At 40.8% G+C, this 204378-nt stretch overlaps 9 protein-coding genes across 27 annotated transcripts; 5 read left to right on the top strand and 4 right to left on the bottom strand.

Annotated features, from left to right (window-relative positions):
* Positions 1-8516: 8516 nt before the first annotated feature.
* ccdc9 (coiled-coil domain containing 9) lies at positions 8517-34915 on the bottom strand. Of its 4 annotated transcripts, none has more exons than XM_067507106.1 (16): positions 34680-34915; positions 32884-32936; positions 32639-32743; positions 31885-32034; positions 28777-29136; positions 28339-28422; positions 27943-28107; positions 27663-27844; positions 26768-26832; positions 25580-25624; positions 20513-20633; positions 19809-19941; positions 18217-18736; positions 17381-17602; positions 16254-16406; positions 8517-12274 (listed from the first exon to the last, which is right to left on the bottom strand). In XM_067507106.1, the coding sequence occupies exons 2-16, from the start codon at positions 32884-32886 to the stop codon at positions 12270-12272; spliced, it is 2313 nt and encodes a 770-aa protein (XP_067363207.1). In that variant the 5' UTR covers positions 32887-32936; positions 34680-34915; the 3' UTR covers positions 8517-12269. The 4 variants fall into 4 exon arrangements, with proteins under 4 accessions (XP_067363207.1, XP_067363206.1, XP_067363204.1 ...); XM_067507105.1 differs by lacking the exon at positions 34680-34915 and adding an exon at positions 34321-34620 and having other exon boundaries at positions 17381-17449; XM_067507103.1 differs by lacking the exon at positions 34680-34915 and adding an exon at positions 34321-34599.
* An 11567-nt stretch (positions 34916-46482) lies between these two features.
* Positions 46483-56232, top strand: bbc3 (BCL2 binding component 3). 4 transcript variants are annotated; one of them, XM_067507550.1, is made up of 4 exons: positions 46483-46787; positions 48017-48404; positions 51258-51485; positions 53334-56232. In XM_067507550.1, the coding sequence occupies exons 2-4, from the start codon at positions 48029-48031 to the stop codon at positions 53684-53686; spliced, it is 957 nt and encodes a 318-aa protein (XP_067363651.1). In that variant the 5' UTR covers positions 46483-46787; positions 48017-48028; the 3' UTR covers positions 53687-56232. The 4 variants fall into 4 exon arrangements, with proteins under 4 accessions (XP_067363651.1, XP_067363652.1, XP_067363650.1 ...); XM_067507551.1 differs by having other exon boundaries at positions 46490-46648; XM_067507549.1 differs by lacking the exon at positions 46483-46787 and adding an exon at positions 46810-47688.
* A 3986-nt stretch (positions 56233-60218) lies between these two features.
* Positions 60219-75886, bottom strand: sae1 (SUMO1 activating enzyme subunit 1). Its single transcript, XM_067508501.1, has 9 exons — positions 75667-75886; positions 74634-74745; positions 73630-73803; positions 70272-70417; positions 68714-68813; positions 68172-68277; positions 64190-64334; positions 63024-63093; positions 60219-60530 (listed from the first exon to the last, which is right to left on the bottom strand). The coding sequence occupies exons 1-9, from the start codon at positions 75765-75767 to the stop codon at positions 60438-60440; spliced, it is 1047 nt and encodes a 348-aa protein (XP_067364602.1). The 5' UTR covers positions 75768-75886; the 3' UTR covers positions 60219-60437.
* Positions 75887-77397: 1511 nt separating this feature from the next.
* zc3h4 (zinc finger CCCH-type containing 4) lies at positions 77398-90574 on the top strand. Of its 4 annotated transcripts, none has more exons than XM_067507400.1 (15): positions 77398-77698; positions 81457-81763; positions 81858-81965; positions 82071-82272; positions 82369-82389; positions 82603-82763; positions 83151-83247; positions 83412-83548; positions 83655-83768; positions 84411-84522; positions 84703-84812; positions 84897-85360; positions 86651-86970; positions 87062-87310; positions 87953-90574. In XM_067507400.1, the coding sequence occupies exons 1-15, from the start codon at positions 77622-77624 to the stop codon at positions 89635-89637; spliced, it is 4164 nt and encodes a 1387-aa protein (XP_067363501.1). In that variant the 5' UTR covers positions 77398-77621; the 3' UTR covers positions 89638-90574. The 4 variants fall into 4 exon arrangements, with proteins under 4 accessions (XP_067363501.1, XP_067363500.1, XP_067363502.1 ...); XM_067507399.1 differs by having other exon boundaries at positions 86648-86970; XM_067507402.1 differs by lacking the exon at positions 77398-77698 and adding an exon at positions 77714-77836 and having other exon boundaries at positions 86648-86970.
* Positions 90575-102813: 12239 nt separating this feature from the next.
* zgc:154093 (uncharacterized protein LOC777623 homolog) lies at positions 102814-113816 on the top strand. 2 transcript variants are annotated; one of them, XM_067506819.1, is made up of 2 exons: positions 102814-102986; positions 108671-113816. In XM_067506819.1, the coding sequence occupies exon 2, from the start codon at positions 109168-109170 to the stop codon at positions 110095-110097; it is 930 nt and encodes a 309-aa protein (XP_067362920.1). In that variant the 5' UTR covers positions 102814-102986; positions 108671-109167; the 3' UTR covers positions 110098-113816. The 2 variants fall into 2 exon arrangements, with proteins under 2 accessions (XP_067362920.1, XP_067362919.1); XM_067506818.1 differs by lacking the exon at positions 102814-102986 and adding an exon at positions 103677-103792.
* A 420-nt stretch (positions 113817-114236) lies between these two features.
* Positions 114237-125745, top strand: ercc2 (excision repair cross-complementation group 2). Its single transcript, XM_067506814.1, has 23 exons — positions 114237-114394; positions 115349-115448; positions 116379-116456; positions 116563-116625; positions 116784-116897; positions 117650-117766; positions 118834-118950; positions 119174-119297; positions 119450-119546; positions 119802-119935; positions 120031-120199; positions 120445-120563; positions 120705-120774; positions 120944-121013; positions 121204-121305; positions 121852-121915; positions 122091-122212; positions 122290-122382; positions 122606-122678; positions 122814-122884; positions 123560-123703; positions 123809-123952; positions 124563-125745. Exons 1-23 carry the CDS (start codon positions 114390-114392, stop codon positions 124653-124655), a joined length of 2283 nt encoding a protein of 760 aa, XP_067362915.1. The 5' UTR covers positions 114237-114389; the 3' UTR covers positions 124656-125745.
* A 130-nt stretch (positions 125746-125875) lies between these two features.
* Positions 125876-138236, bottom strand: klc3 (kinesin light chain 3). Of its 4 annotated transcripts, none has more exons than XM_067506816.1 (14): positions 138187-138236; positions 135694-135925; positions 135302-135367; positions 134803-134967; positions 133819-133894; positions 132891-133036; positions 132664-132746; positions 132165-132252; positions 131248-131349; positions 130494-130667; positions 130304-130403; positions 128999-129179; positions 128657-128723; positions 125876-128405 (listed from the first exon to the last, which is right to left on the bottom strand). In XM_067506816.1, exons 2-14 carry the CDS (start codon positions 135901-135903, stop codon positions 128322-128324), a joined length of 1542 nt encoding a protein of 513 aa, XP_067362917.1. In that variant the 5' UTR covers positions 135904-135925; positions 138187-138236; the 3' UTR covers positions 125876-128321. The 4 variants fall into 4 exon arrangements, 3 of the variants coding, with proteins under 3 accessions (XP_067362917.1, XP_067362916.1, XP_067362918.1); XM_067506815.1 differs by having other exon boundaries at positions 138002-138190; XM_067506817.1 differs by lacking the exon at positions 138187-138236 and adding an exon at positions 137663-137686.
* Positions 138237-146825: 8589 nt separating this feature from the next.
* Positions 146826-153031, top strand: ckmb (creatine kinase, muscle b). Its single transcript, XM_067507028.1, has 9 exons — positions 146826-146933; positions 148342-148460; positions 148689-148785; positions 149556-149710; positions 150427-150559; positions 150651-150822; positions 151064-151187; positions 151282-151471; positions 152460-153031. The coding sequence occupies exons 2-9, from the start codon at positions 148362-148364 to the stop codon at positions 152636-152638; spliced, it is 1149 nt and encodes a 382-aa protein (XP_067363129.1). The 5' UTR covers positions 146826-146933; positions 148342-148361; the 3' UTR covers positions 152639-153031.
* Positions 152693-202968, bottom strand: mark4b (MAP/microtubule affinity-regulating kinase 4b). 6 transcript variants are annotated; one of them, XM_067507017.1, is made up of 18 exons: positions 201865-202968; positions 182801-182998; positions 181658-181711; positions 173346-173394; positions 173190-173255; positions 172002-172072; positions 171474-171530; positions 170976-171212; positions 170552-170671; positions 170353-170452; positions 170036-170145; positions 169648-169837; positions 169324-169544; positions 168610-168713; positions 163864-164142; positions 162668-162750; positions 158589-158625; positions 152693-156688 (listed from the first exon to the last, which is right to left on the bottom strand). In XM_067507017.1, exons 1-18 carry the CDS (start codon positions 201910-201912, stop codon positions 156355-156357), a joined length of 2358 nt encoding a protein of 785 aa, XP_067363118.1. In that variant the 5' UTR covers positions 201913-202968; the 3' UTR covers positions 152693-156354. The 6 variants fall into 6 exon arrangements, with proteins under 6 accessions (XP_067363118.1, XP_067363119.1, XP_067363120.1 ...); XM_067507019.1 differs by having other exon boundaries at positions 156482-156688; positions 158589-158633; positions 201865-202967; XM_067507020.1 differs by having other exon boundaries at positions 156482-156688; positions 162672-162750; positions 201865-202967.
* Positions 202969-204378: the final 1410 nt, after the last annotated feature.

Raw genomic sequence — 204378 nt, 5'->3', positions numbered from 1 at the left:
CTAATAAAGAAAATGTCTGCACTTGTCCACACGCTCATTTGCTTTGTTGAGCTGCTTTTGCATTTGATCTTCAAAGGCCGCACTGGTATCTTCAGACCTCTGCACGTTCTCATCGGTGTCTAAATGCAGATTTTAAAGAGCAGCGAGTCTATTTGCAGATTCTGAAAGCTCACCCAGCACAGACATGCAGCCTTGTTGATCTTCTTTAACATATACTAGATCTGACACTAGTTCTCTGAACTCTGTCTTCAGATGGATGGTGACAATCTCACTGGTCCTCAGTTGACTTCTGAGATGAATGTTGGTTTCACTTGGATCATCAAACTTGGTCTGTCTCTGTTATTTTTTTGCTTTAGTTGCTTGTTTAAATCCGTCAGTTCACCTACATTCAGAGTCGTTTTACCATGTGCCTCCTTTTCTCTGCACAATTTAATGTGCATGTCTTTTTTTCGATCGTACTGCGCGACTTATTTCCCAGTTCTCCTTTTAATCTTCCTTCCTTTGTTCTGCCATCACTTTTTTCACCTGTGACACTGTTTCAGTCTCACGTGACGAACTCAGCAGTTCTTTGATTTTCTTGGCCTGTCCTCTTTCAACCATTTGCAGGTCCTGCACATTTATCCCCAGTAACCCTTTAACACAGCTCGAGTCCTCTTTGTAATAATCCTCTGTTTGGAGAATTTGTCCTCGATTATTTTGCTTAATAAGGTCTTTGTTTTTTGTAGGAATGTATTTTTCTTTCCTTTCCTTATTCAGCTTCTTGGTGGCTTCCAAATCTTCGGGAAATGATCTTAGTTTTTGGCCTTTAAGTACAGATGAATGTAAATATGTTAAAAATGCCTGTAACTTTGTAAATGAGTGAATTGAACTGTGTAAGTCAGTGTGACTATAAGTCAAGATGGTGGGGGCGACTTCACAGTGGTGCTTGGTGATGTGAACATTCTAGTCTTCGATTCCAAAGTCAAACCAGTGCAGAATATAAACATGGTGCTGGATTTTGTTTTATGGTGTTTTTTTTTTACATATAAACAAGTAGTACTTTGTAGATATGTCATCATTTTAGGCAGATAATAATAGAATATGGTCATATTAGAAAATTGGCAGGTTAATTGGTGTGAATATGAGTGTGAATGGTTGTCTTTGTGGTGTGTCTCTCTGTGTTGGCCCTTAAATAGACTGGAGACCTGTACGGGGTGTGTGCATGTGTGTTTCCTGGCTTCACTTCATTTAATCCTGTAGTGGAAGCAAATTTCCCAAATCTCCTGTATCAGCGACTTTTTCTTGTGGATCTACAAATTCAGATGGATGTACTCTGACCGTGCTGACACTGCTGATTCTTTTTTTGCCTTCTCCACCTTTATTTATAGAGGGAGATATTTTACTGAGCATGCTCGCTTTTCCATCTCTCCTTCCCTGTCGTGTTTTCTTCGCAGCATCTAATGTTCCCTGTGTATATATTCATGTTGATGCTATTCTACATTGTGAATCATGTTCCTGCTTCTTGAATTTGTTTGGATAACTGTCATGTCAAAGGTCAAAGGTGCAGCAGTCATTTACAACCAGAGGCTGGATTTGGAAACTGTTTCATAGATGTCTTTTTGTAGAAAACAGGTTACAGACTCGACTTTGGATACAAACTGGTCAAACACGAAACTCTGACCTCACGTTCCAGATTTTATCATCACCTGAAGGACAGAGATATAATCCCCAGACAATCACGTATTCACCACTGATATTTGCACTGTATTTTCAGCAGAATGAAATTTATCTACAGCTACATAACTACGGGGAGAGAGGGGGAGATTTCCTACAGTTAGAAAAAAAGAGTGAATGTGCACTTTCATGATTGACTGCAAGAAATAAATGTGTGTCACGCCTGCTGCAGTGCTGCCCGAGGTTGTAAAAGTACACAAAGTCAATACTCAAGTAAAACAGCAACACTTGCTTCAAAAAGTACTTCATTGGAACCATTTCATATTCTTTAATCAAGTTGAAGTAAATCCATGTTTTAAATGTACTTAAATGTACCATGTACTTCGTTTTAAATGTACCATGTACTTCATGTGTTACATTAAACAAAGTATTACAATTCTTGTCCCACGTAAATAGAGTTTCTGCGGGAATTTACAATGTTCAGGTCTTTTAAGATCAGTTCACGATTTGATTCATGTAGCAATGTCGGGTGGCTGTGATTTAGGAGATGAGAGCGGGTTTTCACCAATTGTGGGGTCGGCGGTACGATCCCCAGTTCCTCCTGTCCACATGCTGAAGAGGGTCAGGCCATCACCCTGCAGGGCAGCTTTAGTTACAGATGACTTAGAAAGATGGAGACTATTTACTATTTGAGTGAATCTGAAAACTAACAAGTAACAGCCTGTTTAAATGTGGACAGATGTGGTGGAGTTAAAAAGGAAATACTCCAGTAAAGTACATCTGAAAGTACTAAATAGAGTTGAGTAAACGTATCACTTTCACTGTACTTGCCACCACTGCACCTTTGTTTATCATCAGTGTGGGACTTTTTATGAATTACCTTGTAAAATCCCTAGAAAGTATTACCAACGAAGAAGAAAACTGGCTCAGACAACTACTCCACAAAGTGATGTAATGTAAAAAGTACTAAAGCACAAATGTCAACTTTAAGACGAACCAAGAAAAATGTAATTACACAGGAAATGAGCTACATTTGTCACGTTATGCTTGTAATCTGGTCTCAAACACACACACTTATAGATGCTGTAAGATGATTTCTGATTTGGTTGAGATTATATGTAGCAGCAGTGGTGAAAAGTAACTAAGTACATTTACTTAGGTACTGCACACTTAAGTACAATTTTGATTTATTTCTGCTTTATTTAATTTCTCGTGTTTACAATCGGATTAATAAAACAAGAAAGAGTTTAATGATAAAACCAAAGTATTCTTAATGTGGAATAGTAACAGTACCCAGCAGTACGTAGTTTGTAGTAATTCGCTTCAAAATATATGATCATCTAAACAGCAAATACGGTCATTAAAATCAGTTGCGTATAGTTCTGTCCTTTCAACAGTTGATTTTATATTTAGTCCTGACTTTACATCATTAAATTTATACATACATATGAATTATCAAAATCATGTTCATTAATCTGAAATTAGGCTTTATACATAAAGTACCGTTAGTATTTATCTCATGAAAGTATTTCTACACTAGAGTGTACTAGATACTTCTAAGTACCTCTTCCACCCCTGCGCAGCACTGATGTTTTATTTATCAAATTTCTCTTTAACATTTTGTTTTGCAAATATCTTGAAGGACACAGCTCCAATTCTCACTAACAGTGGATTTAAATGCTAATAAATGAACGGAAAGTGTGTTGGACTTGCAGAGACAGAGAGCGGGAAACGGAGAAACCGACCCGGGTCGTCGGGGTCTGTTGGTGCTGTGGACCGAGAGCTCTGCCGAGTCATTGGAGGCTCGTCTTCAGGTCGCAGCTGCTGCAGACTGTGAGGAAGAGCGACTGCTGACATCTACAGCTGCTAATTTAATTATTGATCCACACACACACACACACACACACACGCAGAGCTGGGGGCTCTGACATTACAAATAATACATAAACTCCCTGAGGCTCTGAGGGGGTTTATGTGATGAAAGGTGAAGAACACAGAAAAATGATGACAGTGGCCTGACACACAAACACGTCTTCATTTTCCTCGGCCTCATGTTTCTCTTCTCTATGTAATTTTAGGGGATTGAGATGGATTCTCATCATTATCACCACATGTATCATCAAATACAAACTGACATCTGTTTGTGAGTCACATCCACATTAGATCAGCTGATCTTCATTCAAAACACTGCACAAACAAAGCAACTTTGATGTTTTATCAATAATCAAAACACCTGTCAACCAATTTGGAAATCATCTCCATCAACCCTGTGTTTGAACTTGTGGTGTTTGGATTTTTGTTATTTTGTTTTTTTATATCATTTTTAGTCACATCTTTACTTCGGTGTTAATGCTCAGTACGAGAAAATTGCAGCAGACATTAAGTGTGACTTTGTTGTCCACAGTCGTCTGGAGAGGGTCTGTGGCTTTGTTTAAAGCAAATAAACGTGTGTGTGAAGTTTGTTCTCTACTGAAGCAAATCACAAGTTCTTCAACATTAACCAAGTGCTGCCAGCGTCTAAATCCAGTTGTGACCGTTTATTAGCATTATTCCCCCCGGGAACATTTTACTGATCTATACAGTAGACGTGTCGTCAACATATCTGGTTTTATTTGCGTTCCCGAAAAAGGAACCGACAGTGGTGTAGAAATATGATTTTTAGGAGACAAGAAGTTGATGCCAAACTTTCCACCATCATAATTTTCACAACTTGTAACCTAGAACTGTGTGATGTTTGTGAACAACAGTGGAGTTTCTGGATTCAATACGGTGAGAAAATGAAGCTTTTTTTTTTTTTTGCTGGTTTTAGTTTGTTTTTGGGATATTCTTAAAATAACATTAATACATAAATAAAATAACCATCACGGTTCCCAGAGCACTGTCATTAGAAAAGAAAGGCGAGTGAGGCCAAGCTGAAGATGGTGATACGTTCCCTGGTGTATTGTGAGGGTCTAAAAGAACAGAAAGTGTCACCGAGGTTTGTTTTGGATGTTTCAGCTTGGCCTTCGTGGGAGATTCTGTTATCTCTGAATGACAACACGTGACCGGCACCAACGTCTGCTGACAAAATGACACCACCCACATTGGAATAAATGCATAGTTTATCATATCATTACAATAAATCGTCAAGGCTACATTGTAAATAAAACAGTCTAGAAGATTCAGGGACCGTAGCCTAAATTATGAACAGGAAGTGAGGCGAAGAAACAGTGTCATCGAGAAGAGGTACGAATGTGAGGTTGCACTGAATATGAAGCTCACTCTGTGAGGCTATGCAAGACAAAAAGTTGCTCTAAAAAGGTCAAATTGCTGCAACTACAGTGTAGACATTGCCCTGCATTTCACACAGCTACGAGCTACCGCAGATCACAACTTAGGCTACTTCAGCTACAGTACAGTATCACTTTAGGTTCCTCTAGTTACCTGAATAAAAACAGCATCCTGCTGTGGAAAGAATAACAGAAGAGTCAACCAGGAGTTAGTGCAGGGCAGGGGGTGTCAGAGCAATGTCCTTCCAAGTTCTAGAGGGGACGTGAGGGGTTCTGCACAGCCGGCTCCACTGATCTTTGACAGTTTTTCTACCAACTTGTTGAGTTTTTGAAGGGTTGCTGTAATTTCTACTGTACTAGAGACCTTCGCCGGGGTGTTGTCCTGGGGTCTTGGGTCGAGAGGGTTCTGAGGGTCTGAGTGATGCTCAACGAGGAGTTCAAAAGGTCCAGGGATGAAGTATTCTCGACGGGAGACGTGAAGGTTGACTGCGTTTTCAACAATCCCCGTACAGAAAGCAAGAACGAGCTGCCTCCTCTCAGGTCTGCAGCCTGCATCAGCTTGTTGGTCTGCGTCAATTTATTTAGAAAAAAAAAATTGGTCTGGTGTCAATTTCCAGAACAGTGGATTCAAAGGTTGTGGAGTAAGAAGACACATTGCTCCACTGGGTGCCAGGTTTCCTTAATCCTAAACACTTTGAGATAAATACTTTAAAAAAATATTCTCCCAAAAACTCTGAATGCTTATGAGTCCACCCAGTTCATACAACTGTTCAACGTTAAGGCCGTTGGGATTCGCATTTGGAGCCACATTTGTTAAAACTGTCTCACATCTTGGAATGAAGCTGACATGTCTTAGTCGTGCATATGATGAAGCTAATCCAAGCTGCAGACTGACTGACACTAAATGTGCATGGAGGCAATTCTTTGTTGGTTCTCGTGTCTGCGTTGAGACTGAAAAGCTGGACTTGTTAGGATTCCAGAAGTCACTGAGCACAGTAAATTAAAGTGAAATCTCTGTAGAGCATCTCAGTTTAAAACATGGATGGATTACAGGACAAGAGCACTGGGCAGAGAGGTGCTCGTAGCTGTAAAATCTTTTTTTTTTTTTTTTTTTGGTTCCAGATCCTGATCAAAGCATTTTAAATACTGAGTATTACTCAAACAAATCCCATTAGGTGTTAGTTCATGTTGCTTTCATTTAGAATTAATTATGGGATGAAATGTTCCTAGAGCCCAATGTGATGTAGCGCCTCGGTCAGACCAAAACCATTTGAATTTAGGAGTCAAACAGAGCAGAGAAAAACACATGAGATGGAAGGATTCGATTTTCTCCTCCCTGAGGCCACAGTGACTGGAGGAGCAGGCAGCTCGGCTTTAGGTTTAGGTCCGTTGGCATCCTGCAGGACAGGCAGCACGTCTCTGCCTGAACTCGGAACTCAAGTTGTGTTTTTCCAAGAGTTCTGGTTCACCTGCGTGTAATCTGTGCATGAATTAAAACGGGACATTCAGGGGAAACACACAGGGCGAAGCATCACATTAAAGCAGCAACTAAAACACGTAAAAACGCTCCTCTGTGTGCGAGACTTCTTGCTCTTATTGGACCAGGGTGTGAGTCTGTGAGCAGAAAATGTTCCCTCCGGACTGGACGTTTGGGTGAAGCTGGCAGAAACAATCATCCCCTCCCCACCTGCGTTCTGCATGCGGAACATGGATGTATCCCGGCAACACTTGCCCCCCCCCCTCCCCCTGTCCTCCCCGGCTTCTCAGCCAGCATCCCGAACTCTGGCTGCAGTCATTTCTCTCTGCGCGCTGTCCTCCTGTCCCTCCCGTCAGGTGTGTGCACTCACCTACATCATGTGTGCAGATGAGTGCGCGCTCTGTAGTCATCCCAAGCTCGGCGCGCACACGGTGCGGTTCGGCCCCCCGGTGCTGGTGCTGTTGGACGACGGGTCCGGCGTCCAGAAAAACACGTAGTAAATCACCAGGATGAACGCGGCCACGGACACGCAGAAGAAATATGCGATCGCCATCGCCACTTTCACCCAGATCTTAGTTGACATGTTGGCGTGTTTGGCCCGCAGCTCTCCGGGGTAGCTCGGCCTGCGCTTCATGTCCCCGTTCAGCTTCTCGGCGGTCGAGGTGACCTGCCTGCCCGCCGCTTTCATCTCGGTATTAGCGCCAAAACCTTTGCCAGCGATTTTTCTACTGCGGAGTCTTGTGTATTCATTTGAGTCCGGACAGCAGAGCCAGCTGCCCTCCCCTCTTCCCTCCGGTCCCGTTCAGAGAACGCAGTCTAAAACGCCTCCTTTGGTGCCGTGTCTGCGGGACGAAGGAGCTCCCTGACCCTCTCTGAGCCCTCAGTGCACACCGGGCAAACTGAACTCAAGGTTTTCTATGGCATCGTCCGGATGGGACCGCTGTCAAGCTGCCCAGGGTTAAAGAATCTGCTTCCGGTCAGAGAAAATAAAACAACCGACAGCTGTAGGAGAGAGAGCCAAGAGTTTGCCATGTTCGTCTTAACTCGTTACGGAAATACAGGATCATCAATTATGTAGTCTCACATCTAACAAAGGCTTCATAACATTTCATAAGTGGTGCAAAATTAGAATTATAATAATAAAATAACTGCAAATCACAGATCAATACCTCAAAAAGATGTGAGTGACAGTGATTTGTCCAGGACTTTCATATTGCTGAGAGTTTACACACCAACACCCAGTGGAACACAGTTGTTGGCTGATTTTGAATAATGTTAAACACTTTTAGAGCTTTATTTTAATTTCAAGCCAGTAACAGCTCAGCATTTGTGTCCGTTTGTTTAACTTTGGCAATAATGTTCTTTAAAATTCCAGTGTCTGTTCCACACTACCTTCAGCCATGTGGTGGAGCCTGGTATTAAGAAAGCACACAAAAACAGTCCTGTTGGGCCAGAATTTAGCAATGACGTTGGGCAAACGATCCTCTCTTATTGTGAAGGAAGTGTCGCCACGCTTCCGGCGCCTTACCGTGTGTCTCTGCGCGTCTTGACGCATCTCTGGACGAGGTGGAGCTCAAAGCACGCAACACCCAACGATTGGGTCATAGTTTGAGCGGAACGTCCCGCAGCACAAGATGGAGAGATGGCTCCGATTCTGTCCTGCACCCGTTTCTGCACAAGTCCCGCACCGCAGCGCGTCAACGGAGCCCAGAAAGAAGCCGTTCAAAGCATAAAGCAACCTGCCCCTTTCTGGATGAATCACAAGCTGCTGCCATAAATTACAGGCTGCAGAACAACTGTGGGCCACTCTGGCTCCTGTCCTGCAGCAGCTAATGTCACAGTTTGATTTAAATGAAACTCCACAGCATCTCCCCGTGTATTCAGAGTAGATGGGACAGTGGTTTATGCTGCAGCACAGAAACATAAATCACTGCGTCACAGGGTCATCAGCACACATGCTTTAGTGGATGGAACCATCTGCAGTTTGACAAAATATTACCAGCACCACATATTTCAGATGCAACATTGATGCACTGCAGCTCTAAAAAAGCCTCCACTTGTCTCTGAATATTATTTGTCTCACAGCAGCAGAACAAAAAAAACACACTCATCTGACGTAAGAGAAGAAACATTTATTGGCTAAATAAGAAAAATCTACAGGGGATTTAAGCAACAGCGTGTTTGACATTTCACATGGATGCATGATTTGGAAAGCTGCACAAACATCTTTGTCGCTCTGACGTGTGAGCTGATGGGGACAGATTCATTTCATCAAGGGCTCAGACAACTTAATAATAATTAAAAAAAAAAAAAAAAAAGCTCCAATTTGGGATTCATGCTAGTCCTGATAAATTTACAGCTTCACATCACTCCAAAAAGTGCAAAACCTTGTTGGTTCTTGAAGCGCATTCATGTATCAAACAGGAAGACGTAGAAATTGATGTACAATGAAATATCTACCACTGCTCATCGACCTTCAAACAAACAAAAGTCAAAAACAAGATATTTTTCCATAGAGCACTGGCTACATTGTGCACAAACACCCAACGTGTGGAATGTTCACTTCCATTTAAATTCTGTACATATTGCAGTTCCTTTCACACCACGTGCAACACTTTCACTCGTCTGATACACAACAAAAAAACATTAAAGCATCTCATTTAACCCTGTGTCTTCAAAACACCCCAGGTGAGCCGCCGCACAAACGAGCAACGGGATTCAAAGAGTGAGCCGTCTGCAGGAAACAAAAACCCAAACACACACTAAAGTCCTGTGTCTGCTGAGGTATAGGTGGAGGTTTCATTCCAAAATAAAATATTAACACAACAGCAGCACACATTCATGCCTGTTCAAACTCCTGTCTCTCTCTAATATTTATGTGGGTTGTCCATTTTATAAAGGGTCTATGTGAAAAGCAGCGTGAAGGGCAGAGGGGAAGTTATCAGACACATCTGACAGATTTCTCTGTAGAAATGGCCTCCGATGATTCACCGTCAGAATCACAAAGTGACAGCACAGCCTGCGTCAGTGAAAATATAAAATGGCCTCCGGTTACGACAAGAATTACATCATTAAAACTGCAGCAAAAAGATCAGCTGCTCTAAGTGCATAAGTGGTGTTTGAAGAGATCATAGATGAGGAGGAGGTGTGGCACACGAGTGCCCTGTTAAAGTCGCCCTAAAGCAAGACAACTGGTCGCAAACACACACGCGCACACACACACACACACACAGCAGCTGAATCGCGTGTAAAATTGAACACGTTAAAGCTTCATTAACTACCTGCACTGAAGCTCATGTAAACTCAGGCTCAAGGATTCTTATTGGAGGATGTTTGGTAAAAATCCTCTCTCGTTTTTTTGAGAAAGCGTCAGTAAAGAAATATTTCCAGTAATCGAGTAATTAATACACCACACAATAAAAGCAAACAACAGAGCAGGCCAGAGGGGTGAGGTCCCCCATTCTTACAAAGACTAAAGAAGAGATTATAGACAAGGGACAAGATGGCCGCCACGATCACTGACAACTCAGGCTTTAAAGTTGCAAGAAGAAATTTAGAGTGAATGCAACAACTGTTGTGTTTGAGTCCAGTTGTGCAAATTATGTCATCATATACATATTTAAGAGTCATCATTTACATTCATTCTCCGCTGTTGCTCATACTAAGTCCTGTCCGTCTCTCACTGATTTAACACCTCTAAGTCGGTGAATGGATCTGGGGGTGTCAGGAGGGATGCCTCTTGAGTCAGTGTAGATCTGAGTCTAAAGAAGTTAAATAAAAAGCTTTTAAAAAAATCTTAGGGTGTAAAGTCGGGTCCTGAACATGCTACCTGCTGCATTTGTGGGCTCACTGTCTGCAACAATCAGTGTGTACATACTAGGGCTGAATCATCCAACTTTAAGAACAACATCGTGATTAAAGCTAGTGTGCAACTTGAGCTAATGTGAGACTCTGAATCAGTCCTCACTCTTCTGACATAGCTCGGCTTTGCTTTTTACATTCAGCTAAGTTTTCCACAGCTTTTCAGATAGTTGTGCTCATCAGAACGTTCTAAAACTTCCTAATCAAGCAGAAATCATTGCTCTTCTCTGAGGCTCTGATTGTCATGAGAGGATACCACTGCACCTCCCTCCATTAAGATAAGTGAACACTGCAACATTCATTTTCTTGTATTACTCACTAAAACCTCTGCATGCTCTACCCAGACCTGGTATTGCAACATGATTAAAAGTGTGAGGGCTGCTGACCTGCTTGGTCAGTAACTGGCCTCGGCCACTGTGTTGAGGGGAATTGTGTCTTTCCCGTCACCTGAGTAACTCCTTGGTAGCATTGTGACTCATGTTAGGTGATGCCTGCTGGCTGCTAAGTGGCCTAGCTGACCCACTGGAGGCTGGGACTTAAAACAAGTAAACAAATTGCTCCCGTAGAGCTGAACAACACTGTAGTTGGTGCTGTGGACCAGCGGTCAGCAGTAGCATATGGCTGCTGGAGAAGAAGAGAGCAGGCGAAGCGGTAATGGCTCCAGCTTTTGAATGACAAATTTAGAAGCACACGTACTGGGATCTACTTGCTTTTACGTTCTATTTGTGTTTGCAAAGGTGTTTCATCTTAATATGAATGTGGTTTACAAAGAGGTGGAAAAAAACATGGCTGGGCTGAGGTTCCCTGCCTGCATAGAGCCAATCACGAACATAAAGCCACACGAGATCTACCTGTTTGCAAGCTATAATATTTTTTATTTTAAGAGGCTTGTGGGCAAATGTCTCAGTTTAGAAAGACGAGGGTTAATATCCTTTGTAGCCTCTACCAGCAGAACAAAACCACATCTCCAACTGAACTGTCAGCAGTTAAGTTGAACTATGGCTCATGTGGGAGCCAGAGGGGAAAAAATAAATTTAAAAAAAGATCTTGTTTCTGCTTCATTGACTGCCATCATTGAAAAGTGTCCACTGTGAGCACAAAGTGTTCAGTGTCAAATTGTTGGAGAACTCTGGACAAACATCTTGATGCAGCTGAAAATACAGGTGTCCAGCAAGTAAGGTTCCAGTAATGTTGTGACGTGGGTTTACATCAGGACAGAGGTTGCCTAAAATCAAAAATCCAAAACAGTGAGCTGAAAGCCTTCTGATCTGGGATCAGTTGGGACTTTGTGTTGGGCTTGTTTTCTACCAACAGATTGTTGTGAAGCCCCCCCCACCCCCACTTCACTCACAGTGGACTGACTAAGCTCAGCAGGCATCTGCTTAGTTTAGGCCCATCAATGACTGGCAGGAAACTGGATCGTCCTATAAACAGGTTATGGTTGACACCTAAAACACTCTTCATAGCTCACAGATCGATTAGCAGGTAGCTCAATGAAGCTAAAATCTCAGAGGAGAAACTCAGCTTGCTGCTGACTTCTGCGAGGCTCTGAGGACTAGTGAAATGGTTTTACCTCAGCACGAGTCTTAAATTGCCTTCTGTGCTAACATTCCTACGTAAGTGATCTCAGTGTAGAAAACCCACAGACCCCACAGTGAAAACAAATTATTATGAAGCTTGTCAGCATAGAAAACCAGTGCCTGAGAGACATTTTACTCTTGGTATCTTAACACAACAGAACGAGACAAAACATGGCGAGTGAGCAAAGAGGTGATCAGACCCACTGGTCTTAAAGAATAAAAAAAGTTCAGGAAAAAAAAAAAAAAAAAAAAGAGACCTGTGCAGCGATACAGACAGACCCTCCTTGAAGAGATTTGTGTTTTTGCTTTTTTTTTAAAACTTAAATGTGTGATGATCACTCCAATGATGAGTAGTGTGATGTCATCCATTTCTGCTTCTTTTCATTGTCCCATTTTCCTCAGAAGTCAGTCTGTTTGTTCCCAGCAGCTTCAGCCTGTTGATACAAACACAAGGAGGAAGTGTAGTGCAGGAGTCTCACACACACACACACACACACACACACACACACCAGGGGTGTGTTGCATCATTTGGTTCAGAGCTTTTATACATCACAGTACCATAAGTGTGCACATTTTTAGAGCTAACATCACTGGGGGAAAATGCTTTCTGTGACTCCGGCGGCATCACTGTCATCACTCTGGGGCTGAAGAGCAATCACATACAAACTAACTAATAATCAATAATGAATCATGCAGCTGCAGAAACTGTTCATGTACAAAATGTGAAACAACACATCCTGATCCTTAGGTCACAAAGCAGCATTTTATATTTTCAGTGCAACATGTCAAATTACTGCACCTGATGAGATGAAGTAAAATTTGTAAACATGAATTCATAGATATGGGCAGGTGAAAATTTACTAAATCTAGATGGACAGTAACTCAAAGAAACTGATACAATTAGAAAATGTGTTAAAAATATCAAAATGTGCAGAGTTTGTCATTTTCTTTAGTGTAAACATCCACAGCACAACCTTTAATCATTTTAACTCCTAATCATCCCACAACTGAAAATGCAGCAGATGTCAATTCATACTTTCAGCATCAGAGTGTTGGTTGTGGTATCTGGGGAGTAAATGTCACTATTCCCCATGTCCCTTTGTTGTGGAGATGACCACACACACACACAATCTCCAAAAAATATGTGTCTGCATGGGCTGCATGAAGTTTCAGAGCACAGACTGTAGAGCAGTGGCTTGTTTTCATGCATTGAAGCGATGTAACATTTCATTGCTACTGTTGTTATGAAAAGGTTACACAACTTTTCTTAATATAGAGGAGGAGAATTGATCGACTACTCATGTCCGTTTAGCACAATGACTGGAAATTGACTGGGAATAATAAGAAGGCAACAACATCTACCGTTACAAATAAAGCATAAAATAACATCATATCTTTTGTACTAGAGACTTCAAGGTAACAATTCCCATGTTTTCTTCATTTGTGGAGCACTGACTTAAAGAACTTTGGAAGAGTTTATTGAAATTTAATAGGGCCGTTTGCTGGTACTCGAGTGATTCAAATCATTCCTCTCCTTCCACAGTCAGATTCTCCACTGTGGAGCCTCAGAAACATCACAAGATTTAATTCAATCAGGCTTCAAACGGCCGCTGCTCTATCTGCCCGATCATCTGTCCAGCAGGCTGCAGCTCATTTCCTCTGAAAAGCCTTTTTAAATCCTAATTGTGCCACTAATTTCCCTGGTTTCCTGATCTCCACCCTGACACGAACACACACACAGGCCACATGAGCTCATCTGACTTCTGCTGTTTATCACAAATGAGTCATCAGGACAAGTGTAAATGTGATCGGCGAAGAACAAGCGAAGACAACAGCGATGTTTCCTCACAGCTGAAATGGTTGTGTCTGTATGAAGCTTTCAAAGAGTTTTATTATTTATGTAATTGTATTTAAATATTTTGTTAAATCAGTAACTCAGTCAAATTAACGTGCAGAGAAATTACTTTCTTACTGGTGTACAAAATTTTAGAGCAGGTACTTTTTACTACAACCAACGATAAGGAATCAAAATTATTCTTCTACATGTAATGTTGTTTTAAAATTTACTCGAGTATTGAGTTTATACTTCTACTATCTCTCGTCTGTTTGCACCCCTTTTTTTTCCTTCCCCACTCGTAAACGAAGAGCTGTTTAAAAGGGGTTATTCAAATTTTCAATTGTAACATTTAAGACAACATGGAGGCTGACTAAGGCTTCTTAAAAGACAAAGTCAAATAAATCATCTTAAAAGTAAACCGGTCCTCTTTTGTACTCTGAATTCTGGGACTAAACTACTATGTGAATCTAAGACACACAAGCAATTCTAAAATCTCAACAATTTGTTTGTCAAAAACGTACCCATTAGCCGAAGTGATCAAACCACGAGCTAAGTGTTTTAAAGTCAGCAACTTCCTCTAGTTTGTGGTTTGTTCACTTAGCTAAATAACACAGATTCAACGCAGGCTGAGTGACTTCTATTCCCAGTGGTGGTTCCCATGCTGAAAATGTGCACACTACTGATTCATGGTACTATGAGGCACTCTGGGTCCGAGTGTTCACCAAGTGGCAATATCATGTGGTTTTATTATATGGAAGCACTTGTTTCTGGATGAATTTACTACATTAAAAGCATTACGTATTTCAACAGGGGAGATAAGAACATACAAGGAAAACAACAGAAACAAACACACTAAGAGGCCATTAACATGAGGCGTGAAGCTGTGCACAGAAACCACTTAAAAGGGCAACTTCACAGATTCCCATCCTGCATCCTATTGCTCGAGGCTAGGAAGTGCATGCACTATATCAAAGGTACTAGACTTGACATCATCTGGAAGTTTTTCAGCAGTTATATTTTAACACCATTCATTTACATGTACCTAGAACCACAGGATGCGTGTGAAAATTGGTGAAATCCCCGATTGTAGAGCTGACTGGGCCATCAGATAGCGAGCAGGAAGCAAACAAGAGCTGCATTCATGGCAAACAGACACAGCCACATCATAACCATTATGCTAAATTCTAATCATTCTGTTGTCTAGTTTTACTAATAAACTTAAGCAAAATCTGTAAATAAGGCATCATTTAATGAGCTCTGTGTCATTTAATGTTTTAAACACATCTCTAACAGAAGCTGGAAGTCTCTCACTGCATTTACGTGCACTTAAGTAACCAGGTTACTCACAGGAAGCAGCTTTCTCTGGGAATCGAGGCTTTTACATGCACTTAAGAAACCTGCGGCAAACAAGTAAACTGATTTCTCCTCAACCTCTCACTTATTTTGGAAGAGATTTTGACTGTATAGTGACAGAAACTGCTGCTTTCTGAATTTGTGTCACTGCAGAGTGACAGCTGCAGGGGGAGAAAGTAAAAAAAGAAGGCAGACAGACATAGCAGATAACACACGGTGCAAACTGAACAGTAGAAAGTGACTTATTTTGACTTCTAAGAGCTACTTTGTATTGTGTTGTGAGAAATCTAAGTAGGGACATCAGATTTCTCTAACCCCTACCTCGATTTCAGAAACCAGCTTTTTTAGTTTACATTGCAGTTAAGAAATAAAGCAAACTGTAACCTGGTAAATGCACTGTATCGTCTGAACACCATCTCCCACTAATACCTACACTAACCAGTTAGGACACCTTCTAAGCTCTACTATACTTTGGTTGAGATCGTAGTGATTTCCTGCATTGAGATGGTTGATAATTTATCAATCCTCAGAGTCATAAAAAAAAAGACATGTTTATCTCCTGGGATTTTATTTGTTTTAGAAAACTGCAGCAATTAGTATATTTAAGTTTTGAAGTTTCCGAGATGCCATGAATGAATCTCGTGTCAGAAGCAACAATCTCATCACTCGATTAACAAACTTGCAATCAGTAACACCAGGAAAACTGAAACAGAAATAGTGGTAAAGTAGGCTACAGGCCATGCAACTCTGGATCTTCATCACGGGCACAAAAAGAAAAACATAACATGGAGGATGGAAACAGGAGGAGGAGAAGCCACACTGGGAGTAAACGCAACAAAGGGCATTAGGAGGTGGAGTTAGTGCATTAAGTCCATGGCAGGAGGAACAGGAAGACAGCGAGGAGGAGTTTCAAACAATAAGTCCTGATTGGTTGGGGGAGGCAGTGACGACATAACAGGCTGGTGTCAGAGCCACAAAGCAAGCAAAATGCCCTGGTGATGTGTGAGTGTATAAATATATCTCAGTGCTCATCATGCTGTCAAGAAGCTTCCAGTATTATTTGTTTATATGTTGAAGGACCAAAAAAACCAAAGCTGACAGAGCGACACAGACAACCATTTTGGAAAACTGAAATACAGAGTGAAGCGTGAGATGCTGTTAAAGGCGGGCAGGGGGTTTCTTACAGTAAGCCACTGTCTCAAAGTCACTGATAAGGACCGCACCTGAAGACGCCTGTTCTGAGGGCTCCTCCGTTTCTGCTGTTGGAGCAGTTTCAGTCTCAGCAGGCGCCATGTCGCCATCTTCCCTTTCTGCTGCGGCAGAGGAGCTCTGGTCCGGCTCTGGGATGGTGGGAGAGGGAGGGGTGTCCAGTTTATCTGATGTCAGAGAGAAAAAGAATCAGCTGCTTAAAATGTCTTACAATTTAAATACACCCAAAAGGGGAAAAAAAAATAACTGTTTATGTTCACAAGAAATTCTAGGTGAACACATTGTGTTTAAATTGTAGCCACACTGTGGCTCTAGGAATGGAAATGTTGGTCTGTTACTGTACTTCTTTGGTCTGGAATATCTAAACAACTCCTGAAAGGACGACAAACAAGAAGAGAGGCTTATGGGTACGGTGTCACACTTCTAGTAAATCCTGGAGCAAAGCCTGGAGGACAGCTGATCATGATGAAGATAACATTTTTAGAGTGTGTTATAAGTCATTGTTTAGACATTATATTGGAGCAGCTCTAACCACAGTGAACCTTCCTCAGGCCAGAAACACTAAAAGTCTGAAAATGCTTGCAATGGAGGGTAGCGTGCAGGTCGTCTTGTGGGTTAGTGGGCGGCACGTGCCATCTGAAAAAATGAATTTGTTAAAACTCATGTGAGCCCCACTCTCATTCACGATGTTGCTCTCTGACCCTATCGTTGGCACTGTGAACAGGTCTACAGTAGCACATGAGAGACTGCTGTAGAAGAATAGAACAATGTATGGCACCTTGATGACCTTAAGCTGTCATGTTCGCATCTTCCCCAGGAAAGTACCGCACATCTACCCAGCCATCCACACGATAAGAGAAAACCTGATGCATCACACCAGGCCACTTTTGTCCACTGATCTGTGGACCAGGTCTAACTCTCACATCTGCATTGACACAGGTCAGCATGGGCACCTTGACTGGCCTACAGCCCTTCATGCAACAAACTGCAAGATGTGTACTGAAATACACGGGCCAGCCTTTGCTCACCACGTGCATCGGTTCATATTGTTTTGCAACCTTCCGTCCATACAATCTGTACACTGCCTCTTAACATTTACCTTAGAGAACCACAGCCATGAGTTTGTTGAGGTTTGAATTACCTTGTGGTTTTGATGATGCAGGTGTATCCTGGTCCACTGTGACAGGAGCCTCACAGACCTCAGAGGGGACTGGGACAGAAAATGCAGAGGGTTCAGGGTCAGAAACCTCAGAAGGGCTATGGTGGGACAGCAGTACAGCAGGAGGGTCTGAGGGGACGGACTGTGGTTCTGACGATGTCAGAGTTTGCTGAGCATTATCCTCTATGGGAAGAGAGGAATCATCTATGAAAGACAGAAAGAGAGGAAAGGACCAGAAAGGGAGGGGGGGGGCGGTTAGAGATAGAGGAGTGAAGTTCAGATGGAGGGAGTGTTGGAAGGAAAAGAAAAAATAGACAAGGGATCAGGTAAGACACAAAAGAAGTCAGTGAGAGAAAACACAAGATAAGACGAGGAGAGAGAGCAGAGGACAAACTTCATTTAAATGAATTGAGTTGAATTGAAACAGAATATCCCTTCTCCCACCAAATGTTTACCTAGAGGCTCATACAAATTCAGGAGAGGCACCAGAGGACACGTAATTGAGGAGACAGAAGATCAGCAAAAACAGAGTGATCTGCATCTCTTCTCCAAAATCACTATAGTTATTTCTAGATTGTGATTTTGCAGACAGTTTACTCTGATGCTGTGGACTGTCAGGGCAGTGAAGTTACAGACATGGAATTCAGTTTCGGACGAAGCCATCTTTACATGTCTTTTCAACCAATAGACATTAAAATGTATTGATTATGTAACCTCAAACACATGAGGCCTATCCCTAGTTTACACCTCTCATTGTTTGGACTGTTGGCATGAAAAAAAAACCCCAAAAAAACAGCAACTGCAGACTATGTTTCTACCTGTATGCTCTTCTTTTTGAGGCTCAGCAGGTTCACTAGAGTTGGCAGCTGAGTTCTCCATTTCCTTTTCCTTTTCCTGCTGCTCCTGCTTTTGAGGGGGGCTGGCTTCAATGCTGGGGGGCTTCAGCGGGCTCTCGCCTCCCATGCTGCTCCGGGGCGACTGCATCTCCATCGCCTCACCCCAATCTGACACAGGCTGGTGACCGTCAAATGGGGAGAAGGGGCTGAGGGGTTTGACTCTCTCTGCTGAATCCTGAGCTGATGCTGGGGGGGGAATGTGGACCTTCGGTCTGGGAGCCCGCTGCTCTTTGGGGCTTCCTGCTGATGTTTGTCGAGAACGTGCTTTGGGAGATGTAGGCGAGCTGTCTTTGCCCTTGGCTGGTTTCTCTTTCTCAGGGTCTTTCTTCTCATTGACCCTGGAGTCATGTTCGGAGTCACTCCCTTCCTCCACATCTTCTCCATCACTGGCATCCTCCCATTCATCATCATCATCTTCTCCTTCTCTGCTCTTCTCCTCCACCTGAGAAATGAAAGCAGGACTGAATACTAGGAGAGTAACTGTAACAGTGTTTGATCTTCTTACTGAGAAAAACAAAAACAGATGTTTGGCCACCAAAGGGGCAGCAGAAACAAGGCATTAGCAAACTGATTGCTGAGGGAAATATCAATCTCTGTAGTGGTTAAATGCTCCACTACGCTCACCAGGTACTCAGTACCTTTAATGTTGTTTGTGAATGCAAGTGATTCTTAAAGCTTTTTCTCAGAGGGGTAAAACTAAACCTAAACAAAATGTAAAAAACTAAATTTTAAAAAACTAAATAATGCATGGAAAAACAGCATGGTGTCTACATACACTTATGTAACCTGATTACAATTGGCTTTCTCCAGCAGCCGATTTCTTAAATTTCGTGTAAATGAGGAACCTGGGGCCTGGTGGCCCAGTGGTAGAGCATGCAGAACGGTCGCAGGTTCGAAGTTCGCATTGTAAATGAGGAACCTGGTCCGTTTCCTCCTCATATTGTCCAACACTAGCAAACTAATACAAAGGAGCCGGTAGAAAGGGAAATAGGTCAGTGTGCACGGTACTTGTTAAATTCAGACAATTCAAGTCAGGAAGTAGTATGTTTTTCACAACACAGTTAAAATCTGAGAGTCATGCTTCCAAAATAAGTCAGATGTAGAGAGAATTGAGTACTTTGTAGTACACACAGGTTACCAATAACCAGGTCATTACAGTACATAAAACATTGAACTTATGACTTACCATGGGAACAAGTGCCATCTTAAAAGCAGTTTTGAATTTGTCTCTTACTTGCTTTTTGTTTGTTGGCAACTTCCTCTGTTTCTCTGATTAAGTTATGGGTGTCCTGGATATACACCTATAATTTACTTTTTACAGCAATTGGCTGCCAAACTAATTGTTTTATATATTAATGATTATATATTTACATACACTTTCATTTTATTCTTTTACTTTTATTTCTCAGTTTCAGTTATAAAGTAATAAATATTAAAATGCATATCCAGCTTAAGGTCCTGCCAGCACCTCCTATGCAGTAGTAGTGGGCTGCTCATTTTAATAGCTCCTCTACCTTCTGTGCTGTAGGTGGTTTGGGTTTTTCCTCCTCCTTCTCCTTCTCCTTCTTGATGGTCTTTTCCTCTTTCTTCGTCTTGTCCTCCTTCTCCTCCTCTTCTTTTTCTCCTTCCCAGCGGTTGTCATGCATACTGTCAGAGGGATCCAGATATGCGAGAGGTTGGTTACACATCAAGCACAAATACTACACCAGTGTGGTAAAATACAAAATATAGAATAAATAATACAATACTGAGAGCATGTTCCATAACAGCAACAAAGTTAACTGTTACATCTGTAACAGATAAAAACATTCAAATGCAAAACAAGTCACGCACACACAACTGGTTTGCTTGCCAGTGCTTAGAATAGACTGAGCAATGAGCCACACTCACATTAACAAGGTAATAAATGGAAACTGCCATTAGGTGATTTATTACACCCTGTTCAACAGTACAATGACACCGAATGCATAATTAAGAATGGCACACGCCAAGTTATTGCGTCAAACATTTCCTGGTCCACATTTCTTCTCTTTAAAGATGTGTAGCTTTGTTAAGTTTTATAACCTTAGCCTCTTCGTGAGCCATCAGTTACTTTCTGACATTTTATAGACAAGCAAAGAATTATTTTAAAAAATGCTACTGTGTCTGTATAAGATCTTACAAAAAAAAGCTGATGAATGTGAACTGAGAATTTTTGGATGAGTGATGTTAGATTTACCTGTAGCTCTGTTTCTGTCCTCTGCCCTTTCCTTTTATCCGGTCCCCGCGGGGCCCCTGGCCCCTGCTCTGGGACAGGATTTCACCAAATGTTGTAGCTTTAGGGGGCCGCTTACTGTCATCTAGAAGAGATGTTGATTAGGAGTGAAAATTAAGTTGTTTAGTAAGATGTAACCTGAAGACGTATTGAGTTACGGAGGAAAGGGGAAAAAAAAGCAGAAATAGGTGATGGATGTGTGTTTGTCAATGTCACAGCTGCAGCAAGGTCTTTCACCATGCAGTAAGTGATGCACAGACCGTTATAAAAAGGCATGAGTCACTCGTTGTGATTCAGATGGAATATACAGTTTGCTAGTATGAAAAAATAAGATCAACAGATTTTAAAACTTTACCCAGAGCCAATAGCTTTTCTTTTGATCCACAATATGCCCTAAACTACAAATACAACAAAGCGTTTCTCCTTTTCAGGGAATAACGATCAATATTAAAACTGAAATGAATGTCTTCTTGATCCTGTCCTGTATTCTGTATTGTAGGACAGAATTCTTTGAATAATCTGCTGCTATATTTGAGCCCTTGTGGAACAGAGTCAAAACACAGTACATGTGACAGTGCAGCAAACAGCTGCAGAGTCCAGTTGAACTCTGGGACAAGGTCAAATGTCTCTTTGCTGGTGCCTGATGACTGTGAGTGGGAGGGAACAAGAGAAGATCACCCCATTTATATGAGTGAGGGTAGTCTAAATAACAGAAACGCGTTTCTGTATAATGAAATAGAGCTCAATAAAAGCACAAACAACAGCCTCCAAAAATAATGAATGAGCCAACACCTCTCTTCAAAAAACTGCTGTATTAGCTTTTAGATTGTAAAATAATGTGTAATTGTCGATATTTATTTTGTTGCAGTCTGCAAAAGACATGAATAAAAAATAAGAGATGAATAACAAGAAAGATGAGGAGAAAAAAAAATGCTAGTATGGATGTGACAGACAGTGACGGGGGCGTATAGAAGTATAAAGAAATCGAGGTGTACAGAAATGGGAAACAAGAAAAGATGTAAATGGAAAGAAGGACGGAAAGAAGAGACACTTGGAGACTGACTGTTCCAATAGGGGAGGGGGTTCAGAGACGGAGGAAGGATATGAGCTCAAAGACGGAGAGAAAAGGGGAGGGTGTGATAAAAAAAAAAAAAAAAGGTCATAAAGACAACGCTACAAAAGAAATGAAGGGATCAGTGAGGAGAAAGGAAAAATATTAAAGGATAAAGATAAAAGATTGAGCAGAGCAACCTGGGGCTGTGAAGAGGACACTTAAGTCATTTCAGAAATTATAAATGTTAAGGAAAGATAGACACACACACACGCAGGCTTTAACACGAGTCAGGTCAAACCTTATAACCTGTTATATACAGAGAAAAGGAAGAAACCAGGAAGGAACATGCAGGCTTCTGTCTGAACCTTCTCACAGCACAGCAAAACCTGGAACGTCTCAAAGCGCGCGTCATGTGACTTTCCACACATCACCCATGAGCTACTCAGAGAAGGAAACAACTTTGTACAATTGCTGTTCATCATCCTGAGGGACTGTAGGTGTGTGTGCAGTCAGAAGCAGTGCTGCCAGGCTTGAGGAAAGATTAGCAAATCCTCACAGACGTTCACCCAACTCCAAAGCAAAAGCCTGTGGTTGAGGTTAAATCTCTATTTATAGAATCTGTATGCCCCAGTACTCGCCGACTCATTCTAGTGATACAGTGAAAATGTACATGAAGTTTGAGTGCATGCACCACATTTGGGATATTTGCACATTTCACAAGTTGCATTAAAGACTTTGTAAAAGCTTATAAAGATCATTATTTAACCTTATTAAAAAACCGAAAATGGGAATAATGAAATATGTTGCATATGAAAAGTAACGTGCTCTCCACGACTACGATTGACCAGTAACTGGAACTTGCAGATACAGGTTTTATAAACGTATTCAACCCATCTAGAAGGAGTTACAAGCTTTCTGCAACTAATATGTGAGATAGTACATAAAACAACTGCTGCATTCTTCAGTCCTAGCATCTGGTGTGATGGCAAAAAAAAAAGCTCTGCTTTGGTCTCAGACCTTAAAAGCTTTTCTTCACTTGACTTCAGAATCTCCCAAAGTGCCCCATCGCAGATTCAAGCTGAGAGTTAATTTGACCTTGTTTGTCCTTGTCACTCTCCCATAAAACTTTGATGAGAGGAAGCCAGACAAGAGTTGCAGCCACTGAAGCTTGTAACTCCTTCAGAGGAGATGTATGGTGTCTTGGTGGTCTCCAATACTCCCACACTCCTCCTTGCACAGGCATTTTTTGTAGGCTGGCCTGCAGATTTATTCGTGTGCCATTTTCCTTACATTTCCTAACAATGGATCTGTCACTTCAAAAATCTTTCCTTTTGAAATAAAATATAGCCTTTACTTAGTAGCAATAAAAGATATATGTAAACTAAACATTTGAAAAGAGACAAAATGTTTCATGTGACCTAATTTTACGTTTTTCACCGAATAAAACTTTGCAGTAAGTAACAAAAATGAAATGAATAAATAAATAATTGGTGATATGTACTGAGAGGTGGTAAATGCACAAAAATACTTCATGTATTATAATTAGTGGGAGAGCTGTAAGCACAGCTCTCACACTATTGAGATCCTTTTCTTTATTATTATTATTATTATTATTATTATTATTATTATTATTATTATTATAGCCCGTTTTTCGGTCGCTATCTAGTCCTAGACGGTTTGTCGTAGAAACTTCGTTCCACTTCCTAAACGTAGGTCCCTTTTAGGACAGGGGTGGTATTACTTTTCTCATTAATAACTTTTATACTTTTTATTATATTTCACTTTTTATGAACTTTTTTTCCCATAGAAAATGAATGGAAGGCACTTAAAATTTCCCTTCAACTTGCCACTTTTCATCTGCCTCTTGTGTCGTCATACTTTGGAGTAGAAACTTCATTTAAAGTTTATACGGGTCTAGTCCCTTTCAACTTTTTCTGGGTGGATCAGCTTCTTTCTATCTTTTATACTTTTTGAATAATCGCAGTTTTAGTTTTAGGCAACTTTTGGAGCTTTTTCAACTTTTCCATTAGTGTGTATTGCGGAATGTTGGAGCAGCTAGAGTGGGTGACATCACACGCACTCTAACTTTTCAGCTTCCACTTTTAGCAACTTTTTTCCTTCTTTTCCTTCTTTCCTTCAGTCAACTTTAATCTTACATAAACAAACTATACATCAGAATGTAGGTATTTTTGTCTTCTTTCAGTAAATGTAACTCTCATAGTGACAGGACTGACGGTTCTTTCTCCAAGTGTCCAGAAGCAGAGAGAGTGCCGTCAAAACTCCCATTGGAGCCCATTATAACAGAGGTTCTTAAATTCTAATCAAATCACAAACGGGGGGCTGTTTTAAAATCGCCACCACGCCTTCATTTTATGGAGTATCTTCAAATAAAGTACATCAGTGTGTTCATTGAAGCCTTTTGTCACTCACAGTTTTTGAATTGTTTCGATAGGACTAATACTTTTTCATATTTTGAGCATTTTGCGAGGCATAGTCTCAGCACTTTTCCAGCCTGCCTTTGCATTTGGCTCACATGACTCAGCAGGCAGGCAGCGGGCAGCAGTCATTGTCATGGTAACGGACACAGCTGCATGACGTCATGTAATCAGCCTCAGAGCTGTGTCCACACACTTTACCTGAGTTTTTCTCCCTCAACATACACAGTGGAGACACACACAGACACACACCCTCACAGACAGGAAATACCCTTTCAAAATAAAAGCCTTTCATAATATGTTATCCACTTTTTAGCATTTAAATGCTAAAATGACTTTGTGGTGAAGTTTCCCTACACACACACCCTCACAGATAGGAAACACACTTTCAAAATAAAAGCCTTTCATAATATTTTATCCACTTTTTAGCATTTAAATGCTAAAATGACTTTGTGGTGAAGTTTCCCTACACACACACCCACAGACAGGAAACACACTTTCAAAATAAAAGCCTTTTATCATTCTTATTTTAATTATTTAGCATTTAAATGCTAAAATGAGTTTGTTTTGAAGTCTCCCTACAGTGGACACACAAACTACCACGCAGACACAGACAGGAAACACACTTTCAAATTAAAAGCTCTTTTCAACTTTTTTTTTTTTCAACAGTTTTTCAGCATTAAAATGGTTCCTTCATTTCTAATTAGTTACTTCTAGCTTTTTTCTTTACACTTTAATAGCAACTTTTTTACTTTGCTTCTTTTTTTTGTTTCTTTTAACTTTGGGAATATTTACCTTTTCCTTTGTTTCTTACTACTTCTTTCCACTTTTGTTAATCAAGTTGTTGCTTTTTCACTTCTTCCTTTACACTTTTAATAGCAACTTTTTTACTTTGCTTCTTTCTTTGTTTCTTTTAACTTTGGGAATATTTACCTTTTCCTTTGTTTCTTACTACTTCTTTCCACTTTTGTTAATCAAGTTGTTGCTTTTTCACTTCTTACTTTTTTCTTTACACTTTCAATAGCAACTTTTTACTTTGCTTCTTTTTCTGCTTCTTTACACTTTAAATATCAACTTTTTACTTATTTACTTCCTCCATTGTTACTTTCTACTTTTTTCTTTTCTTAATTCAACTTTTCCTGGGATTTTGGATTTTTTCCTTTTCTTGTCATCTTCTTCTTTCTCTTTTTGTTTGTATTTATCTCTCTTCAGCGTTTGCGGCTTTGAACGTACAAACGCCTCTGCTCTCAGCCGCTTCTGAGCGGTCGGCCTCTACCGGGCGACTTCACAGCTCTCCCACGTAATTTCCTTGGAAATTGCCTTTTCTAGTTATCTTTGCAAAGTAAATGAACAAATGTAGCAGAGTAAATATAATGCGTAGATCCTGGCAAAAAGTCAAAAGTACAGTAAAATAACCACCAGGGCTGCTTTGTCAGGGGGGTGAGTCTGTGAGTGAGGGGTTACTGTGTGCAGGTGCTGTGCTCAGACAGATACACAGAACAAAACGCACAACGTAATCTTAGTCCCATGCTGTGGTCTAACCTGAGGCCCTGACCCGAGGCTCTGTACGAGGGTTACGCCCCCGGGCTGCAGAGAGGACACACACAAAAACATTGCAGTATATCAATCATACGCACCCAGACGCACTGTCCACCAGAATAAGCAAAGACGTCATAACAACGTCAACATCATTCATCTTACTTCTAAACTTAACACTGGAGAGATGAAAGAGGTTTTGTGGGGTAAAAGCAACAATAAATATGCGTTGCTCAAACAGTTATATTAATTTGTTTATCCCTCGTCTGACATTTGTACGTCTACAACCCCACAGTAGTGACTGAATGAAATTAGCGACATACATGAGCACAATCATAGAGCTCTTCAGAGGCCGACTTGTGTTTAGCTGAGTGTGGCTTTCAGAGTTAAACCTTTACCCAGAAGGAATGGATCCTTACAGATACAGTATTTTCTGTTTTTATAATGAATATGCACTAACCATACAGTATCTCTGTCACCAACACACTGTGAATGGCTGCCTGTCCCTGGCCTTCACAGAGACTCAACTTTTCAAATAAGGTGTAAGCAGACAAGCATGGAGGATTCTGTACTTACTAGTCAATACAGACTGTTCCCGCAAGTGGAACAATGATGCAAATGCAAAATAATGTAAGTAAGTACAGTAATTATTTGTACTTTATTAAATTCCAACTTATGTTAAATATGCTCCAAAACTTATCTTAATGTGAAGAGGTGCTGCTGAAGCCTCCATTGTCAGGCATGCAGAACCTCACTGGCAGCAGTGCAGGGTCACCATTTTAACTAATCAGAGAATTTTAATCATTTCTGAGCAATTACTAAGTTTTGGAGCTTCTTATTTATAGCAATTTGGTGATGACAAATACCTGGAGGTTTGGAGTGCTGATAGAACTGATCGTTGTGACCATGGCTTCAGAGGTTGATTTGGACTCCAGGGAAATACAACAAGCTTTTATATAACAAGCTTAATCAGCTCTCATTTACATAATACCCTTAATTAGCAGGAAGAGTAGAACTGTGTTCCGTGTTTACAACGTGCTGGAATGAGAGATGAATCAGACAAGCAGAGAAAAGAGGTGGATCGACAGTCTGCTTTTCTCCTAGACCTGCCAGATGTTGTGTAACCACAGCAACAGCACGGTTGTGGTGTATGTACGTGAGTGTGTGTGTGTGTGTGTGTGTGTGTGGACTTGCCTCTCCTGCTGCCCCCCTGTTCAGATGTGATGCCCTCTGCAGCCACACATGGGTCCTCCTTGAACCTGTGAACAAAGCCGCAGGGTTAGACACAAACTCAGACGCTCGCGCAAGTGTGTCCTTCTCGTCACGGCCCCCTGAGCACCTGTCAGTTGAAATAAAGATGACGACAAACAATTTCTCTCGCCCTCACCTCCTCCCTGTCCCTGTCTGTGTTTGACAAGGATGGGGATGGCACTGGAGGCTTGCTTTCCTACACGTAGTTCGCTCAGGGTTAGTGCTGAGTTCACTGACTTTATTCCCGCTGTGTCCATTTTAAATCTCCACAAAACTTGAGATAAGAACTGACACACTGCAAGGACATAATGGAAAACAAGAGATATAGCAGGTTTAACTACTAGCTAAAATTAGCTTCTAAAGTATTTTTACAAACCACACCTGTAGAATTATACTGTACACAGTATCCCAGATTCTAAGTGTACAGTCTGCCATATAGGCAACGTTCGATTATACAAGCAATGAATAGGAATTTGAAAGTTGATGTCTGCCCTTGCTTCAGAAACACCCTCCTAGCACACCTTTCTGGGGAGTAACTTTTAAAAACCAACAGTCACACATTCACAACATCTTCATGTTGTGATTGGCCAAGGTTCAGACATCTTATTCTTTTGTTTTTTTTTCACTTACACAAACATGTCATGTCTTGTCTTGATTAAACTCCAGATCTCTATTTCAAATATGCGATGATGATCATTTCGATATGATGAATGAAATCTAATGTAGTGCTTAAAAGAGGGGAGCAAGTGTGAAAGGTCTTAAACTACTCTATTTTGGATTGTAATATATTAAAGCTTCAGAAGAAATATACTGTTGTCTTTGCCCTCCCAGTTCTCACATGTTCTCTGTCTTCTGTGCGTCCCACTCTCGTCTCCATTGGCCTGTGGCGTTACGGTGGCGTGCTAGTCTCTCCTCGTCAATCTGCTCACGCTCCTTCTTCCAGCGCAGGTACTCTGCTCTCTCCCGGCCTGTCATGGACATAGTCATGTCCACAGAGCTTTTTGGACCAGGCCTTCGACTCTACAGAGAAAGATGGAGAAGCGTGTCACAAATCTGTGACATTTGTTTATTCAAAAGAGTTATCCAAAGAATATAAAACGTAGAGCGGCATTACTCACAGTCCACTCTTTCTCCAGTTCAGCTCCTGTCTTCACATTGTCGAAGTCCAGCCCTCCCCAGTTCCTTACATGTCTCCTGCTGCCCTCCTTACGGTCTGTGTCTGGCACCGGGCCTGAACGTCTCGGGTCGTCGAGGAAGTTACGGATCGGCCTGTCTCCATCCGGCTGAGAAGAGTTGAAAAAAATATTAAATGCTCTGTCACATCTGATCAGTTTCTTCTATGCTTACTTGCACAGATAGTTATGATTACAGTGTTTAAGCCTGAAGCCAAGTTAGTCCCTCATCTTAACATAATTCACAGAGAATGTAATCAGAGACCAAAATATATCTGATGAATGTCATCTGAAAAGCTTAAAACTCTACAGAATAAATCTTTTTAGAACTGTCACTCTCACCCGCTGTCCTCTCTCATACTCCGCTATTCTCTCCATTTCTTCATTCATCTTCTCAATGTTCTGTCGCCTCTTCTCCTCCCACTCCTGTCCACAGCACAACATCATTAGTTAGAGCATTAATTATTTTTTTAAATGCAAAACACTGGCATTCAGGACTGTGTTAAAACAAGGAAGAAGAAGAAAATTGAAATTTTTAATAACTCTGTGTTCATGTTTACACTGGATTTAAGGTGACTGCAACTATTTGCATGAAGTTGTATAAAGTTGCATGACGTGTGATCCGAGGCTTCGCTTTCCTTGCAGGCTAATTTTGGTCTGTATGCTTAATACTGACCCGTCTTTCCAGTAACAACAGACAAATACAAGAAGTATTACTAAACTTTATATGCCAGGCAATAACAGTGCAGGATCTTACTGGAACAGATCAGCTTGACTCACCTTGGATTTCCTGTCCATGGCTCCTGGTGTCCCCCCTACTCCACCTTCCCCTCCTCTTCCTCTCCTTCCTCCTCTGCGTCCCTGTCCTCCTGAGTCCCCAGGCTCTCCATCTCTAGGGGTCCTTGGTTCCCATTCTCTCCTCTCTTGGCGTCCACCTCCTCTGTGACCTCCCCGACTTACTCGCCCTGACCCAGTCCTCCTGGATGGGCTGTGGCTGTCACTCTGCCCCCTGTGGCCATCATTGTGGCCGTCGCTCTGCCCCCTGTGGCCGTCGCTCTGCCCCCTGTGGCCGTCGCTCTCCTCGGAAGTCTTGCGGCCACGAGGTGTTCCGTGTTTCCAGTCATTCACAATTCTTTTCTCCTGCAGAAAAAATACACAATTGCTAGTAGTGTAAGTATGACAAACATTTTTTAAATCATATTTCTATTAGTAACCTTAAAATATTTATACACAATATAATATAAATATCATAATATATATTACAATATAATATAAATGAGGAGTCTCGATATCACACTCAGAGGTCAAATAAAAAGATTTGTTTGTGTGTAAGAATGATTAAGAATAACAAAGCTGACCAGAAGAATAAAATGATTTTTGGCCAATGATACCAAGAATAAACCAAAACAAATTTATATTGACTTGATTATTTTAAAACTACTAGATTGTTATTCACTGATTTTTCCTAAAGATAGAGAAGAAATCACAGCATCTATCCCACTGAGGTTTTGTGAACATGCAGGACTAGCCTACCATTTATTTCCTCCTAGAAATTCGATTTAGATGTGTGAGCTCTGAAAAGCTAATAGGAGGGGAAATTGTTTCCTGTCCTGATTTTAACCTCTGTATTTTTAAGTTAAACTATGTTAACCTGAGGTAACTGCAACACAATAAACTCAGATAGAAGAAGAGTCAGTAAAAAGAGGTCGGGAGGTTATGAAAGTCTTTACCAGACTAATGATTCAAAGACACATAATTAGGGGTCTATTCAGAAAGCAATACATGGGAAGCAAACGTTATCTTCCTGCCCTCATCTGTCTAACATCTGCACGTCAACATTCGTGATAATTTTAAGGCCGTCTTAAGCTAAGCGGAGGTGACTCCACATACTTCCACTGACCTGCAGCCTGCAGGAACCAATTTGAGACATGCAATGAATTTGAATAGCTACTGTGATCATTTAACAGTAATCTCCAGCTGTAATTAAAATATCAACACATGAAATGACACTGTTATAACAATGGGAATGATCGGCTGGCTGTGATGGGATCACACATTAGCAGGGTTGGCAGTTCAATTGCCATCTCGTGTTGCTCCTGCTGTCTGAGTTCCTCACTTTTTGGATGTAATCACTTGGTAAATGTACTGCATGACACTGTATGTTGTTTATACTTTACATGACTTTACATTTACCGCAGCTATATCTCAGTGTGTAAACAATTGTGTTTATACATCAAGGTAGTAAAACTACTTTACTATTTTCCACTGCACACACTCACACATTAATTGTACCCACTGTAAAACGTATGGCTTATATTTCACAGTACCCATTTGCTTGTCTCTGTACATGTGCTCTGCACAGTGAGAGTTTCATCTCATCAATTTATCGGAATCTGATGTTTTAGTATGTTTTAAAACATCATAGAGAGTTGTAGGTTACCGTTTAGGTACTGATAGTTCTGAGCTAAAACATCCACTGTCCACAACTGGTGTAGACTAAACGAGAAGCCACTAAAAAAAAACCTGGGACTTAAATTTATTAGGTGAGCGAATATGAAGGCTAATGTTGCTCAACATCTGCTGGACAACAACACTGTGCGTATATAACAGATCCAACTAGTGTGTGTAATAAGCACAGCTTTCTAAAGAATAAACTACATCACATTAGAAGGTGATGATGTCAACGCTGTGTTCACAACAGCTATTAGGACTAAGCTGCTTTTATTGCTACAGGTTATTCTTGTTGAACAAAATTATTTCCAAAACATAATCACAATTATATTGCTTCGTGATTATTTATCATCAATAATGATTATTAATTACATAGACAGGCATACAGCAGCTTTTTCTTTTTTGGGTTTTTAACTGATATAATTTGTTTGAAGGTGCAAAGTTACCATTACAGCACTGCATGTGCACTCTGTTTATAGTTATATGGATGAGATTTGAGATGTATGAACTGTTTGTTCAGCGGTACCTTGAATACACTTGCATACCACATAGTTTACATGATAATGAAACCTGAACACGTTGGAAGAGGTGGATAAGCAGCTTACAGAGCTGGTTTTCCAGGTTGTGGGTATTTTAATATTTTGACTGTTCACTCAGCCCCAAAATACACTATTGCAACATTGTGTTGATGCAACTGTTCTGCTCCGTTTTTTGGGACGACGCCATAAAAGTTTGCCTGCTCGAATCTTTGCACAGCACAAACAGAGCTGCATGGAACACAGAAACCCTCACAATAAAGAAAAACAAATCAACTCATCTATTCAAACTGTATGGTATATTTAAACATTTTTAGCCTATTTATTTTTTCACAGTCTATATTTTCTTTATACCATATAGAATTGTTGATCGTGTTTTTACAGCAATATCACTTGTGTTATTATGCAACAAGTAATATGTAAAATTATACTCAACATCAGTGCACACACACACACAATACAGTCACTGACCATGCACCACTGAAGCATTAGAAGTTTAATGACTAAATAAAATCAAATAAAAAAACATCACCATGGTTGAAAAGAGATAAGTGAATCTCCCAGATTTCAGAACTTAATTGTAGAGCTGACCGTGCTTTATTTTTACATTCTGAGTTTATCTAGCTGGTTTTAAACGATGTATTTTTTTTTATCTGAACATAGATTCTACCCATGATTGGTAGAATGGCAGGCGTGTGGTGAGTAAAACTCTTTATAGTAATGAGAATCTGTCAGAACATATAAGCCGCATCCTCTGTCTGCAGGAACGTCATAAAGCAGATAAACTAGTTATCTTTCCTACAGTGAAGGCAACATTGAATGATGGAAAAACATATCACAGCAACTGTAGTGAGAGAAAAGGGTTCTATGTTTTAAAAAAAGAATCATAATCAAGCCATACCCCTGTCGGTTTGGACAGGTCCACTGTGACGGTGAAGTTTTCCTTCTCCGTCTTTCTTCTATCCAGCTCCGGCTCGTGTGGACGGGGTTTTCGAGGTGTTGTCACAGCAATGCCTTCCTGCTCCGCTTTCTTTTTGTCTTCCTCTATTTCCTGTTCATAGAGTGACAGAATGAGTGAGAATAAATTAAAGCTGTGTCCCTAAAACCAAACTCAAAAACTAATTCTACACTCAGTCCTAAACGGATTTCAGCATTTGTATGGGCACTTGATTACTGGCTCAAAAACAAACAAAACAAAGCTTCACGATCTTTGGAAAAAACTGACATTGCAATAATTTTTGTCACCAGATGACTTTAAAGAAATAATAATTCTGGAATGATGCGACTGATAGAAATGATCTGCATGTTTCTCTTGCAATCTGTCCTTCTTCCTTCATTCAAATATAAAAAGCAATTTACAATTTCAATTAAACCTTCTCGTGGTCTAACACCATTTATTCTCAGTATTTGTTTTGAGGTGATTGAAATAAATTAATGTTTAAATTTTTATTCATACATTTTCAGATTTAAGGAAGGTTGATGAGCTGCACAATTCAATCTGGTTCCTATTACGTTGAATGACACATGGTCCTCAAAGAAGGAGGCTTGTAGACTGGAGGTCAATGATGGAAGTTACGCGTTTGTCCCAGACTTGTTACGTTGATACAAACATACATTTTGTGTGTGTTTGTGTATAAACCTGAACACTCCCGTACCTGGTAACGCTTGACAAGAGCTTCATTCTTTTTCCTCAGAGCTTCGATGCGTTTGTCCAGCTCTGCATCTTTCTCCTCCTTGGTCTTGAGATCCACCACTGAAGACTGGCAGAGGGAAGGAAAAGGAGAATAGCAATGACATTTGTCCTACTGACACAAACAACCACAGATCCCAAGAATCTCCGTGCTGACATCTAATCAAACTTTACCCAAGTTAGCATTGTTGACTCTTTTGAGTCACTCACCATAGCTCCCTCAGACTTCTCTTCATATACAAGTGGCTGACTGCCTGTTCCTCCTGTAATGAAGAAGAAAGGATAAAAATTATGTTTGAGTGCAAACCAGTACAGTATGAGTCAATTATTTACTTTAGAGACAATCTGACTTCCTCTGATAGCTTGTTGTGTCTGACCATCAGCAAAAATCCAAAAATATTGAGTCTATTGTCACATATGACAAAGATAAAAGAGTTGATGATTTATTTGTGGTTAATCTGTTAACTTCTTAATCACAGAAGCACCAGTACAAAATGCAGTTTTTATGAACGCAAAAATCTGAAACTTCCAAACATAAAACACACTACATTTTCAAACTTAAAGATGCGGAGTTTGAGGATGAAAGGAGGACTTCATGTAGAGCTTTAAGATATGGAAAACTAACTGAACTGTGTTTGTTTAGAGCAATATCTTAAATTGTGAATTAATGCAATTTTTGTGAATTAAGTTCTTCAGTATTCTTTAAGAGTCCTTCCTACCTTTAATAAGGTTCTCCTGAACACAGCAGACTTTGACAATAAGCTTCAAAGTTTTCTTATTGATAAGATTTTTAGCTTAAAATAAAAAAAGAGGTTTTAACAACAGTTTAAATTGGAGCCTTTGGTATTTGAAAATTGTGTTCTGTTTAAATGTTATATAGAATAGAAAACCCAATGCTAAGAATTATTAATGAAATAGTGATGATTGTTCTCCGACTCCTTACGCTGTAAATCGCTTGCATTTGTTTAGTAGTTTAGCAGAGGTGAAACCGTTTAATACTAATTAAAATTCTCAGGTTCCACTTTCTCAAATGTGTTGATTTCTTTGCTTATACAAGTGAAATTTCAAGATCTAACCTAGTTTCTTTTAAGACTGCCACAAATGGTTCCTAGTCATAATTATTAATATCTTTGAGAACACGCAGCAATAAAACTAAATGACAAACGGATGACTGATCAATAATCAAAGTAACCTGCAGGCTGAGTCTCTCTAAGGTTTATTGATGATCTTTGTCACATCATAGGGAAACACTTCCGGTACAAACAAGAGGTATAAAGAGGTCACTTAACATATGATCAAAAGACTAAGAAATCATTTAAGTATCTTTTAGTGCTAGTTGTAGTTATTAGTTTGAGTAAATAACACGTCACACCTGTAGGAAATTTGCATAAGTTCGGACATTTTACGCAACTGTTTGAATATAATAATCTATAAATGAACCATTACTTTGGACAGAGCGCACCTTCAGTGCAGCTTTTTGTATAAAAGGGTCCAATGTGTGACCCCACTTTATTGTGTACCGTACACTAATCAAGGCTGTACTAAAACACAAGAGAGGGAGCAGCCAGGTGTGTGTGTGTGTGTGTGTGTGTGTGTGTGTGTGTGTGTGTGTGTGTGTGTGTGTGTGTGTGTGTGTGTGTAACCAACGGAATAAATCCTTCACGTGTCCCCGAAGCTCCAGTAAGCGTATTAGAGCTGTACGCATGATGCCAACATGAATCGCTGATCCACAGCAGCAGCGCATTACACGCAACAAACCAAACAGACCAAAGTCCGTCCAGAACATTCCGCACACTGAATCCTCACTGACATATTTAAAATGGTCCGTTTGTTTAGCTCTTGCTGCGGGGGGCAGTAATATAACCACACGGAGCCATGTCTGCCCTGATACAAAGCGCCGAACACCCCCAGGGTGGAAACACGGCCCAGTAAAGACGCGGAAAACAAGCAACCAAACAGCGGAGCAAACGCTCGCCCGTATTAAAGTCCCACTTGGTTTACAGTACCTTTAACAGTGGAAGGTTTAACGAGTGTGGAGAGCTACGTTTGGACTCCGCTCATTCCTACATCTCACAGCGTCCTCATTATTCTACTTCCTGTTAGCAATGGCTAACTTCCTGCCAAATAAAGACCCCTCTCGGTGGGTTTAAACACACAGTTCGTTCTTCAGCCAGTTCCGTTCCCAGCTGCTTTTTGTTTAACCGGCGACTAACTAAATCTAAAAATGGGTGTATATTTGCTATTTGAAAGAAATGGTGAACAACGACGCGGAAAAATGAACCCAACGAATGTTATTTAGTTGAACAGAAAATGTAGTTCCCCAATCTGACGACTAGAGGACGCCAGCGTCTAACACGGGAAAAAAAATTCTTATTCTTATTGCTTAATATTCTGCCACCCACATGCAGTACATACATTGCACATAAAATTAGCATTTTACACGCAAGTGCTATAAGTAGAGTAAATACCTAAGTAGTAAATATGAAACTTTGTTAAGTGAAAGTAACAGGTGTATTTATCAAAAATGAATGAAGCGTCCTTCCATTGTTTTTGACACCGGCTCATTGTTACACACTCATGAGTAACCGGGAGTTTTTCCTTCCTTTGACAAATAAACATCTTTGTTAAAAAGGGCCATGGGTGTAAACGTTCCAATTTGCCTTAGTTCACCACATTTAGCTTTCATTAAATTTTCATGGAGACTTTTATTGCAAAATATACAGTCAGTAGTTAGCTTCAAGCAAAACTTTCTCTTTGAGACTGTAGAGGCAATCTTACTCGAATCTGATGGTCCGGCAAGTACTTCACTCCGGAGATCGTTGTATGACGAACATTGAACAATTATTGCATTTGCATACCCTGGGTCAGCAACAGTGACCTTTGCTCAGATGTGCCATTGAATTGCCAAAATAAAGTTTAAAAAGAGCCCAGTTCATACACATATATAGAAGATCTTTGTTGTTTTTCTACTGGTACTGTCTGTAATATTGAGCATGATTAAGTATTGGATAATGACACAATCCTAAAGTGCAGGGCTTCACTTTAACAATATACACTGTAACTTCTCCAAATCTGTGGACAGGGGTCTTAACTGGATTATAAACTGCAAGGCAACAGGATCAACCACATTTTAAGACAAAGCAGGTTACATCGACCTCTCTCACCTTTCAGCAGGATGACACACCTGTTCTGAATAGTTGAGTGTAGTTACTCTGGATAGAAAAACACACAGGTGATGTGAGGCTGATTGTCTTGTTCAGTAGCAACAGACACAACTGAGACAGACCATCATGATTAGCAGGTCTTAATCATGCTCTGGGGATTTTTTTAGCTGGTATAAATAATTTTTGTGAAGTGGATTTAATGGAAGTGGTAATATGTTCATGAAAACTGCAGAAACAGAGTGAAATGCACTACATTTAGTTCAAGCTCTACCGCTTTAAAGTAACACCTCTTTTAGACTTTCACTCTCTCTGTCTTTTATACACACTGTAACAAGCACACTAACTCTCACACATGCTCTCACTCTGTTTCCCACACAAACACACAAACACACAAACACACACATACACACTCACAATGATGACAGACTATCGTGTGGCCCAGTTTCAGTGGACACAGTCAAAACAAACAGCCATGCTGTTGTTAGGCAGAACACTGAGTAATGACCACACAGTATTTGTTAATCACCTGATAAGATCGTGCAACCAGAGCTGAGTGTCTATTCCATCAGATGACCAGCAGAAAGGACCTGCTGCCAAGGTAAAGGTGGAGGGACACAACAGAGAGCAGCATCATTTACACTGATAAGACTCATCTCATGTCACCCAGAGAATCGGGGTTACCGATCACAACAATTCAGCACAACCTAAATGAATCTGAACACATATGAAGACCTGGGAAATTCACAAAGCCAAAGAGGGGTTCAAAGTCATTTTGCTCAAGTGCAGTAATGAAGTACAATGTTGAGATACTTGTACTTTACTGTAGTATTTGCAAGTCTACTACAGTCATTTATACGTTTAGTTACTTGATACTTCTTGCAGATGTTAATATTACTTTAAAATCGAATTAACCAATAAATTATCATGTGTTATTATGAATGAAGCCTCTGTCGGTAAATAAATTGTTAAAATCTGCTCCGTGCTGCTGTTTTTGCTGTCTCGAATTTTTTATTTGGTACTAGAAATTTTCTCTCAAGAAATTTGAATCAGACATAAAATTTTGTACTGGTAAAGGTACTGCACATGTGTTCATTGTGGAGTAATTGCGCTTTGGTGCTTTAAGTACATTTTACAAGCACCTAATACTTTTACCTGAGTAAAGGATTTTACTAGAAGTTGTACTTCTACTTGTAGTGGAGTACTTTTCGTCAAGCACATTTACTTGAGTATTGAGTTTGTGTCCTTCACATCTGTTGATGTGATGACATCACATGCTGTGACCTGACCTAAGATATGAAGTTTCTTCATAGAAGCATCTCAAAACACCACGGTAAGAAACCGTGGATGTAAAAAATAAAATTAACGATGGCTGAATCCTGTGTATTTGCTGTCACTCTGTCAAATCCCTGTGTACACTGTACAGCAGTTCTGTCAGCAGTTCTGATTCTGATGTAGTTTCGGGTTCTTGGGATTGTGTATTGTGGCTCAATGTCTTACCGAGACACTTGAACACAACAGCGCAACACAAGCAGGTCACGTAGTTGCACAGAAGCAGGAAATGACTGATGATGATTCTGCAGCACAGAGACGCCTTCCTCAGAGTTGGGAATGAAGTCTGTGCCGTAGAACTGTAAAGTTAGTTTTTCACAGGTGAGCTGACAATCCAGCTTCCTGGAAAACCCCTGAGCTCTGAAAAACAATAAAGAAATCCTACCTTTGATGCCCAAAGATGGCAAATAAAAGAACAAGCTCCCGAAAGGTGACCAGTAAACCAACTAGCAGTGCAGTTTAACTACTACTTAATTACACATAGGTCACTTATCCCCAACACATGATGAGCTGTGATTTCATAAGAGACTTGAAGTCTGACCTGAAGTTGACCTAGATCCAGCAGCATTATTTGTGTAAAGTGGGGAGTCACATGACACTGACATTCGTGGTCATACAATTAAAAGTCATGTGGAGTCACATAATTATTATATAACATACAGTAACATGATGTGTAATGACACGGTAACAGGACACTCCAGCACCTTATATAACACAAACCGTGGTGCAAACTCAAAGACATCATGTGAGAGCATAACGTCTCAAATCAAGCTGTTTAAGACTAAAGTTCCTACATGTTGTTGGACTGCTGATTTATTCATTGTGATTTATTATGTCACCCTGTGATGGGGACCAGCAGCCACCCATGTTCTCTGGATTAACTGTGGTTTAATTATCCCGCAGCTCAACATGCTGGGTTGAAATGGCAGGCCAGTGCAGAGCTGATGGATCCCCTTTCAGTCGAGGCCTGGATGCTGAGGGGGCCTGAGCGATGAGCTCATTGTTGTGAGAGCCAAACATCAGGCTCCCAGGGGGATAACACGAGAACCCTTGAGGCTCTAAACACGGAGAGAGGAAAGTGACGTTGGTTTCTCTTGTTGATACGAACAACCAGCACTCGGGGGTTTATGCAACTCTGTTCATTTCACAGCTGAAGTATGAACTTTTTTGGAGGGAAGCCAGTAAAGGGAATCAGGGAAATTGGGGAAACACGTCACGTCAGACTCTGCCCTCCTTTAAAAACTGTCTCTGTTCTGCTTTTGCTTCTCTATCAAGCAGTTTTATATCATAGGAACACAAATCAAATGTATCTACTTTCAATCTGCAAGAGTTTTAAAGATGATTTGGGACTTTAATGAACCGGGCGCAGGCTGAGGGCCCCAGTGGGAAAACAAAAATGATGAAAAATACATGAAAATTTGCCAAAAAAAACAGGGAGACAGAAAATGACCAAAGAAAACACACACATTCAGTTTAACACTGAAGTCTTAAAAAAACGAGATTATGTTCAAACATGTTTTAGAGATGTTGAGATCATTTTACATTTAAGGGATTAGAGGCTCAAACACAGACCTATGACATTTAGAGATTATTATGTAACAGGTGAAAAGAAAAAACAAAAGGAAGTGTCTCCGGTGTTGCCATCAGAAAAGCTTCTGTGCACTTCGGCATTAACACTATTGGGCTTTTAATGTGGCGTTTTGATGGTGGTGGTGGTGGAGACACTGTCTAACACGTTGGTCCAAAATCTCCCATATTGATCAGATTGAGATCTGGTGACTGCGATGGCCGTAGCATATGACGCACATCACATTATAGCACTCACCAAACCATTCTGAGATCGTGATCATCCTGGAAGAGACTGCTGCTGTCTCGATAGTAAAATGTAAAGGTGATTTATCCGATCTTGTCTCTAATAGGAAAAAGTGAGCTGCTCAGCAAATTTCATACCTGCCTTGTCACTCCTCTGTATTTATAAATCTCATAACATACTTTAGTTTTTAAGAGTCAGAAACTTGTTTTGGTGGACAGGATGAGCACGGTGACCCGCCTGCATCTACACAGTCCCATACACAAAGCTGGTGTGTACCGTGTATTCTGACACCTGAAGATCCATTTCCGCCACATTAAAACCACCAGATGATGTTAATGTTGTGGACAACCCGTGTTTGTCTTTGCAATCACCTTCAAATGTAGCTGTGTTGCATTAATATTACTTTAACAGAAACCATAGCAGTAAATAATGGAGATATTGAGAACATTTGTGAATATATTTCCATTCATATCACCAAAACTGTGTCGTCCTGTTCTCGCCTTGTGTTGCAGGAGAAATGAATCCATGTGTGAAGAGACGTGATGTGCTGAAGATGCACATTCCCTCACATTGTGTTTTCTTGACTTATCATAACAGGGATTTAGTGGGCTGTCAGAGACTGAGCAGAGCATCACACACACACACACACACACACACACACACACACACACACACACACACACACACCAGGTCCATCTGTGCCACTCTGTTTGAGGTGAAAATGATGAGGTAATGTTCCTCCTCTTCTCTCCCTCTTCAATAACTTGTCCATCAGATTTCTCTGTTTTCTTCCTCTGTAAACAACAAAGAGTCTTGTTTCTTCATTTATATCAATCTCTGTCTTTATTTCTCTATAATTAATAAGGCATTTGCCAACATAAACACAAAATATATAAGCGGGACAAAGCATGAGACAAAGATTCAATTATGCTTGACTGTACACACTTTTGTTGTTTTTTATAGGCCAAAATATCACTAGACTGAAGGGCCTGAGCACTGGCCCAGGGGCCTTACAGGTAAAGGGTCCTCTGGGCAAAGTGAGTGTTTACCCAAAAGAGAAACAGAAGGAACAAAAAGTATACTCCAAATAACTGCAAAATGACAAAACAGCCCAAAATTTACACAGAATCTCCATAGAGACAAGACGATTATCACTAATAGGCACAATATGGCCACAGAGTGTCGAAAAAACAACACGAACAAAAACAGACACAAGCAAATCACCACAAAGAGCAAAAATGGCCGATGACACAAATGATAAATAACTAAAATAAGCAAAATTAGAGACAGAAAATCACACAAAAAGGCCTTAGGTGTTGGTCTGTCACTGTACGAGTTATCAGAGAAAAGTTATAGCTTGGGATGGAAATACTAAAAGATGTCGTTCCATTTTATCTGTAGTTGCCCATAAATCATCCCATCTGCAAACAGCTGCATTACAGCGTACGAGTGATAAGGTAACAGTCCACTCAGACAGTAAACAGGTGGCTTGTGTTCGGGCTTTTCTGCAGCACGTCACCCTCCACTGTGTCTCCACCCCCTCCGGTGCCTCTTTAGCAGACAATTATCACAACAGCAGTGGGAGCTAATTTGTCAAATGCAAGTGAGAAAGGACAGGGAGTGGGGCTGACGATAAACAAATGAAGCAAATCAAATCAAGATTAACAGTAGGTTTGAATAGAATCAAACAAGATTATAAATGTGTGGAGATCTAGAGGTTGAGTATTATATGTCCAGTGTGCACTGGGCAGCATGGATAGCAGCAATGTAGCAGTAAATACAAGGTCAGCTGTTAATAGGTGTGATGGCCTGAGGAAAGAAGCGATTCTGGGGTCTGGTGGTTCTGGCAGACGCAGCTCTGTAGCTCCTGCCAGAGGAGAGAAGCTGGAAGAGGTCGTGTACAGTGTGAGAGACATTGGTGCTTCTTCCCCTTTTTCCTGGCTCTCGATATGTACAGGTCCTGGAGAAGGGTACAGGACAGTTCTCACTGTCTGCTGCGGTCTGTTCTGCAGTTCCTGATTCCCTGGGTCTGTTCTGCAAATTGTGGTTGGTTGAAATTCCTTCGTGGTAAGAAGTTCATCCTCTACTGAAACTTTCTGAGGATGGATGTTGTTGTCCCACCTCAAGTCTGGTAAGACGGTGGAGCTCAAGAATTTGACGGTTTGCGCAGTTGACACAGGGCTGGTGGATATGCAGGATGTAAATTTTCCCATCTTTACCTGCTGTGACCTGTTGGTTAGGATGCTGGTGATCTGCTGACAGATGGAGGGAGCTCAGAGAATGTGTTGAGCACCAAGCTAAAAGAACACTTAAAACACTTGTAATTGACAGAGGAGAAACTGATTTGGCGTCCGGTGAGTTTGGGGGAGATGAAGGGAGGAGGCTGTGGAGCTTTGGTGTTGTGGAGGTGATGTCATTGTTGCACACACTGGGTCAGCTTTCAACAGTGGGGACACATGCTGCAGCCTTCTGCTTTGGTTGTGACAGGACACACACACACACACACACACACACACACATTGGGAATTCCACTGACCAGTCAGAGGGCTTCTCCTTCCTTTGATGCTCTCGTCTTGTCTTCCTCCTGCTTCCAGATTCACGATGCCAAGACTTAAGATAAAACTAACAAACGCACATTTCTTTAGTTTTTTACTGTTTGTTTAAGAACATATTGAGTTTGTCTTCAAACCACAGGGGTGATAACAAAACCCATCCTTCCATTATCTGTAACCACTCATCCTGAGTAGGGCCGTAGGGGGCTGGAGTCTGTCCCAGCTGTCATTGGGTGAGAGGCGGGGTCCACCCTGGACAGTTTGTGTCAGGGTCAAAACAGAGAGACATACACAGGGGAGGGAACGTTCTTCAAAATAGACCTGGTCCCAACTGTTGAGACACAGGTCATTTGCCTGAGCCACTGTTACTCACTGGTTTGCAAACTAGTGCTTTGCCTAAAAAGCCTTTATATTTCATCTTTTTATTTCCAATGTTACCACAAGTTATGAAGATGTTGTACTGCAGTTGATTTAAAGGTAGTGAGGTTCAGATTAGACTCAGTGTGAGAGAAAAGAGTTACCTGGTTCTACTGCAGGAGTGAGACACAAGGCGGCAGATTTCATTTGCATGCTTATCACTACTGCAAAGGTATAGATTACTCTGTGTGCGTGTGTGTGTGTGTGTGAGAGAGAGAGAGAGAGAGAGAGAGAGAGAGAGAGAGAGAGAGAGAACAGGGTCAGGGAGCTGTGTGTTCACCCTATCTGGTGCCGTCATGTCGTCTCTCCGTTGCATGGCTGCACTCATGTTACACACACACACACACGCACACACACAAACACATTGCAGAACAGAAAACAATGTTGATGATACAGCATGGAACTAAACACCTGGCAGGTGACTTCATCACAGGTGGCATCAGTCATGAATTGGCATCAGCAGGTGTTTGTATGTGTGTGTGTGTCTGACCCTTTAGCCTGCACTTGTTCTAAAGTTGCAAAGACACTAAAAGCAGGTTATGAATCACAACATTTAAACAAAAGGTATTTTAAGGATAGAATGACATTTTTTTCTCATCCATCAATGGAGATTAAAAGATAGCTATCTTATGTAAATTCCCTGCAGGGCAACTTTCTGTCCAGAAATACACTGTAATATGTATTTAAAGTTAATACGACGCTTTGGTAATCTGATTTCGATAAATCAAGAGAATATTTGCCAAACTTTTTGCCAGCTTGCCACAAATAGTAACAGAGGGAATTTCACACTGAAAAGATGCACGTTTGGATACTCGACAGCTGAAGTCTCTTTGTTTAATCACAGAATGAGGACGGTAGATGTTTTCATAAAGGAGCTTCTTTGTTCTACGTTGATTACAGTAAACGTTTGGTTCCTGACACCAGTGCATATTTGGTCATTTGCAGATGGAGCAGCATATTAATAATCAATTAAAATAACACTAAAATGTAGCTATGCACGGATCCAAACTACAGGCTGCTAACAGTCGTAACAGTTGTACTAAAAACGAATTGTTAGACTACTTAAAAAGAAAACAGCTTCAAGCAGGAAAGGGCCCCTATCAGGATTTTTCACAGCAACATTCTCCACTCATACACATTTATTATTATCTGTACAATCTAACTGTTGACCATTTGTCATTCAAAGTATGTTGGTCTGTCGGCTGCAAAGCTGGCAGAAGATATTCGCCCGGGCATGTACCTGGGAGGAGAGGAGGGGATGTGCACCAATCTGCTGCTGGAGGAGGCTGATGGGGTTGGGGTTGGGGTCGGGGGGGATGGGGCTGACATTTCCAGGTGATTAAACAGCCTCCGACCCTGCAGCTTGGCTGAGACGCCCCTGTCTAATGCACCCCCAGCTGAGGGGTGTGTGCAGAAGACAATGATGATAGGGTCAGGGGTTCCCATGGTGTGGGTTTCTAGGGTCATTTGTGATGCTAATACATGCAGGGTTTTCACATTATGGGGTGTAAGCGTTGCAACAATTAGGCTGCTGTGACTTGTAACTTTACTGCTGGTTTGTCTCATAAAATTCTCTAGAGTATGAATCGAAACAACAAGCTGAGAATGATCCAAACTAGAACTTTGCATGTATTCATCAAACAGGGAAATGTGTTAGCAAAACCTGCCATATTATAATTACCAGTGTTTGGGTTTAGGATTACATTTTAAAGACAATCTATTCTAGACCACTGCTTAGAAAATACCACCATGTTCATTTTCAACCTCATCCATAATATTCACAAACTGTGGCGCCACAACATCTGTGCAGCTGCAACAAAATCACTGAATGTGGATTAAAATTCTGTTTATTAAAATACTTTTTGTCAGGGCATTTGTCGCTCCCTGTTTTGGAACCTGCTAGTTTGAACCAAATAAAAGAAAGAATTCTTCTTGGTTTTGGTGTGAAATCCTTCTAGCTTTTTTCAACTTTGGATGTTGACTTTTGGTTAAAAACACCGCAGATACATGTTCTTTTGGTTTTGTATGACTTGTATAGTCTTTACATACATTGCCCTGTAGTCTGTGTGTGAGTACTTACTGACCTCTTTTTAAATTATGCAAATATAAGAATACGATTGCACAAAACGCAACTTTCAGGATCCCCATTTTAGCTGCAGTGCATTCAAGATGCAGACCATGTGGACGGCACAGTAGTCAAGTAAATACAGAGTCACTGTTGGCACAAAACAGCTGTAGTTAGACTGCTAATCCTAACCCTTTACACACTGGAAAGTGCAGGTGTCAGTCAGCAAAAAATAACATTTCCACTGGACAGAAACTGTAAACAAGGAAGCATTTTACTACTTATTTAAAATGCTTCTCTGGTGGACTATTGGGGAATCCCAGGCATTTTAAACCTTTGTAAATCTGTCTAGATCATGGTGTCACATGAGAGTTACAGATACTGTATGTTTGACCTGTGGAAGATTTGACAGCTTTTTTAATTGCTAACATGCACTTGTTCAAACTAAAGTCCTAGTCAAAACTGTCAATGGTGCAAAAATCTGTAAATCCCTGCGATTTAACAATTTAGTTAGAAATTGGGGAGGGTTGCGTCAGGAAGGGCATCCGTCTTAAAAACTGTGCCAAATCAACATGCGGACAAGGATCCGCCGTGGCGACACTGAACTCACGGGATAAGCCAAAAGGACAAAAATAAATAAATAAATTATATATATAATAAATATATGGAAAGATGTCAAAGCAAATTGATACATTCCTAATGCATTCTTGTTTAATGTGCAATCAATCAAGTCATTCTTATCTATAATAAAATACAGATTTATGTGAAACGTCAGACTTCAAAGATAAAAGTTCATCATTTATGTACCGCTCCCTGTTGTCAGAGTTTTTTGAATTACTGTATGTTTTCTGACAGAGAACTTGTGCCAGTGTTTGGGTCACACGATCTTACTTACTGCCATGTATAAAGTGTTTATGTAGTTTGAGAGAGATTTGGAGGTGTGATTAACTGCTTGGCCAAAATGCATGTTTGTTATGCAGAATGCTTGAAGAGCTTTGAGATAGTGGCTTTACTATTGGGGACTGGTGCTTGTTAGCAATTGAAAACCAGTTATGTCCTTTTAGGCTTGTTTGTCTGGATGTTGTTGTGGCTCCCTAGATGAGAAAGATTAACCTTAAGACAGCAGAAAGTTGTTGCAGTGCGAAAGCTGATAATGTGTGAACTTTTATTGATCCTCTTCACCCAAAGCTGAACCCATGCTGACTCATTCAGGCTAACAAAAAAAAACTTGGTGTGGAGGAGAGGTTTTGTTTTGTGTTGAATTGCATGCAAACTAAATCACAACTGTCCGAAGTGATTATAGGTATTAATAGTGTCGACACTCTCTCTGCATTTGCAATGAATGTGCTACAAACAGTGTTACTTTCTAAAGGCTGACTCAGTTGCACATGGAAGTGCATTGTCTTATCTTACAGCTGCTGCAGATGTGTTACACTGAGAAGGAAATTAGGGGAAAGCCAGTTGGGGGAGGGGGGTATGTAGGTGGGGGATGTATTGTTTGTCACATGCAGAGGAAATGTGTTGTGTCCTGAGATGAGAGACGAGATGGAGACAAAGGTAAATACAGGATACGAGGGACTGCAACTGTTCAGTGTTCACTTTTTTGGAACTAAATATGATGACACTAAAGTTTGCTGTAGTCAGCTTATAAACAGAGACAGACACAACTATAAGGGACTTTTAAAAAGTTTTACAAATTCTCCTAAATTAAAAGATTTTATAGAAAAGAGAGAAATAAGGAAAACCAAAACAAAAATAGACAGTAAGACAGGGAAATAGAGCGGCATCCTAATGGGGAGCATGTCAGCACTTGTTGTGGAGGAGGCGAAAACAGGAAGTCACTGAAAACATAACAGTGTGTCCGTAACCCTTCAAAATAAAAACATATTCACTAGCTTGGAAAAAAAACTTTACTGAAGAGTCTAGAAAAAAGGAAGCAGAATATAACTGATGGGGCGTAATAGCGCTAATGTGTAGTTTTAAATAGGCTATTTCCAGTCTATAATGTGTACGTTTTTGCTTTGTTTTGACAATGTAAACTTGCAAACCTATAACATGGATGCACTTCAAATGTATTTTGGAAAATGCCAATATTTCACACCGAGGCACTTTTTGGGTTTTGGACAGATTTCTTTTTAAATAAGCATCCCCTATAATTTTGCTCATCTTTGTGGTAAAACTGAGCGTTTTGTCGATGCTTTTCCTCTTGTCGTGATTCTTTTGCATCTACTTGTGTTCATTTTGTGCGTTTTAGCTGAAGTCACTTTTTAACAAGAAATAATAACGGTAAATAACTTATTCCAATTGAACCATATTTTCGGCAACAATTGAGGGTTTGTGCCCTTTAAACCTGTTACACACTGTCACTTTGACGACGAATATGTAGGCGTTTTTTTAAGTACACGCCCACCGGTTGAAAAAAAAACAAAACAGCGTCAGTAGGCGTTACGTCGTCGCGCTTTGCTTTATAAAAAGCTCAAACGGTGAGCGGTGAGGGAGATAAGCTGCTCTGCTGTTCGGTACATTCAGCACGTTGTATTCACGCAGATATGTTTGTGTTAATTCGGTAATCTGTGATAGAACAAAAAGTTATTAGTACATTAGACAATCCTGACATGGAAAGACCAAATTTATCGTAAGTGGCGCTTCTCGTGACTCTTCGCTGCTCACATTAGCTGCTTGTTTTTGCCACTTTTTACTGTGTCTGATGTCCAGCTGTTACCGTCGGTTTCTGACCTTCAGGCAACTTCACCACGGATCGTCCGGTTGACCAAGTAGGTGCTTTTTCTGTAGATACACTGGGATTTGTATTGGTGCTGAAGTCGGTGGCGAATCTGACAAGCGCAAAGTTGCATCATCTGCCCAGCTGTTAGGAAAAAAAGCTGCGCTTCAACTTTGGTTCGGTAGCTAGCTTACATTACCATCATTAATTAACCTTAATGCTAACTCTACAATTGTATCTATAGGTTCGGAAAGTGCGGATTTATGCTTATTCTTTATTGGCCAGTGGGTGTGTTTTTTTAACGTCGCTGTGACAGGTCCGGACATGTCAGATACACAAATCCCAAACAGACGTGTCCGTATAATGTTATTATTGCCACATCCTAACAGGACTGGAGCTAAATCCGACGCACACCAGAGGGGCAGAACAAGTGTGGGTCCTGGAACCGGAGGACTGGCAAAGACACGGCGTGGCCGCCGTAAAGATAAATGTGTGGATTACCGTTAACGGTGTGAGGCTGCTCTGGCCTAAAATGAGAAATGCTCCCACATTTTAAGTCCATAATCGTTTTGGATTTGTTTTCGGAGCCATTCGAACGTGTTGACCCATCGGAGTAACGGCCGACCGTGCCCCCCGAAAATTAAGCGTTTGTGCTCGATTCCCACTCGATCTTTTCATTCACACGCTCACACCTGCGCTCAGTGAATGATTCGATGCCGCTGTTTTCCCTCGTGCCGTCTGAACTGCGACACAGTGCCTCGCCTCCGAGTGCGCACAGCCCGCTCCCACTCTGTGCCCGTGTGCGCGAGGTGGCGGCACGGTTGTGTTTACAAACACGAGTCTCGTGCTCCGCACACGCACCCAGAGCTGCCCCCCATCGTCTGAGAGCAGAATTAAAGCGGAGGCGTCAAACTGGCGAAGAGCAGAGCGAGGAGAAAAAAGCGGCGCTGAAAGTAAATCTGAGCAGTCATGTCTCACCCCGACAAAATATGTTTTTTTTAATTATATTCAACCATGTTTACATGTTTTGTAGCGTTTAATACTTAGATTTAGGGCTGCAACTAATTAAAGATATAGCTGAATATTCTGCCCATTAGTGTGATTTACGGAGTAGTAATGTTGGTTATATCGGAAGAATGTTAATAAACTGAGAAATGAGGCCAAGTTAACTCAAAGAGATTTAGTTTAGCGTAAAATCAGCAATCTAACTTTGAAAAATTGTTATTTGTTGTTGTTATTATTGTTATTTTACGCTCATTTGGAATTCACGTGTCGCGTTAGGTTACCACTGAGATGGCCCGTGCAGAGACCATCGAGAGTGTAAGAGAAACTGGAGTTGGAGGAAACGGTCCCGCTCCATCGCCACAACTCCTGCCGCATCCTCACGCACACCTGGCCCAGTCTCCTCCGCACTACTGCCATCACCACTGGCTCTGGGACTGGTACCGGTCCGGAACTGGCAATCGTCACCACCTGCAACCATTGCAGGCCCTTTATCTGTCGTACCCGCTGCCTTACCCCCACCCAGAGGGCCAGGATGAGCCCCAGACTCACCAGCAGTTACCCGCGTCATTGCAGTCACCTCCTCCTCCTTTGCCACTTGGCAACCGAAGAGAAGTGAGAGGCAGCGGGCCAACAGCACCTAGTGCCTTGCCAGGAGAGCAATCCGGTAAGATGGTGGTATAATAAAACAAAAGAGCACTGTCTGAGTTTATACATATTTATGGCCCATAGTGCAATGTTCACTGCTCAGAAATTGCACATGTAGTTGGCTGCACGTGTAGTGAAAATGTGAAGAATGTCCTATAGGTTCTGTGTATAACACACACACACAGACATACATACATACATATATATATATATAACCTTCAGTGTTTCCGTGACAATAGACTGTTTGGGCGTTGTTGGTGAGGGACAGTGAGGACAGTACTTTCAGATGAGGGGGTGAGGTGTTATCTTCTGTTGCAGAATATAAGCAGCAGGTCATGAAGCTACTCAGGACTCAGACAGTAAAACCGCTCAAACCGGTTTTATTTACCAGACCATGTGCAGCGGCTGCTTGTCTTTAGTTAATGAAGTGTTAGGAGGGCAGGTTACAGGCCGTGGCACTGATGGGCACTGGTGTGGAACTTTCTAAATCTTCCCCGTTTTCTGTTTTACTCAAATGAGGGATTGATATAGAAGAAAGCTGACCTTTGCCCTTTTATTTTCTGTATGTTGTTAAAGAAAAGTATTGAAGTATTCGACTCAACAGAAATAAATAATCAACATTTGAGTTGTTGGTGTATTTATTTTTTGCAGCAGTTTGCAGCAGTTTTACAGCAAAGACAGGCTTACATTTGGCGCCGGGGCCACTGCGTTGTGACAGTTTTAAAGCATTGTAAACAATAGAGCTGTAGCTCAGTTGGTAAGACTGCAGGGTCAGTGGTTCGATCCCCAGTCCCTGCTATAAGTCAAAGTATCTCTGGGCAAGCCACTAAACCTCATCCCAAAGCCGAAAACTACTCTTCCTCCTGCTCCGCTCTCAGCCGTAGGTCAGCTGTGAATCTTGGGCATGTTCAGACTTGTCCTCTGCACCGGCTGCAAAAAAGAAACAGTCTGCAGCATTTCCTCCTGCTCTGAGTTGCTCAGCTAGACAGCACAAAGTCAGTCAGTCACTTGTCTAGCAGTACATAATGCTATTCATCCAGGCTGCACATTTCTCAGGGAGCTCAAACCCAATTTATCGAGTCAGGTGGTGAGTTAAGAAATCAGGCTGTCAGGTTTCAGGCTTATCAGTCATTAGGTTAATGAGGGAGCCAGTTATATAATCATTTTGTAAGCTTCTCAACAAGTACAAGGTAAACTATTAGTCTCCCATTCCAGTGCATTAACTAATAACCCGGCAGAAAGCAGTAGGACTAGTTGCTTTGTTATCATTTTTTTTATCAGCCTCTGGATAAGTCATTGCAGATAATCACTGTGAACTTATTGTGTTTGTGAACTTAAGTTGTGTGATTGTCACTTGCTAAGTTAAGTGGGTGTAATATCAGTTTGTAACACATTGTTGGTTATTTGTTTGAATAACCATTCAGTTATTGAGGCAGTTTGTAAGTTATGTTGATAAACCACATTAGTTTATTTGGGTTGGTGTGTTTTTATTTTTAAGCAACCCCTCCCACTTACTCGACACCAAATCACTCTTCTGTCTTTCTTGGCTCCGGTCTGGTCTGGGGTCTTTCTCTGTCACCCGGTCAGTGTGTCAGCCTATCACACTGGCAGGTTCTTCCCCTTTTCTCCCGTCCAGCCAATCACAGCTCAACCCCCTGCACTGTCAGCCAATCAAAAACAGACGTCTCAAGTTAGTTACCTTGGCAACAAGCCAGGGTCTCCCCATTTGTTTTCAGTTGCTCTCTCCATTCCCTTAGTCTCTCTGTCTCTTGTCTAGTCACCTGCATCTTTTAAGGATCAGTTGTAATCCCCCTAGTTAAGCAGATGCTGTGGCTGCCAAGGGTGACGTTTCTGTGGTAACTAGAGTTGTGGTTGCCACCAGCACTCGGCTCGCTGTCGGAAACGGGGTCACTTCAGACAAAAAAGAGTTTTCAGGGAGTTAAACACATTTTAATTAAATGCATATAAATGACATTTGGAAAGTACATTTTAATTTGTTCTGTGTATCATGTAGAAACAAGGATCAAATGTGGAAAAAAGAAAAGAGGATGTTTCAGTTTTGTTTTTGGTTTTTTGGTGACAGCTAAGTTCAGAAAGTACAGATATCTGTTTTTTTTTTTAAGTTCTGTAAATATACCATACACACACACTCACACACTCCTCCATGCCAGACTTATTAAGCAGCTTAAGAGATTACTGTCCTAAGTTCCATGAAGAGGTAAATAAGTCACGATCAGCCCATTATCCTCCTTAAGAAATATGTTTGACTTAGACCTGAGAACTAAACAACCCCACTGGAGTAAACATAGCTGGTATAATACGTATATCATAAATGTAGACCTCAAAGTGGTACAGTGACTCATAATTAACATATATCACAGACAGAATTGTAGACATGTACACACACATTCACTCTTTGTCTTATCTGTCCTGTTATGGTGTCAATAAAGTCATGTCCTTCACTTTAAGCAAACAAAAACATGCATGTACACACATAATAAGAGAAAAGATTTAAACTTCTGTGTTTATCCTCATTACTCTGACTTCCCCAAAGTCACATCTTGTTGAATGTGATGATCAGAGAAGTGTGTGTGGGATGTGTGCTGCTGTGTATGCTCACTGAACCAGTCTGTTGTTTGTCAGGCAGCTCTGTGTAGCCTGTGCATGTTGGTACTCTGCATGCACACGTCCTCATGACTTGAATTGTCTACATTAAGTAAGGAAGCTTTTAATGTACACTGCTTGTTGATAATCAGATCTTCTGTGTGCTCAATAAAACTTGTGATACATGAACAGGACAGACACACATGAATATCTTAGTTTTCGTTTTTTTTTTTTTTTTTCTGAATAAATTTTTTCTTTTCTCCTGCAGAATTGGAGAGAGGGGAGCACCAGGAGGCCTCTAGATGGCAGGGACCTCTGCCTGACCTGCTGCACCAGATTGAGCACCCATCCGGGCCTTCTCCTCACCACAGAGCCCCCAGGAGAGAGGGATTGCAAGAGCTGGAGGTGAGGAGACTGGGCAGCCAGCTGAGGGCCATTGGAGACGAATTCAACGCCACAGTCCTCCGCAGAGCGGTAAGCGGGGGGATCGTGCTTGGTTTGTTTACTATTAGCTTTAAGTTCTAGGGGAGAAGAGAGATGTGTATGATTACCACCAATTACTATCTATTACTAATACTAATATGTAGATAAGGTGATGAGAACAGTTAGACTGACCTGAGATAGAGAGCACTTTAACAAAATATTTTATTATTTACTATATTTTGTATGAAGCTACATTTGCAAAATGAGATCAAAACAATTTGCAACTTGGATGTTGAGAGTCACACAGTAAGCTGGTAAAAATGAAAAAATGCCAAAGAGACTGATATTATTAATGAAATAGTCCGAAATTAAAAAGCAGATGTGTGTAGAGGTTTCTGAGTCCTCGAACACAACACGGTCACATTGATTCTTCTGCTTTCTAACACACACAGCTATCTGTCAAGAGTGTTTGCGCATGGATAAGCATGTGAGTTTGCAAGCATACGTAATTACACGTGAGGCAGTAGGGAGGACAGATCAATATTTGCATGCTCGTGTGAGAGTGAATTGATGTAATCTGTTTGTGGTGAGTTCATCCATTGCTCTTTTGTCTTTCTTTTTCTTTTTGTCTTATTTTATAGTTTTCACAAATGACATGCGCCTTAAAAGCATAATCTTTCCAAACATTGTAAATTGTAAAAATATCCATCTTTATTTCTTGCATCCCCCGTTAGATTTTTCTCCCATTTCTGTTTTCCTTTTTTCCCTGCTCTTGCTGCACTGTCCTTATCATAAATTGTATAGAATCAACAAGTATTACTACCGTTTTGCTCAAATTCAAATATTTATAAAACAAATATTTTTCATCTTTGAGCATTACTAACAAAACTCCAGGATACTGCTGTCTATCTGTTTCTCCTCATTATTTTCTTCTTCCTCCCTCTGTGGTGTGGATCGCGTGAGGAATTGGAAGAAACTCCCCCACCCTTCCACCTCTCTCATCCCGCCTTTCGCACACAAACAAAGATGACGTCACCACCCTCGGCTCTCACTCAGACGTACTTCATTAGGTTGTAACAGCCCCTTTGCAGACATGAGTAGCAGGTTTCTGCTCTCAGTGGACTTTCTCCCTTGCCCTCTCTGGATGTTGTGGCTGCGTGTGCGCAAAAGACAGATACTTCATTCTCAAGGGGGAAGTGCGTGTGTGTGTGTTGTTTACAACCCGACTGGGCCAAAAGCACATTTAGACTGACACTTTGAAAGAGCAGTCTGAAACAAAGGCAGTGAGGGAAGGTAGGAAGCCGATTGTGAAAGGAGATGGAGAACGAGGGGGGGGTTAACCACAGGCATGTGAGGTTCCAGTGGTTCATAGAAGCATCCTCAGCACAGACACACACTTGTTTGAGCTGTTCTGTGTATTCCCCATTATTCCAGCCCATGCAGACATCTAGTGTCTTTCTTTTCTCAACATCCGTATCCTGTTTTCTCCACTCCCCAAAAATGACATCATAACAACTCTTTTGAAACTGTACATTTTATTTCTTTAATTATGTTGTTATTATTATTTAGCTTTAAATTGACTTTGTTAAACATTTGATATTTTCGAAAATCTGAAATCCCTGAAGCTTTATAATAACAGTCACATGAGCCCAGCTGGTTCCAACATCTCTCTCTAGATATCCCGTCCACTTCTTTCTTGGCTGCTGCTACGTCAACAAGGATAATGCAGTAAAGCATTGACTTGCATGAAGTTGCAATTATATTAAGTCTGTGGTGTTGCATGAGCTGTTTCTAGGTCATTTGGTCAATAAATGCGCATTTGTTAGCATATTAGCTCATCTAAAAAGGTCAAAAATGGAATAATCAAACGTGTGTGTGTGTTGTATTTTCACGAACATTACTGTGTTTCCATCTCCTGCAGCATGCTGCGCCACAGCAGCAGGACTGGAGAGACGCCTGCCGAGGACTCTTCAACTTCATCACCCAGACTCTCAGCACTCTCTACAGGCTCACATAGGTCGCTGGCTCACCTGCAACCACATGCATGGCGACGTTTTAGGACTTGGCCATATGCTGTCGGACTGTGGCTGTGGAACAGAGTCACTTAGACCGGTTGCTACACAGGGCCGAGATGTCCTGAACTCGGACATTCGACATTTGCTTGAACAAAGAATTTGGAAGGATGAGATGAGCAGCTGGAGGTATTGGGGACACCTGTGGGCTGGATCACCGCGCAACCTGTGTAAACTGGATTTTGCCTGCCTGCCTGCCTGACACACCAGTCCATCCCTCCGTCAGTCTGCTGGTACAGACTGTAGCTGATGGACTGATGGTCACTTTCCTACCTGTATGTTTTGTAAAATCTATTTGCTTTCGCTGTGTTGTCAATGTCTTGGGGGTCAGCTCTTTTCATAGAAGCTGTGACTCAAGTGTGTGTGTGTGAGTCAGTGTGTGTGTGAATCAGTGTGTGTGTGTGTGAGTCAGTGTGTATGTGTGCATGCACGACAGACTGGGTCAAAGTCTATACAGACCGATCATTGCAACAAGTTTTACTTTTCTTTTGTTATCCATTTTCGGTAATTACAGATTTTTCAAAGTTGGGTTTTTAAAACCATAGATGAGTCTGTTTGAAGCTTTGTGTTCTTCAGCAGCTTTTTTTTTTTTTAGCTTCTCAAATACCCAGACTTGTTATCTCGGTCCAAACAAACTATTCCAATTATTCAGTTTTATTATATTAAGTCCTCTGTAACCCCGGCTTTCTCAGCTGGCTAATTATAGCGAAGATGATTTGACCCTAGTCTGATGTGTGCATATTTCTCTTGTGTCTTTATTTTTGTATTCTGTTCCCCCATTCTTATAAACTGTGAAACTGGACCCTGTGGTTGCATTGCAAGTAGAAGTCGGGTGTTATACCACTGTGGAGCAGGGCACACACATAGGGACAGAGGTTCACTCTCCCCTAATGTAAAACCGCTTCATTTACATTAGATGTGCCTTTTCTGCTCAGCACACTGTTGAGGCCTAATCTCCAACACCAGGACAATCATCCACAAAAACACGGTCAAAAAGCACACACTCTCTAAGTGCTTTGTTTTGCAAGTGTCATTACATTCAGAAGTAGTAGTTCACCCTAGTTTAAGGTCCTTTTAGGACAGAAGCAGCTTAAACTCAGCCAAACACAAAAACACATGCAGCAACTTCCAGTCTACAGGCCACCAGGACCTCACTCTCTGGTGTTGACAGTGTTTATAGTTACTTGATGGTTTGTAGATAGTAATTTCGAAGATGACTCTTAACTAATCTAACAAATTTTGTACTTTATGAAGCAGAGTGCAGAGTTCACTCTGTTTGCCAGGAGATCTTTTAGTTAATTTTAAGTGGCTGTTGGCGACAGTAGAGCAAATTTGAATTTAAATCCAGTGGATTTGAGACGGTATTGTGGGAGGTAAAGAAAAATGTACGATTTGGATTTTTCACTTGTTAAAAAATATTTGATGTTTGTAAAGTGACCCCTTTGGTTCATGCTTTGCTGAAAGTTTGGGTGAAAATGAGGATAATTTATTTTGGAAAGTAGCCAATCTGTAGCTTGTTCTTTGCTTCCTTGAAAGTTAAAAATTTTAATATATTATTTATTTTTCTTTTCTTACATTCTTGTTCATAACACTTGAGTTGTAACTGTTAAAAACAGAAAGAAGGGAGCTGTTGGTACACACACACACACACACACACGGTCAATACATGACAATGAAAAACAGTAAACATTTGGTTAAAAATGTTAGAAATAGGTCCATATACAGTATATGGTTTGAAAAAAGTCTGACAGTTAATATAATACTATGTTTCAAAGCTTTTTATTAATATTTCAGCAGTAAGGACTGAATCAAGTGCCCCTTTTTGGCTTTGTCTCTGGCCATAACATGGGAAAGAGGATGCAACTAAGTTGAAAGTGATTTTTTTTTATTTACTTTTATTTGCCTTTAATGTGTATATCATATGTGAGGGAAATGTAACAATATTCAAAGAAAAAAATCAGGCCTCACAGACTGTTAGCAATACTATACCAACTGAACAGCAAAGAACATTTTCTGAAAATGAAGCTGTAATGTAAATTTGATGAAAAAACTGGACAGCGGTAGTGCTACTGGTTCTACATGCGAAGATATATGTACTGTAACGCAATTCAAGTGCCCACTCAATGGCGTATTTTTACCAGTCACTATTAAATTGCCTCAAAAATACGGAATTGATTGGCTTCAGCAAATGTGAATCAGGTTTGATTTTGCCATATGGATTATGAGTCTCACTGAGCCTTACCTGCTTTGTTTTGTATGTATTTTTTTAAGCATAGGCCCTTGTGTTTGATTTTTTTTTATTTTTTTTTTTGAGAAACCCTGGATGTATAAAGTCCTAATGATACCACAGCCTGTAGATGTTCAGCTAACATGTGGCTAAGCAGAAATACCGAGGACAAACTACGCTAGCAATGCTCGTGTATTGATGTTTGTAGATCGGGTGGAAAGCGGTGCTTTCAGCTGTGTTTGTGCTCATCACATGCAGGTGTAATGTTGACAGGTGTAAAGACTGAAGTGTAAGTAGTGAAACGGCGGAACCTTGGCACGCTAGGCACTTCAGTCACTCTTGGTTGTTTTTCCTTGTGACCGTGCACTCCCTGGTTCAGGACTCCCTTTTACCAACAATACTCAGTGTCAGTCACATGCAGTGTGTATTTACTGTTTTTCAACTGTTTTCTATTGTTGACAAATGAATTTTGTACTTTTTCTTTTTTTTTTTTTTAATACAATAAAGTTAAGGAAAACTAAGTTCAATGGTTTGGTTTCATGTTGTCAAAGCGAACAGAGAAATGGACGTTGCTGGCCCGGGCCAACAGAGAAAAATAAAGAAGCAGAAAATGGAGTTAGCCAAACGCCCAAATTGGAGTGAGGAAAACTAAGATTGACCACAGCAGAAGGAACAGAAATGTACATTCGCTGTGTCTCAGGCATCTGCGGAAGGGGAAAGAGGAAATTACTTTTTGGGCGCTTATGCACTGTGAATTGGAGCAAATGTCATCTATGTCCCTGTTGGTGTACGTGAAGAAACGGAACAGATAGCAGAGAGAACACCGTGTCTGTTCCTACAGCTGAACGGCTAGGGAGTAAAAGTCAAGGTTAATACAGGAGTTTGGTTCTTACACAGCTTTAAAAAACAGGCGTTTACTTCAAGTTCTCTGGGAATGGGAAAGGGTGAGGACATAAATACTCAATGACTCATTACACAGAGAGAGTGTTCAGCTGCCTGTGGACCCCACATTAGTTTCGATCAAGACACTTCGAGCACCGGGAGAAGAATGGAGGACTCAGTCAGCACCGCCAGGGTCTAAACACCAAATATATGAATTAGTTACTAGTCCCAACATTCAGGATGTGTCTATTTAGGTATATTTCTGCTCCACCCTTTACAGAGCATGTATTAGATCTTAGTGTGAGTGAAACTATGAAAAAAACAGATGTACCATGGTCATCAAACAGATGATAAATGATTTTAATACAGTAATCCAACATATAGACTACTTACCGGCTCCAGGAGAAGGAGAAGCTCGGACAAAGAACAATCACTGGCAAAAAAGGTCATTTTGTTCAAGGAAAGTCTTAACCAGACAACACATGTAACTGCTGTTATTTCACTAAGACCTCAGTGTAAAATACATTTCTGTGCTAGAAACACATCTACAGTAAATGTAATCCTAAAAATTAAAATTAGGGCCACCCAAAACTTTGACCCTGAAAATTAAACTCCAAATCTATTTTGGCCATGTTTGTGTTGTAAAACTGGAATAAAAGCAATCTGACGAGAATTGCTGTGTAAATAATGGCTGAATGTTGAAGTGTAAGAAATGTATTGTAATGTATTTTTTTTATTTTCACAAACCGTACTGTTTTAATCGTGTGTTACTTATATTATTATGTTATTTGCATAAAAAACATTTGGACCAGAAAAGAATAAAAAAATTAACTAATTAATTAACAAATTGGGTGGAGAAACTCAGAAGTCCGGGAATGCCCTAAATGTGTCTTGGACTTAACAGTTACCAAAAACACACATTACACATACAACAATAACGTCATCATCAAATCCTTGGTTAATAAAAGCCTCTTTAAGAGCGTTACAACGTGCACATGTGTGAGCATTTGGATGGACACTGAAAACCACAGAAGATAATTGCTTGATTTTTACCCTAGGGGTGAACTTTGGCTTGAGGACACGGCTGATATTGGTAAAATACTAACTTACGGACCCGTTTTTCCTGGTTAGATTGCTGAACGGGCCGACTCGGCACAGGCCAGCGTCTATGGAGTTACTAATCATGCTTCAAAATGACCACAAATACGACGCACAAACACATCCAAGGTGGTAAGAGGCTCAAAATAATGAACAACCTCAATCTATCCTAAAGAGGCATAAAATGACCAGAAACATCCAGAAATAGACTTGAAATGACTGATGAATGTCCAAATGCATAAAACAAAAAGCTGAGCTAAAATGACCAACAAAAGCAAAGCTTCCAAAAACGACAGTAAAATTACCAAAATTAATCTTAAAATGACCAGAAAGACATGGAAAGCAAGAGTGAGGGACCATTCAGGGGTCCAGCTTCTGAAAATCCATTCCTTTTGCCATGTAGCATTTTCTGCCACCATTTTCGGGTTACAGCATATGCTTACAATTGTTAAGTCTGTCTAAAAGGGGGGGGCAATGGCCTGAGCGTACGTGACGAAGGACGTCACTGGGGATTTCATCACATCTGGAGCACCACAGATTAACAGATAAGAGGTCAAGACCCACACAGATGCAGAACAAGTGTTTACTCAGGCTATGTGTGTTTTGATGCTTTTATCTTGAATAAACAGCCACTTTTAGTCAATGCAATGTATTTTTTTGATTTGTATTCACTTCTAGAGCTGAACTGTTTCATTATTCATGCAAAAATACCAAATATCCATAGTTTCCAACTCAAAAGTGAGGAGTTACCACTTTAATTTGAGTATATGTGATAGTTTATTGAATATAAAACACACACATAAATCAAACATTATTATATTTTTATTATACTACTTTCAAACACTTTCCAGACAAAAGATTAAATAAACAATGAACATAATAAGCAGGCTAAGCAATTTTGAGACCAACTCATAGTTGCAGTACAACCCCCCCCCACCCCCCCCACTTGGCTGCATCAAGCAAAATTGCACCGCATATTGAGCCCATCATTTCGCCCCCGGAGCAAAATCTGGGATCTGATTGGCTGCAACGAAAGGCACTTGGTGTTTGCTGCTGAGATGAGGCTGAAACAGAGAGAGTGACCACACAGCAGGGCGCTTTTAAATTCGGAGTGTGTGTGTGTGTGTCTGTGTGTGGGAGAAGGAGAAAGGATTGAAAAACGAAGGAACAAGGATGGAGAGAAAGTGGAGGAACAAATGTGTGAGGTGGATGATAAGAGCTTAGGTTTAATCAAAGGGGGACAATGAGCTTAAAGAAGCGTCCGTAATTAATCTGCTTTCCAAATCCCAGAAAAAGAGCAGCGGCTCCCTGTGCTGCCTAATCATTGTGGTGGGTTTGCTTCTCTGTGGTCCTCAATCAACTGCTTCACATGGAGTAGTATTAGTATTATTTTCCAGCCGGCCTTCCCCCCCCCCCCCCCCCCCTTATTTTATTCTCTCTCTTCTCATTCAGGAAATGGGCTGAACTTATGATAAACACAGTGTGTGAATACAAAAAAAAATCTGTCAGGGACTTCCGCAGCTGCGGTCGAGAGCATCACGGATTCGTGAAACTAACCTATTGGACTTTTGTGTATGTTCGCCAGTCGGGCCATATTTCATCAGTTTCCCTCCTGCTTAAGACAGTGACATTAAAGAGCCCAGTGTGGAAAATGAAAACCAGATGCAACAAGTTGCTGTTTAACTTCCAGTGAAATACCCGGTTCTAAGGTCCAGTACAGTAGAAAGGTCACTTCAAACATTGACTTAAGTAAAAGGATTTCACCATAAAAATCATCCTGATGGAGAAAAGCTGTGGTCTCTGCAGGACATTGTGAGGACAGACTCCAACACTAGGAATCGGCAGACTCCTTTCAGTTACGGGTTCAGTTACGGGTTTAGTCACAAATAATAAACGACCTGTGTAGGAACAAGAAAACTATGCGGACAAATGGCTGTTCAGCTGGTCCATGGCCAGGTGTGTGTGATCCCGTCATAAGTTCTATGTCCAAAAGTATACAGACCTGATGGTAAATGTCCTCATGTGAATCTGAACAATATGCAACAAAATACGATGCTTATGATTTGTGCCCCCCCCAATCCCCCACACGCCCTCCACCCCCGGCCCCCCACGCCACACCCCTGCAAATCTGGTTAAAACAGGCTCCCAGCAGCTGACACACGGTCACGTCACAGCTCTACAATTCTTAGCCTTTGCTGACGCAGCCTCGTTTAGGAGGATGTGATAAGTCCTTAGTTTGATGAGTCACAGAACACTACAAAGCGGTTATTACCAAATATAGTAAGGTATGACGTTCATAACAGCTTCTTACTTGAACAGGATCAACTTATTTAGTCAGTTGAATCACTGGTCTTCAAGGTTTCATTTTCAGAAAAAGTCCAACCAACTCAACTCCCAGACTTAAAATATGTCGCAGCAGTGCATGAATGCTGAACTAGGACCGGACATTGAGATGTTAGCAGTCGACAAACAGGCCTAAAAGAACATGGATGTTATGTTTAATAAAGCTAAAGACTTGAGGCAGATCTGTTTTACTAAACAATATTTTATTGACAAATGTAAAAAATAAAAAAATATCACTGTGTATGTGAGAAAGTGTGGGGTAACGTGGATCAAATGACATAAAATTTAAACAACCTGTGAATTGTTTGACTGGTGAAGCACGTACCAATATAAATAACCTGACAGAACAAAGACATAAATTGCCTGGGCTTGTGTTGGTGTCCTGGGGACGGCTGGGACAGGTTCAGTTCGCTCCAAAGTAGTCGACCACGCCGTTGCCTTTACGGCCGTCGAAGAAGAAGAAGTTGCGGTGAGGAGCGTCTCTTTGGGAGAGAGCCTGGAAGGAAACACAGCCCTCAGTGTTTGGTCGGGGTTTTTACAGAGCGTGAAATGCAATAATACAAAGTTTGGTTTTTGTTTGGGTGTTCTGACTTTTTTCAATGCAACATCATCACTCTACTCCAAACCATTTCGACAGGTTAAACTGTAGCGAAGTAAAGGTTCTAGTATATGAATCTGTATGACCCAGAAAAAGCACTTTTAAAGCCAATTTTGTGTTTTAATAAAGTCGGCACACACACACACACACGAGTTCATAAGGTGAGTTCAGCGTTTTGGTGAAATCAGTCAGGCACCAGGCGAGACATCAGTCGGCCAGTTGCAGTGAGTTTCATCATCACCATCCTCACAGAAACAGCAGGCCGGCCTTGTGCCAATAAAATGCGTCCGATTCAGAACCGCCAGTCTCCTCCCTTCCACTAACCTAACCTGACCTCCTGTTTACCTCAGCCTGAGGTCACTGTGCACCCAGCACAGAGGGGGGAAAAAAAAAAAAGGGTTTCAAACGTTTGACTTTGTGTTTTAATTACACGGTGTTCATCAGTGACATGAAGGTTAGTCTGTGAAACCCATCAGAGGAAGCTACATAGCAAAATATCATTTAAATCAGACAACCATCTATTGTGGTACGACTGTGGTGGGTCTCGTTAGCAACAACGATGAGACAAAGTACAGGAGCGAGGCGAGACGCCTGGCCGGGTAATGCAGTGACAACAATCTCTCTCTGAATGTGGAGAAGACGAAGGAGATTGTTGTTGACTTCAGGAGAGCACACACTCAGCATGCTCCTCTAACCATCAACGGTGTGACAGTGGAGAGGGTGAGCAGCACCAAGCAGCGTCTATATCACAGCAGCGTCTCTACTTCCTCCGCAAAATGAGAAGAGCCAGAGCTCCGCCCCCCATCACGTACACCTTCTACAGAGGCACCAGCATCGAGAGCATTCTGACGAGCTGTATCACTGTGTGGAATGGGGCCTGCAACGCCTCTTACTGGAAGATCATTGATGTCTCTCTCCCCTCCCTCTAGGACATCTATGAAACCCGTCTCACCTGCAAAGCCCTCTGCAGGTCACACAGCGGAGTCTACAGGCCAGGACCAGCAGACTGAAGGACAGCTTCATTCATAGGCTGTCAGGAAGCTGAACTTGCTCCCAAACTTGCCCCCCCCCCTTCCCTCTTCTGCCTCAGGCACAGAACCATAATCCCAACTACCTCATCTGTCAATATAAATAAAAGAACTGCTCTTGAGCCGTCTGTCACTTTGCCACTTTAACCAGACTGAATAAGCTTTTTATTGCACTAAATCTGTTACCTGCACTGATGTACACTTCACTGGTTTGCACTCCATCTGCCATGTGCCTTGAGCTGCTTATCTACTTTATTTTACTTTTTTATTTTTATTAGTATTACTCTTCAATGCCCTTATTGTATAGTTGTACTTTATATTTATATTTGTTCTAGATCTTAGGCTCCACTGTTAGTATTATCTGTAAGCACCATGGATCCGAGAGAAGCACAATTTCAGTTGCCTGTATGTTTGTACTGTACATGTGGAAAAACTCGACTGGACTTGTGTTATAACATGAAATAAATAAAAGCATCCTGTGCTTTTCAAGGTATTATAAATTCACTAATGTATGATCAAATCACATACAAACAAAAAAATAATATCTAGTGTGTGTGTGTGTGTGTGTGTGCCTGAGAGCATCTGTCAGGAAGAATAGGATAAACTCCAAAGTAATGAATTAGGGGCCGGAATGGGTCTGAAGGGGTCTAAAAATGTTCTCACTCTGTTATTATGGGTAATTGTGTGAACACTGATGGGGTGTAAATACTTAAAGCAACTGGATATTGCTCTTTTCTAATAATTCAATTTTAAAAAGTTCACGAGGTCAAATTTTCATTTTAAATTTTAATTTTAAACTAATAAAACTTTATTGCTCATGTCATGTCTTTGTCACAACTGTGTGAAAACATGTTTATCTATGATTTAAAGTTAATTTCCCCCCTTTTACTTCAAAATAATATTTTAAAAAATCTAAGGTTTAAACCACATACAGTTGGAAGAGACAGTGTGTTTACTGTTCAGTCATATGTTTTCTATTGGACTTCCTACTAATGCCCCCATTATGCTCTTTTATGTTGCAGTATCAATGGGCTTGTTATGTTGTTCAGCCCGAGGACAGTATAAATCATTTCTCCTATTGAGTGTCACACTGAGCTGTGCTGTGGTCACTTCTGAGCTGTGCTGAATCGGTCCAGTTTTTCTGGATGGGACCCAGAAACCCAGCTGAGTGGCCACCTGTCAGCTGACTGACTTGCTCACACACAAACACGCACGATTTATTACAGTAGAGTGAATATCTCAAGATGCATCGTGGTGGATACCATTAACCTGCTGCTTCCAGGAACCAATACATCCCTGTATAACTGCTCACTGTGCATATGTAGGGTTTACAGATAATGCCTCCTATTATTTTTTAGGTTACCTTGACAATTTCCTGTCCCAGAACTCCTCCCACCACAGCGCAGACTGGAGACATCTCAGAGAAGCAGTAGCTGAGGACAAAATGGAAACATGCAATAACTGTGACGAAGCACAAAAAGTAACGTTAAGGAAGTTTCACACTGACAAGAGTTACTGCCTCCAGCTCCACTGATGAAACAAATATGCGGGTTGGCTGGTCAGGTCATGTATGTGTTGCGTTCTGAGTGACGTCACTAAATACAGTGGAAGCACAGTTGACATTTGCCCCCCCTTCCACAGATAATGGGAGTTTGTGTTTATGTAGACAATTTTCCTTCTGAAAAAAGGAAAAACAAATTCATATGTTATCTGAACACCACACCGTGGATGTGAAAGTGGGTTAAATAAACCCTCATCTGTGTTACTCATCTTAGGATTCTTACGAACAAATGTGTGCAACATGGGTATAACTGAACTGCGCTAAGATAAAATCTTAAACATCTTGCACTACAAGCAGGATGGTAAATTGTCCAAGTGTAAATAAAAAATAAGCATATGTTGACATGCAACAAATAAGAGCTGGCAGCCGAATCCCTGTCAACTTTACTAAAGCAGAAAGACGTGTGTTACTAGCTGCTAGTCTCAGCTCAGGAGCAGATCATTTGTTTTGAACTATTTAAGCCAACGCTTTGTTAGTAGGACAAAAGGCTTTTTGGTGCATCACGTTCTAGAGAAAAGTCTTAGAGAGGAGCATGGGATGTTTTATATAACAGTCCTGGTAACTTTCCTTTCATATTAGATCAAATCTTTATAGCAACATTTTGTGAGAGTGATGCAAAAGTAAAAGGTCAACACTTTAGACTGTATTTTAATACTTTTAAAAAACACTAACATGCATCACTGTAATATTTGTAGTGAGTATTGACCCCAACTTGTGTAGGATTGTATGTACAATCTTATTAAGGAACTTCATGTTTTGTAATGTGAAGGGTCAAAGGGTAAAGAGGCTTCTAACAGGACAAGTTTGTGCTATGGGTGTTTTTTTCAGATGCTGCTGTTAACATGGAGCTCCAGCACCTCACACTTCAGCACCAACCTGCACAGGAGCCTCCACTTCCTGTTCGAGCTCAGTGTCTCTTACTTTTATATTTGTGAGAATTAAGAGAGTATGGTGAATATGCTTCGTACCTGATGAAATCATCATTCAGCCGGTCACTGCCCACTGCCAAGGCCTCAAGGACGTCATCGCGGATCTGTCTCAGGAGCTCGCTGTCTTCCCCAAAGGACTGTGGGTCGGGGTCACGGCCCTTGTCTGTACGAAACTTCAACAGAACTGTGGAGACGGAGGGAAGGTAGATTAGAAGAAAGAAGGAGAAACAAACAGAAGATGTGACAGTTGAGAGGCCGGAAACAAGTTTAAATCATTTTTCTAAAGCAATATTTTCCATATAATCTATTGCATTATTGCCATTTATAAATTTCATCATGCTTTCAAGTCACTTCCACTCTGAATTATCATCTTATGGAAAGACAACATCTCATCTTCACTGCTGCTCCTCTTGAACAAAGATAAGATCTGCAATGTGGTTGCACCATGAACCATTTTATCCGATTTGGCCTACGTTACCCCACATCAAATTAAGAACACGCACGCACACACGCACGCACACAAGTTTCAGCAAGGAAATATTAGGGCAGAAGAAAACTCCCTACTGCATCTAAGAGAGCTGACTGAATGAGACATAAGAGAAAAAAAAAAATCAAAAGTGTGCACTTTAGTTGATCATGAGCAAAATATCAGAGTGTAACTGACTTCTCCTGCTGCACACATCAATCACTTCACCCCCGTGTTTCCTGTTCGTCCATTAACTTAAACCACATGAGGAAGTCAGGTACTCCCACGGCCATTTCCACCAGCGTACACACACACTCACACACACACAGGCAATGATCTAGCTTCACACCTCAGCTCTGCCCTTTACTTTGTTAGTAGAAAGTTAAAGACTGGCACAAATGGCATCAAGCAGGAAATCAAACAGAATTTCATAACAGAATATAATGATGTGTTCATGAATGGAACAATGATAGTCATCTCTAAGCCTACGCAGATTAGGCTTGAGGGGAAATATTTTCTAGATATCCCTTCATGTCAAAAGGTGTCCATGAAGGTCAAACACAATTTCCACAGTTCAAACACTGTCACATTCTTTTGGCAGACCTGGAAGGAGAATGTGTCTTTATTCTGTTTCTGCTTTGTTTAAATATTTCTGTACAGTAGTCATTTTTCTCCTACTGGTCATTTTGTCTTATCGGGCCATCTATATATTTAAGAACAATTTAGATCAGAGATAATAATAATAATAATAATAATAGTAACAATGATGATAATAACACTCAGACAAACACCCCACCCGCGGTTCAGATCAGCCGACTGTTTCTAGTGAGACAGGAAGCAGTTGTAACAGAGGAAGAGCCACTTCCTCATCTGTCGCCCAAAACAACAACCACCAGCTCCAATTATAGACACAGCAAAATGAATAATAACACAGCCTCTTATCTCACTTTTGCTGAATAAAAAAAACAACTAGTTTCCACTCAAAAGGCTACAGTGGTTCGGTTGAGTTTCAGAGTGGAGAGTTAAAAGGATCCAATTACATTTTTCCAGGTGTCCACACGAGCCCTGAAACAGCCCATACAGGCCTTTAGGAAATTCCTCAAAGATTTGCTTCCAAACTAAGTGATGGGGCCAAAATCTACAGGTCCCTGCATTTTGAATGTATTCTGAATACTTCAACTTCTTGAGCAATCACATACATTGGTACATATCCTAGTAAAGCTTCAGCTTTTAAAACCTAAACTCCCTGTTTTTGTTCCTTTCCTTCCACTGCAATTCAACAGGGGAGCACCAAGAAGGAATTTCACACTAAAAGCATCAAATTTGGACCATATTCACTTAATTTGATAGATTCTGTTTCCTGCAGCCTCGTATTAGCTCATGATGTGAAACTGATTTGTATTGTTTGCGCACAACAGTGACACTGGATTTGGTTCGCATCCTGTCTAGAACGAAATCAATCAGTCAAGATGTTTACAATGAAAAACAAATGACTAATTCGCTTATTTTGAAAGAAAAGCAAAACCTCATTTAATGCTGCATATCATGGGACATGCAGGGACAGTATTAAGTGATTTTAAGTAATTATTCCTCATACTAAGGGAAAAGTTAAATAATATTATTATAATTTTAAGCAGTATTTGCCACTTTCTAAGCACTTTGTTAGTAAGACAAAAGGCATTTTTGGTGCATCACGTTCAAGAGAAAAGTCGCAGAGAAGAGCGTGTGATGTTTTATATTATATAAAACATCACACGCTATATATATATATTTATAACAGTTCAGGAAACTTGGGCTTAAAATCAAACCCTGTAGGGACATTTTGAGAGAGTGATGCAAAAGTAACTTAGAAAGTAAAAAGACAACACCAATAAGCAGTAATATGTATCACTGTAATATTTGTGATGAGTAATGACCGTGTACCAGTACAATCATATTAAGGAACTTCAGATTTTGTAATGTATTATGTCCACATGAGTTATCAACGGGTAAAGAGGCTTCCAACAGGACGAGTTTGTGTTAGGGCTGCATTTTTGGATGCCCCAGCATCTCACACTTCAGCACCAACAACACTGTTTGTCATGTTCTAAGCTTAAATTATGCTTCAAAGATTGGGTAGGGTTAGAAAAAGGTGAAAAATGTCAGTTGTTGTGCGATTCTGTGTGAATTACCGGGTTTTTGTCAATCTAATAATCTAATAATTAATAATTAATATAAATGAGTGCCTAATGCTGCTTAAGTGCATGTTCATTTCTTCAAAGACACCTTTTTAAACAGGATTTCTACTTGACTCTTACATGATCTTTTTAGCAGTTAACAATAACAATTTCTCCAAAGAAACCCTCATTAGTGAGGAATATCCTAATTTGTATATGATTGTAGAACTGCATTGTTTTGTTTCATACTTGTGAGCGTCTCTCCCGAAGCTGCTTCATTTCCACTATTTACTGTATTTAATCATGGAAATGTTTCATAATTTACAAGTGTGCACCCAGTAACAAATTTTCTAGTCATTTCCTGTGCTTATATGCTTGTTGTCTTGTGGCGTAGGTGTCTGGGGTGTTCTCTGCTCTACATTCAGTGCACATGACTGGTCATGGACAACCTGTGATGGAAACTAATGTGTAGTATTTGGGGATGGTGCAGGGCCAGGTGACAAGAGGGACAATAACAACTGTACAGAGAAGGTCATCAGATGCTGTAAATAACCTGAAAAACAGGAAGGTACACCTTACTTTAATGTAAAGGGTCACAACGTTCCTTTGTTGAATGGTTCCAAACATTCAATAGATCATATCTAATTATTCATGTGTAACTCAGTGTAAAAATTCTGTGTTTTTTTTTTTTTAAAACAACAAAGCCGAATGAATTTGACATTTTTTCATCTGAGCTGTTTCTGTTGTTGTTGATCGTCCTATTTTTAAAGACCTGTCTGAGGGTGACTTTTAACATTTACGAGACATTATTAGCACGAGGTGCAACGATGGCTCGTTGGCTAAATTGGAAACAGCCATTTTGCATATTTGTGGTACGCGTTTCAGTCTCGCTGCAGGGTTCCTACACATTTTCAGTTTCCAATTTCTATACCTTTTTTTAAACTTTCAGGATTCCTTGTTGTATTTATTCTATTCTCTGTGTGCAAATGTTGTTTGTGTCGTGCTTCCTACACAAAACTGTCAGAAGACCTCTTGTCTGCTTCACATTTCACAGAAATTTGGGGCATTCCTGATTTTTTAAATTGTACTTGGGCTTTTCTCTTAGGTACAAATGAAATTACAAAGTGGTGCAGAACTGCAGCACAAGTGCTGAAAGACCGACTTTATTTTCTCTATGTACCTCTAAATCTCTGCTTTTTGTTTAAAAAAAATAAAAAAATAAAAAAGTCCTCCAGATGATGATATCTGAAGGACATTTTAGTTTAGATGCCATATCCAGAGGTCATTATCTGAAATAAATCTCCAGATTAAATTTTTTTAAACTTCCAAATATTCATAAAACACCAAATATTTAAACTGACAGTGACATAAATCACAGAATAAATAGGCTGTTAAATACCATGAAGCAGAAAGTAGTCCACTGGCGTTCGCTTCAGACCGGCTTTGGCCTTCTCACTTGTCCAGTCGACCTCCAGAGCCTCCTTCAGGGTGCAAAAACTGACCGTCTGTTTGGAGATTATTATATTTATTATTTTATGCTTTGCTCAATTATAAGAGAAATATAAATCAAAGTCTGGACATATTTCAATTAAGAAATGCTGTTTATGTCAGTTTATTTAGATTTGTGAGAATTCCAAAGAAAAGCAGGCAGGCTGATAAAATAGGTATTGTTCCTAAGAACAACACAAAAGCATTACAGAGGAACAGTTTGTTCAATTCTGTTTTTTTTTCCTCTTCTGTTTGACATGTTTTCCCGCTTCTTGTGTTTTTTTTAAGTTGAGCAACCACAGCCTCTGAAGAAAAAATTTTATTCACCACCCACACACAGTAATCAGCCAAACAATCATTTTTTCCACTCCATCGCTCACAGACATAAATTATATCCATCTATTTCCCACCAGGTCTTACGTAAACATCTGGTTTGGACATACATCCACCAACCTTTTTCACCATAGTGGTCTCATTGGGGTCTACTCTGGGCTTCTTCGCCTCTGGACCATCGTTGGAATCTCCAGTGGGCTTTACTACTTTAGGTTTCTCCCTAAAACGCAGCACAGAGAAATTTAAAGTAAAAGTTTTATGTATGTGCAGTCTGTTCACTTCATCCTTCAACCACCCATTTCATTCATATTTGCTGCAGTGTGCACATGTGGTAATGAGTTGTAATGAAAATCAACCCAGGTCTGCTTCTCATATTCCATGAAACAGTGAAATACTGACATTTATCTTGAACGTTTCAACATTTAGTCTTTACTTATCTGGCGGAGTTTAAAGGGTGTGTGGAACTTAATTGCTATATATTATATATTTCTATTTCAAATTACAGTCTGGTGTAAAAGTTTGCATCACCTTATTTTAAAATGTCAAAGAGTAAAACCTGTTTTTCATCAACATAACATTAATTGCAAAATGAGTTGGTAAAAATTCGGCAGAAATTGATGAAAGTTTTTTTTTTTGATTTATCATAGAGAATGCAAACTTTTGCACAGATATAATTTAAATTTTTTTCATAAACAATTTTTCAAACACAGCTTGGCCATTTTTTTATGGTGAAAGAACATTTATGCTATTTGAATGTGCATTATCATGGAGGTTTAGGGTTGAGTTTGAATCCCCTCTACATTCAGTTTTAATGTAAGAGTAATGTTGATTTAAAAACAAAAAACTTGTTTTTTTTGGCATTTTAAATTCAGGAGATGCAAACTTTACAGAATAGGGGGATGCAGACCTTACAGAGTTGGCATTATTTTTAGTAATGTTATGCAAATGTGGATGAAAATCTTTGTACTCTTCCATGACAAAAGGAAACCCATACTTTTCTCTAAAATAACTTCAAACTAACAAAAGAAAAAGAGAAACATTTTTTAAAAACAAAAACAGACCATGCTTTTGACTCAAGAATATAATATGTAATACAAAAATTACAAATATTCCCATCATATTAGTTAGAAATTATCCTAAATTACTGGAGTCTAGTGGCATTTCAAACTAAATGTTTCCTGTAATTAGAATAAAACATACACATCATTCTCATGCTTGGTTTGGCCTTTGTTGTGTTATCTATAATATTCTGTTCAATCAAAAAGCAAAGTCAGTTTTAAGGTTATTTCAGAAGAAACTGTAGGTCTTTTCTGTTTCACTGAGTTGTAGCAGCAAATTCATCCATGTATGTAAATTTTTAGCATGAATGCACTGCATAGAATGGAAGGAAATCATTATCATATGATATGGTAATTATCAGACATGGTACTTTTTGGGAACAACTTGTTACACTATGATCATTTACTGTATCCTAAATTAATCTTCCCTAGACATAATCACAGTATGTGACAATGTACTGAACTTATTTGATTGTTACAAACGGCATTAACATGCTATGTTAAGTAAGTAAAATAAACTTTTAAATAAGTTGTGCCGTTACTGTGCTGTTGAGCAAGGCCCAAAATGTCACAGCGGCTCCCAAATGTAAAAACACACGTAGTTTGCCAACCACACTCACTCGACGTAGTGGTGCTCCTGTCCAAGGTTGCTGAACATGTAACCGTAGTAACCGTAGACGTCACCACAGAAGACCTTGATGTTGTGCTGAGAACAGAGCTGGTCAACCCGCACCATCAGGTCTCTGGAGCAGCCTGTCAGACAAACCTGAGGGAGGAAAATATATAACAGCATAAAGTAAAACAGCATAAAAGCATTAAAGGTTTGCAGAAGTTTTTTTTTTTACCTCTACTTACTCCGCTAAAAGCCGAGTTGGCCAATGACAAGACAAAAACAATCATATTTTACTAACACAAAATAAAAGCACGTGAAGGCTTAAAGAAACCGAGAAAAAAAAATTTGCAAAATACTTAATTTTAAAGCCACATATGTACCTTAAACTTCCTGGAATGTGCCCACTCAGCCCCCCCTATCTGGATCCTCTCTGCTGTCCTGCACTACACTGTCCCCCCCCTCAGGTACTAGTCATTATGAAAACACCAATGAGTCAGGGTCACAGGAGGCTTCAGCAGCACCGCTATACACTAAGAGCGCTCGTGGAGCATATTTCTGGTAACATAAAAAAGTAGCATACTATAGATTTAAGAAAGCTAAAATGTGTTTAAAGATGAGACAAGCCATAAAGTTTACAATGGCCTTACAGCAGTGGTGAGCAGCGCCACGTCAGCTGCCAAACTAACCCAGACACACGTAGTGCTGGAGGAACCACACAAGGCTTAAGTCAACAAAGAGCCTCAGTGAATCATAGTAAAACCAGGGTGGGCTGATGTCTTTCTGTAAACAACTGACCGGTGGGTTGGGTCCACCTTATCCTGCGGACCCAGTCCAGCACACCCCAAACACCCTCAGCACCCTGATAAGACTCAAACTGCATCGTTGGCATCACTGAGTTTTCACAGTCCCAAACAACAGCAGGCAGACATGAGGAGCACGAGGTCACCGTCTGAAACACACGTACAGGCCGAAACTACTTCTTTCACACAAGTGAATAAAGTCCTCATTTGATCTTTCAGACAGGGTGCACCAACACAAAAGATCCACTGCTGTCTTTAACTTGATAAGCCATTAACTTCCAGCTTTTTACTTTTTAGAAGCAACTCTGAAGAGAATGGAACCAGGAAATGTGGAATCTCCTTTTTTAAAATACAGTTACATCAAAAGCAAAGAAAATGTACTTTGAGATTACATGAAGGTTAAAATCATCAGCAATAATACAATCACCATTTGTAGTGACTGTTCAGAAAAATCCCAAAATACCGGTATAAGTACATGACAGTTTAAAATTATAGCCGGATGTTCAAAGGAACTGAAGTCTGGAGAAGAAATACTTGAACCGGGTAGAGAAAATGGCTGCACCTGCCCGACATCTGGAAGTAATCAATGAAAGTGCTGTAGTAACCGCTTGTGTTTTAACTTTAATGTGTAGTTAATAAACAACTGAAATTTTATGACAGATTGAATGTGTGTCTAACACATGCTGGTGGTGATCAAAGTGGGAATAGCTGATATCTTTACGTGTGTGTGTGTGTGTGTGTGTGTGTGTGTGTAGAGAGACAGTAAATATGTGTTTAAAATCTGTGAGAAGAAATAGAGATGAAAAGGCTAATGGTTGTGTCAGGGTTGTAAAGTAGTTCAGTGAATTAAACTGCAGATGCCACGGAGAAAATTTCCGTGGTCTGTGACATTCTTTGAATTTTTCTCTTCCTACCCGCAAATCATCAACTGAATAAGAAATAAAAATAAAGTTGAACTGTGTGTAATCAGACAGAAAGCAAGTGCCCAGATGGACAGTGTTTGTTTTTCTATCATATCCATCCCACAGTAATGAGGCCTCTCATTTGAAAACTGTGACCACACTCCAAACGCTCCGCTTTAATCACCCTCCATCTTCCTGCTGAGCCTCACACAGATACACTTGTGGAAGCAGATAAAAGCGATGAGTGGTGTAGAGCAGAAAGATAGACAGACACACAGAGAGAGAGAGATCCCCTTCTGTTTTTCAGTTTTATTTTAAATCAAGCTTTTGAAATCTTCCTGCCTTCTCCACTCTAAACTCCTTTAGGCTCCCTCCCTTTGTCCTACTAACATCCATCTTATCCTGGCCTCACTTCTCCTCACCCTCGCCCGTCCCGACCCTCACTTAGGACCCCCGGAGGGAGGAAGACTGCCGACAATTGACACACAACAGGAGGAAGAAAGAAAAACCGATGATGAGACGCATTGTTGCCTTCAGCAGTGACAAAACTGAGCTGTGCCTGTGGAAATGAGAGCACCGTATTCATTTCCTGTTGAATCTAAATTCATCTGCTGGATTTGAATAAAAACACAATAACAATGTTTGTTAAATTAAATATTTTGGGTGTGAAATAAATGTAAAATTTTTCCGATTATATTCTGCATGGAATCAACACGGTCGCCATGGAATCACACATTATCAGAAATACTTTTGCCAACACAATCAGAATAGAACACAATCTGGCAACCGAAGTCTCAATTATAATGTAGTTTACCTTCAACATGGTGAAGTTATGCTCCAGTACACAGACAGTGAATTATATGACACAAAGTTTAAATTAAACATGGATTTTTGAAAATGCTCAAATAAATCATAATTATTTATTCAATTCAAAACATTTTAAGCTGCTTCTAATGGTTGTTTCATATTTGTCTTGTATGGTTGACTTTTCAGCACAGAATATCAAAATTACAAAGCTTTAACAGCCAACCGAAAAGATGTACATACTGATTATTTATATCAACAAGTAAAAGTACAATTAGCACCATCCTCCACTCACTGACCACGGCTGTAAACCACACAACCCTATAAGGCAAACACTGGCCCTAACAACTGTGCTTATTATGTGATTAATGGGCTCATTATGACACTAAAAAAAAAAAAAAAAACTATTGAAAAACAAATGTACCCACTACTTCTGAATAAAGGCATCTCACTACTGATCTCACTACTTCCCGGACCACAGTTTCAGTCAGGCGGGCTTGATAGCTTTTCTTTTACAATATAAGCTGCAAACGACATCTAGTGGTCACACTGAGTGATACAAGTCTGGGCGCTCACATTATTGTGTAATACCCAAGAAGAAACTATGCTGCTGTACAAACAGATTATCATACTATAATCTAGTTATCCACAAGAACAACACATGAACTAAAAACAAAATGAGCACAGGAAAGTGCTGATTTTTTGATGTTCAATTTCAAGAAAATACAGATTTCATTTTTTAAGTCATCTTTCAGGTTAACACCCAGATGTTGATTTAATTGGTGGCATGTTGCTTTATTTAAAACACAGCTGCCTCACAACAGCCGGTTAAAAGTTGCACTGCCTTGGTTGAACTCACCGCATCAAATTGCAGAAAAAAGTCATCAGGTTTGTCTTCAATTCTGTCTGGGTCAGCATGAACCTCCACCATTGGGTTGAGGTTCTGTGCGCGCTCAAGAGAGGCCTGGGCCCGATTTTGACCTTGAGCTGTCACTGGAATCAGGAACTGAGCTCGACATGACTCCTCTGACACCTGGTGTACAAAGAAAAGGAGAAACACATACCAGAACAAAAACTGCTTTATAAGTGAAGAATTTCCCTAAAAGGCTGGAGAAGTTTTGCAATTCTGAGGATATCATCTAGTTGCTCATACAATCGAGGTTTCAGTCTAAGTTGACCTAATGATTCAGATGACATTACGTGGAGTTGTGATTAGAGATATTTTAATATGCAGAACAAAGAGGGAAGTTTAATACTACTCATTAGCATGACCTCTCTAAACTAAAAAATAATAATACCTGTCTCAATGAGATTTTCCTAAATGTAATTTAAATTGTGTATCTAACATTGATCTACATTGGAAAAAGTGAGTTTCCTTTTTCTTTCTTTCTTTCTTTCTTTCTTTTTTTTTTTTTTAAATATTAGTTTTCCAAAAATGTATCTGATATTTTTCAACGCAGGGCCACGGAAGGCCAATATGCACATTTTGCCTTTCTGTTAGCCTTTGACATTTGTCAGATGGACAGTCGGTTGACACAGTCAGATGTATGCTTTTACGGCAATATTACATCAATATCATTTGTAAAAAAAAAAATGCCTGTTTTTGTGGGAAAAATTTATTATTACTTTTAAACACATATAATCAGTATTACTTGCCTTGTACCTCACTTGTAAGTCACTTTAGATAAAAACGTCTACTAAATGACAGCACTGTAGACAATGAGGCCATCACGCAAGTTCATAAACGACTGCATGCATTATTTGTGATAGCTTAGATTTCTCGATTTTAAAATAAAGACCATATCCTGATGAGGACAAGAAAAGGGGGACCATAATGTGTGTGTACTATATAGGCATGTGTACCTGTTCGTGATCCAGCAAAGTGAGTCCTTTCACTCCAGCCAGGATTAAGTTCTTGGCAACTTCAGCCCCCAGACCACCTAAACTTACCAGAAGCACACGGGACGCTCGCAGCCTGTAAAAAAAAAAAAAAAAAAAAAAAAAAAAAAAAAAGGCCACTATTGCGACTGTACATCATTCTGGTGAAATTCAGCTTGAGTGACACATACTGAAATATGATTTGCCTTTATTTTAACTAAGTTTTATAAAGAATATACATATTCAGACAGGAATTCAGCATCTACCCTACAAGTAGAATAAAACTTCTAATAAAAGAAAGCGTTTAGGAGGATTTGTGATTTTCTGGTGCTTTTCTTCTTCTTTTCCTTTCGGCTGTTCCCTTTCAGGTGTCGCCACAGTGAATCATGTGCCTCCATCTAACCCTGTCCTCTGCATCCTCTTCTCTCACACCAACTAACTTCATGTCCTCTCTCACTACATCCATAAATCTCCTCTTTGGTCTTCCTCTAGACCTCCTGCCTGGCAGCTCCAACCTCAGCATCCTTCTACCGATATTTTCACAGTTTCTCCTCTGAACATGTCCAAACCATCTCAATCTCGCCTCTCTGACTTTATCTCCGGAACATTAACATGAGCTGTCCCTCTGATGTACTCATTCCTGAATTTTCTGGAGCTTTTCAGACACTGTTATTTTCAATTTAAAGTCTCCAGTGACCATTCAATTTATAGTGTTAAATGTGTGAGCTGTAATATAACTGAAGAGCAAACTACTATATTGTTCTTGTTTTTTTAACTTATGCCCCACAAATATACAAATATAATCAAAGACCCTGACCTGTAACGGCGTTACAAGTATGGCTACTCCTAAATTATACTCGCCACTATGTCTACCTTAACAACTAGATCAAATACACAGACACAAAAAAAAAAATCAATGTTCATTTAAACACTTTGGTCAAACCCGGTGCAGCCAAGACGCGACAAGTGAAACCTTCCGCTACAACGATTAGCCGGGTCGCTAACAAAGCTAAATCACCTCTTCTGTGCATCCAGTCCCCACAGCCGGATCTGCCGGTCGTATTGTGCTGCTTCCTCCTCGCTGATGACCGGGTCCTCCTTCTCAATCATATCTATCATTTTTCGCTCACTCTATAAGCTGAAATTTCTTTATAAAAAAGTCTTTTGTGTAGCTAGAATTGTAGGTCTTTCAAATCCGCGACACTCCCGCTAAATGGGCGCTGAATGATGACGTCGTCCGAACAAAACAATAGATTTGTTTTCATCTATTTGCTATTATATATTTGCCATTGGATTATGAAACTTTGTTGGTGAATTAAAAATGTATAAAGTAAAGTTTTTTTCTTCAAATGCCACATTTAGATAATCGTTTGTGGTTATGTTAGTCTTAGAAGTTTATAGTTGTTTGTAATGCTTATAGTCCTAAAATAGCAACGTATTCACGAAATTAGTCACTGTTTCTAATTGCGAATTTAAAATGTCAGAATAAACAACAATATAAAATTTGAATCCCATAAGTTTTCCTGTAATTTGCTTCACCTCTACGAGGCTTTGGGACGTGGGTATATTTTTCCCTGGGTGTAGGCTTCTCGCAGTATTTACAAACGCAACGATTTCTTAAGTTTCCCAACTTGTAATGTGTAGTGAGACGGTTCAATCTCCCCATGACCACTAAATTAGCAGCCAAGGAATGCGGGGAAGACTGAAAAAATATAGAAAAGAAATTCTGAGGGGTTTCAAACTATTCTGCACATGTTAAGACTCATCCTCCAATAAACTTGTGTATATTTTTTGTGGCAACAACTAAACGTACATACACTTTTTCCCCTGTGTTATTGGAACTATTTAACCTTTCCTCTAAAGTTTTAATTCTCTGTCAGACAACAAATTAAATTTGTTTATTGAATTCCCCACAGAAAGGTCTTGTACACATTACAACTTACTTCTAAAATGTAGTGTGGTGCCGAAGGTCCATTGTGTGTTTATAAATGTTTGGTAATAGAGTATGAAACTAATAATAATCTACTTGGTTAGACAAATCATTCAGATGATTGTTTTTGTCATTGATTTTTAAGTATAAAAATAATAAACTGTATAAAAGATATTTAGCAACATTGTCCTTTAAAAGGTGAACATTTTGAAGTTTGTACGCTGTTTCTAGCTGAAAGTATGCCACAGTAGTTAGGCGCCAATAAAGGCACGAAGACGGAAGTCATAATAATAATAATAATAATAATAATAATAATAATAATAAAGATTAGGATATCATTATGCAAATGTGGTATTCATTCCTAATACTAAAAGCATGAAATCAAACCTTGGAAGATGTTTAATTTTTTCATCAAACTTTGTCTATGCATATGAATTTTCCAAATCCTTTTAAATTTTTTCAATCACTATACTATTGCATACAGAGGGCCACATTCTAAATAACATATGATTCTGACTAAAATCAATATCACTGCAATTGAAACATTATATTATATAACATTGCATAATCGAATAAATTATAATATTGTTTAATTAATCGCACATTTAATACTCCCATGTTGTGCACACTGTACGCACATATAATTCCAGATGCATTCTCTAACAGCCGCGTTTGAACCTGCAAGTCAAACTCGGGGCATTAATTTACTCTCTACTTTTTTCATTCGGTGATTTCCGTAAAAGCGTATGCGAACGATATTCGTGATTATGTCATCCTCGCAGAATCCCGCCCCCATTTTCCTTGGAGAAGACGGTCGGCCATTTTAGGTTTATCAGTCGTCATTTCACATCGCTACAGTAGGACGGAGAACGTCAGGACTCACTTTCATCAAATTTCTCTTACAACTGTTGTGGAGAATTGCCTACTATGAACTGAAACTCTTCCTAAAATCAAAAACAAGTAGATCCTAGTGAAGTGACGCATAAGCCAGTAGACTCCAGTTTCGAGTTGTAATTTTTTGCACCTCAATGTAGCTAGAGGAAATGGCTGTGGAAAGCATGACTGTCCATCCAAACTCCCCAACCAACCACGAACACAACAGTCTCCTGACTGACGAAAGGTCGAGTAATTCTACAATCATATTTAAATGAAATTATTTATTTGTCCTGTGCTTTTACACAAAAAGCCCAGGGGTTTTTTTTTGGTTTTTTTCTGTCAGAGGGATTAAACTCGCCTTTTCTGGAAAACGATTACAGAGGTAAAGAACGCCATGTTGACAGGACTACGCCAACTGGGAGGCCAAATAGCACCTGGAATAATGTTATTCCCTGAAATTTATTTATGTTTTCACAATCAGCGAGCAGTCGTCTCGGGCCAGTTCGTCTGAGAGGAAAATAAGACGCGATCGAAACAGCTGACGATACTTGAGCGCCATACGTTAACGTTACTCACCACTTCAACATTTACAAATCATCGGACAATTACCTGTCTTTTGTTAAGAGTCGTTGACAAACTAATTATCGTTAATTAAACTAGTCGTGTGTGTGCTGATTATGACTGTAAATGTCGCAGGTGCGAAACATCCAAGCGATTGTTTTTTTGATAGTCGTGGGCCTCTTCGGGCTAACTTAGCAGAATTAGCTTGTTAGCTAACGTTATCGACGAATGCAGCAGCCAAGAGAGAGGGGCACTAATTTATGGCTAAGTTTATCTTAGTAGTTATTTTTATATTTGAATATATCGCTAACTGGCGATGTCAAATCACTTCCCATGCGTTTAGATTTTAAATTGTTTTTCACTCCGTTAAAATCTACTCGACAGTAGGCGTCAACGTATTGCAAATGCTGTCGCTTAGCAATTAGCCAACAAACGTTAGCACTGCGCATTAAAAAAAAAACGAGTCGTTCTATTCCAATAACCCTTGTTAGAAAAACTTGTTATTGCCCACGAATACCCTGACATGATGTGGGCTATTCCCTTCTTATGTTAAATGTTATATATATAGATATAGATATATATATATATATTGTCAGAAAGATATTTGCAAGGTGTTGACTAATGGGCTTTAGAGCCTGTTTGCTGGCATTTGGAATGCATTTGTGCTGATTGATCTTGGATTTTTGCCTAACATATCCCTTTTCTTCACAGTCGTGCCCATACTGAGTCGTCCCAAACCCCCACAAAAGTCCCCCAAAGTGTGCAACACGTCTGCAAAGCATCCCAGCAGTGTTTTAAAGTCAAACACAAAACTTCCCTGTTTCCCAGTTGGTCCCACTAAAGTCCCACAAACCCCAGTACTGCCCCTAAAATGTTAGCGCTAGAGGAGAGGAGAGGAGAGGGGAGGGAGGGGGGGAGACCTTTTCAATGGTTTTGAGTGCAAAATGTGACCAAAATGTGAAGAAACCCCGTCACAGTAAGTATTCCCCATTTTAATCATGGCCCTGTGTTTTATAGAAGGAATTAGGTTATGGACTCGTCCTCTGAGCTAAAGATGTACCATATTGCATGGTAAATCCTTTGATTCACTCAACCTTAGACAAGAATATTCTTCTCACGTGTGCTTACTAGTAAGTTGTGTGTACAGTCATTTTACAGTTTGGTACAGTGTTGCTAGAAATAGAAACTTGTTGGCCATAGTTAAGATGGATGACAACAACTGCACAGACGTGCACTTTACAGCACATTTGTGTAGGCTTTATTAATAACTCATAAAAAAAGTTTCTCCTCTTGCCAGGTCTTTTTTGATCCTTTGTTTGTGCTGGTATATTCTAACTAGATCAACTTGAATGTTACCACTGGCCTGCCGTTTCCTGGCTGTACATAGAGAAATAAGGATGGAGTTTGTGTTTATCTGGCACTTTCCTGGCAGCAGGTGATGTTTGTATAGTATCTCAACAAGCCAGAGAAGCCATCGGCTTCTGCCTGTGGTGAATCCTGGTCACTCCCTAGTAACAACGACCTGCTTTCATAATGTTATGAGCGAGAGCCCTGCGCTGTGTCAGAAGAGTTTTTTTCCTTGTGATGACCTTCTGTGAGGTACAGGAGAGACTTGGCTGTGGAGTTTGTGCTGCTCTGGATTAGATGGCGATGGCTGGTGCAGAGCAAAGAATCAGTTAAAATTTAGCTAAGTGTTGGAAGTTGACCAAACAGTTGTAGTGTTTAAAAAAAAAAAAAAACCCAAATTCACTGGAGTTGTTGGCATCTCACACGGAGGGTTTGTATTGATCCAGTATAGGCCAAAAACTTTACATAATTTTAAAATATATTTGCAGGGCTACTTTGCAGAAGTATTTGATAAACCATTGCTAAGTTTTGGACTGTAGTCTGCTTTATGCTGGGTTGTGGTACTAGATTATGCTTTGAAAAACGTAAAAATACAAAGTCATGTTTTGTTTTTTATTTGTGTTAATGTTTCTGAACCCTTACTCGCTGCCATGCTCTGCAGATGAACATTGTGACTGGCAGATTAAGCATAGATTATGAGAGGAATATTGTGGTCTCTTCAGAGGAAGTTCAGATTCTGAGGATGTGGTGCAGTTCACAAGTAGAGTGCAGCAGACATTTTGTTTTAAAGCAGGTCAAATACTCTAACCATCTGCTCCATCTCAGTTCACTGTGTACAGATTTCACACTCTAGGACAAAGCCTGTTTTTTAAGTTGTCAGATAACACAAGCTCCAATGTAATCACATTGCACCAGTGAATAAAGTGAACACTGTTCACATCAACCTGGCTTCAGGCCTCACTCCCAACCCTTTTGCAGACTGTACCCGTCAGCCTACTTTAGGTGTGGGCCTTTGAAAGGGAGAGCCAGGACCTGGTTATTTTAATAGAGACTTATATAAATAGCCTCTTCTTTGTAAATTAATTTGACTGTTGTTCTAGCCAGTGCCCTAAGTCATAAAACATCCTTGTCAGTAAATATGTCAGATAGAGGGGTCACCTAACTATAGCAGGAATTTGTATGCCCAGTAGGGAGATGAAGAAAATACATTATATATATATTAAACCAAAAACTAAAACTTTACTAGCTAGGCAATCAGAGCATTTGGAAGTTGGCATAGTAGAGCTATATTTCTCTTCTAAAATGAATATTTTTTATTTGTGTCAGGCTCTTTAAAACCTTTTCTCCTTTTCACGTCTCTTGACTGTATGCCTGCTTTCTCCCCAGTCTTTCAGCTTCCACTTTGCACTAGGAGGAGGCCTGCATGTGAACCATGTAAATTAGGATCATGTGAGGCCCTTGCAGTTGCTCAAAGTGACAGCACATCAGTAATTCCTTTTCTGTCCCTCAGATGTCCTGGTAGAATAGGGATCCTCTGAGGCTTAGCCATTTCGGAGGTTTGACCTTGTTTGTGTGGGCGTGTGTTTGCACTTGAAAACACAACTAGCAGTGCTTTTGCCAGATGAAATGTGTTTCTGCCCCATTTCAAATTGATCCAAGAATTGTACATTATGCTGTCCTCGTGGATCAGTGGTAGAGCATTAGGTTGGGATGCAGACAGCCGCGGGTTGGAATCCCACCCCACCAGGTGTGGCCCCACACACCCACCAAGGGCCACCCTAGTGCTGGTCCCAAGCCCAAATAAAATGTGAGGGTTGCAGCAGGAAGGGCATCCGGCGTCAAAACTCATGCGAAATCAATGTGCGAAACACTTTCTGCTGTGGAGGTCCCTGAGGGGACAAGCCAAAATCCGTTGATTTTGCTGTTTCAGACATAGTGTGATGGCCTATTCAGCTATTTAAATAAATCTATTTTTGATAGGTGTTATACTGTTTTGTGCTGAGGTGTCGAAGCTGTCCCTATCTCACGGTTGTGAATCTCTGTGTAAGCCACAGATGTGTAACCTCCATTTCTGTGCACTTTTTCCATATACAGGCCAGAGGACGGAGAGCTGGAGGAAGGTGAGCTGGAAGATGATGGAGGAGAAATAGGGGAGGAGGACATGGGTGGAGCAGTGTCTGCAGCAGCAGGAGGTGGTGAAGATGGAGGTGAAGACACAGGTGGAAAAGGTGAAACAGGAGGGGAAGGGGCTGTGGAGAGGCCTCGCCGAAGCAAGGAGCACCATGCCAGCAGCGGCTCAGAAGATGAAAGATCCCATCGTCGCAAAAGGAAGAGAAAGAAAGAAAGAGAGAGAGAAAGGGAGAAGCGGAGGGCCAAGAAGAAACGCAAATCCAAACATAAGGTAAGACTGAAAAAGACCCATCCACTTATCTGCATTTTTATCTAAAAAGAATGAACCCTTTGTCATTTTCTTTGTAAATATTCATCTTTTGCAGCGTCATGCATCATCTGATGATGACCACTCAGACTTCAGTGATGAGTCTGACTACAGTCCCAGTGAGAAGTGGAAATATAGGGAGTACAGTCCCCAGTACCCCCCATCTGTAAGTCTTATAAACGCATTTATGTTCAAATCTGTTATAGTATTTCTAGTATGTCGATATTCAACAATTATTCTTATGCATCTCCTGCTGTACGTTTTATTCTAGTCTCATGGAGGCTACGGTAACGCCAAGAAGGGCTACATGAAAATGGATAAGCAGAGCTATGGAGGCTACGACAACTATGAGGAGGATAATTATGAGGGAGAGGAAGAAGAGGATGTTGGGGAAGAAGACTACGACGACTTCACTAAGGAACTCAATCAGTACCGCAAGGCCAAGGAGGGAGGAGGCAGCCGTGGAGGGCGAGGTGGGTCCATGGTAGCTTGGTTAAATGTGTAGAGGTTGATATTCAGACAAATTCTACAGTAACAGTGTTTAATTTTCTCAAAACTTTCACTAACAGATCTCCCTGGCCTTCGGAAAAGTAAATATGCTTTTCAAATATTGTTCCACAGACAAAAGCCTAGTTGCATTCCTCCCCATGTGCTTGCTGTCTTACTTGTGACACCGTTAAATTCAGACAATGGAGCTTATTTGCCAGAGGATTCTTATCAATTCAAATTCCAAAGATAAGTTACTGACAGTCTCTGTAGCTTCCTCTTGTTTTTATTCTGTCTTTGCCTCTGTGTTCCTTCAGGGGGCAAAGGTCGAATGAAGAGCCTCAGAGGTCGTGGGGGAATGAGGGGAGGAAGGAGAGGAAGAGGAGGAGGCAGAGGAAGAGGAGGGAGAGGAGGAGGAGGAGGAGGAGGAAAGATGGGAGGAGACGACGATGGAGACGGCTATGGGGATGATATAGAGGTGGGTTTTAGATCTCAGAATGAAGACCATTGTGTGTTTCCTTTGGTTCTCTTTTATTTGCATACGTGTTTAAACATATTTCACTTGGAAGGAATCCAGTCAACAAATACCAGCCCTCGCTCTTCAGCACTGACAAGTCAAACTCGTTGGTGGCTTCAATATCAGAGTTATTATTTTTTTTATTAATACTCAAAATCTACAGATAGTTTTGGGTGTTACTCAGTGTAGTTGCTGTCATTTAACAGCAAACAATTTTCTTTAAAGAATGTAAATTCAGCCTTGCTTAAACGCTATTTGGATTCAGGAAACAAACTGCAGGTCATTAGTTGTAAACCGAAAATGAAGTGAGTTACATACAAGTGACACATGTTAAATCTGTCCTTACAGTATGGAGATGATGACTATGAAAACATGGGAGATGACGACTACGACGACTACTCAAAAGAACTGAATCAGTACAAAAAATGTAAAGACAGAGGTAGAGGTGAGTTTGTACTTCAGGTAGTTGTCCAATTGTCTGTATGCATGTATTTTCTTCTTATTCAGAGGATAAATTGTGGACAGCTCTGACTGGGTCTTGCTTTCTCACCCATGTCTGAAAGCATTGCTCAAAATTCTTCTCACTCTGTCTAAATTTTTGTGCACCAGGAGGTAAAGGACCCCGCGGAAGAGGCCGCGGGAAAGGAGGGCGGGGTATGATCAGAGGAGGAAAGGGTAGAAACAGAGGTCGAGGAAGAGGCGACATGGGGAATGATGATGACAACAATGGAGACATGGACAACGGGGTATGACTTTTTATGTAGTTGTTAACAGATGAGCTAAAAAAACACTAAAACATAATCTAAGTAGATCAATTAAATTGTTTTTGATGGTTTGTTTGTGTGTGATTAGGACGGAGTTGGATGTGATGGACCAGGAGTAGGGAGGCGGAATCACAACGAAAAGCACCAAGATAAGAAAGGAAAGGCCATCTGCAAGTACTACATTGAGGGGAGATGCACTTGGGTAAGATGTTTGTCGCATCAAAATGTTCAAAATCTCACACCACGGATCAGTTAAATGCTAGTATGACGCTGTGTTCTGTAAAATAAATTTCAATCCAATAAAAAAAGACAGTTATCAAATAAATGTAAGGGAAAAGTAAAAGTATGAATTACCTGAAAATTTAAATATTTGAGAATAGCTGTATTGGCTATGTGACACTACTGTACATTAGGATCCAAAATTCCCTGGTCAAATGCAATTGTGGAACCTGTTATGTGCAGCGATTATGTTTGATACAGACTATAATTAACGTTACCTAACACTGAACTTACAATTGTAATATTAGTCTTACTCTTTAGCTATATAACTAGCATCAACTGGACTTACCTCAATGACATTGCAGTTATGCAAATCTAATAAATGATATATCCATTTATACCTTTATAACAAAGCTTTACTTGGCACAAAGTCAACGCCAACGCAAGCCCCAGCCCGTGAAAAAAAGCAGTTGTTGGTTCTGGACCATCAAAGAGTTAGTTTGCTGTTAAAAATGCAAAGAACTGGTTCTAAATTCCAAAACAACCCTGGAAATGCCTTAGTGGAAAAGGGGTATAAAAGTCGTCGGAGCACACAGGTTTGATCGTGCCCTTTTTTAACCACCAGGGGGACCACTGCAACTTCAGCCACGATATTGAGCTGCCCAAGAAGAAGGAGCTGTGCAAGTTCTACATCACTGGGTTCTGTGCCCGGGCCGACCACTGTCCTTATATGCATGATATCCTTTACTGTTAACTATGCTGTGAGAATTCTGGGTTCATCATTAAAATGATCTTTTCTCCGAAAAGTATTTTTCTTTTAATAATTTAAACTATAAAGTTGTTTTTAGTAGTTGGAAGTTACATAATTTAAATATGATTGTCTTTTTGAAAGTATTTTTGCTTGACTCTCATTCTACGTGAATTCCCCTGTAAGCTGTTCCACACCACTGGTAACTGTGTTAATGGAGATGAGTGTATGTTCTCCCATGAAACGCTCAATGACGACACTCAAGAGCTGCTCAACAAGGTAGTAGACTCACAAGCATTTTCAAATAAATATCCTTGAATCATGTCAGATACACGCATCAATGTCTTTTGTCTTGTGTTGTAGATGTTGGCTGAGGATGCGGAGGCTGGAGCTGAAGATGAGAAGGAGGTGGAGGAGCTAAAGAAGCAGGGAATAAACCCTCTCCCCAAACCTCCTCCTGGAGTAGGCCTCCTCCCTACCCCTCCTCGACCTGTTCCTGTAGACACAAACACAGGGGCAGCAGATTTTGGTGGGCCTGCAGGAGGTGATTTTGGAGCTCCTCCTGGACCCAACCAGGGGCCCATAACTATGAAAGGTCACCCAGGACCAGGGCCTGTTCCTGGGCCCAATCCCTGTCCATGTCCGCCTATCCATGGCCCTGACGGAAGTCCCTTTCAAAGCGGGCCCCCGAATCCCGCCTGCCCTCCTCCACACATGGGCCCCCCACCTCCTGGTGGTGGGAGCGGAGGCGCAGGAAAGAAGATACCCTCATTGTTTGAGATTAAAGTTCAGCCGACAGGGCAGCTGGCTCAGAAACTGGCTGTCAGGTAAGAGATCAGCCAACAATTATTAAGAATAAAAGAAAATCTTTTTACTTTTAATACACAATCCCATTTTGAGTGAAGTATTGCTTTAAGTGTAATTTACAACTACGTAAAAATAAAATCCAACCCTGTCTCTGAAGAAATGATAGTACAGTAACATTTTTGTAAGGAAGATAAGCATTGTTTGAAGATGCTCTGATGCAGTGAATTTTCAAATAGAAGAAGTTTCATGTAATAAAATCTCACTGGGTAGAGCAGCAGGATGGGATGGAGAGGTCTGCGGGGGATTTTGGATAGGCTGTCTCGCTCAGCACGAGCTCCCCAGGTGCCTCCCTGTGGCTGCCCACTGCTCCCCCCCAGACTCTACCACAACACCACAGACTGTAGTTTGACTCCAGACCCCTGACAGTGGTTAGTTGTAGGCAAAAGAAGCACTTTGGTCAAAGGTCAAGGAAAATTATAGTTTTGCTTAAATGCAGAAAGACATGTTGTTTGGGTTGCTCTCAGGTTTTTCTGTTATTATGAACCATGATCTTTCCCTTACATTAACCATGTGGTGTAAGAGTCTGCAGTCAGACAAATTGGACGCTGTTATGCAAGATTAGATATTTTGGTGGAGAAGAAAAACATTGTCTGGTAACATTTTGATATGTTTGCTATCTGCCCGTGTGTTCCATTATGCTAATAGAAAACCAAATCCATACGTGCAGTTGCAAATTTCGAATATGAAACTAATAAAAATAAGTCATTTTTAGGAGATGTCAGTGTTGCTAATTTAAACTACTAAAATGAAGTGGCAGAAAAAGTAAAATACATGTTGTTATCATAATATTTAATGTGCATTCAGCTAGTACAGTTGATATCTCTAATTTATCATAACTAATATTCATTATTTTACTATATCTTCTTTTTGATATACTCTTCACCATTTTTGTTAATTCTGAAAGAATATTTGTACTAGCTGAGTGTACATTAGGTTTAGGATTCATTTTTCATCCCCTTATATGCTATTAGAATGTAGGAGGATCCCAATTTGTGTCTAAACCTTACATCATGATAATTTACATTTGCCTGTACTAATGTTTTGTATGATATATAATTTGTTATTACAACTACATAGATATAGTTTAGGCCAAAGATGGTCAGTTGGTTTGACAGATAAACCACCTGTAGACGCAGTCAGACCTGGTCATTGTTTTAACGCTAAACATTATCTCTGACTCGCTCTGCAAACAGGCCTTTGGAGATCCACTCTGTGTATCCTAACTTCTTCTCTCCTCCTCCCACCAGAAGCCAGGCTCCCAGCAGCAACCAGGCCCAGACTGCAGCACCTGGACCCCAAGGGGCTCCTGGTGCTCCCCCTACCCGCTTCCCAGCCCCTCCAGGCATGATGTCCCCTGAAATGCAGAACATGGGCCCCAACCTGACGATGAACCAGGGCCCCCCCAACATGGGCCCTGGTGGACCACCCATGATGGGTGGGTTTGTGTCTTGTGATGGCCCTCCACATGGAGGTACTATGCCTCCAGGTCCTCCTCAGGGTGGAGGAAATTTCTTCAATGACTACTTTAATCAGCAGGAGGGTATGAAGATGGACGGGGTGGTAGAAGAAGGTGAGAGTGAATTTCACCAATCAAGCTGAATAATTCAAACCTAATGATTTAAAACTTTCTACTGATGAGTACATGCCCTGTTCTCTCTTAGGTGACAACTATCAGACTTTTTCTGGAATGGACGAGAGAGGAGGAGCTGGGAAATTTGGTAATCAGTCTGGTGGTCAAGAAGGTTCTGGTAATGGAGCATCAGCCAATCCGGGAGGGATTTCTGTGCCAGACTTTCTACCTCCAGCACAACGTGTCCTGTTCATGAGGATCCAACAGAAGCAGCAAGAGGAAGAGGAACGAGCACGCAGGATGGCCGAGGGAGGGGCAGAGAAGAGTAGAGACACTGAAGGTAGAGTTAAAGCATTTAGTGCTCTGTGTTTAGAAGAGTAGCGGTGATTTCTTCGTAACACTGGGCTGTAGTTCCCTTTTCAAAGCTGATTGATAGCAGAAAATGATCCAACTTTCCTTTGTATTATTCACTGCAAACAAGCTACAAATGATGGTTTTGAAGACAAACCCAATCTTAGATCTTGTTGCTGCCAAGGCTATTTTTAATAGACCAGCTGCACCAAAGAGAAACTTTTTGGATTGATCTCACTCTTCCTCTGCAGATTCCACGTGAAGGCTGCAGGTTGTTAAAAATCTGTTGTTATTTTTTAACTGCGGCTTAAAACACAGATTTGAGCTTTAAAAATAGTTTTGTAAAATTGTATTGCTCTAATATGATTAGTTCTACCTTGTTTGCATACGTTTTTGTCATTCACAGTAAAATGTTTTCCTCTTATAGGAACTACTAATATTCCTCTTACAAGTCAGCTCCATGTGGCAGTGGTAACATCAAAAGTTTCACAATGTCCATTGACTGCTTCCCAACAGTCACCTCAGATATCACGGCTTTATAGTTTCCTGCAGGAATAATGCAACTTGTCAGTTGTTTTTATTTTTTTCCTAAACTGAACTCCACAGTTAACCCACGTCTGTCTGTTTCCAGGTGACTCAGGGAACTGGTATTCCAGTGAGGATGAAGATGGTGGTGGTAGTGTGACCTCTATCTTGAAGACACTCCGTCAGCAGACCCAAGCTCCTCAAAAAGCTGAAGGCCCCCCAAGTGACCCTCGTCTCCAGAAAGCCTCTCCTGTCATCCCTTTGGCTCGTCCAGCAGACCCCCGCTTGATTCGGGACCCACGTCTGGCACGTTCCGCAGAGTCGTCCCAAATGTCCGACTCCACCCACTCCGTCACTTCATCTTCCTCTGGACCACCTGCAGACCCCAGGTTAGCCCGGCTAGCTGCTGCTACCTCAGCAGGATCCACCTCCCATTCACCCCCTGCCCCTAAACCAGAACCCCCTCTCGTCTACAAGCCCCCACCACTTACAACCCCGGCTGCAGATGAGGAGGAGACAGAGCGTGTTCTACGGGACAAACCAGTCCCCATTCCTCTGGACCCACTCATGGGGATGGCTCTGAGAGACCCTCGCTCCCAGCTGCAGCAGTTCAGCCACATTAAGAAGGCTATAGTTCTTCACATGCCAGCCTTCTCCAAAACTATCACCTGGTCGCCTGAAGATCTACTCCCACTCCCCATCCCCAAACAGGATCTCCTTCCACTCCCACCGGGCATCCCTCCCGTGTCCTCCCTAGACTCACGTATGTCCCGTGCCCAGCAGCAGCTCCACACGCCGATCCCTCACTCCCAGCCTTCTCCTGCACAGCCTCCTCCCACTGTGGACCCCCCTGCTCCCACTTCCTCCACCTCCTCCCTCCCAGACTTTGAGCTTTTGTCTCGTATCTTAAAGACTGTCAACTCCAGTCCGTCCCAAACCCACTCCCCCCCTCTCTTACCTGCCCCTGCTCCCCCTCTGTCGCTGATGGCTTCACCTCCCTCTGTGCCCGCTGCACCTGTAGAAAAGCCCATTGACCCCCGTGTGGCTCGGAAAGCCCCCACCGACCCCCGCCTCCAGCCACAGAAGTCTGCACTGAAGCAGCCATCAGATTCAGCACCTCCTCCTGTCCCTTCTACAGCTCCAGCTACATCCAGCTCTCCTCCCCCAACCATTGCCCCTTACGACCCAAGGCTGCTCTCCTCGGGTGGGGCAGGGCGTGGTGTGGGGACTGGGGCACCAGGGGGAGCCAGTGTGCTGAGCAGCATCAGTCTGTATGACCCTCGGACTAACAAGCCTGGCAGCCCTGGAACCAGCAGTGGTTCTAACAATTCCCCCATTTCAGCCAGCACAGAGTCCAAACCCAGCGATCCTACGACAGGTAAGCCCAAGTCCAAGGAGCCCCTTTTTGTTCGAAAGTCTGCGCTGGACCAACCAGAGCCGGAAAAAAGCAGTGAACAAGGAACAGATCGATACAACAGCTACAATAGGCCCCGGCCCAAACCTGCACCTTCACCTAACTCCATATCCCAGGGTGGACCTGCTGTTGCTGGTGCGGCCACTGCTGTAAGCCAGAGTGCTGCTGCAGACCAGGGGCCTGCCGGCATCCACAACCTGCCAGTGTCCTCTCTGTTTGGTGTGGTTAAACAGGCAGCCAAGCCTGGTGGGACAAGTAGCCCCTTTGGTGGAAACAGCCCTGCGCAACCTGACCAGGCAACGACTGAGCAGGACAATGCCTCACTGAAGGAAGTTTTCAAAGGCTTTGACCCCACGGCCTCTCCTTTCTGCCAGTGAAGACCCTCCTCTCAGTGACACTGGAACCCTAACATGTGGTCAGGCTGGTTTTAACATTTAGGTTACTGACAAGATCAGTGAAGCAGAGAGAGAGGAGCTCAGTGGGGCCTGTAAGAGTGGTTAAAGGAAACCTTTGTGAACACACACACACACACACACACACACACACACACACACACACACACACACACACACAGAGCTTACCAGTGTTGTCGATTCAGATTCTATAAAAGACTCTTGGGTTATGGGAAGGGTTTAAAATTAAATCTCTATTTTAAACAAGCTTATTGATGTATAAATAAATGTATTCAGCATCTCAATGCCTAATGACAACAGTTATTCAGTCAGCAGCAAAAACACATTTATACGCAATGAACGTTTTAGTTTCATCATCTTTAATTTCAGCTCCTCTGCTCGGTTTTTGATGAGCTCATCGGTATCTTTGGGCAGTTCAGATTTGGCAGTGTTCATGGCAGCAGATGACACAAAATATTGCTCATTTGTGGTGTTTTTGTGGTTCGGTGAAGCAACGTCTTCTGCACCGTTGCCCATTAGAAAAACCCTTTATTCTCTTTATAAGCTGTTCATTTTTGTAAAACAAAAGGCTACATTTTGTCACAAAAACTCACCACAACACATTTTCTGCAGATAACCTGAATAAATCTGCTTGATTTGTTTTTAGTATTTATTTTTTTACTTTGTGCACTGTCAGTTTGTTTCCTCTGAAGGTTGTTAAGATTGTTTTAATGTCTGTAGCTCCTCCACATTTTCATATACTGTTTCATTTCAGATGTAGTACTCTTATCCAGAACAAGTGCTGTATCTTTGCTGTTACTGGTGTTGCTTTCTAACCACTACACCACTGATGTTTTTGTTTTTTGTTTTGCAAGTTTTTTGTTTTTTCTAGCAGAAAAACATTGAAATTGAAGAACATGTAGTTCATAAAGAGATTTTATTGACACAACAAGCACTACTTCCCTCCGTGCAGTAGAGTGACAGGGACAATAAACATTTGAGTTTGCTTTTTCTCTGCTGAAAATGTGATGTTACCCAAACCTGTAATTATAAAACTTTGGTCATTTAACACTTATAACATTTTGATTTACTGATTCGGAATACATTATCTAGATTTTAGCATCTACTTACTTTGTTTTATTGACTGAAGAATTCCGGAGAGTGGTTAATGGAATGGAGACATTTTCAGCCGTACAGCATCAATTTAAAAGCTTTTGGCGGCTGCGGTTGGTGACAATCATAAATGAAACCTGGACCTAAAATCAAACAAATGCAGAATCTGGCATTGATCCGTGCAGGTGCTGTTCCATCAGCCTGAGCTCAGCATAAACCTGTGTGAATGCAGACGGAGTGTGTTTTTCTCTCTCAAGCGTAGAATAGAAGTGAACACAACGTTGAGTTGGATTCACCAGATTCTACTTTTATACCACACAGAGCAGCGAGTGCAGCAGATGTACCTGTTCTGTCTGCCAAGCCAGTGACTTAATTGTCAGATTGGTTCCAAAACCTTCAAATGTGGATTCACTTGCAGAAGTTTTCAGCTTCCAAAATGTGAAGATTGTAACAGTAGTCAGGATCACCGTCGACAGTCTTGTGTATAAATGATCATTTTAATTTATTTTTTATACTTGAGCAAATATACTGTTTCACTTGTCGTTATTGAGCTGAATCATTTTATATGTGATTACTCCTCACCTCGGTGTGATGTAGGCAGCCTGTAACAGTGTGAAGACAGGAGAAAGGAATATTTTTTTATTTGTTTTGTGTATAAAGACTCAAACTAATGACAGATTTGCTATCGGCTGACTCTGAACAGGCCTTGAACAGGCCTGTTAGGAGACTGTCAGCTGTAGCCAGTGTAAAAGTTATTGTTAAATTGTTCTTTTATTTTCTACTTTTGTGTTTTGTTTTTTTTTTGTTGTTTTTTTCTTGCTCTACAAATTCCACCAGTATCACGTCTTTGGAGGAGTGGAGTTTTCTAAGTGTACATTGTAGGTGAGGATATCAAAGTATTTAAATAAAGTTGATATGTGATCAACCAGTTAAAACCTTGTAATCTGTGGATTTATCTGAGTTTGAATCTGCCATGATTTGGAAGCTTGTTCTTTAAAAGAAGAAACCTAAGCTATCTTCTGGCATCGTCCTGAGGAGCTGTCAAGATCTAGGAAAAATGAAATTCTCTCAATTTCTTTCCTTATAAAGAGAGGACAAGTGCAGCTTCACCCTGACCATAAACTTGTTAGTTTTACAGATGTAGGCACTGCCTTGTGGGTCATCACGACACACTACAAAACTTTATTTGGATTTGTTTCTCAACTATTTAAAATATGCTTTTTAAATTGAGTGTGGTCATTTTGTATAGACCCCACAGAGCCATTTACTTTAAGCTACTTAAAGAACCAGACGGGTGGAGTTTAGTGAATCAGACATGTACAGATGGGAGTGTTGAGGATGTGGTCTTTTAATTAAACCTTTTATCCTGGGTGTATTTACCTGTTCTTTCATTTCTGTTGTTCTCTCAGTCTGCTTCTCTGGTAAATATTACATTAATTAAATATGCCCTCTAACCTAGAATTTGACTAAAAAAAGATAATATCACTTTGTTCTTCACCTGCAGGCAGGCTCACTGCTGTCAGCTTCTCTGACATTGTTCCTCTCTATCTTTAGGGTTCCAGTCTTTGAAGCTGTGTAGCTGTTGGCTCAGTCTGTGTGTGTTTGGATCAGCACCCTCTGCAGCCCACAGCCTATTTCCTGGTTAGCTACGATCCTCCCGTGAGTCACTTCCTGCTCCCCTCCCATCCTGCAACACTGGCTCCAGGAAGACAAATTATTCAACCTCAAAGGTTTGCTCACACCCAAATGGGCACCAAGCTACCAATGTATTGAGTACACCTGTCAGAAATAGATTACATGGGAAATGCTATGTCTGAACCGAATAGTCAGAGGTGCCTCATGGTGTTTAAACTTGGAGACCGTGCAGATGAATGATGCCCTGTTGTCCACACAACATTAAAACCACAGGAGAAGTGAATAAGCTTATTTCATTGTAATGGCACATCTCAAATGATCGGATGTCAGTTGATGTGTTGGGAGAAGCAAATATGGGCAAACATAGGGACCTGAGCTACTTTGACAGCAACAAACAATTTATTGACCTTCTTGGATATTTGGTAACCTTGCTTCTTAATTTAGATTGGACCTTGTAACATCTTTCAGGGACTACAGATGAAATGGATCTGATTGGCTGTTCCATAATGTGCACTTTCCCTGTCAAATCTAGCAATACATTAAACTCGGAGCATGTTCAAAGCAGCAGATCTTGTGGTGTGTTTCCCGTTTGTGCGCTGTGAAGCTGCAGATCGATTGGAGCGCCCGTGGTGACCAGCGTCTTGATGGCAGGGGCCTCTTTTAGCAGTATAATGTTCCTTGCCAACGTGCAAATAAGACGTTCAGAAGTTGTTTGATGTTACCTCAGCCTCCAAATTAACCACAGTCATGACAGGATGAGGGTGAGGACAACAGCAGTATCAGACACAGCATCAATTACTCATCCTGGTCTTATTCATCAAACAGCAGGAACGAGGTGCACATTATAATGGGTTTAAAGTAGAATTACTTGAATTTGTTGAATCAACTGGAAATGTACTGTAACCTGCATGTCCAAACAGCTCCAATGACACAAGCTGAGCAAGGCTGGGTGATACTAACACCCACCGTTACATGAATCATCCTCTTTCTCACACACTGAAGAGTTAAAATAAAGTTTAGTATGTCTGTCTGTAACTTTGGGATGAATGATTGTCTCATTTGGAACTTTTTGAGACCACATAGTCTGTTAAAGTACTTCTGTGTACTGTGATGTCATAGACATGATACTGAGCCTAAGTTTCTGTTCACCTGCAGTTGAAACGCTGACTAGTTGTGTGTTCGTCATGTGGTTTGTCAGTAATCTGCTTAGCTCCGTATTCAGAGAAGCTACCTGTGGGAAGTGTATATTTAGCAGATCTGATCTTCTTACGGGAGGACTTTGGCTGGGATTTGGAGACTCACTGCCTGTCAGCTGCAGCGTTGTTTCTGCACTTGTGGGGGTGTCGATGTTGATGCCGTACTGACTCTTCAGTTTCTAGTCTTTGTCTTTGTCTGTGTATCTCATCCTATTGGGAGTCACAGACAGCCCTGTCTCTGAGTTCAGAGGAGGAGACAGAGGTTGTGGAAATAATGGAGATTTATTCCACCCAGATGGCGGGGGATTAAAATAAAGCCCTTTTTTGATCAACATCTATTAACAGCTTTTAACAACAGCTCAGCGTTTTACATCATCTTTGTCAGATAGAAATTAGCACTGAGTAATAAGTTGTTTTCCTGTGGGTTTTTCTCTGCCCGGCGCCCACGCTCTCCAGCCTGGGAGTCTGTCTGTCTCTGAGAGCTGCTTGTTGTAGGAAGCTCCAGATAAGAGCGAGTGCTAAAGGCCAAAAATGTACAACTGTAAATTCCTGCCTCTGGTTTCCCCTCAGTTTGCCATATTATGTCGGGGGACAGGAGCTAAAAAGCTGTGAATTCATGCTGTGAATTCGGAGTCTAGCCTGTGGCAAAAGCCACTAAAGCCCATCTCATGTGTCTTTTCTGCTGTGCAGTGTTTGTCTCAGCTCTTTCATCTCCTCTATCTTCCACTGGTAGTAACTGTGTGTGCTAGAGGAACAGCTCAGAAGATAAAACGCCACCACCATGGTAAGACTGCAGTTTTATCAGTGGGAAGTGTACATTGCCGGGACTGACCCCAAATGTCAGCTCTAGTGCTGTGTTAACTAACCTGGTGCAGTGTCTGTACACTTCACCAAGCAGACAACATGATTATATTCAGGTCCACGTTTTTGCCTGCCTAGTTGGTGAAACGGAGCTAAGCAATTAGAGTTTTAAATATCCCAAAGTACTGAAAATCATTTCCTGTGTGGACATTGTCTACCTGATCAACACGTGTAAACATTTTTGTTTTAAGTTCAGCTTTTTTACTCTGAAACTGTTCGACCTTTACTGCTACAAACCACATATCTGCTGCTTGGAACTTAGAAAAGCATTAATGTAAGATAATTTTGTGCCTATATTATAATGGAGAGCCTCTTGTATCAACAGAGGATCCAAAGATTCCTTTGGAGACTCGGCAGTGTTCACTGTGGCCTTCAGTTGTAGCATTTCTGATGAATAGATCCACAATGTGAGGTTGACATGAACAAACCGACGTCACTGTGTTGGTATGTATCTGGTTCAAATGTGACAAGAGCCTTTGTCACAACCAGCTTTGTGTGTTTGCACATACACTAACTGTATGACTGTGTGTGTTCCTATAGGTCTGTGCTGCTGCTGTGACTTCACGTGTGTGTGGATGTCAGATCCGTCGTTACCATCCAAACCAGCGTTTATGTTCAGATCTAACCTGTGTGATGTCATGATGATGGGGCTCCTAAATGGGAGTAATATGTACTGAGGAGCTGGGTCGCTGCGTTTTTAGTCTTTTGTAGTTCTCCAAATAAATGATTAACTGCAGGCAACACTTCAGAGCTGGTACAATGCCTTTCTAAAAAAGCCCCTGTGGTTCAAAGTGTAAAACATTAATCAAGACAGAGACTCTCTTTTCTTTGGAACCAGTCAAAGCATTTTTCTGTCCAAACCAGAACTGGACCAGAGAGTTTGTTGGCCGAACCCATTCTGAGGCAGAACAAGAACCTTGTCGTTTGTGTTCGAAGCCGACCCAATCTGGACGCCAATGACTTTGTAGGAAAGATAAGATAATATCTTTATTGTCAATGTCCCAATTACAACAAAAAGTGCCACATGGTCAGTGCATCATTCTACATTCATCTTTGCACAATCGCTTATTGCACTGGCGATTGATTGTTGCAGAAGCATGAATATGAGTATTGCACATTAATCTGAATATTTCACATCAAATTAGGTTTGGCTGAATTGAGTGTTCTTATTGCGTCTGGTCAGGTGAATCGAATCTGTTTGTCCTTGTCTTTTCTGTACCGTTTACCTGATGGCAACAGCTCAATCGGATGTTCTTCCTGAGCACCCTCAAAAAGTTCAGTCTCTGCTGTCCAGTCCAGGTCAGGTCCTCCTCAATATGGTCTTCCAGGTAGTACAAGTCCACACCCCTTCCGCACAGTCCCTGTTGATGATCAGTGGTGATTATCCATTGTCTTCTTCCTATAGCCTATTATGAGCTCCTTCGTCTTGGTGGTGTTACGGAGCAAGAGCACCACTACCGTGGTGTCGTCTGCAAACTTGATGATGCTGTTGCAGAAGTGGGTGGGGGTGCAGTCGTTGGTGTATAGGGTCTAGAGCAGGGGACTCAGTCAAGGGAGGTGTTTTTTCTAGTACAAGTACTTAACAAGAAGCAACATGTCTACTGTGGGCTCTTCACATTTTAAATCAAGATTAAAGAATAAATATTGATTCATATAGTATGTTCATTGTTAAAAGATTTAGAGCTACACCCATTTCCCAGAGCTACACCTATTTCCCAATTCGAACGCTTGGGCTCGGTTCAGGTATCCAGCCTTTGGCCCTAATAGCAAGCACTTCTGTTTTACCTTTATCTGAAAGGGGGGCTGAAAAAGAGGTGCCTCTCCGTAAAGTGTTAGTTACACTTTTAAAGCACCCTGATCACTATTAATGTGCCTTTTTATCCATGATCTTACAGCCAAAAGTGAAGCTGGACATTGGACAGTTATGCAACGCGAAATGTCCTGTTGATGCATTAGCATCTAGTAACAGAGGCCTGTTATCTGGCTGATTGTGGACACGGCCTCACTTGCTGAAACAAACGCTGTCAGTTATGTTCCTTTGTAAAGCGTCAAGGCCACATGGGAACTGCAGACTTGACAATCCCAGACTGTGAGCGTGATACAGTGGATGGATAAACACTGTTTTTCCTCCACAGAACAGAAATCACACACCCTGCTTCCTGTTGCTGCTAAAAGAATTCCAACCATCACTGCTATCTTCCTGAGAAGACTCCTCCTTTCTTTTCCTTTCTTTAAATGTATTTCCCTTCCTTTTCCCTCTCTGATTTTGCAGTTTACTGCCATTCAGGTCCACGTGTTTCGCCCGTGGTCTGAGGGTCACTGTCCTCGCTTCGCACAAAACAAATTCTTTCCATATGTCCTGTTTTCCTCTTCGTGCTCCATATTGGTCGGAGCGGGACGAGCCCATTTCTCCTCCTTGATGGAACGTGTTGTAACTAAACAATGCTGGGCTTTCCTGTCAAAAGCAAAGGGAACACTGTATTTTCAGTCAGGGCCCAGAAACGGCGCTCTGACTTTCTGCAATCGTCCACCTTGGTGTGCTGTGAAACCTGCTAAACATGTGAATAACAATGTGCATTTTTCTCCATTGCTGCTGCAGCTGTTGCAAACCTTCTATGGATTAAAGATAATGAACATTACATAACTTGTTTTTATTCTGATGTTTTTCATTAGTTGCATGAGGCCTGTTTATAAACCATCTGACGTGTGTAATTTGAGAGGCTTTATTAGATTATAAAGCTGGTGTTCATGCTCTTTCTTTACACTGAGGCAGCGGACAGAGCGTGCTCAGAGGAGAGAGCCGTGATAACTGAAGCCTTCATCATTTTGGACAATAGACCCGGCAAAGTTTCTTTTGTTTTTATTTAGTAAACATCTGATTTTTCTAATCTGAATTTGAAAGCTCCAAACTCGAGGCAGCGATTACAAGCAATGTCCACACAACACACTTGTGTTGGCGTGTGTGTCCGTCAGGCCCCATTCAGGCCTCCGTTCCCACAGACTCCAACGTTAACGTCTTAACTTCCTGTTGTGCACTGAACCAATCCACAGGCCAAATATAAAACTGACCATAGCTGGCATGTTCCCAAAGCCATGCTTACTCAAACAGAAACACACATACACAGTCTTCAGTAGAGTTGAGTAAACACTGGCAGCAGAATTGGGACTTGCCTTATTTGAGTGTTGCTTAATAGCAGAGACAAACACTTTCTCACACACACACACACACACACACACACACTTAAGTCTGCACATAAACATCCACTCCTTATGTCTGATGTTTCACCCTGATAAACCTTGCTGAGAGTTTTACATGTGCCGTTTGCCAAGTTTCCCACTAGTGCTTCAAGTCTTTAGCAAATACACACAGAAACTCCTTCTCACATAAATGCACCTTCAGCCAACTGGGAGCTTTCCATTATCAGCCAGGCAGGAGCTGGATGTTTGTTGGTCTTACTGTTCAGCCATTAAAGTTCATTTCAGACTCTCGTAAACACCAGGAGCCATATCCTACACTCCCTATAGCCCCTATTAAGATCACACTGCCTAACATTCCCACTAACAGCAGTTATTAAAGGACAAGCTCAACATTTTGGAGAATGCATTTGTCCGAGCAGAGGGGCGTCCATGTGGCCGGTTTTCCTTCCTTCCGTTTTTCTCTTGCCGTTGTCTATTTCTGTGTCATTGTTCCAGGCGGGCTCGGGCTCCTGACCCTCCGGACGATCCCTGAGCCTTGACAGAGAGGAGAGAGAGGGGTGGGGGCGATTGTGGGAATGAAAGTAGGCTAAAGGGAGGGAATGAGGAAGGGGAAAAGACGGAAGGGTTTAAACATGTCGATGTTCATCTCCGGCTGTGAGTGAGAGATGTAGTGTGTGCAGACCTATTAATTCATGGACTTACACAAGTGATACTGTGTGTGTGCATGTGAGGCGTTTACATTTACTGTGGGCTGTGTTACTTTGCCCTCGCTCCTCTTACATCATTCATTGTTTTGCTTTCCACCACTCACTCACTCTCAACCAGACACTGTGGGAAGAGCTGCACAGTGTTTGTAGGCCAGCAACTTTCCTCTGAGCGTCGAAACTCAAAGCTGTAAAAGCTGCTCAGATGCTCAGATGATTTCTGGTCTACAGCACAGGTGACCAAGCTAATCCAGGTTGCAGCCTGACACTGAAGCTGAGCAGAGGATTCATTGTTGGTGTTTGTTTGTGTATGGGGAATAGTTAATCATGTGATTGTGTAGCTCCATGGTTCCCTCTCTGTTCCTCCAGCCGATCACCCCCCTCCGAGACTCTGCAGTTTACTTCGGTCCCATCAGACTAAATGGAAACACATGGAGGCTCCTTCACTCACAGATTCCCAGAATTCCTGAGGTCACTCTGCGTCTCAGCTGCATGTCGCACTTTCACTGCTCAGAATGGAAATAGCATGCTAGTCTCATCAGGAGCTGCTGTGGGCTGGATGTGAGCGGGTCAGGACTGTTATTAGTGTGACCATGAGTCAGATTTATCTAAACTGTGATTTTTGTCTGTTCTTCAACGTGACAATGGGGAACAGTGGCTCAGTTGTAGAGCATTGGGTTGGGATGCAGAAGGCTGCGGGTTCGAATCCCACTCCCAATCCCGGACAAAAATGAAAGGGTTGTGGCGGGAAGGGCATCCAGCTCATGCCAAATCGACGTGCAGAACATATTCTGCTGTGGCAACCCCTGAAGGGACAAGCTGAGAGCCACTGATCTTTTCTAATGTACCCTCATTTTTCAACAATTTCTCAATTCATATTGTTGAGAAATGTTAAAAATCTTTAATCACCTCAGTCCTGCTGTGGTCAGCAGGTCTGAGGTGATTAAAATTGTAGAAATTTTTATAGTAGGTAAATGAGTATATAAGTAAATACCACAATGTTTCTATACTGAATCTATTTCAAGTAAAAGTCAAAATCTTAAGTAAAAGTACAGTATTAGTTCGTAAAGTACAAGTTCCATTTCCAGAAAAAGGTGGGACCTTGTGTAACAAAGAGAAAACAAACATTCACAAATCATTCAACACCTTTGTCTTATTCTAAATTTAAAAAATTGTATTTTTAAATTGAATATATGAAGATTTTTAATTGGCACCAGGTAAGTATCAAGACTGAGTATCAAAAGAGCCTTCGAGAGTAGCTGAGTCTTTCCCCACTAAAGACCCCTCTTTGAAAAATTGTGTGTTCAATGCCTTGAAAACAACATTTCGTAATGTAAAACTGCAAAGAAATTGGCAATTTTCTCATCTGTAGTTCATAACATAATTAAACATTCAGAGAATCCAGAGAAGCCTGTGTACACAAGGGACATGGGACTGAAACCAGTACAGAATGGTCCCGATCATCAGGGCCTAGGGCAGCATTGAAATAAAAACAGACACGACTCTGAAAACCACCGTTAGTGAACACAGTCTGTCTCTGCAATGCAAAGAGGACCATTTATAATGTCCACAAAATCTGTCTACCTCACCGAGCAAATTTAAAATGGACTGAGGGGAAGTGGAAACTGTGCTGTGGTCCGATTGCTTTTCAAAAAACGATCAACGGTTCAGTGTCAACATTCTATATCTTATCTTTTTGCTATTTATAATCTAAACGAGGGCTCAAATGATTTCCTTTTGTCCTTTTGGCTTATCCTGTGAGTTCACAGTCACCACAGCAGATCATTAGTCCGCATGTTGATTTGGCACAGTTTTAATGCCGGATTCCCTTCCTGACGCAACCCTGCACGATTTCTACTGGGCTTGACACTGTCGCTAGGCCTGGGGACGGGGATGGGCTGTTGGGGTCTTGTTGTGTATTGTCCAGAGACACTTCAACATGTGGTCGGGAAGAGCGGGACGTGAACCTCTGAGTGTATAGTCAGTAAGTGGCCACTCTAACACCTGAGCCCCTAAAACCCATGTTAGGGGGTCATTCAACAGTGTGACTTTTGCCTTTTCTTGACTCTTCTTTTGTTGTGAAATCTGTGAGACTGTATGTCCCACGGGGACAGACGGACTCCACCTGGTGGGGTGAGTTTGTTGCATAATAACAACTCTGGCTTCTCCTTCTAGTTCATGTTGTGTTTATATTTCTCTCATTTGTTCTCCTCCACTTTCTTTTTTATTTTTTTTTAGTTCTTACGCAACCTCACTTTGGAGACCTCACATGCAACTCTGCCAGAGGAGACACACAAACACAAATCCTTCACCCCCCACTTTGTCTCTCAGAGCTGGAGAAACTCCAGTCTCACTGGGGGTCTTAGCATGGGGCCACACCCGGGGGGCTGGAGCCTTAACGTGGGGCCTGGTGAAGAGAGAGAAACGGATATGATTCTGTCCTCATGTGGATCCATCCCATGCTTGTGTGTGCGTGTGCGTGCATGTCAGTCCCTACAGTGACATAACCACATCTTTCAGAGACTCTGTGTAATTCTGTGCTTATCTAGTTTACACAATGCAGTCAGCTGCCAAAGCTGAGGGAGTCACAGATAAAGAGTGTGTGTTCTCTCCGTGTTTGTCTCGTTTCACGAGACTTTTATGTTGTGCATGGGCCTGGTGGCTCAGATATTGGGATGCAGAAGGCCGCAGGTCCGAATCCCACCCCAGACACCAAGGGCCACTAGCCCGGACAAAAATGAGAGCGTTGCGGCAGGAAGGGCATCCAGTGTAAAAACTCATGCAATATCAACTGGTGGAACACGAGAGTGAGTGTTTTTGAAGGTTAAAGCTCAAAGACCAACACACACCACAGGGTGAACACACCGGTGCAACAGTGGAGCACTGGTGCTTGAAGGTGAAATCGCAGTTGGTGCACGATGGCGTTTCAGCAGAAAACACGCCCGTCTGTCTTTGGAGACGAGCACAGAGGGAGCGAGTTTAATTTGCTTTGCAGGCATCCCACAGGAGCTGTAAACAAGATGCGTCTGCAGTCTGAGCTACACGGAGAGCAAACGTCTGCATTCTCCACTTGTTAAACCCTCATTACCTCGCTGCAATTATGCTCAGTGCCAGGCCTGCTGGGGCCACCAGAATGGGTCCTCCTGGGCTCCAGCAGCTCTCGACTGTGGCAAGTAAAAATGTGAAGGCCCGTTTAAACATTTAATTGTTCCTGATAACACAGAGAGACCTAATAACTGCAGGGAAAAGGAGCTGAACATCTGACCCAGATACTGATGCTTCGGCTGAAGACAGACGTGATGTTGATGTCTCATGTTCCAAAAGTAAACTGCACTGCAGTCAAATAACAGCACGGTTTTATCTGAGCAGATTCATTAAAATTTCATTGTGAGGCTCTGCTGCAGACCCAGTGTCAGACTGGCAGCCAAATGGTTCTGAACAATAAACAAATTCCAATTCTCCGGTTTCTTTTTAATGCTGCCTGCTCTGGTTTCACTGTTGGGCTGAAAGCAGCAGGTCTGTGGTTTCAGCCTGATGCTAATTACATTAAATACTGTCCATCACGGCAAGAGGTCAATGGTAAGGCCGCTCTCTACCTGCCTACAGGAAGTGACTGATCAGGTTCGCTAGCAGCAGGTGGACACAGAAGGAGCAGCACTGAGAGTAATGCAGCTCCACCTGTGGAATGAAAACCATATTAAATGACATAAATAAGATTTGAACTCCAACAGAAAGAGTCACCGACCTCCTGCTGTGAGAACCTGCAGGACTCATTTCAGATGAAAGGTGCCTTGGCAACATCCTGACACTATTTCTTTATGGCTCATTCAAACATCCCTTCAGTGGGAGACAGCCCTGTTCCTGGGGTTTGCTGTGTCAAACCACACTGGGTTAGCGGAAATGTCACCGGATGACATGAATGTTTTCTTCCAAAATAAAACTCTTACACACCTTGAAGGCATTTCACCAAATAAATAAGCTGTTTTCCTTTAAATGTCTATGAACCTTCCTTTTATTGTGTATTTTCAAATTGGTTACATGTGTAGTTGTCGGCTACTTGTACAATCCTATGCTCCACAAGGGGAGTGGAGAAAAAAGTCTGCATCCAAAAATGGGAACGTGTGCAACTGACTATTCCCATTTCTTGTTTGAAAGACTTCAGTAAAAAGGCACAAAATGACCTCAATTATAGGAAACTGTTAAAATGGAGCCAAAACTGGCACAACAACCACAAAAAAAGATGCAGGATAGCCCAAAAATACGCAAAACGTCCATAAATGAGACATCATAATCTGTCCACGTGTCCCGGGTATTAACTTGTGTCGTTAAACTGGTTTCTCTAACTTTCTCTAAAGTCTCCTTATTCGAGAATCCTGTTCCACAGGTTGCGATGGGGAAACGTTACGTGAAGATCTTAAGTTGAAATTCTTCACCGGGCGCACGTTGCGCTCATTCCAGCTGATTTGACGCCTCGTGGGCAAGAAGTCGAGCCCCCTTTTCACCCGTTTGTCAGTCCAGAGCGCTCCAGAGCGCAGAAACCACCCTCCAGTTCTGAACCCGAGCTCAGTGCAGCTGGACTGGAGATCTTCAACACACGAACAAAACGGAGCGACGCTACTTTCTGTGGGTGAGTATCACCGAGAAAATCCGTCTTTTTCCAGGATCCTTTTCGTGCTTCTCTCACAGGCATCAGATGTGGTCAGTTGTCGGTGTCGGTGGCCGCGTCTTACCTGTTGAATACACTGATTGTTTCCTATCATATCAACAACCAAAAGAAAAAAGGGGCTTTTGTAAGAACTGAAAACGTTTCGGCTCCATCACAAATTCTATTTTTATGTGTGGACATGTTTCAATCGGAAGCTTATTCACGCATATTACTCAGAGTTGTGGCCCTGATGAACAATATTTTCATGGGTACGCGCGTTTAAGTTAACACAGCAGCAGTTTATAGTGTAGAATCAGGTTTATTGGATTCATTCATCACCCATCAGCCTCAAACCACACAGTTTATGTTATACTGTGAAACTTACCCATGTGGGCTAATCATTCATACAATTTCAACAGTCTAATCCATCTTCCTTAATAGATGGATAAATAAATCTTTCTTTGAATAAATAATTCCCAGAAAAAGCGAACGAAAAGAAACGCACCACCCGACCGTCACAACAAAACCACCTTCACACATATGATGTCATTTCTAAGCAGCTTAAGTGTTACAGCAGTGGGATGTGATCCTCTGCGAAATTTCCCAAAAAGGGGAGGGCAAATCAGTGATGAGGGGAGATTACACAATATTAAAACGTATTTACTGACTCAGGCTGGAAGTTCACGCCACCCGAACCGCTCCAGAAGTCAACGGCTCTGAGCTGCCACAGGCAGGAGGTCGCAACACTGAAAAAAGGGAACCGGCGTCCTGCTGCTTTCTGACACATTGTGAGTGATTTACTGATTTGACTGTATTTCAGATCCACGACGCGAAGCAGTAACAGATGAGTTTGGTTAAATCTTAAGGAGCCTTTGAAAATTAACAGCTTGGAAATTAGCTTTGCTGGATGTGTGGCTGTCTGCAGATTAGACTTGAGACAAAATAGATTTGTTCTACTGGTACCAATCGGTTCTCAGGAGGCCAGAGTGAGGTGGTTACGTAACAGACCCGGAGAGAAGGAGTCGGGTCTTATCGTTAATCTTTGCGCTTCAGAGGTGGTTACAGAGAGGCGTCCTTCTGACATTCTGGAAGCTGAGGAGAAATGAGGGGGAGAGAGCTGCTTTCCAAAATCCGCTTTCAATTGAATGTAGAAAACGATTTATCAACACCCTGTAAGAGATGACTAACTTTCGGCTCACTCCGTGACGTCACATTACCTCACCCCGACTTTATGTGACTCAGTCAGTCAACACCAACGGTCAGATCAATACACGAGAGAAGAAGTCAGCTTTAATTTTATGCTTAGAAACAAGCAGAAAAACTGAATGGTTTTTTTGTCGCCTGCTGTGCGCAATTACGCGCCACAGGGAGCATGACCACGATAAAAGGAGCGATGTCGCCGCGCGCTCAGCGGTGTGTGCCTGTGTGTCAGTCTGTAGACGATGACAGAGATCGCGTGTGGCTCGCTGGGTCTCGGTCCAGGTTTAGTGGGGACGGGCTGCAATGGAGCCTGAGAGCAGAAACAGATGTCAGATCTGGCTTATTGCATCATCAGCAGTGTCCCAAATCCCAGCTTCCAGGCAAAGGTGATGCATGGAGGGAAGAAAGAGCAACCATTTCCTCCCCTATGGCTGGCAGCAGGTCAGCTTTGATCGCCCTAGGACTGATACAGGGCTCTGGAATTTGTGGAAAGCGAGAACATTTGACTTACTTGGTTTATTAATGTTAAAATCAGTTACTTTTATGTTCATTTCAAATGCTAGTCTGCAGGGATAATGATATAGTGTGTGTGTGAGAGAAAGAGAGAGAGAGAGTGAGAGAGATGAGAATCTTAATGGCTGGACAAACATACAACTCATGCTTCACTGACTTTGCAAAGCTTCCAGTGCAGATAAAGTGTGTGTGTGTTCTGTAGCCTATTTTGCAGTAAATTTTTGAGTACAAGTACTTAAGTTTGAGCATCAATGCCTTTGATCCTGAATGTATTACTTCACCTTTACTAAAGACACAATTTAATTAATTTGACCTTAATTAACTTTGAAATGCAAAATGCGAAGCCTTAGCGATTTCATTAGATGACTAAAGTTTTGGATTGTGTAATTCCCTACAATCTTTGTGAACTAGCTCATAAAACCGAACCATTTCTCAGTCCCAGTCCAGAACACAAGTGTTCGCAAGACTCTTAACGTGTTAAAAAAAGGACATTTTAATTATCATCACTGAGCCCGAAACTCAGGCAAAGTGTCCTGCTCCTGTTCAGGTGAAGTTCTTTATGTTCAGAAAGTGTAAAATGTTTGCCATGTGGGTTCCCAAGTGTTCACTTCACCTTCTTTAAATCTGGATTTAAAACCAGCTGTGTTTAGTTCTGAAACTAGAGGTCACTGCACAGGTTTAGCTGAAGTTCTGCTCTGGTCGGGTTTACAGGCTGCCATAAGTTCACGCGTCAAATTAGTGCAAACAGGAAACGTGATTGGCAGTCAAATCTTTAGAAGAGGAGTGTGCAAAACAAATGAATAAACGATTGGAAGGAATGTTTTTGTTTTTGTTGCAGTCAAATATCAATCTCCAAATTGATCTTCAATCCTTTTTATGGGATTTGTTGATACTAATAATGTAAAACTCACTTTCCACATCTCCCAACTCACACAGTCTGTTTTCTCTCTTTAATAGAAAACTGAGATGTAACTTATGATTCAAAAGTTTTTTAGTTTTAATAAGAGTGATGGAGGGACGTGTGTGGATGTTCCAGCAGACAGTAAGGCTTCAATAGTCATAGATTTATGACAAATCTTTCTGTATTTGGATGAACCATTCCTTTAAAGGACACGTCCAACCTTTCTTCAGAATCTGAAACAATCATTCTTCAGAGTAGCATGAAGTCAAACTTTGACAGACTGTCTCCACTCTGTGTTCAGCCAGTTCAAGCCGGTTCTCATCCACAGTGATATTATATTAATGTGTAATTGCTTTGTTGCGGTCATACTGCTTTTTACCAGCACAGTCCTCCCTTCATTACACACTGGGGTTTGTTCTTTGTGTTAAATTGAGGGCTGACAAGTTAATGTCTCAGTTTTAATGCCTCTCAGTGGCTTAAAGTAGCCTGACCTATTAAACGTCTCAGATGGAGAGAACTGTTTGTGGTAAATGGGTGTCTTTGGACCATTTCACTTTTCTGTCCATTCTCAGCCTTAGCGACCGGCTCCACCTGCCTGGTCGTATCTTCAAGCGTCCCCTGAGGACGGTTGGTCATCCATTCGTGCTTCAGGCAAATTAACAGAACTGAAGCATGCGAACTGATCAGTTTTGATTAAAATTTACAAGTCAGTGCCTATTAGGTCTTTACTTTGGTGCAGGTTTGTTGTTTTCTTAAAACAGAATCTTTTTTTTTTTTGTTTTGCCCGCTCAGTTTGTCTAAAAGCATAAACAAATACCTGAAATGTAAATGTGAAGCTCATCGGTGTCTATATTTAATCTGTTATAAACATTACAAACCCCAATAATGACACAGTGACTGCTGTCAGTCCAGTCCTGAGCTGATTGGCATCTTTTAGTTATGCAAAGCTATTGTTTTTGTCTAAGGTCAGACTGAAACACAGACATTCTGTGTCTAAAACTGGTTTTGCAACATGACAAGTTGTAAAGAAATGGGGAGGGCTGATAAAACGGTGTTAATGTCACCATGGGGACAACATGTGAATTTCTCTCAAAATCCAAATGCTGCGAACATGGCAAAACAGTAATAGTTTGTTTCTGAAGACCTCCCTGTGAAAAATACTGCAAAGTCTATCAACTTCACCTGATAAGGTTTTGTCCCTGGAGCAAAGCGATTTGAGAACGAGATGGAGGGAGCTGTGATAAAACTCATTTTTCACCTAAATAAGAGAGGAAGGAGGTTTATTGAGTGAATTTACATGGACTTAAGTAACCAGGTTAAAGTCATGCTTCTCGGGAAAGCTGATTTCTTAATTGTCATGGAAATGAGAAAGCTGGTTTTGGGGTAGAGGATTATGAATGAAGGTAGAGATCATTAACAGGCTGATGTCGGCTCATTTTTAAAACAAAGTCAGGAAGGTTAAAATCAGTGCACCCGGCTTCCGATATACAGTAAGTCAGAGGTGGAGGGGAAATCAGGCTACTCTGCTGCAGCATTTAGGCACGAATGTCCAGTGTCCCGCTTACTTAAATGTATGTAAACACAGTCACTGATCTCAGACTTTAAAATTAGGCACAGGTTTATCTGTGAAACCCGACCACGTGCAGTAACCTGAGTGGGAGCTGTGTGAACATGCACTGGCCCCGTTCACATGAGAGGGAGAACTCGTTTCATCGATGTCACTGTAGAAAAAGGTGAAATAAGAGCTGGGAGCTCCCTTAAAGTCAGCCACAGAAACAGAGCGTTTTGGAAATGTAGACAAAAAGCAGACTGACGTTGTAAATGTTTTACAGTCTTACTGCTTCAGTCTCACTGAAGACGAAACAAATCCAGGATAAGCAAACCTGGGTCACTGAGAACCTGCACATCATCACACAGCTGTTTTCTGTTTTTTATTGGTGCTGAAAAGACTCCAAATATATGCAGTTTCATCCAATCTGCATATGATCAAGTGAGCGTAATTTGTTTAGAACCAACTAGAGTAACACAATGAACAAGAATAAATTATGTCTGTTTATGTTAAATGGTTTATTCTTCATTGTAAGACTATAACAAGTTAAGCAAATTATGTTTATTTGATTTGATCAGATGCAGAATGGATGAAAAAGCATATTTTTGAGTGCAGACACACTGCTCTTCACGTATTAGTCATTATCAAAATTGCAATAAATGAGAAGCTGCAAAACTTACTAATGAAGCACAAATCGTTGGCACCTCCAACGTTTTAGAACACACACTAAAAAAAGTTGCATACTGTATCTTTAATTCAGAAGATCTGAAAATAGAATCTAAACTATACTATAAAGTCTTATGGTCAAACCTTCCATCAGGAACTTTATACTTAATTTGTGAGGTGTATTCTTTCATATTTTAGAACGTAAATGCAACACAGGCTTCTCCTCTTTAGAAAAAACAAGTGGCTGCACTCTCTAAAACCATCCAAAGTCAGATTTTCCTCATTCCTCATCTCTATGTCCAAACACACATTGCGTTCTTAAAATCCCATTTAGTGACAAACCTCTGAAGCCGGAACATAAAACGGTCTTTATTTAGGACGATGACGGGATCACAGGGTCACGAGCCCTTAGGCCAAACCTGCATTTCACGCCATAATTCACAGTGTTTTTCTCTGGACAGAGGTTTTTTCCTTAATAACAGGCCGTCACACATGACTAGGACGCAGACTCGTAAGGTCAGCAGCGTCCCAAACCAACAATTGGGATGCAGTTGTTTCCACTAACTAAACTCGGGGGTCTTTGGAACCAGTTTTCTGGGCAGCTCACATGCGTGTCCACACAGTTTAGGACAGGCAGAGTCCTTTCAGCAAACAGTTGAGATTCCTCGAGTGTTTTCCATCATCTGTCCTCAGGCTCTCTGACATGTTGTAAATCTCCACCCGCCTTCATTCCTCTCTCCCCCAGCACCCGCCTCCTCCCTTCCCCTTCACCACATCCATCTCCTCTTGCTTTTCATCTCTCTCTGACAACTTTTTTCTCTCTTGTTTCCCATCAAGATCTCAGACACTTTAAGGTCACATTCCTGAATTGAAGGACAGCAGAGAGCGAGTCCACTGCACCACACTTCGTGTCCCCTCATCCCCATCGTCTGTGGAGGGACAAAGACGAGAGATTGTGTATTCTGAAGAGGAAAGGAGCCACTGTTTGCTTGGATATGGTTTCTCAGTTTGTGAGCAGAGGGAAGAGGGAGCTGATCTGAGGTCAAGGCCTTCCTCCACTCCCCTCAAGTCACATGTCAGTGTGAGGCTCAGCCCCACAGGGTTGCTATCGCTACACTGACCGACCTAAATACTTGTAGACTCAGTTGGAAAAGCAAAACAGACTGGGTTGCTCAGTTGGGAGAGGAAAGAGCTTCGTGAGCTGGTGACCCTTCTGGTTTTAACTGAGGAAGTGAAGACACCCCCACTGAGTGGAGCCTCAGCCTTTCTCTCAGGTAAAGACGAGTTTTCACTGGAGCCACTGAAATACCTCACATCGACTTTTCAGAAGCAAAATGCCTGCAAAGACGCCCATGTATTTGAAAACTACAACTCCTAAGAAGGGGAAGAAGCTGAAGCTTCGGGACGTCCTCTCTAGTGATATGATCAGCCCCCCACTGGGTGACGTACGTCACAGTGCCCATGTGGGCCCTGAAGGCGAGGGGGACATGTTTGGAGACGTGGGTTTCCTCCAGGGCAAGATGGACATGCTACCAACCCTGAGTCGAACTCAGAACGGTCACGCTCGCTCGCACAGCGTGGAGAGACACCTCGACGACGGCTTCACCACACAGCAAGACTCGCACAACTTCACCTATGACGGCTACCACTATCATCACACCTCCGGCCTGCTGAAAACCACCATCTCCATGCCGGTGTTCGTTCCCAACGAGCAGGCTCCACCCAAACCGCCACGCCTCCACCTGGATGACCCCTCTCTCCCGCCTCAGCATAACCAGTTCCACCACCATCAGCCGTCAACAGAGCCCGGCCAAATACAGGCCAATGGCTTCAGCCACACACCGAGCCACAGCCGGCAGCACCCGACCTTGTCTCTCTGTGAGAACGGTGTGGTAGGACGTTTGGCATCAGAGCCCTGCCGTGACGTCTCCCTGTCCCCCGCCATCCGCAAGCTCGTCCCCTCTTCTGGCTCTTTCTCGGAGGCTTCCTCTGAGGACTCCATGTCAGAAACCGGCGGGGCCCTGGATGTTCGTCGGGGCCTCAGCCTCGACTCTGATGCCGGTCTGAGCAATGAGGATTTGAGGAGTGAACGCAGCGAGTCTCCCTGTGCGGCTTTCCATCCGAACAGCCTTACAGTCTCATCCGGTGTGTCACGATCAGACTCTATGGCAGGGTTAGACCTGGATCTGGGCCCATCCATCTTGGAGGATGTCCTGAGTATTATGGATCGCTACAAGACAGAAGACGACCGTTGCGAATTGTGAACAAAGCAGAAAATAAAGTGATTTGCAAATGTTTTGTACAATATTTGCTTTATCCATAAAACTCTGAGTCTACAGGGTGGACAAAAGTCTGTTCCTGTAGGACTAAGAGGAGCGTGTAAACAAGGCAACGGGCTGGTTCTGAGTAGCCTTTAACAAAGCTGAACCTCACACTCAAAGCGCCTAAACTTTATGACAAAGAGCAGGCAGCTTGGCTATACGTTCCCTTTCTCTCTGGACACACCATCAGCCTCTGTCCACACCTTAATTTCTCTTCACCTGCTGCTTGTTGATGGTTAACCAATTACCAACAGAGTCAGAAATAAATGCCTGGACTGACCTGGGAAAACCACCAACTGCGAAGGACTTTCAAGAGCAGCTGCAGTCACTTATTCACAGTGGTAACTGCAGCCACTAATAATTAATTTCTTACACCTTAGGGCACTGGTTCCTAACCTGGCGGTCCCGACCTCTACAGAGGAGGGTCACAGCTTTACAGGCCTTCTTGATTTTCAGGCATGTAAGAAAGATTTTTGAAAACAGCTACAGGAGATTATTATTTTTAAAGGTGATACTATTATTCCAGATCAAATGTCAGAAAGTAATCTCCCAGGATACGGGTGTAGTAAGGACCTGAAGACAAGCTACATTCACAAAGCCTTCACTTTTTACTAAACAGCCTCATTGTGTGTTTGAAAGGTACGCAGCAGCAAAGATCTAGATGAGCAATGGCCAAGCATCAGAACAGAGAAAACACTGTAAAGAAGTGTAAATATTAAAAAGTAACACATAACACAGACACAAAATTACATGGAAAGTTCCGCCAATCTCTGATGCAGTGGTCATAATGTAGGCAACACTCTCAGAATTCATCCAAATCCCTCCTTGGACTTATTGAATGCATTATGTGGGTTAGTTGTGCAGTTTATCAGTTATTCTCTGGATCAGAGGTAGAGTATTGGGTTGGGATGCAGAAAGCCCTGGGTTTGAATCCCACCACGACAGGTGTGGCCCCGTCCAGCGTCCAAGGGGCTACCTGGGTGCAGGTCCTGAATAAAAAATGGGAGGGTTGCGGCAGGAAGGGCATCCGGCGTAAAAGCTTGTACCAAATCAACGTGCGGAACACACTCTGCTGTCGATTGATATTGTCAGTTATTCTGTGCTGTTAATGTCATACACTGAATATAATATAAAATGTCCAATAAACATATCTCTTAGTCAGGTGTTGTCATTTTACTCATTGATAGAAAAGGGGTTCCTTAAGGAAAAAGTTTGGGAACCATGGCCTTCTGGTCAGTATAAATAAAACTACACAGTCACACTAAGCTGAGGTGCAAACATAAACAGATTTGTGCAATTCCCTTGTCAGTTTCATACAAAGAATAATAAGAAGAGGATGAATATCACTTTTACTGTATTGCTTTGGTGCCAGATGAAACGTGAAGAACTATTATATTTTACTGTCCTTGTATAACAGATGATGTCAACGTGCCCTCTAGTGTTACGTTTGAGAGCAGCAGCCCTAACGTTTCAGTGGGAGATCTTTGTTTTGGTCACAGGGAAATTAAAGAAGCTTGTTGTTGTTTTTTTGTCCTTTTAACTTATCCCGTGAGTTCAGGGTCGCCACAGCAGATCATTTGTCCGCATGTTGATTCGGCACAGTTTCTACGCCGGATGCCCTTCCTGATGCAACCCTCCCCAATTTTAGTACAGTAAATGCTTCAAGTGTCAGAAAACTGCTGCTTTGTAGACAGTATGAGATGTTTAGGAAACACTCCTCTTCCAGGTTTTGTCAGCCTCACCAAGATTCACTCTCTGCATTATCACAGTAGCCTATTATCCAAATGTCATTTATCATGTATATACAATGTGAATGTATAAATAAAATGCTCATATATATAAATGCTCATATATATAAATGCTCATATATATAGAACTATTTCACACACACATTTGAAACCACGGTAAAACCACTGTTTCTGATCAGAGACAGATTTTAGGTCCCAGGGGCCAAAAAGAGCCCCCACAAATACAGTGCATGTTTTATTTAATACTATCCCACGGAAACATGTCACAGGAAAACTGTAGCTGATTCTGTTTCTTATGTTAGACATTATATTCATACATAGACCAATTAAAAAGGTGCCTGAATGAACTTTCTTAAACTGAATAGCTCAAAGTCAAAATCAGAGAGAATGTTAATGAGGTTTGGAGAATTAAAGGGCAACTTCACCAATTTCCAACTTGCTTTCTGTGGGTTTAGTTTAGGGTAGAAATGTGTAAGAGTCATGTGTGAAGTATTGCAGAGTGCTCTACTGGAAAGATTGTAACAATTTATATATTTTTTTATCAGTACCATGTTTTAACCCCTTTTAGAGGATTGTCATGAATTTGCCACAGTTTGCTTCTGGGCAGAATGAATCCAATGTGGTGAATGTATGTGTGCACGTGACGTTTCTGGAGATGAAAGCAGCAGTGAGAAGCAAATTCAGGGAGTAATTAAATTAAAACATGGTACTGATATGTGTTTTTTAGATACATACAAAAGGGAAAACTGCAGTTTTTATATGATTTATTGATCCTTTTAAAACCTTTGCACAAATTTTGAAAATGTATTTATTGAATTGTGTCAAAAAGGAAAGGGGTTCCTAGATTTATCTTTGGGCATGTAATAAATTCTCCTTTTATGCCAATAAACTTCCCAATGCTTCCCTATATTAAAATATCTCTCTACTTTTAGCTGAAAAATACCTCCAGATGACATCACCTGGAGGAACCTTCAGTTCAGATCATGTTATCTTTCTGCTCACACTATGGAGTTTGATATCATGGTCAACCTGCTTTTCCAGAGCTCCCCTAGATGACATCATCTGAACTCCTAATGATGTAGAGGTGGGGTACACCCTGGACCACAGAGAAAAACACACAGAGAGACGTTCAACCTCTTATTCACACCTACCAGTAATTTTAGATTCACCAATTAACCCTACATGGATGAGTGTGGGAGGAAAGAGTATCTGGAGGAAACCCACGCAAGCACAGGGAGGCCTTGGCTGGCCATGCCATGAACTTGAAACCTTCTAGCTATGAGGCGGCAGTGCTAACTGTCTAACCGAGGAAGGTAGTTGTCCATGGACCACAGGGTCAGTGGTTCTGGGTCAGGATCCCTGGTCCCGGCTAAAGTGTCCTTGGACAACACACTGAACCCTGAGTTGCTCCCAGTGGGTCAGGTGAGCACAATGCATGGCAGCCACTGCCATCGGTGAGTGAATGGGTGAATAAGAGGCAACAATGTAAAGAGCTTGGATAAAAGTGCTATATATAGGTGGCCATTTGCCGTGAAAAAAGGATAAATAAAAAAATGCAATTTATAGATTTATTAGATGACTTTCATGACACTTGTGTGTCCCAACAATCAAATCTTCATATTTAGAGGAAAACTTTCTTTAAACCTTCTGATTGCATTTGCTTTTTTCAGAATTTAAATGGTTTCATTATGATTTAATTGTTTTTTTGTCTAGTGTAACATAATGTGTGATGGCTGTGCACTAATCCTCCAGTGTCTATCTTCACCTGACAGAAGTCAGCTTGGTCACATTAGTACACACCTGACATTTATATACATGTGGTCATGTATGTAATCCCTTTTAAATGTATAACTGTGTGTGGTCTGTGTACTATTTTTGTATTTAATAATAAAAGAAAATAGCTGTTTCTCTAAAGCTCACTATATTACATTTGTTCCAATATTTTTCATGTAGCAGACAGCTGCTTATAAACACATACCTGTGCAACAACGTAATTCTGCTACATTTACGGATTTATTTCATACCCACTTACCTGTAAACTTGTTTCAGATCGTCTTGTCCCACAATCAGAAACATACAATGAAATACAGTAATTAACATAATTTCCTATTAAAAAGATTTGTAACAGCCAATTATTTGATAAAAACACCGTTGTTTTACTCATTACCGGTTCAAAACAAGGGGGTACTTACTTTTGCGCATGACTGTACATCCCTCGACATATTTCCTTCGAGCGGATTTGGCCCAATGCTGATTGAGAGAACTGACTTACATATTTAAACCTGTGGGTGGCGGTAATAGGCGCGGGTGCGTTTAACGTGCCAAATAACAACAGAAGAAGAAAAGAAAAAAAATTAAGGAAAAGAAGAAGAAGCAGCAGCAGCTTCCCTTAGGGCACTGTTACAGTTTCGAGTTTTTAAATGAATATTTAGTTTTATCAGAGGTAACTGTTTGAGAAGTGGAGTGTCCGCTACACTTTCTACAAAAATGAAGTGAGTGTTTATTTTAGGACCTGCGTAAAAAACGGCTATCTTAGCGGGTAACGCGTTGTCAGTGCTAGCTCGTCTGCATTAAGTTAGCTGATATACCGTTACCATATACCATCATTCAGCTAGGTGAAGATAAGATTTAATTACTGCAGACATTAAAAGCAAGAATTTATTCAGCTTATTTTTTAAATGTCAGTCTGTGTGCACGTTTAAATAGATATAAATGACATAACCAGCGTCCAAATTAGCTTAGCTTCGTAGCTGTGTAGTAGTTGATGTAACGTTAGCTGAAGATACGGAGTAGCGTTACTTGCAGTCTCCTTAAAACATTGCTTTCAGTCTCATATGTATTAAACTACATTTATGTACTACATCATGTAAACTACAATTTTTTAGTAAAAAGTAATTCTGCATTTGAAATGTCTTGGTGCACAGAAAACTAACTGGAAAATCTTCAGTAACGTTAATATTGTTCTAACCCTGTGTTGTATGTGTTAGTTTATTTAAGTTCCCTTTATTCCATTCAGCAGGTTTCTACTGTTGTCGGTTTGTTGTTTGCTTTTTTCATTCATAGTGACCCTGAGTCATGATTCAACCGTAAATATATTTTAATTAATGGGTTTATTCATCCACACATTTGCCCATCCATTTTAAAATAATTGTTATATTGTTAGGAATTAATAATCTATAGCCATAAAATTGGGACATAAATATGATGTACACTGTAATAATTTTAAGTAATAGTCACACAAAAATTAGAGGTTTATCAAAAACAAAAAAACTTAACACCAAAGTCTGTGGCTCCCTTATTAATTAGCTATTTATACTTCTGCTTGGTGAGACAGATATTACACTGAATTCTATGTGCTTTTAAAATGTTAAATACATTCTGATATATTGAGGCAGACGATCATCCTTCTATGAATTTGCAACATGTCACACATTGTTTTATTCCAGGCTCAACATTGAGGGTCTGTTGGTGTATTTTCCTTATGACTACATCTACCCTGAGCAGTACTCCTACATGCTGGAGCTGAAGAGGACACTGGATGCCAAAGTGGGTGCTGTTAATGTTCTTCAGTTTATTCTACAGGTTGCAGAAATGATAAAACAAGATACCTCCCCAAAATGTTTGAATGCACATGTCCAACTGTTCAATGTTTCAGTACTTATTGCACAACACGCCGTTCTCTGACAAGCCGATAAACCGCAAACGTCAAAACGTGATTTGTCATGTATAATCCATGAATGTACCACTAACTGTTCTGGTTCAGTGACAATTTGTATTTAAATAGTCCTCTTCATTACGCAGTCACATTTTGACAATTGACAAGTTATTGAGACACTGACATTTTTTTCTCGTGGTATACCCACCACCAGCTTTTGTTTCAATAAGGTGTTTGAGATGAAGAAATTAGTAATGCATGCTTCCACCTAAATGCCCTACTTCATAATATAATATCACTGTAGCATGAACTTTTTACATTTTTTATAACTTTCACATGAAAGTCCAATAACCCTAACTTTTTGTGAGTTCTGTTCACAAGTAGCATCATGTGAATAGCAGATGTAGGTGGTTGTAGCTCAGTTGGTGGAGCAGAAGTCCACAAGGTCTGTGGTTTGATTCCCTAATCTCCTGGCAACGTGTCAAAGTTTCTCTGGGCAAGACACTGAGTGCCACAGTTGTCCACATATGTCTGCTACTTGTTTTCAAACACAAATGCATGCAACACAAACACTTACTGTAAAATCATCTCTAAACCTTTTTTTTGACTTGTAAACTAATGAAAATGAAGCCAGGTCTACAAATATGTTTAAAGTCCTAAAGTAGTTTGTTCATAAATCAAATTTCTATGTCATTCCTACACAGTTCATCCAGTGTTTTCAGTAGTAATCAGATTTTGTTTTCTGCTACATCACCTGTGAACCTCTTTTGATAGTGGTAACTTTGTGTGTTTTCTTGCTGCCCCCTTCTGGTTATGTTCAGGGACATGGAGTCCTTGAGATGCCATCCGGAACAGGGAAGACCATCTCTCTGCTGTCTCTCATTGTTGCCTACCAAAGGGTGAGTTTAGGAACTATTTTTCTCTTTCAGATTGAACTTTCATCAGCCAATGCCACACTAGGACTCTGTTCGATTCCTCCTCTCACTCTCTTTCTCTCTCTCTCAGGCCTTTCCTTTGGATGTGACCAAGTTAATATACTGCTCCAGAACAGTTCCTGAGATCGAGAAGGTAAATCACTCAAATGAAACGATGTTGCAGAAGTCTAGTTTATCCTGCCTAACTTTCCACTGCTGCTCAATAATTTTAGTTGTACTTTAAAAGCACACAGCACCAAATAGGGAGATACTTTGATGCATTTAAACTTCTACAAATTTTTGTCTGATCAGGTTGTGGAGGAGCTGAGGAAGCTGATGGAGTTTTATTCAAAAGAAACTGGAGAGAACAACAACTTCCTGGCTTTGGCCCTTTCGTCTAGAAAAAACCTCTGCATCCACCCAGAGGTACAAACACCTGCTATTACATCTAGACCTCACAAAGAAACAAGGGCAAAACATGACCACACTAACACTCATAGCCCTTGTGGCCTTTATGTATTAGGCTAAACCTAAAGACTTTTTATGGAGAATATGGAGGCCGGGAACTGCTGTGCTTTACAAAATGAGAATCATGGCCAGGTATTAAGCCATTTGGCCTTGGCTGTTGTTTAAGATGCTCAAAGCCACAAGTTCTCCAGCCCCTCATAAAGAATTGACGTCTCCCCGATAGTACAGTAGATACAGTAGTAGCTAGAAGGTGAAGTTTATTTTTTATTTATTGTTGTACTAATGGCTGCATTTCTCTGACAATTCTTGGCCAATATACAGTGCATGTTTCTAACTTATGTTTACCAGCCAAACTCCAAGGGCAAAGCTGAAAGCCAGCAGAGAGAAAGAGGAGGAGAGACATGATGTAATTTCTTAGTTCTTCAGCCGTGCTCCAGTAACATACATACATAACGTGTGTTGGTACATAAGGGTGTATCTTTTGATATCTTAGCCTAAAAGGCTTTTTAAAATATAATTGTACACTTGAGTGCTTGGAGTTAGTTATCTTGCCTGGAGGCAATTTTTTTCTTGTGTAAATTGCATCGAAATACATGTTTAATACTGATGGAGACAGCATCTGTAGGCACCGAGCTGAGCTTCTCGGTGCCTACAGGTTTAAATAAATTCTTGTTGACTTTGGCTAATGAGGATCCTCTGCTTGTCTCCAGGTGAGCTCTCTGCGCTTCGGTAAGGAGGTTGATGGGAAGTGCCACAGTCTGACAGCATCATACATACGTGCGCAACGCCACAGCGACCCCAACCAACCAGTGTGTCGCTTCTACGAGGTGAGAAGTGACATGAATTCAGCAGAGTTGGTTGAGGAAAACTTTTTTAACAAAACAAAACACATCCTCTCCTGTTTTGGTGAGTTCTGTCACTATAAATATGAATTATGACTTGCAAACTGTTGATATAATCAGCTTTAAAGTAATTTTGGTAAAAATAATGAGATTTGTGCAGTAGTGTCCCAGGGCAGAGCCACAGTATTTTATCATGGCTATGTAAAATGAAAATGTACACATGTCACATTTGATTCACATTCCTCAGTTACAAATACTCAATGTGTACTGTATTAAATTTATTTTGGGACATAGGTTCATGTATCCTAAAAACTATTGTGAAGTTATGATGTATTAAGTCAATAATGCAGCAGAATATTATGAGTTTCACAAAGGTTCTATCGATTTAGGGCTATTTATATTATTGGCTAAGGGTTATTAATTAGGGTTATTAATAATGGTTATTAATTAAGGGTTATTGAGTTATTAATCCATTATTGGCTAATCTTCTATGCTGGCCCATTATACAAAAAGGTAAACAACCACATTGTCCTAAACCTTTCAGCTGTTCAGTTTTGGCTTCACAAGTCCTGTAATTGTTTTACGCACACTGATAAACATGCACTTCATCAGTCAGATCCACTGCGCAATAACGTTACACACACAAACTGAAAACTTTGAGCGGATTGAGTGTGAGAAAAGCTAGAGCCCCAAGAGGACAGTTGCAGTAACTCAAACAAAAGATGGATATTAGATATTCCTCCTGGACCAACTCATCAACAAAGAAACCAAAAAAAAATCTATGACGTAGATTAGAGAAATGGGAATGAATTAGGATTCATTGTTTTATCTTCATTTTGTCTGTAGTGTGTCATATACCTAGATTAGACATAATCCCAAACACAGATATTTGTAATATGACGATAAATCAAAGAGAAGCAGAAATATTTTACTTTTTAGAAGCCACCATCAAATGTTTGGCTTTTTCCTAAAAGGGACCAAACCTGAAAGATTTTTATTAAAATAGGTGATTTTCTGTTTAACCTGAGCTCAGTATTGGTTTGTTTGTGCAGGAGTTTGATGCCGTTGGCCGACAGGTGCCTCTTCCTGCTGGCATCTACAACCTCGATGATCTGAAGGACTTTGGCAGGAGAAAAGGCTGGTGTCCTTACTATCTGGCCCGCTACTCAGTACGTTGTACTACAGACTTAAGTATGCAACCAGGTGTGAACAAGTAATATGGGAAAATCAAAACTGGATGGATTTACAGTTGGGGAGTTGAAGAAATGCACTTTTTGAGGACAAAATATTAGAATTAATACTTTGTTTTATTACAGTAGAAGGCGGAAAAACATCATGAAAGGTGGTTTTCATTTTCTCATTTATTAAATTGATTAATTTCTGTTTCCTCAGATCCTGCATGCCAACATCGTGGTGTACAGCTACCACTACCTGCTGGACCCTAAGATAGCTGACCTGGTGTCCAAAGAGCTGGCCAAGAAATCTGTAGTGGTGTTTGATGAGGCTCATAATATAGGTGGGGAACTGACCTGAGTGCAGTGTTAAATACATGTATTATCAGTGTAGCACATTGATAAATATAACTGTTTGGATTTGGTCTTAGTCAGAAAAGTGTCGTTATTCTTTCCATTTCATCTCTGCTACCACTGTTTCTGTTTCTCATTTCAGACAACGTTTGTATCGACTCCATGAGCGTGAACATCACCAGAAGAACGCTGGACCGCTGCCAGAACAATGTGGACACACTTCAGAACACCATACACAAGTAAGAGAATTTTAATGTGTCTGCAACGTACGGCCCATCACAGCAGTGATGTTATGGATTCATCATACGACGTGTGGACACGACGGCGATGTGTTTACATGCAGGCTGGTCTACTTTTACCATTTTAGCCACTACATCACGGGGGACAGTATATAATCCACGAAATGCAGATACCGTGTCAGGCCTGCACAAGGTCTTCAGGTCCTTCATGTTGCACACCAGCTTCTCTCTGTTATTCCTGCTTGCCTCTGATAGGATAAAGGAGACGGACTCCGCAAAGCTGAAGGAGGAGTACAGGAGATTGGTGGAGGGGCTGAAGGAAGCCAACGTTGCCAGGGAAACGGACGTCTACCTCGCAAATCCAGTGTTGCCCGATGAAATTCTTCAAGGTACAGACATCTGCTTCAACAATAAAGTGATGTGTTTGGTTTTTCCCTTTCTCAGCGTGATAGTTCAGACTAAAGCTGCTCCGTCTTTTTCTCAGAGGCCGTTCCTGGTACTATTCGCACAGCCGAGCACTTTGTTGGCTTCTTGAGACGTTTCCTGGAGTATCTGAAGTCCCGTCTGAGGGTCCAACATGTCGTGCAGGAGAGCGCCCCGCAGTTCCTCAAAGACATCTTTGACAAAGTCTGCATCGACCGCAAGCCTCTAAGGTCAGTAACGTCCTCAGCAGCACACGGAAAAATCCTCTCTGCTTGAAATCAGAGGTGGCCTGAAGTGACCGTGTGCTCAGTTTCCTATTCCTCTGTAGTTATTTATTGTTTTCTTTCTCATTCTTATGCTTCTTTGTTTTGTTTTTTTTGCAGCTTCCAGTTCATTGTCTCACTTGACATGCTTTTTTTTTTTTTTTTTTTTACCTAATCACTTAATCATTTATCCATCCGCTCTCTGTTGCCAGGTTTTGTGCAGAGCGGTTGCAGTCATTACTACGAACACTGGAGATTGCAGACATTGCTGACTTCTCAGCTGTTACACTTATCTCAAACTTTGCTACCCTGGTCAGCACCTACAGCCAAGGTCCTAAAACACAAACTGCACCCTGACGCTGACACCATTAAAATATTTTAATGTGACAGACATATATTTAAGTAGGATGTGTGGTGGAAAACAGATTTAGATTTTTCTTCCATCGAATAACAGTCTCCCTCTCTGTATTAGGTTTTACCATAATCATTGAACCCTTTGAAGACAGAACCCCAACCATCGCCAACCCTGTGCTGCACTTCAGGTGGGTTCAGGTGGTTTCTAGCTACTTAACTTCTTAACTATTCACTGTTTCACTGGGAGCAGAGGACCAGTGCTGCAAGATTGATTAAATATGTTAATGTCAGAGATGACACAAATAAATATGGGACTGTTCTGATTATCTGTCTTTGTTCCTTTCATTCCTCTTCCAGTTGCATGGACCCGTCTATAGCTATCAAACCTGTTTTTCAAAGATTTCAGTCGGTCATCATCACTTCAGGGGTAAGTTAAACACATCTCTGCTCATTTTGAACCTGTTATATTGACACGGGGTAAATTCATGCAAAGGTAGAAGGTTAACACATGCAAATCAACAAGATTTTCCCTTTTTATTTAGTTACGTTGTTCTACAATGACACATTACTCCTTGATGTCTTTTTACCTCACTTTTCATTCCGTTTGTTGTCCTCAGACTCTGTCTCCACTGGAAATCTATCCCAGAATCCTCGACTTTCGCCCTGTTACTATGGCATCCTTTACCATGACGCTGGCACGGACCTGCCTCTGTCCTCTAGTGTGTAACTACACCAACATACACAAACTCAGGAGTCAAGTAAAAGTGCAAATACCTGCTTAAACCGTACTGCTACAGAAGTGGAAGTACCACCCCAAATTTAAGTACTTAGTATTTTAAGTGCAAGAACTTTTTTTTGGTCCTTTTGTCTTATCCTGTGAGTTCAGGGTCGCTTCAGCGGATCATTGTCCCCAATTTCTACCGGTGCACAGCCGGGGGTGGGAATGGGCCGGGGTCCCTAAATCATAATAATTATATCTCATGGCATTGATCTGAATTATTTTGTATGTGCCACATAAATAAAACTTCTGCATAAATCTGAAATGTTTTGTATTGACATCTGCTTTAAACATAGACAACATTTATTTTGTACTAAACATCTGGAAAGTAACGTAAGCTCTTAAGTAAATCTAGTGGCAAATGAAATCCATCATTTCCCTGCAGTGGAATAAAAGTAACGTGAAATACTTGATTCACACCTTAAATCATACAGTTGATTTGTTGGAACTGGTCTGAGTGTTTCTCCTTCTGTTTTGTCTCTCATAGATCGTTGGAAGAGGAAATGATCAGGTGGCCCTGAGCTCAAAGTTTGAGACGAGAGAAGACTTTGGTGGGTTGAAATGTCTCGCGCATTATTTATCAGACCATCATGACCCAAAGGCAAACCAGATGGAACCATCAAAGAAAAATATTAGTTGAAAATAGCTTTGACATAAACACACAGATTTTCCTTAAAAGCTGTTATTCTTTGTTAAAATACAATATTATGACCTTTTGTTTTCCAGCTGTGATCCGTAACTATGGCAACCTACTTCTGGAGATGTCTGCCGTTGTTCCTGATGGTATTGTGGCTTTTTTCACCAGCTATATCTACATGGAGAACATAGTGGCGTCTTGGTATGAACAGGTGAGCATCTGAACAAAGTTGTATTCTTTATTTCTGTTCTTGTAAGTCTGCTAATGTTTCTTCGTGTTTGTTTGCAGGGTATTTTGGAGAACATCCAGAGAAACAAGCTGATCTTCATTGAGACCCAAGATGCTGCAGAGACAAGCATGGCTCTGGAGAAATACCAGGAGGTCAGAGACAGATTATCCTACCTTCTACTCATTAATCAAGTCATAAATAACTGTACTTGAATAAAATCAATGACGGGTGTCGGTGCCAAACCAAATCATGCTGACGTATACTGGTGATTGTTCTATTTAGCTTTAGCAGTAATACAAGCAGATTTATTGTAGTATTTTATTTTCCTGGTGTTCTGTTAGTCCCATATTGTTTGAAACTTCTGTCTCTGCTCAGGCATGTGACAACGGCAGGGGAGCCATCCTCCTCTCTGTGGCCAGAGGGAAAGTGTCCGAAGGGATTGATTTCGGTAAATAATCAAAATGCTGCATTTTAATAGGATGGAGGGGGAAATATGGAGGCAGTACAAAGTTACAAAAGGAATGAAACCTGTGAATTTAAATGTGGTTTTATAAAAACCTAAATATCTGGTGTTTTTTTTCAGTGCACCACTTTGGCCGGGCAGTCATCATGTTTGGAGTCCCTTATGTTTACACACAGAGCCGCATCCTCAAGGTGAGAACTATCAGGGCAAGAAAAAGTATGTGAACCCTTCAGAATACATTGTGTTAAATGTGAGCTGATTCATGTAGGTTGTAGAGCCACTGTGCTTAAATTAATAATGCTGGAGTTCATGCTGAACGGTCTGCACTTGCTGTATATTGCACTCATACCAAAAAAAAGGACAATTTAGGACAATTCTTCCAGACAGAACTTCTTCATCTCAGACGTACTCTAAAGACAGCTGCTGTAAATGTGTCTCAGATGTCGTTGCAGTTTATTTGGCCTTAGGTCTGGGTTCTGTCCTAGAGGATTTTCTTTGTGTGAAGTGGTTCTGTAGCAGATTTACTTCGATGCTTGATGCATCCACTCTGACGTGATCCTGTCAGATACCTTGATTAACTGGGTGCATTAACCTTCCCCTCCACAGCAGCAAACTACAGACAGCAAAGTGCTGCCCAATCATGAACATTACAGTAAATCTACTGAATACCATTCCAAAAAGCTGCCTTGACCTGAATCCATTTGAGTTACTGTGAAAACCAGATGTTTTAGCAATATGTCAATTGCTTGTGTTTTCATTTTTATCTTACTCTGATCTTTAAAATGAGAAACAGTCTTTGAGTTGTGTGTTTCAGAATAAATCCTTTGTTTAATACAGAATCACTGTTTTATACTCATCTCTTCCAGGCTCGGCTGGAGTACCTGCGGGATCAGTTCCAGATCAGAGAGAACGACTTCCTAACGTTTGATGCCATGCGTCATGCGGCTCAGTGTGTGGGCCGAGCCATCAGAGGCAAGACAGACTACGGGCTCATGATTTTTGCCGATAAGGTGTGTGATGTCTCTACCCTGCGTTCGTCCGCTTCTCCTTCGTTGTCCATGTCCATGGTTTATGAATCAGACAGTGGTGAAAGTAACTCCCTCTCCTGTCCACAGCGTTATGCTCGAGCAGACAAACGTGGGAAGCTTCCTCGCTGGATTCAGGAGCACATAAACGACGGCAGTCTGAATCTCACGGTTGATGAGGCCGTTCAGCTCTCCAAGCATTTTCTGCGGCAGATGGCTCAGCCGTTCCGACAGGTACGACTCACACCAGCATCAAGCCTGTGCTTTTCCCGGTGTTTTCATGAAAAAGGCTAGTTACTGGGAAACTAACTAGTGACCTTAAAATGTGTCCCCTTTCTTTCCAGAAGGAAAAAAGCTGTTTGTAAATTACCTGTGCAGGCATTGGAACTATTTAGAATTTGCTTACGTAATGGTTTAAATATGGCAGAAACTGATTAGCCAATTCTGACTGAATTCTGAATTCTATATTTCCAAATCAAATATAGACTGAAAAAGACTTGATTTACACGCATCATACAGTGTTAGTTGCTGTATGTGTGCACTGAGCAGGGATTGAAGAGCTTCAGAACTTGCATAAGAAAAAAAAGGTAATTCTGTAAAGCTACTGTTCAAAGAAGTAAACGGGGGCTAAAACACGAGAGCAACACAGCAGCTCACATCCTTTTCCTGTAAAAGCTGATCTGTGCAGCTTCCACCTACCTCCCACTGCAGAAATAAGTTACCCTGACTAACATATTTACCTGCAGTTATTAACTGTAGACCCTTTGCAGTGTTACCAGGCACCTTTCTTTCATCTGACCCAAATCATTATCTTTGATAACGGCCCCCCTCTGTCTGGGTCTAGGAGGACCAGTTGGGTCTGTCTCTGTTGACACTCGAGCAGCTGGAGTCGGAGGAGATGCTGCAGAAAATCACCCAGATCGCTCATCAGACCTGAAGGTGACGTACACAGTGCAATGTCTTCACCATGGCAACCATCATCACCATAACTTTGTTACTGTGCCATCATCAGAACGGAGTCAAAGCAAACACAAAATAGATTTAATTTGAAACTGATGTTGGCTAAACTAAAGGACTGCTCGTACCGCAGCACGTCTCAGGTCCACTGATCCGGATTACATAAAGTTTATAAGGAGCCAGAGTCATTGCATCACATCTGAGCTGGTCTCCATCAAGTGCGACTCAGTGGTTTCTGTCTCTCGTTGAGCATTTTTTTTATTGGTCTGTTAAATCTTTTTCCTCCAAATTCATTTCTGTATTCTAAGTTAGAGCAACTCTCTGTTTAACAATAAATTCTAAACAGACACTAAACCAACAAAGCTTATTTGTCAGTCGTAGCACTTCACAGCTGTCCGAAAACTATCAAAAGCACAGTTAAATAACGAAGGCTGCTCTGACCTTAAGGTTTTTTTTTCGGGGATCACTGTGATCACGATGTGTGTTTAATGGTTTTTGGACAACAGTGAGTTTTATGCAACAGAACAATAAGCAGTCAGGTTCTGGATTCACATATGTTACAGTTCATTGTTGGTTTTAGTATCCAAAGACTATCAGTAGCCCCAACTTTTACCAAGTGTGGAGAGATCTGTAGTGTCTGAGACCTTCAACAGTGTCGTCATCGGTCATTACAGAGATTCATGTTTTTAAATGACACAAACCTAAAGTGCACTTATGTAAATTCATAAGACACACAGCTTAATGTTGAGGTCATGTTAACAATCTCACTAGAAGTGTGATTGAGGTTCTTTCTGTCACTCAGTTTATGCAAAGTAATGCTTCAAAAATCATCCATATCATGTTTGGGAATAGTTGAAAATGAACAGTATTACTTTTAGTACCAAAAAACTGTTGTTTCAAGTAAGACGAGCAGTCGTTGACAGCAGCACTGGCAAATGTTTTTCCATCTGTGGGTGGAACATTTAGCGTCTGTCATACAGACATCACTACTGCAGCTGTACATACTTGTGTTTTATACTGAATATTTGTTTCTACCAGGAATTTGGAATATAAATGTATTTAACAGCTGACTTGTCTTCTGTTTTTCTTGAGAAAAAGTAGTGATTTTGCTAAAACATTCTGGGGGGAAAAATACAGCAAATATCTGAAAACACTGCTGTCAAACCCTAAAAGACACAACAGAATTATACAATACAGCAATGTTATTGTCATAATGCAATTTATTTAAGCTCAGTTCTCAAATATAAAACATTCATATTTGAACAGCATCAGAGAAAATATAGTCCAGTTTCTACTTTTTTCTCTGCATTTTGAATGTAACATTTGTTTACTGTTACCACAGTAACTAACAGTGCGATTTCAGCCCTTACAGCAAATGTACCATAATAATGTAAAGATAGGACATAGTGTATTTTAATGAGCAGAAGAAAAAATAAGTTTGACCTACAAGGAGTTGTCTGAAATAAAAACCAAATCCACCATGGATAAATATTTTCTCATACATTTGTGTCACATTATTTAACTTTCCAGAGGTCCCATCTACACAGGACCTGTTTGTAGGAATGTAAAATTTAAAAATAAACGTAAAAAAAACATTAGCTATTTCCTTCTGTAATAAATCTACATCATATTAAAAGCTAAAGATGTGAAATTATAAGACAATGTGGATTTACTTAAAGCAGCCCAGAATTTCAACCTCTAGCTCTACAGCCCCCTCAGCTTTATGGAAATTTATTGTGAGTTTTTGATTATTCTTTCTTTAAATTTGCCAACCGCAACTTTTCCCCTTTTATTTGGGTCAATCTCCGAATGCTGTTTTCAGAGGGGAAAAAGTTACTGTACACTACCTGTCAAAGTCCAGATGATGAACATTGTTAATCATTTAGCAGCTAAAGAAGATATTTCCCTCGGGAGTTGGTGGACACTAAAAACAGAGCTAAATACTGGACATGGTTCTGAAAAAGTATTGTTATCCTGTGTATCACATTAGAGTCAAATTTCTATCCAGTATTTATTTTCCTTTGTCTGGTTTGTGTCTTAGGAACTAATTTGGTAACCAGCTCTGCTTTTAGCTCTCGTCAGTGTTTTGTACTAACAGGTATGTAAACTCTGCACATTGCCGTATCTGTGGGGTACGTACACACGGTCTGCCACAGTTTGATGATACACTTAATGTCCTGCCAGGGCTGTGTGACTTTTATCAACTCGGACTATTCCGAACCCGTTTTAATGATGTGCGAGTTGAAATTAGCCAGCAAGTAATTCATTCAGCAAAAAAACAAAAACATGGCTGCACATTCAGTTTGTCCTGGAGGCTCCACACAGCAAGCTAAGCTTCAATAGCTTTTTAAAAATCCCCGACCGAAGCCGAATAAGAGTGAAAAAACCAGGAGACAAAATACAGACGCCACCAGCCGCACAATCTACATCTTTAGATTTAACGTGTTTCTCACGTACGTGGACCTGATTCTATGACCATCTATCTGAACATCTATGACCTAAACACCACATGAAATGTGTAGAATACGAAAAGTTTTGGGATCCACAACAGACCTGAACCACGTAAACTTCAGTGGAATCATTCTGCAAAGTGCCTTAAAGCAAGATTCGTTTTTCCTTTCAAGTAACTTAAATAGTTGTTTCCATTAGTATCAACAGTAAGCAACAATTAAAACCCTACTAACAAGAGCTAGTACTGAATTAGAGTAATGGAATACAGCAAACTACTTCTCAACAAAATCCCTGAAAGAATCTTTGTTGACAACATCACACACACCAATAATTCTGCATAAATACAAGACCAGTTAAGTTATTGAATCAACATTGACTCGGGCCCAAAACTGTTCATTATCATCTTGACAAAACTTTCTGAAAAGAACAGCTAAAATATCAATAGACAACAGATATGCACTTAGTGAATTCTTGTTTTCTGAATATGGATTTGTACATTTTAAGTGCGGTAATAAAGTCAAAGATGTTCATTCATTGCTTTAACTTTAAGTTGAAAAAGCATCGGCCCTTGTTTTCACAATATTGAAGAAGGAACTGGACTGTAGTGCAAAACAGCAGAAGTAAACACATTTGTGTTTTTATGATTCTCATCATCTGCATCTATGAAACTATAAACTGGATAACATGGACATTTAAATAACATGTTTTTTGATCTTTGTGCAAACAGCTTTACATCCCTGTGCTTCTCAAAAGAAAAAAACATTTCTTTTAAAGGAGTCTGTTAAAACATTAATAACTTTCCAATGTGCCTAAAAGGAAACACTAGTTATGTAAACCTGAAAAATATTTTCTCAGTGGATGCTGGTGTTACTTTAAAAAGGTCTAAAAGCATTTGTGTTAAAATGTTATCGGGAAGAAATGACATTATATTTCAGGTGAATAGGAAGGAAAGGCTGTAGTGTTGATCTGTTTCTAATCACCTCATTAGAATTCAAACTGTGCTTAAGGCCCTTAAAAAAAAAAAAAATCCTATATGTGTTTCTTGTTTTAAAAAAATGACGGATTATTTACATATTTTGAAGTAACATTTTGTCACCAGTTGTGACAAGTACCTTAGTTTTTCTTGAGCTTGAATAAAGTGGGTAATCCACTTGTTGAGATGCAGGGTGTGTGTGTGTGTGTGTGCGCGCACGCATTAGCTGGTCCCACCGACTGAACCTCGTCTCGTCAGGCTCTGTGTGCTGGAGCTCAGGCCTCTGACATCTGTCAGACGGCTCATCTGAGGGGGCAAAGAAAATGTGTTAACGTTTGTTTAAACCGAAACAACTAAAGTCAAACCTTTCAGGTTTTCTAAACACACGCTGCCGCGTACTAAAGAAGTGAGGGTCAGTCAGGGTTGTTCTGTCTCATCTCATCCACAAAAAAACAAATGCAGCTGACTAAATGTGCCAGTGACACGTTAACATCAAACAAATAACAAGTGGAAGTGACTGTGTGTAAATGCACTGGTATCACCAGCAGTCGACTCACCTGAGCTCCGTCCTGATTCTCTCTGGCTCCGATATTTAACACATTCAGAGAGTTTGCTCTCTTCATCCTGCAAACAGGACACGACACCATAAAGTGGTTTGATAAACACAGATCGTTCTCTCACGGCGATACAATAATAAACTGCAGCGACTACTTTGTTTAAAAGTTTAATCTCTAATCCGATATTTCCAGGTCATTTTCATTTGTTGTGAAATTTTAAATGTTCTGTTGAATCCAAAGCCACAAACAAAGTCAGATTTCTTTTTCCTTAAACTTTACTTGTGTCAGTTTGACAAAGCTTTCATGAAGAGACGTGGCGAGTCCGTCACGCCAGAATATTACCCAGCATTCCTCTGCGTGGTTTCCACTGTATCCACTCCTCTCAGCTTACGGACCAGTTTCTCACTGCTTCGGCGTATCGACTCTCTGAGTTTGGTGAAGGAGCCGCTGCGCTTCAAGGTAACAAGTCCGTCTGGCCTGGAGCTGCTGTCCTCAGACTCGGACCAGGTGGGACGATGTTCGCCTGGAGGAGACGATGAAAAACGGATGTTTTTTATTCTCTTTCTCCTTTGTATGGTAAAACTAATGTTTATGATTCTGATGAAGCCTGCATGTTTATTAGATGGTGGAATACACATAATAAACCAAAACTGAAAAATCCTCCTCTTTGCCTTTCGACCGTCCCCTGAAAGGGAACAGCTAACCATGTCCTCTGCATCCTCTTCTCTCACACCAACTAACTTCATGTCCTCCCTCACTACATCCATAAATGTCCTCTTTGGTCTTCCTCTAGACCTCCTGACTGGCAGCTCCAACGTCAGCATCCTTCTACCGATATATTCACAGTCTCTGCTCTGAACATGTCCAAACCAGTGCCACTGTCTCTAAGCTGAACAACATCTCTGGTCTCACCACCGTCTTGAACATCTTTCCTTTCACTCATTCTCTTTTATCACACAACACACCTGACACTTTTCTCCACCTGTTCCAACCTGCCTGCACTCACCTCTTCACCTCTTTTCCACACTCTCCATTGCTCTGAACCATTGACCCTAAGTACTTAAAGTCCTGCACCTTCTTCACCTCTGCTCCCTGTAACCTCACTGTTCCACCTGGGTCCCTCTCATTGACACACATGTATTCTGTCTTACTGCGGCTAAGCTTCATTCCTCTGTTTTCCAGAGCAAACCTCCACCTCTCTAGATTTTCCTCCACCTGCTCCCTGCTCTCAGTACAGATCACAGTGTCATCTGCAAACATCGAAGTCCATGGAGATTCCATACCTCCACAGGCTTGTCATCAGGACCAACTGCCTTTCCGCTCTTCATCCTCTTCAACGTCCTCCTCACTTCACTCTTACTAATCTTTGCTACTTCCTGCTCCACAGCAGTCACCTCATATCTTCTTCATTTTCCTCATTCATCAACTCTTCAAAGTTCTCCTTCCATCCTCCCATCACAGTCCTGGCACCCGTCAATACATTTCCATCCTTATCTTTAATCACACTAACCTGCTGCACATCCTTCTCATCTCTGTCTCTCTGTCTCACCGACCTGTACAAATCCACCTCTCCCTCCTTATGTGTCCAACTTGGCAAACAAGTCCTCGAATGAAATCCACAACAGCATAAAAAGAGGCAGTTTGTACCTTCCACTGATCCAAACTCCTTTTCGTGTGCTCTGGTCAGGATTTCTTTGTAAAGAGCTTCAGCTTGTCTGTATTTTCCCTGCTTAAGATAACATGACGCCTGAGGAGGCAAAGTGAAGTTACACTTAGGTCATTGATCGTTTATGATGAAAACATGAAGACTGAGACACAAATTTCCCTCCCGTCTCACCAGGTTGTTCTTGGTTTTGGCCACGTTGGCATCGTCTGGACCCAGTTTGCTTTGGTAGATGTGCAGAGCACGTTCGTAGTACTGCTCCACCTCCTGGTACTTGCCCTGGTTCTGACACAGCAGAGCCAGGTTGTTCAGCTGCTTGGCCACATCTGGGTGGTCCATACCCAGAACCTGAGGGGGCATTCAGACACACACAACATGAGGAGGGCGGACATTACACTTCCACACCTGTAACAATTAAAGTATGTATGTAGCTCAGTTGGTAAGGCAGTGATCATAAAGAGTGATCCTCGCTCCCAGTGTCGAAATGTACCTGGGCAAGACTCTGAACCCCAAGTTGCTCCTGGTGGGTCAGGTGAGCACCTTGCACGGCAGCCAGTTTATCAAGAAAGAAAATGTCTCTCTCAACTGTTCAAGTCTTAAGCTTTGCATGTGTTCTGTCAAACTCCAATATGCCATGTTATAACCGCCAATCTAACACACACACACACCACCCTCATAACGTGAAAACTGATAGCGCTACGGAGGTGGATCAGGGCCAAACCCCCAGGAGAAGCAACAATAATCCAGATACACCTGAATGAGTTTGAGACATGATGTGAGAAACTAGAACAAGTAGCATGAATAACAAGGCTCTTCTATTGGGGACCATGGTGAAATTTAGGAATCACTTATGTTGTATCAAAAACAAACTAAGGGCCCTCATTACTGCAGTAGTACACATAGGACACATCTTTGTGTGTGTTCTCACCTTCTCTCTGATGTCCAGAGCTCTTTTACACAGCGGCTCTGCTTCCTTGTATTTGCCTCTTTTCCCATAAAGGACGGCCAGGTTGTTGAGTGTTGCTGCCACCTACACACACACAGCAGATTTTTTTGGTTTTTGTTTTGTTGCAAATTTAATAAAAAGCAAAACTTAAAATCTGTGTTTTATGAAGACTTCTGCTCCTGAAGGAGCAGATACGTCACTGTTTCAGGTCCCGGTCTCTGGTCGTGGGGGTTACTCATCTCCTTTCCCTCAGAACCAGTTGCAGAGCTGGTTCAGACCCAGTGACTATTTTAGAACCAGTTCATTGAGTTTCAACAGCAAAAGAACTGGGTGTGGGCCAAGAAAACTGGTTCTAGAGTACTGCAAACTCTTTGCTGCTCCAAAACCAAGAACCACTTTTGTCGGTGGCAACAAGAGTAAACACAGCTGCACTGTAAAAGGTAAAAACTGATGAAATTGATGCTCAGTTGACACTAGTTAAAGGTTAATAAAGGCTTATGTTACTACAATAAGTTCAGTGTTTGTCGGTGATATTTCACACGGTTTGTATCAAACATAACTGCAGAACAAAGCGATCATGATACAAATGTGTTTGACCAGCGGTGTCAGGTAATCAGGCTGCATAGATCACAAGATGGCGACTCTTTTCCTAGCAATTAACAGGATGTGACTAACTTCACATCCGCTTTACACAAACAGGTGTCATTTCCAGCCAGTTCACTTTGCCTCTGCCATTCAAGCTCTCAAGCTTCATTATTCATCATTGAGTAGATGGATGAGTTTTTTATTCGTTTTAAAATTAACTCCACACCAAACTGTAACTATAGTCCAGATTAGATTCATTATGTGTCTGACATCATCTACATGTGGATTAATGAAAAAAAAAAAAAACAACTTACAGCTGGATGGTCCATTCCAAGAGTTTTCTCCCTGATCGCCAAGGCGTCGTTTAGCAGGTTGGCTGCTTCTTTGTATTTGTTCTGGTCTCTGCAGAAAGAAAACAGACAAACTTTTTATAATAAGTCATATAGTTATAAATAATAAAGCTTCTCCGAGTACGAAAAACACTGTAGCTTGGTTAGTTTTACAACTACTGGTTTTCTTATAGCTACGAAGTTTTACTGGTTTTCATTTGTTCCTCATATTGTTTTAGAAGGAAGTGTACAGTCACACTGTTTGATACATAAATACAGAGATTTACACCGATTAGCAAAAGTTTTAGTAAACATGGCTGCAACTGTTAATTTCCAAACATTGTTTTGTGTTTGTCTTTCACAAACAGGGAAGTGGAAGTGTGGGTTCACATTCTAATGATTAGACTGTGTGAATTTACAGTGAGTAGAGAATAATACACATTTTTTAAGTATAATCCTTTGTTGCTGTGGTAACTGGTCTCACCTGTAAACCAGCGCCAGTATGTTCAACATGGTGGCTACATCTGGGTGAGTGTGGCCTGAGGACTTCTCCAGGTCTTCCAAAGCCTTTTGAGAAATTTCCATCAGGAGACACAGACATGTTCACATTTATTTCTAATAATTTTCCTCTGAGATTTCCGCAGCATTTTGGGCAATGTTTGGTTAAACAACTCGTCTTGTTTAAGGAGCTGGAGGTGGATCCCATCTCACCTGTTTGCAGAGCGGCACAGCGACCTCGTATCGTCCCTGGGAAGCGTACTGGATGACCAGGTTGTGGAGCGTTCGGAGGCGAGCGGGAATCTCGTAGCCGCCCTGCTGGGCTGCGGCCGCTGCGCTGCTGTGGCGAGGCTGCGACACTGAGCAACACAAAGGACATTGTTCAGGGCACAAGCAGAAGAAATGACTGATGAGCAGGACCTTCTGAAGCCTCTTCACAGATGGATTAAAATGAGATTAGACCAAGATTCTGACCAAAATGAATTCAATTAATTATCGAGTAGCACTTCACCTGATATAATAATCGATATAATCAAGGATTTAAACAAATACACCGTCTAAAGCTTTGTTAGGATTTATTTCATCGCTCTTTTTACATTATTGATTTTCCCTCATCTCCTTTAATCTCCCTGCTTGTGAGGCTTAAAATGTGACCAAAGACTTTTAAATGTGTCAAGAGGTTAAGAGGTAACAACAAGTCTAAAGTTTTCTGTGGAGGAAGTTTTTTCCGCTGCTAATTTAAATTAAAGGAAGAGGAGAGAAAGGAAAAAAAAAACAGGAGACACAGGCAACTGATCCACAACAGTCTGAATTATAAAAGTCAGTGGGGGAAAGTGGCTTATTTAGACATCTATGAAGGATTAGGGGTTTGTGTAGGAAAAGAACTAGGATGACATCGCCAGTTCACCCGTTAACAATCTCTGCTTTCATTCATTCACTCAGCTGTGCGTTTCTATCTGCAGCAGTTGGATAAAGCCCATTAGAAACCTGGTTACACGTGTACATGGCAGAGGAATCGGCGTCCCGGGGGAAACCAGCTTTTCCGTTTACGCGATACTTAGGAAATCAGCTTTCCAGAGACCGACGGCTATAACCTGGTTACTCAGGTCCATGATTGTAACACAACCCAGTGCAGTCTTACTCTGTGTCTGCTCTTCCTCTTCAGCAGGGAATAGGTCGTCCAGAGACTCTTTGTTGGAAGACGTGTCTTTGTCATCCTGACGACATAAACAAACAGGAAATGCAGATGAATGATGTCATCATGTAGGCATAGTGTTTCTATTCTGATTAAAAAGAGAAGCATGTTGTTGTAATGCTCAGAGTGACACAACCCACAGAACTCAGATTTACTGGGCGTTTAATCTTCCTTCATGTCGCTTTTGCAACACATTTAATGTCTGATTAATTTCAAGCATTTACTGAATCAACCCGTTTCCAGGTGCAGCGTGTACCATCTGTGCAGCACTAAACTCTGTGTGAGGAAGACGTCACTGGAGCCACAGACACAGAAAACATTGCATTCAAATGTTGTCAGTTGGCCAGAAACACACATTACATTTCTCTGTGTTTTTTGGAATGTGTCCTACCAATCTGCCCCATTTTGCTCTTTTCTTTTCTCTCTCCACTTTCCACTCAAGGCAGATGGCTGCTCACCCTGAGCCTGGTTCTGCTGGAGGTTTCTTCCGTTAATGGGAGTTTTTCCTCTCCACTGGTACTTAGTGCTTGTTGAAGGGGGAATTGAAATTGTTGGTTTCTCTCTATAAATCTTTATAGTCTTGACTTTATTCTGTAAAGTGCCTTGAGATGACTTTGTTGTGAATTGGCACTATATGAATAAAGTTGAATTGAATTAAAAAACTCACAGGTTTAGAAAGGTCTACACCAATCTTTCCTAGTTTTACTCGGCTCATGTTTCAGGAGGTTTTCCCTCGTTACAGACACAGAATAGGCCGGTGACCAACTCCTGTAGAAAACTATGCTGCTTGAATAAAGAGCAGACTCTTAGACTCTTAGTGCTGCCAGCGTTGGATCATTGTTATGTGACCGCTGCCTGGCGAAGGAGCCTAATGCCTTTCCTGAACATGCACAGACATATCTGTGCCATGTTGGTGCCATGTGGTCTCACCAGCTGCAGCTCGTCCTGGTCATATTTGCGTATGGAGGACATGAACTGCAGGTGTCTGTTCTGCTCCTCCAGGGTGACCACCTCCTGCTCGCGGTCCTGCAGCCGCTGCTGAGCCCCGGCCAGCTCGTCCCTCAACCACTGGTTCTCCTGACAGAGGCGACGCACCTGAGGAGGAAACAGAGCAGGAAGGGGAAAAAATGTGATGAGGAGAAAAGAATGAAGGAGAGAGTTCTTTGAGAATAGTTCTCTTCAGGGCTGTAGAAATTCATAATGTGATAACTGTATGCACATAATGTAACAAGTGAAGCAATAATGTAATAACTCATTACATTAAACAATTAATATCTTATGTGTTCAGCATTTCATTTACATTATGCACAACTTGTTACACTACCCACTTTTACGACTTCATACTGCAATGGCCAAAAAAATGACAAGAGAAGCAAAAGTTTATTTCATCTCTCCCCAGAGGAAACATAATAAAGACCTGCTGCCTCACCTGAGCTCGCAGCTTCTGTTTCTCTGCCTCCAATGAACCGAGATGAGCCGACAACGCCATCATCACCTGAAGGAAGGAAGGTAGTTGTTTTGCAACACTGGTCTCTCATTGAGAACAATTTCTGTCTCTTTCTAGATGTTTTGTGTCTCTTTGTGGTTGTTTAGCATATTTTTGCCTTTAAGAGGATATGAACAAGACAGGTTTTAAATGAGGTGAAGAAGTACTGCATTATAAGAAAAATTGGTTTCTGGAATTGTGAAAGGTCAGAAACTATTTAAGTAGAGCCCAAGAATAAACATATAAACCAGAAAATAATAATCATTTGGTCTCTTTAGAGATAAAAAAACAAAGCTTTTAGTCAATACAAAAGCAGAAATTGATTTTATTTGTACCTGTGCCTCGCTCAGCCCCAGCTCTATCCTCTCCAGCGTTTGGCGGATGATGCCGCTCTTCTCCTGCTCCACGCTGCCGCTCTCAGCTGCCGGCCGGCTCTCCACTGCCTCCTGCAGGCTTTCCAGCAGGCTGTGGTTCTCTCCTCTCAGAGCCTCCAGCCCCGCGATCACCTGCTGCGTGTTGCACAGAATCTCCTCTGCCGACAACATGACTCCAACTCTGAGCTTCCTCCTGTCACAACAAAGTGGTATAAGCAGCAAAATAAGTCGTGACATAACTGGAGGGTGTTGTACTTGTACCATCTTGTACTACAGTAAAATGGTAGGCGCTGCTCATCTTTCAGTTCATCTTTCAACAGGACAACAACCCTAAGCACACAGCCAAGATAACAAAGGAGTGGCTACAGGACAACTCTGTGAATGTCCTTAAGTGGCCCAGCCAGAGCCCAGACTTGAACCCGACTGAACATCTGTGGAGAAATCTGAACATAGCTGTGCATCGACGCTCCCCATCCAAGCTGAAAGCAGAACGGGAGAAACTGCCCCACAAATAGGTGTGACGAGCTTGTAGCGTCATATTCCAAAAGGCCTGATGCTGTAATTGGTCCTAAAGGTTCTTCAACAAAGTATTTAGCAAAAGCGATGAATACTAATGTGATATTTGTCCGTTTTTTTATTTATTTTCAAATTCTTTAAAGGCGTAGTGATCTTAGTGTATGTAAACTTCTGACTCTGAAGAAAGTAAGAAAACAATCAATAAAAGATTTTTTCTAATTATTCTGGCATTAAACAAACAGAAATATTTTGATAATTCTAACTGACCTAAAACAGGAAAAGTTTACTCTGATTTACTGTCAGACAGTGAAAAAAACAAAAAAGTTGAGTTTTTTTATAGTGTATTTGAAACATCTGATTTTGACTGTAGATAACAGATGTACAGTACTAATTAGTCCTTTTTTGATATAATAAATGAACAGAAGAGCTGTGATTTCTTCTTAATGTCAATGATCAAGTGTATTTCTGGAGCTGATAAATAAGAAGATGGATTTGATGGTTTTGGTTCAAACACTGACATTTAGCAGCACGAGGGGAGTTTCTATTATTAACAACGAACAGCAGACAAAAGTGTGTTTTCAGTTTCCTCTTTTCTGGTCTGAACTGGGAAGAGTCAGAGCAGAAGTGGCAAATGGAACTAAATGCAAAGGCTACAACAGACAAAGTAATGATCATTATCCAATCAGCAACAACAGGTCTTCAGCTGTGTCCACTTTAGTTTGTTCTGCAAGTTGAAGACAGTCAAAACTGTCAAAACACTGGCTAAATCTTAGGATGCAGTTGAACAATGATTCGTTCCCTCCGGACTCTGTATATAACTGTGATTAAACTTATAGTAACAATATTCAATATGTTTGTTCAGTATTGATGTAGGGCATCACACAATATAGTTCATTAAAGAACTGATTAAAAACCTAATTATTAATATTTTAAATCTTGGACATACATGGAAAAGGGCACAGACGTAAGCTGGAATAAAATATGTATTAACATTGTTTTTCTTATGTTGCGGCAGATTTAAACATAAATGAACAAGTCAGGATTGTAGTTGGTTACGACTATTATAGTTTGTACTATTGTACACTATAAGTGATTGGGACATTTTTATCAAATTGTTTATGCTGCTGACAAAATCTAAACTGAAAAAAAATTATAATTCGATGCATGGATGACGAGTTTATGTGGAAAATAAACGAGGACACCTTACATCCATTTGGGGGTGGGTAGGGAAATATCCCCCCAGTTACCTGATGTTTTATTATTTTGACAGATCGTTTTAAGCATCTTTGTTGTTTCGTGTCCTTGACGCTTTATACTAAAATAAAACTCACAACGCACGTGCCGCGTGCACAGCTGACAGTAATTAGAGCGCAAAACAAGCGATCAACCCGCAGAATGATCGGCGTTAAATTACCTGGATTACAGGCTCATCGCGGTGTCTGTGCGGCGCAACAGGCCTCGTCGTCCGTTTCCAAACGTTTATTAAATCATGTGTTTATGTGCAAAACTTAAAAAAAAAAAGAAAAAAAGAGAGACACGAACTCAGCTGGTTAAACGACGACTGCGTCACATTACGAGACACTTTATCATTTATTTGAATAAAATCCATTTAGTCCGGGGTCAACTTGCACCGGCCGCTGATTTACGACACATTTTGGCAGAATTTCATATTTCCGCACATGAGCAGGATGAAAACACAAACGCGCAGGGAAACTTCACGTCAGACCCACAACAGCAGTTATTTCTAGCCTACCTGCTAAGTCCACACTCCGCCGGCGCGCATTTGTCTGTTTCTCCACTCAGCTACTTTTGCTCTTTTTACTCAGAAGGCGGAACTTTACATTTGAAGCGGAACATTTGAGCTCTCGGCATGTTTTAGGTTGTTTAGCGTTGAACAGGTGGGACGCTGAGAACCACTAGAAGCTGTAAATCATTCACCTGTCGCCTCCTCGGATCCCAGCTCGTCCTGACAGCGCAGATCCACCGGCTTCCGGTTCAAACCTTCAAAGTAAATGTCCCATCAATGCACATGAGACTGTCGCTGCATTTTAGTGTTTACTTTAATTTCACTAACTTTGTGTTTGGGTGGTGAGAAACACTGGAGTGAATGTAGGAGTGTTACAGAAACATAATTATTTTCAAAGGGAAACAGGGAATTCAAGGAACAGTGAAATTAATCCGACTTGATCTCGGACTCTGGGATGGATTTAGAATCCTGATCGGAAATAAACATGGCTGCTTAAAGAGGAGCCGTCCTGGATATGAATCGAGTGGAAATATTATTTGCATGCAAAATATAAATTTAAGTGATCGCTTATGTGGAATGTACTGTTGAAATGGTTATAGGTTGTGCTTCCTGCTTATATGTTTTTAGTTTAAGTTAATATTGTGTTTATAATAGGCAAATATATTTCTGTATCCTGGACAATACCTTCGCTTTTTGGAGGCTAAATTTAGTTTAACAAAAACTCCAAAGGTTTGTCAGACTTAACATTGCTTCAACGCAATTTATTTCCTATACAAATCTGGATGGATATTTGTGTTTATTAGCAACACGTTATTATTTCAGATACAGTTTTACCGAATAACAGAAAACAAAGAAAGGAAATCAAAACTTCTGTTCCAAAATAATGTTTTAAAATCTTTCACCAAAACTGCCAATCGTCTTTTATTTCTTGAAATTTTTTAAACTAAATGAGCAACTGTGTATATCCTCAGGAAACAAATTGTTAAATTGCTCATAAAACACATCCTGTCAGAAAATAACACATATAATTCATTCTACTGTGTGTTTAACTTAGTAACAACCCCATAAATCAGCTAGTTTTCAAAGGATGACTCGGTGAGGACTGCAGCATTATGATTCTGACAAGATAAACATGAAACACACAAATACACTAATGACATCACCAACACTTTACCTTTAGTTAAAAAGATATTAAAGTATTGTGCAGCAAACTGAGATACCTGGTATGACTGAGATAATTAGACAAACTATTTTTTTTCTTTGTCCTGTATCTATATTTTAAAAAGTATATCAAAACCCATTGCTTTTACTCTGAAAGCAACTTGTCATTACTTCCTGTATCTGTCCAGTTACGTCCTCTTGAGTGGATGGAGCAGAGCAGATTACCTGATCACATATTTCCCAGCATACACTGCAGCACCGGGGGGGGGGTCGGTTGGTGTCCCGGACAAAGCCACCTATCAGCCGGAGCGATGAACTGCCTGCAGGAGGATAGAACGGACACACAATGTGCTTCACCCCGTGCAGATGAAAGCATTTTACCAAAGCCACTAAAGCGTTTAACATGAAAATAAATGAGTGTTCATCCAATGATCATAATTTAAAATGCAAACCGTTTTACTTTCATGTTTTGTTTTGCAGTGTATTAAATTCCATTTAGATAAATAAAATGTACTGTAAATAATTTGAACAAATATTTCTACAGTAAATAAACCTTAAACAGGTGAAAAGAGAAAAAACACTTTAGTATTCCTACTTATTACTAACAAACAGGTGTGGTCTGTTTTAGCTCCTGTTTGTTTTTGCCGTGTTGATTCCATCATGTCACAGATTAACATGATTCAGACGGATTACCTGTGGGGTGTGTGTGTTTTGCAATGAGCTTTCAGGAAACAGTTATCTTGAGTAAGATCTAGGTTTGACCCCCACCTGTCGTTCCAAACACATGTCCGACGACCCTGTAAAATTGCATTTTTTCATCTCAGACACGCAGCCAAACTCCCCCCCTGCCTCTCCCTCTGCGACGCAGAAAGGCTGGTCCACGCCTTTGTCTGCTCCAGGCTGGACTACTGCAATGCACGTCTCACTGGGATCTCTGGCAGAGGCCTTCACAAGCTCCAATACATTCAAATCATCAGTGCTGCCAGGATCCTTATGAGGGTGCGGAAACATGAGCACATCGCTTCCGTTTAGAAAATCATTACTTTTTCTTTTATTATGCTGTTATTTTATGTTTTTTTATGTTTTATTCTTGCTTTTATTCCGTCTGTGTAGCACTTTGAGATTTGTCAACAAACGTAAAAGGCTTTATAAATAAAATGAATTATCATCATCATCATTATTGAAGAACACAAAGTAGCAGATTGTGTATGGAAAGAATGTTAGCACTGCAAGTAAATTTCTAAAAAGTTACTCTTACTACAAGTAGAAAAATACATAAAGGTTTTCCTTAAACTGCAGTACTTGGTGCACGCTCTAAAATGAACTGACAGAATCATTGTACTGGGTTGGATATTTACTAATGCATCCGGAGGCTCACTAACCTGAGCCTGTAGGACTGTTTATTGTAGATGGCCCCCTTTTCTGTATTTATCCATTCATGTTCCAGCCATGCTGCTCATGCAAATGACCACAAAGCTGAACTAAAACTAGTCATCTAGCACAACATATTCAGGCAGTTTGCAGGATGCACTTCAGAAAAAGTCTAGTCTACTTTAAAATAAAGTCAAACTTCAAGAAGACGAACAAACGGGGACCATGGTGTGTAAGTGTGTGTTCTACTACACGTGCCTCCTCTGTGTGACAGTTATATGAGCGGACTGACGGGTCAGCTCAGCTGTCAGCTCGGCAGCAGCTGACTGTGGTAGGGGTGCAGGCAGGGCCCAACCATATAAGGTCACTGCTCCCCAGGGGGGAAACTGCTCCAGGCCTCTGTGCTCCCTACACAAGGCTCGTCACATACTGAGAGTCATGGGTTCGGGGCTGGGACTGGGGTCAGGAGGTCAACTAGTCATCCTCCAAATCAGAGCAGCTCCAGAGTGATGCCGGCTCTACAGTGAAAGGCCAGATGCTTTGACACTTCTTCGCCTCAGCAACATGCAACAAACTAAGCAGCGAGTTGTTACTGCTTCCTAATGTTGTACAGCTGAAGAAGATACAGTAGAACAGCAAGCAGATTTTTCTATGTTACATATCATTTTTTTTTTTGGTCCATCTTTTCTTGTTTGCTGTTTACATTTTTATACCCAATAAATTGTCATGTGTAATCTGGTGTTCATGCGCTGTTTAGCTTTTTGTGTGTTATGTGCCGTTTAATATTTGTCGCTGTCTGTAAAGTTGGTCAGAAGTGTTCTACTATATACAGAAATTCAACTGACTAATTGACTATTAACATACAGTTGGCGATCAGGCAACAAACATGTCATATTTTCCTCTTATAACACCGTAACAGCAATACAGTTTTCCTTTTTTGAGTTGTTTCAACCTCCAATTAAATTCTAGGTCAATATCAAATGCTAGAGATTATGCATGTACGTTTTTAATGCCTAATAAATCTACAAACAGATGCTTATGTCTACAGTGGTTTGCTGGGCTGAGGATTCAGCACTAAAATGAGCAAATATATGATATGAAGCAAAATTTAAATTAGAACTGAGTTTCGACTTTGGACAGTACTGAGTCTCAACAAGTTGCTGTTAAAGGGTTAAACAACAAGTTGTCAGTCTCACAGGAGACAAGTGCTGCAGCGGCTGAGATAGATGTGTACATTTAATGACAGGCACATTAAGTTATTAGTTTTCGATAGTGATGAAGACAATTCAAAGTTTAAACAGTCACTTACAGTTGTCATAACCTCCTGTAAGGCTGCTGGCGGCACCGGGACTAATGATCAGTCCTAATTACATCCAGCTGAGGCAGCGCAGTGTAGCAGCGAGGGAAGGGAGACGGGGGAGGGGGACTTTTTAGGTGAGTAACTCCCTTCCCTTTAAATACTGAATATGTGGCCTACTACTGTGTTTATGTGAGATTAGTCAGTGAAAGGAACCACTTAGCGTTTAATTGCTGACTTTACTGGCTCCAGATGTCCATTGTCTTGTGTTGACTGATCTCCAACCTCCTGAATGAAAAGTTACGCCTCATTAAATTAGTTCAGCCTTCTAAATATCTTACAGAAAACTATGAATGACTTCTTAATGTTTTTATTCTTTGCACAGGTTTTTAATGTTGAAGGTCACATAGCTTTGCTATTTCCGGCCATATGCATATTGATGCCATGCAGTTTATAGAGGGAAACAAAATGTTGACCCCAGTGTCAGATACAGTGAGAAAGTAAAAACCATTGGTTATTGCGATTAATCCGAATTTTGCTTGTAAAGTTGCTATAAAGACTGTTTCACTCATATTCCAGTGGATGATTCACACACAGTTTTTCCTGTAGCATGTCGACCAAATATTTTTTGGTCACTACATGCATCAGCCTCATGAGAAAGACGACTATAATGACGCAAGACATTGCATCTCTCTGAGGACACGTAACGCTGCCCATCATTACAATCAGTGCTCAGTGCTAAAAATAACAACATCATGACAGTGCATGTCTAATAATGTGTCTACACTCCGCTCTCGTTTCTGATTCACCCACAATGAAACACAATATATCGGATTCTGGCACTAAATAACAGAAACTATATTTCTTGCACTTTTCAGTGGGTATGTAAATGAGATCAGTGAAATCCTAACACAGCTGAAGATGCCCAACAGATGGCCGACGGCAGTGTGGGATCACAGCGGAGGCTGAAGTGTGTGAACGAGTGTGTACATAGATATGAATACACAGAAAAAAGATCCGGCATAGGGTAAAACATGAACGCATGGATATTTGTATGTAGACACAGATGAAAACACACACTGAGAACTCAGCCGAGTTAAATGTTGCAGCTGTCTCAGGCAACAACCCACCGATGCTAAATTCGAAGATTAATAAGAACAATGACAGACACCAATAATTTGCACAAGTAGAGATGGAGCTGATGGAATAGCAACATATTATCCCATGTACAACAGGCCTGCTCTCCGCACCTACTGATTCATGAATTAATACATTAATTCAGCAAGGTTTTTATTATTCTGTCATCTTCTCTGTCTTGCTGCTGATCTGTAAAAGACATTTGAATGTAGGGAGTCTGACAAGTGGATGAACATTTGGAGGGACGGAGGGAGGGGCAGACAGACAGACAGCTGATTCGATGCAATTTAATCGGGAGAACTGGAACTGGAGATCGGAGGACCCGGTGAAGTGGCACTAAAGATAGAAATGCACAGTTCATCTCAGCCCCCCCCCCACATAAGTTACTCAGGTAGCTCATGGTTCATTAGACGCTCACCACCACACACAAAAAAAAACTAAACAACACAAAACAGAAATTCAAAGCTTTGCAGCAGTAAAACATACTTGTTGCCTTAATGTTTGCTGCTCAGTGCAGATAAACCACAAATAGTGTGGTTCCCTCCAGTATTTCAACAGCAATACACACAACCATTGAGAACTATGAGAACACACACTCTTGAGATCTGCTCACTCTTTTATAATGCTGTTGATTTTTGTAATGTCCTCCGCTTCTTATCAATTTTGTCATAATAATCACCTTCATTGCCACAATCATTGTCAGAGTTCCTACAAAGGGATATTCTTACAGTTACAATAGACTGAGAGAGAGTCAAACTTCTGCACAATGACGAAAAAACGATCAACAATCCGTCCATTATGTTTCCATTTATCCTGCTCCTACTATACGGTTCCAGCTGTACAAATACTTAGTAACTATATTGGACCATGATTTAACAAGATTGTTGCACTCGAGAAAGCTCAGAGTTCTTCTCAGAGTTCTTCTCAGAGTTCCTCTCCATCTTCTGTTCCTGTGTGACTGCTGGTGGTTTGGACTGTTATTCCCTGCAGCTTCTGCCATCGTTCGCTCACCCGCTCATCCTGCTGCTACCCATGGACTCAGGCAAATGCTCTCAACACTACAACTCATATTTCTGAAGAGGTCTGATAAATTCACAGTTTTCTAACTCCATGCTCACAGCCACCTGACATAACCTTACGGAATTTATCAGGTGTCATGCTGCTCCCTGTTTTCTCACACATGCAGTAGTGATCCCTGACTATGATGTGTAAAATCAGTGGAGCTCTACTTTCTGGGCACAGTCCATTTACTGTAGATCAGCATTTTCCTTAATGATCAATTGTTTTAATGACCTAGATCAAAACCTCACATCAAGGTTAAGCACTTTTCACTGTGTAACACTCCTAACATGCATGTAGGTCAACAGAGTTGTCTTACAAATGAGTCTATTTGCGGGTTCCCCAAAGTGCAAACATGATTTTTTTCCCTGCTCTGGCTCAGGACACGAATGTCTCAAACAGTTAGTCCAAGTCAAATCTAAGGAATCCAAACAAGGCATACATGTCCCCTGGATCCTGGCTGCTGCTTGTGAGGACTCTTTCTTGACAGAAATGCTTTCCTTGGAGTTTACGAACTCAACTTCCTGTATCTACACAAGAGTGAAGAGGTCATTTTTTTGTCAGCTTAAGAATTAAAAACTATATCTGAAAGTCAAAGTCACAATAAAAAGAGACAGAACAAAGCAAGACTTTGAACTTCTTGACAAATGATGCCATAATTATGTCGACAGAAACGTCACAAATCTGCATAAGAGGAACATGACCATGACTGCCAGCTAGTTCCTGGCACCACGCATGTGTGAACGTGTAAAGGCAACCTCAACTGCTCCCTAAGGCCTTTGCTGTGAATAATCTGGTATCAGACTGCGTGCCAGCTCAAGTGAGGTTTATAAGCATATATCCCAAGCCTTACGTTGTGTTTTCTAGGAATCTGGATGCACGAATGATACAAACCAGCACCACAACACAAACAAACAAATTGGAGAACGTGATGCTGAAATCACAAATGACTGTGATTGGGCAGGGGGAGCTACACACAAGTGGCAATATTTCTTATTGTATTTCTTGTATTCACGTCCACCCCTGGGAAAAATGAATGGTTTGAATGCTTTACACATGTGAATAGTCCTTCTCACTGTATAACGTTGACCTCTGAATCCTTTGGAAATGGGCTGATGTGCAGCAATAGTTGCTTCTCTGAGACCATTGCTCCTTCTGTCCCTCTTGTCATCGTGTTAACACACAACAAAGTGCTTCAGAACAGCAAACTGCCAAAATGTATTTATAGACGTCTGCAGACCTGTTAATGACGGGGATGCTAACATTTGCACATATATCTGGCTACAGTATACTGTATGTATGCATGCATTCATAGCTCTGTACCCACACACACTGCACCAACTCTACAATGACATGTGTCTCTGTAACAAAGCTCAAGCTGTGCAAACCTTTTCATCTGTTGCATCACACACCATCAGGACCACCTCACGTGCTTCCTAACGACAGACATCTGAAACCAACACTAAGTGATGTATTGCACTGCATATTATTTCATGTGTGTTTAGTTGTCTCAGTTTTTTGGTACTTTCACTTATGAGAATAAGCATAAATGATTCACATAGTGTCCCAGCTGGTTACACAACTGTCCTTGGTGCCAGTTCTCGCAGGGCAGCTGCAAGGACCTGGAGTTGTTTGGCTCAGAGGTAGGGGAGTTGTATGAATGTGTGTGTGTGTGTGTGCATGGAGGGAGGGCTGGGGGATAAAGTGACAGTCTAAATTGGGCAACTGGATCTGTTCCACAGTGGCATAAGAGCAGAACTAACTGGTTTCAATGAGCGGAATACACCTTTAGGTTTTTTTGACCAGGATTTGTGGCACAGGACGCAGTGCAGGTGTAACATGGTACATTATAATGTGTAAAACAGAGTTAAGAGTAAGTAACAGAGTTGTGTGTTTTGCTTCACAGGGACCATTAACTGGATTCTCTAGGTTTCTTGATTAGTACAACTTTTATACTTTACAGCAATTCTTCCACTACAGCCCCAACTCTCTCTAGTTGATCTGGTAACAGAAGGTGTGCGTGAGCGTTCGTGCGTGAGCGTTCATGCGTGAGCGTTCGTGTGTGAGCGCTCGTGTGTGAGCGCTCGTGTGCTCACAGCGGGAAAGCAACCTGCAGCAACATGAAGAAAGACGAATTTGTAAAATCATGTGTGTGAATGTTCAGGCCAAAGCCGTGAAACCGGAGCCTGTGAGGACACCTGTCCTCTGCAAATGTACAAAAGCACGCTGAAAATACCCCATCCTGGCCACTGTACATACGTATGTACATACAACCTCCTATCCAATATATATTTTCAGGGTTTGCTAATTAAAATCTGATGGCAGGCAGAGCTCCAGTTACTCTGCTTCACCTCTGCTGTTGGGGCAGTTATGAAACGGTACATATGCTTGTCCATACAATCTTTAGGTGTCAAAGCCATCAGACCACTGCTGCTGAGACCCGACCAAGTGAAAGAAAGTGAAAAAAAAACCAACATAAAGGTGCATATCTGTTTGGCTTGTTCATTTTTATCTCTTTAAGGCTGAACTCTGATCTCACCACAGTTAGTTACGAATGTCCATAGCTGGGATATATATGTATGTGGATGAGTTTGTTGTGGAAAAGGACAGAGACCTATCATGCGGCTACAAGCAGGCAGAAGTTGAAAGGTTGGACAGAGCGGCTGCAGCTGTTGCCTTGTCTCTCATCTTGACTGTTGTGTGATGTTCGCTCTTGCCTTTTAGAAACTCACCCTGCACAGAAAACCCTCTGCAACCAATCAAACAAGGGGACCCCCAAGACCAGTCGGCCAATAGGGAAAGACGTCCGGGTATAAATACTTAAGTCCATCTCCTGGCAGAGTTGGGCAACCCCTATATTTGGTGGACAGGATCTGATCCCAGGATCTGTTACTTTTCTTTTCTCCTAATCAGGTAAAAAAAAAGCAAAACAATGATTTTATTGAACTTTTTTTGATAAATCCAAGGGAAACTTCCTGAAATCAACACTGCAAAAAGAGGGCGAGGCAATTTAAACTAAATCTTTCTGACATATTTCTCCATTGGTGAACTCTGGAGCCATGACAAAAAAATTTTTTCTTCCTGCATTGTCGTCCTGGATTCTTCCATGTTTGGCACATTTTTTTCTTCATATGGAAATTACTAAAATCTACTTCTCTAACTTGCCGGTGCAAATTGAACCTGAATCTTTGTTTGTCCTTGAAAGACTCGACACTCGTGGTTTCTCGGATGTGGGTAGCACTAGTCTGCAGACAGATGGAGAAAATTACAGCCGTGCAGATTCAGAGACAGTTGCGACCATCTATCAGTTATTGCTGACACCAGCGAGAGAAAAAAAAAAAATTAAAAAATGTGTCTTTGAGTATTATAGGTGTGTAGTAACTTGCGGAGCCACATTTGAGGCGTTCATTCGTTGACCTTTCAGCATTGTGGGGGTCAATCTATGCAACTGACAATACAACTGACGCCTCGAAGTTTGACGTCAGACGGAAAGAGAGAGAGAGCTCATCTTACAAACAGATGCAGAATGATGGCTCGCAGTTGTAAATCTTTTCCTGACCCCACATGTACATTCTGGCTAATTCTGCAACTGTAGCTCTGGTGACCTACGCTTTGCACGTAGACATTTTAGACTAAGTCATTTGTGTTTAAATACTAGTTCATAAAACATACTCATTGAGAATATGCAGCAAGAAATGAGCATGAAAATGCATTAACAAAACTATGTCTCAAGATAAAAATAAACAAGCCAGAATTTAAGTAGCTTAACAGTTTTGTTTGTCATCTAAAGTTCTTTCTTCACTGCCTTTTGTATTGCATGGTAGCTCAGCCAAGGCAACCTGGAGCTTGATGGAGCACGAGAGGGGAGGGGTGCAGGGCAAGAGGAGAAATAGCCATAGTATTAATAACCTTTGCTGAAGGGGGACAGGTGGTGAGAGGGTCTTAGTGGAAGGAAATCTGAGAATCACGTCAGTAGCACAGCTGACAGAGAGGAAGACAAGGGGAGAGAAGAAAAGTTGCAGACTTGGAAAATACGTGGTGTGTTTTCTCTTCACCAGAAGATTAATAGATATCCATATAAAAAATATGGTATTTATTTGGTCACTAAGTTTTTTTTCAGGTTCCTTTGTTACATCACTAAGACAACTGGTTTTCTAACACTTCAAAAATACATCTTGATCTGCCAAAACATTTAAAATCGCTTTTTGTCAGAGCTATCACAGTAAGGATACATATATTGCAGTGTCCTGCATAAAATGGCTACCGTGTCTCTGCAGCAGTTGGAAAAAAAAAACACTTCCTTTCACCTTTGTGTTGTTAGGCAGAGTAAGAATCCCAGCCATGGCAAGCTATAAGAACTGCCACAATGACTACAAAATGAAGTTCTCCGTGGATGACGAGTTCCCCGACTTGTCCCAGCACAACAACCACATGTCCAAGGTACAGATCCTACTCGGAGACTGTCTACTCGGCATTAACGCAAAGGCATAGGCACCACTAATGTATTATTAATGACACTACTATTTTAACATGTTGCTTTTGAATAGAATCGAAACTAAAATTGTTAAAACCCTTCGCTGTCATGCAGCACAACAAAGGAGCAAAAGACAGAGAAAATCATATGCACATACAATCACTGACCTACACTGTGTGTCTGCTGCTATACAGGCACTGACCAAGGAGATCTATGGCAAGCTGAGGAGCAAATCCACCCCCAGTGGCTTCACCTTGGATGACGTCACCCAGACTGGTGTTGACAACCCTGGTGAGAAAGAGTGTGTCATTAGCATAGAGTTTAACAGTCTTTAACACATAATAGCAAAGGGTTTGATAATACATACATAACATAAGTAAAAGCAGGTAGTCAAATATAAGTTATTACTTACTATAAGACATTATGCTAGGATTATGGACTGCCACCAAACCCAACTACGCTAACATCAAATTGTACCAGGCAAGAAAAAAAAAAGACTTGCAGAAAAGTCTTGTTTTTTTTCTTGCCGGTCCGGTAAAATGCAGAAATATTGCACATCTAAGCTGACAAAAGAATGACACATACCTCAAATCAATTTGACTTACAAACAGTAAAAATTGTGCAAAACCTCAACATTAGCGGCTAAAATCCAGGCTATTATGAAAAATTTTAAGACGTGTCTTCGAACCCTATAGATTAGAACAGATTGGACTTTTTAGCCACGTCACTGTCCTCCAGATGCCTTCACAGTGCCGTCTTCATTTAGTTTTGCAGAGAGAAGCCCTCCTCTGATGGAATGATTGATTGGCAAGTTTAACACAAGCAATTTTATGCAGTGCTGCACAGTAGCGTACTAGACATTTTGACAGGCACGTTTCAAATTAATCGTTTTAAAAGAAAAGCAGTTTTTTAGGCTAAAACCATTAACGTTGTTTTTCCAAGTTAACTGTTATGTCACATAGTAGTCCAGGGACAATCAATACATGGAACATTTGACAAAAACGCTTCAAAGCTGAACTTGCTAGCAATGTATCAAACCTTTTCATCCATGCTCTTGCAAGGTCACCCCTTCATCATGACCGTGGGCTGCGTTGCTGGCGATGAGGAGTCCTATGAAGTCTTTAAGGACCTGCTGGACATTGTCATCTCTGACCGTCACGGTGGATACAAGCCTACTGACAAGCACAAGACTGACCTGAACTACGAGAACCTGAAGGTGAGAAGACAGACGTCGTGACGATATTCATAAAGATCAGCAAAACTTAAAAAGGAAAAACATTGGTCCACTGGCAAGTGTTCAACAAAATATTACCATTGTTTTTATTTATTTTTTAATAAATTACTCAAATTGCCAAGTTAAGCTTATCCTTCAAATAATTTATAAAACAGGCTACAACACATCTGTAAGTAATCAACTTAAATTAACCATGCGCGTACATACACATTTAAAAAGTAGTAAAAAAATATGAAATAAAAACAAAACAGCTAAACAGTTCTAGTTTGAACCTACCTGCTGTGTGGAGTTTGCATCTTCTTCCTGTGCTTGCAGGTGATAATCCTCTGCAGACTCCCTTTCCTCCCACATTCCAAAGATAAATGGTCTGTGTATATAGTGCTTTTATGCAAAGCATTCACCTATCTCACACACACACACACACACACACCGATGGCGGTGGCTGCCATACAAGGTGCTCACGTGACACACCGGAAGAAACTCGAGGTTCAGTGTCTTCCTCAAGGACACTTCGACATATAGCCAGGACGGACCACAAGTGGCACTGACAGACAGATTGGTCCACTGATCCCGACTACTGCTTTACCAAACACGCTAACACCCACAGACATGTGAGGCACGTTAAGTTAATTGGTGACTTTAAATTGCCTGTAGTGGTGATGGTTGTCTGTCTGTCTGTGTATGTATTCTTCTCTCAGGGTGGTGATGACCTGGACCCCAACTATGTGCTGTCCAGCCGCGTTCGTACCGGCCGCAGCATCAAGGGATTCACCCTGCCCCCCCACAACAGCCGTGGAGAGCGCAGAGCCATTGAAAAGTTGTCCATTGAGGGTGAATGTCAAACTAATAATCAATTTGCGAGTCTGTCTGTGTGAAACACTTATTTATAGACTGTCCTCTACATTCCTTTTGTTCTTTTTAGCCCTCGCCAGCCTGGAAGGTGAGTTCAAGGGAAAGTATTACCCCCTGGTCGGCATGACTGATGCTGAGCAGGAGCAGCTGATCGCTGATCACTTCCTGTTTGACAAGCCCGTGTCCCCCCTGCTGACCTGTGCCGGTATGGCCCGTGACTGGCCAGACGCCAGAGGTATCTGGTGAGTGACACAGACAGACAGACTGGCAAAAAAATGGAAGTGGGTTGACATCCCGTAAATCCACTTCTACCGTATCAGCTCAGTGGGTCAGAACATTCACACTAGCAAGTATAAAAGAAATGTATACACAGAGGTTCAGTGAGGCATATTTCCACTAAACTTATATTTAATAAACTGTTGCAGTATAAATTGAGTGAAAATTAGAATTGGAAGTGCAGCTGAGCTGGTGTTTTCCCTTCAGGCACAACGACAACAAGACCTTCCTCGTCTGGGTGAACGAGGAGGATCACCTGCGCGTCATCTCCATGCAGAAGGGAGGCAACATGAAGGAGGTCTTCAGACGCTTCTGCGTTGGCCTGCAGAAGGTAACACACAGAGACCCCTGCCCACAGTTGTGCAGACACATGCTGTAGTTATATTGTGACCATCACACATCGTTTATTTCACTTTCCTGGTCAGATTGAAGAGATCTTCAAGAAGCACAACCACGGGTTCATGTGGAATGAACATCTTGGTTACATTCTGACCTGTCCCTCCAACCTGGGAACTGGCCTGCGTGGTGGCGTGCACGTCAAGCTGCCCAAGCTCAGCACACAACCCAAGTTCGAGGAGATTCTGAGCAGGCTGCGCCTGCAGAAGCGTGGCACAGGTACCGAAAGCAGAGCAATCACACGAATCAGGCTGCAAAGCTCGTCACAGATAGTAACAGTGTTTTTAAAGTGGCCCCCGTTACAGAGGTAACCATCGCTTCCTCTAAAGGCTAAATCACTGGTGATGCTTGAAATTGTTACTTACTTTTTTGCCTACAGCCTCTTTAAACCATCTGTATAATACTGCCTGCTGCACACACACAAAGATTTTCGTAGATTTGTAGATGTTTCCTATCAAGCTAGTGGTCGACCACTATTTTTATCCTCTTCAAGGATTCTAGAAATACAAAGGAAAGTGTATGTTATGCTATAATGCATGATGCGCACAAAAGGGGCCTTTTAGACTCTAGAATTAAGGTATTACGAAACTTTACTAATTTTTAGTTACACCGAAAGCACAAAAAACAGAAAAGCAGGTTATCTATCTCCCAGATAGCCAGCTAGTATCCTAAAATGGCTGCCACATAGTTTAGCATTAGCTAGAGCTAACAGCTTTCTGAACTGTAGGATTTGTGCAGAATAAATATAATTACTATTTTCTTTAGTGGCATTACTTTCTGCTTCAATTACACTTATATATTTTTGAATTAACCACAAAACAGAGGAAAATTAAGTGAATAGTACCTCATTCTGTTTCGCTCCAAAAGAAAACTGGTTAACTTTTACCAAAAATGGCACAGCGACTTCCTCTTGAGACAGCGTTTCTATGTCCTACAAAAAGTATTTGCAGTAGAAAAAGAGTCTTAATTATCATTAGCTAAAACTGCTGTATTTCCTGAGCAGTTAAATTAAGTTTAACAAACGTCAGTAGTATATTTCTTCAAATTCAAATAACCAATCGGAAGTACATATTCCGCTTGTATGACACGCAGTATTATCGGATATCAAATGTATAGTAGTACATTTTACAGAGGAGGGAGATCACAGTTCAGCCGCTTCTTCCTTCTGCTCCTCCTGACTTCTTCTCGTCCTTCTGCTCCTCACCAGGTGGTGTGGACACAGCCTCTGTGGGTGGTGTGTTCGACATCTCCAACGCTGACCGTCTGGGCTCCTCCGAGGTGGAGCAGGTCCAGCTGGTGGTTGATGGTGTCAAGCTGATGATTGAGATGGAGAAGAAGCTCGAGAAGGGAGAGTCCATCGATGGCATGATCCCCGCCCAGAAGTAAAGAGGACAGACAACCAATGACTGAATGACTGTCTGCGTTTGTTTTTTTATACAGATATTATAAAAAATGAACAGGTAGCCTGGTTGTAAAGTTATCTTACTGGTTTTGGCCAAGTGGCTACTTTCTACCTACTTCTTTCTGCTAAAACGACTCCACCTTTATCTCCGCTTCTCTCCTTTCTTACTTCTGTTACTCTTTTTTTCCCCCCCATTTCCTTCTTTCTAAAATCCTGCCACTTCCATCATTTCTTCCCCCATCTTCTCTGTAACATCCTGGGATCAATCTATGCATAGTCTGGTCATGGCTATGTATCTGCAAAGACAGAAAAATCAAGATCTGTTTTGATTGTAAAATATATCTGGACAATTAAACTATGCCCCATTAACACTCAAACCTACCTCATGTTTTCTTCAGAAGAAGCACATTCATCTGAGCAGACAAACACACCCAGTGCATTTTAAAATGATCAAACACAAAACAATGAGGTGAGATATTTGACACCGAAAGACATTCAATCTACACAATATATTGCAGGGAGAAGAAGAAATAGTTGAAAGTCTTTATTTATGTGTCACACATTATTTCCTAGGAGACATGCAGGATTGCAGGTCTATAATTTCATCCCATAAGTTAGGTTTTGTTGATAAGAGCAACAGCTTCAAACACACTATACATCAGAACTGTAGCCTTAAAGCATGGCCCTAAATGTGTTTTGAGAACAGCTTCAGAGAGTGAGGCCCAGTTTGTGCACACGCACACACACACAAAGCAAAAACTAGCCCTAAAATCACAGCTTCACATTTTTTTTTTTTTAGAGATAGTGGTGTACACCTGCTGCTGCTGAAATCTCCCATAAAACAGAAACACATAGACCTCATAGCCGGGGTCCGGGGCTGCAACATCTAACCTTCTCCGTATCAGACTTTTGTTAGATGCTGCACCAGCTCCCGAAGTTCAAGTTCTAACTGCTTGTAGAGTTACAGTATGCTGTGGGTACAACAACGTTTAGATTTTGAAGTCGTCAGTCGATGCAGCAACATATGATCAATTTGTATTTTGTTGGAGATTTGTTCTGCGATGAGCAGCAGTACAACAAAAACCCAATAACGTAAATTTATGAAACTGTCATTGAAGGTCACATTTTCCTCTTAAGCCGCTGCCTCATCACTGCACATGGAAATTACATTTTGGCTTGGGTCTGATTCGTTAACAGTCATACATTTTTTCATCCATGCTGTAGCCCGAACAAAGTTTACATTTTTCCCTCAGTTGTTAAAACACAAAACATTGGATGAAAGAAAATGGTTAAATCTGACAAAACAGAACAAACGTTGGTACTTTCTAACATATAACAATGTAATTTGTACCTCAGATTACACAAACATTTTTGTGGCATCAGTAATTTCAAATGGTACCTCTAGCTGAAAACCTGAAGTCATCGCTCCAGCTGGTCTCACTGTGGAAAGTAAATGATGCCGAGAAGCCATTATAGGTATATTTGAGTAAAGGAAAGAGGCATTTTTCACTTCAGCTGACTTTAAATGTGTGAGACAATGCAATTTTAACAATTTAACAAAAGGAAAATACAGATTATTAAAAACTCTGCCAGCACAGTACAAGGTGATCCTGGCAAAAAAAGTGCTCAACAATCTTTAAAAAATATCAGCAATATCAAAAAAATAATAATTCAAACAAGGAGCCCTATTAAGTCTTAACCAATGCTTTTATGTAAGTCTTGGCTTTGTGGCTGTATTGCACTACATCTGAAGAAAGTGATGGCATCTTGACAGGTGATACAGTATCGTTTTTCCAAAGTGCTACCAGAATAACTCTTCCATCTACTCTGGGTAACTCCCACCCAGTTGGTCTAAACCAGTACGAGCTACAGGAATCCTGTGTGGGGAAAATGTCTTTGGAAGAAGTTAGAGAAATACGCTGCCTTTTCTGAGCTGTAACTGTTTGACAATGGACCAAAGTCACCAACAAGTAAATGCTTTTTAGCAACAGGTTCGGAACTATGTCATCATTAGCTTCACTGGCAAAGCATTGAAGATGTGTTATTTTTGTACAGTGTTTCCTCTGCACCACATCAGAGAATAGTTGAACAATGCAGGTTTTCTAGTTTAAATAATTAAAAAATTAAAGGATAGCGTAGGTTCAACTTTTTTCAAGTGTGTCTTAAAACATCGGTGAGGCCCCCGTATAAACTAAACCAAGTGTTTAATTCCTTCTGTCCAAACTAACCGGGAAAAGATCCTTTCTTGAAGGCTCTTACAACGCAAGTGAGGACGGCCATGAACAAAAACTATTATGATGCGTATTTAAAGCTAATATGTTTCAGCAGACCAAATTAATCAAATCAAGTCAGTATCTTCCAAAGTTAAATTCTTTTTAGCATAAATTTCCTTCTCTGTTTACTATTGAATTAAAGAAAAATAATTGGATATTTATTCCTGAAATGAGTGCAACTTTCAAAGACATCCACTTATAATGAAGGCTACAGTCTTATATTGCCTTCAAACATGATGACACACTTTGCACAGAGAATTTCTAGTATCGGAGGAAGGAGTATGACTAATACGAACTGTTTTAGTGTTCATATGGGCACCTGAGTGTTTTCAGACAGACTTTAAAAACTGTGAACTGAGTGGAGGCTGCGTGGCCCTTTTTTGCCTGGACACACTCAACTCCAAGTTCCAAATTCTACTAAGAATTACGTGGCCCGCAGACGCATCTTTTTGTAAAATAAGTCAAATTATGATTCCAGTTGTAGATCCAGATTTTCAGTTGCTGGGAATACATATTTGTAAAGAATTTGTACTTAATAAAGTAAAGGACAGAGCATCAGGTGACGTAAAGGGGCAGAATGTAACAAATGGTGACACAATATCAGCCCTGTATTAATAGGCAGCTTTGCTTGTTGGTCTGCTCATCTGCCAGCGGTCAACACTAAGTCCGTATGGACAGCAGGCAGACAAATCAACATTTTACATGAAATGATGCAACTGGACATGAAAAACCCCAAGTGAGCTGTGAAATGGGTGTCATCAGTGGGTGGGCAGGCAGGCTGTAATGCTTCATTCAGTCTGTCATGAGTCTTTGCATTTCTGCACGTCTCCCTCTAGAAGCCCGAGGTCAGACTGCACCCTCATCGCTAAAATAGTGTGATGCCTGCTTCTGAGGATGACTTCTGCCCTTTTTAAAGCATTAAAGAAAGAAAAATAAACTTACTACACAAAAAATTAACAATTTCTTTAAATAGCAGCTCTTTAAAAAGTAATAAAGACAAATATACAATAGGAATTGCAATGTCAAACATGACATGAATAATCAGTCTCCATCATTTTCAGCAACACCATCATAATTCAAATGTGAAAATAACAAACAAGAACAAAGGTGTTTGACTCCATGGGCTCATATAATATGGAGGTGGTGGCATGTTGTAAGCTGGGGTGGTTGGTCACTGACAGCTCCAAGGTCTAGGGTCATCATAAGTCTACCGATGGAGGTCTCTGTGTCTGTGAATCCATTTGTTAGGCTGCGACTGGTGGCATCAGAGAGAGGCTCTTTGGTGGAGGCGAGGCATCGCTAGCCACATCACAAGAGGGGGAGCACATGGAGGTAGATGAGGAGGTGGTGGGGCCTCCTCCTCCTCATCCCTGCTCAAATGTCGACATGTCCCGTCTGTCCTCAATCTGCCCCGCCTCCTGTTGCCCTCAGAGCTCCAGCTCTTTGGACACTTTGGTGGCGATGTCTCTAAAGGCTAACGGTGCCCCCCACAGGCGCTTGAATCTCACACCACTGTTCTGGCTCAGCCCCCCAGGCAGCTGGCAGACCTCAGCCTCAAAGGCCACCCGGGCGCCAGCTGCTCCGTGGGTGCAGGAGAGGAGGAAAGGCCCGGCCAAGTGGACCTGGCAGCCGCAGCCCTGTGCTGCCTCACGCAGTGCAAGCACCACCTCAGCCGGGTCACGGGGGCTCCGCACCCTCACATCCCAGCCGCATCGGGGGGTCCGGGGCTCGGCCGCTTTCTGATGCCCAGATAGATGGCGACTAAAAGTAGAAAAAGGAAAAGTGTGGAGGAGGAAATGTATAAAGATTCACAATGAAAAGGACAGAGAGGCGTCAGTGAATGATGAATGGGAGAAAAAAAAGGCAGGAGGAAATAGGAAAGGACGGAAGATGATAAATAAATGTAACAGCATGGGATACACAAAGTTAGGGATGGAGAAGGTAGTGTGTGTGTGTGTGTGTGTGTGTGTGTGTGTGTGTGTGTGTGTGTGTGTGATCATGGTAGGCAGGTGAATGATTGTATGGTTGTACAAAGGACATGTGTATGAATGGACAGGGGAAGAGCAGAAGAAGAAACAAAGTTAATATGGTACATTACTGAATTTGTCATATTTCGCTGCCCAATACACAGATGAGTAAATTTGTGTTCTCTACTCTAACTACATGTCATATTACACAGAGGGTGTACAACACAAAGAAGTATGCAAATCAAAGCCACCTCAAATAAACTTTGTGCAATTTGTTTTGTTCTATTAACAAAGATTTATCGGTTTTTACAGATAAAATAATAAAATACTGATTTGTGTTTTAATAGATCATTTTTGTTACAATTTGCTTTGTCTTCACATAGCACCAATTGCAGTGCAGTTGGGTACAAAAGTTTGAATCCCCTTACTTTGACATGGCCAAAAATGTAAATCCATGGATTTTTTCCATCAATGCACAATGAGCTAGTACAAATGTACCTTCCTCAGAAATGAAAGTTAAGTCTAATATTTATTATGAATGCACTTTATTATAAATACAGCATGAAATATTGCAAACCTTTCATAACAAATAATAATAATTATCAGAAGTAACAAAAGTAGTTATGGACGGCATTAAAAAAAGTTTTAGAAAAATAATGAAAATTACATGTGCATCCCACTGATAAATTAATAAAAACATCAACTTTAATTTCTGAAATAGGAACATTTGTACTCGCTCTATGTGCATTATAGGTTTGTATGTTAATATTGTTTGACTTGTTTTGCCATTTCAAAATAAGGTGATAATAACTGCAACACCAAAGGTCAACCCACTGTTGTGGTTCAAGTTAAAATATATGCTATACTGGCTAACACAAGGAGTCATGCTCAACATCTACAGCCACACCACAGTTTCTTTAGCTAAAGTTGGTCTGGTGCAGCTGCTTTACCTGCTGTTCTTAACCTGAGACTGGGCTGGAGCAGCTGAGGCTGAGAGGAAGTACACAACAGCTTTAGAAACACAGTGAGATACGGAGACTGATAACCCTGGAATAACAGTTCTGCCCCAGTTCTGTAATTGAAAGTTTTAATGGTCTCACAAGACTCGAAAATATCTTTATTGATCTTCATACATTTTTGAATTTAACCCACATATGAAACCAATAATGACTGACAGTGTGCATCTTTGCAAATCACCAAGTGTTGTTGCTTTAACCCAATCGTATATTGAGTGATATTAAACGTAGACGCTTGGCTTTCATTTCATTGTGTATGATTTGGTCTTCAACAGCCATGTTTCCCTGTGCACCAAAACAATAGCAGTCTCAGATCAAGACCACAAAATGGGACAAGAATAACTTTCTTTCAATTATTCCTTCTTATCTGCAGCCTTTGGGTATTCAGTTATGGATAGTACAAGGTAGGTGGAAAGGAGACGACCATTTTATTCCAATTAGAAGCGCTTTAGGCAAGTAAGCACATTTTTGCTGTATTAATGAGAAGTTATGAAATATGTAAGGATAACAACATATCTAAAATACCTCAAACCTACTCTGGCATATCTACAATTTTGCTACATTGCTATATATGCCTGATTGACCCTCCTGAGTTAAGCTCTACTTGTGATGAGGCTGAACGATGGCTTGTATGTTTATCCCAGTGTTGCTAATGTTCAGAACAAATCAAATTCTTACCTTGTGACCGGAGATCTGCTGATTCTCTCAGGTTCGTCTGTGACCCTCAAGAAGAAGAAACACATGTCTCTTAGTACTCATTCAGCTCAATACATTCATACCAACTCTTCTCCTACCACTTCCTGTTTTAAAGCACCAGTCAGCAGCAGGGCTATGTTGACCAATCACAACACAAAACATGACAATTTATCATTTCACAGATGGATGACCACCAACCTACACTCACTACACTGGAACACTGGATGGATACGAAACAGCAAAATGTCAAAGTAAACAACCAAACAAAATAAAGAGGCGGAACAAATGTGGAGGAAGTGAATCAAGGTCTTAACAAATGGCCAATACAGTGCGTGTTACATTGGTGGCCAGACATGACTCACACAGATTCAAATCAGATGCAGGTAAAAGCACAAATGAATGAGTTATAAGCAAACACCAGACTTAATTTAAACAGAAATAAGTCACATAAACTTTAGTTTGTTTACTGCTGTATACAAAACACCTTCATGCACCACAGACACAGAAGAGTTTGGCAACATCCCTCCCTATAGCTGCATTATTAGCTAGATGTAATTTATTTTTGATATTTACATTAAGTGTCAAGAATCTCATGTTCTAGTTATTTTGTGTGTTTTTTAAAACGTCACATGTGTAGATAATATATAAGCTCGCTGATGCTACACTGCACTTTTGATTAAGGTCATAACCACCAGGGTGTGCTATTGCTGGTTTCTCTATAATGAGAATTTGTTTGATACAAACCTGGCAACCTGATCCCTATTCCAGGAACTGGGGGTGGCCTGAAGGAGCTAGCAGTGTGACTCCATTGATAGAACGAAACAGGCTCTAATCTGAACCAGGCTCTGCCTCAGAAGGTGTTACAGCACATTAACTTCAATCTCATTTAAATACATGTGGAGACACAGCTTATAGGCTGCATCATCTCACTTAAAGTACAGCTAGAGCCCTGCTAATCCACACAGATAATCACTGGGATACGCCCCAGCATTTATGAATGAATGCTATCCAAATAATTATCCAGAAAATATCTGGAGGGGTTTTAGTGCTGAAATAAGAACATTAAGTCTTATTCCTGCAACTTTATCAAGGACGCCGAGGGTTTTTATTTTAGGAAAACAAGTGTCATCACATCCTTAGTTAAAAAAGTGGGAAAAATTCAATGGAAGTCTTTGACGTGACAGACTGGACAGACTCCCGTGCTCTGATCCAGTAATGTGTATTTACTGTACAGTATGTGCGCCAGATTGTGTAATCTGTAGGCCGACCGCTGAGAGGGATATGCTGAGCTGATAGTGAGAGAATGAGAGGGAAGAGCAGAAAGTGACGGAGGGAGAAGAAAAGAGAGAGAGAGAAAGAGCTAGCATGAGTATAACAGAACAATCTACCTAAAGAAGAGCTGTGTAAGATCCCTGTTTAAGAGAAGGCTAGTACTTAGTTACATAACTAATCCCGATTTAAAACGGTCAGGATGACAGGTGCTGGCTGAGATGCTTCTTTCAAGCATGTGCTTTTGCAGATGCCTCAAACATATGCTGAGTTTCATGGCTGCAATGATTCACAGTGAATGTTGTTGAATGAAATTATTCATTACAACTTTAACTGTGGCCAATCTTTAAGGTCAGTGTTGTTTACAGTGTAAACACTAGGGTTTTTTTTGTACTGCTATTGTCACTGTTATAAATATTACCATCTACCACATCTCTATTCTTTGCATACTACATTAGCAGCTGCTGATTGTAACTGTGATGATGTTTGCTTAAACACACAGAGAGATCCCCTCTCTTTTGTCATCCTTTTCTTACTCTTTACCTCGGTCTTATATGAAAAGACCATTAAAGCACCGTCCTACTTTCCTGTCTCTCTTGGATCCCCTGCTTCCCGAGATCTCACAGTTAGCAGTCTGGGCAAACATCTGGTGTTGATTACATGACTCAGACTATGGCAATAACTTAACATGTGCCAGAGTTCATGCAAATATACGCACATCTTCATAAGATTGCTTGGGGGAAAAAACAAGTGTGAGTGTATGACTTCTACCTATATCAGCTGACAGACAACAATTACATCTAATGCTTATATGCACAAGACTACTGTCAGAAATATGGGCAAACATGAAAACACTAAAGCTAAAACTTTAATTATTGCTTGTTCCAGAAAAACAATACAAGTTTGTGTTTTGTTGAATGCAAGTGATGGTGCTGTGCCCCTTACAGCCCCTAGTAGGTGCTACAACATTAAGCCCAGCCAGCAGAGACAAAAGCAACCCAGACAGACAAGACATTCAAGCAGACAGCAGCTGATCAGAGTTTTAGTCACACAAACTTACGTTTTACAAATAACTATTCTCTATAGGAAGAAAACCTACATAGATACAATTTTACAAACTCAGGTTTACTGAATGAATTTTGATTTAAAGATTTCCAAGTCTCAGCACTAGTGTCTTATATGGCTGTCTTAACACTGGCAGACTCTACAGGGAAGCTTCTAAGTCTGGATTTTATAACCCTAACCCTTCTTTGTCATTTACCTGAGACAGAAAAACTTTTTTTCAACTATCTGTCACTACTTTAACAAAAAAGTTATTTTATCTATAAATGCTTTAATACATCGGTCTTGTAGAAAATCCTGTCTTCATGGGGTTATAATTAGGGCTGTGGCATTTTTTATTGCTATATTTTAGTTTTCAGTGATTCTTCCAAGTGGAAAACAAAATCATGTGTTTGCTCATGTGCAAACACATGATTTTTATTGCATTAACATTGACATCTCTCATGATCCAACAGGTTCACACCTTGAATGACTTCAGTCTTTAAAAAAAAAAAAAGGGCTTTACTGTTGTTTGGAAATGGTTCAACAACACAGATGTGAATCATCTGTGAACCGGAAAAAGGTGGAAACACATCCAATTTGTTCCACCACCATAGTTCAGAAGATTTTGTCACCAAGTAAAAAAAGAATAAAAAATGTATTTGAAATTGTTGTTCAGTACAAAAAATGTACTGTTGATGATTTGATCCCTTCTCCTATCCATATGCCGAAGTGTCAGAGTTGCTCCCAGTGGTCAGGCGAGCACCTTGCATGCATCTGAGCCCTCATCATTGTGTGTGTGTGTGTGTGTGTCTGTGTGTGAATGGGTGAATGAAAATCATCTGTAAAGTGTGTTGGGTACCGATAAGAAATGTGGTACTGTATAAGTGCAAACCATTAATGGCTTATAGCCCCTGAAACAATCTCTCTAAAACAAAAACGGGTTTTGTGCCTCTGGAAACCAGTTAAATTGGAGTTCACATGAATGGCTGTCCAGACTCAATATCCTAATCAATTTATCCACAAGCACAAGTGGACATTTGTGCCAGATGTAACAAAATTCCATCCAGGTGTTAGTGAGAGCTTGTACTGAGACGAATGAGGTCACATTGATTTTTGACCATTAAAATAAAATCACTTCATCCTTAAGCCCAAGTTGATGCTTGTGCCAGATGTAATGAAATTCCCTCCAGGCCTTTCTGAGATATTGCATTGACAAGAATAGGACAGAAGGATAGACGACCCAAACTGTCTCCAGCCACAGCTGTAGTAGGGGCATAAAACCTGAACATAATCATCTTTATGAAGAAAGGATTTATTGCAGGACTGTTAAATTAGACGCTAATAGTTTCATATGGATATATGCCTAATAAACTACCACCTGAGTGTGTGTCCGTATAACTCTCTCTAAACTTTAGTCTCTTCTTGATGAGACAGAAATTTAAATAGTAAGAACTTTCTTATGAAGCACGTGTTATGCTGCAAACTATTAATTTTATATTCACTACAGCAATAGAAGTTTTCCAACTTGCAGTTGTCTCAGTAAAGGTGCAGCTTTCCTGGAGCCAGAAGCTCTTAAGTTCAATTAAACTCAATCACTGATATAACATGTCTGTATAACTAAACTCCAACCTGCAACAGACAGCATATGAGGGGTAGAGGAGATGGCAGGGCACTGGCAGGCAGACAGACAGACAGACATACAGACAGACAGAAGCGGCAGCCAGAAAACATGGGTAAGGAAAACTTACTAACTGTTTTTGTCCCCTGTGGGAGGGTGCAGCCCGACATGGACTTGTTTGAGCTCTGACGTTTAGTAGGGTCAAGAGTGACCCTAGGAGCAGAGAGGAAGAAGAGAAGGAGATGAGAAAGGATGAGAGGAATGAAAAAAGGAAGATAACAGTAGATTTAGAGAGACATTGAATGAGAGAAAAGGCGTGTATATAGGTGTTTGTGTGTTTTGGGGGGGGGGGATGACAGACAGAAGCACAAGTAAAAGAGGCAGAGAGGTATGAATTAAACTGTGCATACTTTACAGGAAAACAGATTGGCAAGGAAAAGCAAACATTGTTAAAGATTCAAACAAACAGATAAAGCAACAATAAGCAGCTGAGAAAAACTGACTGAGAAAGACACACAGTACGTCCAACTGACCAGCAAACCTGGGTCTTTACCATGCATTTTGGTGTTCCACTTACCGGCTTCAGGGAAAAACAAGTTGGAAGGGCAGTTTTAGGTAACAGGAACTGAACTTAACATACGGTCCATCTTTAAAAATACTAATGTTTTGGGCTCCTTGACTACACTGAACTTTCTGCAATGTCAGAAATTACATCCCTAAATTCATGACCCCCAGATTAATTGGTTTTAACCCATTTGCCCAAATTCTATCTATTTCTGAGACCTATATTCATGTTTCATTATTTATTTATTGGCAATTGCTACCTGTTTTATCATATTAACTGGATGGGACAGACAGATGTGTTGCAGGTAGAAATCCTACAGCTGCTGGGCAGTGTGGAAGTGGAAAAACAAGATCTTTAATAAACAGGAGGAATAATGTCTAAACACTATTAGACCCAGGTCTGATAATTCAAAGCTTTGTTATTAGAGAAAAAAGGCTTGTAGGTTAGTATGGTGTTAAGGAAGAGCCAGTGAGAGGCAGCGATGTTAGCTGAATGATTTAGAGCAAAAGAGCTACACTGTCAAATTATTTGGTTAATTGGTGAGACAAATTACACAAACACATACGTCCCTAAAACTTGCAAACGTTTGAATTGGCAATTTATAATAAGTTTTTCTTGATTTCTGATAGCTGTTAGCCATTCTCTTCCTAATTCACAAACTTTAGTCTAAATGAAATGAAAACAAAATCCCTTAATGCTAAACCATTAACTAAAGCCATTGAAATAGCTTCTATTCTTATTCTCCCAGCTTCTCCCCTTACCTGCGAGTCAACTTAGAGGTGAGTTTGCTTAACAGGTTGGTTGTGGCCCGAGTCCGGGCATGGGGCAGTGGGCTGGCATCATGAGACGGTGTGGGAGATGCTGGGGGAGCATGTGAGGGAGGCCGACGGTCCCTAATTTGCCCACCATGGAAAGTGCTCCTCACCGTGGACCCCCTTGACAGGCGGGAAGAGGGTGTGGAGGACAAAGAGGAAGTCCCAGAGGCTCCAGCAATGCTGTGGGTCGAGGGGGAGGCAGGGGGAAGGCGGTGGGACAAAGTACTGGAGGGAAGATAACGAGGAGAGGAAAACCAAACATGACTAGTTGCAATCAAAATCATTTCAGTCATAAAGTAAACAGTGTGGAAATCACATATAATGCACATTACAGTACCTGCTATTTTCCAAAGCATCCCACAGCTATTTCTATAATAGAGTATGTCTTTACAAACATCTAGGCAGCGGTTGCTTCAGTTTAAAAAACTAAAATCATGCAAGAGGGTTAATTTACGTTAACAATAACTCAATACACTATGATGCAATGTCTGAATTCCTGCAATTTCAGCTTAGGGTTAACACACATGTGGAGACTATTCACAGCACCAGAACAGTAAAAACATTGACTAAAAATAAACTGCAGTGGCCGTGTTCATCATAAACAAGGAAAATGTCACGGTGTAAGGGTATGACTCGACGTGCTTTTAATAGATTTTGGGTAACAATGGAGGTCTTCCTGCACAGACACATAACAAGAAGAATTCACTGGGAAGAATTGTTGTTTGGTCTTTTTATTGGATTTGCTGATTTAATACAGTAATATACTATACAACAGAGTATAGTATACTTTGTATATCATATACTTACCAGCCATGTGATTAGGAATATTTAAGATGCATGAAATTGAAGGAGACTTTAAAGTAGACTCAATGTAGTTTAATATATAACTTCTTAAACTGAAGGATTTTAACTTGTTCATCTTGTTTCCACTTTTAAAATGCAAATTGGGTTATTGGATCGAAACTCTGCTCTTATTACAACTACCACCATTATGGATTATGATCCACTCACTCAAACCACTGTAGTGTCTGAGGTGTAAACGCTAATCCGTCCTGATGTGTCCCTGCCAAGGACATTGAGGGAAAGTACGTCATCAATGCAGGACTTAGTGGCTGTTGTATTTGAAGCATTTTTCCAAGCCCATGCAATTAAAATCTGACGTAATAAATGTTCACATGGCCTTTAGACCTTCAGACCTTTAGACCAGAAGTGTGGCAGACGCAACTAAATCTGTGGTCTGCTGGACCCCTTGGAGATAAATGTATATAGAGAGGTGTGAAAGGTGATGTGTCTTGGCCGTCCACTGGAACACATTTTTAAAGCAAGTGTAAACAGGGTCTTTCAGACTTTTCATACTGTTGTTTTCCCACAGGAAGCAAATGTGACAAAGAGTAACTCTTCACACTTTGACCACAGGTTATTCTCTAGTGTACTCTACTGAAAACTGTTGCTCTCTTATCACTTAGCGCTTCTCCTCTATGTACATGCCCTCCGACATCACACACACACACACACACACACACACACACACACACACACACACACCTCCACCCCTGACTATGTGGCTGGCTGGTGGCCTGAGGCTGCTTTTCATAACGCTCTAGATAACAGACACACAGGGTTCAATTGGGGAAGAACCACTAGATGGGTTAAGTTGAAATGCAGAGCTGCAGTGTAAAATTGCCTAACGTCAATATGAACTAGCTGCCTCCTGCAGCTCTCTGCAAGGGGGCAGATTGAAATGGGAGAGAGAGGAGAAGATAAGAGGTGAGATAAGAGGCTGAATTAGTGCAAATTAAAAGCACTAAACATGTGAGTGAAACTACTGATGTGCACCTTTTTTTTTCCACACAGAACTACTCCGCTTGTGGTATCACATTTTATTTATAGTGTTTGTTTTTCTTCTGACTATAGAAATTGCTTAGCCTTATCGGACAATCTGCAACAATATGTAGTTCAACTGTATGTGCAAACATGAATACATTATGTATGTACAGTATATTCATTATAGACTAGTGTGGGTGTGGATAATTAAAGGACCTGCATGTTTTATTATACCTAAATGAAATGTGATAAATTACAGTCACACACATGCTGCTGTGTACATAGTTAGTGTTCCACACAACTATGATTTGTATTTCTATTAACTAAATGTGCTTCTGTGCGTTTGTCGCACCAACCACTCTATCACGGCATCCCATTGACAAATCCTCTGATGCAGGAAGAGTGTTAAAATGGCTCAATGCCAGTCCACACATTGTGCTGCTGCTCTTTCCTGCTGACCTCCCATTTTCTTTTTCCCCATCCCATCCTGCAATTTTTCTTCAGTCCCTATATTCAGCGGCAGCATGCAGTGGAGCACTAGCGTGGGATATAGCCTCAGAGTAATGCCTGAATGGAACAGTATTTGGTATGTCTCTGCTCAACGGAGAGTCCAGTCAAAACAAAGTTAAAAACCATTGAGCCAGCGCCTCATCCTGAACAGTTTAATGCTGGTTGGTAAGAGTTTTTTTCACCAGGATTATTGATCAGCCTTATTCCACCTACAGAACATTGCCAAAATTAGGAGCATCCCGTCTCAAAGTGATGCCGAAAAGCCAGTCCATGCACTTAGACTACTGTAATTCCCTCCTTTCCTCCTCTTGACCCTCTCTCCTCTCATGTCCCCCCACATTCGTCACCACTGTATGACATTAACTTTGTGTGTTTTTCTCCCGTAGTTGTCTGTCTCCTTCTCTGTCCCCCTCTCTCTGTCCCTTTCTGCAGGTGTCCCCGGCTTTGGAGCTGTGTGTTTTCTAGTGTGAAGCTACTGGTCCTACCAACCTGCCCCATGTTTTGGTGCTTTTTGTTACTTTTCTCTCCCTTTTCTTTTCTCTCTCCGATTTCCACTCACTCCAACCAGTCAAGGCAGATGGCCTCCCACCCTGAGCCTGGTTCTGCTGGAGGTTTCTTCCTTTAAAGGGAGTTTTTCCTCTCCACTGTTGCCTAGGACTTGCACGAGGGGGGATTGTTGGGTTCTCTCTATACATCTTTATAATCTCGACTTTATTCTGTAAAAGTGCCTTGAGATGACATAGCTGTGAATTGGCGCTTTATAAATAAAGTTGATTTGAAATGAATTCCACTTTTCTGTTATCTTCTAAAGCATTGCAGTTCATAAATGTCAGTTGTTGCAGGTTATGTCACTGTACAGAATTATTTTCATAAGAACATTGTGTAGATAAAATAATTAGTACATTACATCCAGCTATTTGGGATTTCAATGCAGTCTCAGGAATCTGAACCCAGCTTTGGAAACATACCACTAAGGTAACCAGGACAACTTTCTATTACTGTAGTTGAAAAACATAGCTAACGTTAGAGGATGCATATGTCAGGCTGATTCAGAAAAACTTGTCCATGTTTTTATTATTACTAGACCAGATTTCTGTAATCCTCTTTTTGCTGGACTACCAAAAGGCATTTCAAGGCAGCAAATCATTCAGAATACAGCAGCCAGATGCAGATATGAACATATTATTCCATTTCTTTAGTCTCTTCATTGGCCCACAGTACAATAGAGGATTAACTGTTTCCTAGAAATGTATCATATTGCCCTGAGTTCTCATTGCTCTCATTTCCCAGACTAAAACCAACACTGAATTTTCTCCATTTATGTTTATTTAATTGTTAGCCAGCAGTCTGATTAGCTTGTTTGTCTGTGCAATAAAAATAGGTGTTTGACACAGAAAAACAAGCTAATACACTCTGCTAACCAAACACGAATAGAGAAGATTCAATGTTAGTTTTAGCATCGCTATGATGAATGAGGTAAATACAATTAATTTAGAAAAAGACCCAAGTTATCCTTTACCTAGCATTAACCTGCGAGTCCAGCAAGTCACCTTAGGTCACCCAGCAGTCATCTCCTAACTGTACCCACAATAAATTCCAGGTCTTCAGAGGGAGATTTTAGCCAATGCAGTCTTATTCTCAGTAATCAATTACCAGACAGCCTGAGATGCCCAATACTGTTCCTAGATTTTAAAAGACATTCCACCGAATAAACACATTATATGTGTGTACCGGCTAACCCTTTGGTAGGGATGTGGGTATGTGCTATATGGTTTTAGCTTTGTTTATTTTTGGGAGGCAACTTGAATTCCCAGACTCTATGAAACCTAACTTGACTAAATACAAAAACTGTGAATGATTGTGCATTCAGTGACACTGACAGGAAGAAAAGTATGTGTCACAATAACAGTTAAGTTAAAGTGACACAATTGTCTGAGACAAATACTCTGAGCTAACCAATGTAACTAGACATTTTAAAACCACCGTTATGAGAAGCTTTCACATTATGTTTAAACTCAAACATATATAAAGTCAAAAATGGCGGTAATCAAAATACAATTTGCACAGTGCTGTGTAAACTGAGGTAAAGATGTCTTCACCTGAGTTAAAATGTTTTCATTTGAAAGTTAATCTGCTGGCCTGGAAAATTAACGATCCTCTCACTGACTGTGAAAACCTACTGCTCCTAAAAATTTCGACACAACACTTATTAAATTATTCAAACGAGGTCAAATTTCCAAACCTTGAAAGAGGTCACTGACTGAAGCAACCTTAAGAGTAGATTTTGCCATCATTACATACTGTAAAACATTAAGAGACATGGACAAAGTGGTATACAGACAACAAAGCTCCTCTCACCTGTTGTCCTTGCCATTTTGCAGCAGTGAATGTCTGTCGGCGCTGGCTCGGTCTGTACACACGTATGTGTTCCTCCGAGTCATGGCACTAGCAGGGACGTTATTCTGGAAAAAAAAACAGAATTCGCTGATAAAATGATGATGTTGTGATTACCTGGAAACGGTCTGTTCTATCTTAATGTGGTTGGATAAGGAGGATGAGTGCACAATAACGAGAGCTGAAAATGTATAGATAAGATATTTGTCACGCCTTCCAATGCATTATACAAACCATTTGGTACCATTTGAAAACAAAGACTTCACAGTCCTCTGTTTAACCTAAGATGGACATGAGCTCTGCTGTATCACTTGTGCAGCACCTTAGAAGAGATAATCTCTGGTTAATCTGATTGCTCTTCCGACTTTTAACATTGCTTTACTTCTCTTTCTAATGCTAATCTTACTGGAGAAAAACAACCTCTGTATTTCCCCTGTCTTTCTTATTCATACAAAACTATGTAGGTGTTTTAATATTTAACTCCTCTCTAGTCTAAAGAGGGTGACAATGAATGTTTGCACCCTCTGACAGTGCTAGTAGCCTCAGTGTGCTGTAATCTCAGGAAATGGGATAAGGACAGCTGCCATCTGTACCTGTTCTACTGATGAGAAATTAAATGTGACAGATTGGTTACACTGGGTGATTCATGACACACACAAAATATCATTTTGGCCTTACTGCCGTTGAGGTAACTTCCTTGCGCCGGTCAGGTATCTCAGCCTTATTTGGGTTGTGAGCAGAGCTAACCATGGGACTAGAGGGAGTTGGAATGCTACGGGAGCCAACAGTAGTGGTGCTGGGCTTGCGGATTGACATTCGCTCCTCCTTGATCCCCGCTCCTTCGGCTACACCACTGGGACTCCGCTTTGGATGCGTCAACACTGGAACTGCTGGACCACCTGAAAGATGAAAAGGAGTTTTCAGAATTACTCCAACAAACTAACTGATTCCAAAATAAAATAAACCCGCCTATGCTTTGCAGATCTCTTTATTTGGCCTTACAGAAGTCGGAGTGTCGTCTCTGTCTGTGGTATGTTGAGGCACTGCGCTGTGCTTTATGGCCGGAGGAGGAAGAAGGTGCTCCAGAGGAGGAAGAGGAAGTCGAGTGTTTGCTAGTTCCATTGGTGATGGTCCCAGCCCGGACTCTAGCAAGACTTAGACTGCTGCCTGACCGAGACTCACTGCCCTCCAACTGAGACACAAACACATGCAGATGAAAAGATTCTAAATTATGTAAATGGGGAAAGGCCTTTGTTGAATCTGATTTAATCATATTAACTCTTAATTTAATGTGGGCTCATCTAATAATATGTACAAAAGCTATGAGCATGAGCACACAATGAATTTATTTCACTGTTTTTGACAAGATGAAAAAAACTGATACACTCACCTCATTCTTGCGCCCCAGCAGCAAGTATGTGGCAGTGACTTCATTGTATTTCTGACTAGCTAGAGATTCTCTGATTTCTTCTCTTGCAAAGCCCATCCCAACCATCACTTCTGGAATGAGAAAAATTAAACCAGGCCATTAATTCCAAAGTGAAAAATTAGGCACTGAGACACACACATGTTGACGGCCTGTGTAATCAGGAAAATCTTAACGTAATTACAAAACTTAGTCTGAATCTCCCCTTAAAGACAGGATAAAGAGTTCAGTCCTTGGGTGCAACCACCCAACCAATCGATGAAGTTGTGTGCATTTCTCACCAATGCGGTTGGTATCACCAAAGTCCTCTTCAGGTTCTTTGTGGGGTCTCAGCTCATCACCATCATACCCAACGTTAATCCACTTATCTTTCATTATTTGCTGGTGTAGAGAAAAATTAAACAGAAACAAGGATCGGTTTAACATTGCACAGTTCGATATTTAGACACCTGTATGGTCATTTTGAGGTTTTCGCCTCACCTCTAGCGAGCAGCGTTTAGCAGGGTTGAGGACCAGAAAGCGACGCAGGATTCCCTCACAGTCTGTAGACATGTAGAAGGGCACACGGTATTTCCCCCTCAAAACACGCTCCCTCAGCTCCTGCACACAAGACATGTTCATACACCATGAGTTTCAACTGTGATGACAATAAAGGGAAATAAGATTATAGCAAGGGATTTGCTTGGAACACACAATTCTGTAATTACAAAACTGGTAAAATGTGGTATAAAAACAACCGCAAAAACTTATTTCGAAATTTCAATTCTTAACAGTTCAATAACTTCATAACTTTGTTTATCTTGCACCTACATTCACCGTACTGTACATCACTTTGTTCGCAGGAGCTGTCAGTCATCTCAAATAACATTCATGAGCACACCAACACTGCTTCAATGTGACCCACCTTTAAGTTCTGTCCATCAAAGGGCAAGGAGCCGCTGACCAGTGTGTACAAAATGACGCCCAGACTCCAGATATCCACCTCGGGACCATCATACTTCTTCCCCTGAAAGAGCTCTGGGGCAGCATAGGGCGGGGAGCCGCAGAACGTGTCCAGTTTACTGCCTGCAGTGAACTCATTACTGAATCCAAAGTCAGCGATTTTGATGTTGGAGTCTGCATCTAGTAGCAAGTTCTCTGCCTGCAGCAGACCATGGACACACAAAAATACAGGAAAAAGAAAAGCTATTATCTTGTAGTTCTGCTGAATATCTGAGAGTTGAAAAAGGTAATTTCCATTTGAATAAAAATGGCTGTTTGAACATGTAATATGAAGAGTTACAGCTGTAAAGTTAATTTAATAAAATAAATATTCTGGTACAGATATTAACTGTCACAGATCTTTGGTAATCTAAAGACAGTATATTTTCTTTCAATATTTCATAAAGCAATGTGTGATCACCTTCAAATCTCTATGAACAATGTTCTTCCCATGACAGTAGTGCACTGCTGAGACAATCTGAGGAAGGAGAAAAACAAAGACATCAAAAAAAACAAAAAAAAGGATAACTACACTAGATATTTGTTTGTACTCTGTTCACACACTCTCCCTGACCAATGATACAAATTACAAACAAAATGCAGATGACTAATAATCTTATTGTTAAATAATCCAATGTTTTTTTTTATTTGGACTAAAAAGAGTAAAAAAATGTTATGACAATTATCCATTGATTCAATTCAGGTTCAAAGGACCAAATTACCCAACTAGACCATGAACAATGAACTTTTTTTGCACTGCTGTTTTGTAACCACATGTTACAGAACATAACCTCTTTGAGTGTGTGAAATGTTTGTTCTCAGCCTTATTGTGACTGCAGTCACGCAAATTTGACTTCAATTACACTCATAGTTAAGCTACCAGTAGGAGGCTCAGTGCCAAGGTAAGAGAACAGAAGGACTGACAGGTGACATGTTAGGGTTCTCTGACCTGTCTGAACTTGGCTCTAGCCTCTTTTTCCTTCATTCTGCCATGAGCCACGAGGTAGTCGAAAACTTCACCTGGAAAAAGAGAAGAGTATAAAAATGTTTTAGTAAATTTAAGTTTTTTTTTAATAGTTATACGCTCCATTCACCTTTCAATTATACATGACCCGAAACTGTCACTAACACATCTTTACACAACATTTCCTGTTTTGCCTTTACAAGCTACTTTAACACAGTCCAGCTCTACACCAACACATGTAGCCTAGTTATAGTAGTATGCAAATATTTAGGGCAATTTAGATGCTTGGACGCCTAAATGCTTTCGTGTTTTCACTGTAGCAAAATTCTAAAGAATTTCCTTTCTAGATATCTTCTGCCTGTCGCTGTAGGCAAATTTAGGTTTCGTTTGTAAAAGCATCAAGCTTGTACAAATTTGTTGCAGAACAATACAGGAGCACAACAATGCTCCTTAATAAATTTTTTAGCAATGCTGTATGTTACTGAAACCTGACACAAGTGTCCTGGTCCAGTTCTTTAAATGCGTAGAGTGTGTGTTTTTTGTCTAAACATACAGTGTGAATTGTGGGACCTTATATACACAGGTGTATATTTCTAATTAACGCATGCGTCCTCTGCTGGACTCCAGTCAAGCTGTACACACATGTCCAGCATAGTTACAGTGAATATGATAATCTGACACAGCATTTGTGACACAGCAAATGACCTCAAATGTTTTGATGAGAAAATTCACTTTTTGATTAACATCTACATATTTATTGTCTTAAACACTTAAGTACCATCCCAGAAACAAAGAAGTTTTAAATGTTGGGTAATAGTCTCCATATACACAGTATTATGGAGGTGTGTGTACAAAACGCTCAAGCAATAAAACTAGCTGAAGTTAAACAGAGCAGCATGTCAGCTGGTGAGCTAACCTCCATATTAGGTATTAAAAGTAAGAGATCACACAACAAACAGAGAGATCAGAGAAGAGATGCCAAGGGATCATGAGGAGATATATAAAAATATAGAAACGACAGAAATAAAACATTGTATGGGAAATGCTGTAGCCAAATAATTTAATAATAAAAAGGATGACAGTAAAATAATTTATATTAAGCCAAATGGATTGAACGCTATAGTTTATTCCCTAAAATTCAGTCTCTTTGGCAGGGTGTTGGAATTCACTCACCTCCACTGGCATATTCCATCACCAGGTAAAGAGTCTTCTCTGTCTCAATCACCTCAAACAACAGCACTGTAACACGCAGAGTAAAATATGTTAGCTCGAGCTCACCAACTCCCCACACAAACCCACACAAAATAGAATTCTCTGAAGGTAACTCACCTATATTGGGATGGTTGAGCGTTTTCATGATGCGTACCTCTCGATACAGCTGAGAAACAACAAGAGAATGACTCATCACAGTGCATTATTCTTGTACCCTTAACCAGAACCCGTATAGAAGGCTTCACACATGTAATATACATTTGCATTTAAAAAGTCATGAATCTGCATCACTTGGTCACACAGCAGGCAGCTGAGGAAACCGATTACAAGAAAAGCAGCATATTACTCTTAAAGGCGTGTTGATTTATGAGACGTTTGAAAAGGAAGATATCGGCAAAAGGGAAAAGTGACAGCAGAATTACCTTTACATAAATACTGCATATCCTAAATCAAAGCTAAACTTAAACCAAAAGACCAAACTCTTTTCAAAACTACTGTGTAAATATAAAGTATTTCACGAGTAAATATAAATTCATCTATGAAAATTGTGATTAATACAGTATATATGGAGACAGCAAATGACAATTAAATGTCATGAATGGATGTGAATTAAATAGAAGCTATTTCCTTTATACTAACTATATTCCTCGTTCATTTATCAAATTTCAAAATCTTCGCTTAATTCACACAGCTCACATCTGGTATATACTCATACACCCCATCTCTTTATGCAATCACACACACATTCTCCCTTAAACTCATTTTCCCAACCACCTCCAGACCTTGGGCCACCCAAGGGAGTGTCTCGTTGGTGCAAGGCTGACGCTGGAGCCTCCTCCCTAGAGAGTGTTCTCCATCTGCCCCCTCCTTGCTCATCCATTACTGAGCTCCAGACTGCTGCCTCATGCTGCTACACTGAAGCCTTCACCCTCCCTCTCCATCTAATTAATGTAATGTATTCGTCTATGAACTCCATTTTAGAAGATTACAAAGGGAACGCGTCACGGCTAAATGCATCACAGTAGAGCGGAGGTTTCGGGATGTTCAAAATCGGACAAGTCAAGTCAGTTTGCTCAAGAGCCTTGACTAAACTAAAAGGTATAAATACAAATCAATGCATCCGTCCATTTTTTTGCTTTGGTTATTAGTGACAAATTGAGACAGTCTGTGACCATAAAGAAGAAATGTGACTGTGAGAAATGTGCCTGATAAAAAAAACGTGTGCGTTACGGTGAAGTGTGTGAGCAGGAACAGAAATTTTAAAAATGAATATGAATTAATGCCCCAGAAGCATTGAGGCAGGAAAAGACTAAGAAAGCATTAATCAGAGAGGCAAAACAAACAGAGGGGAAATGATGCTCAGCAAAAGTGAAACTGATGTATATCGGTTTGGTTTGGTTTTAGCAGCATTGGAGCAGTTTAACACACTGCAATTTGCCTTGTTACGAAAACGTTAAAAGTATAAACTCTAATATAAATTCCAATACAAGTCTCATCAATTATGTTCTCGCGGATCCATTTCTGCACTTTTACACTGCAGTGGGATCTCTGCGTTTGTCTGCAGGGAAACATAGTTGTTAAGTGTGTGCTACTTCCAGACTGTCAGACTAGAAATCGGTGTTAGTTGGCGGAAACAGTCTTTATGTGTGAAATGCCCGGTCTTTGTCAGTCCTTAGCCATGTCCCCAGCTTAGGAAGCATTACATTATTAGCCATGATTTCATTTTGTAGTTTTAGTTTCAATTTTATCACACTCATCAAAATTTGACTTCCATTTGAGCCACGTGGAAGGAACTGGATTCTCTGCATCGATGACATAACTTTACAGTCCCCGAAGGCTATGTGTCTATCCCAAGTTTTCATTATAGGCAGATTCCTGGTATGCAAGTGATCCACGGGAAAGAGACAAGTTTTAGTTTGCCCACACCACTGACTTGGTCACGGTGTTTTTGTTTGGCACAGGTTTTGTGCCAAGATCCAAAACTCACTACTTCAAAAACAGTCTTTAATAATTGAAAAGAAACATGGTTTCAGCTTCTCCGCTTTATGTTTCTTCAGTATATTAGTCTCTCAGCTTTTACACTTTATGACACCACAGCTTCCTTCTTTAAACAGACACATACACAGGTCCACTGGGAATGTGTGTAATTGAATTAAGTGCATTGTGCATCAGCTGTTCATCTGAGCTTTAAGAAGCATTATCGGCTAAGCCCATCTTCCCTCTCTCTGCCTTCTATAGTCATTCATCTATTTCTGTCCCTAATTTTCACCCCTTTCTTTTCAGTCAACTTTGTGGAATATCTGAGAAATCCAAACTTTGGCTATTGCTCACTGAGGTGTAACATATTAAGAGCTATGAATAACTACTGGGAATTACTTAACCAAACAGAGCGTGTCCAAAAGAGACATTCAAGAACCAGAAACCTCAGCAGCTGGCCAGAAAATTGCTGAGTCACCGGTATTGATCAAGAGTCTAATCAGTCCTTAGTTCATGCTGCAGTAATGCTCTTCTCATGGTTTGTTGTTGCAATTTTAGAAGAATTTTGAAGAAAATAAACAATGGATTGCTCTGTGAAAACAAGATGCAAGATTACTGCATGCATGATCTGTACACTGATCTAACCAAATAACTCCACACATATCGTCCTCCTTGTTCACCTTCTGTTAAATCCCTTCCTGTTTCTCTCCCATGGCAATGGCCCTTTGTCACACATGCCATGGCAACCCAGGCATTAATCCTTGGCCCTGGATCACCTGCTCCCCGGGGTTGTGTGTAGTCACTGGATGTCAAGTACATGAAGGGACCTGCACACAGAGTCATGTATGGTCCTAACATCACAACTAAAAGGATAGTTGGGTTGGCCAAAATGGGAAATCTACCCCTTAAGCAGCAATAATAAACTTCCAAGCTGTGTCTCTTAATGGTTTTGCCAAGAATAATTAATCAAGTGCTAACTGAGGTTTCTCACTGCTTCACGTACCAACAGCAACTTCAAGACAGACATTATTTTAACATATAACATATATTTAACATATTTAAATAGCCATGCCCTTAACAGACCCCACAGTAAAACTGTCTAACTCACTACAGTGCTTTAGACAATAGAAAACACACCTGAGATGAGATCCAAGGACTAGAGAAAAACAGAAAAGAGTGAAAGACAAAGATCGAAAGAATGAGAAAGACAAATGAACACACAGGCTGTTCTCTCTACTCTCAGGTCAGAATACATTTTGTGAATAACCCTCTGTACTGTATATATGTGTTTGTGTGTGATTGTGTGTGTGACAGTGTGTGTTTGACTGTGTGTGTGTGTGTGTGTGTGTGTGTGTGTGTGTGACTGTGTGTTTAACTCTGCATGAGACAATTCTGCTCTTAGACGATTACTCCTGCAATGCAGGTGACACATTTTAAAGTACTTTAGCTGGTGAATGGCAACTTTTCACTGCAAAACTGCATTTCTGTCTCACTGTAGATTTCTAGGTACTTACTCTGCTCCTCTTCAACAACAATTACTGGCATGCAACAGCTCAATCAAACCCAATTCAGCGGGACAAAACACCAAGGAAAAATCATAATGTGTTACAATAATGTAAGCTAATAAGTGTGTGTGTTTTGTAGGATTACGAAGGTATTGCTAGCCTGGAAGTCTATTTGCATGAGCTAAAGCTTAATTCAAGTTTCAAAAACATCAAGCTAGTCAATTTGCCTTTCAGGTTAAATGTGACCTAGGTGACTAAGAATCTCTGCAAACATCAGACACACAGAACGGGCTTAGGATTTTTGTCAAACATCTCTAAAATCCTGGCTTCCTAATGTAGTTCTGTAACAACTTAAGTTCCTAGACTTGATGATGAGAGTGGTAGTTGGAAACTATGTGAAAATATCTGAAAAATTATCTTGGGTTTTAGTACATTGTGTTAAAAAAAAAAACTGTATGATATAGGGCTAACAGACATTCCAGTGGTCAGTACACGTCACAAGAAAAAAAAAATATTAATACAGATATAGGAGGAGGGAACTGAACATTAATGAAGGATAGCTGGTTTCAAATTGGGCCTCATTTCCTTGTATAATGACCCAGATCATAGGAAGCCTGACTCAGCTGGGTTAAAAAAAGCAGTTTTATAGTTTTATAGCTGTTGGTTAAGCAAAAAAAAAAAAAAAAAGGGTGACTAAAGGGCCAAGTTAAGTTATCATACTTGTCCTCTTCTGGTGCTTTTCTGTTTCTCTGAAGATGAGCTATTGGGAAAACCTTTCGTCTACCCTCTTGTTCCTTTGTTTTCTAAATATTCTCTTTACACACTGGCACAATAAAAACTATGCACGCTGCAGCAATAATGTGATTATGCACAGACACCCACACGGGGACAATATGCTGCAATGCCAATGCAGATGAGAGCATTACACATGCACACAAAAGCAGATCAGAGACTGTAAGTTTATCTGCTTGTTATCATACACACAAGTCTGCTCAGACACACACTGTCTGCTACCTTTGGTTCTGTTCTATAGCTTTTCTTTCTCAGGGCCCCTTATCATGCCTCCACCCTACCCCGACTAAGCTGTCCCTTTTGTTTGCCTGTTTGGAACTCAGCTCCTGGCTGAGGGGGCCTGAGTGAGGGGACCAAAAAAAAACAAAAAAAAACCCCCACACCATGGCATTAGATGTTGGCCCAAACACTGTTGTGCATACATACACACATTACACTTTTGTGCACATACAAAACATTGGCTAGATGCCTACAAAAATGTCCACTTTTACCACTAACACCAGTCTTTTGATGGGGCCCTGCATAATCTGGCAGATTATCCAACAACACACATCGCAGGGGAAGAGCGCACACACAAAACACCCGCTCCTTTTGGCCTTACTGCTCTCAAGAAACTCAGAGCTCAGTCCCTGAGTTTATGAAATACCTTTAGGAGGTATACTGTAGCGCTACAAATGGCAGAGTACAGCTGTGATTACAGTAAAGCTACTTCTGAAACACACCGCCTGGTAGAAAGGAGCGAAAAGGTGAACACAGTGCAACAGTAACAATAACAATTTGATGGAAGAGGAAAGGATGACAAGAAAGAGAAATCAGGCACAAAGCTACAGTACAGAGATTAAACTGACAGACTAAGGTGTAGCAGAGTTTGAAGAGAGAGGTGGCTAAAGAAAGCAGGAAGCAAAATCGTAAATCCAAATTGTAAATGCTACATCTTTTGAATATTAATGTTGCAAACATTGTTGTAAAAAAATAAAATATTATGCGCATTTCTATTAGCAAGCAGATAAATTATTCTTGGATGAAAGACGAAGAGCTAATTAATGTTGGACTATTAAGCTTGCCCTCATGCATTCATCCAGAGACAAACACAGGAAGCATCAGCCACCGTAGTGGTCGTAAAGCTAAAATGGAGCAGGAAGACAGAAGGTCTAAAGGACCTAAACCAGTAGTTTAAAGTTGCTCATGGACTAACCCTTGTATGTTTTTTTTTTAAGACTCAGATGGTGACAGACATGAAAGAGAAATGAGGCACAAGGATTGTAGTAGCACTGAAACCATTTGTCAATGTGCTTATTTAATTCACAAGCATTCGTGTTGGCATCACTCAAACGCACTGAACGTTTATTGTTGGAGCTAGAAAATGTTCTGCTGCAACAAAAAAATGTTTTGGGGTTTTTGATTGTTGGTCAGACGATTACTACTTGCTGAACTACATCACTATGAAATTAAAAAACATTTTCAGCCCTATTTAGAGATGATAATAAAAGAGAAGGCAATGAGAATATGTGACAGACAAAGAGAGACATTATCACCTGACAACATGCGTAGTTCTGTACACTAACTACAATATTGCTGACTGGACAGAATAGGGCTGACAGGTTGCGCTTTGCAGCACAAGACCACTATCACGTTGCCGAAATCATAAACACACACATACACAGCTCTGTATCAGCTTTGTTAAACCGAAGTAACTTAACTTAAACATTTGAATGGTGCAATTAAGGAGATGCTTTACTGTTTAAACATAAGGAAAATGATGCTCTAAGGAAACAAGTGGTGAATTTGTCTGGAGCACCATGACTAGAAAAAAGGATTAGAACTAAAACAAATTGGATTTTAACAGCAGAGTATGAAAAATTACACTTTTGACAAATTTTGCAATAGACTGTATATAAAGATATTTCTATACATGTTTGTCTGTTTTCAGCAGCCTGACCGACCTGCTGTCCTGGCTGGTATATAGGCCAGGTAGACCAACTATCACACAGGGCTAGACACCATCAATAACATAACTCTTTGTGATCAATACCATATCCAGCCTGCACTGGTTAGCTAACTGAGTGGTCATCAATAATGTGTCTGGTTGCATGTGAGCACTTCTGTTCCAATGAAGGTGCTAATAAAAAGCTCACAGTAAAACGAGGCCAAAGTTTGGTCAGGAGAACTGGTAAACAAAGAAAGACCTGTATGAGTGGTTAGAACTGTTTGTGCTGCTGTGCTCTTGTCAGTCTACACGAGGTTAAAGCAATTTCTGATTAACCAAGAGCAGGGGTGAAAAAATGTGCGAAAAACACACAACACATGCATACACTACGGTATATGATTTGGAAATCCTGTTTTTGAAATCATTAAACAAACAAACAACAACTTTAAAATATACTGTCAAATATACAGTGTACAGTAAACTGACTAATATATTTACCAACATTTATGAGGTCACGTGTGGACTCAAATCTGAGGTCTGCATTACAGCATAAAAGAAAATTCACTATGCGGTCACGTGGTTTTTTTCACATGACCAAAAAAGAAGAATTATTGGACCTAGTGAAGCATTTATTACACACAGGAGACTATTTCAATACTACTTCAGTAAATATATTTTCAGTGGTAAAGATTGCACAAAAACAAAACCCGATGAGAAAATGCTGCAACTTTCACTGCTTGGAAACAGTCAGCAGACCCAGGGCTATGTTTTGTGCTCAATTTCCTTTCATTAGTTTGCTCTCAATTAACGCGGGCATCACACCGACACACACGCAAGCACAGATAGCTGTGGTTTGCCAAGTACAGACAGGAGCGAGCTTAATCTCATTAGGGCCACACATGGAATGCATAGGGTTAATAAATTGCCCCACTGTCGGTGCTACTAGGCAAAGCATACAGTGACGCACAACACACCAAGCTCTTAACCTAGTTACCACCAGCCCACTGAGTAAACAAATGACAGCTATATAATACTGACACAAACCCAGATCTCAGTGCTCCCCGAGCTTCTTGGACTATACAAAGCATAAACCTACACCACCTAGATCTACACCAATCACTCACAATAATAATACCACCTGGTAGTTTTAATATAAAAATATGTTTTTATTTTATGAACTAATAAATGCTGATATACAATTATAGATTAACTGCCTGTCAGCACAAGTAGTTCAATTCAGCTCCTCCTTTACCAACAGTGATTTTATTTGACTTAATTTTTATTTATTCCTTTACGTTTTGCCATAATTATCATTGTTAAAAATATATGTTTTTTTAGGCATACTTTTACTTTTGTACATTATGTATATGTAAATACTATGCTTTGTACTTTTATTTGACTAAAATATTGGAAGTTGTACCCATGGAGACTCTATTTAAGCCAATACTTGCACCCTTTACTTGAGTAATGATTTTGTGTACTTCTATCACCTCTGTACACAGTGTATCACATTTTGCTGTGTAGCTGCGGTTGTCTTGCTGACCCTTGTCCTCCATAACATTATTAAGACCTCCAGTGTTAATGTTGTTGCTGATAGGTGTAAATCCTTCCTCTAAATGAAGAGACAAGCCATTTATGAGAAAATGCAGTTTTACTGCACCCATCCCGAAGAACCAACCCTTCCAGGAACTTATTCTGAAAATGTTAAGCTTTTAACCTGCAGCCAGTAGCAGCTTCCACAACTCTATTTCAAGTAACATCCCAGGGCACAAAGTTCACATGATTAGCGCACCAAAACGAGGTAACTAGAAAAAGCATGTTCAAAAAGTAAATGCAGTGCTTCAGCTTATCTTCAAAGCCAGTGAGCCTTAATAACTTCAAAAGGTAAAAACGTCAAAGCCAATTATGGGACGTCATCGATGATGTCATCATTTAAAAAGGACTTCAGCGTTCACGGTAGATAATACTAAAGATTACCATACCATTGAGTGGTTTGGTAGATCAAGTGAGGGTATGGTAAGGAGATCAAGTCATAAGTTGTATACTGATGTACTGTTTATGCTGAAAACCCTTCAGTCTGGATGTCACCACAATGAATGATTTAAAAAAAAATAAAAAATAAAAAAATAATATTATTTCATGGTACTGTCATGACCACATACTGTACACTCTAAGTCTTTAATGCCCTACAGTCACACGTTAACACCTAAAATGCAATCAAGACTCACCTTCTGCAGGCTTGTTGGATTGAGCTGTGTTTTATCAATGATCTTTATTGCAACCTGTAGGGAAACAACACAAAACCAATTAAATAAATAAATCTAAAAATTTAATTATAGCAACTCCACACTACAAAAAAAAAAATGCTTTGTTACAAAAAAACACTTCCTGACACAATCTGAATTAAATTGAAAATGAAGTTGGGGAATATTAAACTGATGTGCCTTTACCAGTATAAAGGTTTCATTTTTTCTGCAACTATTTTTTAACATCAATTATTATGATTATTTACTCTATTGATGGTCAATAAAATACAAAATGCCATGGTTATGTCCTCAAACAGGACATTCACTGATGCCTCGAATATCTAAAATATCCATTTTGCCAATTTTTGTTAAATTCTCTAAACTGTTGCTGATCAAAATTTTAACCAATTAACTGACTAATCTTCTTATCACTAATGTCTACATTATAAACTAATTAATTTCCAAATAGCATAATGCGGTTTTAGGTTTTAATGCTTTCGTGCTCTGGTGTTAAGTTTAATATCTGTACTATATGAACCTGGCATTAAAATAACACACACTGTAGCTTTAAGATTAGCATAATCCATTAATCAGAAGAAATACTTTCAACTTTAAAATATACAGTGTTCTATCTAAGCACCTAATGAAAGCAGAAGCTATAATCCACTCAAGAAATCAAGACTTTATGAAAGGCTTAACAACATGTGGTTACCTGGTCAAAGACCATATTAAACTACCACCGTATCACTGTTCTCAAATGACCAAGCCCAGCAGGTTACACATTAAGTTTGTTCTGAGCCTGATGTGTTTTATCAACTCTGCTAATGTAGGTCAGGGATTCATGAGAAGAAGGGCTGCATTGTATTGGAAGGCAGAAGAGTTAAGGGCTAAACTGTTGAGTGAGAGAAAGCTGTAAAAGCAAACAGAAGCTGCTGTGAATTTGTAGGAACAACCCTTTTAAGCATAATCTGTGGGCTGGGACACATAATTCTGTTGTGAGTCAGCTTCAACGAATAATTGTTTTTTAACCCTCAGCCTCACCAATCCCAACATGACTCTACTGACATTTTCCAGCAGTGCAGTTACGAACAGTTTTTTTGCAGTACAGCGTTACTTTAAACTCACCTCTCTGCCAGTCAATATGTGCCTTGCCAGTTTAACCTTGGCAAAGTTGCCTTTGCCGATTGTTTTTAGCAGCCGGTAGTTTCCTATGTGCGGCTGCTCATCTGAACACAAGGCAATGGAATTCCGACATCGGGCACCAAGCGAGCGGCTCGACCAGCCAGTACCCTTCTCCGAGCGGCTGGCGGACAGTGACGTATGCTGAGGAGAAAGAGACCCTGTCAGTGTATTATAAAGTTTCGTTAATCTCATACTTTTCTGTAACATAGTGAAGAAAGATCATGTTAGTATAGATGCATTAGGTGCTAATAAATCAATAAGACAATTACTCAACTATGTTGATCATCTGATTTATCTTTTTTAAAAGATCTGACATTATACAATACATCTTGTGGCCCAATGAGATCTTTTTGGCCAATTGCAGCCTGGTACCAGAAAATGAAAGGTGGAAAACATGAATCTCATCTGACCCAACATAGTGTTACTTTCTGAAATGTGTGGCTGCTGTAGCTCTAGGTGATATAACAAGCTCTGGATTCAAACTAATGCAACCTGGAACGGAGCAAGAGCACTTTTTTGTAAAATCACTCTTTCATCACATCTCAGAGAGGCAACCGGGAGGCCAAAAGAGCAGTGAAATACTAGAAAAGGCATTTCGAAGAAGAATGCTTTGGCCGTGAAAAGGACTTTACAAGCAAAACTGAAAAAAGCTGAATCGTTTTGCTGAAATAGCTGAATTGAAACAAAATATCACTTCCTGGAAAGGCAAACTTCAAAGCCAGACTGAAGAAGGTGCCTTGATAAGTACCGAAACGTTTATAACCAAGATGAAAGAAGTCCAGTTGACATGATTCAATCTTCTGAATTAAGCCAGTTAGCCTTAAAAACATCAAAGGCAAAGACATCAATGCCAATTATTCGAAGTCATCGATTGAGTCATCAAAGCCATATTTTTACTATAAATGTATGCAAATCTTAAAAAACATAAAAGATATTAAAAAGCTGTATACACGCTGTATGCAAGAGCTGAATGTTTTGAAGTTGGAACGGTGTTTCTAGCTAAAAGTATGCCAAAGTTTCTAGGCGCCAAATGACGTTTGGGAGACGGGGTTCAGAATAATAGTTTTAACTAGAAGAAAAAATGCACTGTGAATGCTTCGTCACTGAAAGGATTTTCCAAGCAAAGCTGAAAAAAAGGTGAACAGTTTTTTGCTGAAAGAGCTGAAATTTTTGCCTTTTACACCAAAACGTACCTCAAACTAAAACTGCGCTTGTTCAAAAACTGTAAAAGATATTAAACACCAGATTACAAGGCTGACAGCTGAAAGTCTTGTAATTTGGGAAAAGTTTGAAAGGTCTCTCTAGGCTGAAGTATGCTCGACTAGTTGAAGATGGAAAGGGGACAACGTATCATGAGGACGACGTATCCACCTTCCTCCTCGCTAACCATCCGGACCACCTGCTCTCTGGATCCGATCCCTTCCACTCTCCTTCAAGCAGTTGCACTCCCACTAATGCCAGCTATTACACGAATCACCAACACATCTCTCACAACAGGCACTTTTCCGACCTCATTCAAGCAGGACCAGGTTACCCCACTGCTTAAAAAGCCTCGACACCTTCCTTGTGGACAATTACAGATCCATATGACTCTCTTCTTCCATGGAACGTCTTCAATCAACTCTCAACTTTCTTTCCAAGAACAACCTCCTTGATGTCATCCAGTACAGCTCTGGCCTGGCTTTGGTGTTACCTTTTGGGACGACCGTTCAAGGTATCCTGGCAGGGGCATGTTTCTAACTCGGAGGTTCTCTACTGCTGTGCTGCAGGGTTCAGTTCTTGGTCTTCTTCTATACTACATCCTGGGGTTCTATTATCTGCTCACATGGCCTTTTCTATCACTGCTATGCTGATGACATACTCTTCCTGTCCTTTCTGCCGGCTCCACAAAGCTGAACTGTCTTTGCTAAAATAGCTAAAAGTTTTGCTTTCGCAAAAGTTTGCCTTAAAAACGTAAAGAGCAAAAACTTTGAAGGCAATTATGTGACGTCATCGATCGATGATGTCATAAATGATGTCACCAAACCAATAATCTTTTGAAGTATAAAAATATTAAACGTATAAAAGATATTTAAAAAGCCGTATACAAGCAATAATGTCCTTTATAAGCTGAAGATTTTAAATTTAAACGGTGTTTCTAGCCAAAGTAGTTAGGCACCAAAAATATACAGAAGATGGAAGTCAAAATAATAATAATAATAATAATAAAGATTAGAATAGCATTACTGTGAATGCTGCATTTACAGTAGATTAGCAAGTCAGTCAGCATTCACATGGGTTTACCCAGCATCATTTCAGTCCTATTGATTTAATTATATTATTGAAGATCAAATTAAAACTAATTATATATGAAAAAGAAATATATAAACGATGCATGCAAATTAATACATTAAGGGATTTCAAATTATGAAATGATAAAGGTGGCTCTGAGAGAGACTGGAGACCTGTCCATGGTCACCAGTCTCTTGCAGGGTTGACCCTGATTTAGGCTTCAGCTCCATATCTACACTTAGGTTCTCAGACACTCAGTGTATCTTTTTATCCATAGTGAGAAAGACTCGATGAACATCGAAATGCGATGTTTGCCAACTTCCACCCACTTTCACAGGCTAAAACAAACAAATGACCGTGCAGATTTGAAGTGAATAAGGGCTTGTGTAGTATCGAGACTCACAACTAGTTAATCTCTACAATGAAAACTGCTACATTATTTTGAGGCCATAATTTAGTGGAGAGAGACTGAGACTTTACATACTTGCGGTAAATCAGAGAGACATCACCTGACATCCTAAAACAGGACACAAACTGAACAAACTGGAACCACAAAAGAAATGACATTGAGCATTTGACTGCAGCTCAGGAGCTTTGTAGTCTCTTCCTGCTTCAGCTTAGAAAATAAGTATGTAAACACGGGGATGGGGCAATAGCTCTTTGCACACAATGTTAGACCATGTAGACAGAAGACAAAGATATGAGTAAGAAGCCATAAGTAAGAAGATATTATGTAAGTAAAGAGATGTGGAGCAGGAGAAACTGCATTACTGCAAAACAATGAAAATATGAAAGAAACTCACAAGCACTCAGCACAATGACTTTCTATAAATACACACACACACACACACACACACACACACACACACACACACACCAGAAGTCTGAGAAAACCACATTACTCTGAAATGCTCCCAGTGTGGTAAATACAGTGGTGAGATCAAAAGATCAAATTATTTTTCAGCATACACACACAGATGTGAAAGAAAAACTGCAGTACATCCTTTATTTTATCCTCCACCTGCTCCTGTATATTCACATCTCTCTTATCCATTCATTCCTTCACCAAGAGCGCGTGTACTTGACTGTCTGCACCTTCGAAGCCTTGGCTCCTTTCCCAGCATCCTTTAGGAATCAAACAGGCTGAATCACTCCTCCTTTCCTTTATACGTCCCTTCAGATTTTCTCTTCCTCAGTCCTTCATTCATATTTCTCCTTCTCTTGCCAAAATTCAATTTATTCTCGTATTCATGTCTAATATAAAACCAAGCAGGGCTTTAGTGGTTTCCTTTCTACCCAAGTGGGGAGTATCTACGCATTAAAAGGTGCCTAAAATATTGGCCTGTGAATCAAACAGCTGCGTTACAATGCAGCCAGCATCATCTGAATGAATCAACTCGCCAAAACAACCATAAATTAATTCAGATTCCAGGATTTTGTCATCTATATACAATCAAGTTGCAACTTGGTAATTTTTGGTAAAAGAAGAAATTAATTGTAAAAAAAAGTGTAATCATCATGTTATGTGGTAACTGCCCTCTCTTTTTTCTCTTCATTTTCAGCAACCTCACATCAACTGAGCTTCATGTTGCCATCTAACACCCCCTTCCCCTTATCATCTCCCCTCCCCCCACCTCCGCTTCCAGTCCAAAGGAGCGCAGTCCATCAATTTACCCGCTCCTTGTGATTACCATGCAGTTTCATTCAACACAAGGCCACATGAGTGTGTGTTTGTGTGTGTGCGTGTGTGTGTGTGTGTGTGTGTGTGTGTGTGTGTGTAATTGAATGAGCTGTGATGGGGTCTGGGGCAGGCAGAGGTATTTGTGTTCCATTCACCAGCCCTAAGCCTATATGTATTAAGTGTGGCGTGTGTGTGTGTGTGTGTGTGTGTGTTATTTGCACATTCAGCAAACAAGCTACACCTTGCCCTTGGAAAATGAAAGAAATTTAATTTTCTGTGACCATGCCCTCCATCTTACAACGGTGCTCTGCGGTATTAAACTCTTTGTTCTGGGTCTGCGCCTGGAGAAGCTTTCAGGGCAAATAGTAGGGTCATGGGTGTAACTGAGACTCAACTCAAATTACAGCTGTTCTCAATACTAGTGAGCATTTAAACTACTTTACAATACTCCTGTCTTTACTTATAATTCATGAAAGCCAAGTGTGAGTTTGGGTGCAAGGACAACATGACAATGGTGAAAATGAACGTCATCCCATTTCATAAATATTGTATAGCTGACTGGAGTTAGAAGTTAAAAAACCCATTAACAACATAAACTTAATTTTGACTAAATGAATCTGCATCAACCCATTATGTAATACTGTGACTAATTCGACGAAGTAAACTAGTTTACAGGCTTTAAATTCCTGTGTGTCTGACAGTATTGGCTTGACGTCATTTAACTAATACGTTGAACATGTGAATGTGACTGTCAGCTGGGCTCTGACGTGAAACAAAACAATCACCCTGTCAGCGACCGCAGGAATTTCATCATTACATCACATCTTTAATCATGATGAAAGAGATTAAAATGTCTCTGCGCAAGTACATAAGACATTTCTTGTACATTTGAAGCTTTTCAGAAGCAACTAACTTGTCATTAACAAGCACCGTGATTGTCAGCCTCTTGTGTATCGTGTTACAGGGAGGAAAACCTCTACACAATATCCCAAAGGCAGAATTACTTTTCAAAAGAGTTCAAATGTGAAATGCAGTCATTTAACCATTTTCCCCTACGGGCTCTGCAGTGTTGTGGTTCCATCTCAGTGATAGTGCTTAATCTAAGTGAAATCAGTCGAGGGGCAGCACATCACGAGCCAACGCTACAAATCACGAGAAATCATTGTCCATTTTTACATCTGCCTTAGAATAAAAGAGTAAGTGTTGGCTAAAGTATGCGGTGGCATTGAGAAGGCAAGCATGTGTGCATGTCTAGCGTACCATCATCTACTCTACAGTACGGCAGTTATCTTCCATCTGTGCTGGTATGTGTGGGTGTACAGCAGGGAAAAAATGCATATGAATGGAAACACACAATCTTGCGATAGTTCTTCTATGAATATGGCCTTAATTTGACTGAACACGACTACACTCATCTTTCTGTAAAACAAATGATTTCATAAACAAACATTTACAGTATGAAAACTATCCCTGTCATCTTTACTCGTTTTTGTTTCTTCACATGCCGCTTCTCTGCTTTACATGAGCATTTTCGAGCCAAGTGAACATTTATCATGTTGCTTGTAGTCATTATGTGAGTTGTTTAGTGTTACTAAGTTATGACCCAAATGTGGTTGTTGTTCTGTTATTGTGGTTTTAAATGAGGCTGGGGGAGTAAAGACAGCTGCGACATTAGGATGTGCAGCTTTAAAAACACAAACATCATTCCAAACAATGGACCACACCCGGAGAGTGGCCTGCTGCTGCAGCCTGTATGTACTGTGGGTCAGAGTATTTGTGTGTCGTAGGAAGGTATTGAGCAAAGACAGGATGTATGACGTTGGTCTCCAGCAGAGCGATGGCGTAACCTTGAGCTATCGTCAAACTCTGCTCTCTCTGTCTCACACTCACACACAGTGCCAGTCCAGTTTCCTCTTCCTCTGTAGCTGCTATGGCTCTCAGCACTGGCCTCAAAACTGGTGGCAGGTCCTATGGTTTTTAAATGAAAACACATACTGTACGTACGCAACCAATTCTTTCTATTCATCTCTGCTGAAACGAAACTCAATGACTCAGCGTCGCAGTAGTAAGTCCTCGTCACATCTCACTCATCAGGAGTGTGTGTGAAGACAAGCAGGAAGTTGCATGAACTTAACCTGCGTCACCTCCTGTCCTGCACGCCGAGATGTCTCAGCGATGACAGCGGATCTGTCACATGCTGCACTTCAACTATCAGAAAGTGTTTCCTGGAAGGCCCCACAAGGAAGAGGGAAGTGCCAGAAAAACATGTCAGTAACTATGACAGACAGGCTGTGTGGTATTTTGGAGCTAACACTTGACCAGCTGCTCAAGACTTGCTTTTCTTTTAAACATCACAAGGTTGGGATTTTTCACAAAGCATTGATTCTGGAAGTTTTAAAGCTAGAAACTGCGAATATTAATTGCTATTTAATACATAAAGCAACTCAATGTGATTAAAGAAATTCAAGTAAAATATCTTCCAGGTTGGTTGCATATCTTCTAAGATATATAAGAATACTAAGCCTTAAAATGCATCTGCAAGTGATTAAAATTCAGCTTGTTTGTTATCTATAAGTCAACATCAAACAAAAATTCTGAGGCTCTCTCAGTGAGTCTGTCTCCGCTTTCACGTCCGAAACCACAGAGTAAAAGCATGTCATAAACTAATACAAATAATAATCATACACTAAAGCCCACCAGCAGTAAAACCACCATCTTATCATCTCATCTTAGCAACACATTCTTCTGTACTAGAAAACCGATGCAGTTGAGTGGCAGAAAATGTGGGAGAGAAGATCATGAATAAATGTAGGTCAAGTTGGATCGACGTAGCTGCGAGTTTTCGAATAATTAACAGGGAAAAGCTGCTAATAGAATTGGATTTTATTTGAAGGAAGGTGCAAATGACAGCGTACTCCAAGAGCCAACAACACAAGAATCAACTGGCAAACGCTTCCATCTACCCCTGTTAAACAATTTAAAATAAGCAATAATCACATTGGTTTCACAAACATTTTTCAGCTTTTGTCAGCTGCATTCAAATTCCTACTAATACCCAATAGCCAGACTATGAGTCAGACCAGTTTGTGGCTCCTCTTGCTGACAAGTACTGTACATTTCCCCATGGCTGGTTAAACTGTTCTGTTCTCACTTGAAGCTCAATCTTAGACTTCTGTTCTATGCGCCAAATAAAGTGAGCAACTCTAAATTTCAGGAATTTCCCTTAGTTTCATTAGAGTTCCTCATTACACTTGTGCAGTTGGCATTAATAGCAGATTTGTACCATGGGTTTGGGTTTTTTCAGCCTTCAGGTCAGAACATTGCTCTATAAAACAAATCTTCAATTCATGTAAATCTGTGATGATTATATATGAATACGCTGGCTGCCTTGCAATATTTTTGTTTCTGCAATATACAAATAAATACGTTTTTACTAAATTTGAACAGGCTTGAATAGGTTAATTTAGAAAAAAAACTGACTGTTCTATTTTAATTGGGGAGAGGTTTGCATTTGAAAGACAAATGACCTACGCTCTGCACAGTCTTTGAATGCCTCACTACAGAAGTAGGAGGTGGGAGAGCTGGTGGTTAACAGGAAAGTGTAGGGGCGCACACACCGAGTAAATATAAGTCAAGAATTTACTCATTTGATATTACACTACGGCTGTTAACAACACTCACGTTCACTTTCTTTAGCTGCAAATAGATACAGTCAATTGACCGTTTGCTGAAAAAATATGCACATTTAACAAACAGTGCTTTTGTAGCAGCTCCATGCACAACACTGGCTATGCAACTGATTGCAGCACATAAGTGAGTGAGTGCTTTGACTGCTCTTTGATTCTGAAGAACTTTAATAATTAAATCGAAAGTACTCGACAAGGTAATGGTTTTTGTCCTTTTTTAACAGAACAATTACCTGTAGCCTCATTAGTTATTACACATCCTCTGATGCGAATATCACAAAGACAATTTTCAAACAATATATTGTGTACTTCGCCTCTCATCCAATGATAACAGAGAAGCTCCAGCTACCTGCAACCCTGAATAGGATAAGCAGTTACAGATAATGGATAGATGGATATAAAGATTTATAGAGACATCCCCACAACAAGACAATAGAAAAATAAATGTATGAAAACCACTATTTTTGCGCCATGATGCTCTCTTTAATGCTAAAGTGAATTTAGGGTGGTGGGAAAAAAAATCGCTAACTACTTAACTTGCTTGCAGTAACACATTATTGATTACACTGAATTAGTTGAACTAGTAACAGAAGCCAGAGGGTAGAACCAAAAGGTGGCCTCCCTTTTCCAGCCCGACAATATCTGGCTGCAGTTTGAAAAATATAGATTCCTCAGTCTGGACAGTGCAGGACTGCAGACACACGCACACACAGATTTATTGCTTTATGTTTGCTACTGGAAATCTGCCACATTACTCAGCATATCATTCGCTACAAGACTGCGATCAACAGACCAGGCTGAGTAAGGGTCAGATTTATTCTGGTTGGATCAACAGCAGAGGATTAAAGAGCCGAGTCACCGCTTGGCCAGACCTGACTCTCTCTTTCTGTCTCAATGCAGACTGTTTCTTCTCTATGTAACAATCTGTTAAAACACAGCTTGCTCTGAGATGCAGTTTTAAAGGTCTCCACAAACATAAATCAAGGCATGATCTCGGTTGGAAATACACTTATATCCCCATGCAGGAACATTTCCCAAAAATGTGACACTGCTTTTTGGACATAGGCCCGTTTTACATCAGCTCCAGACAATGTCAGAAGAAATGAGCCTCGGACATTGTCCAGACTTGCGTTTCGCACATGTAAAGCACAGGAGATTGTCCGAGTGAAAACCTTCCTCAAGGGAGAACCTCCCCATCACTGTGCACAGGAAACACGCAAACGTGTGGCAGTGGGAAACAGTGTTGTGTTTACAGCACATCAGAGCTGTGCATCTAATTAAAAAAAGATTTGAACGATTGACTTCAACACCAGTCGACTGACAAAAACCATCATCAAAACTCGCATTCGCTTGCTTTAAATTCTCCCGACAATTCGAGACAGAGCAGCGCGCTGCACACACAAGCTCACGCACGGAATCCGGACATTGTACTAAGGGCTCACAGGATAGAGTCCGGAGAACATCGGGAGCGTCTCACTCGGATATTTGCGTTTTCACATGCACCCCCTTTGAACAAAGTCGGGAGAATGTCAGAATTCCAGTGCATTTGTGAAAGGGGTTATATTGAAAGAGTTTCCAGAACTACAGATAAAGTAGTTTGGAACTATCATTATGCATAACTTTGTAACGTGGTCATTGGTCGAGACTAGCAGCCGCTGATACCTGCCACTGGGGCTGATTTTCATGGTTTTATCACTTCTATTTTTGTCTCAGCTGTTGCTAGGTTTGCTTCCTGAATTATCCTCTGGATTCCTGCATCTCTGATGCATTTATGCTTGCACACAACAATCAATACGACCATAAATTCAAAGTCCTATGCGTTCAGTAATTTTACTGCCTAATATATGTTCAGCACCTTTCCTCTTTCTCGCAGCTCACTGTTACGCCGCTTCAATCTGATCTAAAATAACAAGGTCTACGAAGCCTCATAATTACTTCTTTTTAATGCCCAAAGCTATTTGTCTGAAAAGTTAAACCACAGGGAATATGGATAGTTTTTGTTTTGTAAAACCAGAGGCATGGCCTACTTAGTAATGTCTACTAGATGAAAATGAATCATTTGTTTGGCTTTACAAATGGTGCAGATCCCATGTCTAACTGGCTAAAACATGGATTTCAATGTTTGATATTTTTAGTTTGAAACTAGTGTTGGACAATGTCTTTATTTGTTTAGTAATTTAGAATAATAATGCTAAAGGTTCCTTTAACATTGTTAAGGTCTTGCTGATATGTCTGCAACAGGAAATTAGTTGACCTCAGAGTGTCAACACTGTAAGACTTCTCTGCCACTACCCATGAAATAAAGCAGAACTCTCCAAAAGATCTTTTCAACCCTAAAAAAGCTAAAAGCAGAAATGCTGGTATTGCAAATGACTGTGCTCCTGTCTGCAGCAGCTAATGGACAGAAACAGTTACAGCTTTTTCTTATGCAACATTTCCTCTGGTAAACAGGTGCATTGCCACACACATATACAAAGATATATAAAGAAAGAGAGAGAGGTCACATGTCTTTATCACACTTAGAGTAAACATGCAGTAGAAGTTGGCCACAAAAGAACCCGGCTTTAAGGAAGTCCCCGTGAAAAAGTACTGATCAAATGCACGTACATACCATATGGCTTTGTCACTGTTAGTTCAGCATTGCAATGCAAACAAATGCAAGGCACAGCACAAAAAAAAGGATTTGTGGTAATGCAGACGCATGGAGCCTAAAGGTTAAAAACTTCGATAGGTTTAGAATTGTCATTCTCACTCTTAAAACTGCTCATTTGAACATTAAAACCAGTTTTGCACTCCATGACATGGTACTGCTGAGAAGCAATCACTTGGCAGAATTGTATTAAAGAGTTATTAAAGGCAACACAACCAAGACTTCAACCTTTCAAATGTTTCACTTTAAGTGGATCTCATTAAGTTGCAGAATTACTAGAAAATTCTGTCTTTTTTGTCATTCCACTGCAACTCAAGAGGGAAACACAAAGAAAATATCCGCTTGATTTGAGTGCTCGACTGCTCAGGCTTCATGTTGGCTTCAGAGGCACATCTACTGTAAATACACTGCGCAGAAAAAGGTCTGAGAATTATCCCCACCACCACATATATCCATCTATCCAACTATACATCCATCCAGGTTGGAGTAAACCCTGGACAGGGACAGGTCGTCAGCCTATCTCTGGGCCAACACAAAGAGACAAACGTACTGTAGACAGACAACCATTCCCCCCATAGTCTGACAGCACTTGAAAAACTGGGAACCTAAGTACCGAAACTGCAAAACTGAAGATTAAGTAATGCAACAAGGAAGACAACATTACGCCTTACACATGCATACACACATTGGAGCTGCAAAGCTGACACTCAATACAAATGCAAACTCCCTTAACAGGAAGCAGAGAGTGTGTCTGCAGGGGTTAAACTGAAGCTCAGCCCCAAGAAAAGTCAGTGAGGACAGTAAGATGACACCTGAGAGCCCAACAGCAGAGGGCCCCCATTACACAATGAATACAACAGACACACTATGTGCTCTGACTGTGAGGATCTGAGTCTTTTTGATCTTCTGCCAGTTGGTTTTTTGTGAGGGTGTGTGTCTGTGCAATAATATGTTTATCTGCAGGGGTCTGTGTGTGTGTGTTTGGCGGTTAACAGAGGCTCTGTGTTCAGTGTCATTCACAGCACGGCATGATCGCCAGAAAGTGCCACCTGTTCAGCGCCAGTTGCTGACTAACCGCTTCACTAGAATTACACAATTAGCGGTCGTGATAACAAATTATTTTGACAAAAAGACAGTCACGTGTTGATTATATGGATTACATGCCAATGAAATTTAAAGATGGTGAAACATGGCAATATTAAGAAATGGAAAGCGCGTAAAAACTCAAAACTGCTATAAGGACATATTTTGTAAGTTCAGAGGGCAGGAAGTAAAAGTAAATTGAAATAGTTCTTAATTCACAGATTTGTTAAACCATCAATGTATGACTTAAACAAAGATAAATTTATCAGTTATTATATTGGTAAAAAGTTAGCATTCTTATCACACTTGATGTATTTGGTGTTTTTTTTTTGTGCTTTCGGCTTATCCTGTAAGTTCACGGTCGCCACAGCTGATCATTAGTCCGCACGTTGAATTGGCAAAGTCAATTCAAACGCAGATTGCCCTTCCTGACGTTACCCTCCCCAAATTCTAGTGGGCTTGAGACCGGCACTGCACAGCTAGGGATGGAGGGTTGGGGGTTCAGTGCCCTGGGACACTGTGAAATGTAGTCGGTAAGAGCAGGGAGCGAACCTGGTCAGTGGGCATCACTCTACCAACTGATGTGTTTTTGATCGTTTAAAAAAAGTTCATTTTAAAGAGCGTCTGCTAAATGTCTGCTCTCACTCATTTCTAACACACATTTTCTTACACACAATGCTCCAAACTAAATGTCTAATGAACAGAAAGTGATGTCTGCTTCACATTCATTCCGTCACGGCTGAATCTGCTCCCCATGGGTAAATGTTACTAGTGCTACTGGGAGATCAGTAGCTTGCTCAGAGGCACCTGGGTAGTGGCCATTAAGGCTAAACAGACAGTACTTCTCTAGGGGTTTGAGCCAGACATTTCCCTGTAAATGGCCCACTTCTTTGACCTTTCGGCTACTCGTGCACCCGTAACTTAAAACACGTTTCAGTTGGGTTAAGTTGGCAAAGTGCACAGAACACACATCATTGTGACCAATAGAATGTTCTTCCAATAGTAAATGGTTCAGCTGGCCGCAGCAGACCAGATGATTTAAACCCTAGAGCCACTTACAATTACCATTTACTGTATCTGGTGTGTTTCTATGTGAAGCGAATGCCGTCGGGGGCATCAGAAGTAGTTGCCAGCTTTTTGGTAACAAGTCAGGACAGCGAGCTCATGAATCTTTCGCTTGTCCGAGGAACACAAAAGCTTCTGCTCTGCCCTACGGTGGCACACAGAAAGACTTATTGGCCTTTTTGTAAAAACACAAAGCTGTACATGTGCGCACAAGCACTCACCCACACCTACTATGAGACTTCCATTTCTCTCTCTCTCACTCATAGATAAAACATGATTAGCCCCAAGCAAACTAGTGTCCATTCCCACAGTACAGCTCAAAGAAAAAGAAAAAAAGAAAGAAAGCACAAAGACAAATTCATTCCTGTTTACGATTTAAGCACTTAAAATCATAAACCTAAGTGCTAATGATATGCTGCTTAAAATAAGTGACAAAATGCCCTCACTCAAAAGACTTTCCTCTTTCTTTCAACGCTGATAAAACACCGGATGCTCTGAAAATGGGATTCAAAACAAAACACACACACATACTTCATGATCTTTAAGACGCGACAGTAAGAAAAGTTTAAATGCACAAAACACATGCGGCTTGTAAAACATGCAGGTTTAGCAGGTTAGGTAAGTCATCTATGTGTGGAAAGGAGAAAAGACAGATCAGCAGAGATATTGTCAAGTTCTTATGTAAAGACACAGGCCGTACTGAAATGTTCCTTTCCAAGTAAACCAGCTACTTATTCTTCATGAACAAATAAGATTAGAAAAGTTGCTATTAGTTAACCAGTATTAAAGATTTACATACAAATGTCAAAGCATGGTCATTGCTCAGTCATGGAGGCGCCTGCTTACAGGCCTTGCTGTGTTTGTTGCTTGGTGAATAAAGCCATGTTTGTGTCCACGTCATGAGCCACCTGTTTTTCCCACTCGCTGCATTATGGTTTGTGGTTAGTTTTGCAGCATTTTCATTTATTGCGACGCCATAATGACAACTACCTGAAGTGCTGTCAGATTGTAGCAGAGCAGGGACAGGGAGGGACGAGCAAAGCAGGGTGAAATGATCTCAAACGTCATGCTAGTGCTGGCTTAGGCTGCACATGTCAACCTCACCACTTAGCTGTGGTGGCCACTGCACTAGAACAAGTTTCTCTTCTAGCTACAAAGGTTAAAATAACAACCATCTGCAAATAATATTAGTTCTTAGTAGGTATTATATTTAAAAACATGCATTTGAGTAATGGCTCCCAATTGTTTCCTAAGTTAGAGGAGACATGAGTTCTGCTGCATTTGGAGGAAGACAACAAGAAGATAAACAATAAGCTATAATAATTCTGACCAACTGACTAAGTGAAGTGGTGAAAAAAGGAGAATTGCTGCTGCCTGGACTCAAAGGGATGTCAGCCTTTAGCTCTGGTTTCAGCCGGGAGAAAGAAGGGAGGTAAGTCAAGGAGAAACAAGTTGGAGAGAAACTCCGAACAGAATAGACAATGAAAAGAACAGAGAGTACGGACATGCAGATTGCACACCGTGGTGTGAAAGCTCTGACTGTTATGTCATGAGTCCTATGATTGACTTACAACCCAAAATGTTGATAATGATCTCAGAAGATGGCAAAGCCACAGGAAAAAAAACATCACAGGTCGAGCTGTGTAACAGCATGTTTATTGTGCTCTTATGCTCCGCAGAAGGTTATGAAGAGGACAGTTTCCAAGTTGCATGCAAAACGTATGAATACATGCACGGACATAACCACAGCTGAGTGAAAAATATCGCATCCCTTTACACTGCGATAAAAAGAGGAGTAAAATAAGGAATGATTCATTTCACTAATGCATTGCACATTCAGTTAGTTAAACAAATAATTCGTACAACAGTAGGATCTGTGCCATCAGCATAAAAATGAAAATGCGCATTTCTAGCACTTTGGCCAGGTTTGTTGATGTAAATTAATAATAAAAGAGGACCAAGTCTAGATGCAAGTATAGATTCCCAATTGATACTTTTAGAATCCCAGACACTGAGCCATCAACTTTCATACTTTGCAATCTATCAAAAAGGTAGTTTGAAAGCCAACTAACTCCCTGATGAAACAGAATTATTTTCTTCAGTTTTCCTCACAGAATAAAATGATCTTCAGTGTCAAATGCTTTTCTTTTTAAATGCTCAACGATGTTTATTATTATGCAAGTCAATAAAATTATTCAGCACCGTCATGATCTCTATTGTAGTGCTATGATTCTTCATAAGACCACACTGAAAACACGATGAAAATATTATTTGAATTAAAGAAACTCTCTAGCTGTTCACTTGCCAGTATCTCTAAGATTTTGACTAAAGCCCGGAGTTTAGATATTGGTCTTTAGTTATCTCCAGATTTCCAGGTAGATGGAATTTTATTGCAAGTTTCAGTAAGATTAGAAATGTGGGTCAGAGGTTGGCCAATAAAATCAGGCGGAGGTCTTAAAAAAAACATGGCCCCATGTTATCCTGGCAATTAGTGAGGATTCAGCTTTTTAAAAAATCTATATGAACATCTGCAACAACACAAGGTTGTTGGCATTTACCACATATTTACTCTTTGTGTTCATTTTAAAGCAAAGGGAGGCGAAGTTGTGCACTCAGCTTTACACTGATACTTTCCCGTCTTCTGACTTCTACTGCCGTCATTCTCATACACTGAAATTTGAAATGCTAGGACAGTAAAAAAACGAATATGCTCTTGAATGCAACAGCTTAGAAATGGTTGGACTACAACACAATAAACGTCAACAGCACTGAGATTTGCTGGATTCAAAAACATTAAGGAAATCGTTTCTTAAGCTGAGTAAAAGAGCCAAGACAGTTTTAGTCTGTAGGTACAAACACAGGTATTCAGGTTCTGTTTTAAATCGACTGTTCAGAGCAATTCTGATCTTTACCGACACAATAGCTCCTGCTCTGGATCTGATTCTAAACCCGTTTCTGAAGAACACTCTTCTTTCAACTATAAATACTTCTGGACAATCTTTTCTGGGATAATTGAACATTTTGAAAGTTAATTGTAATTCAGATCCAAATCCTAAAATCTATTTACTTTTGACTTGGGTCAAGTTGCTATATTACATTCTCATGAACATTGCATGGCATATGAATCCATCCGTGTTCCTGTTACATAATACTTCATCTACTACTCTTAAAGACTGAGTATCAACCTATCAACCAAAATCTGCCAACTGTCCAAGGTCATGGAAGAAAAAACTGCCAATTCATAACTGATAAGTTAAATAGCGAGAGAAAATAACAATTGGATGTTTAGGAACCAGGCTGTGGTTCGCGACAGCCTTGCTTCACGTGTCCTATGGTCCACAGTTAGCAGCTGATGCGGATTTATTTGGCATTATTTCCTCATGGTCGAATGTGAAATGGGAGGTTTTCCATGGTCTTTCTCTGGGCCCCTTTCTGTTTTTTATTCAGATGGTGCTCATTGGTTTGAACAAGATCGTTATAATTAACAAGCACATTACATCCAGGATGTGGCTCAGTTGATAGAGCAGTCATCCCCACACCAGAGAGCCAGTTGTTCGAACCCTGGGTCCTCCTGCCCACACGTTTAAGTGTGGTTGTGCAAGACGCAGAAAACCAGTTATCTTTGGCGTGTGATACTTATTTGTAAGTCGATTTAGATTAAACCATCTGCTAAAGGATAAATATATTTCGATCTAATGTTTTCAGTGGTTTCTAATATGTCCTTTGAAAAACAAGGGGTCACTCAAGCATCTTTTCCAGTTGAGGAGCATTTCCAAAACAAATATTTTCTGTCTGCCACCGATAGTTGTTCATGGCTTTATTTAACCTTAACTACTGCAGCTCTCAATGTCCTTGAATAAATAAAAAATAAATAAATAATCTGGAATTACAACTTGATGCTGCCAGACCGCAGATTACAGCCCCACTCTTCCTTTACTTTCACAATATAGTTCAAACCTCACCTATAAACTATTAACTGGATCAGCTCCCGTCTATATCCAAGTACTTCTAGGAGCAATTATTCTGCAACCAAAGGCGATTATGAATTCACAATCTGAACCATTACCTAATTTTTAAAGACAGCTAAAAAGATTTAAATTAAGATTTTTACTTTTTACTATTTTTTTTGTGCTTTTTAATGCATTTTTTGTTTTTTGTTGTATGGTCTTATTGGTCTCTAAAGCTTCTTGTTAAAGCAATTAAAATTAATTTAATAAATATTTAGTCTAGCAGTGGGACAGCTTCCAACAAAGCCACATGCCTTTATAGGAAAAGCAGTTAAGATAACGGATGGATGGATCATTATATTCTACACACAATCTGAAGATGAGCATGTTTAAAAAAAAAAAGTCAAAAGAATATTCTGGCCAGAGATCTGATGACATGTTCAAAGAGACATACTGATAATTAGTTGCATATAAAGGACATCTAGAAGTCTGTCTTTGCAAGAGCTCTCACGGTGTTTCAGTTCAAATCAACAAGGACCGTTGAGGAAGGGTGGGTGGGAGGAGTAATATAGAGGTGGGGGGGGATATTCAGGACCCCCTGCTGTTGTCATGGTGAGTGGCTTGTGCCTGAACGAGCACACCCAGCTCCCAGCTCCCCTGCCAAATTATTTATCTTCTACAACTGCTTCTAAAAATCCTTTTATACAAGCAAGAAAATGAATGTCTCAAAGTGATGGGGGTCAAACAAACATGGCCACTTCTGTTCTGGGACGGTGAAAATTTCATAACTTGCAATTTCACACCAATGGGACTGATGGAGCTCGGTGCTTGAAGAAAGACGGGGGAAACGATAGATGCAGCTTTTGACAGTTCTAACATGAATTTATCAATTCAGTTATTAGCTTCCAGTCAGAAAGAACAGGTAGTTTACACACAAAATACCAGCGCTCAATGTCAAGCAAACGTTCGGCAAAGATGGAACTGCATGAAGCACTTAACAGGCACCATTATTGATTGATTGCTCTGCTTGGTTCCTAATAAACTGTTTTATCACTTCTGCACTTACTAAACAGGAAAAGAGAATCTGTACTTTTACTTAGGATCTGCCAGATAAAAAAATATCTAAAATCATGTGCTATAACCTGTAACTGTAAAATCATGTACTGAATAGGTGGTATAAAAGCTTTAACGGACAGGGAGTTTCCATTTGTTCAGAGCATCTCTATTCTGAGTGCAACTGGAAAGAAGGAAAAGATTCAAATGCAGCATCACTTTTGGAAGTCGAACATTTGGGTGTGGCCGGCCACAAAATGTCCAAACCAACAGGTACAAGTACTGGCAAAGGGCTACAGGCAAAAAAAAACAAAAAAACTGAGTCGAGCACATAGTCAAAAATCACAGGGTGGATTCCAGCCTCTGTCTCATGGATACAGTCAGGGCTCAAACAGTCACCCAGTAAATGCCCCCTCAGCAGAGGGACTTCATCTTTGCATCTGGTTTCCATGTATTATGTCGCAGCCAACATTCAAAACTTATTATATTACAGCCTGTAGCCATGATGGAGAAGTAGAAGGGTCCCACCCTAAATGTGGCGCGCATTCAACTTTTCGAGTAAAAGGTCAATGTTAGGGTCAAGGAAATGAGCTAGTAGGTGGATAAATCCTGCGGCAGCCACTCTGAATTATCTACACAACACCTAAAAACAGGCACACGACTTGGGGAAGTGACGACACTCTTTAAACACCCTTTAGAAATAAGAACGGAAGTTTTCTCCATTGCGACAGGTGCTGCAAACGGACGTGGCTCGTTGTGAGAGCTTGAAATCCTGAAGGACTATCTGAGGTTTCAGCCTAGGTGCCCTTGAGATGTACGTGGGGATTTTCTGCACAGCTGCACTACTGATGTCAATATGTGGCGAGGAGATATTTGAGAGAAGCTCACACCCGTCTTAACAGCTTCACAAAAAAAAGTGTCAAATGCTTATAAATGCCTTTCACCTCAACATCTTGTCTGCTAGACGCTGCCACAGACAGGGAAACGTCAGCAGGACAAACCCAGGCTACCCTGACACAGCAGATTTTGCAATACTGGGCTACCCACTGAACTGGACAGACTAAACAGGGTGGAGGGAGACCCAGAAACAAAGGAGCTAGAAGTAAGGGCAATGGAGGAGGGATGTACTGGCAGAAAATTAAGAATGGGTGCGGGGCAGGCAGGGTGTGGAGAGGGCTGGGTGGCCTTGCATCAGATGCATTCATTATTGATCAGCTGGTCAAAGACAAACATGCGCACACTGGTGCGTGAAGGAGATGGAGGTGAAAGTACTGAAAGATTATCATTGACTGAAATTGTACAGTTTGCATCTTTGTGGAATCGCTCTAATCCTCCTCTGTCCCACGTCCCTTCCCATGTTCTACATTTCCATCCTGGCCAGGCTGTGTGTACAATTGCAACCGGTCCCAAATGAGCATGGGGAGATTAGTGCGTGTGTGTCGCCTCGCTTGAATGCAGCTGCTCTCTGCACATGGAAGACTAATCTCCGGACCTAATGGGGGGGTGGGGTGGGGGGTATTATTATGGATTTCTTCAAAAGCATAACACAATCTACACAATCGTCTACTTACATGGTCCGGGTTCCGCTCGTTCCCAGGCACAGCCGTACGTAAAGACATTTTCGTCCCTGAGCGCTTTTCGTTGTCCAGTATGGGAAAAATACGTAAACAGTGCGTTTGAGGTTAAAAAGAAACCTGGTTGTCACACACTGGGCCCCGACTATCAGCGGGGGAAAAACGCCTCACTTTTTATACAATCATCACTGTCAAAGTCCGTGAAGGCAGCACAGATCACCACGACAGTGATCCAGCTTAAACGGATGAAAAAACTCCTTCTCTACATCCACCTCATGTCTGTCTGGGGTTGATGGTACCAACCGAGTCTCGTTTACAGAAGAGAAAACAAGCCAGACTGACCCCCCACTTAGCTTTTCACTTTCCCCAGTCACCCCCCCCCCGGCGCTATCGTACCATGTCGGAGGATTCCGGCCGTTCACAAAACAAACCTCCGGGGTGACCGGCTTACTCTCAGCTGCAGCGTCTGCTGGTGACGAAGGAGAGAAAACACAACCATCGAGGAAACTGGTGGAGGCTCAAACGAGGAAACAGCAGCGGCTTCTGTGTCTGCGACCACCACGGGTCGAGTAGAGACAAGAGGGAAGGAGGGGGGGGGGGGTCTGTTTTCCTGTTAGCTAGCCAATATGATGTTCATGGTGACAAACGACAAAAAGGTGGGTCTGCCGGAGAAATCCTCACGAAAACAGAACCAGGAACCGCCTGAGATAACACTCAAGGAAACCCAGACATGCGAGGGGCTTTGGGGAAGAAACACACAGCCGGCTGTGGTTGTGTCAAAGAAAGCGGCGGATGTGCAGCCTCCCAGTCCGTCAGTCTCCGGGGCTCTTCCTCTCAGTCAAGTCCGCCCTTAGCTCCTCTCATTCGGTTTGGTTCAAAGCAGCGGTAAATGGAGGGGGGGGTGAGGGGGGTGAGGGGGGAATGGCCGGATGAGCAGCAAGGGAACACGAATACAAGTCTCTGCCGTGTCGGAAACACAGCGTTTGTTTTGTATGAAGGGGAAAAAAAAAAGACGGAGACTCCCGCTCCGCTTCCCGAACGCCACAGTGACAAGAGAAAGAAGGGAGCGCGACGGCACGTCAGCGGCGTTGTACGCGTGCGCACACACGCACGCGCATTTCTCTCACCTCGCTCATGCCCACTTCACTTCCTCCTCGTAAAATGCGCAATTCAGGGTTACTAAGATTGAGCTGCGAATATAAGTGATTACTGACTATACGCCGATTCGCCTTTTTGACAGGTTTATATACACGTCAACTCAAATTACGTGTTTTTGTTGTTTTTAGGAAAACATCGCTTTTACTTTTTCCCCTGCAAAACAACATCGCCTATTCATATCTATTAAAATATGATGCTATCGCCACCTAGTGGCTACATTTCATACATTTGTCTTTTATATTCTTAATACTTTTTAACGTTTAACATTTAATGTTTATAGTTTTAAGCTAAAAAATAATTTATGTTACAAAATTGCTCCAAATTATGGATAACTGTAAGCTTAAAATGTTCACAAATATACATAAGCTTAGCATCATAAGACCAAGGGCAGAGCTAGAAAGGTTTTTATGGGGTTGTCAGACGGAGGCACACGCTCATAATAAACTTTGTTTTTGCCCCCCCCCCCCCCCCCAAAAAAAGACTGGCCAATTCAAACTGGAGCCTATAAAATTAGCATAAATTTTAATCAACACGTCTTTAAAAAAGAACAACTGAACATTATCCCCTTTATTATAAATAGGACTTATTGCTGGATAGGAGTTTAAATCTGACTTAGCCTGTTGTGCCTAATAAAATGGTTTATATTTATTTTCGTGGGCCCCTCTGAGAGTAATGAAACATTCCTCTCATGATTAATGAACCAATTAGCAGTATGAATATAATTGTAGGCGTTTAGTTCACTACTATTTCGAGTGTAGCCGGTTACATTTATTTTTCCGCTTCAGGTTATTTCCAGATGAGTAGAGATTAAGATTTCTAGTTTTTAATTACTCGCACAAATCTGAAATTGCTTCACAGGTCACATGTTCTCAGTCTAAAAGATTGAGTTTCTCTGGTGTTTTTGTTACTAACTGAAGAGCCAATTACTGAATTGAAGAAAGGAATAATGTTTCAATTGCTCAGAAACCAGATTTTTGAAAGGAAGGACATTTTTCTCTCCTTAAGAGAAGCTAACTAGACAAGGACACTTTTTTTTTCTGCGGAAACCTTATGTGCAAATGTGGAACAAATCTGGACTTGTACATTCATATGATCGACAGCATAGAGTTAAATTGAGTTTAAAATTCATGGTTTTGTTTCTTCAGTAGCTCGGATTGATAACCAGAGAAATCTATTTCACTGTGGAAGTACTCGTACTTTTGTACTTAAGGTATATTTTAGAGTATGTCCTTAGTATTTTTTAGGTAAGTACTTGCACATCTGCAAAAGAACATCTCTTACCTGGACTGATCTGGACCTGTTGGAACGAACCCAGGGCCTCATCTTTCCCCCGTGCCCCTTTGTCCTCCCTGT

This window comes from Channa argus, chromosome 6 (genome assembly GCF_033026475.1).
Source record: "Channa argus isolate prfri chromosome 6, Channa argus male v1.0, whole genome shotgun sequence".
In the NCBI taxonomy this organism is placed as follows: Eukaryota; Metazoa; Chordata; class Actinopteri; order Anabantiformes; family Channidae; genus Channa; species Channa argus.
Note: the sequence above shows the minus strand (reverse complement) of the source record. Positions and strands in the feature narration are given on the sequence as shown.

Excerpts from the sequence above, each read along its gene's own strand:
- ercc2 (XM_067506814.1), top strand. Across the intron at positions 119,298-119,449 it reads TGATGAGGCTCATAATATAG|ACAACGTTTGTATCGACTCC; the intron begins GTGGGGAACTGA and ends TTCTCATTTCAG. Across the intron at positions 122,679-122,813 it reads GTCCGAAGGGATTGATTTCG|TGCACCACTTTGGCCGGGCA; the intron begins GTAAATAATCAA and ends GTTTTTTTTCAG.
- bbc3 (XM_067507549.1), top strand. The coding sequence starts at position 47,449 with ATGCCGCTGTTTTCCCTCGTGCCGTCTGAACTGCGACACAGTGCCTCG. Across the intron at positions 48,405-51,257 it reads CTTGCCAGGAGAGCAATCCG|AATTGGAGAGAGGGGAGCAC; the intron begins GTAAGATGGTGG and ends TTTCTCCTGCAG. Across the intron at positions 51,486-53,333 it reads AAGCGGGGGGATCGTGCTTG|CATGCTGCGCCACAGCAGCA; the intron begins GTTTGTTTACTA and ends CATCTCCTGCAG.
- zgc:154093 (XM_067506819.1), top strand. The coding sequence starts at position 109,168 with ATGCCTGCAAAGACGCCCATGTATTTGAAAACTACAACTCCTAAGAAG.
- zc3h4 (XM_067507399.1), top strand. The coding sequence starts at position 77,622 with ATGGCTGTGGAAAGCATGACTGTCCATCCAAACTCCCCAACCAACCAC. Across the intron at positions 81,764-81,857 it reads AACGCAAATCCAAACATAAG|CGTCATGCATCATCTGATGA; the intron begins GTAAGACTGAAA and ends CATCTTTTGCAG. Across the intron at positions 83,248-83,411 it reads ATGTAAAGACAGAGGTAGAG|GAGGTAAAGGACCCCGCGGA; the intron begins GTGAGTTTGTAC and ends TTTGTGCACCAG.
- sae1 (XM_067508501.1), bottom strand. The coding sequence starts at position 75,767 with ATGATAGATATGATTGAGAAGGAGGACCCGGTCATCAGCGAGGAGGAA. Across the intron at positions 68,278-68,713 it reads AGACCACTATGGTGAAAAAG|ACGGTCAGTTTTTGCACCCT; the intron begins GTTGGTGGATGT and ends ATCTCCAAACAG. Across the intron at positions 64,335-68,171 it reads GGACTACTTTCTGCTTCATG|TTCTGTTGAAGTTTCGTACA; the intron begins GTATTTAACAGC and ends CCGTCTCCACAG.
- mark4b (XM_067507017.1), bottom strand. The coding sequence starts at position 201,912 with ATGTCTTTACGTACGGCTGTGCCTGGGAACGAGCGGAACCCGGACCAT. Across the intron at positions 173,256-173,345 it reads GCTCAACCATCCCAATATAG|TGCTGTTGTTTGAGGTGATT; the intron begins GTGAGTTACCTT and ends TGCGTGTTACAG. Across the intron at positions 164,143-168,609 it reads CAAAATGGCAAGGACAACAG|TACTTTGTCCCACCGCCTTC; the intron begins GTGAGAGGAGCT and ends TCTTCCCTCCAG.
- ccdc9 (XM_067507103.1), bottom strand. The coding sequence starts at position 34,459 with ATGTTCTGGACGGACTTTGGTCTGTTTGGTTTGTTGCGTGTAATGCGC. Across the intron at positions 32,937-34,320 it reads ACACGTGAAGGATTTATTCC|GAGGAACAGGCAGTCAGCCA; the intron begins GTTGGTTACACA and ends TCTTCATTACAG. Across the intron at positions 25,625-26,767 it reads ACAGGGGGGCAGCAGGAGAG|CCCGGGGGCGTAACCCTCGT; the intron begins GCAAGTCCACAC and ends TCCTCTCTGCAG.
- ckmb (XM_067507028.1), top strand. The coding sequence starts at position 148,362 with ATGGCAAGCTATAAGAACTGCCACAATGACTACAAAATGAAGTTCTCC. Across the intron at positions 148,786-149,555 it reads GACTGGTGTTGACAACCCTG|GTCACCCCTTCATCATGACC; the intron begins GTGAGAAAGAGT and ends TGCTCTTGCAAG. Across the intron at positions 151,188-151,281 it reads TCTGCGTTGGCCTGCAGAAG|ATTGAAGAGATCTTCAAGAA; the intron begins GTAACACACAGA and ends TTTCCTGGTCAG.
- klc3 (XM_067506816.1), bottom strand. The coding sequence starts at position 135,903 with ATGTTGTCGGCAGAGGAGATTCTGTGCAACACGCAGCAGGTGATCGCG. Across the intron at positions 135,368-135,693 it reads TGGGGCTGAGCGAGGCACAG|GTGATGATGGCGTTGTCGGC; the intron begins GTACAAATAAAA and ends TCCTTCCTTCAG. Across the intron at positions 132,253-132,663 it reads ATACTGGCGCTGGTTTACAG|AGACCAGAACAAATACAAAG; the intron begins GTGAGACCAGTT and ends TTCTTTCTGCAG.